Source organism: Chelmon rostratus, chromosome 5, assembly GCF_017976325.1.
Source record: "Chelmon rostratus isolate fCheRos1 chromosome 5, fCheRos1.pri, whole genome shotgun sequence".
Lineage (NCBI taxonomy): Eukaryota > Metazoa > Chordata > Actinopteri > Chaetodontiformes > Chaetodontidae > Chelmon > Chelmon rostratus.
In genome coordinates, this window is record NC_055662.1 from 14,176,131 (window position 1) to 14,461,242 (window position 285,112).

Genomic DNA, 285,112 nt, shown 5'->3' on the forward strand with positions numbered 1-285,112 from the left:
TTTTGGTATGAAGTGCAGACATACAGTGCCTGAGGGTAAGAATGAGACACGACCCAAATATTAAAAAAATGACAAAAATGACATACTAATAACAGCTTGTCAGCTTTTATGCAAATATCCACAGGAAGTTGTCAATGACTAAAAGCTTAGATATACTTGTTTTCAACCACATGTGAAGGTGTGCATGATGGCTACCCCTGTGCTGCTTCAGGGTGGAGGAGCAGTATGTCAGGATGTGGAATGAGGTTGGCAGCAGACAACAACAACAATGGCAGAGAAATTTCATGAGCCTGTCTCCAATGCTGCCTGTTAACCCTCTCAACCGCTGCCATGTACAGATAAGTATGCTCATGTCGTGCCAAATCAGAAGTTCTCAGAGGAGATATTCTCGTGTCAGCCAGGGATGATTCGGCCCTCATTTTCTCCAAGCCCTCATGCACACAGACAGTATGAAGCATGCGAACGATGGCGGTCATGTTATAGCTGCTTGTCTGTGCAAATGTGTTGGTAAAAAAATAAAAAAAAACAAGTATGGCGGAGGCCCAAGAGTGTAAATAAATGTTATCTGGTGTAACAACAGCATCCTCTCCAGATTCAGTGCACACGGACACCCACTCATTCTCACTCACGACAAGAAAAAGTCACTAGGTAAAAAAAAAAGCCAAAAAAAAAGTTGTGCTTGGTTCTGCTTGTTGGTTTTGATCCACGACCGACTAAAAGGTCAAAAGGTCTCTGTCCAAGAAAGACTCTGTTTGGTTAGTTCCATTCAAATCCACTTTATACACATTAAAAATTGTACATGGGTGATGGAGGCATGGCGGAGTGCCTGGGCAGAAGGACGGCCTCGTCACTCGGTGACCGCAGCCGCCCTAGTAGTTGACCTCGTAGACGGTCGCTTTCTTATCTCCTGAGCCCGTCACAATGTACTTATCATCAATGGAGATGTCGCAGCTCAGCACTGAGGACGACTCCTTTGACTGTAAGGGGGATAAAAGATGTGTGAAAATGCAAGAAGTGCACTTGAGAGTGAGGAAAAAGCCAAAAGGGATGAAGGCCATGCGTGTGACAGACAGGTGTTGAACAGAAGACTCGGTTTGATTTATTTCTCCCCAATATCTTTAAAAAGCAAAGAGCAGCCACACACTTAGCTCCCACTGCAGCTTTGTCTCTTCTTTTTGAGACCCCCATGAAGGCTTCTTGTTCAAATGCTTGTGTCCTTGATATAGAATAATGTCCCAGAATCAGAGCGGAGCGTGTGGCTACTTTTTTTCAGTTTTTCTGATTTTCAGCTTTCATTCTCTTTCCTGTCTGTAATTGACCTTTTGACTTTTTCTTCCCACAAAAGCTTACCACGCTCAGAGGTTTCTGATGTCAAAGATATTTCCATAAAATCTGTAACCTCCTGACTATGAGACCTTCCTGGATTCTGTCTCTCGGCTGCTTGTTATCTACGCTGTTATGTTCGTGTGCTTCATTCTTCCACACTCACCTGGAATATGCTGGCTCCATATGGGGTTCTCCACGCGTTGAGCAGATTGTCTTTTCCTGTGCTCACAAACCACTTCCCTGCAGAGGATGGCAAACCACATCAGGCCATCGTCAGTATTTAAGTTTAAGTTTAAAACATGTCTCAATTCCCATTTAAACTGATTCTTGCATCAGCTTATATCAACATGCAGCACACATGACAACACCAACTGTTTCCAGTGGACGTTAAAAAGTGATGAACACACACTTAGACTTTAGCTCATTTACTTAGAATTTAGCTCATTTTCCAGCACCAGACAATCGAACTCAGCAACAAGTGTGTCCCAGCTGTGTGCATCACCTTTTAGTGTCCTCTGGAAACAGTTTCTGCTTGCAGCGTATCTCTATTTGGATGGGTTTTCTAACTTTGCAGCATCTCTCCTACATCCTGCGCATGTGTTGTCAAATTGCTGAGGATGTTTTCTTAATTTGCTCGTATTTTGTCTATTTGCATGTTGTTTGAGTTGCAGTGCATTGAACTTTTAGGGCCTCCGTATCCAAGGGTTCAACTACTAATTCAACTGATAGTTAGTCAACAACAACAGGCTCAGACAAATTTCGTCTCTTGACTCTGTAGTTCCCTTTTAACAAATATGAGAATTAAACAACTACATCTTAAATTCATAGTACCTTTGTTATGGCAAATAGATGATTTATATTTAGTGCATAGTAACTATCTATTTGATCATTCAGATCACAGGAACTAATAATGACTCACACCAGGATACACCAGTGTAGACAAGGTAACTCTCAGTCACACGCTGAGATATTCAGAGCAGAGTGACAGCTGTATGTGAGCAGAAAGGTTGCATACTGCCTTGAAGTGAACCAAGAGCAACAATCTCAAATCCACCTTCTCAGTGTGGTGCAAAAACCGTTACCCAACAACGTGGTAAAATCCTGGTGCAGAGCTACACATCGAGCTGAACACCAGCTTCTCTTTTAACCACTGGAGGGCGAGTTGATCCAGTCTTAGTGCAGTAAATGTGATACCAAACACTGACCAAATATCAGTATGGACAGCATTGTTGTACCTTTTTTCTGTCTTATTCTTCATTATATCTTATAAATAAACATCTCAAAAATGATTATAATGTAGAGATATGTTTTATGCGTTAGTATGATCCCACATTAGTTATCAACGATACAGGACTGACAGACAAACTGGTGGCTTCAAAATAAAACAATAGCTAGCTATAATCAAAAATGTGCCTGTTGTCAATTAACCCATTCAATGCCTTCCTCTGAGAACCTTCATTTAATCATATTTGTGTTCATTTTAAAGGTCTCCCACACAAACCTGCCACGTTTACTTACATCCCCACATCCTTTACTTACCACAAAGCACAATAAACCTGCTGCAAACTGTTATTTTCACTTAACATAGTTAACAGTTTCCACGAATTCACACATAATTTGACCAACAGGCCAAACATATATTCATTTCCATCCTTTAAGAGCTTTTAAGTAAAACCCGCAGGAGCATGTTTGAAGACAGCATTGTCTCAAAGGAGGTGTGGATCCTTACCACAGTGAGCAAATCGGAGTGAGAGCACGCAGCTTTCGTGCAGGTGGAGCTGGTACTTGTCAGGTTTGGTGACATGTAGGACCTCCACGTTATTGTTCTCCATCCCCACCGCCAGCCACTCTCCCGTTGGACAGTATCCCAGTGAGAAGATCTGCAACAAAACACAGCAGTTACGCTCGTTATATCTCTTATAGTTGGTATAAATATAATACTAATCATCTCTATATTAGTGTACTCTCGGCTCTTTTTAGTGCATGCAGATTGTGTCTGTCTGTGGGGGCTGGCACTGATGTTAACATATCTGTGGATGCTGGCAAAAGTCCACTGTTCGCTTTTCCCTGATGTACTAATCTGTTGAAACAGATGGTTGTTTCAGTTCCTAAAATCGTATTGAGTATGTAAGAGTCCTGCTGGAAAAAGCAATCACACATCACGTCTTTTGTCTTCTGTCCCTCGGGCCATACGGCTATTCAGCTCCTCCCGGCGATGGCGGCTGAAATTGATTGAACGCTCACCTGCATTCTGTCATACGGCAGCTGGAGTGTGAGCCATTCTCTGGCTGTGATGCACATTTCATTTTAAGTCTTTATATATTTATCTTCAATTTGTAGTCTATATTTTCCACAGTTATCACTGTTCATGCACTGTTGTTAGTTTTTAATCACCCTTAACATTTGCACTGCCTCCATTAACACATACTCTACTATAGAGGCAGCTCTCTGCAGTAGTTTTAGTGGCTAGACTATCACTTCAGTGCTGTTTTTTCATTCTTCTGTTTTTATTCTTATATTATATTCATATATTATAGAGATGAAGATGAAAAAAATCATACTGTACCTGGTGGGTTGATAAACCTTTTTTCTTTGCCAAATCACTGGTGTTAAAATGAAGCTATTTTTTGGGGAGGTTTGGGGGGGTGAAACAGATATTATTGGATAGCATAAGCACTCTATTGACCACATCTCTCCCTGCCTGTCCTGCCCTCTCTTTAATGCACCCTCACCTCCTCCTGTGCACACCGACATTGTGAAATGGGTCTTTTGAGGAAAAATTGCAGTAATGGTCTATTATTGCTGCTCTTCTCCTCCCCTGAAAAAAAAAACCTAAATTCCACCTGCCAGTATTATTAGTGTTTGCAGGTATGTGAGTAGAGGGCAGAAAACCAGAGCTCCGTCTGGCCCCTATTGTGGGTTAAATGCTTTGAACTGAGCTTGTAAATTACTGCAATAAAGCAAAGAGTGTGATCACACAAACTGCAAATGGCTCCAACTTGTCCTGAGATGGATGGTTTTCAACAATCTGCGCCTTTTTCTTTAAACACCAAATAATAATAAAAATCAAACCTGTTCACAACTTATACCTGAAAACTGCTGGAGGGACTGAACCAATTCACACCACTGCTACACAAACTATGAGCCATACCATATCAGTAGACATAGCTCTAGCACTAACAGAAACGGTGTGTTTAGAAAAGTGTTGTGTACCTGTGAGGTGAAGTCGTGCTGCTGCAGCTGCCGTCCCTCTCTCAGGTCCCAGGACCGCACAGTGTTATCCAGGCCTCCAGTCCACAGCTTGGTCCCGTCGTTGGAGATGTCTATACAGCTGGCCCCGTCAGTGTGGCCCTGGAACTGCCTGCAGAAAGACAAAACACAGTCAGACAAACCCTGACACAAAGGTAGGGTCTTCATCACACCGAACCGAACACATATGAATGTTTGCATCTTGTCGTGGAGAGGACAGACGTTCCTAAGATGGCAGATGGCAGAAGGAAAGAAAGCATCTTTAAGTTTCAGTGTTTCAGCACCCACTGCCTGTTTGAAGGTAAACTTGCAGGAGTTTTGGAGGCACAAGAATGCACAGAAGTACATCCTGAGTATAAACTATGGATTGTAATCAATGAGAATGTGTCAGATAAAGACTTGGGGTCCCACAGTGAGATCTTTTTCTTGTCTTCTCACCACACACACACGTACCAGTGTGTGTGGTGAGAAGATATATAATATAATAGCAATATAGCAACATATTATTGATTTCTGGCAGTTCAGCAACATAAATACATAAAACTAGTCGGCATTTTGTTACACGCTGTTGCACAAGTTTAAATTACATAAACAACATTTCAAATAAAATATAATATAATGTGCAAGGACAGCAAAGAAGCCCAAGAAGGGCCTTCCTTAAATATTCAGAGTGTCAAAGACACATTACATTTTGTAATAAAAAAACATTAAAAACTAAAAAAAACAAATTTTAGTTTTTTTTTGCGATCATTTTTGAGTTAAAAAGTTAAAGACATATCTTATCGATGACATGCAAAGTATGGTAGGCCAATTATTTGTGGGCATTTCTGTTGGCTGAAACGTTGGTTAAACTCATGTTTAGATGTTTAGTCGTTGTTTGTTGTTGCTATTTTCAGTTTGACTGGTTCCGAGAACTGGGTTAAAGTAAGACATTCATTAATTTATCCAGCTGTAATAAAAAGCCCTCACGTATCCCCCTCCCCAGCTCCGTACCTAACCAGAGTCTGGTTGTGAAGATCCCAGACGGCTATGTTTCCGTCGGAGCAGCAGGAGAAGCAGACCTTGGAGTCGGGGCTGATGGCCAGAGCATAGCACGCGGGTGCTGACGATGTCAGTTCAGCCTTGATTCGTGGAGTTGGTGTCGCCAAATCCCAGATTGACAAAGTACTCGCCTCACCCCCGACGATGAGAGTGCGCCCGTCCGGAAGTAGCCGACAGGAGCGGATGTAGTTATCTCTGTTCTGATGTGAGAGACGCACAGGAGCAGGTTGTTACTGTCATTGAACAAGTTACATGCAGTGTCACATATGCCAGGGTCGTTGCAGTGCACTCACAAGGCAGTCCAGTTGGGACACAGGGGTCTTGTTGCCCGGGTGACTGATGTCCCACACTTTGACGCAGCCCTTGCCGCCAGTGTAGACATGACGTGTCGGGTTACTGATGGTGACAGCGCACACCACCTCCCCGTGGCTGAGAGTATTGATCTGCCGCGCGTGGCGCGGAATGCCAGGGCCGATCAGCGAGTCCGGAGGAAAAGGCACCGGCTGCATTTGTCCATCAGCGCTCACGTGGAAGGAGTACGCTCTGGAGGAAAGAAAAGGGTCATGTGGTGGAGAGGGAGCGGAGGTGGAAAGCTAAATGTGACAGAGAGTGGGAGAGGAAACTTACGGTTTTCCACCAGGAATGCCTGACAGGTTGGGAGGAAGGCCAGGGACACGTATGTGGTGGTGAGGATCAAATCCCACCTGGAGAACAGGAGAAAGAGCTTCAAGTCCAACCAAAGATAGCATTTCTGCTAGCTACTCGCTAAAATAATACTCTCTCACACACCGCACATTTTTCCATACGTTCGCCATTTTAGGATCAATTCTTCCCGTCATACATATGGTGTCAACAGTTGCACATCCAGTCAGAAAAAATCGGATTTAAAATAATCCTCGCTGGAATTAATACACAATGTGTTTGTGTTACCACTTGTGTGCGTCCATAAGCTGCCACTGCAGCCGCAGCCACCGCGCTCATCTGCGGGGAGATGTTGTGCAGGCCGCTGTAGGCCGCCCCTGCTCCACTCAGCTCTCCATTTATGCCCGGGTGGGGAACCATTCCAAACGGACTGGGGTACGAGCAGGGCACTGCCAGCGGCGTGCGGAGGCCAGGAGCTGCAAGACACAAAAACACTGTCTGACACAAGACGGGACGTTCGCATCTGAGGTTAGACGGCCCGTTTTATCCTCACACATCCCAGATAGGGTGGAGATTGAGCTTATACAGCTACCATGTCTGGTATTTGACTAGATAGCAATCAAATGTCAAATATTATGAAAACAAGAAGGCGGCCATCTGTGTCAGGCTCAAAAAACATCTACTGTATTCTAACTGCTTCATATCCACTGTGTCACTGATGCATGCAGAGACGTTTTATGCTCTGTTTGCAACTCTAACCCAGCGTCTCGACTCCTGGCGGTTTACTGGGTGCAGTCCTCAGGCCCGGGGTGGAGGTGCTGCTGGGTGTCGGGGCGTCGGAGCGGGACGTGGGGGTGCTGGACTTGGACACGGGCGTTGTGGACTTCTCATTCTACAACGCAAGCAAGCAAAGCAATCAGAAAGGGTTTAAACACTCGTCTCAACGTTGACTTCAGACGGCGCACACATCTCGTTGTGAGAGCTAAAAGACACGCCACCATTTTTGAAATTGACAGCAGAGCAGAAACATTTAAATAATACAGGAAGCATTCATGCTTTCACTGAGTTTATGGCTCATGAAATTGATATTCTATCAAAATGTATTGAGTGTTATTACACGGTTTCTACACCTGATATAATCCAGGGCTTTTCGCCCCTTATTTACATGTCACCTTATGGTCCATCATCTTCTGAGCAACAAGAGTTTGCCTTCTTTAACACAAACCTTCTTCTATACCTTCCTTGCAATGACTACATTTTTATGAATGCCTAAAAATAGATACGCACCCAGAGAAACGATGAAAAAGAAGATCAGAAGGCTATAATTACCCAAATGACTCACCAAATTAATCTCTTTGGATTTGGATGAAGGTGTGCTGCTGGAGGAGGCGATGGAGGAAGGGCTCAGCGGAGCATCCTTCTTCAACAGGCGACGCTTGTCCAACCCGTTCTCCCGAGGTGAGTGGGCAGGACTTCCTCTAGGAGATACTGGCTCCTGCAGGGGGCGAGCACAGGCAAAGACGACAGAGTCGGATGGATTCGTGTTTTCTGATCAGGTCACGCGTAAAAGACGCCATGCTGCTAAACTGTACTGTACCTCGTTGGAGACGTCCACGACCAGGTTATCATCGCTCTTCTCTCCGTCACTCTCCTGGGACGGACACATAGGAAACACACACCTGATTTTTATGTGTATAAAAATTACATGCGCAATTCATGCCTTGAACATTTTGTTAGATTTTGTATAAAATGGAAGGACTTCAGGGGCTGAAAGCAACTTGAATTCTCTATCAGTAAAAATACAGATAATCAGTCTTTTTTTTACACAGTCATAAAAGGTGCAATCATAAAATCAAGGATTTAATTAATCCTCTGAGAGAAGACTATAAAGACTATTTTTATCATTCCTTTGGCATTTTTGCTTTTGTATTTTTGCATGTTTTAATGATCAGACAAAGAGGTCACATGTTTCCTCTGTGTAGCGTACAGATGGCTCATTTGGCTGAAGTACAAGTCATAAACTGCAACATACGGAGTTCAGATCCGAGCTACGACCTTTGTCATGTCAGGTCTCTCTCTCTCACTGTGTTTCTATTGCCAACTGTCCAAAAAAGAAACTGTGGGTGTGATTGTGGCTCATGTGGGACAAGTTCACATACTGTCTGTCAGGCTGCCTCTGGTCTGCATCTTAGAAAGTTAGCTGTTGCTGCTTTTGTCTCTAATATGGTGAATATTTGACGCAAAGTGTGACTAATTATGATCATCCAAAAGCCACATGGTCAGATAAATAAATTCTGCATTTCCATTGTCTTCCTTTCAAAATAATTTACGTTTAAATATACGTATCAAGTCAGAAAAGGTAGAAACGTATGTTCCCTCACATAGCGTGTGGACTCCTTGTCGTCTGTCTTCTGCTTCTTGCTGTCGGAGGAGTAATCGCTTGAACTCCTGTGCTTCTCTCCGGTCCGAAAACTGGCCGAGGGAGACACAGATGAGCTCTGGAAGAAAGCAGAACCACATGTTTAAAAGGAGATGAAGAACTTTATTCCTCTTTTTAAAACCCAAGCAATTAGTCGAAAAATGTCCCTGGACTGAGGAGTCTGCACAAATGACCAAACTATATCTTTATGTCTTAGAAGCAGCTGTGAGGCGGTTATTTGAAGTGGAACTACTTTCTACCACAGAAACGGTCCCACTGAAAACAGCTGAAGGTGTGTTTTGTGAATTCATCAGAGTAACATGGACACTGACATTTTGAGCAGCAAAATCCATAAACAAAAATCCATTCGCCTCCTTTGTACTGGGTGAAGACCCTAAAACCTTCTGCATGACTACAGCTAAGAGAGAGAATGTGGTGAAACAACCCTTTAATACCAACACTTTAATTGTATTCTTCACTGTAAATTAAAGGAAATTTGGTGCAGGGCCAAAACCATTATTTATTTCAATTGATGCTGGTTTAAATTGGCTCTACTTTCTCTCTACAGTTAAAAAATATCCAGTGAGGAACGAGAGCCTGATAGGCTGAGGAAAACTCCTGACGTCTCATGTCAGGGACAGGGTGAAAAGCACAAGTAAGCTACAACTTAAATGCTACAAATCTTTTGAATCTGTCAAGACTTCCACTTTGAGCTAAATTAGGATAAATCTGGCAATAAGCGAGGAGCCAGACTGCGATGCGAACACAAAACGGCTGCGCTCCACTCCACAGCTGGATTTACACATCACTTTAAAAACTCCTCTGCCTGTCAAAACCATTTCATTTTCACTGTATCATACAATAGCAAAGCAGCGCTGCATCCTTGGCGGTTTGACTGCTCCATCATGGCCTGAACTCGGCGGCATTATTTTGAGATTCGGGGGGAATGGGAGAGTTGGTCCATTGATGTCTCTCTTTCCTTAATCAAATATGGCACCCTTTAAATACCATTACTGAAGGATTAATCCTCTTTGAGACGCAAAGATCAAAATAAGGTCAACTAAACATTTCCCCTCTTGCTCCGCCTGTCCCTGCTGATCTCTCTCCCCCTCTCCCTCTCTCATCGGGAGGCGCTCCTTACCCGGCAGACGACGGACAGAGAGAAGAAAAATAAAGCAGGACCTTTAACTCGACCTTTCCACTAACTCACGCTTGTAACCTTTCCACTGCCCTTTGCCGTGCTGCAAGTGTTGATGACACAGATTCTGTGGGGGAGGAGTGAGGTCCGGTGTGTGTGTGTGTGTGTGTGTGTGTGTGTGTGTGTGTGTGATCGGACAGCACTTGTACCTGTTTACATTTTAGCGTTCCATATGTGCAAACAATGTTGGAGTGTCAGTGTGTTTTACATGTGTGTGTCTCTTCTTGAGTGAGGCGGAGCAGGTTGAGCCCCCCCCCTCCCCTCTTTCCAGACTGATTAGCTTAATTAGCCTGCAAATTAGCTCTTTCAAAAACATCAAGGCAAATTAATTTTGCTGCAGAGACAAATGAAGGCTCTGCCAGGCAGTGCAGGCATTGTGAGTGTGAGGAAGCGCTCGGTGTTGCTGGGTGAAAAGTATTCATTTACCAGCACATCATAATTACGTTCGCCTGACAGTTTCAAATTGATTCTGCAAGTCCTGATAAAGATACCTGTAGCTCCCGCTGCTCAATTTCAGCTTTGCAAACAGTACATCTCTTTGGTGTCTCCCCAGTGATGAGAGGCCCAGAATGACCAAGCTTCTCTTGTATGAATGCTGTTAAATAAAGGCCTGCAATCCTCCAGGTGGATGTGTGGTTGCATTACAGATTAAAAACAAATTACAGGGGCAAAAACTCATTAAAATACAAATGAAAGTGGCTGTTTCTAAACCTTTAGCCTATATTTTCAACATCATCATAATAACATTCAGCGCTTTTACTGTGTGGGTTTCTGTTATTTCTAAGCACAAAGATTTTTTCTGCTTTTTCCGTCCGGGGAAGTATCAGAATCAGGTTTATCGCCTGTGCTTTAAGTGCACTTTGGTGCTGTCTTTTCTTAAAAACTCTGCCATTTGTACAATATGTTAAACTTAGCATAAAACAATGACATTACTGCATGTTAAATCTTTACTACTGCTTCTCTTCCACCGTCCCGATTTCATTTTCCGTCTCTTAACCAAAGCAGGCATCTGCTTCTCACAGCCGTCAGTGAGACAGAGCCGTATAAGATAAGATAAGATAAGATAAGATAAGATAAGATAAGATAAGATAAGGAGATAGACTTCATTAATCCCCAGACGGGGAAATTTGGGTATTAGTGGCAGCCGGTAATAGCAGTTGGAAAAAAGTAGCAACAGAAATAGAGAAATACAAAATAAAAGCTGACTATATGTATGAAATCTATTACTTTGAAATCCTGTATTTTATCCACTTTGTCTCTGAGCTTTTTTCTCTCACTAACTCACAAAAAAGATGGCTCCGTTCACACCAAAAAGCCTTTTTTCCCTCTGTGTTCAAGCCCGTCAGTCTAATGTTTCACCTCTGATCCTTCTGTTCGGCTCAATTTGCTTGTTATTTTGCAGCCAACACAGCATGGAAGTCCAGACTGTCCACTGTAGAAAGACTTCTTAAAAAGAGCATCCCAGCATTAACAAAGAAATAGACTGTAGCTATAAACCTTGTTTACCAGTGAAAGAATAACAAGACAAAAAAGTAGGAAAAAGAGCAGCATGCAGTGCGTTTACTTTCAACAGGTGATTCATTCGTAAAGGTCAGTCGAAGCCTGAAAGCGGCCTCATTAGGAATTCATTTTCTAGCAAGGTTGTAGGCTTTGTTAAAGTGTGATTTTTTGCTTGAGTGATAGCAATTAAGATAATTTCATTTTCAAAATAATCTCTCATCTATCTTTTAATTGCAGCTACTCCAATCTGAGCATCTCTTTTCATCACAGGGTGGACTAAAAAAGGGAACGTTACAAACACAAAAGCAAAAATCAACGACACTGGCAACTGAACCAACAATCACGTGATAGGCTTGAGAAGGTGCGGTCCTTGAACACATCACGACTGCATAACTGACTGCCTGTGCTGCCAACAGTAAATATGGGGACACACATATACTGTGCGTCTATACCCACATACCTTTATGACTGTGTGAGGTGCTAACACCAAGGACATTAGGCACAGATGTTCAAGCAATTCACACACACACACACACACACATACACTGTACCCTGTGAACTGTTGCCAAGGCAACTGTAGACCACTGACAAGGGGCTTATTGGTTTCATGAAGTGACTGTTGGCTCTGTGTGTGTGTATAGGTGTATGTGTGTGTGTGTGTGTGTGTGTGTGCGTGTGTGTGTGTGTGTGTGTGTGTGTGTGTGTTCTCACAGGGAGCTAATGAAAGGCATTCATCATTCTGGTCTCTCTATCTTTACCACTGATTTCTGACGACCTCAGACAGAAAGACACACAAGCACACGCACACACACATACACACACTTACACACTGCTAATCGCTCCCATCATGGTGCCTACAGCTCTGAGTGTGTATGTGTGTGTGTGGAGGAGGATGAACTACATGGGGGGCAGGAGATAACATATTAAACATTCCTCCTGTCTCCACCTCCTCCAAAACACCAGAGAACACACACAACATGCTAAACTCATGCATGCGTGTGTGTGTGCGTGCGTGTGTGAGCTCGGGCTGCTGGAATAAAGAAATGCTAATCTGCTCATTGAGTATTCAACAAACCAAATGTTTGCCTTGGGAAAAAAAGCTCGGCTTAGGGGACTAATTACTACAAGTGCTGGATGTAATGTTGCTCTGTTGCCTCCTTTGCTCCCTCCCTCCTTCACTCGTCAGACGTGTGCTTTTTTTCCTGGCTCACTTTGGGGTTTCTTTTTCACCCACTTCTATTTTCCTCTTTGTCCGTGTTACCAAAACTCTGAATATTTTAAAACACCTTTTTCTTCCAGGGAAAGTGGAACGCACACATTAGTGGATCAGAGGATATTATCAAGTAATATTAAAGCGACGAGCGACATTTACATTTCTTACCTCAAAATTTGTGTGATAATATGAAGCAGAGAACATCAAATAAGTTTTACATCTAAGTTTGTAATCTATATACATGATATTTAACATCCAAAACTCATTTAAAGCACAGGATCACACAGTTTGACAAAAAAAAGCTAAGAGAGCTTGTGAAACGCAGCAAACTCGCCACTCACTGACAGTCACGCTATCAGACTGTCGCCTGTTGAGGAACAAAGTGGCAGGGCGAGGCAGGATGGGCTGCGGCTAACTGGTTAGCATGCTAACTTCAGTTGATATCTCTGCAGAAGCATGAAGTCAGAACTTTTTCACATTCTGTTGGTAACATTAGTTCATTTTTTAAATGGTTCAAAACAAAATTCTGAACATATCTTCCACATTTTACATTTAAATCATTATTTTCCCTTTTACCTGTTTTATCATTTGTGTCATCTGATAAAGAAATTCAGACATTATTTCGAAAAAATCTTTGTCAGTGGGATGAAATGAGACTATACAGCAAACACATAACTCTGCGCTAGAGAGAACATAAAAGAAGGACTTACCTTGACTGAGTCTCTGTCTGAGGAGGCGGAGGGCAAGAGACAGAAAAAAAAAGACGTTAAATGGCGTTTAATGTCTGAGCAACAAGCACAGGAACACAAAGATCGTCAAAAGGAAAAAACAGACATAGTGAGAAACGCACACACACTGAGAGAGAGAGACGAGGACATTATCTGAGGTAACATTAATCTTGGCTAAGACTAAAAGTAAATTAACTCAGCATTTTCCTGTTGGTTTTACCAGCTGGTGCTCAGCATGTTTGGCAAAAGCAAAGCAGAAATACACGACTGTACACTGTCCTCTAATGTGAACCATCAGCAAAGTAAGAACACCCTGCTTGCATGAAGAGAGACCCATGAAGTACAAGCGTTTACAAAGTTGTTGTGGTTGTGGACCAACTCTGTTCTGTGGGCTTTAGATAAAGGCCGCTGAAAACCTGCACAAGGCTGTGAGATGATTGAGACAGTTCTCAGGAAGCTGCACTTTTCCAATGGAAGTGTTGTGATCATCAGGTCTGTTTACACTAGACGAGCTAGTACACTAAAAATGCACAGCTGATGATCAGCTGCTTGCATTTATTACCAAATGCCGAATACTGGGGATATTGGTCAAAATGTTGCTGGATTTGTAAATTTAGGAGTCCAGGGGGTCAAAACAGCTCACCAAACTGGCAACAACAGCCTGCATTAGAACAAAGAAATCCATTTAAAAAGATCCGTTATTCCCTACGCACACACCCATTCACAGGAACTGAGCTGGAGATGGAGCTGGTTTGTTATTGATTTTGCTCCTAATGGGGGTAAGTATTACCTGAGTTAGCTTTACTGCAGGGGTAAGGTTAACTGCTCTGCTGCGCTGTAAAAACGCTCACAGCCATGCTGCAACAGAGTAATTAAGAGCTGGCACACAGTGTTTCTATCACACACACACACACACACACATACACACACACACACACTGTCTCTATGTACTGTAATTAAATGCTTGAGCTCAAAGTCAGCGCTGAGAAGAAATAGAGGCATTCTGCGTGTACAAGAGAAAAGAGGCATCATGGCGGTCGCGCATCGCTCCTTATTAGGCCAATTAAAATGGCATGATGACAAATCAGTTTTTAATTGCTTTAAGTGTCGTTCATTCAGAGTACAAACAGTGAAGCAACAGCATCAATAAAAAAGTGGCAGTACAATTCATAATTTTGATTGAAAATTTCAGACATGTATAATTTGCCTCATTAGCTCAACAAAAGCTAAAAGCCTCAGTATTTACGTCTGTTAAACACATTTAGCATCTGCTTCTGAGTGACATGAGTTTGCGTCACTTGCATTCAATATTGACATGTTATACAGAGAATGAATAATCTGTCAGTGGACGTGAGACAGAAAAGTAGACTGAACGCGTACAGATTTGCAGCACTCGAATAATTATTTAATATGATGCAAGAATGTGACATAATAGAAATTTCAACAATGAGGAAAGATAAGATAAAATGAATCGTGATGCAACAGTTTGGTGAAGATTTACATATTCCCTCTCATGTGTTTGCATCATTCCTAGATGTGAGTGTAAAGTAGATTTAAAAAAAGCCAAACAAACAGAAACAAAATGTCTAATTGTGACTGTTTAACACACAAACAACCAGTAATGCACGCTAAGACTTACTGCAGACATGAGGACGCCAATACCTGCACACACACACACACACAGACACACACACATACACACACGCAGACATAAACACATCAACACAGACTGTGCACACACGGACATGCCTCACCTCTCGGGTGTTCGCTGTTGTTGTCGTGGTGTTTCCTCTCGTCTTTGAGTGGCAGCTGGTGGCTCAGGGCGGAGGACAGAGCCAGCAGGCTAGCAGTACCGGCGCCGGGGGGCAGGGGGGGCTGGAGGCCCGCTGGGTGTGGCGTGAGTGGGATGGGGATGGCGTGGCCGTGGGAGAGGTGCTGAGCCTGGAGCTGCTGCTGCTGAACCACACACCGAAATAATAATTAGTGCAACGCTAGATTTTGACTTGAAGCAGTTTGCATGGAGGGAGACAGAGGAGAGACAAACAGGAAGGAGGACTGAGGAGAGACAGACAGGAAGGAGGACTAAGGAGAGACAGACAGGAAGGAGGACTGAGGAGAGACAAAATAAGAGGCATGAATGGAAAAACTTGAGTGAAACATCAAGCAAATTGTTAAATGGTCTATTAGGCTGATTACTAAGCTTGACTCAGCGTCCCCGTGCACGAGACAGGCACAGTGGGTAACCACGACGACTACCACCCCGGCACAGTGAATTTCAGCTTCTTCTTTGTGGACGGAGGCTTACGGTCCCACAGTGCAGAACAAAGCCATGCAGAAATAGCTTTGTTTCAGCAGCCATCACTCAGATGAACAAGTCAAAGCAACACTTCACCTGTGCTGTAGAAGCATGTTTATTTCTTTACCTGCATTTATTCTATCCATCCATTTATTCTATTGGTTATCTATTCTAGTGTTTGTCGTGTTTGTCTATTGGCTGTGTTGTTTCTAAAATGTCACACTGGATGACCCTGCTACCAAATCTACCTACAGGTAGAAATAAAGTAATCTGAACCTGACCTGCACTGGATGTATCACAGGTGATAACAAAACTCAACATATTTTAAGAATTTGTAAAAGTCTCTGGTCACCTGATCATGTGACAGGTGTGTCGGAAGAAAAACACAAATGAGTCCTCCAGCATTGGTTAGCTATAAACGAATCTCCACAAGCCAGCAATGTCAGACTGGGGTGAGGAGAGTAGATGTACCTGCAGGACCTGTGACCCTGTGTCTAAATCAGGTCAAACATGCAGTATTTTTGCATTTCTTGCTAATTACCGCCCAACATGTACGCTGATGCTTATAATGTGTGAGAAGATAGAAGTGGCCAATTATATCTGCCATGCCGATGAAACTCCACAGCCCTAAACTCACTGCAGAACACAATCAACAGGCGCTTTTTGATTGGGTTCTTTTTGATTGTTTGTTCATCAGTGAGTTTGCAGTGATGAACAAATGTTAAAAAGCCTAGTCTTCTCTTCACATTGTAATTCTCAAGTGTTAAAAGCTGACCCAGTATCCTGACAAAGACTCACCGAAGCTGAAAAATACTGCCCAATTTAATGAGCTCACTGGTGAATGATTAAGGTAGAAACAGGTCTAGATGCATCCTTTCATGTCTGGCTCTTGCACTCATTTAGCAGTTAGTGTTCAGCATCACAAACACCTCAGAAATTCTCTTTTTCTGCGACTCTCCCTGCACCGCTTCTTCAACATGTCTGTCTGGGGCTGTACGTCTGCTCTGCAGCATCTTCTGCTATGTGTGTGTACGAGTGTGTATGTGTGCTATACACCCACTCCTATGATGGCGTTGAGTTCTGCCATGGTGACCTGCTTGGCCCTCTCCACCGCCTGCACCACCTGCTGCTGATGCTGGGAGACAAACAGACAGACAGACAATTAGAACCAATCAGAGAAATATATTGAAAGAGCAATTTAGACAGAGAGAAGATCTGTTCAGGAGAAGATCGATTCAGACATTTTATCGAGGGATTATGGGGATTATGACCTCTATGGACAAACAGATGGAACTACAAGAGTATTACACATCTATTGCTCCTACACAGTTCTCTGGTATAGATACAGATGGTAATGCGGTACGTCAAGTGACTCAGCACACCTGTGAATCAGCTACTGCCTCACATCTGTCCAGGATCTCAAATCAGAACAAAGCCATCAGTCTATTTTTTCTGTCAAACGTGAATAGCAGCTAAATCGCAGCTGCTGCACACTCTCCGCTGACTGTCACACACTTCAACATCAATCAGCAAATACACACGTCTGAAAGTTTTTCAGATCACAAAACCTGACAAACTGCCTCATTAAACCAGACATAAATGTGCACTAACAGAGTGAGCAGCAGCGTCTTACCACACCTTGAACGTGATGTGCTTTTCCTCTTTCACTTCTGGACAAAAAAGCATCCTCGGCGTTATTAAAACCCTCCTCACAGTTAGACGCTCAACGATGCGTTCACTAAAACTCACTGGAGAGAAAAAACGAGCAGCTAAATCGGGGCGATGTAGTTGGTCAAGTGTAAGCTGCACAGGCCAGTTAATTTCTTCTTTGGGGGGGGCAAAATTTGAAAACCAAAATAGGTGGAGGTCCAAGGGGGGCAGTGGAAGATCCGTGTTTGCTAATGGGTTCGAGATATACTGTAGTATAAGTGGCCAAACATCCTGATATAAACACCTACAATATGGAGAAACCCAGTGTGCAAGAGATCCTGCACAACAGCCATAACCGTAAATTCTCTGTAACTCTGTCGTCGGCCCACACATCTCAAAAATGGTGCAGCTGCAAAAGCTCCAACACAGAGAACCAGACACATTTGTGGAGAGAAAGAGACAGACACCCAGAGAGACAGACAGCCAAGAGGGCAAAGTCATCCAAAGGGTACAGAGCGAGAAAGACAGATCCAGACGGTGAGAGAGAGCAGCGAGATTCATCCAGGAGCGCAAAACATCAAAGTAGGGCAGAGATGAAAGAGTTTATCTGGTGTGGAAATGAACCTGGCCATCGAGTTCAGCGACACCTCTGCAGACTGAGTCTAACCTGCCCGAACGTGACTCACACACATGAAAAGATCCAGCCGTCTGATGAACGCTGGCAAATAGCTTTTACACCATTATTATCAATAATTCTGATAATTACAGAGCTGGGATGGACACTGGGGGTTCAATAACCAACAATTTACTTTGTCATCTCAGCCAGATCGTCACACTGCCGTTAGAGCCAACCTGTTACACTGTGCCATGATACTTGACACGACATTTAAAATGCCGCTTTGCTTGTTAGCTGCGCAGATTTATCAAAGCACAGTTTCTAATTGTCTCCAACAGCACAAATTACTTCAACTCAAACGTAGAAAACAGCGGAAAGGATCATTGAAAGCTTCAGCGGAGAGCACCGACTGCCACGTTTTCACACTGTTTCAATCGAAAACAGCACTGTTAGCGTCAAAAGCTCCCTGAAATACTTAAAAAAAAAACTTTAAGGAATTCACACCAAGTAAAATTTTCATTGTTAAATAATTGGCTAGTAACTGTCATATTTTGAGAAAATGGCCAAAAGTCCATCAGTCTACTTTATATTCAAAGTTTATTCAATTCCACTGCCTCCTGAGCACAACAGTGACAAATATCAATATAAACCACCAACATTTGAAGAAAAGTAAGTAATATAAACCCAGGACTCATGCCAACTTTTAGTTGGTTTTTGATACTCGATGAGGAGACTACAGTCTATTAATGCACATGTATTAGGCGTAATTCTGATATTGGTCCTCATATGGGTAAAATATCTCTGACAATTATTGCTCAATACAGTAGGTTGACTGATACATCATCCTATTAATGACAAAAATGCTGCTGTCAAAGACATTTCCAAACCACGGGAAGGAACAATATCGGACAGAAATAAAAATAAAAAGCAAAGAGCTCTCACAAACACACCCGTACACAGTCGATGTGCTTTGCCGCACAGCGATAATATGATTGTGTTACGTTTCATATGTACAGCCAGCAAACGCGGCTGTGCATCAAAACAAAGCGGTGAAAGCCGTTTCCTCTCCCTGCCTCCCCTCTCTGCGGGCCTCAGGGCTGTGTAGCAGCACCACAGTCTAATGCCATTATTCCTAATCCACCCTAAACCCTCCTAATCCATGGCTAATCTGGAGAAGAGCTTTGGAGTCCACACTCACTCCTTCCTGCTGTTCCCACCCCTCAACGCACACACACACACACACACACACACACACACACGCACACACTTTCAACTCCTCCAGAGGAAGGATTTAACAACTAAACACACACGCGCACACCTCTAAAGATCCATAATAAACATACTGTACAAAACACACTTCTCACACCCACTACTGTATGTGCACACATTTACAGTGTATTTCATGTGTATGCAGGTGGACAAATATATAAACACACATACGCAAAATAAACTCAAACAAAAGAATTTTCTCACACGCGCGCACACACACACACAGCCGCTGGCTCCTCCATATATTGGTGGGAGACATTTAATAAGTTCAGAGCATATCTTCCTATCCCGAGCTCGGGGATTAGCCCAGGATAATCTGTGTGTGTGCGTGTGTGTGTGTGTGTACATGACAGTATGCATGCATGTGTGTGTACATAAATGTCTGTTTTGCCTCACAATCCACCACACACACACACACATGCATCCTCTCTCCCCACCTCTCTCTCTCTCGCTCACCCACCTCTGTCTTAACTCACACTGACAGGCATTTTTGAGTCTTACCTCTTGAGAGAGGAAGGGGATGACTTGGGCGCAGATTGCGTTCAGCCGTTTGACGATCTCCGCCTGCAAGACAGAGGGGTGGGCGCAGGACACACAATCAGCTTCACATTCACCAACAGACAAGAAGGCGCCGTCCTCTTCGCACAACCTACAAATGCTCACACCAAGTCACTTTAATGTGCGTTAAATTCAAGTAATAGCCCACATTATTTTCATATACCGACCACTTCACCTGAAAAAAAGATAATCCGTTACATTTTCGGTTAGAAACACCAGGTCTGATTTTTCTTTTGACTCACAGGAAGTCAGGTATTTGACATACAGTATAAGGCACTTAATATGGTATGCTGCAACGCTCCAGCAAAGACAGCGAAGAAGATGATTGCAAGCAGGAAAACACGGATGTAAACAATGCTGGGTTGTCCACAAGGCCCCTTTAAGTTACACATTTTAATTAAAAAAAAAAGAACTTGGAGGCCAAAATGAGCAGCAATGCATCAGAAATTCAAACTTCATCTACAGCAAGATGCAAAAAAATAAAGGACATCAAAGTACCACCCACACTGTGTGATTTAAAGGTGGAGTCTGGAAAGTGCAGCAAAATGAGCGCTTAGCACCGATGTCACCAAAACAGCAAAAGCGAACCTCACACGGCAAGCGCCCTCTGAAACGCTATCATTAAGTGATCATTGTGAAGCAGATTGCATCAGGCGAGAAGTCTGACTGAAGAGGCAGATGTGGATGTGTGGATGTAATCATGCTCTTAATTCTCATGAAGCGTTTACACTTGAACAAGAAAGCATGTGGTTACATACGTAGTTAAAGGCGATATTGATTGTGATTAAGTCCCCAAGGATGTTCCTGTCAATATGCCGCCCACACACATAATCACACACGTGTGTTTACACACACATTTACAGTGACATACATCAAACATGTGCTTGTTCTCATAGTTCCTTCTTACATATTACAAGCAAAAGTGATGACGCTAACTGCTGCAGGCTATAAATATCATCTCATGTTCAGTGGCGTTTCTGCCAGGATGCCATAGACTGACTGTGTCTCTGTCCATCACCCTGCTGTCTCGACCATTCATGAAAGAATAATGGAAGAAAAGTAACCATCAGTCTGTCCAGCAAGAGCCAGAAACAGAAAACAGTGAGGTTGTTTTACACACAGAGAGATATCGTCTTTTTTATTCCACACTGTCGTCTTCCTTGTCAAAACCTGTCGTCTACATTACCCACAATTCAACCCGACAAACTTGCGAACCCGTTCTCACTCCCAACTCGTCACATATGGACGCTTGGTTAGTCTTAATGCACTTGGTGCCCTTTAGGATAATTTTCGACATGCAGGGTAGTCAGACTGACTCATGTAAGATAAGACATAAGATAAAACTTTACTGATCCCACGCTGGGGAAATTCACTTGTTGCAGATAGCAAGAATAAAAAGGGGAGGTAGAAAATGAACAAATAGACAATACAAAGAATACAAAATAAAATCAACTATATATATGTACATTATATAGAAAAGGGTATAAAAAATAATATTGCCTTGTAAAGAATGGCTCAGCTTCACAGTGGAAATTTTTGAATTGCACATGAATAAGATAAGAATAATAAAACACAATGTCATTGTATTACTGCATGGTAGAGAATATATCGACAGCCCATTCTCACTCCCAGTACATCAAATGACGTAGTATAAAAAGCGAGAAAAGTCCACATTTGGAGGAGGGTTGGGTGTTGGATGGAGGAGACATGATGTTTTCCTAAACCTAACCAAGTACTTTTGATGCTTAAACCTAACCAAAGTGCAACCCTTTCACAACATCAACCACATGTTTATTACCGAACTCAGCAAGCTTTATTTTGAAAATCAAACCAGATGAACCAGTTGAAAATCTATTATTGCTAACTTGATCACGGAGCCCTGTACATTGAAAAATGACACTAAAAGGGTACCCAGTGGCTTAAAAGGTGACGCCAAGGCATTTTAAAACCATTTCCGTGATACCTTCACGACCCACTTGCAATGACTACACCACTACGTTGATGTCAACTTACTGCATATATATCGAGATCAGTGTACGTTTGCCATCAAATATCAAGAAATTACAGACATAAAACTAGGTTTGAGTGAATTTGGAAACAGTGTCACCATCGTACTGTAAAGTGTACCAGCCAGTATGGATCTTTTTTTTATCACTTTGGCCCAATATGTTGTCATCTGATTTTTTTAACTGACAAATGTCAAAATCCGCATGAGCCTGAAAAATCCAGTATCTGTCAGGCTACACCACTTATTCTTTAGCATCTCTGGACAGTTATTCTACCGCTGCACTCTCTCAACATCAATCAACATCAGCCTAACGGATGATTTGAGAATATAAACCCAGGATTTAGCCCTCTTGAGAATGTGGAGGAGCACAGAGAGAGGGGTCCTCATGAACAGGCAGCTGAGGGAAAACATGTCAGGTTGTTGTCGACTTAATCAGCTAAATTAAAGAGCCAGCTACTGAAAAAGCCATCAAGGACTGACTAATTCCTCCAAGTCCAGCACAAATGCCGAAGAAGCTCCACCTCTAACCTTGTCGAGGGCTTGTTTGTTTGTACATAACCTTGACAGGGGTGAACTTTCCTCTGGTATCAGTGGTAACAGAAGCCCCCAGAGGCCATGGGAGCAAACCTAGACTGATACAAACCCTTCAGACAGAAGCACAAGCAACAATGCAGCAGGATAAACACATAAACACAGACGCAAGCAGACACACACCTGCACAGCCTTCTCTGTATTCATCAGATGTTTTTACTGAACCCAAGGGCTGGCTTTTAAAGATTATACAACCCTGTCTCTCTCTCTCCACATCAGGTAGGAGTTCTTTTTGAACAGGAAATTGCCTGATCCGCCGTCCCAAAGGGAGCGCTCGTAGTGCAACTCCAATCCAAACGCAGACAAAAGACAAAGACGCGAACACTAAAACGCACACACTAAATGACGCACGGGGATCCACATCACTGTCTTTATTTGTGAGACTGAATATGTCCAACTATATAACGGAGAGTCTTTCCTCGAGAGACGTCACGTGACCTGCAAGCGCAGAAGATCCTGTGGCTCTGATTTTACAACTAACTTCCATGACGCTGACAGCACTGCAGCCACAGATGTTGGCATAAAAGAAGCCACGTCCTCAGCCGCGGCCAGCCAGCAGGATCATCTGGAGGCGGACGTCACAGAATTTAGAGTTTTGTCACATAAAACAAAAAAAGTAGCAAATCCTCACGTTTGAGAGGCTGGTGCACGGAGTCTGTTTCAATCAGTTGACTTATTGATTAATCAAATAATCATTTCAGCTCAACTCTTGAGATCCAGACACCAGAATCCAGACAGAACATTGCAAGTACCAGAAGTCAAGAGGATCTGACATCAGTCAGCAATAACTTTACTGCTGAGTTTACGCTAAATGCAAAACAAACATTATTAAAAAACACTGGTATATAAATAAAGTTTATCATGTCTAAATAAAGTATATTGTGTCTGTGCTGGCTTTATCTTCACTGGTGCAGACGGTGTGTGTTCTGCCACAGAGGCAGCACCAGCTCAGGTGAAGGTCTTGCCAGCGAAGAGTGGAGGCTACAGAACAGGCGTGAAGCTAGAAAAGGCAGCCATGTTGTCCAGAAATGTGCTCAGCCAGACAACAGAGAGACGGAAAACAAAGCAGAAGGGCAGAAGCGTGACTTCGAGATGAGCCTTATTTACTCTTCAGACATTTGCAGTCATTCCCACAGTACTCGAGAGGTTCCCCTGAGCATGTTGCCTCATTCAGTGTTCATGCTATTATTCACTTATCTCCCTCACGATGTCAGAAAATTCTATTAAACATCTCTGACATCCGAGGGGTCTCATTCTTCCTCATGATGTGTTTTTATTGAATAGTCCTGAGTGTTGTGCCGAGCTTTTAAGACAAGACTTCAGAGGCCATGAATGCGGAGCTCGGATTTAATATTTTCTTTCAGCGTGTCTGCGCGCCAACTATCAGCCGAGTTGGGGAGCCATTTAGAGTCAAGCAGATGGGGAACTCGAGGGTGGGTTGCTGCTCAACTTACCTGTGATTAACACAGTGCTGCAGCTGCTCACACTCCCACAGACAACCTAAAACACTGACATTTTCATTTTATATTTAACGTTTATCCAGGGAAGACTTGCTGTGCACACATGCCCTTTTTCAGCTGGGCTCTGCTTTACATTCACACACACCGGGGAGCTGCCCGGCACATATTAGCCTCTGAAAAACTCTACCGCGTAAGTTGGTTGGGGTTCAAGTGTCTTGCTTAAGGGCACCTTAGTGTTAGGTGTGGGCAAAGCAGGCCGCTCAGTGTTCTGCAGCTGGGAAATGAGTTGGTGATCCTATAACTTCTATGAGTCTGCAGCAGTGGTGAGGATCAGGCGGTGTGAGGTGCCAAGCACCTGCAAAATCAGATCATCTATCAAGCTCCCAAAACTGGACAAAAACATACCACAGGTCATGCCAGCGATGGTGTTTCTTGCGAGTTTCAGCTCAATAAGCGTTATTATTGATTTTTAAGTATTTTGGGAGCATTTTAAAAGACTATTAGACAGAAGACAGAGAGCTGACAGGAAATGAGCAGAGAGAGGGGAATGTCCAAACTGTGGATGCTGCAATTACACAGTCAGCACCTTAAACCATTAGGCCATCGTGGCGCAGCAGATCCAGCTTTACATTTTTGCAGACCATTTTTAAATGTGTTCTGTACAGTTTAAGATTTGGCTGTATTTTCTCTGCCGTTTGCCGGTTTGCATTAATTCTTTCTTTTTTATTGTGTGGCAAAGCAGTGTTCAAATTAATTTGCACTCAAACTGAAACACACAACAATGATAAAACTCAATTAATACATTAGTTGTTCCACAGGAAGTCAATTGGCAACTACTTAATAATAATTAATTATGAAGGGAAACAATGTCACCAATTTGAATATTTGCTGGTTTTCTTAGTCATATTAAACTAATCATCTTTGGATTCTTTACCACTTCCTGACACTGTGTGGGCAAATATATTCAACAGGTTCAACAGCAAAGTCCTGCATGCAAAACCATTAATATAGCCCTTTCAAACAGCACTGCTTTTATTTTATACACAGTTGCGTAAAATTAAATAAGTATTCTAAAGCTACTAGATGAGTTGTAAAGATACAGATGTCCTCTAACGACTCTACAACCTGAACCTCCGATCGATTCATTTTGAAGAGGTGACCCTGAGATGTTGGCGCAGAAAAGGAAACAAAAGCAGTGGAGCAGAAAAGGAAATGGAGATGCTTTTCCACGAGGCAACACAACCAATTTCAGGTGACATTTTACATCAATGGAAGACAATCGTGACTGTCGGCCAGAGTGCAGGGATGTCAGCCTGTTTGGCCAATGTGTCTGTTCCCACCGCAGAGACCAAAGCATGAAAGCAGGGTTCCTTTTTTTCCTGAAAAGTCTCCTGTGGTCTGTGCAAACCTGGAGAATTTGTTTCTGCAGCGAGCAGGCCTGGACTTCGACCTGGACCTGTCACCGTCTTGACAGTGAATAAACAACAAGAAACAACTGGCCAGAGAGGCCTCTAAGGTTAGGACCCAAACCAGGTCGATCCATGGAGCTTATTGCGAGATTAGAGGACTCCGTGGTCACATAAAGCCCAGTAACCTCAGAGGTGAGATCATGTGTGCTGAATTTATCTGTGACCCTCAGTGTGAGTCGCTGGAGGAATGTTCCTCCAGTTAAAAGAGAGAAAAATCGGTGAGCAGTGACTGTACGACATCAAACTTTTCTCTCTTCCTGATCAGATCAACAACATGCAAGAAATGGTGTGATCTTCCAGAGCCGTTGACTTTGACCAGCTTTGACATGCGTCTGAAAAAGGGCTCCTGCACAATGTGAATATGCTTCCATCATTTACCTGAGAGCACCTACTTGGATTACACTGCTGTCTTTGTTAAAACACGATGGCGAGCTTGCGTAGCACAAAAACATCCCTGCAAAAACCACTTATCACCGCTGATGTTGCCTAAAAGAATGAAGAAAAAAAACCTGCTGAAATACTCCCACTCTACGTCCTAACAACAAAGAAATTAGATCAGGCAGGAGCCCCGGAGTCAGACTGGGTCAGATAGAAGATCAAATGTCCATCTCCCCTGTGGAGCTTTGTAAGCACCACATCAGCACCACTTTTCACCACCAGCTAATACACCTAATGGACCCCACCATATAAAGGCTGTATTCCCTGGTGACTGTATGTGTGTGCGAGTGGGTGTGTGAGAAGACAGCTAGATGGGTAGGGAGGGACAGAGAGGAAAAACAAAGGGTGCTATACAGACAGGCTGCAAACAACTTTAAGTAAAAAATGTGCTTAGTGTAAAGTTGTTTATCTTAATATAATGCAGCTCTTGAGTATTTTTTGCACCTTATTAAAGTTTAAAATAAACTTTCTCCTCTTCCTCCACACAGAGTTAGCCGTGGTAATGCACTGTCTTGATTGACTCTAAGAGCACATTCAGTTTTGAAATGTTCAAATATAAGAAATGACAAATAAATATGTCAGTGGTTTCTTTTTAGCTGCCAAAGAAAGTGAAGCAATATCTTTGTATGGCACACTTATTATGTCTCTAAGTCATAACCGGCGGCCCGTTTTAGCAAACTTACAACTTGGATGCTACAGTTTGTGACTCAACATCGTTTTCTCTCCTGTTAGTAATCAGAACAAACACCATACTATCTGCACTTTGTGAGCAACAGTCAGACCTGGCATTGCTTCCATTTGTGATCTGTGTATAAGAAATACTTGTAAATTGCCTTTGTGAAACTGGCCCCCAGCACCAGGCCTATTAAACAGATGCATTTTGGGAATTACTTTAAAATTACACAATCATTTACAATAAATAAAAAAAAGATTAAAAGAAGAGGTGAAAAGGCAACCAGCAGGGGCTCCAGGAAATCACTGCACCTGGCCACGAAACAGTCTTACATCTGTGTTTCTGAACAGATTAACAACACAAAAACTGTTAATTCACTGTTAACTGCGAGCTTTAGATGTCCTGATAGGCAGATTTTGCTACCTTTGGAAAGAGCCAGGCTAGGCTTTATGCTAAGCTAAGCTAACTGGCTGCAGACTTATATTTACATGAGCGACATATTGACCTCACAGCAGCAGCAAAAAAGTGTGAGCGTATTTTCCCAAAAATGTTTTTACATCCATCAGCATTAATTTTGTAACCCCCAGGAGAACCACCAAAACATGCTGCCACTGTCACAGTTTTATCCATCCTGTCGCCATTTTTACACTCCTGTTACAGAAATGACATTTAAAGTAAAACTTCAATCTGAAGTCGATTAAAATGCTGTATGTTTTACATTTTTCACTACATGTCTGTCATTTTAAATCGTATTTACTGTCGTTTAAAGGTTCCAATGTGCTTTTAATCTTGTTCTAAAAACATTTTCTAGCAGGTAGTCCATATATTAAAGCGCCGGTTAAAACACTACGTGACCAAATTCCTGGAAATGAAACAAATGGCTCCCTATCGGCTGCAGTCAAATGAGTTGTCAGAGCTCGCTGGAAACGCTGCCAGTCTTCAGTATCAAAATGTCTTGTTACTTCCTCCTTTCACCACATTCTCCTCCCTCCTCCTTCCCTTTTTCTCCCCATCCTTCGCTTGCTTTATTTCTCTTTCAGCCTCACTAATTTGCAATTGATTAGCTGTCCTCTCGCAGCTCAGTCCTGTGCTCTACACCCCTGGTGCCCTCCTCCCCCCTCCCCCCTCTCCGCCTCCCCGACCGTCCTCTCCTCCATCTACGAGTCAATTTCTCTTTAACGAGGGCACCAGAGCCCGTCTGTGTAAATAAAACAGAGCGGAGCCAAAAATCAATGGCCTTATTACCCTCAGAAAATGCTAAACAAGCAATATTAGCAATTCGCTTGGTAGAGGAGGCCGACTGCCTTAATGGGACTGAGGCTTGACCCCCCACCGCCCCTCCGAAAACATCACCACCACCACCACCACCCTCCTCTCCTCAATCTCGGCATCCACTCAACGAGCCACACACGTCGTATCGTCATATTTGATGCTGTGGATGGAAGACACGCATTAACGCCCATGCATGCTGGTGCACAAGTGCTGCAAAACACAGCCTGCACATCAAAATCATTTCCTTCCAAAAGTCTCTCTCTCTCACACACACACACACACACACACACACACACAAGGCATGCACACACAGACGACGGGCGGAAATTAGGGATTCACTCTCAAACTGTTTCCTGACAGAAATCATTGGGCACCACACAGAGTCAGGCCACACTTTACCTCTTCTTGTTTTTTCTCCCTTTCCCCAATAAACACCCTCTCCCTCACACACACAAACACACACACACACCAGCAGACAGCAGGATTTATAGCAGACACCCCATATTTCATCAGACAAGTCTGATTAGTGTGCCAGTAAAAAAGATGCATCTGTGTGCAACACTCACACACGGCAACACACAAAAAAAACACACACCCCAAGTAAACATCTACAATATACGAGCACACACACAAACATATACGCACAATGTGCACAAATAGTACACACAAAACTAAACAAACATACAGACAAGTGCACACAAACAAACACACACACACTAAGTAAACATGTACAGTATACATACAGGCTGTTATACAGACACCACACCACATACACACAGATATATGTGCACACACACACATACACGTATAGCAAAGTAAACACACGGTATAGATACACACAAACAGGAAATCATACACACAGCAAGACAAAGGCCAAGCATTTATCACTTCCACTCACACTCACTCACACAGACACACACACACTACACACACCATTTTTGTGGAAATGAACGTGTAGCTGGTTAGCTGTGGCCCATTTAGCCTGGCAGCTGATGTGTGGTTAACACAGACATTTATGCTAATGATCCTGCGCGTCTAAAAAAAAGAAAAAAAAAGGCAGCAGTAATGTAAAGGCTCGTTAAAGGCCAAATCCTCATTCACTCGAGTCATTTTTCAGCCCATTTTCTCGTTCAATTAAACTGATGAAATCATTATTCACACGTGGAATTACTGCTCAACCTCACCAGGCAACACAACTGCTGCGCTTTTACCCTGTAAATATATCACATTTCTATCATACAATCTAACATATATATATATATATATATATACATACATACACACACACACGGATGATTAAACCATGCTAGTTTGTGCCTGTCACGCTTTATCATTACATTCAAGTCACAGCTAAGCATTCCAATCTTCCTAAAAATAATTGCCAGGGGATCTTTTGAAAAACGCATACGGTTGTTTAATAAATCTTACCGCTGTGCTGTGCTGTACTTCCAGAATCTTCAAAGCTTCTTCTAATCATCCGGATGAAAAAAGTATTCTGCATGTTGCACTTTTAACCCTTTTCTCAAGTTGCGACTGTATTTCCTGATATAATCAGCCAGAAATTACTCTTTTTGTCAAATATTCACACATTGTTCAGTCTGTCAATGTAAAAAAAAACACAACCCATCAATATGTACCAATACGGATAAAACGATTTATAATTCTGGTTCACGTTGTACAAATTGAGCGAGGAGATGTGTCACTTACAGCTACCATCTTTGTTTGCATTAGGAAACAGAGCAGTTTGCTGCATGACGAAGCTTATTAGGCATGAAGAGAATATTCTTTCATCTAGACGTTCAGAATTGTCTCTGAGGAGTCTGAGGGGAGGAAAAGCGGCAAGCATTGTTAAACGACCTTTAGGATTCTTAAAAGACCACCGGATAGATATTAAATCAGAATACTAAGCTCTGCAGCTGGAATATAATGGTAATACATGACAGGCACAAACCAGAGCTAACAGCAGAATGTCACTGGCAGGGAACTTGTTGACCAAAGAAAGGTGAAGAGGTCATGACAGGAAGGTAAAAACAATTAAAACTTATGCATTCATGCAGAACTTAGCATCAGCAACACTTTGTGAGAACCGAGAAACCGCCAGAAAAACATGGTGGGACATTTTGAAACCCAAGATATTTCGGTTTTGAAATTCAAATCCGTCCTCATCTGAGTGCTGTTTGGTCTTTCTGGCCTTGCAGCACTGCTACTGATAAATAAATCAAATTAACAGGACTCTGGCCGGAGCAAATATTGTAGAATTCAACAGCCATTTAAGACCAAAAACTCGTGTTGTTTATTTGCCATCTGCAGCCCTCTGACACCCACTTCAGTGTGTCTTAAATCAGTCCTCCTTCTTTTTAACGTTCGAGTGAAAAGAGCGTCTCCTACCTGCTTGTGCATCTCGATATTCAGCCCGTAAGACATTTCATAGTACTGAAAAAACAAAGATCAAAGCAAGGTCAAAAAAGGTCTTCTCTGTTCCTCTTTTTGCACACACCAAAATGTACTAATGCATTCATGCACACACACACACACACACACACACACACACACACACACACACGTAATCAATGAGACTCACCATGACATAGTGTCTCTGCATCTCAGTTTTCTCGCTGGCCAGTTTCTCACACTCCAATTTCAGACTGTGAGGTAGAAGGAAAATGTTATGTTAATGTACGTAATGAACAGAGACGCAGCAACCCACACATGTGCACGCACACACACACACACGCACACACACGTTCAAAATATTCAAAAACGAAATCATTTATGACTTTAAATTATGTTTTAACGCATGAAACAAATTCAGAAAACACTTCGAAAAGGTGAAATTCTCACTGTGCAGAAGGCTAAACGTGTTAGTGACTACATCCTCTTACTTTACATTTGCATGTCTAAATTTGAGAGCAACCAAGAAAGAAAGGAAAAAAACAGTTGTTTGTATCACACCAGTTTCCCCTGCAGACACTTACTCAGCAGGTACTGTGCAGTAATTAATGGATCAATAGACGACCACACAAACCTCATCATATATTCTTACGGTGTGAGTGGATGACCAAACTGCACCGTCAACAAAAAAGCAACCATATACTGAGGATCCATTTTACAACCGTGGTTACACAAAAGCTTAACTCTTAAATGACGTCTGTTACTGGAAAGCGGCGAGATGCAAGATGCAAATTAGAGAAACAGCTGAAGATTAAAACTTTAATATGTCAGCCTTTAACGTGGAGCCGTGATTTGGGCGTGATGACGAAGCATTTCTGACAGCGTTCAGTTGGACAATTTACTCAGAAAGTATGCAGTCCTTCAAATGAAGAGAAAAGGCTGGAAATGCAGGTTTTTACACAAGAAGGATGCTATTAGGCTAAGCTTTTTCAGCTATTTCAAATGACATCACATGTGACATGGGATTGGATAATTGCAAACGTTTGAAGCTCAAAGAAAGTGCTGTTTTGCTTTCAACTGAATAAAAACAGAAAGAAAACCACAATGTATAATTAGCGTGTGTATCTGGCCAACCCTCGCTTCCCCTTTTAACCAAATCAGTGTCTCCAGCAGTTTGACCGCAGTGATACACATGCAGCAGACGCTGTCCTCGGTTCAGCTCATTCAGCTCCAGGTTTGGCCAGCAAACTGGACCGCTGGTTCATCTCGCCAAGTGATTGGGCAATAATTACGAGGTGGCCAGAGGAGCGCGATTATTATGCATTGGTATCGTGCTTATGGTTCTGGCCCCCAAGCAATGTATTTCACACTTCATCATGTCGGGTAAAAAAGTATTTCACACCACTTGAGCTTGCAGAGGGAGACGTGCATACCAAGGTTGATGGGGTTTACCTGTGGTTAGTCGCCAGTGACAGATGGACCTGAGACAAATGTACCAGCAGCTGTGTGGAGGGTCTGAGGAGAATCCTTTCATGGGATCTCCAGATGGATGTTACTTTAAACTAAGAACGTTTGACATCTCAATCAAATCCCAAACAAAAAGCAGTGTGTGTGTCTTGTATTTCATGTCATTGCGTCATGCATTTCCCAGAAAGTGTTGGTCATACTGCACGATTCATGATCGCTGCAAGGCAGGTCAACATCCCAGAAATGACCCTTTTTCTCGCATAATGTGGGGGTTTCAGTTTATACTAAGGCTGCAACTAACATTTATTCATTATTTATGAGAATTAATCTATTGATTATTTTCTGCGTTATTTCATTTACTTTCACCTGAATAATGTTAACAAATTGTGAAAAATGCCCATTAGAGTAATTAATCGATTAATCCTTGCGGCTCTAATCTGAAACAAGAATAACACACATTAAATTTACAATCACTCTGCAACCAAATGCAGAAAGTTTCACTGGTGTTTTCTTGTCACCATCTTATTGATGAGCAGATGCTTCCATGCAGCCATCCAGACTCTCACCTGTGATACTGGGCTTGCAGGAAGTGGAACTCCTCCTTGATCCGGTCGCAGGACTCGGTGACAGTGAACTTTAACGGCTGTCCCGGCTGGTGGGGGACCTCAACCCAAACCAAACAGCGTGTGGGGGGAGAGAGGAAGAACTGAGCCACCAAAGTCCAGTGTCACGACACACACGCACACACACTCAGACTCACACACACAGACAGGACTGTATAGATGACAATAGGCCTCTGTGATAGGGATGGCCTTTTGGTTTCACTCAGACTCCTTACACGTTAACCCACGCACACTCACAGAGTCGCACATGCAGCTGCAGCAGTTTGACAATGAGCGCAATTGTCCGTGCGAGCGCGCGGTGGCACGGAAACTTGATCTAAACTGATTACGCATCAGGCGCGCGGCTGTTAATCTGCGCTGTTTTGACATAACACTGCCTTGGCTGCTGTTTTTTCTCCACTTACCGGATGCCGTGCCGGGGGGTACATCTTGCTCAGATCTCGAATCATTAAAAACGTCTTGCAAAGTTCATCCACATAAACACGAAAACAAAACGTGTGAGCACAGGTCGCTTCCCCGCGCGTAAAAAGCTCAGTCAGTGGCCGGTTTGCGGGCTATGTGCAGGTTCCGTGAAGAGGTCAAACATCCTCGGACCTGCGCTTGGCCGTCATTCTTGTTAAGACAGTATTTCAAAAGTCCATTCAGTGTGACAATAAAAGCAGGAGTTGCCTCTCTTCTCCAAAATCTCCAATGCGTTTTTCTGTGCGCACAGAGCTTAATATTCTCCCTCTGACCTTACAGCGAATCCACTATTTTCTGATTTTTCCCTACAAAGCACCGACTTCTGGCACATCATGACCCTGCGTGTCCGCGGCGGAGCTTCTCCACGGCGTCCCGTCGTCACGCATTTATCGGTTAATTTCCTACAGCCTCCGTTAATGTTCACATCCTCACGCGGCACCAGCGGAGCGACCACCTCACCGACTGTAGCAGCCTGCCCCTGCGAAGCCAAATTTAGAAGCAACCAGTCGCACGAGCGCAATTACATATTCACAACAATTATAAGGGCCCGTACCATGACGTCGGGACGTGTAGTTTAATTCATATTAGTCAATAATAAGCACTACAGATGTGCGTCTGCTGTAAAGAACTACAACTTCCCGGCTGCTCCGCGAAGCCCCCGAAGCCAATGATGTGTGGTCTGAAAGAGGAGCGGCCATTAAAGACAACCAATGGCGACGGGCAAGTGCGCGCACTGCGCTCCAGTCTCCCGCCAATCATCGATATGTTGTCCAATCGCCGCGAGCACGATGAGATTTATGCAGGCTCCCCACGTGGGGGCTCGGTCTGCTACTAGGAGATGTCACAGGGATTAATCTGGAAACTATCTGTTGATTTATGTTATTTTTTTATGGTGACTTCCAGTCGCGTGTTTTCCTGTGTTTTAATTGAATCGCCTATTAAAACAGTCTGCTGTTGTGTCCACAGATTGCACTCACAACCCTGCAATTAAATTCCCATTCAGCTCGCCCGTAGATGCATCTGCCTGTTTGTGTAGGATGTAAATCATATAGAGGTAGACACAATATTGTTAACACTTAATGAACTTCAATTCGAGTGATTATTACTGCTACAAAGGTGGGTTATATTAGGCTGCAGGCTCATTAGCACATCCTCAACCCCCTTTATTCTGTATTGAGGACATATGTTGAAGTGTATTTTTTTAAAATATACTTTAAAAAACATGAAGCATACATGGATCTACTATATATGGCCCATGAGCATGAAAGGGCCATCCACAAATGAAGGGGGAAAAAAGAGCTGCAGTACCCAGGGGCCCATGGGAGTACTAATCCAGCCCGACCAAGTACTCATTATGCAGAATGACCCATTTCAGAACAATGTATATCACATTGTTGGATTATAATTATTAATTAATTCAGTATTAATGTGTACATCCCTTTAATGTTGCAGATATTAAGGGTGGGACTAATTCTAATTACTTTATATACAGCTGGAAGCTTGTCAATGTCTCCCCAGGGATCAATAAAGCTTCATTTTAACCTAAAATAATACATTTTCTGCAAAGTAACTAATAACTAAAGTTATCAAATAAAATTAAAAAAAAGTACAGTGTTTGAATTGCTGTGGCGTAAACAAAGTAAAACTGTCAGATTGATCATTATGAAATTTGGGACAGACATTCACGTCCCCCTCAGGGTGAATTGTTGTCACTTTAGTTCTTTAGTGAACTTGTGCACTACTTTGGTTTAAAACAAGTCACATGAAAAGGGAGAGCCTCAAGTGAAGTACACGTACATCAAAATCGTACTGAAGCACAGTGAATCAGAGCAGTAGAGTTGTGGCCTGACGGCTGAACATGAGCTGAAACTCACTATAATTCTCTGCATGCTCATCACCACGAGCGACCCCTTCCACTTTTTTCAAACGCACAGTCTGTCATTTCTGCCGCTATGGGGTCTCTCAATGAAAACAAAAGATGCTGTTTGATGATGTCATGAACTAAGCGTGGGATCATGGGAGTTGTTGTCTTCGTTGCTAAACAACGACCAATGACAATCTATCTGATGTTACCTATACCTCGTTGACGGATGAGCTAACGTATTAAAGCTTTATTCAGTAACGTTTCCTTCCTCGCTCTCTGATGTGTCATCTCCTGTTTCCCTGGACGTTAAAGCAACTAAAAAAAGCAGCTAAAGGGGATATGACGGCATTGACAGGCGGCCAAACGAAACACACGGTTAACTTGAACGAAATGTTGGATTTCTCTGGGTTTGAACACTGTTGAAAAGATTTTGCATAATGTAGGATAACATATATCTGGCCGTTCTTAGACATTTTAGTGTGGAAATGTTACATATTACACCTTTAACTGTGTAATTTGAGTCGCTGTTACGATAAAGATATCAATTACAGCACCTTTAAGGCAAGTAAAATGACTTTAAGGAGCAATAATCTTTAATAATCAACATTATTTGTCTACCCCGCATAAGTGCTGCAACCCAATTAAGGCATCTATTGCTGAGTAAATTGAAATACAATCTTTTACAGGACTCACTACCTCTCTGTATACAGCATGCCTCCAGAAACACACTGTTGCTGGGTCAGCAGCTCACTTATAACCACTGCGTTCAGTCATTTAGCTGCACTAACTGACTGTGTCGAAAATCTTAATCATCTTCTGCTGCAGAGCACTTCATATTCCTTCGCTCTCTCTCTGAATTTGTTATCGCCTCTTACAGCTACATATAGGATCAGATCTGTTCTAATTTGTGGGCCTATCTTAAAGCTGCTGCGCTGCTTGAACATGATAAAAGAGGAGATCTGTCGTTGTTATATATTTAAATTTTTCTTGCTCAAAGATGCACACGCAGGCGTACCAGTGGTTATCCACAAGATCACGCCACATCAGTCCTCTCTCCTCCAGTCTGTCTGCCTCTGTCTCTCAGTCGTTTCTGTTGTCTCTCCCTCTCCCTCATACATACACGGGATTGTGCACACATACACACCGCCTCAGCCATTCAAATACACATCTCTATCTACCACACATACAAACTAATATCTCAGGTAAGCACAGGGCCTAAAGTGACCTGCTGTCGTGGTGCGTGAATCCACTAAGGCTCAGAAAAGGTAATATCATGCCCTCCCTCTTTCCCCTCCAAGGGTTGAGCCGTGATGTGGGCGAGCATGTGGGGTGCAGAGGTGAGGGAGGGGGGCAGGTGAGGAGGAATAAACAGATTTATTTGCCTGCGCCCCTCTCTGATTATTTTGCCCCTGCCTTTTGTTCCAGACCTTATGAAACCCAAATGTCAAGTGAGGCGAGGGCCTCATATCGAGCCCTGTCAATCACATCCCTCCGCGCACCTGAAGCCCTGACGCCGGATTATTGGCTTCAACACAAGGGCTGCCTTCGCCGCCAGCCACGACGCCTCAGACGATTCAACAGCCAAGTTTTTTTTTTTCTAAAGAGGAACTTCATTTGGCAGCTGATGCGCGGGAGATTGCACAGGAGCAGATTTTGAGCGTAGATGGGTAGCAGGCTGGATGTGTGTGTGTGGGGAGGGGGGGGCGAGTGGCTTATAAAGGGAGGGGGGATTAAGGGGAGGGGGAGGCTTGACTTGGGTTGAGGTGGGGAGTGGGTGGCGAGAAACCCCGGCCTTAACATCTTGCTCAGAGCACTGATCCTGACTAGCTATCAGCATCTGTACATATGTCTCTTAATCTCTTTCCAGTCCTCCCTGCCTTCACTCTCTCTCTCTCTCTCACACACACACACACACATACACGCACACACATACACGCACACTCCCTGCAGTATCTACTTATCTATAATATTATACTCCCTCATCATTACTAACTGTGACATACATGCACTCTTACACACACAGCCCGCTGGTCATAGTATTTACCCTCAGTCAGGCTAAAAGGAGTACTCCACTGATTTAGCATTGCACTCCAATACTGTCTGACTAATAACTGACAAGTTAAAATTGATGCAGCTGAATATATTGAAGATATTGCTGTTTTAGATTCCATGCATTCTCCCTCCTTGTCAAAATCTGGCCACTACATTACCCACAATGCACAACATGTCCCCTGTTGGTTCTGCAACAGCACCAACTAAAGAGGTGGGCCGAACACACGCTGTGCGTCCGTAGACTCACTTACAGCGCACTAGCTGCTTGCAGCCACTTATTGTTCCACAAGACACTTGGAGGTCTGTGGAAATTCTCACTGGAAAACGCAGGCTAACAAGACCGTGTTGACCCAACAGCAGCGTGCCAATTAGCTCCAAATTTGAAAAAGGACTCCTCTCATAAACGGACAGAGGCGACTATATCACCGGACAAGAACGTCAAGACTGGATGATTCTGCAAAGCACATTTTACATTCCTTTGGAAAGTTTTTTCTATTGTATCTGCTCATGGCTATTATGTTATGGTTACAGAAATGTCATGGTTATGGTTTATAAAACATCAATTGTTAACACTAACTTTCCACCTTGCTGCATAAAGGGTACACTACTTCCTGCTCTGGCACTGAATATTGGCATTGGACATAAATTGCAAGATGCAGAATCTTCCTATATAGATGCAATTCTGAGGGACAGAGCGCCGATACAGCACAGGTGGACTTTTCATACAGTTACATTACCTATTATGTCAGCTTGTATGAGCATTGTCACATGTAAACAACTCAAATCTCCATGTCATCAGGTCATATGATAAGACTACATGGTTTCCCAGACTTTTAACTGTGTAGAATGTATATAGCATAATGATGGCATAAGTTTTTACTTGTAGATAAGTTAATGGGCGTCTGCCATCATGTTTTTTTTTTATATCAACAAAGGCAAAAATGTTCTAATCCTACATATCAACATCATGAACGCTTTCCTGCATTACACCTCATGTCATAAGATAGCAAACTGTTCCAATGGTCATGTTGTTCCTCCCAAGTTGAAACAATACCACTCCTCTATTAGACTTTTTACTGGTTTGACTGGTGACATCTGACACAACACCAGAGCCATTATGCTGCATAACTATGTTTCACATGGATACGCACAAACTGCATGCATACTGCAGTATTAATGCACAAGTACGTATAGTCTCCTTCACGAACATAAATAACTTATGCTTTGCACTTGTTCTATTGCTGAGATGCACATACTGTGGGTTGATATAATGCATCTCTTGCTCACAAGCTTTAAACATTGCTCACACCCTAGCAAGCCAATTACACTTTCAAACGCTTGAAATATCCAACTTACACACACACACACACACACACACATCGGGGTGAGACAAGGCAAGTTCATTTATATTGGCAACTGACTTCAAAGAAGTGAACGTTCTTCTTCTTTGACAATGACCCTGCAGGCTTCTGCTGTTGCTCCACAGGTCAGTGGTGTGACAGAGGTATATTTACTATAAGACAAGCACACCGTCCGCAGGGTAATAATAATACAGCACCTGTCTGTCACTGTCTGTGTGTGTGTGTGTTGGGGGTCCAGTGTCTAACTAATCATACTTCAGTGAACACTAACCACTGGTCCGTGTTCTTAAATCTCCTGTCCTTACAGCAAGCTGCGTCTAAATCCCCCATGCTCGCCCCTTTAACACGTCATTAATCCCCGGCAGCCGCCCCTTTGAACAGGGAGCTTGTGTGAAGGGATAACCAGGCCTCCTCAGACACAGAGACAGAGAGGCGGAGGCAGTGCTGGATTTACTCCGCTACCAGCAGGTTAATCCTGCCTCCACACTGAGTGAGCGAGGGGAGGCGGTCTGTGCGTGTGTGTGTGTGTGTGTGTGTGTGTGTGTGTGTGTGAGGAAGCGTGTGTCTTTATTGGAGACAGTTAAGGATCGGCTCCATCACTGTAACGACTCTGGGGGAACATCAGCATCTGGTGCTCAAAGTCATCCAGTCCCCCAAAAGGAACACAGTGACTGCTGCCATTTCTTTATTAGATTACAAATGGATGGATGCAAAGTGTTTGTGCTGATAAAAACCGAAATAGCATGGAGCGACCAGATGACAAACAGACCGAGACGCTGAAAGCAGAAAAAAGGGAGACAGACCAAGATGAAGAACAATTAATTACCAGGGAAGTGGTGACATCGAGAACAGCTGAAAGAAAGAAATCCTGAGGGTCCAAATAATGCAGCGAGCCAATCAGCTACATTGTCCCAAAACATACATGACTCTAGTGCAGACAGACGTTGGAGAAGACCCAATATTTAATATTAATAAGCAATGCATAAACATTTAATAAATGCTTTACAAAACAACAACATAAGGACATTTTATTAAGATACATTATTTGTCAACAATTCCAACTTCTCTTATGAGGACAAATTTTACTTTATTGTCATTCATGTCTTCATGTGCACCAACCTCCACTTATGGATGGATAAACACATATCTGCTTACAACTGCATTATAGCATCTTATAAACCATTTATTAAACGTTTGTTTATAAATGCTAAAGTATGGGGGGTCAGTGGTGGCTCAATGTCCTTGAAAGTACAAATAAAAACATTGAATCTGGAAGAAAAACTGTTCCTCCACCTCAACTCATCTGCGTTTGCTCTATTGGAGCAAATCAATTGCCTAAATTAGACCTGCGTGTGTAACACTGGAAAATGTAATTATTGCTCGGTTTAGTGTATCACATTCACAAGGCTGCACTGAGGCTGCTAGCTCTTTCTTTAATATAAAGGCCTTTGTCTGCTGTGCAGAAGAGTCGCAGATAGGCAGTTGGACTTTTAACATTCTGTCTCCTCTTCAGTCTAAAAGACTAATCAGCCGCTCGGCGGGGCTCTGGCTGCTAACCAGGACTAATTCTGCCTCCTGCTGGCTGGTGACACACACTGGGACAGCCATGATTGGCTGTTTAGCACCAGGGGGTACACCTCTGATTGTCTGCTTAGCATATTTTCTCCCCTCACTCTGATGGCACATACTCGCTCTTATCCTCATGGAGCGGCATATTGCGAAGGAGACGGAGGGGAAGTTATAGATGTCGGCGCGCGTGTCTGCTAGTGTGCATGTTTTCCATCGCATGTGTTTGGGAAAACAAAAGCCAAATTCATCAGTAAGCCAAACCTCACTCCTCCCCTTCCCTCTCTCCTTTATTGTTCCACCCCTCCTTTTTTTTCCTTCTTCTTTTCCTCCGCGGCACAGATCAGATAGAATGTCACCTCTACAAACTGCCGCGAGCTAATTAGCTGTTAGCCATGTTTGTGTTTTTGACTGATGACAGGATCATTTACTCTGGTCTCCAGCTGGCTCTGTTTGTCGGAGCCATCTCATTAGCATGGCAAATTAGTCCTGCTCAGTCAGGGTTCTGCCTCGCCCAATGAGAAGTGACTGGAATGCAAATCAATCAAGAGGGCGGGGAAACGGAAATCACTAAATTGTGGTGAAGAGGGGAGGATGAGAGTGCCGTGTCAACTTCTATTTTGGAGGAGACGAAAAATTAAGGCGGCTTGTTTGCTGGAAATTAGACACAAGATCAGAAAAGGTCAAGTTTGAGCCAATTTGGGTTTGCTGTTAGCAGAAGTCGGAGGATGAGGAGTGTTTCTGGCTGGTGTCAGCTGCCTTCACCTGAGAGGAAAAACATTCAAGGGCAATGCCTTCCACTGCTCCACGAGATTGTTGTAGTCCAAGTATATCGGCTGTAAATTGTAGGAAAATGACTGAATTTGTGAGTTTAATTCCTTTAAAAGCTCAGCTTCACTCCCAAAACAAAAGCCCAGATTTAATCAACAGCAGCCATTCATCAAATCAGCACCAGGCCAGCCAGGTACAATGATGAATTAAATAAAATGACCCAATCCTGGAGAAGAACAAAAAAAATAAGATCTATCAATAAATAAACAAGGTTCAGCATATTAACAAACAGCACTGTCAAAGGCAAAGGAACCTTGTTTGTCATCATTGCTTCGTAATTCTGCTAAGTGAGCCGTTAATACATTCCCGGCGTAAAACAATCTCTTTAATTTAATATTCTGTCATCAGGTTTTTCTCCTCATCAGCAGGAAGTTATTGATCATGCTCAGGGCTGACTTCACAACAAGGCAGCTGTGTTTTCTCTGTGCCGTTCAAATCAGCAGGTGCACCAACGTTTCCCTGCTCACATAGCCGTGATTTCTTCCCTGACTGAAGTGGAGGAAAGTTTGCGAGAAGCATATAGCACATGTATGAACCTCCACGGTGTTTTTTTTTCCAGCGCAAGAACAATAGATGATTGAGCCAGTGGGGTTTTCTGGGTACATTTATGTTGCTAGAGGTGCAGGAGGTCCGTGTCTCGCTCTCCCTTTTCTGTGTGTGTTTTACTCCTTCAAGTCAATCTCTGTGAAGCTGCCGCTATCTCCAGTTTCATTTGTCGACAGGTCTGGCAGCAGGGAGGGGGGAGAAGGTGGAGGAGAGGAGAGGAGTCCGTAGGGGGGGGCTGGTGGCGGAGAGAAGGATGGAGGTGGAGAGAAGGAGGGGGAGCAGTAATGTAAGAAAATTGGAGGATTAGACGGCGAGCCCTCTTCCTGTCTGCTGCAACTCCCCCCTCCTCCTCCTCCTCCTCTTCCTTTCTCATGCCTCCGTCCAACCCTCAGACTATAATAACACAGCCTGACATACTGACGACCAGCTCCCCCCTCCTCCTCCTCCTCCTCCTCCTCCTCCTCCTCCTCCTCCCCTCTCTCGCTTATCCCTAACAGATCTGTCATACTCCTCTTTCTCCATGGCTTCATTTTCCTCCTCTCTTCGCCCATCAGAAACCTGGACTTTCTCCCTCTTACTCTTCATCTTTTGCAGTTAAAAGCAGGATTACGCTGTATTTGTGTTTCTCTCTGTCTTTCATTCTCAATTACTTTGCTGACCTCCTGCCATCATCAGCTCCTCTAATCTTTTATAACACCTCGTCCTTGGTATAAAGGATGTCTATACCTAAGTTTGAGGCATTTTCATTGTCTCTGCGCTTTTACACACAAGCAACAGAGCGTGGCGCTGACACGACACAAGGCAAAGAGGTGGTAGTGGTGGCGGCAGTGGAGGGGCAATGTGAGCAATGAGAGAGAGTTTCAGAGTGTACATGGAGGGGTCTGAAAGGGCCTAAATGGATCTGCGATTGGACTCTCTGAGGTCGTCATCAGCCCAGATTGGAGGCCATTAGGGCCTATTTAAAAGAATTACTTCCAGGATGCAATCAAAAACCCTGATAGGTAATCAATGGCAACTAGATCAGGGCACAAAGGCAGTCCATGTGTCTCAATCAGCCACCATTCAGCAGGACAGGGAGATCAGTACTGGCCAGAAACTGCAGTCACTTTTGGAGAGCATGCATGCACACATACGCTGCACATAATATACAGTCACAAATACCTGAGACTCATGTACACATGCATGCACACAAGTACACACTGTTATAAAGGTGTACAATCACTGGGACAATACTGTGCAATGCCAGAAAATACACACACACACACGCACACACACACACACACACACACACACACACACACACACACACACACAATAGAAAGTTGATCTGCAGATAGCCCTGTTACTGTGACCTGCTCTCAGACAGTGATTTATCAGGAGGCACGTAATGCCTCCAACACCAACCCCCGAGCTTTGAGAGAAGAATTACAGGACATAAAGGAGAGAGATGAACAGAGCGGAAGAAGGAGAGAAGGAGGGAGAGAAATAAGATGAGATGGGAAGAGAGGGGAGTAATGGCGGAATAGGTAAGAGCAAAGGAAGAGAGAAGGTTGTGGACAGACAGGCTGATTTATTAGACCTTCTCGTTAACTGAGCCCTCTATACAGGCACATACTGTACACACACACACATGCACACACACACACCTGCAGCATCGAGCAGGAGTGATGAGTGGGGAGAGGTTGGTAATGCTGCTCAATGATGCGTATGGCGTTTAGTTCAGTCTGAGTGCACCCGTCTCTCCAACCATGCAGGCTCACAATATGCCCCGGCAGGTGGACAAAGAGAGACGGAGAGAGAGAGAGAGAGAGAGAGAGAGAGAGAGAGAGAAAGCGCCAAGGCCACAAATTGGGTCAATATGCCTGGTTCATAAACAGAGCAGAACCCTCCAAGCAGCCCGGCACGCTGAGGGGCAAAATTAGCACCCACATCCGAGCTGGAGGGACTTCAGTCTGCACGCAAACATGCACACATACATATGCAAACAGACACAAGAATGTGCAATAACTCGATTTATTAGGTTATATACGCCAGCGCATATAAATGCAGAAACACATATACCAATAGGAACAATAATAGTCCTGACATGATAAAACACCATCAAGAAGGGGATATGAAACACACCGCGCTCCCTGCAATAAGATTACAGGCTATCAGCCCTCAGTAGATTTGCCAGCGGGAGTCCCCAGTATAATAAAATCAGATTAAAGGACAATCATATTTATTTCTAGTATATACAATATATCAAGGTTGCTCAGTAGCTCTTATTGTGATAGGCTGAGAAAAGGCGAGCCTCTGTGTACTCTTCTTCTTCTAAGTTGACGTTAGGCTGTGTTTAATGAGCTTCAGGTGTCAAGGAGTCGGGGATGTAACAGGATATGTTGGCGAGGCTTATTGATTTATTGTTTTTCAAAGAAGTTTTTGTACTTTTGTTATTGCCTGGCTGTCACCGGTAATGTCATTTCAGAATCATTTCAGGTGAATAAAAGTTGAGGGACGGTGTGTAAATGTGAGCGTGTGATTGCTCTGCAGCTGGATAAAATATGAGAAAATAAGATGACTTGGGGAGGTTAATATGACTTCTGACACATAAACAGATCTCCTGCTCTGGGAATAGCCAAGGGTATGTGAACATTTGCAAAGATTTTAATTTATATGGATTCAGGAGGCAAAGGTGTGAAAAACGAAACTGAACAAGTCTTAATTACCTAATTTTACCTGAATTATTGCCAGCAGTGAAACTACACCAAGACACACTGTACACAAGCATGGAGGACAACAAATCATAGCATAAAACTACTTGTAAAAAGAAAGAAATTGTCACATCTGTCACAGGGGAGCTGAAAGTTAGAAACCTCGCTGATTTAGTAGCCTAAACTTTTTAAAGTTGCTTACAGTTATACTGCATGTTAAATGTAAGTGAGTGGAGTGGTGTTGGCCCAGATGCTCTTCAGTGTGTGGTCAAACAGTGCGTGCAGACGTCCTTCCTCATTAATTAAAACCTCAGAGGGTCACCAAACCAAAGTAAGCTGCGTTGGCAGGAGACATACACAAACCAAAGGGATTATTCACTTAAATGTCAACTCGCACCCTGGCAAAGTCTGTCTTATAAAAGCTTGTAACCGATTTGAAAAACAACCAGTGTAGCACCTAACAGCCATCGACAAAGTAAACAACCAGCTGGTGAACATACTGGAGCATTTAGCAGCTAAAGAAGCAGATTTTTCCATCTGGAGTTGGTGGAAACCAAAACAGAGCTAAAAGCAGAGTAACTACTGGGCGGACAGATACAAACTCCAAATGAATGCTAATGTGCGTCATGTTTACGGCTTGCTTCTGCTGCCCCCAAGTGGTCAACAAAATCAGCTCATGCAGCTTTAAAGCTTACAGTGAACATAAAGTTGTGTGACGTGTGTAATGTTTATTAATTCAAAAAGATCTTTACACAAACAGAAGTGATCCTGTCTTGAGTATGAGAGCTGCAGTATGTTTGTCTGACTTTTAATTGTGTTAACTTTAAATGCCAGAGTCATTTCTCATGTGGCAAAGAGCCGGAACCGAAAAGCCACTGAACCACACATAACCACATCACGTGTCAGAAACATTAACGTAAAAAACAGCAGCTCTCTTGAACCGTATGGCTCTGTAGTGAAAATGATATTATACTACCAGACCTTTAATAAGAATCTGAAAGGCTAAATTAAAACAAATGAAAGAAACATCTAAAATCTGGCAAGACAGCAAGATGGGAGAGTGTCTTCTGATTCGTTCAGTTTGAATTGAGCGTTGAATTTCAAAGAGAGACTTAAGTAAAAATGTAAGCAGTGTAGCATTGTGAGTGGCCTCCATGCTGCTCTCTACTGTTCCAGATTTTCTGGCGCATTTGTGATGTCAAACGTGACGCAACACAAAAAAAAAAACAAAAAGGCAAACTCGCCTATTCTTAGCAGGTCTAACCACATTTAAAGAACCCGCATGCACACGCTAATTTTGGTGTACAAGTGGTGTTAGTTCATCGCTCAGTCTGCACTGCAGGGTTTGAGGGCACTTTGCACAATAGCATACACTTAATTCGGTACCTGTCTCTTGACCGAGAAGCTCTTTTCCCTCCATACTGGTTCCTCTGCTGAATAGAGGCTCCGTGCACTCTGCCCCCAGCCAGATTTGTGCTTATGCAACCAGCTGTTTGTCTGCGTCGCTCATCCTGTCCAGGGAAAGCAACTGTCTAAACAGCACTTGTATCACTGGATCATAGAGGTTGATATCAGAGCCTGGTAATACAAAGAAATGGAAATAAATAGATTTGACTGATTCCACCAGAGGTAAGGCTGCTTCTTGTGCAATGTTTGATACTGTTAAAAGGAGTAATCCCTCCAGTGACCGCAGTATCCTCCAACATGTTTGCCAGACTTCACTATATGGAGTCCAGCTTGGCGAACAGTGAACAGTGTGCTATCTGTGCACTCTCATAGGCTGAAATCATAATCTGCTTTTTAAGCTGAGTACACACAACAAAGCACAACTACCAATAATGACTCAACAAAAATGTGAGATTGAACTTGTGGCACTCCAGAGTCGTCAGTCGTTACACTTGGTGACCCATGAAATGCGATTAAAAATGTGTTGCTGCCGGTGATGTCGGACAGCTGCTTTGCAAATTAGTCGCTGAACAAATTCTAAGACATATTTTTGTTCTAAGTAATCAAAGCTACGTTATTCATCTTTCTTTTTGGATCTTAGGAGGCAGCGGAACAAGCTGAAGGCATAAATTACATATTAGCTCTGTATAAAGTTGGTGAACGTGTTCATAAACAATTTCATATTGTTTTATACATCCAGCAGACACAGAGAAACAAGCATTCACTTAGGGTCGTGTTTCTGCTCACTCTCAGCTCAGATTTTGGTCTCCACCAACTCTTACCAGAATTTTTTTTGCCATTTAGCTGCAAAACACTCCATCATGTTCACCAGCTAGCTAACTGTGTCTAATGCTGTTTAGTCCTGGAAAAATCTGTTCCGACGAAGGCTTAAGGTTGCTGCAACTTCAGTTGAGAACGTAAATTGTAAATTCGCACATATACGTCACAATATGGAAACTACAAACAAAAAGCACGTATGGCATTTACCTCAGAATATATAAGCTCTATCCAAGCGTTCATTAGTCCACCTTTTGATGCCTGGACATTGTAACTGTGCCTATAAGCATTCTCAAACAACAGCCTAAAATGTGGACGTGGGAGGCTCAGACTTTTCAGTGGTCCACTCACCCACACGACTAGATGTCCCTTTCCTCTGCCTAAATGCCACACAATTATGAGTGGCTCCAGGTTTGGCAGGCCAAGATGGCTGGGGGTTGTTAAGATTGTGAGATTGCATGCGTGAGTGCATAACCGTGTGAGTGTGTGCATGTGTGTGTTTGCGCATGTGTACATTGTGTGAACAGAGAAGTCATCTTATTTACCCACCTTGGTGTTAGGGGTGGCCATCGCCCGCCCAGCTAAATGCCATGCAAATGCTGCCGCTGCCGTCAAGCTGCCAATCACGCCGGTGTTGGCATTCACGGCATGCCGCCGGAGCATTTACAGCGTCTGTGATCTTTACTAAATGAGAAATAACCCTAGCCTGTCCAAGCTGCCCACGACGTTTAAACAACGCTATCCCCAAATTCCCACTGGAAAAATGCCGTGAAGTGAAGACATCGTATTGTGTCAGAGGAATGATAAAGAAAACAAAGGGGGTGGAGGGGAGGTGGTTGGATGTGTGGGTGGTAAGGGAGGTGTCTTACTCCCATAGTACAGCCTCATTATGATGATGTGATTTGCTGGAATGGCAGCAGCGGCTCTCGTCACTAATACCAGCTCCCCTGAGCCACGAAACAGCGCTTTATTAAACTTTATGAAAGGCTTAGCTGTCCAATTTATGAGCCTGCCTGCTGAGGACATGAGCGTGCAGAGAGAGAGGAAACGCCGCAGCACTACAGCAGATGAGATTACACAGAACAAAAAGTTTTACCCCTGACAGCACTTTTTCTCTCGCTTTATTCAGAAATGCAAACACGAGACATTGTGTTAGATCGTTCTTACAAGAAGTGAAGGAATTGTATCAGCTCTCTAACAACAGGACGTCTCTATCGTCACACATGCGTGGTAACACTCAATAGCAGAATCATAAGGAAAAAATAACACTGATGCATCAATGTGACACATTATCATAATCAGTTTAGTCCAGCGGTGATACGTCGTGTTGAAAGCAGGTTTTAAAAAAGCAGTTTAATAGAGAATTAAACACAAATTAAGTTTGTAAAACTACACAGAGAACCGTTAAGAGAAGGTAAATTCAAGGTCACATTTAGTTTTGTGGTGTGCAGGGACGTAAACATTCAGTGCTTTATAAAGTCTCATTAAAAGTCTCCCTGCAACACGAGCAAGACATGAGGGAGCTTTTTGCCATTGAGGCATGAAAACAAACTACCTGGTCAAAATGTGCACAGACTCCAAACGTGACATTTCTGCACAATTGAGTTAATTAAAACAGGACTGAGCAATTTGTTATATATGTTATATTTACATTTCAATTACTACTCAAACTAAAATTATCAGTGTTAGGCTACTTAAGTAGGATTATTAGAGATTGATTTCAACCGTACGAACGGTTGTCATCAACATAACAATTAAAAGGGACACTGTGGTTGTTAATAAAATGTTCATATGTAAACAGACAGGGACCCAATACAGAAGCTTGAGGAACCCCACGCTTCAGTAAGTCTGTCAGGTAGAGGGTGGACGCATTTTATGAAATGTCGACGCAGGGCTGTAAGCGACCATATAAAAGAAAAAACATATCAAACGCCCTGAGAGTGTCTCATTACCATTTAACAGTGAAGCAACTTCTCGCAGATGTTCCGTTTACTTAACAAGCTGCTGATGAACAGCTTTTTGTAACAAGCTTAAACTAAAATGGAGCGTGGATGAGTCAGTGGATGACAGACAAGAAGCCTAATGGGAAGAATGAGCAGAATTTTTACATCCCCTCAAACACAGTATGACCATTGTGTTCCTGTTGCTAATTCTACTGATCAACTGTTTTATCAGATACACACATTCAAGTTTCAGTCGTGGTTTGCTCAAGAACTCCCTGCCCACTGCAGGTTTGGTTTTGTAGTTTCGTCAAGGCATCACACCTTATCTTGTTTAAAGCTGTTTGGCAGTGGAGGACCGGCGACAAGCAGCATTTTATTTAAAGACGGTATCAAAGCTTCATTCTCAAAAAAGCAGGTCATAACACCATTACCATCATAGCGCAATTACTCCCTGATAAGAAATAAACACGGTGACAATTGCTTCATCATGAGGTGGCTGATACCATTCTGTCTGTTCTCTGGTGAATGATGTATCTGGGATTGCAGGATCGTCTGATATCGTTGTTTTGTTTGGCGGGTGGATTGATAGTTTACTGTAGTGATGATGAATTTGAGTACCTGTTCTGATACTCTGCTCTCTGGCTGCACGGATTACTCATGACAGTCATGATTATACACAGAAATAATGCCCACAGAGCTGTGTGCACCTTGCTCAATCCACTTCTGGTGGCAAAATAGGCCTCATTAACTCCTGTGTCTTTGCTGACATTCTGTTATCACATGCTGACAGACACACACAGATAAACACGTGCATTAAATATTCACTAAAGTGTTTATTTTGGCAGAAAGACAGCCAGGCAAACACACACGTGCACACACTCGCACACATGAACACAGATCCCCAGGCAGCAATTAGTCCTGCCCCATAAGAGTCCCCTCCCTCATCGCACTTAGCTGTAGGTACAAATTAAACTTGTCTTAATGCAGCGACACAGGTCTCTCATTATAACGTGAACATGTCAGGGTCACACAGAGACAAAGACAGGTGCGCTCACTCATAGTACCACTTTTTTTTATTTCCTGCTGTGGAAGGTAGCATTTCAATAAGAGTGCTGCAGAGTTTTAATTTGTTTTCTGTGTGAGTGCTAAGAAGCAGTGTCACATCATACACACAGCTGATCTTATAGTGACGAGGAAGCTTTTAGATACATTTAGGCAATTATTTGGCCAGTTTGGGCCAATTTAGGCAGGCCGTTCATACAACATCTTCACAAAGTGGTGAACCTCACTCCATCCTTGCTTGCGAACGACTGAGTCTTTCCAGGATGCTCCTTCCATACCCAATCATGACACTATCACCTGTTACCAATCAACCTGTTTACCTGTGGAATGATCCAAACAGGTGTTTGACAGAGCGTTCCACAACTTTCCCCGTCTTTAGCTGCTCCTGTCCCAACTTGCTTGAAATGTGTTGCTGCATCAGATGCAAGCAATCAGTGAAGTTGATGAGGTCGAACAGTAAATATGTTGCCTTTGTACTGTTTTCACTTGAGTATATGTGAAAAAGGATTTATAATACAGCCCGCAATTAACAGTGTCATAGTGCTGTATGAATTAGGTACCAATAGGATACTTACCAGTTCTTACTGGTGCTTAAATGTACATACAGACAAAGAAAACTAGACTATGGGGATCAAGGAAGCAACAACTGGGCATTTCAGAGGAAAAGATAAATAAATGATACTATGTTTATTATTTATGTATGTAAATTCTGGGTGCCTTTGGGAAACAGTGCTGGGAAACGAGCCCATTACCTTACCTCACTGTTCCCACCACAGCTTTGGTAGCAACTGTACGTACATTTACTTCATAGGTTCCTCTGAATATCAGCGTTGTTCACACTGTTTTGACACCCAAACCTTTCCCAGTGCTGTCACTAACCAGCATTTCCTCCAGAATGCACAGTTTTGACTCCCTTGTTCCCCATCGTCTGTTTTTAGACTGTAAGTACTTCATTGGATTTCAACAAAATCACACATCACATATTGTATTATAAAGTGTTCTAAAAATGCTGCATTGCCAATTCTTAAGAGATAGTAACTATTGTGAGTTTAGGTCTGCAAGGTTTCTGAGTTTACTTTATCCAATCACTTCAATAGCTAGCCAAGGTGAATTTTACTTTTATGCCAGCAGAGTTTGAAGGTGTTGTTATACATTTGTGAAATGGTGAATAGGTCTATCATACAATATCTTAGATATAATTGCATTTCGGGCACTGAGGGAGTTACAGGTTATTGTCACTCTCATCATTTAGCGACAGTGTCCGCCTTGTCTTTCATACTGTTTTGTCTCTAATTTCGAGGTGGAGACCTCAAAACAAAAAAGTTCCATCTTCCTAATAATATAAGAAAGATGAAAGTGAATTTCAGTGTCTGACTGATTGGATGTATCCATTTCAGGTTTCAGACTAGATGCAGAACGTTAACCAGGAAGTGGAACAGTAAAGTATGCTGTCAGTTAGTTAGTTTAGGCTACAAAACAGTTTTCTCAGCGGCCTCCTGTGGGATTGGTTTATTGCATTTTTGCTAATAACAGTAAATGACATTAAAGGTGGGGTGAGTCTTTCTGGAGACAGATTGTCGATATCCACTGATCCTCCTCCACTAGCTGTCCACTACCGTTCCAAACCACACGACACTATTCCAGCCAGTCAGCAGCTGGTGGCGCTCAACCTCAGACACAGGACGGGGGGAATGTCGTACAGTTAAAACGTTGCACAGTACTAGCTGATATCTGACAACAGGAGAGGGAGAAAGGCAGCAGTTTTGAGGTGATTGGCTCCAACAGGTTGTGGTTAAATCTGATTGGAAGATCTTTCTCAGTCTTTTGCTGAGTTTAATTTTGAATTAGGAGAGACTTGAAGAGTTATTAAGACACCAGTTTATTTGATACATTGGGCAAAATAAAAAAGGGAAAGAGAAATGTGAGGAGTCTTCGGCGGTTGGACCCCATCATCATCAAATCGGGTCTAATCCATTTGAGTTAAGGGATTTAGAGGAACCTAGATTTCTGTTAGAGAAAAGGCAACGTAAGCCCTCAGACCAGGTACTTACTAGAGATAATTTCATTGGACGACATCTCACATTAACCAGATGTGCATTTGCATGACAAATCCCAGGATAGTGTGGTGGTTGGTATTGTCTGTGCTGTTAATTTGAAGGTCCACTTCCTGTGTTCTGTTGTGTTGGCTGTAACTTTACGTTTTGTTTTCCTGAGGCTCCCTTCCCCCCCCGATGCGTCGAGGAGTGATTGGGCACACCTGAGTTCACTTCCTGAAATTAGGACGCCTATTTAACCTCTGCGGAGACGCTCCTCGACGCCAGAGTATACTTCCACGTACCGTGGTATCAGTTGGTCTCAAGTCTCTTGTGGTAAAGTACTTGTTGATTTCTCGTTAAACCTTTTTGGAGTAATCGTTTGTCTCTTCTCTTTTCGTTCCAGTGCCTCCCATGCCCACACAGCCCAGCACCCTCTGGACCTCTCTGAGTTTGTGTTTGTTTGGACCTCACGCTGCCAGCGACTGTTTGAGTTATTGCCTTTCTTGTGAAAATAAAACTTTTGTTAACCTTCTCCGTTTCCGCTCCTGGGTCTCTCTCTGCACCCGCCGTCACAGAATACTCTGGCCTGAACATGGACCCAGCGGATTCGGACCCCTTTCGAGCGGCGCTCGCCCATCAAGGACTACGTCTCGGCCAGCACGAGGACATGCTGCGGGGAGTAATGGAGGCAGTACAAGGTCTCAGCGTCCAAGTCCGTGACCTCACCGCTTACCTCAGCCGCACGGACACCCGTGGCTCTCCTTCCTCCCCAAGTCCCACACCAGCGCCACCCCCACCGGCAACCGCTGCAGCCCAATCTACCTCTCTGTCTGTCTCTCAGCGTGAGCCGTATGTGCCGGCCCCCGAACCCTTTTCAGGTGAAGTTGGTAATGCTGGGGGGTTTATCTTGCGCTGTTCACTAGTATTTGATCAACAACCCCTTAGTTATCCTTCTGATAGAGCTAAGATAGCTTATACAGTTAATTTGTTACGGGGCAGGGCAGCGCAGTGGGCTACAGCGTTATGGGAACAGCACTCCCCCATTCTCTCGTCTTTCGACAGTTTCTCGAGGGAACTTAGTCGTATTTTTGATCATTCACGACAGGGGCAGGAAACTGCTAAACGCCTATTCTCCTTGGCGCAGGGAGCGAGATCAGTGGCAGATTACTCTATTGACTTCCGTATCGCAGCTTCAGAGAGCGGGTGGGGGGAGTTAGAGCTACGAGGTGTTTTCTTACGGAGTCTTTCTAGTGAGTTAAAGGACGAATTAGCTTCCAGAGATGAACCCGATTCCTTAGAGTCATTAATCTCCCTCGCCATACGCATAGATAACCGCTTGAGAGAAAGACAGAGAGAGAAAGCCCAGACTCGCCTCTCTCATGTTCACGAGCCAGCTTCCCTCGCTCCCCCTTCAGCCAGTGGCGGATCCTCCGGCCACTCCGCTGCTCCCTCCACGTCCTCCTCTCACCCTTCGGAGCCCATGCAGTTGGGTCGGACCCGTCTCCACCCTAGCGAGCGGCAGCGACGTTTCAACCAGCGGCTCTGTATCTACTGTGGCCAGGGAGGTCATTATCTCGCTAACTGCCCTCAGACGCCAAAAGGGCAGGCTCACCCGTGACGGAGAGCGCACTGGTGAGTCAGACATCCCCTAATATCAGCTCTCCCTCCCGCATTACTGTTCCCTCCTGTCTGCTTTGGGGTCGTGAGTCTCTTCCCATAAGAGTTCTGATCGACTCAGGGGCAGACGAGAGTTTCATCCACACCGAACTAGCCACCCAGCTTAAGCTCCCCCTTGAATCCCTCCCGGTGCCCAGAAATGTAACCGCCTTAGACGGCCGACGTATAGCTCAGGTCACTCAACGTACGCTCCCTGTCACGCTCATAATTTCCGGGAATCATAGAGAAGACATCCAATTCTTCGTCATTCCTTCTCCTCAGATCCCCCTGGTGTTGGGCCTCCCCTGGTTGCTTAAACATAACCCCCAGATAGACTGGACTACTGCCAGTATCACCACCTGGAGCCCATTCTGTCATGCCCACTGTCTTCGTTCGGCCAACCCCTTTTCTTCACGTGTTTCTCCACCACCTCCCACGCCCCCTGTCCTTACCTCCGTGCCTCCCGAGTACCATGACCTAGCCCCGGTGTTCAGTAAAGAGTTGGCCCGGTCCCTGCCTCCTCATCGCCCTTACGATTGCTCCATAGACCTCCTCCCTGGTGCCCCTCTCCCTTCGAGTCGCCTGTATAACCTGTCACGCCCCGAAAAGGAAGCCATGGAGACATACATACAGGATTCCCTAGCCTCTGGACTCATCCGCCCCTCCTCCTCTCCGTTAGGGGCAGGCTTCTTTTTCGTTAAAAAGAAGGATGCCTCCCTTCGCCCCTGCATCGATTTCCGTGGACTCAACGACATCACCGTTAAGAACAGGTACTCTCTCCCTCTCATCGACCCCTCCTTTGAACCACTCTGCTCCGCCACCATCTTCTCCAAACTAGATCTCCGTAACGCTTATCACCTCGTCCGGATAAAGGAGGGTGATGAGTGGAAGACAGCTTTCAACACACCGTTAGGTCATTTTGAATATCTTGTCATGCCCTTTGGTCTCACTAACGCCCCCGCAGTCTTCCAGGCTCTCATTAACGATGTCCTCAGAGACATGTTAAATCGGTTTGTTTTCGTTTATTTAGATGACATATTGATTTTCTCTCGAGATTTAGAGGAACATAGGCAGCATGTCAGACTAGTGCTTCAGAGACTTCTTGAGAATAAACTGTATGTTAAAGCGGAGAAGTGCGAATTTCATTCTGACTCAGTGAGCTTCCTAGGCTACATCATCGCCAAGGGTCAGCTAAGACCCGATCCTGCCAAGATCCAAGCTGTCACGGATTGGCCCGTCCCCACCACCCGGAAGGAGCTGCAGAGGTTTCTCGGCTTCGCTAACTTCTACCGCAGATTCATCCGTGACTACAGTAAGGTAGCTCTTCCCCTCACTAGACTTACTTCTGTTAAAATCCCCTTCCTGTGGTCTCCTGATTCCCAACAGGCTTTCGCCCAGCTTAAGGCACTGTTCACCTCCGCCCCAGTGCTCAAACACCCCGATCCCGCCCATCAGTTCGTGGTCGAGGTGGACGCGTCCGACTCCGGTGCTGGTGCCGTCCTTTCCCAAAGAGACCCTCAGACTCACAAACTTCATCCCTGTGCTTTCTTCTCTCGCCGCTTATCCCAGGCCGAGCGGAACTATGACGTCGGGAATCGAGAGTTGCTGGCTGTGGTTTGGGCTCTTCAGGAATGGAGGCACTGGCTGGAGGGTGCTACGGTTCCCTTTTTGATCTGGACTGATCATAAGAACCTCGCCTACTTACGCACCGCTAAGAGGCTGAATCCCCGCCAGGCCAGATGGGCTCTGTTCTTGAGCCGGTTCAACTTCACCCTCTCCTATCGCCCCGGTTCCCGTAACACTAAGCCCGACGCCCTGTCCCGTCTCTTTGCTCCTCCCTTGGACTCGGAACATCAGGATGTCATCCTCCCGCCGGCTTGCATCGTGGGGATGGCTACATGGGAGATCGAATCCCTCGTGCTCAAGGCGCAGAAGCAACAACCGGACCCGGGTTCCGGTCCCCCCGGTCGCAAGTTTGTCCCGGATTCTGTCCGATCGCAAGTCCTCCAGTGGGCTCACTCCTCTAGACTTACCTGTCACCCTGGTTTCAACCGCACTCTTCAGTTCCTCCGCCAGAGTTTTTGGTGGCCCAGGATGTACCGTGACACCCGTGCGTTTATTGCCGCTTGCTCTGTCTGTGCCAGGGGAAAAGCTTCTCATCATCCCCCTGCGGGGTTACTGCACCCCTTGCCCGTCCCAAGCCGCCCATGGTCACACATCGCCGTGGACTTTGTTACTGGTCTTCCTCCATCTGAAGGTAACACTGTCATTCTAACTATTGTCGATCGCTTTTCCAAGTCTGTGCATTATGTTCCCCTGCCTAAACTGCCTTCTGCCCTCGAGACTGCTAGTCTACTCGTGTCTCATGTGTTCAAGCTTCACGGTATTCCCCTCGACGTGGTTTCTGACCGGGGTCCACAGTTCGCTTCCCAGGTGTGGCAGGAGTTCTGTAAGGCGGTGGGGGCCACGGCGAGTCTGTCCTCTGGTTACCATCCCCAGAGTAACGGCCAGACAGAGCGAGCAAACCAACATCTGGAGTCCGCTCTTCGCTGCGTGGCTGCTCATCATCCCGTCTCTTGGAGTACTCACCTGCCTTGGATTGAATATGCCCACAACTCCCTCTCCTGTTCGGCCACAGGTATGTCACCGTTTCAGTGCTGTCTGGGTTATCAACCCCCCTTGTTTCCCGAGCAGGAGACTGCGGTGTCCGTCCCCTCTGTGAAGGAGCACCTCCGGAGGATTAAGGAGGTATGGCAGTCGGCCAAAGCTGCTCTCACTCGCTCCACGGAGAGGAACAGACGGCTGGCCGATGCTCACCGCGTCTCCGCCCCCGAGTACCGACCGGGTCAGCAGGTGTGGTTGTCGTCACGGGATCTTCCGTTGGATGTCGAGTCACGTAAGCTCTCTCCCCGTTTTGTCGGCCCATTCGAGGTGTTGAAGGTCATTAACCCGTCTGCTGTCAGGCTCAAACTACCAGACTCTATGAAGGTCCACCCCACCTTCCATGTTTCTCTGTTGAAGCCGGTGCGTTCCAGCGAGCTCAGCCCGCCGTCCGCCGCCCCGCCTCCCCCCCGCCTCATTGACGGTCACCCCGCCTACACGGTGTCACGGATATTGGATGTCCGTCCACGCGGTCGTGGTTTCCAGTTCTTGGTGGATTGGGAGGGTTACGGCCCGGAAGAGCGTTCCTGGGTCTCCAGGGGGCTCATTCTGGATGACTCTCTCCTTCGGGACTTTTATGCCGCTCACCCGGACAAGCCGGGTAGAACGCCTGGAGGCGTTCGTTGAGGGGGGGGTACTGTGGTGGTTGGTATTGTCTGTGCTGTTAATTTGAAGGTCCACTTCCTGTGTTCTGTTGTGTTGGCTGTAACTTTACGTTTTGTTTTCCTGAGGCTCCCTTCCCCCCCCGATGCGTCGAGGAGTGATTGGGCACACCTGAGTTCACTTCCTGAAATTAGGACGCCTATTTAACCTCTGCGGAGACGCTCCTCGACGCCAGAGTATACTTCCACGTACCGTGGTATCAGTTGGTCTCAAGTCTCTTGTGGTAAAGTACTTGTTGATTTCTCGTTAAACCTTTTTGGAGTAATCGTTTGTCTCTTCTCTTTTCGTTCCAGTGCCTCCCATGCCCACACAGCCCAGCACCCTCTGGACCTCTCTGAGTTTGTGTTTGTTTGGACCTCACGCTGCCAGCGACTGTTTGAGTTATTGCCTTTCTTGTGAAAATAAAACTTTTGTTAACCTTCTCCGTTTCCGCTCCTGGGTCTCTCTCTGCACCCGCCGTCACAGATAGGAAATGCTTCTCTGTAAGAACAAGAAAAATATGGAGTTTTAGAGTAATGAGAAAAAAACAAGTGCAGAACATAAACGCATTACCTTATTTCTTGCATCACTTTAACCTGATTTATCGCCGTAATCTGATTTGTAAATGCAGCCAGTGACTCAGCAAAGCCATAAAAAAATAAATGCGCAGTGATTCCGTGCCATGGCTTCGCCACATGTATAAGTTAAGCACACTCGTACCACAGCGGAGCTGAATGAATGAGTGTCAGCGGTGGCAAAATGACAACGTAACACTCAAATCAATGGCACTCTGCTGCTAATGAATGACAAGGCTAATTGCGGGAACGGCTTGTTGCTCTTTGGTTTAGATAAATACTCCGACAAGTGAAGTGCTTTAATTATCCCCAGTGTGTTTGTGCCTGAGCGCCGCCGCCGCTTCACTCAAGATGCCTACTGAATGAGACAAGCTAATTAAGAGTGATTTCCCCGCTCCCCACTCATTAATAACACAACAGCAATTAAGAGGAGCTGGCGGAACATGGCGCATTTGGTGCTAACAAGATTAGCCCGAGTTTACGAGAGAGACAGACACAGTCACAGAGAAAGGGAAGGAAAGGTGAAGAGAGTCGGTGGAGAGAGAAAGATACTGGAAGGTGCTGGATAGAGACAAGACAAGACAGCAGAAAACAGAGACAAAACGTGTGCATCTAATTCAAACAAACCCTTCTTTTTTTTTCATCCTCCCGCATGAATCACCAGAGTGGCCTTTAAACGGGCTGTTTCATAAAGGACATTTAGTTTCATGAGCTCACAGAATAATAGGAGAGGCAGGGAAGAGACGGTGCACCTCTGAGCATGACAGCGTTTAATTACCAACAATACTTGAGCCTGTGTGAGAGAGATTATAGAGGTAATAAACACATTCAGGATGTGGAAAAAAAAAGGTGTATATGTTGTGTTTAGACTCCAGGCACCAGTTTAACCAGTTTATTACATGTATGTACAACTATCCAGTACATGGAATTAGATCACCCCTACAGTGAGTCACATGGCTGCGGTTTGCAGGCCGATAGGCTTTAAGGAGTTCCTTGACAACTAAATTAAGTAATAGGATAGATGAAATTGAGTGATATGGAGAAGGACACACGCGAACAATATGAATAGTCTTCAGACATGCGGCGAAAATCTCTGTGAGCCTGTGCTTTGGCATTGTGCTGCTAATGCTAATGCCAGGATGCTAACATGTTTCCAATTACAATGCTGAAAGGCTGACGTTTAGCAGGTAGAGCGATGTTTACCGTCCAAGTTTAGTGTGCTAACGTGCTAAAGTTGATGAAGCTGATGGGAGAGTTGTTAGTTTTCCAGGTTTAATGTTTTAGTTTGACATTTTGAGCCGATGGTGGCGCTTTGATGAAGGGATCACCAAAGTCGTCCCGAGTGAGACGTGGATGTCTGCACCAAATTTCACGGTATATTAAGACATTACACTCAAAACAATTTGTCAGCCTCGTGATCCGGGTTCATAGTCTGGGCAACACAGAAGTCTGTACAAAATTTCACAGTAATCTGATAATTATCTGAAATAGTCTGAACCAAAGTCGAGGACAGAACATGCAACGGCAAAATGAAAATCCCACTCAGCCCCAGTCTACTGCTTTCATTTACCCAGTTTTTGAAATAAATAGCAGTTTTTTTGGCAGAAGCCCCAGCATCTCAAAACAAAATAAGTGCAGAAACATCTTCTTGATGAACTCTTCATGCTTCTCTCTTCTCTAACCTTATTGTTCCTATTGTTCTTATTTGCACCTCCATTTGCTGTTTGCATCCCCTCCTTGTTCGTTCTGAAGAGCATCTGAAAGAGTGAATTTCTCCATTGTGAGATTAATAAAGGTTTATCTAATCTAATCTAATTCAGCAACTCCAAAACTGCAGTGGCAGTGAAATCATGACAACAGTGGCTCTCTGTGCATGTTGCTTACATGATTTCCAACTTTGCACTCTGTAATTAAAGCAGAAATCTGTGTTTTGTGCTTGTGCTGACCTTGTCGTGGCACAATAGCTCATTTACAGTATGCAGGCATTCTCAGACACAAGCGTCTTTCCTTTCTCCTGCTTCTTTTGTTAGTTCTACTGACATAAGCAGCAATGAGAAACTGAACTGTGCTTTTATGCTGTCCATGACCACAAGTAAGCGTATTCTGCTCTTGGGTCTGGAAGAGCTTGTTTGACAAGTTGAATCTGCATTAGTTTATATTTTTATGCTAAAAATGGTTCACATTAGCTGTAAAGTGAAATGGGAGGTTGTGGAGTCAAACGTACAGAGATTTATTGCCCTACCCTGCAGTTCCTCTTAGCTGTACGGAGCATTTTAGCATCTTCCAGCTCACTGTTTTGGTTTTCCAGCCTACGGCTTTACCATCGGCCTTGTTTTCAGCAGCAGTTTTCAGCCATAAAGCTCTGATAAAACTGCTGCACCCACTCAGCACCACACTGCAGACAATGTCAGCGGCTAGCTGGTGAGCACAGTGGAGCATTTAATCGAGCCAGATAAAGAATCAGATGTTTCCCTCAAGAGCTGGTGAAGACCTCAACAGAGCTATAAGGAGAGTGACTGCTGGGCAAACATTCACCAAGTGGACGCTAACAGGCACCTTTAAACTCAATCACCTGTAAATTCAAGCTTATTGCACCGGCAAAAAAATCAACTGATGGAGGTTTAAGGATTGATCCACTTTTAAAATAAAACAGTAATACATACATTTTGGATAACTGATCTGTTGCTGTTATGTGCATCAGGGTGCACTTATTCCATACGAAGTCGCCACTTTCCACTTAAAGCTGTGTTTTCCTGCGGAGGTCTTTTAGGCAGCAGTGTGGCAACACAGCTTTGGGGCAGAAACGCAATCATTCTTTTTTCTTTAAGGGGGAAAAGTGCATTAAATGCTCTGCAAGGCATGCCGAGCTTTTCCAGGGAACAGGGAATCAAGTAGTTCAAGGATGAATTCAGAATTTAGTGATCTTCTTTGAGCAGACATTATATACAGTATCTATAGAAAACAGACTCTGAGGCAATGCAAACTGTATGTGTGCGCATATATATGTGTGTGTGTGTGTGTGTCTGAAATAGACTGTATAAAGGATGTCAGTCACAGTAACTTTTCATGCTGCAAGCATGGAGCTCTTGACAAGAGACTCAATCAGCAGCACTAAAGCCTGCCTCTGCCTCCTCTGCCGCTGCCACCCTACTTTTGTGTCGACTAATCTCCACTGTAGGATGTAGAGGAGCCATTTGATATTGTCTTCCCCGGTGTTTTTCATTATCACCGTCTTACTGCAGCCTGCCAGTGGCATTACCACGACATTAGTGGGCTTGACAGGACGAGGATCACCACACAATCCTGTCACAACCTCCCATCTCTGCTGTAACCCTACTCGCATTTCAAAGCCCCTCTGCCTCTTCTTATCTTTCACTTCCCTTTTTTTTTCTGCTGTGAGGTGGATCGGCGGCAGGGTCATGGACAATATTTTGGGGGAAATTGCTGGGAGGTTTGGCAGTTTGTCGGCACCGCACTCGCATTTTAGCAGAGTAGAGTATAAAGAACCTGTCATTGTACACCTGCTAGAGACACTGGAGCGAAACCTCCATTGGAAAGACTGAAAACACAATGCATGAAGCTGCATACTGTCTTCTCACATCTCCTTCACAAACATCCCACTTCTCAAATACTGAAGGGTTGTTGAAATTATCTTGACGTTCTTAACCTATTCTAACAAAGATTCTTTCCCAGTTGCAGTCTTTTTCTTGTATTTCCTGACTGCCGTGAACTCGTGCTGCACAGTCCATTTCACAGCCACAGGCACAAACAGCAAGGTTTGTTCAACACAGTCATGCACTTGCAAACATGCACAAATTGTTGACAGGCTTGTTCCAATTAATGCATGACTGCTATCCATTACCGCGCCCTCCAGTGGCTGTTGTAGTCCACAGCAGTAGATTCTTTGAATGTGTTGTGGAAGCTCTACAGTGCCATCATCAACACCTCTAATGAGCAATCTTAAACCGGTGCTTGTTAGAGGGATGGAGCTCTTCCTCCTATCCCCTCTTGAATTTACATCTCCTGATTTGTTGCAGTTCACAGGGTTTAGTTGCATGGGCTTCAGAGAGTTTAAAGGTCTCCAGGCTTGCAATAAGAGACCTGATCAGTTTTTTAGTTCCTGAAACCCGCCTCATGTTATAGAAACAGAGATCTTGAGAGGAAAGACCTCACACTAATCCTGCATCATTTACTGTACCTGACCTGCCTCAGGCAACAGTGGATCTTATTGTATTCCAAACTGGAGGTCTCCGCTCATCCACACGGACTTTGAGATTTATCACTGCAGGTTTGCAGAACAGTATAAATTCCCAGGTTTCCTTTTCTCAGCTAAATCAGCAGAAATGACTTATTCCACATGGCTGCTAGGATCCTGATTCACTTACAACTTAGTTGTTTCTCAAATTCTCACCTGAGCACATTTTAAGCCTTATTACCACTGCGGCTCCAGGATGGCAGTGTTGGTACGTCAGTCCACCACTTCAGAGTGAAATATCACATTATCGCATGAGACAGACAGACAGACAGACATGGAATCCAGAGGATAAATCCCACCACCCTTTATGATCCTCTAGCGCCACCATGAGGTTGACATTTGTGGCTTTGTGTGAAATGTCTCCATACCTCTTGGGTGGCTTTCTAACAATTTTTTGTCATGTTCTCCTCAGAATGTTCCCCAACTTTGGTGACACCCTGACTTTTCATCGTGCACCATCATCAGGTCAAACTTTCAACTTGTTAGATACTTCAGTTTGTGGCTAAATTTCTGCAAAACTAATAGCATTAGCATCACAGCGCCGCTACCATGGCTGAGGGCTCTTAATCTTGTTTCAGTTGTCCTGCACTAAATTTCGATCCAAACACCTGATCACAAATTTCTGTCAAGTTACCATCTTGTACATCTTCACAATAGACATCCTCTCCCTCTGTTCTGAAGCACCTTGAAGTGTGCTAGGAGAGGTTAGATAAACCAGGGGCCTCAGGTGCACTGAAGATGAGCCAACAAATCAAGCTACAAGCTAAAGATGGAAACGAAGAAGCTCAAATGTGTGCGCATGCTCCTGTGGCTCTAATAGGAGGTGTGCAAAGAGAGGTTCATTGATGACTCAATGAGCCTGATGCCAACATTCCTGCAGCTAATGGAAGGAGGAAGCTTTCAAGGCCAACGTCAAAGATGACCATGAACTACGAGAAGCTGCTGCTGAAAGACTTGAGCCTCGGAAAGCTGCAGATGTAAATGCAAAGAAAACGGCGAGGCTGCGTCGTGTCACACTGACACAAAACTCATCCGACTTAAAGCAATACCTCACTCTGCCAGAACATTTTTACCTTTCAGCATACAAACCTCTGCAGCAGGTCCAACATCTCGCGCCCGGGGGATCCACAGTCAACACCAGCATTCAGACTTTCTCCCCTGTTCTTGGTATTGATATTTGCCAACAGCCAAAATTACTTTTTGGAAAGAATCACCTGGGATGTTATATAAAATAATAACTCCTGGATCAACTTTACCTTGTGTTTCATTACATTTCAAAATGAAAGTAAGAAAAATAGCTCGTCGCCTGACTCAAAAAGAGTCAGTTTCAGAGATTACACTTCATGATCACCCAGCGCCTAGAAAGTGTTCGAGAGGTATATTAAACCTGCGAGGGGGGGAAAAAAGATCTTAATGAGAAATATCACTTAAAGGATTTTTCTTCTACAAAAATGGGTTGCAACAAAATACAAATGCCAAATCTGAAAACACTTGAGAGGCTACCAGGTTATAAGTTCAGTTTTCCAATTATTCCATCCATACAATCATTCATGCACTGACAGAGTTGTAAAGCGTGAAAGATAAAAGCAGTGACACCACGGTGCATCTCGTGCTCTATTAACATCATGCCCACTCCACACTAATATCCTCTTTACACAAATCTGACAGTCATCTGGAGAGGAGTTACTCCCGTTAATCACCGAAACGTCCAGCTCCTGCAGGGTGAGTCACAGAACAATATGCTTTTCTGTGTCTGGATATATCTTCTCACTGCTTGACATTTCCTTTGAGAGGAATAAACGCGTGATAGGAAATAAAGCGCAATTATGCTGAGCTCTAAACATTTGGAGAGTGTTTTTTCAGTCAAGACATTATGAGGCATGTGTTATTTTTGGGAGAGGATACTGATTTTGTTCCCTGGTTGAGGATACTTCGCCAGTGGTGGTGAGTTGACCTTATCAGAGGAAACCACATGAATCAGAGTGTGTGTGTGTGTGTGTGTGCAGGCATGAGTGAGACAACACAATTAAATTTCAATTCATATTTTCTTTATTGTGTGTATTAATGTCTATATTATCTATTACGGGACACGATAATCAGTTTATTTTTATATATAATTCAGCATAATGGTGTTTAACCTATTCATGTATATGCTTTGGCAACATGATTTCATGAAACTGTCATGCCAATTAAGCCTCACTGACGGGGGCAGGCCAGGGCCAGGTCACACCAGACACCATCACAGTAAGAGGAATAACCTCGACATTTCGAAAACACAAGTTTCTTGATGAACATTTCCACCTAGTGGTCATTTGCCGCAAAAACAGCTTCTTCTTCTTTTTATGTTCATACTTGTGAGCAGCATAACCAAACATGTGGCTGAGACTCTAAATATTTGGGTGCCTTATGGGTTATGAGTAAGTCCTGTTTTATTTGAAAGCTTATCTTTATTTCAATTCAATTTTCATTTACTTGATTTTACCTCAATTGCGTCTTTATTTTATGTTGCACACAGGAATTTGTTTCCCATATTTCATTCTGGTCCAGGTCATGGTTTTTCATCATGTATGGGATGCTGAAATTGCTTGTAACCCGGCATTTTATTTTTGACATTGTCAAGTGGGCTTTAAAACGGTTTCATAAGCCAGAGAGTGTTCCATCATAGGTAAAGTGATGAAAAAAAAGTGTAAGAGTCACAAAAATAAAGCACACACTCACCACAGCTCACACAGTCCCCTCACAAGACATTTTCTCTTTAAAAAATCCAGTTTGTGAACCGAACCTTCATAATCATTTTGTGTTTTTAACAGCATTTTAGGATACGTTACCTATCTGAGGCCTGTAATGAAATTCTGATGTTGCATTTCCTGCTGCTTCCCCTCAAGGGAGGTCAAAGGTCAGGGTCGGACGCGCTCTCTGGTACGGCTGCAGTGTCTTGCTGAGGAACAACCTCAGCGGGGTGAATGCGACAAGGAACTGGCCTCTGGACATCCAGATGGAGGACGGCCTCTCTCACCACGAAGCCATCCTGCCGCCCTGCTGGTGTTATGCAGACCTGTTCACTCCTACATACTGAGCTGCTTTTAATGTCAGCGGGCAGCGGAGCAGTGGGAGGTGACTGCTTCACCACACGGGCAAAAGAACTAACTGTGCTTGTAAAGTAGCTGTGCTGCATATTTTTATGTAAGAGCTCAGTAAGGACTCAACACCAGGCTAAAAGCCGTTTTTCCTCTGCCATCTCTGGTTCAGAGTTTCAAGCCTGTTGCACCACACACAGCATCATTGATAGACGTGATCCAAAGTGCGTTTTATTTACTACACCTACCAGCGATGTAATGGTGTACTGACCATGGAGCACACAAACACATCACTGCAGCAAGACTTACAGCTGTTAAGATTGTTTGTTTTCCATTCCAGAGAGGGTCAATCTGCAAATTAGAGTTATTAGGAGAAGTCTTATTTTATCTTTGGCTGACACAGTTTGCAGATCGTTGATGCAGGTTAAAGGGTCAATACACCCAAATTACAAAAGGCATGTCAAAGATATTTTTGGGTTTTAGCTTTGAGGCTCCCTCTGGCTTTGGAAACAGCAGGATGACAAAAAAACACACGGTCCAAATTAGATTTGGTTTCTACAACATGTCTGCTGGCCCTCCTCAGCTACCATAAGGATACTTTAGTTGTTATCATGTGTCCCAAGTATGGAATTTGGGACACATGATAAATGGTGGTCACTTATGGAACAGATGGTCTCTGGCACACAGTCTTTTGATTCGTTCCTGGTTGAACCAGACCAGCATCACACAGCTGGTCGATAATGGTCGTAAATTACAAAACGTGGTCCCTTGAATAGCAGCACTCAAGACAAAGAATGACACTGTGACATGTAAGTATTGCCAAGTTAATTTTACTGGAATGTAAATATATTTTGAACAAGTAAAAAGATTTACCTACAGTATGTACATCAAAGACACTGTCAGTCAACAAACTTAAAACTGTAATTCTATGAGATGCAGATGTAATCAAGACAATAGTGGGAACAGCAGTGGTTAACGCATCTTAGGAACAAGGAATGAGCGTCTAAAGGTGCACCTTCTGGATCCAACATGGATCTCCACTAGAGGTAAACAAGAGGGTTTTTTTTTTTAACCATACTGGAGTGAAGAAAGGCCACTGTGTGACATCAGCTGACTTTTAGTAGGGTCTGATTTACTGGTGCTCTTTCTGGAATTCTTTCATGTAGGCGGCCAGAGCTTCAGTGTCCTCCAGCGTCACAGCGTTGTACAGAGATGCACGAATTCCTCCAACTGACCTGCAGGGGGAGACATACCTTCATGTCTGAGGTCTGCAAACCACCAGATAACAAATGGGTTCTGCATCCAGCTGCTGGTGTTCATGTCTAACTTTACATTATGTTCCATGTGAAAAAATGCAGGAGCCTATATTCTCTCTAGTGACCCATGAAATATAATAATAAAGCAGGCAGTGAACCAACAGGAGGTGTGTGTTTGACAAACTAACCTGTGTCCTTTCAGCGATATCATCCCGCGTTTGGACGCGCCGTCCAGGAACTTCTTCTCCAAGTCCTCATTTCCCTCTTTCTTCCCCACTCTGAACGGCACATTCATGCGGCTTCTACAAGTCTCGTCAACAGGACACCTGGACGGGTGGACACAGCAGTGAGCAGCGTAGTTCTCATTTTCACTTTTCACTGTAGAATACGTGTGGATATTGTGCAAATGTAAAAAGCATCGTGTCCAAGGAAAAAATGAAAAACAGGAACTATTCAAAGTTACAGGAGGGGGGTTATCTTCTATTCCATCAGTGTGGTTTGATGTAAATGACCTTTAGTTTGGTCTACTGGCCTATACTCAATTTTCTTGAGGCTGTTATTTATTTTTCCCTTCAGTTACATTCGGGAAGCGAGCTCATGCTTTGCAGACGAACTGCCTGAGGCGTAAACGCACAGTCAAAAGACAGAATGTCAGCACGGGGAAAGCGTGTTTTCCAAATGAATGGAAAAAGTCCAATTTTGTGTTTGTACAACACGCACAAGCTCTGTCAGTCCGTGTCATGTTGTGTTGCACACTGAGCGACATTTCAACATCCTTTCATCGGTTCTTTAGCCTGAACGTGAGTGTGTGTAAGCTCAGGTCAGTGCACCACTGCGTCTTCCTAAGCAGCTGAAACTCCTGCGCTCCGTCGGCTTTGCTCGTCTCAGGAAATGCTCTACTGTGAAAGTGTTAACAGTAAAGTGGTACCAAATGATAGTGATGTTTTTATTATTCTTCTCTTGGAGGTACAGCGCTGTGTATTTCAATCTAGACCATCATGCAGTCTGGGATGCGGTACAGTTTTTCATGCTGACACACGTTTTAAATGTCGTCACTGCGAATAAACAGCGACACAGACTGTAGATCTGGACTCGCACTGATGGTTCAGTGACTTTCACTTCACTGAACTTCCTCTTTCCCATCTGCCACTGAGGTTTTTGCGATACTTACACGTAGAAACCATTAGAAGCGTTGATGATGCTGTAGATCATGGAGGACTTCTGCTCGTTGAGCTTCTCCATGGCAGCGCTGCCGCCGTTGTTCTTAATCCACTCCAGAACCAGACCCATGATGTAGATACTGAAGCAACAGAACACACAGAGTTCCTCTTTCTTACATCAAGATCAAGTTGGAACTTTTTACAGGACGATCGTTTTTAAACATCCTTGAAGGAACAGTTTCAAATTTCAGGAAAAGGTTTATTTGCTTTCTTCGAGTCATATAAGGTCACACCCAACAGCTTGTTAGTTTAGCGTACAGTAAAGAGTGGGAACAGCAAGCCTGGCTCTGTCCACAGGTTCAGTCTCACTTTGTGTAACATGTCACATCTCGTTTGTTTCATTCATCCAAAAAAGAATATGTGGGTTTACAGTGTCCTGGAATCTAGTCGTCACAGTGACTCCAGGAAGTAACTGGTCCCAGCCAAGAAATAATCCAGATTAAACAAATGTGATATAACGTGTTATTCAGTGATCTTTAGTGGTGCTGGTGATTTTTTTTTTTCACACAGAGCCAGGCTAGCTGTTTCCCTCTGTTTCCAGTCTTTAAGTTAAGCTAACCAGCTGCATATTTAGCACAAACATGAGATGAAATCAATCTTTTCATCCAACTCTCAGCAAGAAAGCAAGTGCATTTCCATAAATGCAGAACTATTCCTTTAAAACTGAAAAATGCAACGAGAAATTCCAGTAAACAAAAAAAAGTAAAAATCAGTAAAAAGTCTATCATGTTTATCAAAAATTGTGAAACATTTTACAAAAGTATTTCACCTAGCTAGTTATATATTAATCTGTAGGAGACAGAGGGGCCTCTGGTGTTGAAAACAGGTGAATCTGTACCTGAAACACGGCGGCGTGTTGTAGAGGGAGTTCATGTCAGCCTGCACCTGGTAGTCCAGGACGATGGGACACTCTTTGAGAGCGTGGCCTAACAAGTCCTCCCGCACGATGACCACAGTTACCCCGGCACAGCCCACGTTCTTCTGAGCCCCGGCGAAAATCAGCCCAAACTACACAATGCGAGATGACACATGAAAACGTCACGTTACAGCAATGCGGTCAGCCGGTTAAATCTGGTCTGGAGAGGGTCGTGGGCGAAAGAGACCCTTTTCTGTATGGTGGCTCTTTTAGGACATCTCGGACTCAGACCTGCATTGTTAGATTTCGTTCTGCTTCATTAACGCTGTGCACACTTTAAACTTTATCGGGCTCAGTAATAAAATATCAGTTCCTACTGTTTTTGGTTGTGTGCATACTAAAAAGGTGTTGCTTACAGTTGAATGAAAATCAGCATGCTACTATGCTAACATTATTATGTTAACATGTGAACAGGTATTTGATGTTAGCATGCTGATGTTTAGCATGTGACATTCAGCGTGTTAGCCTCTTAGCTTGCTTACAATGCAGCTGACAGGTCCTCATTTGTCTTCTTTTATTTTTTCTGATATCTTACTCATCAGAGCTTCTAACTTGAATAATTTCATCTTGTGTATATTTTGAACATCTGTATTTCTTATGTCTTGATTTGACCTTTACATGGGTGCTGCTGTTGCAAATCAGATTTCCCTTAAATGTGGTTTAGTGATAATAAAGGTTTGTTGTTGACATGATGAATACGGAAATTTGGGGAAAAGAGGGTCCAGAATTAGAGTTGGATATTTAACTCAGTAGAATTCTTGTCCTAACCTTGGAAACATCCACCGGCCTGGACAGGAAGTTGGAGGACATGTCGCTGACAAGGACCACCCCGTTTGTTTCAGGTACGAAGTTGTACTCGACGCCGTGGACCGTCTCGTTGCAGCAGTAGTACACGTAGGAGGCTGAGGGGTTCAGGGTCCAGCTGCTGGAGTCGGGGATTTCTGGAGGGAGCAACAATAGAACAGAACAGAGGACCCAGGCTCGCATTACTTCTTCACCCTGAATGCCTAAGCAAATACACCTCACATACCCCGCCTTTATAAATCCAGTGCTCTAAACCTAATCATCGACTTGTAATAAAGGTGCCTAAAGGGAGGATCATTAAACAAGAATCTGCCCTCTTTCTGGATCTGTCTGTATTTTGGCTCCACTGCTGACCATTTGTCAAACATGGCAAACACCAGATGTGCCGGATGACTTTCTGCCTGCAGAAAAAATGAAGGCTGAGTGACTTTGTGGTGGTGGCAGACTGACTTTAACGCAAGCCAGCCTGCTTGAGGACAGAGAAAAAAAAGCAGCATGTTTTGGATTTTGTATTCCATGTCTTTTATCTCTGAATCCAAGTAAGTTAAGTAAAATGAGTTTTACATTTTTGAACGTTGTTAACATGCCTCAAAACATTGGGATAACAAAGAACCCCACTGAAAACCCAACCAGACACAACCATGTGGAAAAGTGTCCCCGCATACCAGAGTCTTTCATTGGTCGCCAGCTCTATTGTTAATTACATAACAGTCTGGACACACAGCCAGACTTTGCAGAGAGACTGTCCTGATGCAGCGTGCATGAAAACGACCAACTCCTAAGAGCTGAAACTCATTCATGATACAGTGATGGCAATTAAACTTTAAAACAAACAAAAAAAGACAGTGAGTCCAGTAAATAACGTCCAGTGAGAAACATGCTGCCTTCACTTACAGACTATTCTTCCAGAGGAGCACAGAGGACTGAGAGATTCATCACATGCTGCAACAACAATCACCTGAAGCTCAATATCAGCAGAACCGATGAGCCAACGACCATCATTATTCTTCCTCTGTATTCACACATATAGACCTGAGGCATTTCCCCACGCACACAGACTTACTCGTGTAAGAATCCAGCTTCGGGTGGACGATGTTGACTTTGCCGTACTTCTCCGCTTCCTTCGCAGCTTTGGCTGACCATGTGCCGGTCACCAGGTAATCGGCGCACCTGTCCTCCTTAAGGCCGATCAGGTTGAGAGCAACAGCGCTGAACTGTCCAGACCCGCCGCCCTGCAGAAACATCACCTTGTAGTTGTCTGGGATGTTTCTGTGAAGACAAAAGTCGCTGCGTTAAACTATGTTTACAGTGCAGACAAACACTGATTCATACTGAACCAGTTCAGTGTGCTAAACATCTACGACAGACAGTACATCACAGCATCACAGATACACTGGTGTGTGTGTGTGTGTGTATAGATATATATGCTATTTTATTGGTCTGCCATGTTGAATGATGCCCTGTTTGTCCTGCACTATATTGCGTATTTGCTAAAGATAAGGTATAATGTATCGCAGTCCTACAACAAAGCTTCTCTGTCATCTTTTCCACTTAACTACAATATCTTATAAAAACATTAAATCCTTTCAGAAAATCCTCAATAAAAAGTACTTGAGTTAATAAAACATGAAAAGTCAAACACGTGGTTTCTAAAATCAAAACTTCAGCTCTACCTGATGACTCCTACGTTAAAAACTACGTGGAGAAACACACCTTCTTGACTGACTAACGCTACCTTTGCACAGCCTCACCCTAAACCTGACTGACATTCAACAGCCAGCGTGAGAGCCAACTGTGCCTGAGGAGAAACAGACAGTGTTAACAAACAACTAAACATCCTGAAAAACATGAGAGATGATGTACAAGTAGTTAACAATGTGGTAATATTTCCGCTCCCATCATTCTACCTATGTCATCATAATTTCCACTGCTCTGCTTCTGTATTTCTGGGCACGCAGGTTTTAGTTTTCTGGTATATGGTCACATTCAATACCATAAATACCATAATACATCGTTTGGAAGTGTGCAGTCGTACTGTGCTGCAGCACCGCTGTTCCTTCCTTTCAGGAGAGAGGAGTGAAGCAGGAGGGAAACACAGTTGTGTGACCACAGAGGCAGCACTTACAGCAACTCTCGCAGCAGACTCCCTGTTTTGTTGATGATTTTGCTGAAGTCTGATGATCGGTGGCTCATCTCTGGTTTGAAAAGAATGGAAAAACATCTGGCTTTAATCTCGCTGCCTTAAATGGGTCATTTAACACATATATAGAACAGATTCCAGTGAGTGAGGGGAGCAGGACTCAGCTATGAGGGCAGATAATACTGTCAGTATTATCTGACAACAGTCAACATATTGCGTCAGCAGTCTGATTGGGACAAATCAAGGGAATATCTTGCAAAGTTTGTATTTCTCGTACAAAATTCTCTATTTTACCATCCCCACACTGCAGGAAAACACAGTCCAAGGCCACACAAAGACAGAATTTTACACCAAAAACACTGTAAATTGAAGATTTACTTAATCCGGACTGCTGAAGCCTCATATTAGCATCAGATAGGCTTCACAGAACATGTCTGCACAAAACAGGACTGTGGATTTTGTCCCCCCATCACTTATCTTGAGAGTGCATTAGAGCATGAACAATGTAGCTGGCTATTGTTTAAAGAGTGACTTGGAAACCTTGAAAAACTGTGAACAGCTTCCACATGTTCAAAAGTGTGTCAACAGGACATCAGCTGGAGTCGATGCACTGCGTACAGATCTAATGATCACGAGGAATACAGAAGTTATGTCTTACTATAACTTAAATGCAACCCATCTGCAGTTCTACTCACCGAGGACACTAATACCAATGCCGCTGTAGTCGAGGAACTCCTTCTGTGCCTGAAGCAGCACCTGGAACACATGAAGTATTTCAGCAGAGGTTGTAGGTTTCTGACTAACATGGTGTTTTTCTGCCATCTAGAGCAGACCTTCGTCCAGGATTCTCCTGTATTTCAGTCCTCTCGTTTCAAAATGTCCCGTAAATCCCACATATTTTTAACCTAAATAAAAAAAACAGAATGTATAAAATATGAACATTGTCTCTGTGATGTCACCCACAGGTTTCTCAAGAGCCACTGTGAAGCTCAGCGATAGTGGTTCCAGCCACCGGCATCTTGATTCTTTATTTCTGCTGTAAATATGGCCATTTTAATATGGGGGTCTATGGGGACTGACAGCCTCAAGTGGCCATTCGAGGAACTGCAGGTTTTGTCACTTCCGTGTTGGCTTCATTTTTCAGCCCTAGAGGTTTTGATCAACACAAAACCCACCGTTCAGCTACCGATGAATGAGTCCTTATCTCAACAAAACTCCTCTTCGGGATCTCGGGAGGGAAATAAAAATAAAAAATCTGATTGAGACTACAACAAATGAAAATACACCCAAGTGACGACTCTTGCGTCCAACAGGTGAACTAATGTCAGAATGTCACAAATTCGTCTAAAATCAGCCTAGATTTGTGTAGTCTGATCCAGGCTGTAGTGGATCAACAACTCCAGAGTAGTCCTCAAAGTACAGAGGATGGAGTTGAATAATCTGATTCTGTAGAAGGTGAACTAGGAATTACAGACTTTAAGGCTTGTTACCAGGGGATGGAAAACATTACTATAAAATCACTCTCAGAGTGGACTGAGCCTCCTTCACTGGTGACCAACTTTAAAATCCATTAATATTATCTAAATTCAGTAATATTCTTCGGGCTGGATTCCAAGCTTTGGCGGACGGGATGTGGGCCGCGGGCCGCCGGTTGAGAGTCTGCCTGTGCTGCTGCCAGTGAAGCACAAAGGAGCAGGTTTACACATGAATGAATGAAGGCTGATGCAACTCGCCCTGTCTTCAGCCTGTGGGAGCAGACAGCAGCGCTGAAAGCAGCAGTCATTATCCGCCTCTCGCGATATGAGGTGGCGCAGGGCCGGCACACTGGCCGTGAACGCGTCTGATGTTGAGTTTTGGATGTTTAAGTCGTTGAAAATGTGTGATTTGCAAATGAGAGAAACGCCTGCAGCGTGCAAATACCTCTCGGTGAAAGTGACATTTCTTTTTCCGGTAGTATAGCCTTTCCACACATTATTAGCGTTACACAAGCAAGATGCGGGTCTGAACTTACGGACTGGGGGAGTTTTGCAGGTCCGGCGCCGAAGTTGATGGTTTGTTTCTGCTCCATGATGTTAAATGAGTTCGTGTGTGTCCTGCCTTTGATTCAGCGATGTGGATGATCGTCGTGCTGAGCCTCGGCTGCTCCTCTGCTCGCCTGCTCGGCGGTGTGGATGACAATCAGCCAACTGTGTGTGCAAAATGCTGCGTTCAGGGGCTCCTCGTAAACGCGCCCACTCGACGAACAAATTTAAATAAACTTTGCATACTGTTTGTGTGCAAGTAGGACAGGCCTAAATCATTGATGTCATAAAAAGATAAAGATGCAGTTTTACTAATATTGTTATTGTCTTATTGTATTATTATTTGGTGTTTCATTCAGTTTTATTTTTGTATCATTTTAATTGTTTTAATTTCAACAATTCAACAATGTAATGCTTTATTTGAAAAGTGCTGTATCAATTAAGTTTATTATTATCATTATTATCAATAGTAGTAGTTGTAGTAATAGTAGTATTAAATACAGAAACACTTAGCTTATTACTGCTCACAATGTTAATGATTATTGCTTTGATTCTATGTATCCACAAGCATGAAAACACACAGAGCTACAGATGTTTGGTCTAATTTACGAGAAAACACATCAACAACAACAAATCTGAGTGGTTGGCAGTGCCTCACACATAGTTAGACATATAGTCAAAAAAAGGACAACAAAGCAGAACAAAGACAAGCAAACATAAACATACTATATACGTACAGACAAGGGACGCCTGTAGGCGTTGAGTGCTTTGTTAAACCTCACTGTATTCCAAATTTGGGCTTCTGGGGCATGAGCAGTGTTAGGGCCTCTACACAACAGCGGCCATTATATAGGTTACATGAGAGGCCACCATAAACACAAGTCAAAACAGCTGTGTTTAACTGCCAGGGGCATAAACTGTTTATGGGCCCATGTTAAAGGGCAGACTTGAAAAAATGCCAAAAAAATGTGTCCTTTAACCATCCTTACACAGCGCACACAGCAAAGTTTGTATGGCATACTCATCATTACATTACAGACACTCAGAACAAACCAGTATTCTCGCGCTGGAATAATTTTATTTATCACAGCTTTAGGAATACACTACCATGTGAACACGATGCATTAAGTCTTAAAACTACATTTTGACACAGGACCAGGTCTGTAAGACAGAGAACAAGATGATTTAGATTGTACAGAAACTTTTTTTGACATTGTAACCTTGTGTGAACACATTTACAAAAAAAAAGAAAAGACCAGATATAGTTTAATGCAGTGGGACTATTGAAGTCCCTGAGAGGCAGCTGCTCGCTTCACTCATCTGATAATTCAGGCTTGTATTGGGTTGTCGCGTTTTGCATTGTGCTTACTCATTCCTGTGAGTTCTGTTGAAATTCAATAATTTCCGGCATCCCCTGAAGGCAGCATAAGGACCCGAATTCTCCGCCAACCATTTCATTGGCTGGCGTCACATGTCTGTTTGGTGGCTCCGGACTGATTGGCTCCAGTGTCACGCCACAAAACCGTGAGCGCGCGCAAGACGCGCACAAGAAACAGAACGCGAAACGGCTTTTCACAATTTCACAGTGAACAATTTAATGTAATGAGAGACTGTTTAATAATAATAACTGCAATAAAGAAACTGCAGTGAAGGGATGAAACTTCAGCAGGAAAACCTGTTTAAAGTATTATGCACGAGTTTGCTTGTTCCTTCTCTTACAAGAATTTTAGGTAATAACCAGTCGCAATAACCTCCGGCTGTTCTTTCGTAATGTCACCGATAAATCAATGGCCCTGCAGGTATTTGGACGTTTCCAAATCAGTTCTGGTCAGCACATTACAGCTGCGACGTATATCTGAAAAGATACAGGTTTTGTCTGGAGGGGGAGAGTAAAGGTTTCTGGGTGAGCACAGAGGCTCAAAGAGCAGAAAACCACATGTATCTGAGACAAATCTCAACTGCATGTCGCACCTATCTGAGACTGTGCACCTCACAAACAGAGAGAAGATGAAACCCAGTTAAAGTGTGATGAGCCTGCACAAAACTTTTCGGATTTAGTTCTATGGAAAATGTTATTCCATGTAAATTCTAAATGCAACACTGCCTCCTACTGGACACATAAACATCATGTACAACAGTGGTCCCCAACCTTTTCTGTACCATGGCCCAGTTTAATGTCTAACAATATTTTCACAGCCCAGTCTAAAGGTGTAGCAGATAAAAACAAAATAAAATGATAAGATCGGCATTAAAAACTGTGGTATTTTCTCTTTAATAATAATAATAACAATAATAATAAACGTAAATCCACTTTTTAATCATGTCAAGAGGACCTGGCTGCAGACTGGCACTGTCAGGCACCACCTATTTTTCAAATTATGTGAAAAAACTAAATAATGGAAATTATTTTTTCTTTCTGTGCGGCCCAGTACCAAATGACCTAGTGGGCCGTGGCCCACGGGTTGGGGATCAATGATGTACAAGACAGAGACAAAGGAAAACGGGTGGAGTGTGATAAAGCACCAACACCTCTCCAAGCTGTCTATGTATGTAGGACGCTGCAGCTACAAATGCTGAGTTCAGCTGAGTTGAACTATCTGTGTGATCGCTGTGCTTTAGCTTTGCTCCTGTGTGTTTGTCTAGTCTGTCCTCCTCCAGATGTCCATGCCGGAGAGGAGGACACGAGGCTCAGGCCTTTTTCACGTATGCTTCCAATCTATCTAACATCCTGTATGTCCACAATGTAACTTTACTTCGCTGGTGATATTCACAGTCTCCAAATCCCCATTTGTGATTTGTGATATTGTGCTGTGTAAATAAAATGTAAATGGCTTACCAGAGGAGCTAGTATCTGTAACCACAATGTGCAAAGATAAAGCTCCACTAATGGTCCCCAAACACAGCATTCAGTGCAGAACAACCTGCTGCTGCTCAAACAAAAACAGCAGGACACACTGGAGGAAGAGCATAAAGGAGTAGATAACATTGAAGCTTTGAAACCTTTAAGAAAACAGACCAAGCAGAATGTGTGCGAGTGTTTCGCTAAGATGCTTACTGTACTTTTAGATTATTACATGATTTAAATGCTGTCCATAAAGGATGCCGTCACTCACTGCTGTCCGACATGTTTTTTTTTTCACTTCCTCGAGAAACTGACAAAACGAGCGGGTCAGACATTCTGACATCCAGAGGCCTGATTGCATCAGTCTAACTAAACTAGAAAAATGTGACAAAGATAATTGTATTTCAGCAGCTTGTGAATGACTGGTTTGTCCTTTTTGAGAGATCACATGGTGTGCGTGTGTGTGTTTTAAACCTGTCATTTACTGCTGTTCTTAGTACTTTCTATATTGAGCCCACACTGTAACAGGGATGGTTTGTGTGTGTGTGTCCATGCACACACACACACACACCAGGGTGAGCAGACTGCTCTCATCTCCAGAACAAACAATAAATAAACAATGAGCGCACAGTGTCTGAATGCCCGGCATGGCCTTTAGGACCCAGATGAAAGAAAGTGCATCTCTGCCTCTCCTTTGGGTGCCTGGCGATCCGTCTCTCCCCCTTCCTCTGCGTCCACGTTTCCCACCCTCGCGCGCCCCCTCGCGCGCCACAGGAATACGGCAGGGAAGGCGTTCTTGAAGGCCTTCCTGAAGTTGTTGCCCATGAAGGCGTAGACCAGCGGGTTGACGGAGGAGTTGGAGTAAGACATGCAGTGACCCCAGATCTTCAGCTGTGGATGCAAAGTGAAGACAGACTTAGATGAAAGGTATCAGTCTGTGTTGCTGATTGTGAAGCAAGAGCACACAGTATCATGAAGTAAAAATCACACATGTGGAACATCAGTCCAGCTTTATTCTGCAAAGCACAATTAATCTGGTCAAAACTGATGGAAAGTTACTGAGGATGAGTGTCGCTGAATGAATCATGCTGAATGAGGCATATTATGGTATGCAGTTAATACATGATTCAAGACGTATATATATATATATATATATATATATATATATATATATATATATATACTTTTACTACCTGCCAGACATGATGGAGCATAAGTCACCTTGTATAGAACATAGCTGCGGAGGCCAAAGGCCTGCAGGAGGATGCAGACCTGGATGGGGCCCCAGCAGATGAGGAACAGGGCCACCATCACCACCACCATCCGGGACACTCGCGCCCTCACTGCTGCCGCCCGCTCCGCCTGAGCCTGAAGCTGGAGTTAGGGAGGCTTTGAAATGTCTTTGTCGTGATCACAAACACATTCTACTCTCTGCGCGTTTAATGAGTGAAAGTACCTGCTTATCTTTCTCTTACTTGGTAGCTGCTGTCGATGGGATTCACGCTGGGTTGCCCCATGCGTTTGAGCATGAAGGCGTAACAGGCGGTGATGGTGAGCAGGGGCAGCAGGTAGACGGCCAGGAAGCTGTAGATGATGAAGGCTCTCTGGAGGCGGGCCGAGGGGAAGACCTCGCTGCAGTACGTCTGAGGACCAAACCAGTATCCAGCCTCCAGACGCTGGTACACGGCGACAGGGATCGACAGAAGCAAGGAGCCTGGAGAAGACAGGGGACGCAGCTGAATGACTCAGAGCAGGTGGTTCATCACAGGCTCACTAATCAAAACAGGAGCCAAAAAACAGACAGCAAAGCGAAATCTCCAAATGCTCTCAAGAATCAAGTCAGGAAAATTTCTCCACAGCAATATGTGGCTTCACTTCTTATAATTACATTTGATCATCTAATGTGTGAGTCCATGATGAGTAGTGTTCCATTGAGAAGATATTAATGCTCAAAAAGTAGTAAGGGTGTGTTTCTGTGACTGGCAGGTACACCCACCCATCACACTGAGCTACATAGTTGCTGCGTCCGTGCTCCATCTGTTTGGCTGATATGACTCCAGAGGACTGACAATACAGTGACAAGGATTAAACCCAAATTCAAAGCTTCAAAACACCCCAGACTAAGACAGATGCAATCACTGGGTATAATCAAAAGGGGATAATCTTTCTTTTCATTCTGTGTGTCAGTTTCAAAACCATGCCTGTTGTACTGATATTAAGTAAGTAATTCATCTCAAAAGGAGGTTTACTGAAAGGTGAACAGAAGCGATATGTTGTTACCTCTGTCTCATTGCCAACGTGTGTGTGTGTGTGTGTGTGTGTGTGTGTGTGTGTGTGTTTGTTTTTGTGTCATACTGATCCAGATAGACACAGAGACGGCCAGAGCCATGCGTGGGGTTCGGTGTCTCAGTGACTGCAGAGGATGCACTGTCACGTAGCATCGGTCCACACTCATAGCTGACAGAGTGATGCATGTTGCCTGAGCAGTCACCTGAAACACACATATACACACACATACACACACAAAGAGAGAAAGTGATGATATAATAACAGCACACACTGTAATCAAAATATTGAGCAAAGCATTTTGTGCATACTGTACCTGATGGAGCCCCATCCACTAACAAAATAAAGATTCAGCCACTCAGGTGGTTGTAGGGAACAAATGACGCCTTCATGGAAGCTCACAACCACCTGAGTGATGAATGTGTTTGTTCTGCTCTGTGACAGTTATCTGATAGTGTCCGGCTCTGATGGATGCTCCATTCAGTAACATTGTCTGAAGCATTATCAGTACAGTGTGAGGATCTTTTGTCTGACTTTTGCCTTCAGTTTGTTTGTGGCACTGCCACCAAACAAGGGATGTGTGTGTACACTTTTGACCTGTGAGTGATCAGCTGTGCATGGTGTGTGAGTCCGATGGAATTTTGAGGGCAGAAAATTCACTTTCTGTCAGCTTTCTGCGGCATTCAGTGACTGGTCACTACAAATATTGGTGGGGACAAATTTCCATTTTTCTGTATTGGTGGGGTGTGATCCCATGGCAACTACACACTTATTATCACATCATTTACTACATTACACACAGTTATTACATTATCAGTGTCGACATGGTTTTCAGCTACAAAAACTACTACTGTAGATTTAATAAATCATATTTACTTCTGATGGAAAGTGGATGTTTTGGCTGTGCATCTAAAAGTTCTTCAAGTCATATAATGTCCACAATAAATGTTTCATGATATTACCAGAACCACAGCACTGTATGATGTACCCCTACTTAGTAGTGACTAAGATAACATGGGTACAGTGCCAGTTTTAATGCTATTTCCAGCAATTCTAGAACTGTTTTGTGTGTCTGTGTGTGAGTGTGTGTGTTTGTATATGTGTGTCTCACTTGCTGAAGGTAGTTCACCAGTCGGCACATAAACTCTCCAAAGATCCAGCTGGGCAGTGGGTACAGCGTGGCAGTGAAGGGCACGCAGCAGACCAGAAACAAGATATCAGTCGTGGCCAGATTTACTGCGAGGGAACAACAACAGCAAGACACGTTGAGGTGAGATGCATTCAAATGGGCAAAAAGGTCATAAATATCTGCATCAGTGACACTGGTAAATGCTGAGGTTTCTAGGCTAACCTGTGTTCTCACTTTTCGTTATTTCATGAAAAGTTTTGTACAACTATTGTCATGACCCCACACAGCCAACAGTGCTGTTGACTGTGTGGGGTCATGACAATGGTTGTACAAAACTTTTCATGAAATAACGAAACAAAATAAAACATAAAGCGGATGTGAGCTTAAAGGGCTCCTGTGGAGTAGCGTCATTAAGCAGTTTTCTATGAGCAGCATCCTCCAACTCATTATCCACCACCTTCATCTGTGTAGCCTCAATAGAGTTAACCAGAAACAGGACAAAACCCAGACAATTAAACAGAAAACAACCAACAACATATAAAACGCGCTATGGATACCACAAGCAGTCACTGTGAAAGAGGTCATTGCCAACAGAAAGGTCTCACACACCTCACTAAAGAAACGTCCCTCACAGACGCGGATATATCTGTAAAATATATATTTAATGGCTTTGCACATGCATGTTGGTAACACTGAGCCTCCACCATTAAAGGTGGGGTCAGTCATTCTGGAGACAGACTGTCGATGTTGCCGTATTTCCTTCTTCACAGTGCGTTTACATGTTACACTTGCTGTATTATCAAGGAGTGCAGCTTCAAAAACACTTTCTTTTCACTGCACACACTGAAGGACACCAAACAATGGTTGGTCTTCATGCACGTCAATGTTACCTATGTAAAAGTTGGTGACGGTCTTCATCTGCTGGTGCTTGGTGACCACGTGGATGACCAGCGAGTTCCCAACCAGGCCGACCAGCATGATGAGGCCGAAGAAAGTGGGGACGAGCCAAGCATCAATCAACACCGGTGGCCCTTGGCCCTCCAGAGCTGAGGACTCATTGCATATAGACCCACAGTCTGGACTGTGATTGGCTGCTGATTCCACCTTCATCTTCACAAAGCTGGGAATGTCTCTATGGCACATGAAGAAAGTATTCAAATTTGCTCGTTTGTCAGCTGATGGTACTGCATAGAGTGTACAAAACACGGACATAGTTTCCGTGAAGTCACCCAGAGGTTTATGAGGAGCCACTGTGGAGCTCGGTGATAGGGGCTCCGGCTGAAACCATCTTGGCACCGACTGACTGTCAAACTCCCGGGCAAACCAAAAACTGGAAAAGAAGTGTGGAGCGTGGGTGGAGCTGAGGGGTCCAAATGAAGCCTGGTTGCTGAAATCTAGCATCTAGCTGTCACTCAACGAGACCATGCCCACAATTATGCAGAACTTTAATAAAATTTCAATAAGTAAATGATGTAAAAATGCACACCCCTACAGTTGTCATGAACAGGAAAATTAGCTATAAAGACCAAAACCGTAGCAGGCTGTAAAATTTCTGCTGCAAAGTTGGGCATTTTAATATGGGGGTCTATGGGAATTGACTGGCTTTTGGAGCCTGCCTCAAGTGGTCGTTCAAGGAATTGCAGTTTTTGGCACTTCCCTGCAGGCTTGATTTTTCAGAACCAGAGGTTGCAGCCTGCTTTGAGTTAATTTCTTTAAGAACACCAAGCAAATGTTACACAAAAACACAACAGGGAAGTCTAAAGAATTCAAGAAAATTAAGAATTATAACAAAAACTTCATTTAACTCATGGACACATGACACCAGACAAAGTAAGTAGTATTTAAATATATTGAATGAGCTTTTTTCTGCATAATAAGCATCTCTTACCAGTGTTTGCTTCTGCAGCGCTGCTCTCTCTGCTTTATAAAACAAGGTTTAGCCCCACGTCCGTCAGCGATGGGAAGCTGTTCTGTTCTCTGCAGGTCTGAGATGAAAGCGCTGTTATAGACCAGCATAACTGGGGAGGGGAGGGGGTGCTTGGAAGAGACAGGAGTCATTATGTTTTTGTGAGTGTTGATGTGAGAACAGAGAAAGGTGGTAGTAGCTTTAAAATAAAAATCTCCATCACCACCTGTAATTACCCAGGACTGTATGCCCTGTAAAATGACTGCAGCTGGATTTGAATAGAGTCATTTTATTTCTTCATCATCATCCAGCAGTTGTAGTCAATGTTGGCTTCAGCTCAGCGAAAAGCCGCTAAGTCAGGTCTGGAAGAATAGTGTGAAATTCACAAACAGTCGAAAGTTATTCCACCACCTTTTATTCTCTCCACAAGACGCAGTAACAGCTGATACATCGCAAAAACAGGGAAATCACTGACCTGCAAAATAACAACAGAATAGATCAAGGAGGCAGCTGGGGGTCATGGTGACAGAGCAGCCTGATCTCCCTCCACCTCCAGCAGCCGTCTTGACATCTGTCATGGCGCTGTCTGCAAAGTAGCTTGTGGCAAACGTGTCCAATTGCACAGCGTGATGCAGACACAAAAGTGTTTAAATACAAAGGTGACGTCTGTTGTTTTTTTCAGCTGTTTGACGTGTTATCCTCACAGTCCAGCATGTAAAAATCATTTGCTCTTTCTTACTTGGGATGAATACATGAAAACTGGTATTTTAGAGGAATTATAGGCTTCTTGTCTGTGTGCAACAAACTGCAGAAGACAAGGAACACACAAAAATTAAACCCAGGCAAACTGTATTTGCTGGTTTCAGTTGGATTTTATATCTTTTATATCTTTATCTCGTCTGATTGCCTCCAATAACAGAAATCTGAGAGAAATTGCACAGACAGGTAGCAAAGAGAGAAAACTGACAGAAAATGCTCATTTTAAATTGGATTTTTTGTCTAGGTAACTTTAGTCACTATGCAAGTCACAGTTTGAATAACTTCTAAATACATGACAGCGAAAACTGGGTGGTCTGTGCCTGCCTCCTTTGTCAGTTATCATCAGAAGAATACCTGAAGCCCATAAAACTGTCAGAATCTTCCACCTTGCTTTGATTGTCCTTAAATCCCAAAGACCTTAAAAATGAAGCACTGCCACTTGTTACTTTGTGCGCTGACAAAGTTTCACAAAAGCTTGACCTCCTTCTCCTTCTGCCTGAATATTACAAACCAACAGAAAAGAAGTGCCAAGTTTCTCAGTTTAGGCCAGAAATATGGACTTGATGCGACAGTGACACAGGATCCTTCTGGTTCAGGCAAACTGACATCTCTGTGACAACTGCTCTAACTTTGTCATTTCAGAATAATGTAAAAATCATCCTGCTACAACTACAGTCAAGCTGCTGAACATAAGCTGGTGGACACACAATTTCATATTGCTGGATGTAGCCATTTATTATTTCATATGTACACAGACATATTGCACAGGTTACAAATCTTAAGAGCACACAGTCTATACAAAGTCCTGGCTTTAATCAAGCAAAAAGAAGCCAACATAAATCTCATGTACTCTTACATGAGGGATATATGTTTGGTGTGTGTGTGTTTTTTTTTTGTGCGTTCGTGTGGTTCAAGGGAAAGTTACATTCTTTATATTTACACACATAAATACGTACTTATACAAACCAATAAAGCAGTTTCAAGACACTCAAACTCTTCTTCTTCTTCCCTTCTGCAAACTACTGGTACATGACACTGGATAAAATTACACTGTCTTACAGTGTTTATCAAACCGCTGCTGTCAACCTTAACATCTATGGATTTTGGTGGATAGATTTAAAACTTGGAAACAGAATACTAACTTACTGCGTCATGCTTTAGCCTTTTAGCTTTACCGAGTTAAACGTGATCAACTCTCAGCTTCAGCGAGTACGTTCTTGGCCGTGTTGTTCCTTGTACCCTTTTCTCCTACATACAGGTCATGGTGCAATTTGAAAATAATGTGCGTATATGTGTACGATAGAAGCCACAATGGCAGTTACTGAATTGCTTTTGAGGTCCTTCTAAGGTATATTCAGTGTAGAACCCTAAATAAGAATAAAAAAAGCAGTTGTCAACAACAGAGGTATCTGAACCTAAACATCTAAATGTTGACCTGGTTTTAAATACACCGAGTGTATTAAAACCCTCCTCTAAGCATGGACGTACTTGGGGTTCATGAGTGTGCGTATATGAGTGGTCTGCTGGAAAAGCAGTGGTGGGAACGCAGGCACGTCCACATCTAAGAGATTTCCTCATGTCTGGCTTCCTCGCAACATTCAGTCTCTCAGTCTTTTTGGGCGGGACAGGGCTTGGAGCAGCAAGGGTGCGGGGAGGACAGAGGCTCCATGATGCTTACACGTTGAAGCTTTCTCCACAGCCACATGTTCCCTTGATGTTGGGATTGTTGAAGACAAATTCACTGGACAGTTTTGACTCCACAAAGTCCATCTCAGTTCCCAGAAGGGTCAGCTGAGCCTTCTTCTCTATGAACACCCTCACACCTGCAACAGAGTCACAGTAGAGTAGTCACTACAACCAAGCTTTAACCAGTAATATCCTTGAATCTACGAAAACATATTTTTATTAAGCAACAATGTGAAAATGTCCAACTTTGGCACTCCCTAGTGGTAGCTTCAAAAAAGGTACTGTGGAAGCCAGCAATGCATGCTGTGAATAATTCTCAAGAAGCAGGACAAAAATGTATTTGATACATTTGATCTTTGTTCTAAGGGTTCCGAAAATACATTGTCTTTTACTATGAAAGGAAAGCACAACAATTAGACAAAGCTTACCATCCTGCAGCACTTCCTCATCAGACTTATCTCTCTCCTTGGTGTAGTCCAGTGTGTAAGTCAGTCCATTACAGCCACGTGTTCTCACTCCGACCTTCAAACCGATCTAGAAAAAGCCAGATGGACATGCCTTTCAGTGAAATTCACCATTTACCATTTACTATTTTATAGTTTCGGCAATTCTACCATAACATATATAAGTGGGACTACAGGGAGATGGAATGCAGATGTGTAAGTTTCACACAGCTCGAACACAACAAGTTCTTCAGACCTGTTGTCCAACCACAACAGAAATCAAAAGTCAGGGCTCCAGACCAACATTTTCCACCTGTACCACTGGCACTGCCAACTTTCTCTGTTGAGAAAGTGCACCAGCACAGAATTTGGCTTTTGAAAAGTAAGTCATTTCATATATCCTTATTGATGTCTTAAAAGTACTATAACTAAGCCTCAGCTCACATGGCTATTTTTAGCCTAGCCACTTTTGTCAGTTTGACTAATCCATAACAGAAATTCAGAGCCAAGTGAGGGCGCTGTTTCCCCAAGACTGGGCCACTTGCATGAATGTGAGCATGTACAATTTTAACTCACACACTCTCCAAAAATGGTCTCAGTGTGTAGCCTTGACAGCATTAATAGTTGATCCAAACTGCCATCCTGAAAATGGAGTGAAAACCGAGCCATCATAGAGAAGGGCTTCACTTACTTTAGAGTTACCTAGACCAGAAAGGGAAGCCTCATAATTCCCTTGAAAACATTCCTCAAGAGACAAATCACAATATTCCTAAAATTTATCTTGGAATATCATCATATTCTTACAAATAGCAAAAAGCACATTTTTCTTGTTTTTATTATTGCTAAAACCTCTGTGACACACAAGTGTCTAAAGGTGAAATCAGTAACACGTTTCAGAGGAGGGACAATTTGATGAGAACAACGCAATGAATTGAAGTTTTAAGACTCAAAACATGACATGATGTTTCAGTGAATGTTGGCCGTATATGTTACTCACGTATTCCGGCTTGTCCTGCAACAATGACCTGACCTTGCTCACAGCCGATGGAGTCTAAATAAAAGACAACATAAAATAAAAGGTTACTACTCACAGCAACATTACACATTGGATTCAGGTGGAAGGACTAAATTTCAGCAAAAATTCAACTGTCCCTATCAATTTGAGCAGAAGATAACAATAGAAACAGACCATGGTGCTGGTTAAAGCTTCTATGGCTGTGTAGATACTATACAACCCTCACCCCCCACTGAAAAATGTGTCTATCGCAGGGGCGAACACAGAAAGTTAAAACTAATTTTGGAAGACATCACAAAGCCCCTGGGTGCAACACAGCCAGCACACACACACAGACACACAAACCTGAGCTTCCGTTGGGAGAGCTGGGAGGGATGGTAGTTATGCACTGTGGCAGTCCCAAAACCTTGTACAAATAGGTTTGGGGAGAGCCTAAGCATATAAGAGCTTGCAGCGCATATATCGGCTCTTTACAGCCATGACTGTGTGTGCTTAACATGACCACATGACCAAAGCTGACAGCGTGTAGCTGGTCAGCAAGCACGTTCAACACTGATAGAGTTAGAGAACACTCAGATGTATCATGCAGACAGAATGAAATAAAAGACCACAGTGAAGCCCATGATGCCACTGTATGTATTACAACTATTTTTTGTAAGTGTTTTTCAGTTTAAATCATATTTAAAGTTCATTATTAAAAAGATTTTTTTTAAGTTCAGCTAATGCATGATGCTTCCAAAGTAAATGAGTAACCATGTTAAACATTCATGATCTCAGTGTTGACCAAAATAATTGTAATTATGATTTTTGCCATAATCAAGTAGCCCTACAAGTGCCTGCTGTAGAATAAAATAACCAGCACCCCTGTAGCTCCTGCTGTAATTAAGCGGACGTAGGTGTAGAGAAGAAGGATCCCATGGTTTGGACTCTCACATTGAGGCATTTGGGAGACTGAGGTGAACTACATTAGCCACATGGTGCTAATCCCTTAAAGCCGGTGTGTTCATCTGTTATGTGTGCAACTGGGCTGCTTATGCCAAATGTACAGTACATCCCAACTGTGTCATAGCCTGGAATTGTTTCATAACCATCCTGTCAACCAGCTGTAATGGTACTTCTTGGTCTTTGTAGAGTCTATAGTTAAAATATTTTACATTGGATTCTAATTTCTTATTTCTTTAAATCCTAATTTATAATGGGTAGATGGCTACGCACACACTTTAGGCCAATTATTATAACGAGGTGTTTTTTTATGTTTGTCTTTGGATTTAGTCCCTGACAGATAAAGAAAACAGCGGAACCCTTTAATGGCACATCATCTTCAGTTGCCTCAGTGGTGACGGACGTCCCACTACTTTACAGTTACTTAAGTGCGCTACCTTTATCAGCTCTGACCACCATACACACACATTATCTTGCAGCAGCACTATTGGCAGGGCTTGTCAGGCTGATGTTTGCCATCAAAACATTTGTATCCCACCCATGACGACAAACCTTTTCCAATAACTAAAGATTATGGTTATTTTATATTGTTATTATCTGGTATGTTCTAATAGACAACTAACAGTAAATTTTGGGAAGAGACTAAAGAGGCCGACCAATATCTCAACAGAACCAAAGTGGGGACATCACAGACGGAGATACATGACAAGAAAAAGCATTTTAGTAAGGGACTGGGCCACCACAAGTCTCTGTAATCACCCACTGGTGTTCAACTGGGTTGAGATCTGGTAACTGTGAAGTGATCCACATTCCTCTTTTTATTTGACAAAGATTTATCATATTGATGTCGCACGTATAATGAAGTTTTGTAATAATATATGTATGCTTTACTGCTTATGAAAACAGATGTTATAATGACTTAGCATGGAGTTTTTAAGGTGCGGAGGAACAAACAAATAAATGTTATTGGTTGTATTATGGACAATGTGGGGTCCAGTGTTTCTGGAGCTTGTTAGCAACTAAAGGTCAGTATTTTTCGGGTTCTGCGGATCTCTTTTCTCCTGTGAACCTCTGAACTTTACGGAAGTGCAAAACTAATCACTGAACTACAACGTTACATTAATAATTATCAAATCCTCATATGACAGTTCTAACCTTGTTAACTTCGGTAATATTTTCAAAATTATAGAAGAAGGTTATCTTAACGTTTCGCGTCCTGGCACTGTTTTATATCGTGTTTAATAGCTACTATGACGTTAACGGTCGCTATTGAGAAACTGAACAATCAATGGCACATTACCAAAAGAACAGCTTAGTTTAGCAACCTAACGTTACCTTGCCTGGGAGTATCATTAGCCACTAGTAAAGCCCAGGGCAATAACGATCTCATAACCTTACGTCATGCTCTAAGTGCCCCACAGTGTAAATCAGCTTGCTGTTAATATCAGCACGATAATAGCAACACGATGAAAAATTTTATGTTACGGGAAAGCTCCGTACAAGTACATATCGACTTGTAACGTTACTGCGTATAACGTTCGAACCACAGATGCTTAGCTAACGTTAGCTTAGCTAACTTGGGTTCACGTAACATTACCACTACACAACAGCTGTCGATGTAAACGCCACACTTTCTGAATTAACATGTACTGAACAGAGAGAACCGCGTTTGACGTGTGTTTACAAGCACAATTTGAAACTTACCAGTGTCAGGGCGGCTCTAGTAGGTAATATTTTTCGTTTGCTGACCGCTCGGACGGTCGCTCTCACCATGGACGCAGACATGTTGCAGTTAAAAAATCACAACATTGAACTGCGCAGGCGTGTAAAAAAAATGCAACCGCCCCCCACAAAAACTAGCTCATTCCATTATTGGCTTATACTATGACGGACGAGCGCGACAGCCACTGAGCTTGCAGAAAAACAATTATGCAAAGCGCCACATCCGCTGCTGTTGTATAACTTACATGAAAGTTTATAGAACTATCGTAAACACTTTTTTCGTCTGTTTCCTCTAATCTAATTTTAATTCATTTGAAAAATCTCGAGCTCTACTTACTATCCTTCTCCAGCACTTTCAATCACATGTCAGCTTCCGTTTCCGATGTCAATAATGAACTTTCACGTTCCACTGAGCCATATTTGGTGTTCTTGCAACAATTTAAATTGAAAAACGTAACTACAATTATATGTATGTACATACAATTATCTGCAACACACACACAGAGTCCAGTTTTTTGCAAAATGCTATATTAATAGTACAGTTTTGTTTATTGGCTTCAGTACTGGGGGAAAAAAAACATCACATCTATTCCCTGTAAACACAACAAAAACCTTACTCACAAAAATAGTCCAGACTGGGATTTGATTTCAATTTAATGAATTCTTTTACACAAGTGGATCACAGGCCAACCTGTCCTGGCAGGATAAGGATTCCTTAATAACAAACTAAACCTCCCATGAGTCCACGAAAAAAATGCAGTAAGGCTGGCATTAAAACAAAGCTACTTTAAAAGGAGAAACTTGATTACAATAACACCAACAACACATTTTTTTTATATAAAATTCAGCCATATTAGGACAACAATAAAGCCAGACAGTCCATATTCGAAGTTGAAAGATAAGCAGGTCTTTGAGACATTAATTAGCAGCAACATAATTAAAGGGAGTGGACCCTCACAGTGCAGCTACCAATCTGTGGCACCCTTACAACAAAGTGAAGCCTTTGTGGCAAATAAATACATTTATCTCTCCGCTCAGCTAACTGAGATTACCTATAGTTTAGTTTTAGAGTAAGTGAACAGTGCAGTGTACCCCACCAGCTGGACCAGTTGATTGTTGTTGTTTTTAAAACCTTACTGCCAAGTGTAAGCATGAAACTATTTGCTCAACTTTCTCAACTATATGTTCTTGCACAACAGTTACCACACTTCCTAGCATGTGTGGGGACAGACACAGGACAGGGTTAGCAGAGGAAGTACAGCTTTACTGTCCTACCATTCACACTTAAAGGCAGTTGGAAGGCAGTATGTATCTATGAAATACAGGTGGATTGGCAGTCTCAAAAAATAAAACTATGACCCTGAAAAAATATCTACAGGGTGGTTTCTTCAACACAGAGACACACAAACTGTAGGTAGAGCTGCTTTCAAGGCTGAAGGAGAGACAGACTGACGGACTTCAGTGTAGAGGACAAATCAAACAGGTTTTAAAAGAAATTTGCTAAAAAAGATCCTGGCCATTATGAAAGATACACTGCCATTCAAACGTTTTTGAAATCTATATTGCAATAATTTTGGTAAAATCTCAAGAAACCTGATTGGAACCACATTGGAAAAACCTTGTAATTATACAATAAGGAATATGTGAACTGATGTTGCTTTTTGGTTTAATTTGAAATGGCCTTGATCTTGATGAACACCATGTCCATTTGTCTTACAGCTTTAGTAGTTAAGAGCCTTCACTGACAGTAAGGCCTGTTGAGCCTACGCAATCAATTATAAGACAAATATATATGGTAAGTTGTCTGCAATTAAGATGTTATTATGGTGATCAAGACCTGATCTATTACTGATAGTGTAACAGACACAACTCAATTACGTACATTTTCTAATTTGAGAAATTTCAAGGTGACTCAACACTGACATTGGCTGAAATTTAATGAGTTTGAAAAAAAACTGGTTGTGTAGGTAAACAAAGATGTGAGGTGCATGCATAATGGCTTGTCTTGTTAAAATGAAAGCTTTAAAAAAGCTCCTCTGAGGAGGAGAGCTTTAAGGGGGGAAAAAACAACACACATAAAAAGGCCCTATTTGGCTTCAAGTCAAGGCGTCCTGGCTTTGGCTTTTAACAGGCTCCCATTGGCCCAACAGTCCCATGTTTCAGATTTAAGGGGTTCTGGACTTTGGGTTGCTGTCTGCCTGGACAAGAGTTGAACCTCGTGGTTTGTGTAGCCACAGCTGCTGCTCATTCCACTGGGCTCTTCCTGTGACCAGAGCGACCCAAATTTCGGCAGGATAAACTACCTGAAAACAAACCACGTTTGCAATTGTCAGTCTTTATTCAAAAACATACAGCATGTTAAAGCTGCACCAGCGACTTTTGTAACTTAAAGAACTTAGAAGGCTAAATGACAAAACAGGGAACACTGCCTCATCCTGACAAACTGGTCGCTGTATTTGCTGCTTTATTTCAGGTTACATGTATGATCACTCACAGAATATGTTCTTGGACTATATAGAAAACAACAGACGAAAACACAAGCAAAATGCTAAACTTTAGCCAAAACATCAGCAAAGCCTGTTCCCCAAACTCCAGAAAAAGATGGATGTACCCAAATCTGCTGCAAACATTTCTTGCTCTCATTCTCTCCCTACCAGCCCTAAAACAAAATGGTTGATCCAAAATCCAATAAAAAAAACCAACCATCAACCATTCTTTCAAAGACTAAATCTTCTGTAGAAGCATACTGAGCACACTGTCTCCACTTATTATAAACATTAAAGTTGTTGGGGTTGGGCACCGATCACTACTTTCAGGCGATCATACACTTATAAAAACATGACAATGAATATTATATTTAATTTTAACCAGTATGTCTCCCTAAATCCTACACACTGGACCCTTAAATTAGCTATACAACAACACTGACAATTAGGTCATAAATCTTGCATTGTGAGAGTACCTGAGAATCTTTGATTGAAGGAAAAGTCGAGTAAAAATTTTCATACCTGCTTGTGGACTTAATATCACATTTTGTTGCTTTCTCTTCTTCTTCTCTTCTTGTATGGGTGAACCCTAAAACACAGGAGCACAGGTGTAGCAGGGTACAGAGTCTACCACAATGCAAGAAACACATTTCAAAAGAATATTTTTCAGTGTCACAAAACTGCGATCATACCTGTCGCTCCTTTTCTCTTAAATTCCTCAGGTGGGCTGAAGAGGAGGAAGAAAAGCTTTCTATCTTCACATTACCTGCCAAAGGAAAATTATTAGATAGCAACTGACTTCTTGTAATAAATACTTTTAGTGCAACAGAAAGTAAAGGAAACTAACAAACAAAACTGCCAGTTCTGCAAAGGAGATCAAGGAAATATCTTTTGGAAGAGCTTAACAACACATTTAAAAAAGAAGAAGAAGAGGAAGAAACTGTGCATGAACCTGCAGGGCTTCTGTACAGCTGACAGTCCTTCTTGATGTGGGCACTTGATCCACACAGGTAGCAGCAGCGCAGCTCCAGTGCATCTCTTTTCCTCCAGTGTTCACTCTTGTGTCTGACCTGATCCTTGCCGTCCTCCCCTGTATCCATTTTGTCTCGCAGGTGCTCTGGCCTCCTCTCTGAGTCCCTTCTATGCTTTGATCTGCGCAAAAATAATCCACAATATATAAGAAACACGTAGCTTGACACATGGTGCAGACAGACATCTAAGTCAACTGTGTGACAAATTCAGACATTCTGTGATTATACCTACTTCTTACGCATGGGGCAGTCTTTCATGAAGTGTCCGATCTTGCCACAGATGCGGCAGCAGCGGTCATTTGGAGCCACTTCTCCCTCAGTGAGGACTTCAGGATCAAAGAAATACTCCTGCATGGATGAGAACAAAACAAACTGAATTTCAATGCTTTGGTAATTCCACCACAATATGCAAATGACGTGTTTAGACTGTGAATACTAACCATCTGACTCGGGTACACAGGAGGAAAGGCTTTGACCGGTGTGCCAAACACCTTTCTGCCGTTGATGAAAGCCTTCATGATGAAGTTAGTCACTGTTTTGATGACAAAAAAGGAAACTTGAGAAGACAAGAAAAAACACTGGAAAAGAAAAGGAAAAAAGACAGATGGACAAAGGCAATGAGACAACAAAGACAGAAATAATCATACTTTTTCTGGACAGACCAGCTCCGAGATTATGATTCAGGTCGAAAGGATCTGTAATATGAACAGAGAAGAGAAAGCAACACAACTTACAATTAAAATCATCATTTCAATTCAGGAAACAATCTAACAATACTAATCATTAATTCAGTGATATTCATTTAAAGACAGCAGCATGTAATAATGATTCTCAAAGTGCCAAAACAATAACTGAACAGCCGTGCTGTTTGATAGGTGACTAGTTTATATTAGATAAAGGTTTTTAGTCTATATGCTTCTATGTTTAAGAGTATCCATTTATCTTCTAGTGTGCCCTGAGTGTGTCAGACAAGCTGACCTTCAATGACAATGTATTTGGACGTCCACTGCTTGTTGAAGGTGGTGAGGCGGGCGTGCTGACGGATACAGACAACATGCTCTCTGAAGTCAAAGTCCTCAGTATAAAAGCGGAGCAGGCCGAGCCACAGCTCCCCCACCGTCTCACTGTTCTTTCCACACTGTGGCCAGCGACCGGGCTGCAGGTGGAAGGAGACAAGGTCGACATGTTATTAAGACACGGAGTGACATGCAGACTCACTAAAATGTTTGCAGTCTATGTAAAATTACAAAATACTCACTAATGTTTTTAAATCATCAAAGAAGTACACGTTCCAGCCGTCAACAAGCACCTCCGGTTTCTTCTTTCCATCATAAATCTGCAACAGAAGGAACAGTTGAGAGAAATTGAAGCTCATGGCAGTATTGAAATATCATAATTACTCTCATTTGTTATTTGTATGCTTGGGAATATAATATTGCTTGTTTTGACAGAGAGCTGTCCTTAAATAATTCAACTGAAAAAAAAAAGCTATTGAGTCAAATTTAAGAGTAATTAATTCATCCTTATAGCTGCGAAACGGCACACAACCTGGTGGTGTTCAAATATCAAAAAGTAACAACAGGGTTTTTGGACGACCTAAACAAAGAGATTCTGTCGGGCCGACGTTAGTTTGATTTTAGATGCTTACAGAAGAAGTGTGTTTATAAAAGTTATAAAAAATATAATCTGAGCTAGTTTAATGCCGAATCACACAATTATTCACAAGCAATGCCATCCAAGAATTTACGAACAATCAAAAATGAAGATATCAAAAACTAAAATTTGAATGAAAAGAAATCTAAAGTTCATTTACCTCCTGTAGCACAGGAATAACTGGTGGGTTTCTCTGCTGGAGAAAGAAGAGCACCATGAGGGTGTAAGCGTAGGATGACAGGCTGCCACGAGAAGCATCGCCAATGTCACACATCTGTAATGGGACAAAAATAAACATGATGGTAAAACAGTATTGTAATACAATATACAATATGACATGACATGACCCCCAGAGACATAAAAAGACCCTAGTTGCGAGTGTGTAAAACATACTCACTTTGGCAAAAACCTTCATGACATAGCAGAGGATCTTCACTCTCCTGTCAATGGCAGCATATGAAGCTAGCAGATGTGTGTTGTGCAGGGCCTGAAAAAAAAAGAGGTTTGTCTTAAAGCATAAGAACACGAGTTATTCAAAGGTCAATTTTGGACAAAATGAAACAAGGAAAAAACACGGAGGGAGAAAGAATTCTACCAGAGTGTTGTAGAGGCTGATGTCTCCCTCCAGGCCTGTACGAACATGGTACAGCTTCACGATGGGTACTTTTGCTGTCGTGATGGGCAGGATGTTCTTCAGACCTGATGACAAGGTGCAAGTAAGGGATGCATTGACATTTTGTGTTTTACTCGACATCTTACTTTACAAGGAATTTGTCAAATTGTGGAACAGACTACTATGAAATTTAACATTAAGAATCTGCTGTGAGCCACTGAAGTACATGAATGCCAAATTGTCTGTTATCATCAACTCATATCTGTTAGCAAACAGAATTTAAGGTTTTTTTGGGGAGTTTTTCTTTATCAGAGCTGAGGGTCTAAGGGTAGAGGATGTTGTAAACTGCACAGACTGTAAACTATAAATTTGTGATCTTGGGCTACATAAATAAAACTACCATGACTTATTACCAACCTGTGTGTTTCTTCAGCAGTCTCGCCAGGCTTTCAATTATAGTGATGCAGTGAACATCCTGTGCAAGAAATTCATGAACAGATATATTTTATGGATTAGAGATAAGAATGAATCACACTATCTTCACCTGCACAGTTTAACAGATAACTTACATCAATGGTCTCTTGTCCCTCCAGCACCATGCAGATGTCTAGGTCACTCTGCCTGAAGCCAAAGCCGTTTTTGGATGATCCAAACAGTTGTAGCCGAGCTCCTGTTCATCCAAAAAGAGGATTTGCCTATTTCAACATGAATCCACTAATTGTATTCTACAACATCTTATGCTGCATTCATGTGGATTCAGGCAGACAGAAGACGGGCAAGACCTCCTGGATAGCACAGGAAAAACAGTCCAACAGAATGGCACGGCTGCAAAACAAAACCTGCATGACTGTATGTTTTTTTAGTTATTCTTACTGTTTACAAAGAATTATTAATTATTAGATGTATTATTACATCTAATCTATCTATAATCTATATTAATATAAGTTGCTCCTTGTTGACCACATTGCCCATGTTTTCTCCTTGTGTGAGGGAGCAACATCTGGCTGTAAATTTCATTGCAGAGGACGGCAAAAATGTTAAATATTTAAATTTTGGATGGCAATGCCATCTTTCGTTACTGTAGACCAGGCATGTCCAAACTATTCCACAAAGGGCCATGTGGCTGCAGGTTTTCGTTCCAACCAAGGAGGAGCACACCAGGCCAACCAATCAACATCAAGGGATCACTAAGTTATCAGCTGAAGACTGAGCTCAGCAAATTAAATGGGCTGGTGTGCTCCTCCTTGGTTGGAACGAAAACCTGCAGCCACACAGCCCTTTATGGAATAGTTTGGACATGCCCGCTGTAGACAGTATTCTCTGCCGGCCTCACCTAATTTTACCATCCTACTCTTATCTGCTAAAATGATATCCGGCTTGAATCCATGTGAATGCAGCATCAGTGGTTAATGGTTAGGGTTAAGGGTTAGGATAAGTCTTTTTTTTTTTTTAAAAACACACAAGCTAGTTTATGTTTAAAAAGCTACAGATGCTAAACAGAGAAGATGGGGGTTTACTTCACCAGCAAACTGTCGTCTAACAAAGGTCTCCAGGTCTTGAAGGATGTGCTCTCTTACACCCACTTCCAGTTCCCCTGGGGCAAAGTCGGCTAAAAAGCAAACAGACCAGGTAGGAAACATATTTCATTGACAATATTGTCACACTTCAGACCAAAAACTCTTATGCAAGCAGAGAATACTCACTGTAACACTGCTCACAGACTTTGTTGAGGACACTGAGAAACTCTGGTGTTACTGGGGGCAAAGGATCCAGCTGCACTTTCTTGAAGTCTTCCGGACAGTCTTTCTTCAGATGTCCGTCACGCTTGCACAAGCTGCACACGACCATGTGTGACTAAGATAGACCAAAAGGAGTTTAAATTGCATGATGCACAGCATGAAGCTTATTTGCTAAAACTCCTTCTCTAGTTTACCTTCCAGTCACCTACAACTCAGATGACTAGAACTGAACTTTTAAAAGGTTCACTTCAGTGTCAAACTTGCTGTTGTGTGTTTTTTTTCCACACAATCTCTATAAGATTAAGAACCCTTAAGAACTCCAGAAAGTTTTTCATAAGAACTGTATGAAAAGTGAAAAGAACCACGAGGCTATGCATTACCTTCCCTCTGGTGAAAGCCTGCCTGGTGAATTGATAAGACAGTTTCCTCTGTTTTAGGTTTGTATTTTCTGGGCTCTCATCTTTAACTGTATCCTCTACAGGTGGAGGTGAGAGGCTCGCAGGTGCCAACTCCTCCTCCTCTTCTTCATCCACTGAACCAGGTGTGTCCAAATCGGGACCCTCCTCATCAGACAAAAGCTCCTCCCCGGAGATCTCATCCACTGGGAAAATCTCCTCATCCTCTGTGGTGAAGCTGTCCAAGTGGTGTCTGTGGAGCATGTCCACATCAATATCTACATCCTCATCCTCCTCATCCTCAGACAGACTGCTTTTGCCCAGATCCACTTTTTCCTTCTCTCTCTCTTCATCAGAGTCACTGAATTCTTCAACTTCCTCCTCTTCTTCAATAATGCAATCAGAGTCTTCAGGACCATTTTCTACAGCTTTAGGTTGATTTGCATGTTGTGACTGAATGCTTAGCTGACTGAAATCTGGTACAATCTCTTCATTCAAAGTCTTGGCATTTGCCCCTTTAATGGGTCCACACTGTGCCTGGGGCTTGCTACTAGCTGGCGTGTTGAGCGGCAGGGCAAAGTACTTGTACGTGGTTTTGAGGCAGTGGAGGATGTACTCGTACATTTGCTGGCTGTTCACTGTGCGGGCCACATTCCTCTTCACAGCAAATGGGTCTGAACACAGAAACAGAGAGATTAGTTAAACCATGTAACAGTAATCAAAGTCAAAAGCTAATAGACGTATTAACAAATATAGGGTTATGTGGTGTTAAGACCTTTTCAGTACCACTGAAGTCAGCCTATCAACAAAATCCTAGAATACCGTTGACAAAATCAGCAGTATTAACATATCCATTAATGACTGGGATAGACTTAAACTCTGAATATGGAAATACAAAAGTGGCATTTATTTTATTTTACTTATGTATTAACCTTGGCATTAGCATAGGTCCACTAGTCCTGTGTACTGTAAAAATAATTAGTCAAAACTAAAGAAAAGAGTGACGATAGAATGGATTTTCCCTTTTCACTTCAAAAACATATCAATGCATGAAATATTTGTGTGTTTATCTCAAGGATCCAAAAGCAAAAACTTTCAAATTCTCAATTCAAATGAGAAGTTTCTGACCCTCCACGGCGATGCGTTTCTTCGGCCAGTCTTTCATCTCTCGGGAGAGGACAGCACTGGTCCGCACACTGATCACATTGTCAGCCATGTTGAACTCCAGCGAGTAGAAGCGTAGTATTTCAACCCAAAGAACACCAATTTCCACAGGTGGGTGAGGGCTCTGAAACATGAGCGCAACCTGCAAGGAAAAAAATCAAGCAGCACATACTTTTAGGTGCTAGGATTGTGGATTAAAAGATCATGTTATGCATTCCTTAGCTCCACTACTAAAACAGACACATATACGTTACTACCAAACACAATCAATCTTGCCTTCAGGACCAATTTTCTGTATTTTGGCTGCCTTCCAATTTATTTTGAGTGGCAGAACATGACAAATCTACTTTTTACATTAACAATAATGGGCAGGATGTTCATTACAATACATAATCTATGGTATCAGGAGGTTCAAAATCTCTTGTTTTATTGAGGTGCAAAAAAATCAAAAGGTCTGATCTATAAAAAGCACAGTCATCATCAAAACTATAAAACCAATACATATATATAACTGTCAAATATAAGGAACGAACGCGACAAAAAACAACATTAGAGTCTTCATAGTTACCTTTCCCTTTATAGAGGAGCCCTCTGCTGGCTGTGATGACTCTTTGGAGGACGGGGTGTAAGCCCAGTGTAAATATCCATCCTCTACATGTGTGAGATTGAAGTCTGACAGCCTGCTGAGGGAAAACACCTTAATCTAAAGACAATCAGAGGATTAGATTAGTTTCCACTGAAAACAACTAATGACAAATGACCAACAGGGCTCCAGACAAACTCTTTTCAAGGTGTCAGGGCTTGAGATGAAAAGAAACACACCTCTTGTTTTAGGTAAGCAGGCAAGAGGGACTCTTTGCGCTGTTGTAAGAAGTAGATAACCATGAGGGCGAAGACATAAGGTGGAAGCCCACCTTCCTCTGCTCGGTCAATCACGCAGATCTAAGCAAGAAGCAGGAACAACACATATTAAAAACAAAACATGACGCTTGCCCCTTTTACGAATTGCCAGGCAAATGTGAAAAAAAGGTCAAGGTATCAGCTGAACATACCTGGGCCCAGCGTCTGAGGCCCAAAACCAGTGGGAGGAGGAGAGGCTCCCGATTGGACAGAGCAGAAAGATAGGAGGTGGTTTGGAAGGCGTTTTCATTCCCTGCACTGACTTTGCAGACCAGGCCACTGTTCAGAAAAATAACAAATTCAGTTTTCATTAGAGCTCTTGTGCATGTGGTAATACAAAGGTGATATCAGCTACTTTCTTCTTCTTCTTTCTTTTTATCCCTCAGTGCATGTACAAAAACCCATTTCGGTAGTTTCAGCCTGAATATGTCAAAGATCACAACTTTTTTTTCTCAATCATATAGTTTAATATTCAACATGCAAATCAAATAACCCCATAATTGTGGGAGACGCCCACCTATTTTTCTCTTTGCAGATGACCACAGGCACCCTGGCATGAAAATCAGCTTCCAGATCAACGAAGAGAGCTGAGGACAAAACAAGACATGTTAAATTTAAAACTTCCATAGCACTCACATGACTGATTTATCTATGGTCATATTTTTTACATTCTAACCAGGAAAAAAGCAGCTAAATGAGTAAGAGGTGACTCACGGCTAACAGAGAGGCTCTCCTTGACCAACAACAAGACGTCTGGCTGATGCATCTGTGAATACATTCCATTTCAAAGCCTTCATACAACATAGATACAATATAAAAAAGGACATATGAACCACTAAACAATCACATTTAAAGCTTGTAACATAATGAATGCAAAATTAGAGCAACAGAAAAATTTTGCCAACAATTATGCCAAAACTGTGCACATAAAGTCATATCAGAGCTGAATGCTGAACTAAAATGTTTTTATGATTTTACATAATGTCTCATCCTGAACTGCATCTTGTGGCGTGACTCTTGTAACATACACTTTGTAACATTATAACTTGCATGTCCTGACTTGCTGTTTTTTTTTTTCTTTTTTCCTGAGAAGTGGTGGCAGTGTTTTTGGAAAACTGAGGAAACCCAATTAAAAACAAAACAGTATTCACACCATCAAACTCACACTGGGCTACTCACGTGAGGTGGATACTGAATGTCAATGTTGACATCAGAATCCTTAAATCCAAACTTAGTGCAAGATGATCCATATAGTCTGAGCCTGATCTCTACAGATGAGAAAAAGAGAGGGAATAATAGTATCTATAATAAAAAATAACTCAGAATAAACAGCCTGACTGCTACAAAGCAATATCTCCATCAGGATTAATTCAGGTCATGTCTCACCAAATGAATATGTTGTCCTTGCATGACTTACCAGGCAGGGCGGATAGAAGGAGGTCCTGCATGATAGAGACAACACATTGTCTCCTCTCAACATCTTCATCATTCATCCCATGTTCCCGAACAACAGCCTCTAATGCAGCGCTCACTGCACTGATCTGCTCTGGACCAGGAGGCAGAATCTCAATCAGCATCACCTGCTCTTGCCGTTCCTATGAACATAAACACACACGAGCAAAAAGGAGTTCATCAAGTTTTGAATGCATAAAGACTTTAGCAGCACAATGACAGTACAGTAGCATCATTAAATGTAATGGTGTAAATGATGTTTTGCCATTTCTCACCCTGGCCTTCTTCTTATGCCGTTTGTCTCTGATATGCCTGTAAGCATCAGACAGAGATTCCAGGGGAACATCACACAGAGTGCAGGTGTAAAGTGCACCAGGATTGCTGTGCGACCTCTGAACCAATTTAAAAAAGAGGAAAGTACAGATATCAGACAACAGCTGCAATAATTACACTGCTATGGATGTCCTTAACTCAGTTGTACGTCATAAACATATTAACTATTGTATCATTGAAACAACTCTCAGAAAGAATGCATTATTAGGTTTGACTGCTATTAAAAAAAAGACATAGCAAATCAGAGTTACAACTAATGACTATTTAAATTTATTGACTAATCTGCAGATTGTTTCCTCAATTGATAATTATTTAGTCTATAAAACATCAGAAAACAGCCAACAAAACAACCTAGAGCATTAATTGTGTTTTGTCTGACCAACAGTCCAATAACCAATAACACTAAATTTATCAGAATGTGAGACCAAGTAGTAAATTTTCACATTTGAGAACTTGGAATTTGCAAGTTTTTTGGCATGTTTGCTTAAAACTTAAACAATTGATCAATTATCAAAATACCAGCTGATTATTTATATGACTAATTAATGTATCAACAAATCCTTGCAGCTCTCAATCTAATATGAATAAGGCTATATATTTGGGCTACCACACCATGAGTCTGTACCTTCTTTACACAGTAGATCTCATCTCTGTTAAGCCGTCTCTCAGCCTGTCGTAGGCTCTGCAGGTCTTTGGCTGAGAGTGTGGTCTCTTCAAGGCCCCTGTTCTCTTCAGCGAAAGCTTTCTTTTTGTTTCTATTCCTCCGTCTTCTCCCTTTGGAAAGTAATACACATGTGAAAAATGTGTTTGCTATGTTTTTGTGGAAATATTGTTCATCAGTAATATGCATATGTCATGGATGATGGAGTATAGCCAGTTCTTAGAGTCAGACTCAGACGCTAGATTTTAACATACAGTACATCACTGTGAGCAGGATCAGGGTTGTAGGGGAGTAAAGAATCACAGTGCACCTCATTTTTAGAAGTGTCCAATGAGATCACCGCTTACTTTCAAATTTTTTTGTTGTTTTGTGTTCCACTCCTTCCCCAGACTCTAATTTCCAAATACTCACCTGATTTATGAGCACTGCTATCAGTGGCCTCTCTCCTTCCCTGCTCCCTGTCCTCCTTTGGACCTTCTCCCTGCGAACTCCTCCTCCAGCTCTGCTGCTGTGAGCGCTCTCTCCAGTTATCTTCTCGACTCCCACCACTGTTCTCAGGACCTGAGAACCACCGGACTTCATCCTTCTGCGAAGGGCTGTGACCACCTCTGAATCCACCAGGTGAGTAGCTCACAGGCCCCAGTCCTCCCTTCTTGGGACTGGCCCGGTAGGGTCCACCCTGGTTCTTGCCCTGCTGACCCCCATCTAATCTGAAGTTCTGCCCCCGACCCTGGTCCTGGATTCTCCAGCTTTCTGCCTTGTCTGCTGCTGCTGCTCCTCTCTCCCAGCCACCTTGTCTAACTCGGTAAGGCCTGCCCGAGTTTTCCATGGTTCACTTAAACTAAAACTGCAAGATGAAATGTTCAGTTAATATAGAAATAGTCCTTATGTAATCACAACATCCTAGGCCCAAACTGAATGCCAACAGGATAATTTGAAAAACTTTTGAAGTCCTTTCTTTGCAGCAGCATAATGTTATATTTGTTGCTGTTGTATGTTGTTGTTGAATGTGAAGTCTTTACATTCAGACCAGACTGTTGCAGAAATTTACAGCGGAATAAATGACAGCCAAAAACAGAACTCAGCGCCCGATTAAGTAGAGCAACAGATGACAGTTAGCTAGCAATAAGTAATGTTATTTTGATGTTGTGTATCATAGTTGTCGCCTTGTCGGAGTTCTGCAAACTCCTCTTTTACTGAACGTTGACGGTTCTGAGCTGAAAATCTGACCCCTGTGGAAAACACTTATATTACTGTTAACATTGATGCTTCTCATGTTACCACACATATTACTAATATAAAATCACCGTCAGGTCAACTACGGTGACTGTTTACGTACACATGTAATATAAGGTTACCCTACGACTCAAGTTACCTTGCTAACTGGAACGCTAGCCTACTAACCTAGCTCACTAATGGAGCTTGTTATGGCATGGTGTTAGCGTAAGCTAACGGCAGCTTGCTAGCTTCTGCAGTCTGATTTGTCTCAAGCGTTTATTTCTTTCTCTTCCTCGAGTTGACGACGTATAACTTCACCGCACATGTAACTAACACGCTGACAATGAATCAGTGTTAGTCACCAAATTTCACGCTAGCTAACTTGCCACACAGCCGTCCATAGCTCAGCTAACGTTACTGTTAAATGCTGGTATTTAGCTTACTTGCTAGGACGCCTAACAGCTAGCTACCCAGCTAGTGATAGCTAGCGTTACTGTTTATTATTTTACAGTTTATGTTTAGCTGTTCACCCTGCAGCTGCGGTCAAGGCAGCCATCAGCAAAACCGCTAATTATCCACAAAAATATTAAAGTAATTTAAATACCTTTTGTACGTGCACAAAGGGCATGCCTGAAGCCTTGTTCAGGTCTGACTAGGCATGATCGCTTGTCTCGCACTGGAGTTTGAAAGGTGACGTGCAGGCTGTCTGTTTTGTAGTGGTGAGCGTTCCGCCCCCTGCAAAAATAGCACCGATCACTCTGTTTTTTTTTTAATTAAACAAAACCATTCTAGCATCGTAAAGTATTGTGATATTGTTACTACCTGCACCTAGGCAGCAAATTGAAACACAGTCGAGGAAACTTTTGAAACTAAACTTGGAGCAATCTTATGGATAAATAATGACGTAACCTCAATCTCCACAAAATCCCTACTGTTGTTTTTCAAGTGTTACTATTGTTATACGTTTCTTAATTTTAAATTATTGTTGTTGCTATTATTACAACAAGCACATTTTCGTGTAGAAACGATTATATAGAAATATAGGCCTGCGTGTATCACGTACGTATGGCACTCTGTGGCACCTTGTGGCACCATTTAGCAGCTGGGGTTTACAGCAGCTGCTGCTGCTCCGTTTTGAAAGGAATTAAATTCAGAAAGAAGACATGTGAATAACTCCCCTATTTTGCATTTTAAAATCAACTACAAAAACTTTCCTTTGTAATGGTGTGCAAGCTGCGAGGATAGTGTGGGCCATTTGACCCCACATCCTGTGGTTCCTTGATTATTTACTATTATGACTCACTCTGATTATTTACTATTATGACTCTGCTTGACAATTAGCATTTATAGTCAAAATTGTATATAAAGATGAAAGAATGTAAACGTTTCATGAAAAAGTACTAGCTTTAAATAGATGAGCATCATATACTCTGATATAAATGTGGATTATATAAAGTAAGATAGTTAGCAATGTAACAGCCTATATACTGTGTATATATGCGTTTTAAACTTGATTGTGGTACATTATACTTGCCAAACATTGCCATTGTAACAAACAAAGCATCACCTGTGGGACATCACTCCACATGTGAAAGACACAGGCCCATGTGGTTTTCAGTGACTTCATGTGAAATGTTAAGGCAAATAAAACAGCAGTTTCACACACAACATCACAAATGAAGCCATAATTTGCATTTCACTAATAGATAAATGTTATCTCATCTGAAATTCATATTCCCAGTGAAACATTTGGTTACATTCTCGGTATGAGATCACATTTCTTTGTCTCATGAAGTGGGCCTACAGACAGCAAAAGGTTGAACATATGGTCCAGGGCTTAGGATAATTACTTACATGGAACAAGCGATTGTTTAAGCTCGGTTGCCCAGGTGACGGGAGAAAGGTGCCCTGTATTAGCGGGGTAGACCCCGGGAAAACTCCCCCCCATCCTTATCCACGAGGCGATTTCTTTTCCCAGGATGCTGAAGGCATGAGCGGGCCGACTCTGCCCCTGATTGGCTTATTCTAACCCAATCGCACACCTCCTACCTAGGACAATCAGCCAATCAGAGACAGATTGGGGTGGGACATAACTTCGCCATCCTAGGAAAAAACGTGCTCCCAGTGGAAAGCTGCCATGAAAGACCTGGCGCCAGTAACACACAGCCAGTGGTCGCAGGTGTGTAAACGGGCTCCAGTGAGAGATACCGGAGATGGTGTCATTTGTAAACGGTGAATGTGGCTCCGGGACTGTTCAGAAACGGAGACGGACAACCGGTGCATCTCCTCCGAAAGAAGCGCTTACACCGGTCCAGCAGCGGCAGACTATCCGGTACAGAAAGCAGACACTCATGTCCAAGTTGAGTGACTCCGGTTTCGATGAAGACCTGGGCTCTTCCCCGATATCATCCCCTGCTCCGATCGAAGTGTCCCCGCACCGGTCGGACGAGCCTCCTGCCGGGCAGCTGTCCACCTGGTACCTCCAGTACGGTGACATCGGTTACACGATCCAGAGGGAGAAAGAGGCGCAGTTTCATCCCTGCAAAAGCTTGGCACGCCAGCCACAAGTAGGCTACTAGACACCTATATACACCTACATTTTTATTTTTATTTTTATTTATTTATTTTTACTATTTGTAAGAATATCTACTTCTTTTCTGCCAAATCGTTTACCTACTGTCTACCAAAATTTCAGTTTACTTTTCACATTTGCATCTGAAGTCATCAAATGCAAATCCAAAACATCTGGAACCCAAAAGTATTATATTGTCATCTTAAATAATAGTTAATTTATGTACATGATTGGAAAAAATGGAATGTGCTGTTTTATGACAGCCAATATTTCAGAATAGTAAAATTGTCCAATACATTGCACTCTTTTATAGTTTACTGTGGCACCAGTTATTCCAACTGTTGACCTTTTGATAACCTATCATATACTCTTCACTATCTACCTGTCAATATCTCTGCATAGCCATAGAGTAGTGGCTGAATGCATGACTGCTTGGGGATCATGGCATGAAAATATCTGTGAAATCCTGGTACGAAGATACAATAGCAGGCTAAACCAAAAAAAAAAAAAAAAGTAGTATTTTTATGCACTTAAAGAGGACAAACTCATGGCATCTTTAAGTAACTGTCACTAAAATCCTCCTTTTTCAACAGGTGTTATGTTCGATCTGCTGTTCAAACTAATTGACTGATTTTTTTTGCAGCTGACTGCAGAGGCACGTTGTACACTTGTCAGCTGGCTCATCCCTGTACACAAACATTTCCGTCTGTCCTTCGAGTGCTGCTGCCTGGCAGTGAACATCGTGGACAGGTTCCTGGCGTCCACCCCGGTGGCTGCCGACTGCTTCCAGCTGCTTGGAGTCACTGCACTCCTGCTAGCCAGTAAACAGGTGCTTCTTGTTCTCTGAGTGTGCTAAATGCTTAGGAGCAGATGGATGCCATGCAAAATACTGTAACTCGCTCCCTTTCTCTTCATCCACCCAGGTGGAGGTGTGCTCACCGCGGATCAGCCATCTCCTGTCGTTCTGCTGCGACGCCTTCACAAAGGAGCAGCTCTGCAACATGGAGTGTCTCATCCTTCTCCGTCTCAACTTCTGCCTTGCTGCGCCCACCCTGGCCTTCTTCCTGGACTATTACACCAACTGCATCGAGGCAGCCCAGCTTGTGTCTGAGAACACAGGTGGCGACCGGTTTGCAAGAATGAATCCAAACACAAAGACGCCCAGGCAGTGCAGCAACCTGGCACGAAAGGTATGCGAGCTGAGTCTAGCAGACTATGCTTTCAACAAATACCCACCATCTCTGACTGCAAGCTGTGCACTGAGGCTGGCCAGTGACTTACTGAAAAATGACGAAGGGCTTGTTGAGCACGCAACCATCCAGTCACATGAAGACCAATGCAGCAGCTTTGTTCATGAACTATGTACCCAAACGGCTTCTACCCAACCATCTGAGGGTGACTCTCTGGTCTCTCTCGGGGGCCACTTCCTGTCTGTGAGCCAGGGGAGCTACAACCACAATCTGGCCCAGGAATGCAAAGACAACCTGAAGCTGTTGGTGTCATTAAACCAGGAGACATTGAAAGTGATGTCTACTATGTGACTACAGGTGTGCCACCATACAGCCAAATGCCAAATTCCCCTCCACTGCAGGAAGTGATGTTCTTGGAGTTATTTTAAGAAGAGGCTCAGAAGTAGACTGCTGTTTATGCAAACTTATGCAAACTTATGTAAACTTCATGTATGCCTAATTGACAATCTGTTGATTACAGCCAACGAGTGTTTTACAACTTAGCATAGATTTGTATTTATTGCTACTATATTATTGTTCATCAATGAAGTATATTAATATATTCTGTTCATTTTAATTCATTCTAAATCAAAGTCATGATTCACTTTATATGCACTGACTTGCATGTTGCAGGGTTATGAGTTCCACTGCTGTTGCAACCCCTTTAATAAAGGAGCTGGAAAAATGTGCTGTAATTAATTGTTGTTGTTGTTTTTATAATAAAATTATTGATCAGTAAAATGAACTTGTCTGGGTATCTCAATGAATAATAACATACGAAGCCATGATTCAAACTCAGTTGGTGTTTAATGAAAATCACATAAGTCTGTCCAGACGTCATGAAGACTGGATGGCATGAATAAGAAGTAATGAAACTTAACATATTGCACCACCACATGCAAATGTTGTCTGTGTTGACATGTTTGGGCTGAATGGGCATAAGCAGGGGGTTGTGGTATCAGTCTTCTGAGCTCTTCTACTTTTTACTTTTTACAAAGTTCACTCTAAATATAATAACTATACTCTGGGAGATTGCTGACAAGCAGACTGCAAGAGTCCACCCGTGCAGACTGACATAAATCTAAATTTGAGTGTCAAAAAAATCTCCTCAGGGATTTTAACTGAATCAAACACTTTTCTCACCGTATAAGTGATTGTTGTGGCTTATAGACTGTTGCTTATATAAGGCTGCTTGCCTGCATGGAGGTCAGTTTACGCACATCGTTTTGCATCCCTGCTTGATAAAACGGAACAGCGCCAACAAAGCCTGGTCAACTGAGAGGCTTTCTCTGATAATCCATTACGCGTGGCATCTCGACCTGCTGACACAGTGTCGACCACACAGGTGCATTCAGCGTTAAGGGCCAACACGGCTTACTCTTGTTTGTTTACTAATCGAGGCATTTGTCACCAGTGTTTGCTGAGCTGTCTGCTGTAATTGCCCTTTTCCTTTTCCACGTAGCAGCAAGACTGACTTAATTTTGGTGGGTGTTTTACGCACAGTTGGATAGAAATTACGCGCTGAGAATGAAAAAAACAAAGAATTATTGATAATAACGTAAAATGAGATAACCCGCTGCACAAACTGCCTCAACTGTGCCAACTGGCTGGTCTGTCTCATGAACACTATGAAGACTAAAGCTAAGGTGTTAGCTTAGTTTTATAAAACAGACATGGTTGGAAGAAGCCTACAGCGGGGCGAAGGGAATATTTGAATATTTGGCCGCAGGCGGAGAGAGAGAGAGAGAGCGCCTGCTGTAATGGCGCCGTTACGCGCGGTACCACTTCACACTTCAGACCAGAAAACCGTCAGTCTGCACCAGTTTAATCTCCGAGGACGCTGTCACTCCCTGGAGACCAAATAAGTGCCTTTGATTGGGCCAAAACTATGGGGCCGCGGCATGGAGAGACACAAACCGGGAGAATTTCGTCTATATCAGCCATAAATCAAACCCTCCTGTCCTGCAGCCAGAGCCGAGCTGACGAAGATGCAGAGACACAGAAAGGTGTTTGGTGCCATCTGCCCCAACCAAATGGGCCAACAGGGGAGAAGAGCTGCAGTCAGCAAAAAGGTATGAGATCTTTATTTCTACCCTAATGCACGCAACTCAGCCCCACTCAGTGCTGTGAACAAACTTTCTACCTGCAGGGCAAGGTGCTGGTGCCAAGAAGCAGCAGTCCAGTCTCTGTGCACGTGGAGCTCCCCTGCGACATCGAACAAGGTATGCGCATCTCTGACGTGACTGAACTTCATGCACGCGTGTGCGTAAAAAGACGGCTTGTGTCATGCAGCCACGCTTTTTGTCGCCCTGCAGCTTTTTCAACAATTGCATGGGACGATTTGGAAGACTGCGCGTCTGTAGTGAGAAGAGAGAGCGACCCCCTCGGCTCTCAGGTGAGGAGAAAAACTCACCAATACCAGACAGAAGTCCCTTATTTTTACATGTTTATGTGACATTCGATTTTTCATGCCTAGCAATTTGTGTCTGACAGAGAGAGATTATGTGGTGGCAGATATTTATCACTTCTAGGCGGTTAATGTTTGACATGATGTGCTGGAATCCTGCAGTCAGACTGTTTACTCGTGACACGCAGGCTACCGCTAATTGGCCGGACCGCTGCTCGTTTTGTCCACGAGCAGCCTCTTTGGCACAGCTCACCGTGCGTCCAAAACACAGTACGCGACGGCACACTCACTGAAATGACCACCAAGACATGTTCCGCCATACAGCCGCATCACGCCGCTTGGGCGTGGTGGGATTTTCAGGTGCGGGGCTGCACTGATTTCTTTGCTGACTGAGATTTTAACACATTTATGTCTTTTAATCGTCAGTGTTTCTCGCCCACAGGTGAATGAATCTGATGCAGATGACCAAGACTTTGGGGATTATGCTCTGGATTTCATGGCAGGTGAGTAAAGCGAAGCAAATCTCCTGCTGTGGAGATGCCTGCTATGTACCATGATCTTTTTCGAGCATGTAGACTGAACCCTGGGTGTTTGTCTCCTCTGTCAGATTCTCCTGCCACTTTGGAGAGCAGCCTGTCTCCAGCTGAACTGGTGTCATTTCAGGGATGTGTCATACCTCCCCTCACCCCTCAGCGCTACTTCTCTCCAGAGGACAGCTTGGTTCACTCCACCACAGAAGCAGGCAACCCACCTGCCCAAGATGGAGCTCTGTGGAAGGGCCTCACCCAGTGCCAAGGCAGGGCGTTGGGCAATTCCATAGAATTCAACAATCAGGTAAGTCCTGTCTGTGAGATTTATGACCAATGTACAGTGTAACAGAGTGACTTGATGCCTGTGTTGCACACCATAAGGCATTATTTATATGTGGTTTGTGTTAAGATAAGTCTAAATTATGCAACAAGTGCTATTTTTGATATGTTAGAAATCCCAAAGCCCTGCTGATGAACCTTTTCACAAATCAACTGACACTTTCAGTCATTCACTGACTCAGCTACAGTCCTTCTGTTGTGTGAACACTTTATGTTTCCAAAATAATGCTCAGAAAAATACCTGGAGTTTGTTTTGGGGTTTTGTTCTTATTTATCTAACCCAGACTGATTTAATAGAGTTTGCCCGTGAGAGTTTTGTAAATCAGTTAACATCACTAAGAGTGGAGTTGAGGTGCAACAGTGTTTTGAAACAGCATACTCATACAGTGTCTGCATTACAACAATAGTACAAAAAGAGGTAAAGGGAAGGACTCTGTCAGCATGACTCATCATAAATATGTGTCTCTGTGTGTCCGCAGCTCCATCAGACTCTTCACAGAAAACAGGAAGAGATCGACTCCCTTCAGGAGAGAAACCTTCACCTCAGGCAGCTGGCCAGCCGTGCAAAGCACCTGGCTTCAGTGCTTGAAGTGAGTACACGACCGAATGCGTGCGCACGCTTTCATCCTGGACACAATAAAACCTCTTGTCCCTAATCTTTATGTCTGTCTTGTGCTTCCGTCGTTGTCTTTTAGAAACTGATGACAGTCAGGGACCCACATGTGAGAGAGCCAGCATTGCCTTGCCGTGATAAAACCTCACTGAGTCCCTGCAAGCGGCAGCGGCTGGATGAAGGATACGAAACAGAGTCCTCCGACTCAGTGGAGGACATGCTGAGGGACATCAGCAGCCGCTGCAATGCTGTCCTGCACGGCGCTGCTACAGGAACAAGACTACAGCAGGAACCAGAGACCATACGCATGTATGGCGCATTCTCGGGCCTGCAGACGTCTTTTTCCAAAGACAGCAGCGTGGTGAGGGACGGAGCAGAGCCTGAACAGAGCGTCTCGTCTTTCAGAACCTCTGTTAGAGAACACTGCACCATAAGGACTCAGGTGTTCCCTCATGGACGCGCCTTCACCTCGAGGACTCAGCAAGGAGGATACCGCTTTCGCTGGGTTCCCAACCACAGCTGAAACCAGGGTTAACAAATGTATACTTGGATCCAGTTGTGCTTCTAATGAGTGATTTGACAGTGCCATGCGTCTACTCAAGACTGGAAGGAAGTGTGGGTGGGCAGCGACTGTTAATGCCTAACTAATAATCTATAGTGATATCTGTGAATGATTAAATGATGTCTTCCTCAGGTAGCTTGCAAGCTAATCAGTCAGAGGTGCTGCCTGACAAAGGAAATAATACTGCCCGAGCTTTTCTTTTCTTTGTCTTTCTGTTTACATGCCTCAAAATGTAATGATCTAGCCAAACAATGGTGCAATGTCATGTTTATTTTTACACCTCACAATATGTTTTGCCTCAGAAAATGGAAATGACTTCACAAGTTTGGAAATAAAAGTTATGTTTTGTAAAGCTGACTTGGAGAGATTTTTATTGTGGAAACAGGACTTGAGGCGATATTTAAACAAATGGAAAGAAACTGTTTTCAACGTGAACTTTTCTTGTTTGAGCAGTGAAACAAATGTGACCCCATGACCTCATTCAAGAAGCAGGCACTTCCTTCCCCTTTTGTCTCTGTCTGAGTGACTGTGTGGTCTGAAAAAGAGCGTTCGCTCATGATGCATCGCAGCCAACATCATTGTTTGGATCCTTCTTTTTGGAAATTGAAATAGTTTTTTTTTTTTCAGATTGCATGATTTACTGGCCTTTTAGCCCATGCTGGTAACACTTCAGCTGTATAAACACTACAAAAAGAGTTGAGGTATTAAATCTGTCACACCTTTCCCAAAAAACTTCTTTATAATACAAGCCACAGGCTACTTTTGCTGAAAGAGGTACTAATACAATACTTACCGATTCCTACTGGTGCTTACTGGTGGAGGTACAAGACAATGGGGAACAAGGGAGCTACCATTTTGGTACAGTACTGGGATTTGGTGTTAAAAAAAAAAGGGATATTCTGCAGAACCAATCAAACAATTATGGTGTAACACATTTCACAGTGATGACATGCTGCTAAAATGTTGTACAATAAAATATGGAGAATCTCTCTAAACTCAAATGGTGGGATTACTGTTAAACAGATGGGCTCCGTCATCAGAGGAAGAAAAGTTATAATATCAAGATGTCATGTAATAATATATGCTTTATATATGTTCATAATAACATATAGAGGCAGGTGCAGCTCCTGTTTAATGTTAAATAGTAAATCTTTTAATTACACTGCAAAGTACACAGGCAGTAATTAAACAATCTTGATTGTTTACCCTTTTTACTCTTCAATTAAGCAGTAGGAACAAATTATGCTGGCTGCAATATCAAGTGTTGACTGTTCTACCGTTTTAACTGTCAATAATATTTTTTAAACGTGGATAAGAAGAAAAAACAGAGGAAATCAAAACAAACAGAGTTGAACTTATCTGAGGAGGATGTGACCCTCCGACCTTTAGGTATCTGTGATGTAATCTTCCTTCAGCCTCACCGCTGAAGGCTTTAGCTGTAAAAACGTGGGTCTGTGTGAGGCAGAGCGGACCAGAGGACAATGTCGAATCCCAGGTCAGACACCTGTTTAAACTCCCCAAACCCGGGCCTGTTTGCTCAAGAGCGGTGAAGGCAGCACTGCAGGCCGCGAGCTGGGGGCAGTTTACAGTGCATGCTGCCGCTGCCGCCACCAACACTGGCTTTAACAACACAAATGAAGATAAGAGGATCCTGATAGGGAGATAGAGAAACACAGGCCTGACACTTCACTTTGACATGATGGAGAGACTCATCACAGAGGGAAGTTAGGCTCATTCTAATGAACAACTGATGGGAAAGATGGATTATCACTCCACAGTCGACTAGGTTAATCTGCAGCAATGCATCATATTCTATAAAATGATCATGTGTTTGTAGCATCGCTGTCCTGTGAGAACCACGTATCTCCAAAAAGTCAGTTTTTGAGGACCTCAGTCAAAGATTTCCAGATAATCCAGGACAGGTTTTAAGTAGCTTATTTTATGAAGTAGCAGAATTCTCTGAACCCAGAAAGGAGCAGTTAATTCTTCAGGTAATCAGAAAAATTGGACAGGAAGGGTGTGAAAAAATGTTATCTGTTAAAGTAACAAGTAACTAAAACTGTCAGACAAATTTAGTGGAGTAGAAGTGTGAAGCTGCATAAAATGGGGATACTCAAAGTACAAGTAACTTGTAACTAAGTAGGCCTTCAGTTCTTGAGTAAATGTACTGACTATTAAAACTTCTGTTTAGATCAAATCATCCAACAGGCCTGTTTGAGCTATAAACAGGACAAACAGAATGTGGAGTGTCTACAGCGATTGGACACCTGTTGCATGTGCCACATGACAAACCCTGACCTGGACTGACCCAGGGCCGGTACTGGACTGACCCAGGGCCGGTCCGGGCTGACCAAAGACTCCATCACCGTTAACAATCTGAGGTCCTGCTGCCAACGTAAATCAAACAGGACGCTTGCTGTCAAAGCTCAGGCCCTCGTGTAACGTCAGCTTAGCTCGACACCACTTCTACCGCAAACAAATCCGTCTGTGCCTGAGCGGCAGCGGCGTGGGGAGCGGGCGCGGGGGGGCGACGCTTTGTTTAAGCTGGCTGTGACACATTTGACCGGTTAAGCTACCGCCAAACGGCGGGGGGACAATGCGGGAGGGGAAAAGGAAAATACGGACACAATGAGTTTCTAAGGCGACTGAAGCCAAACCCGGAGGGAGGCTGCAAACCAGGCGGAGTCCCGCGGGAAGGAGGGTGGCGAAATGAAATCATTTCTTTTTTTCCCCTGTGGGTGGATGCTGATGGAGCCTGGTGGGAAGAATTAAAGGTGCAATTAGCGGTGCCTCTGGGCACATGTAACTCAGTTAAGCCGTTTCCTTGTTCGAGTGACATATTGTGCGTTTTAAAGCAAACTACAACACTGTGAATGATAAAATGAGGAAAACAACAGACAGGAGGCCAATTAACTTTTTTTTAAAAATGAACATAAAATTGCCGATCCTATATTAAAAACACACAGACATCCAATAATAAAACACCCTACAGTAGTGTATTTAGCTGCTGACAATGAATAGCCAACATAAAAACCTACATCAGCCTGCAGCAATGTGTATTGACATTTATAAGCAAACATGTGGTTATTATTCTGTGAATGCTTCTTATATTTAGCCCTGATAATGGATTTATACAACTTAAACAAGCTAATTATCACAAGTTAAGTATACATATGGCCTCTAAGGCGTCCAGCCTATTGATCTGAGCTGATACGTGCGGAAAAATCAAAGGTTTAACCAGCAGAGCTCGTTATGTGTCTCCTAAATGAACGTGTTGGAGCTGCTCCGCCAGCGCGTGCCCCGCTGCTGCGTGCCACTGAGAGCACGCACCTGTCGCGCTCGCGCTCGGGGTGTGAGCGCATATGGAAGTGGCAGGTGGCGAGAACGTGCGCCGCTCGCGCCGTTCAGCCCACTTAGCGCCAGAGCTGCTCGCGTGGCCCGCGGACACGCTGCAGCTTCCCGCAAAACAGGGCGACTGTCAGTCCAAAATATTTATCAGGCTGAATTAATGTGATTTGTGTCGGTGTTGGTGCGTTTTTTGATTTTACTCTGAAAATGTAATGACAAAATTGAACTTATTTTGTAGATAAGCAATATTTTACTTTACGATAAAATAAATGAAATAAAGATATTTTGCATACATTTCTATATCTTTTACTTTAAGGTCGTTGTTACTTTTTTCCTCAACAACTTAAATAAAATAAAGTAAAGTAAAGTAAAGTAAAGTAGCTGCTACAAGGGCAGATTTTGTTTATATCACGTACAACGTGACAAAAAGTACAAAATATCGGCCTACTGTCACTATGGAAGTATTAATCCAGGTAAAGTATTGTTGTTGTTATTCGCTTGTGTCTATTATTAGGTGTATTTCCGCCTTTAATTATTAAGAAAAAGAAAAGGGGAAAAAAGACCTATATAGCCTAGGTATAAATATTGACTCATTTCCTTTTAAATGTTTTGGCACGATGCCTATTTATCTGTCCTAATAATGATAATAATATCATCATCATATAGTTTTAGAGGAGTGTTTTCTTCAGAGGCTATAGAACAGGCCTGAGTCTGGCAGTTAAGTGATAAACTGTGTGGACTGACTCCTCCTAAAGAAATAAAAGTTCGTCCTTGTCAGGGTTATTAAGTGATTACCTGCCGCCGCCTCCACCTTTGCAACATCACCGCGTTGCTCTTTTTTTTTTTTTTTTACTGTGTCTATTCGTTTCCAGTAGAAACCAGGACGCGGAGGGCATCCCTGAACAAGAGTGCTTCATTAAAAACAACAAAGACACAGAAAAAGCTCCACCTAACTGCCAATAGCAGGGCAGAGGACGGTGCTTCCCGCTCCGCCGTCCGCCCGGGGAGAGTATTTAGGAGCGGAGTCCGTCCAGGAGCGCAGACAGCAGGTGCACCGGGCAGCACCGGGTCCTCACACAGGCTAAGAGGGAACGGCAAGATGTTTTACTCATTTAAAGGAAATTGAAGATGCGTCTGAAAAGCGGGGATTCAAACGACTGGGTGAGTGATTTATGGAATAATGCTAAAAAATTGTGTAAAAGGTGTTTCCTTATCACCTATGACCTGCTGCTGCTACCAGGCAACCACTTCAAACTCTACACACATGGCTGCGTCTGTCTGGTTGCAGCCACAAATCTAAAAATATGGTTATTTTACTATTAAAAAGCTCATAAAGCAACAGTCATTCACTGCTATTCATTCTAACAGCAATATAATAACCCCCAAGCTTCTGAATAATTGGTTGAAACTTGGGATTCCTGTCATTTTGGGGAGTTTGGTTCATTCTGATGATAATGTGCACCACCTTGACTGAAGCCTTTTTGTTCTCAGGACAATATGAGCAGGAGGCTGACAGATTTTACAGGAAAGAGGAGACACTGTCCCATCAAGGTAAGAGGGGAAACATGCATGAAGGCAATCAGCACTTTAAGGCTAACTGTGGCGGCTGCATCCTCCCCTCCCGCCCCTGAGCTGGTGGTGACAGTGTGGCAGTGTACTGCTGCTGGCTGTGCTTCCTGATTGACAGCTGTCAGCTGCACTCCCCACTGCTGCCACCAACTGACCTCCAACATCCTGCCCACACCGCCGCTGGCCCCACTCTCATTCACCTGAGAGACTGAGACTGAGAGGACATTAAACTCCACATTCAGCTCAGCAAGGTCTAGACCATGCATTTGAATACACAGCAGGCCTGTGAGCTGTGACTGGTTGGGAGGCAGTGTAATGTTAGCTGACGGTTCTGTTGCCAGCTCACACTGCTCTGCTACCTCAACAGTTATATTTGACTGCACTGACTGGTTTGGTACTCATTCAAGTCAAGAGGCACAAGCATCCTGCAGGATTTTGAGATGTTTAGAGACTTTTCACAAGAGAAAATGAGGTTTATTATGAAGTAGAGGCAACTTCAGCAGATGGTTTGCTTACTTTTAATGATTGAGCTCCTGGTATCGCCTAATAGCACTCACTGTTTTTCAGCTCTCTGATCGTGGGTGGCTGGTAGGCAGTGTCTTGTTAGCTGGTTGATTGTGTGTGTGCCAGCTTACCTGCTGCTGCCCTTCAGCTGTCCATTTAAATCCACTCCAGCAGGCCCAGAAGGCTTTACAAAATTTACAAAAAAGCAGGTTAGCTTTCAGCAGGTTAGCTTTCAGAGCTGCGGTTGTGCTTGCGACGAGAGAAGCATTTCTTTCTTTTTTCGGGGTTTTTTTAAGAAAATATATTCAGACTGAGAGGTGCAACAAACACACTGAAATAACTGTTATAAACTGTCCAATAACAAAATCAGCAACAGGATGCAGAATATCAGCACTAATACGCTGTTAATTAAGTGGCTCTCACCATTTTCCATTGCTTTAAAACATAAAAACATAAAAAAAAAAAGATGTTGAGCATGTGAAAGCCACATGACACAGATACAGGAAATGACTCAAATGAGCCCTCTTCTGTCTCAAGTGTCTCTGGTGGCATCTAGAGGTGAGGTTGCAGATTGCAACCGACTGACCCTTCCTATCAGTGGCCACACAAAATACAAAAAAACAGAAAGCTGCACTCTAGAGTCAGTACTTATGAATATTATATTCCATTTCTGGAAGGCTGGACCTTTAAATGAAATAATCGTTGCTCTCAAATCAGTCAAAATGGGCCAAAATGATATGCTTCACCTTTAGAGATCAGATTTTAATGTAAACATTAGCAATAGATGGTACAAAGTACAGACTAAGCCTCGTGAAATCCAACACTTCAATGGTTAAACAATCCTTCAGCTGCAGCAGTGGTCATTATCAGGACAGTTCATCATGATTGTCATCATTAACCACAGGATGGTTCCCACACACACACACACAGACACACACAGTCTGACTCCCGTGGCCTTTGTGGCTAAAGCTAGTGGATCTCTACGTCCTGCGTGTTCCTGGATCGAGACGTCACGCGGCCACGCTCGCCATGACGAGTCCAGTCATTCCTCAGACATCCCACAGGCATCCCCAAGCGTCAGTCGACACGCTCTGTCATAGCTCCACCCGCTTCTTCAGGATGATTTCTCGCACCAGCGCCGTAGCCTCGTCCCGGACGCTCTCCATGGGCTCGTCCGTTCGCCAGAACCGCACCACCTTCCCCTCTGGGTTCACCAGGAACTTCCAGAAGTTCCACTTCGGGATTTTCTTAACAGAATCTGAAACAGGGCACACGAGCAGACACTCAGTCATCCCACAGAAGAGACCAAACCAGAAACTCTGACGATGATCCAGAGATGATCATCAATCCTCCGGTAAATACTGATTATCAGTGGGGGAATGTAACTAAGTACATTTACTTAAGTACCAAACTTAAGTATATATTCAAGGTACTTTTCCTGAGTATCTCCATTTTATGCAACTTAATACTTGTACTCCACTACATGTCTCTGACAGCTTTAGTTACATCATCAGATTTTAGATTTTCACACTCATTCTGTCCAGTGAAAACCACGTATCTCCACATTTGGTGATTGTGAATGTGAATGTTTCTGATAAACTTCTTAAGATAAATAAACTACTTAAAACCCCTCTTGGATTAGCTGGAATATTCATTATCAAAGCTGAAAACAGGTTGTTTCTCTGAGCTCAAGAAGAGTTGACATCTTAGAGACACAAGGTTCTAACAGGACGGCGACACTACAAACATAGGATGATCTTATGGAATCTGATGCATCGCTGTAGATTAAACTACTACTACTACTACTACTACTAACAGAGTTTATAAAAAGTTTAAATGAGCTCAATATTAATTAACAGCAGCAGTAAAATGCAACACACACATTAATGCACCTTCAGATAAGATGTAAAACACGATGAGGGAGCATTTTACTGCATGCTGAGTACTTTCAATACTTTAAGTACATTTTGCTGATGATACTACTGATTTTACTTCAGTAAGGGTTTGAATGCAGGACATTTTTCTTGCAGCGGAGCCTTTTCCCAGTGTGGTGTTAGTACTTCAGGGGATCATCTGAACTTAAAGGAAAAGCAAATAGAGACAGTAACCATAGTGATCATAGTGATGGCTGACTGTCCCCTCTAAAATGCAGTGCAGCAGCCAGATGTGGCCACATGTGTTTGCGCGGACCTGTGAGGAACCTGAAGGCAGGGTCCGCCTCTGAGCCCATTATTTTGATCCTGCTGAAGAAGGGGAAAGTGACGCCGTAGGTGGACTTGGCGAAAGCCTCGATGTCCCGACTGGCCCCGGTCTCTGTGTCCCCGAACTGGCCGCAGGGGAAGGCCAGGACGTTGAAGTGAGAGGTGCCCAGCTCCCGGTGCAGAGCCTGCAGAGACCTGTAGTTCGCCTCCGTCTGCTCGCTGTGACTCGCCACGTTTACAACCAAAGACGCCTGTGCAGAGGAGGGAAAACGGGATGAAATTATGCCCTCAGAAAAACTCTAAAAATACTTCTGATGCACTGAAACCCGCACTCAGCTGACACTGGACAATCAGCTAAAAACTTGCAGCAGTTTCTTGTCAAAGTGAAACGACTGGTGATGATGTGGACTTACTTTTCCTCGGTACCTCTCCAGAGAAACCATCCTCCCCTTCGCGTCTTTGACCTCGAAAGAATAAAAGTCCGCAGGTTTTCTCGGCTTCAGCAGCTGCGTCTGCAGCAGGAACAAACAGCCCACACCGACTGTCATGCTCAGCAGGACCGTCAACTTCTTCGCTTTTGGGTTGGAGGACCTGGCAGGGTAGCCCCCTAAGGCCTCCATCTTGGAGGGGGAAGAACGAACCGAGGACTGGAGAAGGGGCTCCTGCCAAAAGTCTTGGTGAAGCTCGTTATGCCGCCATACCGGAAGCTGGGTGATTGCCCCTTCAAAATAAGAGGAAAACTAAAACGTGTTGTTTTTCAACCAAAGAAGTGCACAACCTTTTTCGGATACACCAATAACTGGGTCATATTCCTCAGTCGAAAAAATCACTTAAATATAAAGAATTACCATGATTATATTGAACCATTTCTACCAACAATCTGTGTTCCCAAATGAAACAAAAAGTGCGTTTTGTCCCTCTGTAAAGTTTCCACTGAAAGAGGAAGTGAGACAGCATTTTTCATCAGCATTAACTAATCTTTTAGTTGTTTTGCTAAATATGTATTGATTGATTACACAAATGGCTCATAGGATGAGAAATGAATGAAGTGATGACATTTTATATCCAAAAGGTCAAAGGTCAACTTCACTATAACGTCATAATGTTCTGCAAAACACTTTTGTGGCCATTATTCAACCATGACTCAGGAATAGAAGGAGGGATTGTCACCATATTTCACATTTGGTCAGATACTGAATTGGTGATACTAATCTTGGTTGCCCACCTGGAAACTGTAACAATACTTTAGTGTAAAATTACTCTGTTACAAGTAAAAGTCTTGAATTTAAAATCTTACTTTAATAAAAGCACAAAAGTATCAGAATCAAAATGTGGACTAAATAAAAAAAAACACTCATTATGCAGGATTTTTCAGAAAATGTATATTGCATTACTGGATTATATTTACTGATGCATAAATGTGTACATTTTGCAGTTGGTAGAGGTGGAGCTAACTTGAAAATATAATTATCCATCCAGCAAGTTATTGGCAATAATTTAGGCTTGTGATTTTTGATGATTCAGAAAGGACTTATAGAGGAGCTTCATAAAACATTTACTTTGTGTATTAGTGGACTGGTATTAAAATACAATTTAAAGTGTATGATAGCTTAAAGTCATCCTTTGGACTGGAACTGGAGGGAATTTTATTTTATTTTTAAATGCATCTGAATGCTTTTGCTGTGAAAGTTTGAACCGGAAATTTCTTTCTTTAAGTTGCTTACTTGACACTAGTGAAGTTATGCGGTTTTAAGTTAGTAGAGTTATGAAGTTTGAGTCAGTTTATAGTATTTTGAGACTACTTAGGCTTCTTATTGATTGATAATCATTTATTATTTTTTTTTATCTCCTCAGGGACGAAACGACCTCCATCACGTCTCGTACAAACGCTTCAGGAGGCGGATCGTCCAGGGGAGCGGCCGTGAGGGTCCTGCTGCGAGTACACCGCTGGCCACTGGGCGGCAGTGTGAGCCCAGCTTTGAGTTTGATCCCGTCTGTCAGAGGCTGCAGCTGGATTCCCCACCCAGACACCATGAGCCAGAACAGAGGGACCTGCGGGGAAGCCTCCAAGGTAAACAACAAACAAGTTCACAGAAGAATGTGGAAGACGGAAGTGTGTCTGTGTGACTGAGAGCAGCCGCCCACACAAACATCTGCAGCATGCACCTTATCAGAGCTGTGGTTCATATGAAGGCACTGAAACTCAGTTTACTCAAGTCACTTTTAAAGTCTTTACACTTAACTTGGCTATTTCCATTTTATACTACTTTATACCTCTACACCTGAAATATTCTATGTTGTCCTGCAGAACATTTGTTTCACAGCTATAGTTATTTACTTTTCAAAAATGTTACGTCATATAAATAAACATATGCAGTATGCTAAATTACAATGCACTATTAAAGATTAAACTTTAATACGCTCACGCTTTTGGCCAGTGAGCCCAACAGAAAATCACTATAGTGTCGCTGTGGCTGCTTGTCATGTTTGAGATGTTCAGCTGTTCCACCACAGAGCGACATTTCCCCTCTAAACTTCTCATGTGGTTTTATTTCAAGAGCTTTCTTCTCACAACCTCTCAGCTTTATCTTGTGGCCCATCGGAGGGGCCTGAGCCCTAGACCTAAAGTATGTGACTCAATAAGAAGTAAAAAGGGCTCCACCTCCAGCAGCACCACCGGTGACGCTTCAGTATTAACAATCTAGTAAAGTATATATGTTATATAATAACGTATCATGATTTTCTGCAAAACAAATACATTTACTTCTCATAGTTTAAGAAGAAGTTGCATCACAGCTGAACAGGTGGTGCTGCAGAGTCGGCATCGGCCCCCAAATCAGTGCAATGTTGTCTGTGATATCATCTTGTGCCAATCAGAGGCAGCGTCGGCAGGAGGCGAGTCCCGTGACGTGGCTGTCACACCACCGAAGACGCCACGCACCATCACTGCCAGGAGACGGCCTGCCACAGAAAATGCCTCAGAACAGGTTTGTGTAGGAAACTTTTGGGTTTGGCGCTGTCATTAGATCTGATAACATGTATCATAAGAGGGCGAAACAAAGGATGATCTGCAGGCGGCATTTCTTTCATACATCATCGCATCAGTGATAGTGTTGAAGACTGAGACGGAGAATAAGACACACTAAGCAGCATCTGGTTTCTTATTGTTCTCTGGAAGCTTCAGTTAAAATATGGTCAAACTGTATGTCAGAAAAACTGCACAATCATTGCTGTGACTGATGTTTGATCAAGAGTGAATAAAAACATAATGTAAACGGCTAAATCTGGAAAGGATAATCCATTTGTTTTGCAGGGATTTGTGTGGCGAGCTGCAGTTCAAGAACATGCAAATACTCGACGGGCTGGTATGGCTTTTCTTTCACTGTATTCTTACAGCACTTCAGGACACACATACACACACACACACGCGCACACACACAGACACAGGGAAGCAGCTGGTTATCTGAATGATAAAGCAATGCAGGATGATGTCATACCAAGAAACGAGAACTAGAACTGCTTTTGAGCAGCTGAAACTGCTGGAGGATTCTGGGAGGTCTGTGCTCGTGTGTGTGATTGCATTGTCTGTGTCTTATGGAGGTCTGGAGATGTTTAGTAGAAAGAAAATGATGTTTGAACAGGAAACAACATGGCAGTTTGATAGAAATTATTGTTCAAGTCTCTGTTGGTGGCAAAGAGTTTCAGCTTTGCTGCTTCGGACGTGAAACTTTCTGCGTGTGTTTACTGCACTGTGATTTATAGTGATATGTTTACGTTGCAGTTTCTGATGAGAGACGTACTGATTTGCAGCCATTTGCTGTTCTGGACAAAACCTCTGTGAGTCTGCAGGGAAAGCCGTTGATGAAGCTGGCGGCACCATCGCTGCTGAACGACTACTGTGAGCAACAAATCCTGCGTTATTCTCACCGGAATAAACGGAACCCATGTTCTTTTTCTGTTTCTGTGTTTTAAAGGTAAAGATGGTATTGTTTTCCTGAAGGTCAACAAATCCCATGAAAAGACCAAACAGACAGCATGTTCCACCTTACATCAATACTTTTCGGCTTATACGTAAATCTTTAAAAACAGGTCACTAAAATGCAGTTTTATTTAATATAAGATGCTCAGTAATTCCCTAAAACAGATGGCCACTGTAGTTTGTAGCAAATGCTATTTAAACAGGAGGAAGTAGTGTATTTGTTGCGGGACTATTTTCAGCTGTGCATGAATACACATTTGGGGCTGTATTGGGTTTTTACAGCAGCAGAACTATGTGTGGTATATGACTGAGAATAAACTACTGCTGGTAAAGCTCAATGAAGGATAACACACGCACACACATGCAAAATAATCTTTGCCTGTCAGAGTGTGTGTGCTTGCACGAATTTCTCACTACAACATAAAATAAACCAGCAACACACACATCATTTTACATCCAGTGTAGGAGCACGTAAAGTAGAGGCTCATTTCATGCATTGATATGTGTAGAATACTTGCAGTGACTCATCAGCTCAGGACCTGTGGGTGCATCAGAAAGGTCACCAGCCACCATCACCTGCACCGAGGTCATGCTCTCTGTATTTCTGTCGTGGATTTGACGGTTTTAGCAACTCTGGGAAAGTTAAAGTTTCACATATAAAGCTATATACATTATGTGTATTTTATTTGTCCAAATTGGACTGTTTTTAGGCTGGCACAATAATAATTTTGGTTTCTGAAACTTATCTGACAGTGGTGTGGCCTTGAAGCTTATTGTTGTCGTACTTGTCTCGTCAGACACAGCACAGCCTCTGCAGCTCTTCTCTCTTTTCCGTCCCTTCAGACACCAGTCTTCTCGACTGCAGTTGTAACGGCATGATCGCATTAGCCCTGGGCTCTTCTGTTTACCTTTGGAATTCAGAAACTCGTGCCCCGGTGGGACGTTTGGACCCGAGCCCGCAACCAGGAGCGTCAGACCTTCGGTCCATCTCATGTCTGTGCTGGAGCAGAGGTGGCAGCGCTCTCTGCATTGGGACCAGGCGAGGGGAGATACAGGTACAGGCTCTGGAGCTTAAAGTAAACTGGGCTGTGAAGGAGGGGGAGGTGTAAGAGCAAGTTGAATGAGCAGGCTGACAGTTTGTGGTGACACTGCTCTGTCTTGAACTCTTTAGTTGTGGGATGTTGAACGCAAGCAGAACGTGAGGTCTCTGCCATCTCACTCGTCTGTGGTCAGAGCTATTTCCTGGAAACAGCAGTTACTCAGCAGGTAAGTGCTGATAGTCTACTTCACAGAAAGTGACTTACGCTCTATCACTCCTACGCCTTAATCACATCCAGTCTCAGCCTTCCCTGGATCATTTACAAGAATCCAGTCCAAGGTTCTTGTGATCGCTTCCAGAGCTCTGCATGGACTCTGGATCTGTGGACACCTTTAAGAACCACCTGTTTAGACTTGCCTCTGTGTAATTTTAATCCATTCAGTCCTGTTTTATTTTATGGTGTTTTATTCTTCATAACTTTACATCTGTGTTTTTGTCAGTCACCTTATTTCTCATATGGACTCACTTTGTGATGTTCTGTTCTTGAAAGGTGCTAAAATGAAAGAAGTTACTTATCTTGCCAGTTAACTCTATAAATTTCATGAAAGCAGGAATGACACAGAAAACCAGTTGTTCCTCAGCCACGTTCAAATCTATGCAGTACACCCGGAAATCAAACATTTTTTTCCTCTTATCTATCTAGATTGTTTTATCAGCTGTAGATATGCCTGATTCCTCCTGAATATAATGAAACTTGATAGCGATCAGCTTGTGTTGTTCAAAGCTGGTTAGTCAAGGTAATCCACAGACCTTTTCATGAGCAATTTCATGTAGGAGCTATTTTCTGTCTATCAAACTACACCTGCCAACCACTGTGCATAAAAATAGGTGTCACATTTCAGTGTGAGGTGCAGCGTTCATGCGGGAGAATGACACTCTCCACAATCTTGCAGCGGCTCTGCTCTCGGACGCATCCATCACCTCGACCCCCGGGCTCCTGCACCTCTGGTGGGTGCAGCCGTGCAGAAGGAGGGGATCTGCAGCCTTGAGTGGTCACCAGGGGGCGACTGGCTGGCCAGCGGCTCCACAGAGGGCCTTCTCTGTATATGGGATAGTAATGTCACAGGGCTCACAGGGTCACACCAGCCGGTCACTACAATGAAGCAGCCCAGTGCTGTTAAGGTCAGTGTGTGCTTCACAGCTGGGCTTCACTCAGCATGTTTGCATGGTGACATTTGCAGACCAGTTGATGGTGGCACCTAGGGATGCACGATAATTATCGGGCCGATAGTTATCATTGTCTCTGGCTGCTCATTGATGTATTGACTGTCGTCCCTGTGTCTTCCTGACAAAAGGACGTTTTTCCTCACAGCCTCGTCCTCACGACGTTGGGTCCTGAGTGTCCCGAGACGTGTTGTGTCCTGTAGCAAACGGCTGTTAGCTGTTAGCTGTGTGTCAGAGGCCGGTCGCCAGGTTGCAGCGGCGGGACCCGCGTGTGATGTCAGTGTGTGACGTCACCGTGTGACGTCATTGTGTGATGTCACCGTGTGATGTCACCGTGTGATGTCACCGTGTGATGTCGCTGTGAGATGTGATGTCACAGTGTGATGTCACAGTGTGATGTCACCGTGTGATGTCACTGTGTGATGTTACCGTGTGATGTCACTGTGAGATGTGATGTCACAGTGTGATGTCACCGTGTGATGTCACAGTGTGATGTCACCGTGTGATGTTACCGTGTGATGTCACCGTGTGATGTCACAATGTGATGTCAGTGTGTAATGTCACAGTGTGATGTCACCGTGTGATGTCACCATGTGATGTCACCGTGTGATGTCACTGTGTGATGTCAGTTTGATGATGTCACAGTGTGATGTCACAGTGTGATGTCACAGTGTGATGTCACTGTGATGGTCATTTCTAATTATATCATTCTGAGATATTAAAATCATCGTTTGTAGGGATGCACGATAATTGTCAGCGATAACAAGAAATTATGACGTCATTCCGATAAGTCCGATGTCATCACGATTAGCCCCGATAACATATATGTTTTTGTCAGCACGACAGTGCCTCGCTCCCACTATGAGACCCGAATGGCCTGCAGTGAATGCTGACGTTGGCATAATCAGAAAAACTCTTTCTCACTGGGAAAAATCAAGAATACCCCCTCATGCCAGAAAACAACTCGTTAACTCGGTCATAATTTTGCTAGTTGCTGACTTGAATTAATATTCGCAGTATTTTTTCACATGTTACACACAAAAAATAGAAACATGAACTTAAATAGGCCGAAAGAACGACTGGCAAACGCGGGAACGGGGGAATGTACGTTACACCTTGAATGCAGCATGCGGCACAGCGTGCTTATGAAAACAGAGTTCAGACTTCTTCAAAGTTTCCGAAGGAGACAGTTAACTGGTTATTCGTAACAAATGTTCCAAGCGAGTTCCACTAGGAGCGAGAAATGGCACAGGCTTTAATACCGGAAACGTAACCACCGCTTTGACGGAGTTTGGAAAGCGTATGAGGACGCCCGGCCTGCTAAAGACGCAAGCCAGCCGCAAAGAGGCCACCGGGACTTACGCGTCGGCGAGGCTTTCGAAAAGTCCAAGAAATTTGCCAAAGATGTCCCACGGGCTAAGGTTATTGATTAATTATTAATCATGGACGTGATGGTGCTTGACTTACTATGGACTGCCCTTCTTCAGTTTGTTTACATAGATAAGTCTAAATAAGGGATCATGTATCTTCCTTCAGGATGACATAGAAGCCCGACGCTACGCTTCTCCGTAGGAAACTGCTCACTATACGTTATCCCGCTTACTACTAAAGCATTCAATAGTGTGACACAAAATACTGATTAAAACATATTTTATTGATTTAAAATGAGTCTACTCTCGTCTGTCACCGCTCTCACTGCGCAGCGGCTCTGAAAGTAAACACGTACGTTGCCTAGCAACCGCCTCTCACTGTGCGCAGGCCACCAGGCAGGAAAACTTATTTCTTTAAAGATATTCAGCGAAATCATGTCAAATGTGGAGAAGTGACGGGACATCCAAGACCTGAGAGAGAGCTGGAGACAGAGTTTGGTTTACCGCTATTTTTTCGGACTGATGGATAGAAGTCCCACATCAGCTGATTTCTGCATTCAGCGTCAGACATTAAAAAATCTGTCTCCAGTTTTGTCTCCAGTCTTTTAGCAGACCGATCGTCCATGCTGTGTTTCTCTTGGTGTTTTTTTCCTATCCGTCGGCTTCAGTCTGGTCAGTCTCTGCGTCCTCAAGTCTTTTGTGTCTTAATATCGCTCCTGCTGTCGGTCCAGCGTTGTTCTTTACTTTTCTCGTCTTTTTTGCTGGGGACATCATTCTCCTGCCAAGTGTTAGGTCCTCTCCTAACAAATTAAAAATAATGTACGGAAAATGCTCCATATTATGCCACTCAAATCAGCTGGCGATTTGTTATTGAGCTTGGTACATTAAGGGATTGCCCCTTTAGTCTTTTAGGAAAAACTGTTGCTTCTCAACTTCACACCCATCTCACCAACAATAGTCTGTATGAGTAATTCCAGTCTGGTTTCCGTCCCTGTCACAGCACAGAAACAGCCCTCATAAAAATCACCAATGACCTCCTCATGGCATCTGACTCTGGTTTAACTTCCATTCTCATCCTCCTCGATCTGAGTGCGGCCTTCGACACCGTTTCACTCCTACCTCACAGGCCGCACTCAGTTCATCCAACTTAAATCCTTCACTTCCCAGCCCTCCCCCGTCTCTTCTGGTGTGCCCCAGGGCTCTGTCCTGGGGCCCCTCCTCTTCATCATTTACCTTCTCCCTCTTGGCAATATCTTCCGCAAATTTAATATCCATTTCCACTGCTTCGCGGATGACACCCAGCTCTATCTTTCCTGTAAACCAACCACTGCTCTCCCACCCTCGTCCCTCACCCTCTGCCTCTCCGAGATAAAATCTTGGTTCTCCTCTAACTTCCTCAAACTTAACAGTAACAAAACAGAACTTCTTCTGGTTGGTACTAAAGCATCACTATCCAAAACTGACAGTTTCTTCCTCGACTTCGACAGCTCCACAGTGTCCCCCTCCCCTCAGGTTAAGAGTCTGGGTGTCATCCTCGATAGCTCACTATCTTTCCACTCTCACATCAATAACATTACCTGGTCTGCCTATTTCCATTTACGCAACATCAACTGTCTCCATCCCTCTCTCACCCCTCACACCACTGCTATCCTGGTCCACAGCTTTGTCACTTCCACTTGTCACTTGATTATTGTAATTCACTCCTTTTCGGTGTCCCTCACAAGTCCCTCCATAAACTTGTTCAACTGACCTCACAACTGGTTCAAAACTCTGCAGCCCGCATCATCACCAAGACCCCCTCCTCTCACCATATTACCCTCGTTCTTCAGCAGCTCCATTGGCTCCCGGTTAAATACAGAATCACTTTCAAAATCTTACTGTATACATTTAAGGCTATCCACAACCTCGCCCCCCCATATCTCTCTGACCTCCTCTCCATAGCCACCCACTCTCGTTCCCTCAGATCATCCTCCTCTCTCCACCTCTCTGTGACCTCCGCCCATCTCAGCACCATGGGGAGCAGAGCTTTCAGTCGCTCTGCTCCCCAACTCTGGAATTCACTACCGCCCGGCATCAGAAACATTGATTCTCTCCCCACTTTCAAATCCAAACTGAAAACTCATCTGTTCCGGACTGCCTTCTCTCTATAACTCCACTTCTCCTTGTTGCTTGTTCTTACTTGTTGGGTTTTATTTATTGTGCTTGTATTTATCTTGTGTTATTTGTGTTTTACCTGCTCTATAAAGTGTCCTTGAGTGTTCTGAAAGGCGCTTCCAAATAAAATGTATTATTATTATTATTAGTCTGTGACTGTTAGGAACACCGCTGAATTTTCGCGATTGACCAATCAGAATTGAGTATTTAAGAGTGCCGTCTTCTAACCTCTGTCAGTACAACATGCACTGTGCATTATTTTTGTTGTCATTGAGGAATGCAGTTTTTCAGTTTGTTTAAATAGAAATGTTTGAATCTAACTTGTGCCAGTGCATTCATTTTCTATGTATTTTTTATTTTTATTTTGTAAACTTCTGGAATGCACTTTTTCAGTTTGTAATCCTGTGGCATGTATTTGCATCATTTCAAGGGGCCTTTATTTTTTATGTCAGTAAGTAATGCACCTTATTTAAATTGATGTGAGATATCAAATAGGTTTGTTTGATAGCTTTAAGAACATGTTTGAGAGGCTTACCAATAGTTTTTCATTGGAAAAATAAATACCTCTTCATTTAAAGAGTCAAAACTGTTTTTGGTTTTGTTTGTGATATTGATGTCATGATGTTAGGTATATGTTTGCGTTATCGGTTATTGGTATCGGCCTTTAGGAGCTGAAAGTTATCGGTTATCGGTATCGGTTTTAAAAAACAGTTATCATGCATCCCTAGTGGCACCAGATGAAAAGTTCACCCTGAGGGGAACATGAACGTCTGTACCAAAACTCAGACGTTCCAGCTGAAAGTCATCCGTACAGCCCCAACACGAAAACCACGACCTTTCTTGTAAGAGCACACCTGCATCATTCACAGGGAGTGACACACTTGGCGGTTTTTAGCCTTTACACAGCCACCATCATTCCTAGCTGCAGCTGTGTGTGTATGACTTGACGATGACTAATCGCGGCTCGTGTGAATCTGAGCGGCGTGCTGCTGGTTGCCGCGCCGAAGGGTTTAGTCAATCCTGCAGCTATTCACTGGGCGGTCTGCTCGAACAGCCGGATAATCTGCCGGCCATTGTGTGCGTGCTTGTGTTTTCGTTGTGCTCGTGTGTTTAGGCAATGGGATGGTGTCCATGGCAGAGGAAGACGATCGCCACCGGAGGGGGGTGGAAAGATGGCGAGCTGAGAATGTGGGACGCAGATTCAGGGACTTGTCTGACTTCTGCCAACACTAATTCACAGGTGCTTAGGAATCAAAGTGCAGCAGAGGTATTTTTGCTATGTACTGTAGAAATAACGGATCAATCCCAACGACTCCAATTGCAGGTGTGTTCTCTACGATGGGCTGAAAAGAAGAGGTGTCTGCTCACAGGTCACGGCCTCCCTCAGCACCACCTCACCTGCTGGACCTGGGAGTTTCCCTCCCTCAGCCCCACCCACCAGCTCACAGGTCAGCCTTCAACAACGTCTGTTTAACACAATCAGCCTCGTAGGAATAAACGCATTGCATCAGTATACGTGCTGAGTAATATTAATATACTGCAGCAGCAGTGTGACAGTTGCAGATCTGTCACCGGTCACTGAGATGTTTAATAGTCATTTTGCTCTGACTCATTCATGTCCTGAAACTATGAATTAAACACATCAAAAGTCACCACGCTTGATATGAGGCGTCAGTTTCCTGAAGTATTGTGAATTGTCGGGTGAAAGAAAGAAGAAACAGAAACATACTTTCAAACTCCCATAAAGAACATTTAAAATACACGTATGACTTTCTAATGCTCAGCAATTGTGTTATTCACTCATTGACAAACTGCAGTCTGGTGGTGATTTTTAGCCCAAAAATCCAGATGAATTTTGCCATTTTGTTTCACTTCATTATTCAGTTGTGACGCAGTGCTCATCTTGGTCGTTGTTTGGAAAGTGGGTTTCTTATCTAACCAATCAGGAGTGAGTATCGTATCTGCAAGTTGGCTGAATGTTTTTCACATGAGTCTGCATTGTTTTCATGACTGAAATTTGTATGTTTCATGTTGCTAAAACCATTATAGTGGTAAAGGGATCAGAACAGCTGTTTTATCTGCAAAAGAAGGTATCTAAATGTCAACGTTCGACCATGTTGTTGTTTTACAGGTCATTCTCAGCGAGTCCTGCACTTGGCCTTAAACCCAGACAGTACGCAGATTTTCTCTGCTGGAGCAGACCAGCGCTTTCACATCTGGGACATGTGATTATCAGCTTCACCGAACATGGAGAATGAATGTGGCTGGCATTCAGTCACACCTGTGTAAAACGTGTCGTGTCCACGCACAAGAAGCTCATTTTCTCGGTAATGCCATTGTGGCGAGAATGCACATTTCCTGTCCCCTTCTCTGAAACAACCACAATGGCGCTTACCAAGCCTACCACAGTCAAGCTTATTGTCACTCTAATAAAGTGCACGCACCACAACTGAAGCGCTTTTCTGTCTCTTTTAGGGTAAAATGACATATTAAGAATTTACTCAAATCCTATACAATATACTACTTACTCTTTTTTAATGGAGTTTACTTGTTTCTGATTGAAATATGGATAAGAGGGAATTCATGTAATAAAATTCAAAGTCAGCCAGTTGACTGAGGAGTTAACTGGAGGACTGCACTGAAGCTGAGGTGCCAGTAGAACAAAAGCTTGGTTAACCTGGATTTTCGCAGCCTTTCTGGACAGAAAGCAGCTAAAAATTCACTGTTATCGTCTGGCGCCTGGCGCACTGTGAAGCCTTTTATGTAATGAGCAGGGTTTTACAGTAGATCCTGAAAGAAGTTGGTAACCAGTGCAACGAAGGTCACTATGAAAATAAATATGGGACTAATTACCACCACTTTCGTTCTGAGAGTGATTCATGTAACTTGTAAATTGATGTTAATGTTTTGTTTCATGTGTGCTATCTTTCCTTTCTTGATAAATCTTAAATGTAGCCTCCTGAGATATGTATAGAACCCAGTAAACATTATTACATGTGTCACTTTGAACTGTTAAATTAAGTCTGGGGACTTATTCTCATCTACAGCCTGTCATCTTGAGGTTGATTGATCTTTATCAAGCTTACGTGTCTTTACTTGACATTTGCTGATGATGTGTGTCACTTCTCACGGCGAGCAAACTGTGGCTTTGTACAGCAGTTAAGGGTTTATTTTATTTCTTTGACAGCTCTCACGGTAAAGTTACACATCAATAGAACACAGAGTAAAGTCCTCTTGGTGAGCCTTTCTCACTTGCGTGCAATGTGACCAGATCTTAGAGAACACTTTGTGGAAAAGCACCTGTGGTGAAGACTTCCTTTGAAAAGAAAAAACAAAAAGACCCCCATCTTATGTACTGTGTCTTATGAGAAACATGTTCACAGAGGTGAAGAAGAGATGTCGCACATACACATACCTGAGGTTTAGACCTTAGACTACGTCATCATGTCAACTTTTCAGTGAATAAATTAATAGAATACAGAACACAAAATAGAAACACCAAATGCATCACCCCTCCAGTAATATGGCCTACTGTAGAGTATCTAGTCTGGATAAAACACTGACTTGTACTAAGTGTCTAGTCCCAAGGCTGGTAAGTCTTTTCTGATCATGTTGGCATATTCTGTACCTAGATAAGGAAACACCATGACAGTGATTTATGGAACTACAGTGAATAGTTATAATTCCTAAATCCTGTATTGCTACTTCTGAATTGCCACCTAATGAGTGTATGCTACCTGTTTCTTTTTTTTGGGGGGTGCACATTTAATCATGCAACAGGTTTTCATTTAATCTGAAATCTACAACAGCCCTTAAAACTACATTAAACTTAAAATTGTGAATTTGTCATGAAATAGGGGTGAATCCCTGCAAATGACTACTAGCAGCATGGCTCCAGTGACAGTGATATCGGCCTGTTCTGTGGTTGGTCGATCCTCCACTTTAGTCCAGACTGAAATACCTCAACAGCTATTGGATGGACTACTGTGAAATTTTGTCCAGACATTCATGGTCCCCATAAGATGAATTTCTACATTTAAATTATATTAAGGTTTAAAGTTATCAAAAATAACGGGCACGGCTGCTTTCAGTGACAGCTAGCCGCTGAGTTTCAGCAACTAGGCTTCATTCGACCCATCTCAGCTCCACCCATGCTCCACCTCTTTGACCATTTTTGGATTTGCTGGGAGTTTGGCGGAGTCAGTGCAGTGGTGGCGTGTCACTGAGCTTCAGCCTACGGAGTGATGTCACAGAGATGTTACAGAGACTAAGTCCATGCTTTATGCAGTCTGTCAGTGCTCGCAGTGTTCTCAAGGTATGAGAGTAGTCATCCACCTCTGTGCCCGGCTGATGAGCAAATTGCAGGGGGTCCAGCTTTGAGCTCACCAGGGGACATCAGTGGTTCATCCTCTCCATGGTCTTCATCAGGTGTGAAGTGGTGGTTGGTCCTCTCCATGGTCTTCATCAGGTGTGAAGTGGTGGTTGGTCCTCTCCATGGTCTTCATCAGGTGTGAAGTGGTGGTTGAACCTCTCCATGGTCTTCATCAGGTGTGAAGTGGTAGGTCTCCCTCAGGCACACAGGAACCGCACAGGAACCTTTCCACCGGACCTGAACTCTCTCCAGACTGAAGTTCTGATTGAAAATGTCCAGAACCACCTCACAGAGGTGGTCTGCACCTTGTCCACCTGGGCCTGACCTTGATCAGCTGTTCTGGTGAACACTTCTCTTTCACATCCAATCTAGGTCACAAGCATTGAGCCGATCAGAGCAGAGGCTGACGTCAGCAACACTTCATCGTCCTTGACTTCAGGCAAAGCTATTGTTCCTAGTTACTCATTATCAGTTTCAAATTTCACAGTCGCACAGTACATAGAACTAACATTATCCAGACTGCCAGCTCTTAAAATAGACTTCAGGGTGGAGCTCCATATCAGTATTTTTAGCACAGCCTATAAAAGCTCAGCACCTTGCTCCTGGTGTTCAGTTACACTGTGCAGCCTGTTCAAACACTTTCTCAAACTACACAATCAGTTGTTTTCTGTTCACCTGTAACCAGACAGTAAAGGCGACTTTTTCCAAGTGTGGTGCAAACGTTTAGCGAGACCCAAGCAGATGAGGGATAAATGTCTTTCAGGAGTAAAAAGCAAGTGAGATGACGCAAAGTTTAAAAGTCTGACATTTTTCTTTGAGAATAATTAAAAGGCCCGGAAACAGGTGAGCAGGCGGGGTGGCCACTCCCATTCTCTCCACCTCTTGCATCACCCCACAGCTTCTATAAACCTGCCATGCAGAAGGAGTTTTAGGCAAAACGAGGGGGGGGGAGATGAGAAGGTTACACACTGCAAAGAATCTGCATAATCAGCAGTTTCTGTCAGCTGTTGGGTGGAAAAGGAATGAAACAGCACTTTATTAACAAAATCACGGATTCTACTGCATGTTTGAGACACAGATTCTGCAGCGACTGGCTGTTCTGGGTAACTTATCAAAAATTCTTTCACTTAGGTCGAGCTTTTACATTGCACTTATTAGGATTGTTGCTATTTGTCATTACGTGTAATCGTTTAGAAAAATGCTGTGCAATCTAACAAAAATGTAACTAATAGCATTTATGTATTATTTTTAAATTAGAATTATTTGTTTGATCACAAACCACCACAGATTTTTAGAAGACCTGTTAGGCTTACAAGAACTTTAATATAAAGAAAAGCACAATGCCACCTGCTGTACATTAAAAGGATCTTCTTTATACTTCAGTACTTTTTTATACAATATCGATTTTAACCAAATGTACCACAGGTTGGTGTGACAGTAACTTATTAAAAACAGAATGAAGACAGATCATGAGGCAACAGGATGAATGCTGTAGAGATTTTGTGTCTCTTTGTGGTTGTTTTGCATTGTTTTGTAGTGATTTTGGGTCTCTTCAAAAATTTTTTTTTTGCAACTTTGTGATTGTTTTGTCTCTATGCAGTCATTTTGTTTCTCTCTGTGGTCATCTTGCATCACTTTACGGTTATTTTGTGTCTCTTTGTACTTGTTTTCCATCTGTTTTGGTTAATTTGCACCTTTCTGTGTTCGTTTTTTTCTGTTTGTGGTTATTTCATGTCGCTTTGTGGTAATTTTGTACATCTCTGTGGTCGTTTTGTGTGTCTTTGTGGTCATTTTGTGTGTCTTTGTAGTTGTTTTTGGTTCTTTTGCAGTAACGTTTAGACACTGCTGTTGGTTGAAAAGCTGCAGCTGAACTTTAGCGTTTAGTTCGCCCATCCAAAGCTTCCTTTCACAACATATGCACACTGACACTCCTCTGCACAGATATTATTCCAGATACTACAGCGCACTATACAAAGTATTAGAGGAAACCATCAAAGACAGCCTGCAGGGATGTAGGTTATCATTTTAAAGCAGTTTTTCTGCTCTTCAGATTTCAATGGCTTTGCTAATTTGACTGTATTTTTAGGAATATTATTGTAGCCTCAGTGTGCTTTGAAGCTGCAATTTGAAATTCAACAAAAACAAATGCTGGGTTGGATTTTGTTGGCAGATACTCATTATTAAAAGACTGAACAGAATCACAGATCCATCCATGGGTGCACAGGCAGGGAATCAGGCCAGAAATGCAGTTAGATTACAGTGTACTGAAGCTGTTAATAACTCATCTATTTCCCTCTCTGTTAATATCTCCTCACTCAGTGGTGTGCCATGACTTCGCAGTCGGCCAGATCAGCTCACGTTACCTCCTGGTGCAGAGGCCGATGTCCTGGTTCAAAGCCCGGGAGTTTTGTCAGAGGCACTATGTCGACCTCGGTGTTCTGAGCCAAGAGGAGCAATACTTCACTCTCCTCAACGCCACCGCTACACTCAATGCCAGCTTTTGGCTTGGCCTGCAGCGTCAGAGCACCTCGAGTGACTGGAAGTGGGTCGACGGCGAAGAGCTGAGATACGATGACTGGCACCGGAGAAACTACGAAGGCCGCTGTGCAAGTTTGGAGGCCATGTTGCAGAAAGCGAAGAAGCTGCTGGCTCGCTACTGTGACGAGTCGCACATGATCGTCTGCCAGGGTGAGTAGTGCTTTTCGGTCGCACAATCTAGAAACAGTTAAATACGGTAAGTTTCACATTATATTAATATGATAGAAAGTTTTTTTTTACAGCCTGTACATGTTCATGTTCGCTCCATGATATACATACAGATACATAAGCACAAATATATTAATTCTCCGACATATATGAAATATATAGGAAATGATTCTGCTTCCCATCCACAATATTATTGTACAAAACACCTTGTATTCATTCTATTTCTACCTATCCATTATTTATAAAGTTGAGGTCCAGCAGTGCTTGTTCCAGAGTAGGTCATTTGATAATGAATCACAAACCAACATATGGGACCCTACGAGACATGTACCTCGACTTTCACGTGGGTGAAAGTCCTGTGTTTGACCCATCAGTCCACCCCAACACAGACTTTGCCGCTCTTCATACAACTTCATCCGACTGGTTCCCATCATAACCACTGCAGCCACTAGAGGTCACCACCTAACAATAACCATAACTATGGGTAGTAATAAGCTGCTGTAACAACCTGTTCTCTTGCGGTGCAGCATTGCTTGCTTTCAGATGCCACTTATTTTTCCTTTTGGGTAACGCTCATGATGCAGCATGACAATCACCAAAGCTGTCGAACAAATATGTTACATGCTTGGTTTATTACGTCTCAACAGACCACAGGTTGATCTTTATACCATCCTTGGTAACTCTCCCCATTTTGCGCATATCATTACCTTTAAAAGCTATCACGGAATGATTCTTCCTTGGTCTGATGTTGTGTGAAAGTCTGCTTACCCACCAATTTGTATTGCCCCCTACCTGCCTGAAGCCAACCTCAGCCCTAACTCCAACCATTTACCTCCTCCTACAATGCTGAATCTAAAACTAACCCCAACCAGGTGGGGCAACACACGCCTTCAACACAAGAACCACAGGTGCAGGGTGGCCTAAACCTTTTCTCTGACATGTTAAATTTCACACCCCCTACAGGTCCACTTTCTCCGCAGCCAGTGTCGGTGGACTCAGTGGGCAACAATCACGTGATTCTCAGCTGGAACGTCTCTGCATTTATGCAGATGACACCGCACAGTTACAACGTGACGACGTGCACCAACACCTGCGATACGCTCTTCTACCCCTACACCGATGGCTGCGCCTTAATGAACATCAACATCTCCAACTTAAGTTCAGCCACAGAGAGTTTCATAGAGATCTCTGCTTTGATTGTCCGGCCTGACAGCGTCACTGGTGGAAACGTGACCCTTCGAAGTAAACCCACAGCTTTACGGGTCAGAACAGGTAGGAAGGACCTCATTTATCTTTTGTGGAAGTCAGTCTGCTTTGTGATGCGTCACCTTTCTCACGTTATGATACAATCAATATCATATCAACAATTCTCGTAAACAATTATTTGTTGTCAACATTCCAATGCCCAGATTTTGTTTGTGTGAAATATTCTTATAAACTCAATCCCTTAAGATTTTTAACCTGTTCAGACACCTGTTCTCTGAGAATTTATGATTGCTTTTGCTTATGCTTTTGTCCTTATTTTATCAACAAAATAATCTATTAATTAAGAAAATAATTAAAAGATAAATTGATAAAGACAAGTTTTAGGTTAATGGGCATGTCTTTACACTTGAAACTCGATGATGCCATAGACACTGAAGTAAAATTAATGAAAAAACAAATAATATATATAGTTATATTACAATTTTAGTAACTGATGCTATTGTAACTCATGTATTCGTACATGATGCATATTGTCTCCTTCCCAGTGGACTCTGGTGGTCAGAAGAATGTCCTCATTGTCATTTTGAAATCGCTCAAGCTCATGTCTCTGGCTCCTCCACTTTGGATTGTGTATCGGATCCTGAAAAACTCTCTTTTCTTGCGTAAGAAAGTTAATATGCTAAAATACTCCTCAAAAAACACAAGCACGTCAGATATTTATCCTCCACGTCTCTGGCATTTGACGCTCTTTTTTTCATCTCCAGGTGAATTCAAGGAGTCAGATCATGACATCTCACTACTGGAGCTCACAACCGAGGACACAACTGTTGACCTGAGGAAAACCAGAGGAATCGGTTAATAATGTCATGATTTGTTCACGAGTGTCAACATGAAATATCCTGAACAAGTTGAATATATAACAAAAGTTAAGAGACGAGTTGCCTAATCTGGCAAAAACTGGGCTGAGAGGATAGACATAAAAACTAGACATGTGTCCTTGTAGATCATTCACTTCACTGCTTCACTCCTCACCCATGCTGGTCAGCTTCAGCATACAAGAGGAAACAAAGCATGCCGGTGCCTTTCATTTGCTAAAGTGTGCCAAAGTCGCCTTTCTTTGTAGGAGCAGTGATGCCCATGCAAAGTTCACACTTCCTGCAGCTGCTTCAAAGCGAAAGCCTTTCAGCTGCGCCTTTGAGGGCTGACTTGTTGCGCAGACACGCTGCTGAAAGTTTGTACGAATTAAAGTTGCTGTTTTGAAACCTTCAGATATGAACTTGCACTGGAGGCTACTAAGAGTGAGAAAACCCTCCAGCAACAACAGCAACAAATCCCAGGTAAATAGTGTGATTTGGAAGTAAAATGCAGTTAAAGCATTCCGACAAGAACATGTGGCTAGAGTCATGTGACTGTTGCCCGTTCCTGTACAGAAACACAGTTAGCACGGATTAGCATTGGTATCCAAAGTAAGAAAACTGAACCTTTAAGCACTGAACAACTGTCAAGGAAAATCATTATATCCTCGACACGTTTTATGTATCCGTTGTTGGAGTTAGTTCTGATGAGCCACTATGATGTTTAGCTGCAAACAGCCTGTGGTGGCTCACTATGTTTATTTCCTCTTAACAGGAAAAACAGTCAGTGGAACTTTACCGGTATTTTTGTGTCATATTTTATTGTCTTACACATTTATCACTATGACTGGCAGACCACCGGTTTCAGTTTTTCAGTGATGGTGTGAGCGCCATACTCTCACTCATTATAATCTAAGCTAATGTGTTAACGAGGAGCAGTAGAGGAAATGATCTTCAGTGGACACATGGACGACTGTAGCTCAACGCACAACATTAACTTCAAGCTGGGAAACAGAATCAGCAGCTATGAGAAACTGAAACGTATTTTTTCTTGACACATCAAACCTCACACAGGCATTGATTATTAAGTTACTCAGTTACTTCGTTCATTTCAAAAGGAACAAGGTCAGTAAATGTGAAAAGGTCCAGAGTTAACGAAAGCCTTGATCTAAAAAAAAAAACCCATTGTTTCAGTGAAACTACATATGAGAAATTTTAGTTAAAATTAAGGCATAAAGGGAACCATTAATGTGACCGTGGCAGGAAACTGATAATGTTAGTCATATCGTTAGGCCACAGCTTATCAAAAAGTATTTGGCAGTATTTTTATTTTGCACTGTTTTGTTATTTTGTTTTTTTTATTTGTTTGTTTGTTTGTTTTTAAACAGTATTTTTAGGTTTGGGCCTATAACTGCATGCAGACTACATCAAGTTAAATTCTGAATGGTTTCTTTCAAAATGTATGTGCTGCTGCTGCTATATAAACACCATTTTTAGGAGACATACCTAATGTGTCTAATGTAGTCAGGCCTTTGGCGGTGTTACACATATTTAGAGGTTTTCAACCTAAAACAAGAGTTTGCACATCGAAACAGGAAAATAAAATTCACAGTATTCTGACTAAAAATTAAATAGTTCTTTGAAAACTAAGCGAAGTCTAAAACACTCAAAGTTTTACGCGACGAAAGTATATGTAACTACGAATGTAGTCGTTCTCATGTGCCTCGGGTTTAATTTTTTTAATATCTGTGGTGCATTCAGGATATTATGTAACATTCAGTTTGGGGTGTTGAACAATTATTTTATTCTACAGTAGAAATGTCCTATAAGCAACTTGTTGCTTTCTTTGGTGGCTGCTCATGTAACTTAGAGTCATATGAATAAACAAACACTGTAAAATGGTGATGCCTATTTTTTTTGCTTATATGAGGAAGATTAATGCAAAATATCAACATTTTGGGAAAAATACAAGAGTTAGAGGATTGATACCACTAAAACAATTCTTCCAGCAGTTACCTTCCTTTCCATTCACCTCCACCAGCCTGGTGTCACATCAACAGACATGTTTCACTTCAGATTTTCCACTCATTCACAACATGACGTTATTAGAAACACTCATAAGTGTAGCTGGAAGGGATGACAGCAGCCACCAGTCATAACTGTTCCATAATGCCCCACCACCCCCACCACCACCACCACTGAAACATGTGCACCCTGATGATGTGAGCTGCTTCTCGTAGAAAAAAAAAAAAAAGAAAAAAAGAAGCATCATGCACAGACCCTGTCAATAAACTGCTTATCATGGCTGGTAAATGACAAAAACTGTGACCACAGGCCGCTAAATGAAGGCCGTACGCTCCAGTTCTCATGTCACGCTGCCGTCCATTTTGCTGACTTATGCATTTCCATGGTCAGACCACATCCTTTGAGCTTAACACATAAAGGCAAGTGTGTGCATCGAGGTGGGTTTCAGTGCATTCACCGTCACATCAAAGAGGGAGATACGAAGAAATGCTCCGCCTGATGGATTTCACTGTTTGTATCTCTTGTGCGGTCCTCCTCATTGTCCAGTCAAGTGAGTTATGTGTTCTTTATGTTGCATTAATTTACTTTGTGATATGTTGCTCATTCATGTAAACATTCATGCAGAATGCAAAGTAATGTTACTAGTGTCTTTTAATATTACAGTGCAGCCAGTTTATCTACTTTTTTTTGTTAAATTAATGAACTGAGTGCGTTCTGCTTCAGGTCAGGGCTCTGAGATTATTGATGGGAAAGAAGTGCAGCCCCACTCACTGCCTTACATGGCTCTGCTGCAGAACAAAGCACCGGCCTGTGGAGGGATACTGATCAATCCCAGCTGGGTCCTGACTGCTGCCCACTGCGCTGAGTAAGCTCCAGACATATATCCCTAAAATTATAAAATGAAAATATATGCACCAAAGCATCAGTATGCGCCAATACTGATGTTTATTTCTATATATGACATAAAAAGTATTGTCTACTGGTCATTTAAAATCTTGCAGTCACTGCTCTGATGGAAGATGGAAGATGAAGATTCTAAGCTTTCATTAACCTCATCAGAGACACAAGCTTGTAAGACAAACATTGTTGAGACTTGCTTCAAGAAAGTGGTTGAGAGAGATGACGTCTGCTCTTGTGCATACATTAACTTGTACTTTTTTTGGCACAGCAGGATCTAATGAGAAAACAAATTTCAGTGAAGGTCTATTTCTTGTTACTAGTTTCCTCCACACTATTCATGGTAAATCGAGAAGAAGAAAAAGTTGTGCACAAGACTCTTTAAACCGGCTGTGGTCCTGCTGCCATTTTTAGAGATAAGACTTCTACAGACTAAACAGACTGAAGGAGGCATTGACATTGACAAGAAAAATGTACTTGAGGACAGATACTGCAGCCTTGTCAGAGGTAGATTCCACTTGTATTGCATATGAAATCAGAACCATAGATGCATAATTCTGCCTGTGTAAAGGGAAAGTGAAGACTAACAGTTTAATATCAGTTCACACCCAGTTTTACTTTCAGCAATCACCACACAATCATATCAGCTCTGTTAGGGTGTAAACTCTCCATCCAGCACCCATCAACCACCAATGCAGCCTCAAAACGTATTAACAAGAGGAAAAAAATGCTGTATGTTTCTGTATGAGCCATTTCCTGACCTTCTTATATGTATCATACGTGATAACTGTAATCAAGTCATCATTTTATCATTAGTCTATGCACTGCTGGCACTTTAGCCTTCAGCAAACGTGAACTTTGATCTAATTAAACAATGTGTTTCCTCGCAGCATAAAGACCGTGGTACTGGGGTTGCACTCCATCAAAGACAGTAAGAAAGATTCCAGGCAGGTCCTAGAGGTGAAGAGCCAGATCCAACATCCCTGCTATGATGAAAAAGATAAGGTCAATGACCTCATGTTGCTCAAGGTAAGGTGACATTACAGTAACCAGCAGTGAATTACCACCAAGATGAACCAAAACGAGGTTCAAGACGATTAAGAAACATATTTTGAGGTATTTGTTTGAACTCGGTATTTTCTTTTTAAGTTTGTTTAGAGCTAAAGAAGCAAACCACATTTGATCCAAATCAAATATTTGCCAAGATCAGGCTTATCTCTCTTTTAAAGCACCCAATGGGCTATGACCCTACTGTGGATGGTCTATATCTTACTTGCTTGTTCTGAATAAGATAAGACAATCTGGATAAGAAAATCTACATTTTTATGTTTTTATGTTTATCAATAAACCATTGACTTTTGTTTTAACTTTGACAGTCAGCATCGATAAGTAATGTTCCTCTTTTAAATTTCAGCTTGGCAAACCAGCGAAGCAAACCAAGACGGTGAAATGTCTCAAGTTGGGCAACACCGTCAAAGAGCCAGCGGCTGGCACCCAGTGTCTGGTGGCTGGTTGGGGGAAAACAAACAACAAGGGGAGAGGGATGTCAGATGTCCTGATGTCTGCCAACGTGACTGTGATCGACAGAGCGAAGTGCAACTCTGCCGAATATTACAACCTCAATCCTTATATCACCAGGAGCATGATATGTGCTGGCTCAAATGGTAAAAACAGGGCTGACACCTGTCAGGTGAGTCCAGGAGGTAAACAGCCTGCCATCACTGTATCACCACCTTAATCGCTATCTACGTAAGTTTCTGAAAATGGCATGTATTTGTCTGTCTTGATTCAGGGCGATTCCGGAGGGCCACTGGTGTGCAAAGGAGCTCTAGTTGGAGTCACTTCTTTTGGACGGGGGTGTGGCGTGATGAAAAAGCCTGGAGTGTACTCTTTTCTCTCAGAAAAACAACTCACATGGATCAAAAAGACCATGAAGAACCCGAAAATATAACGAGCCTGCATTACTCAGTGTTCTCGACCAAGTTAACCACTTTAACCACGCCTGTCTTTGTACCTCTTTATGCTGCATTCGCTTGATCCTAATTAGATATGCTGTACTGCTACAACAAAGTTGGGAGAGTTTTAGCCTTTCCAACCAATTAGAAGAGCAAACGTATAAGAAATGGAAGCTGCAGCCATTTGCATTTGCGTGTTATTACCTACAGCAATAAAAGCAAAAACCCCATCAGCATCATTTTTGTGCTTTTATTTTCCTGCTTAATGCAAATATGTGGCTGTGTTTTTAAAATGAAATCACAGTTTCTGTTTTCCACCTACCTCCTGATAAGCGCAGCGCACACCGGGGGAACAAGCCCTTCCGGTTCTTGTTGATGCCTCTGCTCCAATAAACCAGAGCAAAGGTGATTTTTTTTTGTGAGCTGCATCCTAAAGAAATATCTATTTGAAGATGAAAGCAAAACACCACAGTGGCATCATTCCTCCAGTCAACCAAGCAGATTCACCACTTCCTGCATGGTTAAATCTGCCTCCCTCATCCCAGATCACCTCTGCGTGAAAATGACATTTTCCACAGTCTTAAATACTTGTACTTTGTCTCCCACAATGTATGCTCTTTACAGCAGCTCCTCACAGGTTTGTGCTTTGCTTCTCAAATTAAAAAAACCTTTGATGTCTTGTCGTTTTGTCACGTTTCATTTATTCCTCCCCCGTAGCATCATCTGTAGATGATGCTAAAATGCTTCCTGCTCGGGACGATTACAGTAATGTCAACACAGAGAACATTAAGTTCTGTACCGCAAAGAAAAAAAAAAAGTTCATGATTGTGCACTTACTCAGACCACACCACCAGAGACAAATTCACACGGTGTATCTGAAGACCCCATACAGGAAATGTGCAAAATGTTGCCACGTTGCATCAGCGCCTTTATTCAAACTGAAAGAGATATTAACACACGTCCACCTCCAGATAAAGGAAATGTTTGCCTTGGCCCTTGGAAGGATTATGCACCGCTTTCTTTGTCTCCCTTATCTTAAACACTATTGTTCACTTTCATTACTGTGAGCTGAAGGAGCTCTCTCTGCACTATTTGCTCCCCACTTTAAATTCTTGTGGGTTTATCGTGCCGCCTTAGCCGGCTAATGACGTCCGTGCACCCAGTCTGTATGACCTGGGACTTTACTGTGACACTGACACTCAGTTTTCACGGTTCATCTGTAGGTGGTGCTCTTTGCTCTACTTAGTGGTGCAGAAATTTACGGAGAGGAGATTTCAGTAGGCTAAAAGCAAAAATGACTTTTTTTTAAAAAAATGTGTTCTATTGAGAAGAGATAGATTCATAGAAAAATGCTTTTGATTTTGATGGACAATGGCTATTGTGACAGCATGTACTCTTCATTGGGTCCACATTTATAATAATTCAGTGAAAATGTTCCACATAATATCTACATGTAACCTATAGTAAGACCAGTACAAATACAAGAGGTTAACGACAATATCTGCAGAGGTCTATTTGGGGAATTGGCTTGTTTAGGTGACTGACTAAGATTCAAACTGCATATATTTTTGTTTATAAATGACTGGTTGCATCCTCTCAATCGTTTCGAGACCCCTCAGGTTTATCTTGTGACCCTTTGTGAAGGTTAGTAAAACACTGCTCTACATAATATGATTCATTTTTTTTAGAGAAAATTAAGTAAATATATGTATTTCTTAACAGAATTGGGTTCGATTAATGCTACTTTTACCAGCCACATAATATTAAATAGAAAAATAGAGTCTACACCCATCGCTGTACAGCGATGCTTTGAGCAAAATGCTAACACATCTCACTGTACCATGTCAGCATTTGTTAGATAATACTTATCTACACCTGAGGATAATGTGATTAGCTAGAATTTGGTAGTAAACCACCCGCATGTGTGGTTAACTCTGGCAGGGATGGAACATAAAACTCCATCCCTGTTCCAGAGAGAGATGAAGAGCGTTTCTCTGACCTATAACAACAGCAGTGCAATAAATAAAAACAAACCTACAGAACATCAAAGGACTGAATGCTCAGCATACATAAAAGACTATAGTCCAACATACAAACACTCATACAGTCTTTAGCAATAAATAATCACACTAAATAAATTACAGTCTAACAAGTATTTGTTACACAGCATCCGTCTGTTTCGTCTTTGAATCCTGCGGCTGGCTGAGGACAGATGAGAGAGACAAACCAAGCGTTAATAAAGATGTTAACAAAGAAACAACACATACTTCATGTAAAAGCAGATTATTATCTAAGAAATCAAGCATGCAGCAGTTTATTTAATACTGCTTAAAGGAAGGACACAGAGAAGTTATACTGCCAGTTAGTTCATAAGCAATAAAAACTGGGGGAAAAGTGCCATACATACAGTATCTGCCAGCTACTGCGTGCTTTGGAATACTACCACTGTTCAAATGTCACACAGTTAAAGGAAACTGAAATGAAAAGAAAACCTTTATTTAAAAACTGTTGTTTGACTATAATTATGTATCACTAATAATATTATACACATGAAGCTAAGATGAAGCAATGATTAAAAAGACATCAGGGCAGAACGACAGTTCAGTTCAAATGCTGGCCTTTTGAGGACACGATAAGAGCACCAGCTCTGCCAGTCAAGGATATTATGTGGAACTGTTGCATGTTTGGTTAGTCACACATCTGTGTTTGTAAGGCAGATATGTCCATTGATTAGGTTTGATTGTGCATTTGCTCCACACCTGACTCACTTTGCAGTAGGCTCCAGTCATATTTAATGATTTCTAGCCTATAACCAATGTAGATTTCATTTTGTCTATCCATGTGCAATATGAACTTGGTCTGCTATGTTAATTCAGGGACTGCACGTTGCTATATGCTATGCTGCTCATAGTGGCACTGGAGCAAAAGTCTGGGCAACACCAGTGCGCAGGATTCATCCTCTGAGGACAATGAACATCTGTAGAAACGTTCACAGCGATCCATTAAACAGTTGTTGAGATATTTCAGTCTGGACCAAAGTGGTGGGCTTTGCCATCCAGAGTGATGCCACCAGCACAACTGAAAACTGCTTGACAGCATGTGTTGATATGCAAGTCTGTGCGGGAAATTGAGATTAGAATAGAACAGAATGTTTTTATTTATGGATATTTTATACTTGAATGGGTCCATTTCACATTCCACACATGCACTCACACACACACACACACACACACACACACACACACACACACACACACACACACAAACAAACACACACACACAAACACACACACAAAATACTTACCATGGCAACTGACCTGCTCCCTTGTTAAGGTGAAGAGAAAAAAAAAACTTTACCACACCCAGGAAATTCCAGCAGTTCCTTTATTTATTATCACTGACCAACCATCTGCCTTTGTGTTTACTCTGTTTCCATGGTCACCCACAAAAGCTCACGGGCCCACCTCAGTGCCACCGAAACTATCAAAGCTCACCACACCCTTATTAACTTATTTTGTAAAATGCATGAATGCGTGAGTGTTTATGAATGCTTCTGGCATGTGTAAATAGCCATTCCTGCCATGGAGATCACCGCCTCACACACACACATACACACACACGCATATAAACGCACACACAGACACATTAACACACACTCAGGCACACACGCATTCACACATGAGAGTAAATGTTTACCTGGGCTTGCATCACCTGTGTGTGTATTGGATGAGCTGCCCACCTCGCCTCACCTTTTCCTTCACTCACTGGTGACACATCTCCACAAACACACACACGCACACACACACACACGCACACACACACACACACACACACACACACACACACACACACACACACACACACACAAGCAAACGCAAACACAGACTTAAACTGTGTTTTATAAAGGTGGCTGGGAACTGATTGATCCTGGCAGGTGATTTATCTTTATATGCTAATTTAAATGATTGAGTTTGGAGGCAACGTGGAGCTGATTGACCTGATGTGTTTATTATGACCCTAAATGTTATCATCAAGACACTCTGAATTGGGATCAGGGATCAGTGGAGGGAGTTAGAGCTCCACCTGAAGCGTTTCTGAGAATTATAAAAACGAGCTTCATAGAACAAAGTCTGAATTGTGACTTCACAGAATTGAAATATTTCTTTGACGTCATCAGATATTCTGCAGCTCCTGAGGTTTCACATGTCACGGTTTTCTTCTCCTCTAACTGGAAATCTCACTGACCTCCTGTGGCGAGACTGTCAGACAGTGTGGAATAACATTATATTTATGACTTTAAAGGTAAAAGGTGTAAGAATTGGCCACCTGTTGAAGGTCATTTCCAACAGGTGGCCAAAGGTCATTTCCATCAAATGGGGGGCAGCAGTCACTAACTGCTGCTCACTGTTCTCTTTGCTGCAGCTACTAGCTGCCATTAGCTAGTTAGCTTAGTTAGATGTGCAGCTCATGGCCCCATCAGATGACTGGAGTCTGCACCGACTGAGAGCTCAGAGCACCATTGAACATGGCCGGATCACGACCAAGCACACCCTCCAAGGCCAATGGAGGCCAGTTTGATGATAATGCATGAATCTCTGTATGAATGTTTTAAACTAAAATTCTGGCCATATCTTGCACCTTTAAAGCTATTAATGGGGAGATAAAAATGGAAATGGGGGGAAAAAAAAAACTAACTTTGCACTTTAACAAACCTCCTGTCTGTCTGTGTTTGTGTGAAACTGTGTTTCCCTGTTTGTGTCTATTCTAGTCTTCTGTCTATTCTGGGCTCCTTTGTCCTGACCCATCGGATTACGTTCACGTCTTTGTTTGCATTTGTGTGTGGAGATAACTTCCAAGTTACCTGAACGTTCCCAAAATAGCTCAAACCAGACACGCCCCCCGCTTATTTTCCTGGTTCACCTGTGCACCAGCACGTCACCGACCCATTCACAAAGCTTTGAACATCCCTGTTAAACACACTGCAGTGTCATAGCAACACACTGGCTGGTTGGGTTTGTGTGTGTGGTGGAATGAATAGTGAACAGTAGAGATGTTTGTGTTTGTCTTTGAAAATACGTTGAGTGATAAATTAATTTGATGTTCCTGCTCGTCTCACACACACCTAAAAAGACTTTTCCAGTCTCTCATGCTTTTGTGATGCTATAATGATACTCTCAATTCCTCAGTGAGCTCCTCTCAGGGTTATTCTCGTCTGCTGGATCTATGTTTGGCTAAAAGGCCGCTGTGTTTGTGCGAGCCGGCTGCTGAGGGTGCATCCATTGATGGAAATGTAAACATAAAACTCTGGCAGGGATGCGTAAACAAATAACACTTTGACATAACACTGAGACACTTTATTGGTGATCAAATTCCATCCCTGTTCCAGAGAGAGATGAAGAGCGTTTCTCTGACCTATAACAACAGCAGTGCAATAAATAAAAACGAACCTACAGAACATCAAAGGACTGAATGCTCAGCATACATAAAAGATATCATAACAATAGTCCAACATACAAACACTCATACAGTCTTTAGCAATAAATAATCACACTAAATAAATTACATTCTAACAAGTATTTGTTACACAGCATCTAATAAAGCACTTGATTCACTCTACGGCATTTCTCAGGTGCTCAGACTCCTTCGTCTGTTTCGTCTTTGAATCCTGCGGCTGGCTGAGGACAGATGAGAGAGAGAAACCAAGCGTTAATAAAGATGTTAACAAAGACTCAACACATACTTCATGTAAAAGTAGAACTGTTATCTAAGAAATCAAGCATGCAACAGTTTATTTAATACTGCTTAAATTAAGTATACAGAGAAGTTATACTGCCAGTTAATTAATAAACAATACAAACTGGGGGAAAAGTGCCATACATACAGTATCTGTCAGCTACTGTGCGCTTTTGAATACAACCACTGTTCAAATGTCACACAGTTAAAGGAAACTCAGCTTTAAAAGTCACTGGATTCAATGAAAACTTTATTTAAAAACTGCTGTTTGACAGTTTATTCACTATAATTATTTATCACTAATAACATTATACACACGAGGCTAAGATGTGCCAGGTTTGGAGCGATCATTAAAAAGACATCAGGGCAGAATGACAGTTCAGTTCTGACAGTGATGGAGTGAATCGTTACTGTGTGTGTGAGCCAGACGAGCTTTTCTCAGGGAGGACGCTGATTGACATGCAGGCTATGAGGAGAATGCAGCACGGCCGCATTATTTGTCTCCAGGCGAAAACGTCTGTGTGTCTAAACACGAGACGTCTGCATGTCGGCGTGCCCGGTTGCTCGTCGAGGTCTCGTCACATGTAGGCACACATTAAGCTCTTGCAGCAGGGTCATCACGTGTACAGTCAGTGTGTCAGTACTGTTATTGTTTGGACACATGGGAGAATGGGTAGCGTCGAACGTGTGGTTTTTCTTTACGCTGGTATGCAGCGCGGAGATGGGACAGGCCGAGACACCCTCGGCTAATCCAGACTAATTCCTGTAGTGGGGATTCCTCTTTGCGTGACGCAACCGGCTTGATTCAATAACAACAACAGCCGTATGGGCTTTTCTGTCGCTCTCTGAGCCCACTCTTTCCTGTTTTCCTGAAGGCTCACGTGAGAGCTTAAGCAAGAGTTTGGATCGCCAAAATATACGCCACCGGAAATACAGGAGCGCCTGATTATATTGCATTCTTCCGATATTTCTTGCACAAATCGCATTAACATCAGCATCAGATTGGTGAACGTTTGGGTTTCCTTTTTGAGTCCCAGAAACTGACTGCTCACTAACCCCCGTCGCCCTGAGAAACTTGTTTTAGTTTTCAAAGCAATGGTTCCTTGATTGTAGAGGAACAGAAAATATGTCGCGAGCAGATTTTAACAGCTAGGGCTAACTAGCTAGTTAAGCTACCCTTTGATGGTTGAAGTACTGAAATCAAAATGCATTACGGAGCACAGTAGCTAGTCCCAGGACTGTAAGTATGATAAGGAAAAATGTAAGGCCAGATCACGTTACTTAGTTTGTCAACATACCAGTAGCCCTGTTTTAGCTGCTTAGCTTACATATTTGAACAAGCTAGACTGAGGCTGGATTAAAGCTTAATTGTTCACATTTTCAAACACTGTCTCACTTTTAACATTACAGGAAAAAAGACTCCAATCTGAAATAACAAGTTAAGCGGGGGTTGCTGGAGTGAACTTGCCCAAATCCAGCAGATCAGGACAGAGCTGCTAACGTTAGCTTAAACTGGGAAAGTGTTAGCCTAAACTGTCATGTAGTACTAGGTCAGCCTCACAAAGAGCAAGGGAATACTAGACACAGTGGATTTTATGAACAGACTTCTTTTTACATAACCTGTAAGCACACAAAATAATTTCTATGAAAGGTTGGCAGCCTTAAAAGCAGCACTCACCTAGGTAGTTCGCTAGTTAGCTGGACGAGCTAACTTTAATAGCAAATGTTAGAGCAGACAAACATACTGTTCAGTCGTTACACCTTTGCTCTTGTATTTCTGGTTTCAGAGATTTATACTTTATACTGGAGTATTGTCCCATGCGTGCAACTTTAACATGACAAATCCAAAGCTTGACCGCTTTATTGTCGCTAAGCTGTGATAGGACTAGAGGTTAAGTGAACTATCTGTTGAAGTTTCTAAGTTTTGGGGGTGTTGAGATGCCTTCGAATGGCACAGTGTTAGTATTGATCTGATGATGTATGAACTTGGTAAGAGTTACCGTGAGATTGTATTCGTTTACACACAAGTAGGTCAAAACCTCAGCAACACCTACCTCATTGTAACTCTACGCCCTCACACCACGACGTCACCCACGGGTTTCTGTAGCTTCTCCTGCTCCGACCCAGTTCCCAGGTAGGATGCCAGGAAGTTTTTATGTGACCTGTAACTACAAAAAGACATTCAGCATGAGTACAAAAGTGGAATATACTGTGAGGGCCAAGGGCTCGTGATAATCAGATGATGGCAGTAAAGTTGTTTTGAAAGGAGCGCAAAGTGCATGGCCTTGATCCTGCCTTCTGTAATTCAAGGCATGTTTTTGTTATGCAGTAATTTTTTAAGCACTACAGCCCATAAAGTGCGTTAATTATTAAGCCACAAGTTGCATTACTTTTTTTTAATCATCTAAATTGGAGGTAGGTCACTCTCACAGTAATAAATTCTGCTTTCTCTCCATCGTCACACCTCAGCTAGCTGTGGCTGTTAAGCTTTAACTGCTGATGACGGGACAGTTGACTTTGCCCAACATTCCTGCCATAGCTGTGATTTGATTACACACTGATAGGGAACCATGATTGCACAGTAAAAGGCTGGTCACACCATTACATCAAGTAATAGATTGCAGTTTAAAGGAAAACATGAGTAAGACGTGACAATTTATTGTGAAATTGCAGATTTCACTGGAAGTCTACAGTAAACGTAAGAATGAGATGCGAAAGGTTTAATGGTCATTGAGTCCGTCTAGTGAAGCTGGTGAGCAATACCTGCATAGTGCGGGTGTGTTTGGGTGTGTTAATATGCTTTTTGATGTGTCAGTGTGTTTGAATGCCAACAAGTGTTTCTGGGCAGGATGTGTGGGTTGTAATGTGTGTTATGTTGAGATTCACCTAGGTCTGGGTGGATGCCCTCATACTTAAAGCTTCTTTAATCTGCCCTATAACAGTTCGAAAGAGTAATGAATAATAAGAGGGATTTTGTACTAAACCACTGGCATCAGGCCATGTCATATTATACTTCCAACTATGGTGAAAAGTGATACCTTGCAGAAGACAGAGGCAGGTCAAACTGATAACCACTGTATCGTGATGGTCCATATAGGAATAAGCTTTGAACATTTTTAAGTTAAATACCCAAATATCCTCTACAAAACCGCACACAACATACTCATGTTAATGAGAAAGGGGTGAAACCGCCAAAACATATATAAGACTCGTTAATGAATAATATTCTTTAATATAATTTTGCGAAACAGGGTAAATCCAGAAAGTCTTTGCTGTCGCCACCTTTCTTCATGATTTAGGCTGAGAAGTTTGGTTCATTTCCATCCTGATGTAAAACATTGCATACATGTACAAATATTGGAAATGAGCTGAGGAATATTGGAATAAAGAACAGATAAATGATTAAACGGGTGCAAAGAACCCAAAGAATAAGAAATAAAATGAGCTCTTAAAAGAGAAATAGAAGCGTAAAATGATTTAATTCAATATGTTTTTGTTTATTTTATCAGCTGATTACTGAGTGTTTTTACAGAGTTAATGGAGATTAAAGTAAAAAGTATGTGTGCTTCTTTTTACATGCTATATTAATTATTTAACAATGAATATTAATTAGTGACGTAGTAATATTTTTGACCTTTACTACATTTTGTCAGTGTCGGGGCTCCATGCAATTTTTCTTTCTCATTTTTTTCCTCTTTATCACACAGTTTTTTTGGATTGGTCACCTCTCTTAGCTTTCAGCAGGGTTTAGACTGCTATCAGGTATACATGAAGTCTCTAGATGCATCTTCTCGCCTGTCATTGAGGAGTTTTTACCAGTTTTACCGCAAAATCCCTCACTGGCCTCTGAAATATACCCTCTGAAAGCCTCTAGTTCAGCGTGTGTGTCTGTGTGTGTGCGTGCATGGCTGTGCACCACTCATATACTCACTGAGCACAGGTCATGAGCAGGATTGCGGTGCAGCTGATGACTGACAGGACCACGGCAATGATCACCAAGACCGTCTGCACCAACTCAATATTGGCGCCCTGATCGGACGCGTTCTTAATCGTCTTCAGAGTTTGGATCCCACAGCGCTCCCCGTCGTAACCCTTCATACATCTGCAGAGCAAAGAGGCAACAGAACAAAGTGAAGAGCCAGAGAAGAGATGTGATGTGAGGAACTCAAAGTGCACATATACATGCACACGTCAACATATACAAAGTGAACCGATGCTGCACTCACATGCACACCGGCTCCTGCAGGCCCTCTATATGCTTGCAGTAGCCATGAATGCAGTAGCCCAGGTGGGTGGAGGTGCAGGGATCCTCTGCGGTGGTGAGAGTCGATGAGTATCCGCTGGTGAGGAAGGTGTGCTCAGGGTTGAAAGGAGTGGTGCTTTTGCTCCTCTGCTTGTTCCTCTTCTTGCCTCTGCCTCTCTTTTTCTTTCTCTCATCTCTGCTGGGTTGCAATTCTGCAGCAGGAGACGTTGCAAGTTAAACTTAACTGACGTTTATGGTGTAATTTAGTTAAACTTCAACAAGTTTTAAAACCCACTTACAGGAAACAGCGTCTTTTATTTTACACTAAGACAGATAGGCAACTTTTTGCCACAGGTGTCATTACTGAATATCATCAGCCAGTTTTGTTTCTTCACTTGTCGCCAGCACTCAGAAAACTATTACTGATCACAGATTTACTTATTCCATCAAGAGTCACAGATGAGCTTCAAACCAAATCAACCAGCATTTGAATTAAAAAAGGAAAGCGTGTGTTTTGTTTGTCGTACCGTGAAGGCTGAAGTTTTCGTTGTCGCCTCCTGAAAGCTCCTCGTCTACTTCCAGTTCGTCATCGTCGGTCAGCAAACTCTGGAGGCCCTCCCCGGAGGCCGGACCCCCAGTCACTCCAGCTAGTTCACCGGAGAAGGTGGCTTCAGATCCCCGAGTACCAGGAGCACCGCAGACTACTGTTAAACCAATAGGACACGTAAGGAAAAGGATGAATGAGATCAAATCTACGTAGAGATATGAAAATGATAAGCAGAAAGGTACAATGGTGGTTAAAGGTTAAATTAGTCGTTTCAAGTAGTTTAATGTACTTTTTTATTTCTACACAGCATTTGGAGACCCTTACATTAAAGCTAGGACCAAACTGGTCGTTTTTTCCCCCTTCTTCTTCTATGGTTTCCAGGAACGTTGCTTAGTTACTTTCTTTTGACATTGTATTCAGAAATCTTGGCCCATTTACAACTGACTCATCCATTCATCTTAAAACATTCACAGCAATCTGAGCTCCCGAGACACATACTGCATTAGCACTGAAACCAGTACGACCAGTCCACATCCAGAACCACAGAGTACCTGAATGCATCGCTCACACCAGACTAGATCAATGATAAATAAGAGTCAATTAAGTGCTTAAAGGATGTTGACCTCTCGCAGGGTACAGTCAATTGAACTGGTAACAATTTTGTCTACTGACCACCACCTGTGACACAAAAGATTTTCTAAAACACCTGAACATCTCTGTCCTGCCTGACAAGTCCTCACTTGCAGAGACGTTTTTTTCTTCCTTCGCCCCCCGTTTTCACTGTCCTCGTACCATTTTACATTTCCCTCCATTTCAGTGATTTACACTCTCTGTACGTCACACACACAAACACACACAGAACACAAGCACAAGTCCGGACTTACCGAAGCATAGGAGGCAGGTGAGGACGAGAGGGTTCATATCCCAGGAAGAGAGTGTTGTGTGTACGACAGGCCTGCGCTAATCTGTGTGTGTCGGAGTGTGAGTTTGTCCCCTGCTGATAGAGGCTGTGCTTTGCTCTCTTTACCTCCGCTGGGTGCAGCTTTTATAGACCAACGCCTGCCTCTCAGCTCCAAGGAGAAGGAAGGGTGTGTGTGCGTGAGAGAGGGAGACAGACGCAATTGTGTATGTGTATGTTGAAGTGTTTGTGTGTGTGTACGTGTGTGCGCGCTTAAACACTTAAACACACAGTTTCATGTCAGAATAAGCAAGAGACGGTCATGTAACAAAGGTGTGTGTGTGTGTGTGTGTGTGTGTCTGCGTAGGTGTGTGTGTGTGTGTGTGTGTCTAATGATTAATGCTGTGCCTCAGGCAACACATTTTGCACCTCATGTCCTTACACATGATGAGGCGTCTGTTGGGGAATAATAAGTCTGAACAAGATTGAGACACAGAGCAGTTTGATGTATTCTGACTTGTTTCTCGTCACCATTAAAACACACACAGAAACATTTGCCCCTGCCTCCGTAACTGTTATCGCCTCCACGCGTCTCATTCTATTCTACAAGTAGGGCCTTAATTGCAGTGGAGCCACGTCTGAACTTTAATCAAGGTACGAAGACTGCCAAAAACATGACAGCATGACATGTATGATTGATAGTTGGTATCATGTACAGATATGGGCAAACGGTGAGAAGTTCCACGTGAAGGTTGATGACTTCATGAGTAAAGTGAGAGTAACTTCACCTCTGAGTTTTGCTTTTTTGCTTTGAGATAAGTCGTGTTTTTTTTAAGATAAATCATCTTTTAATTGTCAGGCAGAATAACCTCCTTATCCTTTTATCCTGTCCTTTAATATTCCGTGTATGTCTTGTGTTGTTCAACAGGCTGTCTTCCTGTGTCTGAACTGTCGTGTTTGTGGTTTGATTAAACGATGTTCAGTGTTGCTATTTCCGTACACTGTAACCATAAGAAGACCCTACGGTTTGGGTGGGGATGCTGCTGCACAGCAGGGTGTGTTGGCTATGTTGTTTTGTCTGTAGACAGAGGCTGCCCCATCATTTGTGCTCCGGTGGAATCCAACAGAAACCTGCTAGGAATGCTGGGAACTTCTCCATCTCATTCCACGGCCTCAACAGTGACCAGAAGCTCCTGACGGGTTCTGCTTCGAATGGCCGTGGAATGAAATTGTTTGGATTATGTGTAATGGCATCGGGGGTATGTGATTTGAATGTGTGGAAAGTCTGACACAAGCCCGGAGAGAAGCGCCTCATAACAGCCACCCACTGTAAACACGCTGCAACGTAGCTCGCCACGCCACGAGGGATGAGCCGTATCTATTTGGATAAAACTTTGAATCATGCTTTTTCACAAAACAGTTACAAGCTCATTACCTGTCACAATAAAGGGATTATTGCCCACATGATGGACAACATTAAGTGTGCACACACACCCACTAATATAAAAAAAAAAAAATGTATAAGGCTGTACTTTGAGATAAGTGCTGCTGCTTTTTCCGAGTTTCTACTGGTTGATTTCTTCATTATGTGAATTACCAAGGCTACACAGATGAAACAAACTGGAAGAAAATCAACTGGTCCTCAACCATTACTGTTAATATTATTGGAAATGTGTTGGTATGTGTTCAGCCTCTTTGTACCAGCACTGTGTGCAGGTTGTTAATCACAAAACATATTATTTTGTATGAGTAGGACTTTTTTTTCTTTTACCATGATATCAGAAGAGGTATCAAGTGCTGTTTTTTACTCTACATTTGTACCAAAGTTTAAAATTCTGTCAAACATTTGCTAAATAGCAAACACAAAGTACAGCTGAAGCTTATGAAACTGTCAAACCAAAATATTGCTGATAATAATGATAAGAGTGCTGGAAGAAATGTTAAGAGATCTGCAAAGTTATTAGAATTCATCCTGCCCGTCTGCCCAAAATCATTAGGATTCATCCTCTGAGGATCATGAATGTCTGTTTGCATGGCCATCCATCCAATGGCTGTGGAGATAATTCAGCGGTGGCTGGCCGACCGACCAACAGACCTACATTACCATCCCTAAGGCCAAGCTGCTAGTGTGGCAAACAAATAGACCAGTGAAAATATGACATGAATCAGCCTTGAGCTACAAAACAGATGTGTACATAGTACACGTGGACATTTTTGTTTTGTTAAAGGGCACGCAAGGATGCAGCTTAATGGGGCTTCCACCAACCACATTACTCACTGCATGAGCAACCTACTATTACTTATGCAATAATTAGGTAATCACAGTTAACAGAGAATGAGCCCAGTGTGCGGATTAGACAAGCATTTCCTGAATTTTGTTGTGAATGTTTCTCTGCAGGTTTTATATTTAGAACAAAATGGGTTTGTGGGTCTTTGCCTGTGTAAGTGCATGCTGATGTGTTTTTAAGTATGTCTTAAGTAGGTCTGCAGGTGAGTTAATGTTTATGTGTAATCACTATTATTCATTTGCATACAGATGTAAGGGCGCTTCCGCCGGGTGTTAGGAATGGCTCATTGACTCTGGTTGAAGCTCTAATGAGGGTGCAGAGTTTATTGATTAACTTCACAGCGGACACTGTGCTCAGCAGGTCAGATGATGACTGAAAAACCTCCTTGTAATTTTACTACTATCATACTGGATCACCTGTTACCAATCAACCTGTTTACCTGTGGAATTTTCCAAACAGGTGTTTTTGAAACATTCCGCAACTTTCCCAGTCTTTTGTTGCTCCTGTCCCAACTTGTTTGAAACATGTTGCTGCATCAGATTCAGAATAAGCAGATATTTACAAAAATCAAAATGTAGAGGTAGGTAAAACATTCAATATATTGTCTTTGTACTGTTTTCAATTGAGTGTGCGTCGAAAGGGATTAGCAAATTATCACATTATATTTATGTTTCACACAGCGACTCCAACTTTGTTGGAATCAGGGTTGTGGGTGGAGGTGTGATTGGATGCACACTCCCACTGATACCATCGTGTGTCTGATTCAAACAGTAACAGGTTCGTTAATGAATCAGATGTGCTGCCAATAAAAGCTCTTTTTCGCTGCAGACACTTTAACTTGTCATAGCAGGAACAGCACAGGTGTAGCTAGTGACATTAACGATGACTCACCTGAGTGAGCCGGCATGCACGGCGCCCTGGAAGACAAACACAGCTGTGGATGTAATTAATGACACAGGTCATAGTGTCCTTTGTGAGAAAAAGAGGCTTATAGGAAATATGAAGCTACACCTTGAGTTTTTAAGCAGAGCTCTAAGTAAATGAGCTACAGTTTAGCTACAGAGACACACTCTGCCACAGTCACCTACATCTGGAAACTTATCTCACTTATCAGATGATTCACTTTTACTTACTGTATAATGTTACTCACTGGAGCTACTTTTTTCTTTTTCTTTTTTTTCATGCACTGGGAACAACACAGTTAAAACTACAGACTTGTGTCCTAAGTCCAGAAAAGAGTTACAGAACTAAAAGTCAGTGTTTAAACAAGTGGAGAACAAGCTGCAAATTTTAAATGTATTTGTTTTCCTTTATATTTTATTAACATGTTTTCCTAATACATGTACAGCTACAGTAATTCTGCAATAATGTCAAGTCATGTAAAAAAAATAAGAAAAAGGTACAGAAATAGTGAAGCATTTGTTCAAGCACGCGTTGGTAAGGAGAGATATTTTCTTTCAAGGGAACTGTTCATCACATGGCAGAAAAATGTGAAAACTGTACAAAGACGTGAGAAGAAGGTGAAATGTGAAGACTTTCAGCTGAGCCCTTTAGACAACAATGTGGTACGAATACCAAAGTCAGTGACACAGAAAAGGAAATTCATACAGCAGTAAAAAAAATTCAAGTTGTATTCATTCATTTTTGTGACAGAGCTTCCAAAACAGAGAAGATTCCAGTGTACACATTAATACTTTATAATAAATTATCAAAATGAGGATACTCTCTCACTAAACACATAATAAAACACAGCACTGTTACACTCAGTGGCCAGTTTAATGAGAGTCATGGGTGTTTTTAATACTCATCATAGCTGCAAAGGGCAAAAGGCAACAATAAATACAAGCTAATCCAGGCAGGAGGGTTAGATATAAATTAAAAAACTATAAAACAGCGTAGAACTGTGTTCGAGGAAGCAACTTAGAGGACTTAGAGCAGCTACATGGGTGAGATTTGATCATTTTCTCTTTTAATGCATTTAATTTTTATATATCTCCGAGGCTGCATTAAAAGAAGCGATGAGATGGGCAACCTGAAGAACATGAAGATACTACAGCATGACTGCTTATTGATCATTATTATGTTACTGTCAAAAAAAAAATCTCCATGTGTTTTCCACGAGCCACTGTCACTGTGGGTAGTATCACCCACAGACACTTTTTTTGTGTTTCTCATTCATCTCTTCAAACATGAGGGAAACAAAAATCGCAGCGCACGCAAAGCTGCTTCTTTCTGTATGTTTGAGTCTCTTTGTGTCAATCTGCCCGCTTGATAAAGTGATCCGAAGCCATGCGGGGTACAGGACTGCCTGCAGGATCGATCCAGCAAAGCAGGCACTGAGTGTAAGCAGGTCAGGTAACGTCATGGTGGGATGAAACTGGGAAAATCCTGGTTTGCCTTTTCCAGCAGCGGATGCACTGGGTGTGTGTGGGACTCTAAACAGGCTGGACTCCTTTGTAACCCTGCCGCTTCTGCTGACGGGGGAATCTTATACCTGTAAAAGCAACACAGAACATCTTTCAGTCTATTCAAACAGGCGCTAACCAAATCATTTACTTTATATTGTGCCACCCTTGAAGAATCCTTGGGCTGAGCTGAGCTGGTGACCAGGATTAAATGTCCAAAGAAATGGCTTTGAGATCATAATCATCATCTGTGGTCTGACATGTGTCTGCATGAAACAGGATGTTGTGGCAGACTTTACGTCAAATACGAGCTACACCTGCAGGTTTTGCATGATGAAAGGCAGCGTCTGAGTCACCCTCAAATCCATGGTCACACCATATTTGCAAGAACAGAATGCATCAGCAGAAAAAGTAAAAGGAGTTTCAGTGTAAATGAACGCCTAAAAAAATAATTTAAAAAATTACTTATATTTGGTCTATAATGAAAGGAAAAGGGCAACATGAAGCTACATACAAGAAGCTGCAAGGAAATTCTGAGAAACAATAAAGTCTAAAGTGGTAATGAAGATTTGGAAAAGGCCAATGGATCATTACTACCTGTCTATTAATTAATAGTCCAGTCTAGTTAGATCAAAGTGCTTCCCACAGATCAACGTTTTTCAAGAACTTTTTAAGAGTTTGAGGATGCTAGAGGAGGCACACTCGCTGCTTTTTAATCTACAAAACTGTTGCCTTATTGTGTAAAAATCATAAAACCAAACAGTTTTTATTACAACAGTTGAATTTATCTCATCAAGATGCCATTTTTTTGCACTTGCTTTAAAAAAATAAGACTTTTAGGATTCAATAACAAAAAATACTTTGCAAGATGAATATTTTTGCTGTGTGTGCAGCATGTAAATCTGCAAAGTAACTGGAGCAATCAGTTCAGTTTAGTGCTGTAAATAATAAGTGAGTAGAAGTATAAAGTAACAGAAGAACAAGTATCTCAAAATTGTACTTAAAACTACAATGACTGGGGGGTTTTTTTGCCCACTTGGGGGCAGTGTAAGGAAACTGTACACACAACACTGACATATCATCAAGTCGTTATGATGAATTTGTTAGTCAGAATTTGTTTTACACATCAAGTTGTTACGGAGCAATTCCTTTTTGGTTGTGTTGATGAACGTCAGTCCAATATTCAATCTCTCCAAAGCTCCATTTTTGGTCTCCACCAACTCCCAAAGGAAATATCTGTAAATCACCAGCTAACTGTCACTCTGGCTAACTGTGTGCGTCTGCTGTTTGGTGCTAACCAGGTAGCGTGCATTGGAGTTTTTAGGGCCTTTTTTTGCTGACAACAGCTGCCTGCTGCGCCTGAAATTGACGCCATGAGAGCGGTGATGGTTAAATGAGCATAACTCACTATAAAGCTCCATAAAGCTGAGAGGAGCTGAAGATCCAGGTGATACTTCTCTTTAAGTTCAGCGTCAAGCAACCAAATTCACATTGTCAAATTGTTTTTATGTTGTCGTTTCATACTCTATTTATTAGAAACATCAATTACAGGCGCTTTTCAGTACAGTTAGTTAGTGGTTACTACCCTTCACACACCAAACTCTCAGAAATGCTTAAAGTCACAGTAAAAGTCATTGCTACAGCAAACACACACACATTCATCCAAGCCTTACCATTTGCAGCAGAAGTACAGAGCTCCAGACAGACCTATGATCAGCAGACTCACACAGAAAACAGTGACAATTATCTGCTCTTCTCCCATTGGCTGAACGACGAGCTCCGGTTGGCTACACCTGGGGCCATAGAAGCCCCTCTCACACCTGCAACACAAAGAGACGAGTCACTCGTGATCATGTGTGATGATTAAGAGCAGCCGACACACACTCACACACACACACACACACACACACACACACACACACACACACACAGGGCCATACTTGCAGTGGTGTTCGTTGATGTCCACCAGCAGCATGCACTGGCCGTCGTTCAGGCAGTAGTTGTCAAATGTGCTATCGCAGGTCTGTGTTGACCGCTTCACCACATGAGGGCGCTCTTCTCCCTGCCCTGGAACACCAAAAACAAGACCGCTGTTGAAAACCTTTTCATAGGACACTCTGCAGCTTTTTAACTAAATGGCACTCTCACACACATCTTCAGAACTGCACAATATCTCTGATCTACAGGAGCAGGCTAAAAGCTCCTTAAATGCCTCATTTATGTTAGACCACTGGAGAGGTCATCACTGTTACAACACACACTTCTCTCTGCAGCTTCAACACACAATGCTGAACGCAAATGATACTATCTGCACTATAATATCTCTCATGACATTACTCCCAGTTGCATGATGTGTTTGCAGTAGTATTTCCAGGACAAATCCCTGCACATTCATTATACTTGACAAGTAAAGTGATTAGTAATTGTAGAAAATCCAAAATAAAAAGGTTTGCTGAATACCTGCAGACAGAGAGGCCCTGGATGAGACACTCTTGGTGAGAACATACGGCCAGAGCAGCATGACACCTGTTGAGCAGAGAAAAACTGTCTCATTGATTACACTGTATATAAGGTCAGCAGGTCAGTATTTATCATTAGGACTTACACAATCCACCAAGTGCTGGTTCCCAGCCTTTTTTTCACATGGCTAACATATCTATGAGTTGTGATCAATCTAAAAAAAAGTGATCTTCTCTTCGTTTAGGGCCTGAAAATGTAAAATTATCCAATATTTCGCAAGAAAAACTGAATTCTGAGAGAGAAATCAGAAAAACAAACACAGTTTTGTGTAGATTTGATTGTTTCAATCTGAAAGATCTTCCTTAGACCTTCATTACCTTCCTTTCCTCTGCTGCTCTTGATGATGTGGGTCATTTAAAGTGAGCTTGCTGCAGCCCTGCTCACCTTCGCCCCTGACCCTGAACATTTGTGTTAACCAGCTGGGTGTTGCATATTCAACTTTTCACAAAGCCAAAAATTGCTTGTGATTTTGCAAACAGTTGGAAAAATACTGTAAGATCTTCCTAAGGAAAATCTTACATACTGTTTTCCAACATGATCACGGTGACCTAATTTCGTTTGTCATTACAGATAACAGTGTTTGTTGTTGAGAAAAGCCTGAATTTGACATGCAAGCACAGACCTGGATCATCACTTTAGCATGACAAGGTAAATATTTTCTTTTAGATTTACAATGAACATCAACAATAAAAAATGAATGGGTTTTGCATTTGTAACATGATAATTTATGCGAGCAGGGGGACTGACTTGTGTTTGCTGAGTGTGTTTGGGTTCAGCATCATAGTAGCATTAAGGAAAACTTCAAAAACCATAAACGTGAGATAAAAAAACAAAAAACATTTTGGGCTAGAAAAGTCTGATTGGCAGTCAGTTTCTTTGTGTAAACTATGCCAAGTAGGGCCTGACGTGGTGTGGCTCGTGTTGCCTAGCCCACATGCCTGTACCAGCCTGCACAACTTCATAATGCAGACGCCCACATTCCTGCAGGCAGGACAGAAAAACACAGGAACCTGGATGCAAGATGTGTCTGGTTAAGACTGGTTATGAATCTGGTTATTCTTGCTATAAAAGCCTGGCCATTGCACCTCTCTGTGTTTCTGTTCCTGTCTGTTGTTATGGCTGCAGAGGTATTTTCCTCTGTGTTTTCGATGTGAGGACTCGGGCTGGTTGTTGGGTGTTTCTGACGTGGCTGATTGGTGTAAAGTACATAGTGCACTTGAGCTGGAAGTGATGACAAAGCAACTTTTTCAGTATTACTTAATCGCTGTTTGATCAGCCCATATATATCATTAATCACTGACTCACTCTGTCAATGGTGTCAAGAGCCAATATGATCCAGATACCCGTCTCACCTCATTGCGTTAATTTGGAGGACAATTACACCTGTATTTTTCCATCTGTTTGCAGAATCATGAGGTTAATACAAATGTTTAGCGTCAAGGGCAAAGGCCAGAACAAGCTTACTTTATATCACCCACATAATCAAAGTGGCAGTTGCATGAAGTTACTACAAAACAAAACAAAAAAAAAAGGTTTATTTTAGGAGGTATTTTTGGATTTCTATGAATTCCTAGATCCGAATGAGAAATTAACAGTGTGTTTGTGGTACTCACAAGTGCAATTTTGACATACTCGTACTTTACTATCTCCATTCTGCTCCACTACAGTGGGAAATATTGTACTTTTTACTGCCCTACATTTATCTTATTACTGCAGTTGCTGATTATTTTGCAGATTAGTATTAAGTGGTTCAAACATTTTTTTGGGGGGGGGGGATTTTTGCCTTTATTTGATAGTGACAGGTGAAGAGGCAGACAGGAAATGTGGAGAAAGAGGGGTACGATATGGTGTAAAGGATGCAGCAGGAGCTGTAACCATTCAGCTACCAAGACTCTCCGCTTTAAACATTTTTGGCTTGTGAGTCCGAATGAATGAGTGTCTAATTGTCGGATGAGTTGTTGACAGCTGATTTCCCCTCTAAACATCTCACTCATGACCCCTTACTATAATGTTGTGACCCTTCAGAGGGGGCCTGACCCCCTACGTTGGGAACCACTGTGCTAAATTACCTAGTATTTAACCTAGATTAACCCCAGTCAGCTACAACAGTAATATGCTGCTTACACTAATGCATCACTATTAACAATCTAATAATGTCAGAAATAATATTATAGCAGTCATGGGGACATTTCTCTGCAGAATGAGTAATTTTAATACTTTCAGGATTTAAATGCTTGTAACAGAGTATTTTGACACTGTGGTTTCCTGAAGTGTTTGAGTTCTTCGTCCACTGCTGGTTGCACATCAGTTTATACAAGCTAGAATATACTGATTCCTTCTTAGGTGTGTTGTGTGACATTTTATAGATAAGACTGAACCTGAGCAACAAGCAAATGACAGATTTAATCAGACCGCATGTGCTGTCAAACAGTAAATCTTCTATTCATGGCTTAATTGCCAACATCCTTCAGCATCCCTCAGGCTCTGAGCTCAGCATGTGCGTCAGCTCACTACCACAGGTATGCGTCTTTCATCTGACTCCAAAACTTCCACTAAGGTCAACTTCTGAAAAACTTAAGAATCAGGCTTATTGGTGATAACTGTGGTAGAGAAGGAAATCAGATCCTTTACTAAGTAAAATCCCATGTAGAATACTCTACTCACGCAGGTCCAACAGTCAAACGCGCATTTTAGATTTTGGTTCAGGTGATCGAAGTAACTGTGCTGCATATTTCCTGTACACAGGTGCTGCCATGCTCTCTGTCCAGATACAGTATCTGATGCATAAGTTTGGAAAGTATGACCCTTTGGAGATATTTTCATCTGACATAAGCTACATTTCTCAGCATGGCAGAAATCCTTGGATCATTTTTATAACATAAGAATACTCTACTGATACAAAAGTATCAGCAGAGAGATATGATCTGCACTGTGTACTTCAAATATCAAAAGTAAAAGTACTCATTACACAGCAGGATGGATCCTGTCATATTTCATTAGTGGATTACGTTTTATTAGCATTTTAATACAACAGGTTGAGATCTTCTTAAATACTTAATATAGTAATTATATATAACCATATAATAATGCATCAGTTGTATGTTTTGTACATCTTGATCTTGAACTTCTGTCAGTAACATGTGGTGTAAAAAGTGCATTAATTCCTTCTGAAATGTTGTGAAGTGTAAGTATTAATTAGCATGATGGAAATACTCAAAAGAAGTAGTAACTTGTACTTCTAACTACAGCTGTATAGAAAAAAATGGAAATATTAGTACCTCAGTAACAATAACAGTTTTAAAATACTTGTACTTTATATTTTATTATTGTCATTTTATGATACCTTATACTTCTACTCTACTTCATCTGAGAGGAAACTTTGCTCTTTTTTTACAGCATTGCATTAATCTTGCAGCTATAGTTGCCATGGTTACTTTGCAAATTAATATTTTGCACATCTGCCCAGTTTGGATATTTGCATGAACTACCCAACAGCACGTTAAACGTTGAAATGAAACGTAAATAGCTACTCAGGTAGGCCCAAAAGCAGCAGTGCGGCAAAATTGTAATTGCGTAAATGTGCTTAGTTACTTTTTATACAGTAACTAGGATGTTATTCATGACAGTCTACCACCTGATCGATACGTCAAATCGGCGTCAAAAAACAAAACAAGTGCCAAGCTTCCTCTCAAACGATCAAATGAAACAACTCACCGATAAGCGAGAGGAGCGCTGAAGGTTTGCTGCTCAGCTTCATCGCAGAGCCGCCGGGTCGCAGACAGGAGGCTCGGTGGGCGCGCAGGTACGAGCCGGTCTGGATTGGGGACGCTTCCGACTTGTCAAAATAAGTAAAAAGGGGGCCGGCGGTGCGCCTGAGTCCTGGCACTGACACACTGGAAAGCAACGGGCTCGATCCTGCGGCCTGGGTGTGGTGACAGACTCCTGTAATTTAAACAATTTCACCCTTCAAAGGTCTGAATAAAAAGGCAGACCCTGCAGGCAGCCCTTTCCAAAGAACAAGGAAGGGCTGGTCCTGATACTGTCATCCTCTCATTACTGCTGGGACTCCTCAAATTCAGGTGGAAGTCCGGTATTTAGTCAAAGATGTGCATGTAATAAATAGTGATGAAAGAAGTATTTCAAGTACTTATTCCACCATGTAAAAATACTCCATTACAAGTAAAAACCCTTCATTCAAAATCCCATTGAAGAAGGTCTCCTATTATGGATTTAGGGGTTATTCTATGTGATATGACAGAGGTAATGTTGCTGATTTAAAAACATGTACATGTTAACTTTGTGATAAAATGTTATTTAATTAGATTTTTTTTTTTTTTTTTTTTTACTTTTTGGAGCCTGTTAGTCTCACAGTTGCTCTTTTACAGTTTGTGGATTAATGGGCTTCAACAAACTAATAAATGAAACTCAAACATCATACATATAAATACAGTTGGCTTGGCATAATTACAAAAATGATAACTGCAGTATTTCCTGCCAAAATAAAAATGTTTCTTAAGCCTCCCAATTAGTCAACTAACTCAGTACTAACAAAAACATCTTCATAACATCTTCTCAAGCAATACCTTTTGTGTGTTTGTGTGTGTGTTTATTCACCCGCAGAAAGTCAAGCAACACATATATTTTCTCTTTTTCATAAATTTATTACAAAAACTTAAATAAATGGAACACTTTCAATAAATTAGTTGCTATTTATAATAAATAGTCATATTTGCTCTCCCTCATTCTTTAAAGGGCAGTGAGGCGATAAATATCAGGTCTGACGCATTTTAATTTACTTAATCTTCTTAATTGCTTGGTAATCTTCAGAACTGTGGATTACACAGTGCGATGGAGTGTCACTGCTGATGTTTTTCCAAAGGGATGGCGATGAAGATGATGATAAACAGTGAGTTGTAGGGGGGTCCCACTGATGACTCAGACTGGTGCAGATTTGATCCGTTGTGGTAATTTTATACACCTGCGAAAGAAAAACCGTCTGAATTAGAACATATTCTCTTTTTCTTGCAAAGCGTTGTTTTTTCACACAGAGTGAAAAGCCCAAAGTGTAAAAACTAACTGTAAATACACCAATGCATGCCAATGATGGTCTGAAGAAATCCCAGATAAATGCAATGACTTGGTGAGTAATCTCTTGAAAATTAGTTTAATAATTTCCCTAAAAGTTTTATCACAAATGTTTTGATGCTTTTATTATGATACTATATTGTAATACTAGAATATGGCATCATAGAACTTGTTTGTTCCTTCAAACAAGCACAGCACTGTATGGAGACATGATGTGCAGATACTCACCTCTTGTAGCCCAGACAGTAAATGATGATAGCGAGGACAAGGAGGAGCATGGCTACACCAAAACTGATGGCGATGAGCTGCTCCACCTCAGGCGGAGTGCTCGTGTTCTGAGTGACACTGAAGAACAGGCAGCGCGGCCCGCTGTAGGAGGACTTGCAGCTGCAGACCAGACAGGAAATATGTGAGTGCATTCCAAAGGCGAACACGAACCAACATGTGCATGTAGATATGAAGCAGTGTTTTTACTGATCGTAACTAAAAACACACCAGGACACCCACAGGCCGGGCTTAAACATGCATGTGTGTGCGTGTGTGTGATAACACTTCTTACATGCAAGACGGTTTGTCACTGTCTTGGGGGTACATGCACTCTCCACCGTTTTCACAGTAGTTTGCATATTCGCTTCCACAGGATCTGTGTGAGTGCAGAGCCCGAATTTCCTCCACACTGCCTGCAGAGAGAAAGAGCGAGAGTAGCTTCACTTTTCACATTTTAACACAAAAGTATGGGGGATCATTGGTGCCTAGACTAACTATCTGACCGACTGACTAACCGGTGAGTGAAGTGATCATCAGTTAATGAATCAATCAACAAAATGCACGCATGGTACATGACACAAGATGGCAATTAAAACTGACAAAAACAAAAAATGAAGTAATTAATTTATTGACTATGCTTTTGATTCTAAAATTCTTCTTTGTGAGAGGAGGTGGGACCCATACTGCTGCCAATTTTTTGCCATTTCATGGATTCATTAATATCAGTTGATTATTGTTGAGCCCCTGCAGGGACCAGTGCTCCCTACATAGATTTCCATGGAGTCTCCAAAATGATATCCTTTGCATAAGAGGAATCTAAATCCTGTGAGCACAAGTTAGTCATTTGTGTGCACTAGATGAATGTATAAACATATTTTTTAACTTTAGGCCCCCATAGGTTTGAGGTAAATCAGTGATAAAACACTTTTCCACAGTTCAGTGTCTTCAAGTTGGCACGTACTGTTGCTGAGCTGTGTGGTCAGAGTCGAGTTCGACGTGGCAGGAGTTGTTGAGGTCTGCGGGTCGTCAGTCATCGCAGACTGTCCTGCCGGGGTCAGGAGAAGCAGCGCTGCCACTGCGGAGAGGAGGGCTGGAAAACATGGAGGGAAATAACACAACATGAATAGAATTAAAATCATGATTAGATTTTACTGTGAAAAGGGTTTTTTTTTTTTTTTGCTCTCTTGTGAATCTTTGTGCTGCAAAAACACCAAACTGCCTTCTCTAACTTTACTCGTTTCAAATCTGACACCAGAGTGAGGCAGAAACTTACCTTTCTCCAGGTTTGTCTGTCTTTGTGTAAACATCTTGCCTTCGTCTGATGTCCTCAGCTCAACTCCCTCTGCTGTAGTGTGATCATTGCAGCAGCCCTTTGCTGAGCTATATACTGACTCTCAAACACTGAAAAGATACCAACAGCCAATCAATGAAGCAAAGATTTTTTTTTTTTTTTTTTTTGAAAAAATGAGAAGCATTTCCTTCCAAAAATCCATTTGCATCATTTCCTTTATTTGCACCTACTCCCTGCATGCACAGGCAAAGTCAGAGAGGTTACTGATGGTGGTGGGGGCGCGTTGTTACCCAGAAGCTCTTTCAACCTGATTTCTTCTCTGGAAGTCTCTGAACCCACGCAAACCCTTGGCAGATGGATAGTTTCACTCAAATACCTCATTTGCAGCATTAAGAAGTTGCTTCATGAGGGTTACAGATGTTGTGAAAGGCTAAATTTCCTCAGAGGGGTGATTACAGAAGTTTGTTTTTTTTCATGGCTGCCTTTAACTTCATGTATGCCAAGAGAGGACAGATGCATAGATAAGAATAATAGAGGTGGAGGATAGAGGATGAAGTCAAGCATTCTTAACTGGATGGCAGCCAAAGTTAGGATTGGCCTCCGGTTGTAATCCGGCAGTCATTTCATTGCAATCTCAGTCCCACTTTCTAAGGCATCCATTTTTAAGCATGAGCTCTATTAATGGTTAATAAATCACTTACTAATGCTTCACAGGTCTGTTAGAAGCCGTTAAGAAGAATAACTCTTGGTTTGCCACGCTGTGGAAAATCCTTGACACCTGCTTTACTTTTAAGGTACTTTGCCTGAACTGCTCCGTCTAAATGTTTACCATCTGGACACGCAGCAACAGCGAGCCAGACGCCATGCTTAGGTGATAAAATCAAATCTCAATTGACTTTTAATGACACAATAGATCCTATAAACACATGACTGTCATTCTAGGCATTAATAAAGGCTCAATAAGTGGTCGAACTGTCCATTGGAGGAGTCCCTCTGAGGGATTAAAGAGCTAGCTAAAAGGACAAAGCAAGTGTAAGCATGCTGGACACGGACTTTCCACAACCTGGCAACCCAGAAGTTACTTTTTATTTCTCATAACCATATAAAACATTACAAACTGTGATGCTCCAGTGAAGTCTGTGGTTGCTGATCTTCACATTTGGTGTCGATGAGGCTTTTTACAGGAAGAACTGTGCATGCAGCAAAATCTGTTTGTGTGGAATAAGCAGAGGAAGAAATTGGCAGTTCTTGGATTTAATTCCAAACTGTGGTGCTCCAGCATGATATCATCCAACTATATTAATTTGTTTTAGGCAGAGCCGGTAAGCCAGTAAAGGATGTCAGGCTGATGGTGGTAGGAGAGCGGCCTTGTGCGGGTTATGGCGGCTTGAAGAAGCCTATCGATGTCAGGTTAAAAGGCCATGTGTATCAGAGGAGACACAAACAGCACCAACAGTCTACAGTCACACCAGCAGCTCTGTGAGGCTGCACTTACAGAAATGACTGACAAATGACTGATGAAGACTGTTGGCATGCTAATATTTGTTGTTAAGGCAAACACAAAGTACAGCTAAGGCTGATGTGAATGCCATTAGTTTTGCAAAGCCAGTGGAGAGAAGCTTTTATAAATTACTATAGCAATACTTTAAGTGTCTTGATTTAAAGTCATTTGCAAAATGTTTCTGTGAACATAGAATCAGATTATTCTGATTGCTGATGACAACTTTTGGGAAAACTATCATAGTTTAAGTTTTGCTTTCAGCAAACTTTAAACGAAGTTTCCTGAGTGTGACTGATTGAGAGAGATGGATTAAGCAGAATGTTGTGTTGTGACAATGTCTTGGTTGATACCAGAGACATTAAGAGATGCCCCACCAGTCTAATGGTCAAGGCGCACACTACATGACCACAGTGTCAACGGTTCGATTCCAGCCAATGAGCATTGTTGCATGTCATAGTCCATGTAGATGTGCAATGAAAGCAAAATGCCAAAAAAGACATCTGGAAAATAACAGCAACAGAGAAATATTATTGGCACAGCATTGTTTTTTATTTAATATTCATTTTCCAGTGAATCTGGATGTTCAAAAATGAACCAAAACAACTTCAGTAGAAAAAATATTAATCTAAATTCTTAAAAAGTGAACTCTGAAATAAATAACTGAAATAAATAAATGAACAAATTCACAATATAAACAAAGTACATATCAAGTAAGTTTCCCAGCAGGTATGGAGTCTTGAGCCCATGGATTTTTAAATAAAAGTGTGTCAAATGCTTGGCTAAGTGTGTGTGTGTGCGTGCGTGTAAACCTAAATCAACTGATGTATGCATGTGTGTGTATGTATGTATATGCTGTTTGTCCTGTATATCATTCAATCAAACAAATAGCTTCATAATGTGTGTGTTTAATGCATCAGTGCGTTTCTGGCAGCAGTCACAGTGTTCTTCATCAGCATGGCGACTGTCATCGGACCCACACCTCCGGGAACAGGTGTGATGAAACCGGCCTTCTCCTTCACGCCTACAACAAGTCAGACAACTGACATGAAGTTACCAGAGCTTGATCATGATTGGCAGGTTTATCTCTGTTCAAGTCTTTTATTTCTGTGGGAGGTTTCTGTCAACTGAGGCTGGATCTCTGGAGGAATGTGTTCATCTGTCACTGTTAAGTGTGTGTCATTCCTGCGGTGAGAGTGAGTGCTTTCACTGGGACAAAAGCGGTTGGAAAATTTGACATAAATGTTAATATTGGTGTTAGTAAAGTCAAAATACTTTGTTCAACCTGATGAACACAAACCTGGTTTGAAATAGTGTGTTTTTACAGCTGTTGATAAGTTTCACAGAAGCCTCCATTTCTGGAAAAAATTGAAGGAACTGTTTTATTATTTACCCTCAAAGTCCACGTCACCGATGAGCCGCATTTTCCCCGTTTTTGGGTCCTGGATGCGGTTTATGCCCACATCGATGACTGCTGCGCCCTCTTTCACCATATCTGCTGTGATCAGCCTGGGAACACCTATGCACAGAAACCAAGGACATAAAATAATTTCAAGTACACGGTCACATCATGTTGACAGCTACAGCGCTGTGTGGACACATCATGGCTGGATGAATGTCCCTATTTACCCTCGTTCCTCCCACCTCTGTACATTGTGAACATTATTCCTGGAGAACTACCAGCTCCCAGCTTTTGTGGAAATTTGATATGATATGCATTCATTCAATATTCACCTTGTAAGCAAAATATACAGTGTCTCAAGATCAGATAAAAAAGCAGGACCCACTCCTCAGGCCGTGCTCATGTCTGTGAAACAGGGAGGTCTGGGACCCCAATTAGTTAAACTGATGTTTCATTTTTCGGCAGAACAGACATTTACAAACACTGCTGCTGGTCAAGCCGAGCATTGATTTGACCCAGACAACCAAAAATGAGTTTAAAACTTAAAACAAAACCCAAACTATTTCAGTACTGTCTGGTTGGTTGTTTGGTTGGTTGAAAGGTATCTGCAGCCGCCATGACGTTCTTATCCCAACCACCACACCAATGTAAATAACCCATATCACAGAGATAAAGCCATTCCATTAAGTTGTAACTGTCTTTTCCTTTCTGCAGGGATGCTTGTCATCTCCTTTTAATCACAGGTTCGAGTGGAATACTTTGACAATTACAGCGTCACCCCAGACTTAAAAGAGCATAGCAGAAAATGATGAGACCTCAGCCTTCTGTCTACAAGGAAGGAAATAATTAAACATTGTATGTTTATGGTGATAATCACTGCACTTTGGAGCTGGCTGCCAGATACCTGTCAATTTGAACTCCTCAGACTGCAATTATATCTATTCAACAATGAGATTAAGTCTGAGTCAAATAACAATTAAGAGCCAAATTTAACTTTAAAACATGCCACTGCTCATATGCAGTGCACAGACATCAGAGCAACTCAATGACACCCTAACTCCAAACCAGATCCTGAGTCTAATGTCCAACCAACTGAAAATACATGAATTAAATCCCAAACACATGCACTTAATTTTTGATAGCTGTGTGCTGGACTGCTGGGGTTCACTTGATCATACAGCACAGTGTTGATAGTTCCTCATTTCCAGAAATCAAACCTAACAGTTGGATGAAATGAAAATAAGGTGCCCTACCCAGGAGTAGCTTTTAGTCATAAGGAAACAGCCTATTTCTTACAAAGGACCTACAACATGGCACCCCCTGAGGCATATACAGTTACTTAAGAGTCTTTCGACAGATACTCCTGCCCTGCATTGATTGATTGTCTCACATTCCAGCTGCCACACATCACTGTTGTTCTTCACAAAAGCTTAATCCGTGACCACGGACTAACAGCTAATATACTGAAACGTCACTGTTGATTATTTAGGTTCAGACGAGATCACTTCAAGTAAGGGCTGGTAAGCACTTTCACAATCTCTCCACCTGGTTGCATTACCAGGCCACATAATTCCACCTATGGCAGTTCCAACATAACGAAATGCCATCCAGCCCTGGTTTAAGGAGTGTACACTTCAGTAGCACCATAAAAAGTACAATTACTTCCCTTAAGATAAAATTTGTTTCATTCAGTGGAATAATGCATGAAAATGTCCCCAAACAGAAAACAACATGACCGGTTGCACACATTTTAAACTGTCCTGTTAAACAGCATTAACTCATCTTTATTATATCCATTATTTGAAAGTGAAAACAAAGATGGATGATTATTTAGACTGTGTGTTAGAAGTGTCCGTTTGATTTCGCAGAGCGATGATGAGCTTCATCTTTGAGCTAGTGTCTTTGTTGTAGTTGTGCTTACAATTCAATCACACACTGTCACTCTGAAACCCTGCAAAATGGCAAAAATCTGATTAAAAAATAATTAGCTTTAACTGAATTGACTCCATTCAAAACTGTCTTGTAATTTTCCCATTTTAACAGAAATGAGCCTGATACATGTATAAAAAACGGCAGGGATGCACTTCCAAATGACATAATAATACTTTACATTACAACACTGCAATAAACTGGGCAGTGGGCATCATCTCAGTATTGGGCTTAACTACCAATGACAAAATTAGAAGAAATTACTGCCTAATACAAATTGCAGATGATTAATTGATGAACTGATTAATTTCTTAGTCAAGCAAAAATGTTAAACAGTAACTATTTTGAGAATCAAGTAATTGTTCAATGAATTTTATCAGAGTGTGATGATTTACTGTTTTTCATTGCCTTATGTTATATTATACTGAATATATTTTTGACTGTTGGTTCAGCAAAATAAGACATCTGAAGACACTTGAAGACATTTTATACAGCAAACAATGAACTGAGAAATGAATCAGCAGATTAATTGACATTGAGAACAATAGTTGCAGCCCTAAAGCTGGCTGATGTTTTGTAAACCCCTATGCATGACTCTGTATTATTAATCAATTTGAAAAGACCTGTCTCAGTATCACATATGTCACTCTGGTAATCACTTCTGAAACTGTAAAAGAATAGACAGACAGGCGTGTGTCCTAATTGTGCCTCGGGTGTAATTACCTGCAGCTGCAATAATGATGTCAGCCAGGCTGGTTAACTCCTTCAGCTGTTCCTTCGGTGTACATCTGTGGGCAATGGTCACTGTGGCATCACCTGAGATCACAAAATCACAAAAAATAGTAATTCTCACCTTCCTCAAGACGGTTTTATGTGCCAAGCTTTTGAGATAACTGTCTCAGAGATTTCTGCCACCTACAATGGCTAAATTAAATTTCATATCTAGTGGTTAAAGCAGAAAAAAATGATGAATCGAAAACTCAGGTTAATTCACAGACATTTCCGTGAAAGCTCTCTTCTGGAACTTCTTACTATTGGAGCACCCGTCCCTCTGAAAGCTGCCTACCATCCTGACTGACAGTGACATTTCTCTCAGGGTTTCCATAGGCGTGCCTTGTCAAAACACCGGCTAACGTCAGAAAAACGTATTACTCTTTTATGAAATGTAGCATTAACCTTCACAGGGAACACACACAAAAAAGCCTCTTATTTAATGAGCAATGACCATCATCTATGAACCTGTGGTTAATCTCTAAAGATGCAAAGCTCAGGTTTATAAGATATCTGATATTTTTTAAATCTTCAGTTGCTATTTCATTTATTGCCTCCACACATGCTTAATAGTACCAGGAGCAAGCAGTCAAATAAAATGCAGAAATGAAATCAAGATTAGGAAACGGCTAAACCTGGAAATCCTGTTCACCTACATTGGACTGAGTTGGCGGCACAAGGTTCAAAGGAGGATATGTCAAAACCACAGCACATAAAATCAACTATCTGTATGGCCCAGTAGCACAAGGGGTAAAACAAAGATTAGAGGAAAGAAAATATGTATCATAACGTGTGCGTATGCATATGTTAAATATATTAATAACAGTATCCTGTTTACTATCATTGTGTTTATTATAATACATCCAAGCCTAAAATTCTGCACTACGTGGCGCATTTGACAAGTGACGTAGTGAGTAATTACACAATGTGAAAACGTGACATGAAAGTAATCCTTATCTTCATCACGCTATAAGTGAGGACATCATGCACAGTCATAACTGAAGTGAGACAGGGAGTACAGATGTAGAGCGAGAAAAAAGCGGGCCACACAAAGGAGGGCTTCTAGGAAGATAAGAATTAAAGGGGAGGAAAGGCAAGTCACTGCACGCCAAACCTCCAGGCCACATTCCTACCGGGTGTGTGTGTGCACGTGTTGCTGGGGAGAAGAGAACTGACCCCACAATGAAAATTACGTCATTAAAATTTCATACAAAACATTTTCTTTGTATGTGTATTTGCCACAGTTATACCTGGTGCTTGTTTTTATCTTTACCGGCTTTCTAACCTTGCCACTGTGTGTTTGGGCACATTCAGATACTATCCTACACGGCCTTGTCTTTCAAGGAAAAGCAAGGCGTAACAGTGCAGGTTTCCAACATGGACAAAATTTTACTTCAGTGACACAATCTGATACATGCAAACAAGGATTGAACTTATACTTGGTGTGGGACTGTGATAAGAATCCAAGTTCAACATCTTTAAGATTCTGACATGCTTTCACTTGTTCGGTTTCCATTTCAATAAAATGCATTATGGAAAGTCTGAGTAGAAACACGACTGGCAGATATTAAGTAAACGTGGTGTGTTGACAACTGGCTTTGCAAAAAGCAAAATATTCAAATCTGAAAGTAGCTTCAAAGGCACCCTGGCTACTCTGTGTGTACAAGCTTATCAGCTTTAACAGCGCAAGTTGAAGGTTTTAAAAAACTTAATAGAACTTTTTTCATGCCATAGAAGTTCTAAATCCTAAAATGTTTAAGGTCCTGATGGCAAAGCAAAATGATTCTTCAGTAGACTAATATGCCTAATCTTTGCGTGTCTTTATACCATGGTGGAAATGCACACAGCAACAGGCTGAAGACACATTTTAGTTCCTTGAAAAGTACTTACTGGACTACTTTTGGATGAAATGTGGCTATAAAGATTATTAGAGCAATGTTCCAGAAATGCAAAAATGCGACATATCCTCAACAACTGTAATTAGATGTGTTGGTCATTGACATACGCTGTATTGGTTGCTTTTTGTGAGTCTTCTCTGCAGTTCATCCCATACACCCAGAGAGCCATGAACTGTATTTAGGCTAAGATAGCCAGCTGGTTTTTAAGTATGTCAACGGTTTGCTTTGAATTATTCCTTATAGCAGTTCTTCCAGCATGGCAACATCATACAACCCCACAACCAATCCCTGACAGATGAAACTTTGAGTAGCAGTACTGAGTCAGTGGCAGTTATTACACACAGTTATAATGTGAGTGAATATTTTGATTGCATACAGCAGCTACTGAGTTGGTTACACCTTTGTGATGATCTGACCTGTAATACTATGTAATGCTATACTTCTGACAGGTCAAATGATCTTGTTGCTTCATCTAAACAGCAAATTCCATGCAATGCCTTTCCAAATCCCCTCCCTTCTTCCTACACCCTTATAAGGACAGTGGATCCGTCTGCCCACAGCACACATTCCCAACAGTCTCGCCCTGTTCGGCCTTTTCCTTCACACTCCCTGGTTTTTTCCTCTTTGAACTCTTACAGCAGGACATGCATCAGCATTTATTGTTTAATTGAGAAGGTGGGGAGTCACTGAAGCCTTGATTTATTGGCTACATCCTGACAAAAGGTTTAAACACCAAATCAGGGAAAGCCACGATGGTGCAACATCATGTCCCTACAAAGAGCAGCACTCCAATCATGTTACAACGCTGACTCTCCTGCACAGATACAGAGACACACACATTTATTCATTCACACACACAAACACACACACTTACCCCCCGGGCGTTCATGGTTGCGATCAGTGTGCAGCAACATTGCGATGGGCATTCCAACATTTTTGGAGCGACCGGCAACCAGCACATTCTTTCCCACTGTCTCAATACCTGCACAAACACATATTTCAAGAGCAAATGTTTTTGATTAATTATGCCTGATTGACTGTGCGGCTCCGCTGAGACAAAGGAGGACTTGAGCGTGCGAGGATCAAGCTTGTTCGATAAACACAAAATACTGAAAACTGACGTGGAAGTGTTTCACCTTTGATCACAGGCGCATGTGGAGGGGGGTCATTCTGCCAGCTACACCACAGCCTGGTACCACAATGTCACACCTGTGACAATTACTACATCTCTTGTCAGCTGACACAAATGTCATTAATGTGATTGATTGCGGGAGGACAGGTGTGTTTATATGACACCGATATCACAGTTTGCTGATAGTTTGTATTTAATATATGACTGTTGTCCAGGTGTGTTGTCAAATTAAAAACATTTTTAAAAACGTTCACTGAAATCTGAACATCTATGTAGATTTTATCCATATAATTACTTCTTTAGTCAGTCCTTCAATGTTGTGCTTAAAAGTCGAGAAATAACAGTGATATAGCTCAGCTTCCACAATGAATATGTTCACTCAATTTAAAACTCAGACATTAAATTAACCTTAAGCTGCTCTTGATGGTGAAAAACGTCCTCAAAGCAATCTTTGAACAGGTACATTACAAGTCTGTTTTAGTCAGGTTTAAAGCATTTAAAAGCCATTATTTATTCAGCGTGCTAATGGTTAAAAACCCATTTTAGTTCATCAATATATAAAGCCCAGTAGTGTGTCCATGTAGTGCAGAGACTCAAAACATTTTAAAAGAGATAACAGAAGGCATCCTAAGCATCCTTTAGCACTGTCTGGAGTGGGGACTGCAAAAATTCTCTGATAGCTGATGGATAGTAGCTGAGCAGGGTCTCCCACTTGTCCACAGAGGGTGCTTATCATTCATAGCATCATGATTATGCAGTTCTAATGATCATGCATGATCATCATTAGAACTGTATCCACAAAAATCCTCCAAGGACCCTTCCCACGGTCTCACTGACTCTTTATCCCTGCTTTCTGGAAGGGGGCACCGAGGCATCTTTTTACTGACAGACTCTGTAAAAACTTTTCCACTCAGCAGTCAGGCCTTGAAAGCAACTACAACTGAACTAACCACATCAGCAGTGGATCTGCAGTTGACTCAAGGTTTTGCTGTGCTTGCGGATGAGCAACAGCGCCCTCCACCAGGTTTGATGAGTAAACAACAAAGGAGTTACTTTCCACAGCTGCTAATTTTCTCATATTATTACATGTAGCATTTCTTAATTCTTGCATGGCATCTGAATGTATAATCAGTGCAGCCAGAATCTAAATCCTGCATTAAATCACCACACAGCATGAAAATCTATATTGCTGACCTCTTGTTCTTAAATAAGTTTATTTATTTATTTAATCCTGCCTGCTATTTGAAGAATGTTGTGCCTTATTCCAAGTTATTGTCACATCATTCAGAAGGGTTTCTTTCCTATTGGAGGTTTTGAACAATATCTTTTGTAACTCGTTACACAAGAAAATCTGAAGTGGCTTTGGGTACTACTCTGAGACTAGTTTGTGGAAAAGAGCCACAACACTACATTTTCCTACTTTTAGCACAGCACAGTCAGCTCAAGTTCTTCACTGTCAAAATATTTACATCCTTACTTGGTCAAAAAATATGAGTGAGTGGTCCAGTGCATTTACACTGTGTGCAGACCTTATGTCCGGCTGGGTAAATGATTGTTAGGCACCATCTAATGGACTAGACATGAAAAGTCAGCAGCACAGTCTCCAGAGCTGACGAGACTTGATGAGTAGAATATAAATGCACTACAGAGCCACATTACGGTGACAGGATTGAAAATACAGCTAACACTCTTGGTTGCAAGTAATTCCCTGTAAATGTGCTTCTGCTACGTAATATCTGATTGACAAACGTGTAATTAAAATACAGTAAAGTAATGCTTAACACAAAAGAAACAGGTTGCACTAAAAAAGACCTTGAGAAACAATCATTTTCAACTTCAATCAATTCAAAGGTCTTCACTGCCCCCTACTGGATTATCCGTTTGCAACACTGTTAAAAAATCAGTTATGAGTAACAGAGCTGACGAGTTTTGTGGTTTACCTGCTCTTTTGATGATCTCCCAGACAGCTGCAGGTGTGGCAGGCACCATGGATCTCTGGTCCAGACACATCTTACCGATATTCACAATATGGAAGCCATCTACGTCCTTCTCTGGAGCGATGGCATTACATACTGCTCGCTCATTGATGTGTTCTACAGAGGGGAGAGAGTATGACAGATACACAATGGTATTATGTATAATAAAGCTCAGTAGGTACATTAATGGCTAATTGTTGACCACTACATTATACAGTGGGACTGTATGTGGTACTGTTCTAAACATGCAGTATGTGGATGTTTTGAATATTGCCAGACAAGTTAAAAAATCAAGTGTAAAATACTTAACTTTTACTAAAATAGTAGTACTAGTAAAACTTGCTTAACTAAAAGCCACTATTCAAACTGTTATGGAGCTTTCACAAGTACTTTTCACATTATATAAATGTGATCACTGCAAAGTGAACTGTACAGACCAGCTGTTTATCTTTGATGTCAGTGAGAAAAACTCAAGTCCAGCTGTAGTGCTTGTGTTTACCAGGAAGTGGCAGCTGCACCAACAGGCCGCTGACCCTCCAGTCACGGTTCATCTTGTCAATCAGATCCAGCAGCTCCTCCTGGGAGACCGAACTAGGCCGCACCACTGTGTCACTTGAAATACCTGAAGAGCACAGACACATCACAGACACACTCCATGTTCAAAATGCTGCCATGTGCATGTTAGTTTATATCACATTAGTTTTGCTTATATAAAACATGTTTATCCATGCGTGTCTATTTGTCCATGCACGCTTAAAATTGTGACATGCATTAGGTAAAAATATATTAAGGTCATTGATCTATAAGCTACACATACAGTGTTCAGAAATGCATGCAAAGCTCATATCTGACCCAGGATGCTGGCTGCCCGGGTCTTGTTCTTAACATAGGTACGGCTGGCTGGGTCATCCCCCACTAAGACCACTCCTAAGTGGGGTCTCATGTTGCCCTGAGCTACTAGCTCTTCCACATCACGCTGGATTTCTCTGTGGATCTGACGAGCCAACTCCGTCCCTGAAATCACCACAGCGGTGTGCCTAAAGGGGTAAATCGTAAAGGCAAGAATAAATGCAAGTTCACAGCACACACCACATCACAGGTTACAAAACAGACATGAAACCAAAATTATATATAACACATTATTCCAAATAAAGCTGAGGCAAGTAGTCGGTTAATCAGTTAGGCTGATTGACAAGAAAGATTCACTGGTTCAAGTTTCTCAAATGGGAATATTTGCTGGTTTTCTCTGTCTCCTGCAATAGTGGATTGAATATCTTTTGGTTCGGGTCAGAAAAAAAAGCAATTTGAGGTTGTCAATTTGGGCTCTGTGTAATTGCAATAGGCTCTTTTTCTCAAATTTTATAAACCAAACAACTAATCGATAAATTGAAAAAACAATCAGCTAATTACTCAATAAGGAAAACAATCCATGGTAGCAGCCCTAAGATGATAAGACCAGCAAAGCATAATGATGCTACAGTGGTACCGCGCTACAACATTTTTGAAGTCTGACGTGTCATACTTGATAATGTGAACACCACTTTGATGATGTACAGCACATCTGGCACATCACTATGAATGTCTGCCCTTACAATATACAGGAAATTAGACCTCGCACATCAACTAAACACATTTTCCGTGTGTCTTTTCCATCCATCCATTATGTATACACCGCTGAATCCTTTGCAGGGTCACGGGGGGGGCTGGAGCCTATCCCAGCCGTCTCTCGGGCGAAGGCGGGGGACACCCTGGGCAGGTCACCAGCCTAACTGTCTGCTTTTATATATATATATATATATATATATATATATATATATATATATATATATATATATATATATATATATATAATAAGATAGCTTTTACTAAGCCAGCTAGCTTAACAGCAGCACTTGTGTAATAATAGTTACACCTGCTTATGGAAGCCACCTTTTTTGAGTAAAAGTGTAGGAAAATTACAAATTGAAGTGAGTACAAAGAGTATAAAATAGCCAAAATAAAAAGCAGATCTGGTTTTCTCGTTGAAGCATAATTGTAGTATTTGTAGTACCGTTGGTTTACAAATACAGCTGTAACTGACATTACTGACGGTAAGTTACTCACCATAGTACGAATTAACGTTACTCTTTTCTTGTCTCGCGAGTGGAATAATGACTTAAGGTTTATTATTTTCGACATTGCGGCAGTTAATGAGTCCTGTGTGTTAAGAAGCTTACATGCTGCGGTGTAAGGTCATTATTAGCACCAGTGATTCATGTAGCTAACCGTCCGCTCGGCAGCAGCACTGTACAAATGCATAGTGCTCCTAATGTTAAGATACAAATGCGGCGAGTTATGTAACATTAATGCTAATACAGACACCTTTATTGACCGCACTGTCGATTCAATTAGATCTGTAATTGACCTTCCGGCTAAAGGGTTGCCACTAAACCGTCCCTCTCTGTCGTGAACGGTGAAACCTGCTGTCAATCACCATCCTCTGACACGTGACGGTACACACGCCTTCGCCGGCGCTGAAGCGTCGCTCATCCCTCCGCAAAGTAACACCGGACATCTACAGAAAAAACAGCGGTGTTGTGAACGCGCTGCCCTTTACCTCGTCGCCGACTGGTGTAGATGTCTCCTTTGACTGTCGCATTTTCTGTGCATCCGCAGTTTGGCCCGGCAGCAGTGGTGGTGTAACGTTAACGGGCTACAAATCCTGAAGGAGGAGCGTAGCGGTGAAACAGAGGCCGCCATGTTTGTGTGTGTGTGTATATGTGTGTTGTGGCGCGTGTGTTCGTCGTGCGCGTGTGCGTGCGCGAGAGGGAGAAAGGGGGGCAGGGCAGTGTGTACCGTATAGCTGATGAATGATGGCTTTTCTGAACATGCTGCGCGTTCTGAACATACCTTTACGTGTGCGGAAGAGGGGTTGAGTGTTATTCATTGTGTAACTCCAGTAACCAAGTTACTGTAAGAACACTGTTGTTACAGAAAAAACACATATATCCAGTGTTGGAAAGGACATTTTCATACATTCATAGTATATTTAATTACAGTCAATGTAAACCCAGTTGTGTCCATTTATCTGTTCAGGTTATGTGGTTTTTCAAAGCTGCATGAATATATTTGTATATCTATAGTTATTTGTGGGAAAGAAAGGAAGAGGGCACCGTGGAAAAAGATTTTCTATATGTGACATCCAAACGTGGAATGGTACCACTGAGAAGACTCAGGTTAGAGTTTGTCACAGTCTTGGTACACAAACCTCCGCAACCCCTAAAAGTTAAAGGAATACTTTGATATTTTTTAAGGAGTATGCTTATTCACTTTAACTGGTTTGAGGTTGTTGTTGTTTTTTTTTAAGAAAAAAAAGTCAAAATTCTCTGATTGCAGCTTTCTAAGTGTGAATATTTTCTGGGTTGTTTGCTCCTCTATGACAGTAAACTGAATATCTTTGGGTTGAGGACAAAACAAGTCATCTTGGAATTTGGGAAACACTGAGTGACTTTTTTCACCATTTTCTAACATTTTATAGATCAAACAACTAATTAATTAATCAAAAAAATAATCACCAGATTAATCGACAATGAAAACACTCGTTAGTTGCAGCCCTAATCCAAACCAATCTGTCAGTATGGTAAATCGGAAGCTAGGTTGTGATGTGTCTCTCTGCAGCTCACTTATTAAACTCACGTATCAATTGCCGTATATTTTAAGTGACATTTAACACTCTAAATCCTTTCTTATTTGCATAAAAGTGTAGCCACGTAAATATGACAGCAGAAGTGTTCATCACAAATGAAAAGTAGCTAGTGTCACAGCTATATCCTGTTTTGCCACAAGGTGGCAGCAAATATTTGGTGCATTCAGTGAATTGTGTAAAGGGTCATTTGAAACGCTTGAAATTTCAGAGAGAGGCAAATGAGTATTAGGTGTCAACTGAGAATATAATGTACAAATCATGTAAAAATCATGTAAAGCAAATGATTCAACAGTCCAAAGCTAAGGAAAAAACAGGATTATGGCCCAAGGCTTGCTGGTTTGACCGATTAAGAAAATAGGGGCAGGGAAGACAACATGGGAAGACATGTCACTTAAACAAGTCTGTCTCCAATTAATTACATTACATGCTAGAACTTACATGACATACTAGAAATTACATTCATATGCTGCTGGGAGCACAAAGGAAATGCATCATCAAGACCACAGTCTAACTAACACAAATTGTTAGTTGTCTAAACACAAACATAGAAACCAGAAAAGTGGATATTGTTGTCAGAGTTTATTATGTTCAGTGTCAACATTTCGTCAGGCGGATTAAAATGTAACCTGAGGTGGGAAAACTGAAGAAGAAGATGAGAGGTTTTGCAGCACATTTACACACAAAAACCTTTGCCCTCAAATTCACCTGTATCCATGTGTGGATTTGGGACATTTTGCTTGTGAAATTGTATTTTAGACACCAAATGTAAAATTTCTCCAAAAGGCTCCATATGTGATAATCATGTAAGGAAAGCTAAAAAAGAACGTGAATAGTGGACACTCATCAGGTGGCCAGAAACATGACTCCACTCCAAATGAATGCTAATGTTGCTCTGTATCTATAAGGTCATGTTCATGTTTTCCTTTTGTTTTTAATCAGCTTGTGAGTTAGCAGACTGACATGAGCCAGCTATTTCTACTGCTACCATTGTATGTAACATACATACAGAAACTGACACCATGGTTACTGTACAAGTAAGGACTAAACAGCCTTGCTCACAGTTGTGTAGGTTATGTAATTGGATTCCTGCACAGGGGTGTTAAAAAGTTCAAGAGTAGAAAGTCAGGGACCTTTGGCAGTAAAGAAACAGAGTGAAGACGCATCATAAACAACTGACAAAATCCAAATCACAGCATTCATGTAGGAAGCTTTGAGCAAAAAAAACCCCACATCTGTTTAATTGAATCACATAATTTTGAATCATAATTATAGTGACACGTTTAGAGTAAAGGTTTGTTTGAGTGGTGGGAGTGTATTCTGAAATGTGGTAAACACCGCTCCCAACCAGGCTTGCCTGGACATGAGACTGATTGGGAACGTACACAATGTTGTGTCTGACAAAAGCTAAGCAGCAGTTCACCTAATTAATGGCTTTTACATACATGGTCTGTTTGCTGAGCTATAGGTTAGTTGCGTAACTCCAAAAACTTTACTTTTTTTTAAAGGGAGACATAACAGTGCTGTTGGTGATGCTTTCCGGTAAATGAAAAGTAATCATATGTTAAAACCATCAGGACATGCATGAGATCTTCTGCAACACAACATTTTACATTTTTCTGATCCAAAGGTTGTTTATTATAACAACACAGACCGTACAGTCAATAATGCAGCTGCCAACCGGAACTCAACATGGTGTGAGAACGGTCCAGGAAAGCAAGAACAAAGAGGATCAATTTCCTGTAACTGTGACAAAGCTGTGATATTTGTTGTGTGACTGTTAGAGGGCAGACAGTGCATCTGAGGCACAAGATGTTGACCCTTAAGAGTTTGGTTGACAAGTGCTGCTGTGAAAAAAGCCTCTAAACAGGGTTGCTACACTTGAGTGGAGAAAATAAACTCTTGCTCTCTTTATAAAATTGGATCATCTTCGAAAATGGATGGAGGATGATGAGAAGATGACAGACGATCCACATAACCCGCATGCGTCGGACACAGTTTAATCCAGCTGCATTTTTCTACAAGTACTCTTGCCATCTTTGTCCAGAATTCAATTCAGCCGCTCATCGGTGTAACCAAGCCCCAGCAATCCTTGCTCTATCATTCTGGTCTTGACCATGTTTGAACCAAGGCTGGTGAAAGGTTTCTGCAACATTTCTGCACATGTGATATATCTTCTGTAGCTGCTGCATGGCTTATGTGTTAGGTGTATGATATCATCATTTTACTAACTTGCAACTGCATCTTTTCACATTTTATCAAGATCAGCATATGAATGTCATATATTATTTACGTCTTATTGCTTGTTTCTGCTCGGCATGTCCGCTTTTAATCTGTATTGCTTGGCCGTGCAGGGCAACATGTACCGAATAGTGGATTTTGTCGCTGTATTATTGTATTTGTCTTTTCCTGTCACTCTGCATGGCTCCTGCTGTTGCTGCCTTCATGGCATTTGGTTGTCTTCTGTTGGTTAATTTTAACCATCACCTCACTGGTCTTAAAACATCACAGCTGGCTAACACCGACACTTTCACTGAAATGTGTATTACTGTGCTTTGTCCTTATCAATAAATAAATAAAATGAAATGGCATAGGTCGTTGACCCATGAACCAAGTTGGGCAGTTTTTGGTGTGGCACGCAATGGTTTTGAATCCCTCTTGAGGACAGGCAGATGCTGTATCCTTCTTGTTGCCTTTAGCAAGACGTCTCATTCTGTACAGTACTATATATAGCCACTGGGTAGACAAGGTGGTTGGATGAGCTTTAACACACTATTCAGGGCTTGATTAATAAATTCCATAAAGATGTGATAATCACAACTTTGTGCAATCCTTGCAGACTCTGTCTGGCAGTGTTCGTCTGTGTTGGACAGTCCTTCAGCGGATGCCGTGGGCACTGAAATTGATGTCAATCGAAAACCAAATGACATTTGAATTTAGAAATTGCTATTTTATCCTCACAGGGGTGAGCTTTAAAAGAGCTCTATCACACCGTAAATCTGCTCTCAGACCCTTACAAGATTTCCCCGGCTTATGATGACAGGAAAAGCCTCGTTGGATTTGTTGCAGGGAGAGTTGGCCAGCAGGCCAAACACTGTGTGCTGTTGTCTGGTGATGTGCGGCCTTGTGTAGGTTGAGAACATTTATGTGGCTGTTGATTCCAGGGTGGAATAATAAGGTGAGCAAACGCCGCAAGGCGTGGGTGAAAGTCTGTGCAGAGTCAGTTGTTCCGCCCTTCCACGGGGTGAATGGAGCAGAGTCATGTCTCAACAAGACACATACGATTCAAAAGGGAAATTATTTCTCAGATCACACACAGGCACACACACACAAAATTGTGCGTCAGGGTTATAAAAGTTTATATGGGATGCTTCAAACTGTGGGATTTTTTTTCTAATAAAAGTTGATGCCACTTAGCGGTCATTTAAATGTGAAATTTGCAAACTTTTTAAAAATTATTCTATAAATTTTAATGATTCTACCAAATATATCTGCCTTTGCTCTCTTTTGTATACAGTAAATGTATATCACGCCGTTAAAGCCGGTGTAATTACAGTCCTTCCTCTCTCCCACCCACTGTTGTTGACTGGCTGGGCCGGTTACGTAACATATTTATGCATCGCGCACGTGAACACAGCCATAATAGACGGGCAACATTTTGACTGATTAAACATTACCATCGACCCAGTGATCACACCGTTCACACGCAACCCACGTTTTACCTCCGAGGCGCGGAATAGGGGCGAGGTCAAAGGAAATTCTGGTCAAATTACCCTCATTTCTCCAGCGCAGTGACAGGGTCGCCAGGACGGATTCCTGCGCTCGGCACGGGTCCTTTCCGTCTCAGCCATTAAAATAATCCACAATGAAGGCAGCCTATGGGCAGAGAGCAGGACAGTGTGTTTGCGCTTAACGAGATCTGAAGGTACACTCAGCGACTGCACTGTGTGTTTCGGTTGTGTCATCAAATGCACCAAGTTGTCTTTTGTTTGGAAAGGCCGAGAAAGACAAATCTCACATTTATTTCAGGGAATGGGCAGTTGCACGTGTGAACGCTCATTTAAAGCAAAGTTTGGAGGCTGGAGACGAATATTCCTGCTGCTGCTGCTGCTCTCATGAGTAATAAAATCAGATTTAACACCCTGAAGATGACGAGGTTTGATGCATTTTTACGCGATTTGTTCATCTAACGAAATCTGCTAACACACACTGCTACGAAGTGTGCTTTCTCCCTCGCCCCCCTATTTGGTCTCAGCACGCCCGCAGCAGACTGACCACTACTCCTCTCTCCCTCCCTCCCTCTCCCTCTCCTTCCCTGTCTCACGCTACCCCTCCTTCATCCCATAGCTGTCATCCTGAGCGGCGTTGAGACGACGGCTCAATCCCCAAACGCCCGGATGAGAGCAGCAGGCGACATTCAGGGCAACATGGTCGCATGAGTGGGCCGAGTCGAGGGCGACCATTCCTGGGGGACGACGGCCACTGCTGGAATCTGTGACATTCGACGCTGCCCACGGAGGGAGAGCGGTTCTGGGAAAATACAGGCAGAGATAGAGGCGTGGAGGCGGGGAGGAACGGCACAATTCCCCTCGCGTGGTGTCCTATTTCGTTGGTAAGTACATTTTGTCTGGCCAAAAAAAAAAAAAAAAACCCCACTGCCCCTGTCTCTTTCCCACTTCGACAGGGTATTTTATCAGGTTTAGCCACTTTGCTCACGCATTTCTTGGCGGCGAGCGTCCGCGCGGGCTGCATTTTGAGGAGGACCGGGCCTGGTGAGTGTGAACACAGTGAGACAGAAACGTCTGTGCGCTTCGGTCAGCTGCTGCAGCTCGCGGCCACGCAGCCTTCGTGTGGCTTTGACAGGACTCGCTGTATTGTGTCGCGCTTCGGCACGAGAGGCTAACGTTTGGCTGTAGCGTGCTCGCGATGTTGTTGCCGCTGCTCGCACGCACTCCTGAATGGAGCAGCTACACGTGTGTGTGACTCCACATCCGATATCACAATAGCGGCGATTCAGACACGCTGCCCGGTGGTCAGTCCACCGGTCTGAACCGGTGTGGGAAGCTGGAAAAGCCAAGAAAATGCGAGCACTTGGCCGGCAGCGCCGCTCCCAAAGCGGCTCTAATTACTTTGCTGTTAATCACGCGAGTTCATTTCACTCTGTTGAGCTTTTCCGTGCTTGTTTGACGACAAGGCGGGTCGACAACTGAGCATGCGCGCTGTGACCTGCCACCACCGCTCCATTGGCCACTAACAATAAGAAGTTAGGACTAAGCCGAACCCAAACATCTCAGAAAAGCCCCAGGTCGCTTGCTTTCCACCAGGAGCCTCAGGCTTTTGTTGTCGCTGCACTGCATTGTCTACCTTGATATGTGACTGTGGACGGTCTAATTGTTTCAGGCAGACATACAGACAGCACCTGGAAATAAGCCTGATAAGTTCAATTCCAGATCTGTATCTGCAATGGCAGGCCAGACAATTAATGTGACACAGTATGTTCCTGCTACCGAGGCCCCACCAGTGTTTTCAGGGCGAGTTTATTCCATTGTGGCTGTGCTAGATATATTTTCCAACAAGACAAATCACACACACTGGAACATACGCTGTCAACACGCGCGATGGGTAGAATAACAGGAGCTCTGCAAAATACCTACATCTGGCAAAAAATAAAAAATTCTGACTGTAAAAGTTCTCAATCAAGTAAGAGTTCTGTGTCGAAGATGATATTTAAGAAAAAGTATCAAAGTACAACAAGTAAAAATATTCAGTGCCCCACTTATTATATACTCATTAAAAGATTAATATTACTGATGCATTCATTAGCAGCATTTTACTGTTGTAGCTGACGGAGGTGGAGCTGATTTTAACAACTTACTAAAGTAACTACTTACTGTTGGATAATTTTATGGATAAAAATGTGTTTTCTTATAAAATCATTGGGTTTTTAGTGTAAAATCTTCGTAAAACAGCTATGTGCTGTAGTCAAATAAATATTGTAAAAGTACAATATTTCCCAATAAAATGCAGTGGAGTAGAAGTGTAAGGTAGCATTAAATTGAAAATACTCAAGTAAAGTACCACAGCTCAAATTTACCTTTCATTAGTATCATGAAGATCCTATGCAATTTGCTATAAATATGAGAAAATACACAGAAAACAACAAAATGCTAAATTATTAGCTATACAAAGGCTTTATTGTATTGCCATTGTTATGTGTGGTGTTATATTGTCATATGTCCCTGTTATTTCAACTAGAATATGTCAGATACATGTTCTTTAAACTACACATCCCCCACACTGAAAGTACCATATCCTATGGCCCACATAGGCAGTGGAAGCACATAGCATTCAAGCCGCCAGGTTGGGGTTTGAGAGTTAATGATTAATCTGCATATTATGATAAGAAAGAGTGCGAAAGAGGAAGAGTGCTGGGCTCTGCCTCTACCTTGCATGTTTTTCTTTTCGTTGCTCTCGCTAAAAGCCTCGCCGGGAAAATGTAACATCAGTGCTTTTGCACAGCGGGGGCTCGTAAACTGGAAATACACTGATTGTTGTATCTCGTCTAGCCATAAATGTTGTAGGACAGATATGAAAGTGTATTATGATAAGATACACAGATTAATGACTTCCCTGTTTTGACGCACCCTCATGCTGTATTTGAACATATGCACAGTCTGGGGCTTCTGTCCATGTCGCCAGCCTCTCCCTCTCCCATCCCTAAAAACATACCCACCTGTCTATGAAGTGTGCTTAAGTAATAATGAAATACCACAGCTCCTCACACCCATGTTTATACCTTAGATACACAGTTCGTAAAAAAATCTTGCACCCACACAGTTTAATCTTTAATTTGAGGCGATCTGATTTGCTGAAAGAAACCGCTCTCCAAGAAGCCTTTCAGTTAAACTTCTGTGTTGAGCCCCAGCAAGTGTCGCTGCAGAGATGCTGGCTCATCAGGCAGCTTTGGCAGACAGGGAAAACAAATATCACGGTCGTTGCCCTCCTTTTGACTGGCCCTTAATTAGATTTTTCTATCACTAGCTTGTGGAATTAAGGTGGGTTCACAGAAGCATTATGGACAGATTCAATTTATATTTTCCCTGTATTTCAACCTGCCCTTTGTCTGTGTAATCCTCTTTGAAAAAAAACCAAAAATAAATCGAGGCAGAGTCATTCACACTGAATGGCCAGGGTGCAACCACAGCTCAGACCACACTGTCAATAGAGTCTCTCTTTTCCGCTAACCCATAGATCGAAACGCTTCACAACAGACACAACGCAGTGCATATTGAAACAGCAGCTAAGTCGGACAGCTTGAGCTTGCGTTCTTGAAGTTCTGCGTCGAAGCTGGCTGTCAGCGGAGGAGGGGAGGGCAGAGCTGTTTGCATGCATGGGAGAAGTATGTGCACATTGTGTAATGTTTTCACATGCAACAAGATGCTGAAAGAGCAGAGTCAGACCAGTTTTCATGGAGGTGTTTTCTCTCAGTACACGTGCACCGTCATCTCACAGTTTCTAGGAACTCTCTGTCCTCTGTGACTCCACCTTTAGTTCCAGGTCGATGTTAAATTCACCTTAGGCCTCTCGCTCCGTCACTAGAATGTCTTCCATGAGCGGCCCGGTCACACCACATTTCTTCACAGTCTCTCTCGTTTTCTCGAAGACTTTATATGCTGGGTTTTCTCTGTTAGACCAACAGTGGGGCAAGATTCGATCTTCCTTGTGTGATACACGAGATGTAGTCCAAAGCCGGATTTTCATAATCAGATTAAGTGTGCTGAAACAGTTTATTCGTTAATTGATTAGTTGATACAAAACAAAATAAAAGATCAGCAATCACTTAATTGCACATAAATAGGCAAATATTTGCAGTGTGAGGATTCACCTCCTCCTTATTTTACATCTTGAATATGTATTTTAGATAAAGCTCAACCAATGCTGGGTCTTTGAGGCTGATATTTGTATTTTGGTGTCAGGCAGGCAAACCAGGTAATGGAGACACCGTTTCTAAATAAGCTGAAACATATTTTTAGCATACTTGCACTGTAGCGTCTTGTTACTCATTGGCCGACATACACACCCGTACAGATACATCTGCCATATGCCAATACTGGCCAATTTATCGGTCTAGCCTCAAGCTTTGGAATTTGTCAGACAAAACAGGCACTTTGAGGACCTCACCTTGAACTCCCAGAAAATATGGTGGGACTTTTCACTATTCTGTTGACCTTCTTAGTCATGCTAGTGGCATGGCCCCAGGGATGGCAGTGTCGGTCAGTCCACGGCTCTGATCCAGATTGAAATATCTCAGCAATTATCAGATGGATTAAGATGACATTTTGTGCATACTCTTATGATCCCCAGAGGATGAATCTTGATGCCTTTGATGATTCCCTGACTTTTCCTCAAGCTGACTTGTGTTTGGTCTTATGCCTCCCTCAGATTGACCTCTAAAGTTGACAGCCTTAATTTGCAGCACCAGCCCCAGCTGATATGAACGCCAGTCAGGTGACTGCTGTATTTTATCCTGCAGGAGGCAGAGTGCCGAAACGTTGAACTTCATCAGTGGAAATAAATGCATCAGAGTTACGATTGTGGACTTCCCAGATTTTCCTCTTCCACCACCAACACTTATACAGTGTATGACCAGATACCTGCGAAACGAATGACATTCCCTTCATCGTCAGGTGTAGTTTGTATTATTTGTTAATCGGCAAATGTTAGCAAGCTAATATGCTAAACAAACGGGTGTTAGCACTTAGCTCAAAGCATCACTATTCTCAAGTACAATCTCACTGAACTGCTTGCTTGGCTGCAGATATTTTTTATTCAGTAAATAACAGATGAATCAGTAATGAAAATGATTGTCAGTTGCTCCCCCACAGCATAACATAACAGCTGCTAGCCCAGCTGAAGTATGCAATTTTATTTTATGTTTTATATTAGAAGAGGTTTAAGTGCAGCTGCCAAATACAATGGCCCTTTAGAATTTAGAAGTGAATTCACATTTTCTCACAAAAAAGAAGACATGACCTTGATCTTGCAGATTGGCATGAGAGGAAAGAAAGAAAAAGGAACGTATGGAAAATGCACTTGAGTCTGTTCTGGTTTCCATGACGGTAGGGCCCCGCGCAGGCCGGCCCTTCTGCCGGTGGGTGTGTCTGCGTCTCTGTGGGCGGAAGGGTAGTTGGCACTGAGGCTGGCAGTGTCACAGTCAGAGAACAGTCTGTCTCTCTGATCGGCCTACCTCGCCCTCCGAGCACAATCACACTGTTATGTCTGAGCCCTACTTCGCCATGGCAACATCACATGATAGCACAGAAAGAGTGGGAATCTCCATGCTGTGTGTGTGTGTGTATTTGTGTGTGTGTGTGTGTGTGTGTGCGTGCCGCATGTCCGCCTGCACTAGCGTTGCTTAATCCATGTTCTTGTTGAAAATCTGGTTAGGCATGTCACCGATCATGCGGAGCCGATAACGTCTTTTCATTTTTCTTTTCATTGAGAGCGGTCACAACAACCGCAGTGGACAGAAGAGAGCATGCGAGGGTTGTTGTTGTTGTTGTTAAAGGAAACTGAGAAGAGCACACATTAAGCAAGCTGCTAGCCGTCAGCAATAGAGAAAGACGCCAAAAACAAATGGTACAAGCTTAAGAATAGCACTTTTTTTCAGACATAACAGTTCCGTGCGTCTCTTGATGATTTAATTTCATCATTGCTTCAGGGTCAGGGCAGCATTGTAAGCTCGGGAAAACAATCAAAAACCATTTCAGCTCTTAATTGGACTACTTTACAACCATTGGTTCAGTTTGGTCTCCGTGTTTAACCAGATCTAAGTTTTTTGGACAGAAAAATACTTGAGGCTGCATTTATACACTTAAATATTTGTGGTTTGTCCACATGTATATGTATGCAGCTGGTTTCAGGGAATTCCTGTCTAGCGGCAAGCTCACAACCGATAAAAGATGTTGGCATCCCATAATGCTCGTCTGTCCTCCTGTTAACACTGTCACGTAGGCCTGCATTCTTCTTTGACCCAAAAGTGAGCCTTAATAGCTCATAATGCGCCGATTTTTTTTACCGACATGTCTTCACAAAACGATTGTGGTATTTTTGAAGGTTTCGTCTGTCTTCTCGACGAATATCAGCATTTAGAATTGACTCACTTATTGTTCACGCTGGCGGCCATAGGCTTCCTGGTAGTTTTCCACGTCTGGGTTGCTTTAAAGAAAGAGACCTTCACTTAAATTAGAGAGGAAAACCTCTTTTCTTTAAGTTATGACCTCCTTAAAGACAAAACCTCTGGATTCTTCCGGTAAAAAGGGAACTCAACTTACATGTAAACAATTAGCCATTTATTACCCTAGTTAGCGTGTGACTGCTTATGCCAGTTGCTTCGTTCTCTCTGACCTATTGTGTGTTTTTGGCTGTGTTTGCCCCCTCCACTCAGGCCATGAGAGCCGTTTTGTAGTGTTTCTGGTGGCCTTCTGTGAGCGGCAGGGTCTGTATCAAAGCGTTGTCACACAGAGCGTCTCTTGTTTGGGTGCTGGCCTGGTGTTAACTATGCTAATGACAAGCTTACTGCCGAACTGTGAGGCATTGTGGTTTTATTTATGGGAGGCAGAATGGACATTATTTTCCTGTTCAAAGTACATTTGTACAGAAGCACCTATGGCTTGCTTGACCTGAATGAGTCATAATTTTGCCCGGGGTCAGCTCGGGGTCTTGGAAAAGTTCTGATGGCAAAGCACTCGAGGAAATAACTGAGAGAAGCAGAGGGGGAAAAGTTATTCTTGGCCTTTGGGATGATCTGTCAGGACATGCAGATGACATACAGTGTTATTTTTGTGCAATGTGGAAACAAATCTATGCCTTGATACATATAAATTGCCCACAAATTTCCAGAGAATTAGTCTTTTTTTCCCCCAGGAGCAGATTGGCTAAAGTGTGTGGGTGGTCTGCACAACATTGACATTATCTTTAACGTTTTTAATGACTAAATACTACAGCGTGGATTGTTTCTCTCCCCTTTTGTTGCCTAGTTTTGAGGGGGTTTGGTGAAAATAAGATAGCTTGTTGTTTATCATGATTAGACTGGAAATTCTGCTTTGCAAGAACCCCTTGCCATCGTTCATCATTCACAACACAAAAATCCAACTTATCACTTAAGGAAAGTGGCCTCGAGGCCAACGGTAACAGAAACTAATTGAATTGTGAACTAAGTGAATTGAAAAATAATGATTAGTTGCCAATTGTTTTGATGGACTTGAGTGACATCTTTTTGAACAGTGTTGCTCTGATAATCAAGTGAACTGTGTAACTGTCAACTGTCTATCATTCACAACAGCCAACTAACATTTATCCATTACAACAAGCAGTTTTTGTTGCATCCGCCCAAAATGTCAAATCAAAAAGCACGGCCACGAACTAACTGATCGAGCTTTTGATTTGGCAGCAGCAAATCAAGAGAGGAAAGCGAGAGATTCTTCCAAAAGCTTTGATTTTGATGGTGGCAGATAATGTGCTTTAGTCTGCACTGCAGACAGGATAAGTAGGTATGTCTTTTTTTTTTTTTTTTTGATAGGGTGGAAGTAACAAAAAAATTCTTGCTGTAAATGATAAATGTCAGTTAGGTATTGTGAATGATAAATGGTAGACAGTAGATATTAACACAGCAATACTGCTTCAAATAAAATATCCAACAACTGACAATTTCCCACTCTTTTTCAATTCAACAAATTTTTCAAATCACATCCAGTTAATCACTTCCATTATTAATTCAAATGCATTTTCATCACCTCCATTTTTTAAATATCCCATCCATCCCTCACACTAAAATATAAATATTTTCTCAATTAATTGTATATACGTAACCGCATGAATGAGGCATGTGTTGTCTGTCATGGGTAAAGGGGCTCAGGGGTTTCTATTGTCTGTGCGAAAGTTCCTCTGAGTATGTCGCAGTCCTGATGTTTGAACAGGTGTGAGCTCACATGTCCGTTTTAACTGCCGAAGTGTGTGACGAGCCTCAGAGACGAACGGCCGAGCGACCCGCCCACGCTGCTCCACACTGTTGTGAATGTTACCTACTGCCTGTTTGCATTTGATTGTACGGATGGGGCAGGGCTCCATGTAAGGATGAGCAGCTGGCTGCCCGGTCACTGCACGCGCTCATGTGACACTGCTATTTCTAGCCAAATCAGTCCTCGTCCCCACTGCCTGTAGTAACACGAGCAAGTGGCGGATATGTGACACCTCAGAAAGCAGAGAGGCTGGAGGGTGGGGGCAATTTGTCAGATGGGGTCCAGTGGTATCTATCCAGAGGCCACCTTGCGGGGTGGGGGGCAGCCCAGGTAGAACAATGGAGCATAAGAATGTAAATGATTCTGTACAAGATAAGCGTGAAATGAGGGCTTGTGCAGTGAGCAGTTCAGTTGAGAGCGTCGCCACAAATCTGTCATTTGTCCAGCAATGTTTGCACATTTTTTTAGTCGACACACTCAAAATAAACACGTGTACCGTTAGCCGACACACATCTGTCATGCCAGCTGACAGGATGTCAAGAGATCAGGGGACAGTCATGCAGTAGTGTAGAGTTCCAGCTCGGTCGCTTACTTGCTGTCATTTTCAACCCAAATGGCACTTTAGTGGCTTCCTGTACAGTTACTGTGACACGGCATTTGACAGTTTAGTATCAAACAGTCATAAGTTAAACCTGCCCACACTGTAAATGCTGGCATAAATGCAATTTTTACTTAATATATTGACAACCCCCCTTCCTTTTCTTAGTGTGCTGATCAGTAACATAGAGGTAGAGGTAACTTATCCACACATTCCCACCATCTCATGGTCCATGGTTTCTGGTATGGCACACCATCATCGTGGTGTCTCTGTGTCATGTCAACACATTATATGATAGAGCCCACATGCAGAAGTTGAGTAGATGCATTATAGAGAAGCAGTACTGACCCCAAATCAGTGTCATCGGTAAAAGTGACTCATAATTAATATAACATCTCTGGTTATGGCCAAGCTGGTCCATAACCTGTTGGAAATGTAAACAGTAGTCTTGTTCATCATTTTTGATTTGGCCATTAGTGTGAGTGTAGAGCAAACTGCAGGGGTTTTGACTAAATGATGTCTTTGATTTTACCTATGTGATATTTAATTGTATGCTGGTGAGGAAATACTGCTGTGATCACACATGATAATGCACTGAATCATGTCATTATGCTATTAGAGAGCAATTTTTCCTTTTTAAAGAGGAATTAATGAGGGTATTAAAACTGAAGTGTGTGTGTGTGTGTGTGTGTGTGTGTGTGTGTGTGTGTGTGTGTGTGTGTGTGTGTGTGTGTGTTTTTAATAATGGTAAATTGTATAATTGGTTCTCTTTCGATCTATCATAATCCAAACACAGAATGAGAACTATTTTGGAATGGAGCCTGGAAAATGCACTGTCACCAAAAATACTTCTGTACTACAAGAACCCCCGGGGAAAACACTCAGCGTGGAGGGGGCACAGGATAAACAGGTCCTTTCCTTGAGCAAAGATGCTTATCTAGAGTAACATCAGGCCAGTAAACTATGGGAGACAAGGATTAAATATCATTGAAAATCTCATGGTTCCCCGCACTGACTGGGCGATGACATCTTCATAATGTTTCACACATTCCAGCCTCGTTATGGCTCTACAGTAATTGACCCCCCCACCACCCCAGTAATGCTGAGAAGGCTTACCCAGCTTGAGTCTGAACCGTAGTCAACAAACCTGTCAACATAGTCTTTACACATAAACGCTTCTGTTTATGGCTCGCAAAAATATATGATATAGTACATTTTCCCTATTAATCGTTTTTATATCGAAACTGCAATTTGACCAAGACGGCCAATTCTTACACATCGCAACTTTTTGAGACTAAAGTCGTAGTCGCAGAGTCGGCAGTCGCAGTGACAGACAGTCGATGTCTGAATCTCCCAGATAAACTTTCACGTACATGATGTAATTGTTTTAATCTCAACGCCTTACAGGATCTGAATCGAGACTACCAGGATTAACGTTATCTGAAGCAGCTAAAGTGCAGAACTGTCAACATTGCGTGATATCAGTTATCAACACGTTGTCAAATGTGACTTATCAGCAGTTTGTTATTACTGTAGGTGGCCAAATATTCATCTTGCCAACCAATGTAGAGCCACTCAAATAATACTGAGCAATGTCAAGTAATTGGTCGGTTTTTCTGTAGAAAAAAATTAAATCACAGTATTCCTCAGAGTTAGATTATTTCCACGAATTGCCATTAAAGCGGCCAAACCCACTGATGTGTCCGTCACTGTTTGTTCTGCTGCAGCTTTATCTCGCTCCTCATTATGTTCTTATGTGTGGCAGTGAGGAGGCAAATTGAAACTTGCAGAGAGGAAGCATCTAGCTGGAGACAAAGTGATCCCTGCAGACTCAGTTCTCCTCTAACAGAGCTATGTTTCATACGGTGGCAGTAACCGGTCATATCGGGGGAAAAGTAAAATGCACAAGCGTGTTTAAAATGGTGGATTACTTTAGTAGAGGCTGCCGTATATCTCAGCAAGTTTTCAATGAAAGCAGCTGCAGCCCACAGCTTGCAGGAGGCGCGGTAAGACAAACTGAAAGTGACAGCAGTAACCTCTTGCTGTGGCAGATGCAGTACATGGAGTGTTTAGACTTTAAGTGGCATTTATAGCAGTGGAAAGTCTTTGCTCCCTGCGTCTAACGTTCTATTGGTGCATAAGGAAAACGAGAGGGGGTTTGAGCTTCACTGTGCCCCCTCCTGGCGGGGCAAGGTGATGTTCTGATGTGAGGCGATGGGTGGAAAAGTCTCAAGGAAATGATTTACTCCAACAGGATTAGAGGTGACCCAGGCTACCCTCCATCACCGGAACACCAGCAGACCACTTGTCACAATGAGTTTCCTTCAGCGTCGCGCATGCTGCGACAGCACTCAGACACAAAGAAAGTAGCACATGCCACACACAGCCTCAAACAATGCTGTCCCCAAAAATACTTCTTCCTAGAGTCAGTACAACAGCTGTATTCAAACATTTCTAATAATACATGGTATAAAATGGTTGTGTTTTGCAGACAAACATTTCAGTTGACGGACAGGAGCAGAGTAATATTGGAGACATTTTGGTCTCCTTATCAGCTTTGATCACATGACAAGTACTGAATTTGTTGCGTATCGGAGGAGAAAAAGTGCCAGATTTAGTTATACTTGTGTCATGAGGTGCCTCTGGGTCTGACCTCATTTGCAAACTTCCCACGCAGATGCAAAAATGAACACCACTCCTTTTTTAAGTTGAAAAGTACAAGCCGTGTGTGTGTGTGCGCACCATGTGCTGTACGTGTGCAACACAACTGGCAAACATGTGATAGATAACGCCGGTCACACAGTGTGTGCCGTGCGATTTTAAGATTAACTCATTCATGCTTCAGAGGTAGTAGTAGCAGTTGTAGCAGCATGGACTCGGCTCCCCTGCCAGACAATTTTTTTTACTGTGTTGACAGATTGTGATTTTGTTGGTGCACAGATTTGTTCACTGTCAGGAAACCTGCCTGTGGACTGTTCAGGGTCTATCATTGTCAATCTTCTCAGAGTTTTTGTTGTTCAGAAATCTCTCAGCTAGAATAAATCCTGCTGTCGCACAGCAGAACATCATCACTGGCTTCAAAAATCAACTTGATCAAATCTGTGCTCTCACAAATTCCGTTATTAGCTATACAAACATCGTGAGGACATAGCAGAAATATCTTCCCTAGAGGGAGCACAACATATAGTTCACCTCCCACAGTGAAGACATGCTGTGCTGAATTCTTCAACAGTTTACTCTCGACAGTGTTGTTTTCAGATTTTCCAGCTTTATTCCCCTCCCTTTCCCATGATGTCGTAAGAACACAGATTGTTGTTAATTCTACAGCATTGAGTAATAAAGGTGTATCACTCATAGTCATATCAGTTCATAAACTTCTCCCTTGCGAGACCCCTTGATGCGATTAAGGCCGACTGCTGAAGTCGTCATGTGAAATTCCCCTTCCTGTTGTGACCGCTCCAGGTGCCGTTCTTGCAACTCCTTCTGCGGCCTATCAGCCACAGCTAATGCTAGCAGCGCATTTTTGAGCATTACTCTTAGTTTTCACCTAGAATAACTGGCTGGGTAATCCGCTGACTCACTGACTCACAGGCCTAATCCGGCAGCCTCGTGTCTTTCTTCTTCCGCCGTGTGTAGACTGTGTAAACCGAGGTTAAATGTATGGTTAATACAGTGTGTGTGTGTGTGTGTGTGTCCATGCATATGTATGTGTCTGTGCAGAGGCTTGACATTCCTGCAAAGTGGTGGCAGAGCAAAGGACCCCATGTTCCCCCCACCACCGCCACGTCTCCCACAACGTGCGCACAGCAGCAGGTCTAATCAAAGCACTCCATAATACTGTTAGCTGGGTCATGTGCTGGAAGCCAGGATTAAGAGCAGGAGGGCACAGGCCACTAGATCCAGCTTAGGAGGGGGCGTCTCTCTCTCTCTCTCTCTCTGTCTCTCTCTCTCTCTCTCTCTCTCTCTCTCTCTCTGTCTCCATCTATACTCATCTTGTAACCTCATATTTGGGGACACAGCCATCCAAGGTCACAAATATCTGTTATACTGTAGCGACACACAGAGTTAATAGGAAACAAACTTTTCATGCTTTACTATGCTTGAAAAATATTCACAGTTGGCGTGTCGGCTTGTTTATTTCCTACTTTCCTCAAATCTGTCTGCAGGCACTTAATACTGTGACAGAGGAAACGCCTGTCCACACCAATGCAGACACTTTAAACTCTGTTTATGTGTTCAGTTGTGTACATGCTTAACCTTTTACCACTTTTTGTTCCACCTGCATGATGCTTGCACCATGTAGAATTTCCCCAGACTACTAGCACTATGAAAAAATACTCGAATATGAATAATATATCTATGTAATATATGTAGCGATGAATTAGACTCATTGTTTCAGTCATTTTTACAAAAGCAAGTCATGAAAATAAAGCAAATGTAACATTCGGCAGAGTAACTGAAATGTATTTTTAATTAGTAATTAATTGATTATTATTAATTTAGATCACTTTCTATCTGTCTTCATGTTAAAATATTGTTTTCTGTTCATTGGTGTCAAAAGACGTATTAGCTGTAATTTGATTCAATATATTAAGACAATATGACATGAAAATTTACAGGAGGATGAATACATTTTATATGCTTTTATAAGCCCTCCACCTTGGAGACACTTTCATTAAGATTTCATTGGTCAGTGTTCAGAGCAGTGTGGATGGAAGGCCAGAAAAGAGTTGACAAGGTGCATTTATCCCCATTAGTGTGGACGTAGCCCAAAACATCATTTATCCTGTTGGTACCATTCCTGTCTCGCTGAGTCTCTCGCCCTATTTGTGCCTCATTTTCGGCACTCACTAATACCGGCACCCACTTTGCCCCAGTAACACATTTTAATACCATAGAGCATGCCAACAGTAGATTACCAAACTCAGCAGTCGAAAAAGAGGCAGGTACTGTAGGTTGGAGGTCCTGGCGGGTGCTTTGCGAGTACAGGGCGAGTTCAGCATTTCTCTGTTTCCACACCTAAGATGAGGAGAGATCGAGAGGGGTAAGCAGAGGAGGAAAGAGGAGGAAGGACGGGGGTGAAGGTGACACGCTTTGCTATTGGGCACCTATGCCGATTCTTGGAAGAGAACTGGAACTGTCCGGATAAAGCCAAGTGTGGGAGGGAGGGTGAGTGAGGGGAGGCAAACAGAGAGAGGGTCAAGGGTAAGATGACTCTTACACTCAGGAACATGAAGACAGGTGGTAGAAAGAGAAGAAAGCCGGACCACAGCCTCAAAAAGCCCCAATTGTTGGTAGGTACCCAGCTCGATTGTTTCGGTAGACCAATGATGTGAAGGCCAGCCAACAAAACCGGCCCCCTCGCTGTTGGTAATAAAGTTGTTGGCTCTATATTCATCTGTGAGGCACATTTTGATTGGTCAATTAGGATCCCTGTTGTGTGCATGCTTTATTCTCAGAGATGACTAATAGTTTCTGCCAGCCTAAAAGCTTTATTTCGGGCACTGTGTCGCAGCTATTTTAGTGTTTTTCATGCATTGTGTGTGTCTGTCTGCGCTCAGCTGGACGTTTCTAGAGAGTCATGTCAAAGATGTCCCAGATTTATGAACTTGTGAGTAAAAAAAAAAAAAAAAAAAGACTAGTACAACCGCATAAGTTATCATGTTTTTCCTTCAATCAGTTATATCTGTGTATGTTTCTTTTATTACTGTCATTGTACTGCTGTAGATTAGTGTCCTTTTATGGCCCCTTTATACAGCACCACCAACACAAACAGTGTAAGGACAGTAGAGCGTGTCTGTCTCAGTTATTTAAAACAGTTGTACACTCAAATAGGGAGGAGTCACTTTAGTCACTTTGCCATTTTGGGGCGAGGGAGTCAAAGCCGTGCACAGTCTCCACTGAAACCAGAGAGAGCTGACCTTAGAGGAGTATTTAAACATAAGGCTTACTCAACACTGAAAGCCAGAGGGGGCCTCGATTGTTTGCTGTTGTAACACGGCCTGCTTTAGTGTTGCTAAAGGCTCGGATACTTGGTCAGTCTATGGAGTGTAAGACTGACATATCTGTGATTTTGTCATCCCTTGAAACTGTATTGAAGACGGTAGCTCGCCATATTAATCCACACAGACTATCAAGTGGCTTCCACATCATAAGCCTCTTTCACACATAGTTCCCGGTAATTTACTGGCAGCATTGGGCAAGCTACTTGGAAAGTGCAGTGAGCCAAGCTACGAGTTACTCTGCATTAAATGAAGCTTCACTAGAGAAGTGTGGCAGTCCGAGCTACCACAAACATTTTCACCACATCAAAGCTGGTTAATTTTTTACATTGAACCAACTTCATTGATTCCTCAGTGATCAAGAAAACTGTCAGTCAAACAGATGCGCAGGCAAAAAAAAAGTTAAATTCAATTGCTAATTAAACAATTGTCTCATCATATTCAGGAACATGGCGAGCAAGGAGCTGTTTTTGCGCAGTGCTCTTGTGATGTATTTAATATTCATCAAATTTGCAATTAACGTTTTTTATGATCTAACCGTAAACAGTTCAAGGATTCAAATATGTTATCAGCAGAGTCTTGTGATCGTTTCTCTCGCTCCATGTGAAAGCGTCTCTCATTAGATGGACGTAATCTTTTACATGCTTGTTCCTGTCATGTCGATGGCATTTTCTCTGAAATGTGAAAGGTCTTCAGGCGGGGAATTGGCGGTATTGCTCCCTGCTTCCTTTCACACATGACCCTATGCAGGAAATGTTCTTGAACATTTCAGGGACAGGAATCTCATTACAAATAGTGATAAAATATTGCGTGCATTCAGTGGGAAATACATTTGACAATTATAACTTGAAAGTGCCCAGGTTTACACTCAGAGCCTGTTAACAGGTCTTGAGAAGTGCTAATAAATGTGACAAACTTATGACTCTGTAGAGGGAGCTGCTTGAAATTTGATAAATCGCCTCGGGTGATGTCACCTGAGGTAGTGTCGGTCGGGTGAAATCTGCAAGTTTGAAAATGACACAAACATCTGAAGGTGTGAAGTTATCTCTGAGAGTCATCTCTGCTAGAGGCTACATCAACCACTAACAGCATCACACATGCAAATCTCCAACAGAACTGTTGCATTTTGGGTAATCTATGCACCAGGCTTTGTCAATGTTAAAGTAGCCCAGTGGTAAACCGGTGGGGAACTGTCTGAAGTGATACGTTCTGCAGAGAACGTCTGCAGTACACAGCCTTGTAGAATGCCGGTGCATAAATTGATGTTGATAATTAACTCTGAGTGTTTTATTACTATTGGCTGTTGTTTGTCTTTCTGGCGTTGGCCAGAGAGTGCCAATGACACAAAAGCCATTCATCAACCTATTTAATCATCAATTGCATGTTCACCCCATACTCAGAAATTCTAGCAGTAGTTTTCAACATAGTTTATTTTAATCCAAACGTAAAGGCACAAGTACACCATTAACACCTAAAATCACACTGAAACTGATGCAGGCACCACATGCTGTAAATTCTTGTGTCAAACCTAAATAAACTATGGAGTGAATAATTATTCATGAGGCCTAAGAAGGCAATTTGTGTCTCAAAGGAAGGATTGTGCTCTGAGGTGTTTTACAGCTACCTCGGGACTTAAGCGATGGTGAGGAGACAGTAGGATGATGATCACTCATCTCTTTCAGGGCAAGTCAGCCAAAAACGTCTGCTGAAAACTATTGATTTAGCTGTCGGCCCGCATTAATTTCTGACAGATTGCCTGTGTGCTCATAATGGCCGTCAGAGGCGATCTGAAGGATTACCAGAGTCACTTGCTTCATGAAAACCCGACTGTGCTGCAATGCAGACACGCGGCGGTGGAGAGAAAACAGAATGAGTTCGAGGATTTATGGAAATGTGTGGGGAACCTTTGAAGATGGTGTCGAGAGCGACATGCTCTTTGCAGCCATGCGCGCTGTTGTTGTCATTCTTAAGTGACCCCCCTCGGATCCGTGGAGGCTGACTGATCTAAGCGCTGCACAGGGTGTGTGTGTGTGTATGTGTGTGTTTTGGTTCTAGGAGACAGCGCCTCCCCGCTGCGAAGCACAGAGTCAGAGGCAGCAGGTGCAGCTGACGCAGACAGGCTTTTTAGCAGGCAGGGCCAGTTGGGGGACAGAGAGGGAGAGAATGACTGAGAGACGATAGAGGAGAAACCACAGGAACTCAAACATAAGATCAGACCACTGAAGTGACTTAACAGTACTGGACAAATGAAGTTATCGGCCCTATTCTAGTCCTTGAACAGTATGTGAGAGCGAGGAGAACGGGACCTGAACTGCCCAACGGCACCAGACATTACCTTAGCTTCAATGGTGTGGGTGAGTAATGAGTGCTTTAAAGTATATTGTTAAAACAGTGCAAAGATTGTGGGGAGGTCAAGCCAGAAAACTGCATGACAGGATTTGTGTGACGCAGGTGGTCTGTGGTTGAGCCAAATGTCTGGTGAGTTTTTCCAAAGTTTGACAAATAATTTGCAAAGATGCCATAACTATTCAAAACGCTGCGAGTATAAAGACCTTCAATTAACTTGCTCCTCTAGCTTCATCTCTCATAGAGCAGTTCGCCGTAGCCTCTCATTGCATTATCAGCGAGTGTTGAGGAAGTGCTGAACAGGACGTGGACTCTGCTTTGTGTTTTGTCAGCTATGAGCCCACAGTGACTCTGCTCCGCGCTCTTCATTGTGTCAACGAGAGCCCCGTCTCCCCGCTCAAACCGAGCCACATAAAGACATGCTGTTAGCACGTCTTTGAAAGGGACAATTGTAGTGGAGAGAGTTGATGGCTGGATCGTAGCCAAGTAACAGTGCTGAGAAAGTGTGTGTTCTTGTGTGATGGGTCTGTATGTTACCAAGAAAAAACATGGCCCATTTGGCTCGTTTCATCGTGCTGAGCACTTGCAGTAACAGGCATCATAAATGAGTGTGTGACCCAGAGCTGATTCCGCCTTTATCAGTATTTATGTTGCAAAAATGTTCATGCGTATTGATCCGCTGTATCTGCGACTTGTGTTGGGCTGTGACCAGAGTAACCGAGGGAATGCTCGCGCTGAATGCCCTTGATCCGTCTGCATGCTTTTCTCCGGCTGTAAAACACATCCACGCACAGGCTTGCCTCCTCTCCCTCTCATCTCCCCCTTGTTGGTTATCCTCCTCCGCTGTCATTGGCTGCCTCCTTTCCATCTGCCCGTCCTCTCTGAGGCAGACAGCCAGTCATCGGTACACCCTGGCCTCTCCGACATTTGTCATTGGCTGGCGTGTGCTGTGAATGCGGATACTTTCCTTTAAGAGGCAGTCTAGACTCAGCTGGCTACGCCGCTCTCGTTCTCTCTCTCTCCCTCTCTCTCTCTCTCTGCTGCTGTTATCTCGCTCTCTCCTCCTCTCTCCTGCAACACCACCACAACCTGCTGATCTCTCACTAAGCCTCTCCTGCTCCTTCCTCTCACTCCTCCTCTCCTCCTGTCATCAGCTGTTCTCTTGCACTCCTAATTTTATTTTCCCGTCAATCACATGCTCACCAGCCCCCCTCGTTTTTATCCCCCGGTCCATTTTCTTTCTGCTTTTTCAACCAACCATTTCTGTCTGACTGTGTTTCTCCCCAATACTGTCATTCTGTCTTTGACATTCATTCATCTCCACCACTTTCTCACCTTCCACTGATGTGAGGAGACATGAAGGTGAGTGGAGTTGATTTCCGGGCTTTCAGGTCTGCCTACGTGTCTGCCTGTCAGTTTTTTGTCTTTGCCATATCTCGCTGTTTTTTTTAACTTTATAAGCCATCTGGTGAATGTGAGCATCCGGTGTCCTTGGAGGCACGGGCTGCAATTGCGTATGCTTCAGGTGTAACAATGAGGCAGCACTGGTAGGATGCTGCTGTGAGTCATCATCTGACGCCGCATGTTCAGTATGTATGTTCTAGCTCTGGTCCTTTCAGCATGCGCCGGGAGAAGAAGGGTTAGTTGATGAGGGGGGGGGGGTTGAATCAGTGCGTGGATAGTGCAGCCGCGTGTCAATGCAGACTGTAGCTCGTGACACAGTGTTTTGCACCAGCTGTGGCTGTGGTGCAGTGGCATCTCAGGCAAATTAATGAGCATTGTTCAGCAAGGACAGCGAACATTTAGAGAAGTGATCGCAGTAAATAGTTTGCACAAAGGTTCGTCTTTGCCGTCACGGCACACAGCGTTTGCTTCCAGAGGTCAATGCTGTAACAGGTAAACGCTCTGCTCAGGCTGTGATGTAGCCGGATAGTTAAGTATCAAATGAAACGTAAATACTCTCCGCAAGTATTGAACAGTGTCCCCTTTTTAATATCTTGAATTTGTCCTCCAGACATATTGATTAAAAATTCCAGCACAAACAACATGAAGACCTAATTTAGTCTTGTTCTCCCCATGTTGTGTTTTTTGTGTCAGTGTCCTCATTATCTGTGCTGTTTGCCACCTGACACCCACAGGAAGAAAATGTGTCTGCCAGAAATAATCCTCAAGAGCATGCTGCCTCACAGAGTGAGTCGCTTTCAAGTGTTTTTTATGGAGGGTGGCTTTTAAAGATGGGACAGTTCATTCCAAGCCGAGTGTGAGATTCTGAATGGTAAATGAGCTCCACTTACAGTGTGTCAAACGCTTTGCTCACACACACACACACTGCTGCCATGCAAGGTCTGGCCTGCCCATTGGGAGCAATTTGAGGGTCAGTGTCGACATGTGGGACAGGAGGACCAGGGGATTGAACCGCCAACGAATAGTGTACCACCTGTTCTACCTCCAGAGTGACAGCCACCCCATATATTACATTTTGTGTGTTGTAAACACCAAAATTAGAAAATGTCAAGAAGCTGCTCTCAGAAAGAAGCAGCAAGAGACACTTACACAATGTGCTTCTAAAAAGGAAATCTCCATCAGTTACCGAACTACCGTCTTCTGGAGTGCCGGGACACGTATTGGCATTCCTTCATGAGTTTCTAAAAGTGGCAGCTACAGTATTTCTGATGCAACAAGTTTGATTGCAAGTCATTTTTAAGAACACCGAAACAGCATCATAACAAATTGTTAATTACAATCCTAATATAGATGTCTGACATGACTCAGGCAGTGTAATCCAAGGTGTGTGCACTAAAATATGGCTAAATATGCTTCTCACATAAAGAGACATCGTAGATGTCTCCGTGTATCTGTTTACTGGTATCAGGTTCCAAGCTAGCTGATCAGATACTGAACGATGAACTGAAAACACGACAGGCAGCTGATTGGTCAGAGAGAATCGTCATCAACATCCTTCACACTGACCGCAAACTGTGACTGCAAATTTTTTATTAAGTTGACCTTGGTTTTTAAAAAACGACACCCTGCAAAACCACACCGTCGTCAGTTGAAGAGAAAAGTGCCTGGTACCAAAAGCCTCACCATGCAGTGGAAACATGGCTAAAGTAAACAACTGTAATCACCTCAGCCGGCTCCCACATCCCTGGTGGTCTCAGGTTCAGCACCTTGGACAGCGGTCGTGACTCACTTGTTATAAACGATGCACCTGAGCTGAGTAGAGAAGCTCTGAGTTACACACTGTGGGCTGATCTATTCATTGCCTCAAACCTTTATCATAGCTGCGCATCATGTTAATTTGGTTCCATTTTAAATTCACTGTAGCTGTGATCCAGATGCCTCCAGACAGATAAAGCCAAATTAACCTGCTGCCCCTCGAAAAGGACTAAATATGCACAGGGCTCTCCAACGGCCAGCTTGGAACTGACTCATTATCAGTATTTTAATTCCACAGCGGTCAACTCTGTTTCGTTGTGTTCTAGAAATTATAATTAACTGTGAAATTAATTTTGTCTGGTTGCAAAAGCAGCTGGCATGCAATGTGCACATTCCTAAATGTATAGTTAATACACTAACGTCCTTATCAGTTAAAGACATGTGTTATCCTCCTGTGAGTGAGTTATCTGCATGTCATCTCAGACATCTCTCCTAAATTGTTTGAGCTAACATTTCTTCCCTCTGGTAGCAAGCAAGCATTAGTGCCAGTTTTTCAAATGAAATTCAGCATTTTTGGTTTCGTCTCCTGTTTGTTGTTCCGCATCCCAGTGGCCAGCAAAACAACAACGTAATCATGTAGTGCGTTCTTACCCAGGTAGCACGAAGCGGTAATGATCACTGCCTGTGAATCTGCATTATGACATTGTAGACTCTGCTTGTTTTCCCATTTAAAACCCTGGCTGTGCAGTTGTTATCAAATGGTATTTTTGGGATGTAATACTCCTTGAAGGTAAACTACAATAAATAAAAGGTTGATGACATGTTTAATATCTTTGCTATTGTGGTGGTGGTGTTTTTTTGATTTATTTTTTTTGGACTAGTATTGGTGTGGAGAAATAAAGAGGAAAAAAGAAAAAAAGATAGCCTTGTCACAGGTTGTGTAACATTTTATGCGACTCGTTTTGTATTTTATTCTATTAATTCATGAAGCTTTTATAAGCTTTTACTTTCAGAGGAGAGGTTTGAAGGTCCCAGTGAAGCATTCATCGGAGCAGTGCAGACGCTCAAACGTCACATAGCTGGACTGTGTAGCCTGAGATGGTTCCTCTAACATGGCGATCATGCAGTGTAGCCAATCTATGTGCGGGAAATCCATTTCACACGAGCTCTGTTTAGCTTGCATCACACACACGAATCTGAAACTGAATCTATGGCTCATGCTGAATGGTTGCTGTTTATAGCGAGTTGCGGCAGGGTTTTACCACTCAAGGACATAAGGTCATACACCTCTTCATCTGTGAGCATGTCTAAACATTCCCAGGCCGTGTTTCCCATGTTCATTGTGACATTGTAGACATTTTGACGTGTTTTCAACTCTCCCAGCTAACAGGCCAGATGTTGAGAGCAGCAGATAGGTTTTTGTTTTGGAAGTGCGGTGCAGTGCTGACCACATTTCTTGGTGGTGGGTGACAAAGACGAGTCAGGGATGTCCGAGAAGAAGCTGAACGCTCGCTCTGTCTCTGCAGTCACCACGTTTCTGGGATGTGCTGCTGCTTACACCCAGATTCAAGACAGAAGTTTGTGTAGTTCATGATTTCTGTTCGATTTTATAATGTGAACATAAAAAGTATTAAAATGTGGTCTGTGCTGTGTGCAAAGGATCTGTCAAATACAATAGAATTCAGTAGAGTATACACTCAGGAAACCCTGGGTTTGGACCCCACCATCAGAAGACGACATGCATGTTCAGGGAACAGTTTGACATCTTTGGTGCCCAGAGTCAGATGACAATATAGATCCCACACTCATGTCTGTATGGTAGATTTGAAGCTACACCCAGCAGCCAGTTAGCTTAGCTTCCCTTTTGACAAAGCTAGGCCAGCTGTTCCCCCCTGTTCCCAGCCTTTATGTACTGCCTGTAGTTTCACATTTATCCTGTAGACCTGAGAGTTGCATCAATCTGCTCATCTACCTCTTAGCAAGAAAGTAAATAAGACATTGTGCAAAATACTGACATACTGCTGTCTAAGTATTAAAACTATGTACGACGTGCTGTTCAGGAGGTACTGGAGTTGCCCCCCCCAAAGAAAGAATTTCCCTGCAGGCATTAAGTTAAGTTTAGCTTGTTTCAATTTTTCTAAATTGAAATGTTCTTGGGGCACTTGAGCTACAGTAGAACCATTTTAAAACCCCTATTAATTTCCTCCAGAAGGAGAAAACTATGAAACTTAAAATTTCACAGATTATTAGGGTGAAGGTTGAACTACATGTGAATGTCTGATTGGTCTCTGGGCCCTCAGGCAGTCATTTTGACTTCAGTAGCATATGCTGAGCAATTGAAGCTGAAGCACATTTTTTTTCATTTATTTATTGATTTATTTTAATATTCTCCTTAGACTAGTTGACTTGTTTTGCATTCTTGTAGGAACTGTTTGAATCTCCTCTGTAGCGCGGCAGGTTCTCCACAGGTCACCACCAGGCTCCTCTTACTGTACACGGTTTAGCCCTGGAGAAAATAGTTTTTATGTGCACAACCGGGAGTGGCGGTATGCGAGCTGGTCTTCATGTGTTACAGCAGGATGAGGTCTTCTGAGTGGACCGAGCGTCAGCTGCAGCTGTCACGTTGACTTTCCCTGTTTAGAAAACTGTAGAGCTGATTAAAAAGGCCTGGTACTTGTGTGCAGGCCCACACTCATGCTCATCTCTGCTCCCGCTCACACGCACAAACACACATGCTGGAACGACGTGCTTTCTCCGGCGACGCGTTCGGCCGTCGCAGAGACCGTTTCCTCCGTGGAGTCTGTGGTTCTGCCTGGTGTGCGGCCATGTTTGACTGCGTGGTCGTCTTGTGGCCGAGGTGTTCCCCAGATTAAACATTTACACAGCGTCCTGTGTTAGTCCTCTGAAAGTCTGCTGCCGTCAATACACTGACTGAAGCACAGAGTATTTGTGCAGCACTTCTTACAGGTGTTAAAGAGGTTTGCAGGCTAGAAGAATATTGAAAGATAAATCAAATAATCATGAACTGAGGTGTAAGAAACATTTGTGCTTAAAAGTCTCATAAATCTTTAAATACCTGCATATTGGGGATTCAATGAAATGTCATTTCATTGCCGCTACTTGCGAGGGCCAACTTTACGTGACATGAAGCACTTGTTGAGTTGTAGAGCTTCAGATAGCGATAACATCTGCACCTAGGATTGTCTTGTTATGTTTGATCATGAATTATTAACTTTAGTTAAACTCTTAATTGCAATTTTATTGACAAACATGAGTTTATGACTTCATTTTTATCAGTTTACTCTCAGTCCAACAGTCTGAGACCTGTCTGAAGACTCTGATTCTTTGAGTCCAAGAGCACCGATGGTTCGCTCCGATCCTTCGCTCTGTGCTCTTTCTGGAAAAGGGAGTTTCCCTGCAGGGATTACCGAAGTATCACATACTTTTTACTCAGTCTTTTTGAGATCTGGTAGCATCTGAGCTCTCTTTCCCTTAATATAAAAAAGAACTGGCAAGGGATCTGAGGAAAATGAACCACGTCAGGTTCGTTCTAAGATTTTTTTAACCATTACAATGTAATAATGTTCAGTGTCACTTAAGGTACTAGATCCTGATTCACGGAGGTCTCGCGTGGACCTGATCAAAAGACAAATTTTTATCATCTTTTTATGTGTGTGTTGTGGTTCAACAAAGGATAAAGGATAGCAGTATGTGACCTCAACTGTTCCAGATGGAGTTCTTGGTCGGGAGGAGGGAGCCATAACTGGCCGCAGGCTATTTGGAAAAGAGCTGCCTGCCCCCACGCGATGAAGAGCACACAGTCGGTTCATGCCGAGAGAATGTACTAGTCTGGCCTTCAAGCTGTTTACATTTAATGCTCCCCATTAACAATTGGCTTAACCATAGAAGGAAATGTGCTGCCATTAACCCCTATGAAATGACTTTGATTATGTGGCATAGACAAAAGGAAAAAGAGGAGAAATAACCCAGACCAAGTCGTTTGTGGCGTAGAGGTTTCTCGAGGACCACCAGAGGCTTCAGTGTTGGTGGCCTCATCGCCCGACTCTAAGGGTTGTTGTCATTGTTGCGATGTAAATAAGCTTTGTGGAACTTTACAGGGACATGGGAAGCTGTTTGCCCGTTCAATCTCACGTGATCAACTGATAAACTCAACAAGTGCAGCATGGCTCACACAGCATGCAACAAACAACCTAACAACCGCCGAACTAAAGATATTATTTTAGGGAGGATGCAACTACTGATCGTTTTTGTCATTGATTAAAGCGTTGCTGAGTTCCATGATTAATCAATGAATCATGTCATGCTTGTTACAGTCTCTTATAGTGAAAGGTCTGGTCTTCAAATGTCTATTTTTTCTAATCTCTATTCTAATACTTTGTTTGTATTATTAGATTACTTGTTAATTAGCTAATGTCACAGCTGTTTAGGTTGGTGTACACAAGCTGCAGGCTTGTTAATTTACATCCCCTCAAGAGCTAAAGAGATCTTTCTAGATGTGAGCAAGCCTTGAAACTGGCTGTTTGACAAAAGTTAAGTCCCCCAAAAATGTAGAAGTCTGCATAGAAGCACGTGACTTGCTCCCCTATTTGAAAATCTGTATGAACTTAAACATTTGGTGAATCATGTGCAATACGTTTCTGTGTCTGAGAGTGTCACTCCCAGATTTTTAAGTGCTACAATCCAGAGAAGTTCCATGTTCTCTGCTATAGTATCAGTTTACTCACCCCCCCCCCCAAAAAAAGTGCAGCTTTGTGATCTGCTTCCACCTCTAGCAGCAGTAAAGCATCACTGCTGATGTTCTTACTGCATTGCAGTCTTAACATAAATCCATGCACTTTTTTTTATTTTGTACTGCAGCAAAGCCTTCGATTTAGTTCAAACTTGTGCTCCTGTGTGTACCTTTGACTGTCACCGAGTGAGCACCGTCGCCGTCGTGATCGGGCTGAAAGAGCAGAGATTCGAAGGGCAATGTAATTTGCAATGCAAACATCCACCAGGCTGTCAGTGAACCCATCTTTTGGTTAACATTTCTATTCAGATGCAAGGCGCTCCATCAAACTGCTTCCAGACATTCCAGGAAGTGCTTTAGTATCGGGATATAAAACATTTGATTTCCTTGGTAATTCTGCATATTATCAGTTTTGGCATCACTGTCGGACATCAGAGTGGGGGTTTAATCGCGGTCAAATATGGAAACTCGGTGGATTAGATATTCTGTCAAAGGCTACCTGAATGTGTGGCAAAGGGGAAAACCTGTGAAACTAAATCGGGTTTGGCAGAGACGTCAGCTGCCCTGTTGTGCGGAGATAAGGTGTTAATAGTGCACTCTAATGTTGGGAGCATCGCTCACATCTCACTCTGGATACTGTGGTCTTTTTATAGTCTCGGCGCTGTCAGCAGGGCCTCTGGAACGATCTGATCTGATCCCTTTGAAGTGCAGACTATGATTTCCTATTGTGGCAATCTGACATGTCCTCAGCTTTCCCCGCTGGAGTGCTCCCCCAGTTTTCATCAAAATCTCTCGTCGTCATCCCGAATCCTTCAGTTTTTTGGGGGTGATTTTTTTGTCCTCTGCTCTCAGAAGCTCTCCTCCTCTCTCTCTCTTTTGGTCCCTCCCCTTCTTTACTTTTAGGTTTTGTGAGGAAGTCAAAGGGAGGTGTTGCCAGATGGTAGCCACTATTGAAAAAGAGTAATCATGGCTTATGACACTGATCTGTCTCTGTGTCTCTTCTGTCTTGTTTCTCTTGCAGGTGAAGGACCGTGCAGACACGCTATCTCACACTAAGCTATGGAATGCTCTCTGCACCCACCATCACTAGTCTCCAATCTTTGGACTGAGCTCCAAACGCTTAGTTAGCGGCTGTGCTTCTCCCCTCGAACTCTTTCTAACCAGGGGACGAAGAAAAGGAGCGGGCTTAACAAGTCCTCCGCTACAAACGCACACAGCACTTCTTGGTTTTTTTTCTTTCTCTTTTTTTAAATATTTAAACTAGTTTTTCTCCGCTTGGATTTTTGTCTGGTGAAATCACATCAAGATGGATCTGGAACCGTACCTGTGGATGGTGATTATCGGCTTCATCATTGCCTTCATCCTGGCCTTTTCGGTGGGCGCCAATGATGTGGCCAATTCCTTCGGCACGGCAGTGGGGTCCGGTGTGGTCACGTTGAAGCAGGCCTGCATCCTGGCATCGATCTTTGAGACGCTGGGCTCAATGCTGCTGGGGGCCAAAGTGGGCGAGACGATTCGAAAGGGCATCATAGATGTTAGCCTGTACAACGAAACGGTGCCCGTACTGATGGCGGGGGAGGTCAGCGCCATGGTCGGTAAGTTGGGCTAAACTTTTGGCAACTATTTTAATAACTGATTAGTCATTTCAGTCATTTTTCAAGCAAAAATGCCAGATTCTTTGATTTCAGCATCACAATTGTGAGGGTTTGATGCTCTTCATTGTCATATATGAAAGCAAACTGAATATCTTTGGGCTTTAGACTATTAATTGGACAAAACAAGAAATGTGAAGATGCCACCATGGACATTTTTCAGAATTTTACAAGATTTTATAGACAAAATGATTAGTTTCTTAATAAAAAAAAAAAAACAATAGGCAGATTAATCAATAGTTTAAATAAATGGTGGGTGCAGCAGTGAGTCATATAGTTAAGGACTGTGCGTCACTCTTGACAAAAGTACATCTGAAATGTTGCTGCTTCTTGGCTCCATCAAGTGAAACCGGACTGGTGAGACCTGCTGAGAAGTGAGGCAATCATATAATATAATGGTAATGCAGTAACAGTTGGGCTTTGTTTGATAATGTAATAATAGTCGGTCTCACTAATGAAGAATAAATACTGTACATTAGATCTGAAAGAATTAGTTGATCACCAGAAACACAATTTATTGATTTATTAAGTCAGTTTTTCATGGAAAAATCAGCTGTTCACTGGTTCTTCAATATGAGTATTTGCTGGATTTCTTGTTTTTTAAGTCTTTGTTAACTGAATATTTTGGACTGTTGGTCAGACAGAATAAGACATTTGAATTCGTCACATAGGGCTCATGTAGACAGACAAATCTCCTACAACTCTCCAAAACATAAATAAACAGAATCTAATCACTTGCTAATCGTTTTGTGTATATACACTGAAGTGAAAACAGTACAAAGACAATTTAATGTATTTAGTATTTAATGTTTTACCTCATGAACTTCATTGATTTTTGTAATTATCTGCTTATTCTGAATTTGCTGCCAGCAACACATTTAAAACAAGTTAAGACAGGAGCAATGAATGACTGGGAAAGTTGTGCAATGCTCCAAAACACCTGTTTGGATCATTCCACAGGTAAACAGGTTGATTGGTAACAGGTGATAGTATCATGATTGGGTATGAAAGGAGCATCCTGGAAAGGCTCAGTCGTTCACAAGCAAAGATGGAGTGAGGTTCACCACTTTGTGAACACATGATTGGATAAAGGATGTTACTACATGGGCTGTAAACAGTTTGTTTGAAAATGATTGGTTTCTGTTTTTAGTAAGATTTTATACAGTGTCCCAACTTTTTGAGCTCAGGGTTGTAATGAAAGCACTCATTAGTTGCAGTCTGAAAATACATTCAGAGAAACCTCTGTATGCCGCTGTATACATGTGAACAGTTTTTGCTTTGTGAAATGCCCATCTGGTAAGCATTTGCTGTTGACGTTGTTTGAGAAATTAGTTACACGGATGATGAGAGACCCTCAATGTCTAACTCCTAACCACATGACAGGAGAGGAGAGCCAGGATTTGGTGGCTCATAGATGGATATTAGGACTGAAACGAACAAATAATGAAAAATTCTGAAAATCACAAGTTCCTACAGCCCAAGGGGACTTCTTTTAAGTGCCTGCTCTGTCAGAACAGTCCAAAACCCAAAGTTATAAAAGTTAAAATGATCTAAAACAGAAGAAAGCAGAAAATCAGTTTTGGCAGTTTTACATGACAATAATATTAATTATATCCACATAGTTGCATATTATTTTTCCGTCCATCTGCTAATGCATTAATCAGCCCTAACATTTGTTCATGTGAATGGGGACCTCTGTAAACACTAGTCACATTTTTGCCATACCCTGGTCTGAGGGCAAACACAACAGCATGTCAGACTGTTCTAATATATGTAACGTTTACACAGTAGGATTAGTAGGATTACAGGAACTGTGTGTAAAACGTAGATACAGACGTTACAAACAGCTCTGAGCTGCTGTGATCTGAGTCCTGGCTGCAGACTCACTAAACGTTCATGAGACGCACATACGTACACAAGAGAAGAGGCATCTCTCAGCTTCATTACCCCCAAAATAAACGCGTTATCCAACTGTTTGTCTTTAAACTAAACTATTAAATGACATAACTCTAGCAGAAGCAAAGTTGATAAAAGTTCACTGTTGTCCATTTAAATAACATCTACGCTTGTTTTAAGAACCACTCAGATTTGTGGGCGATGATCAAAAAAAAATTTTTGTCCTTTCAAAGTTTCAAAGCAACTCTCTGCCAAACTGTGAAAAAATCTGTTTTTAGATGAACCTTGTGATGTTTTTGACACGTGAACGAACCTCGCAGCATCGTAAAAACATCTCCCGAGTTGCTTCCTCACATTAAAAAACACATTTACAGTGAAGCACAGGCAGCAATTGTTGAGTATCAACAGTGGCTTTACTCATCAACATCAGATTACCTCAGTACATGAGCGCTGCAGAACAGAAAACAATGGGGCTCCCGTTGAGACAATGCCGTTTTAATGGAAGAGTGACTGCTGGGAAGCGGTGATAAATCAGCAGATATTACGCACAGGGGAACCCGTGTCGCAGGAAATTCAGGTGTGGCAGAAAGCCACAAGTGAATGTTGGGGAAACACTCGACTGTTTTTTTCTGAATGTCAAACAGGAAACACGTTTCTCTGCCGCATTGTTTGTGCAGAATTAGAAGAAATTTGAACTCCTTGATTCAGTTAGATAAAAGCAGGAAAATGCAGCTATTGTGTCCAGCAGGAGTTCACAGAAACAGCACAATACAGAATATACTTGTAAATGTTGAAACCAACCTGCAAGCCTAATACGAAACTGAGGTCTTTCTGTTCAAATAAGGAACTCCTTTGTCGTAAGAATAACAAAAATACACATATCTGTGGGAGAAGACTGTGTTAACAGACCCTTTTGGTCTTGATAAATGAAGCATTATTGTTGAAGTTGTGTGTTGTTTTCAGCACCCGCTACAGATACAGTTTGAGCACAGAAATGCAGTCAGTGAATGTGGTGTCGTTTCCTGTAGTTCACAGCTTGTGCTTTCCTTTGTTCCAGAACTACATTTCTAATTAAACATGAAACATGTCTGCGTTTTGTGTTTCTGGTTCACAGGGTCAGCCGTCTGGCAGCTAATCGCCTCCTTCCTCAAACTGCCGGTCTCTGGGACTCACTGCATTGTTGGCGCCACCATCGGCTTCTCCATGGTGGCCATCGGCACCAAGGGAGTGCAGTGGATGCAGCTTGTCAAGATTGGTAATGGCTTGGGGCTCTGTGAGACTTATATGCTGGCTGTATAGGCCTGCATGTGTATATTTATGATGCTCACATACAGAAGACTTTTTACACAACTTTGCCATCCAGAACTGACAGAATACAAACTAAATATCACCACACTGAGATATTTCCAGTACAGCTACAGCAGGTTTAGCTCTGCAAAACACACAGTAATCACAAGATTATGTTGTCAGCGAGGACGACTCCCTCGACCATTTTACACAGCGGGCAATCCCTTTAAGATGAGGCAGAGCTACCAATTTCTCCACCGTGAGGGGTCTCAATAGACCAGCGTGCAATGCAGCCACAGCACAGACTTAAAATAAACACTTTATCTCAGACAGAGAAAGTCTGGCTATTGCTTCCTCCACCTGCATGTATAAACTGGGATGAAGTAGCCCTGCAGATAGAGTATACATGGGCCATTCTGCACAATGAGTACTTTTACTTTTGGTACTCTTAAGTATATTTGGTTGTAATACTTTTGTGATTTTTAAGAAAACATTGAAGTGCATGGCTTTTACTTGCTACATATTATTTCTACACTGTGGTACTATTACTTCAGTACAACATCTGAGTACTTGTTCCACCGCTGTTCTGAGAAGTGTAGGAAATTATTGATGAAGAATGGAAGATGAGTCCTGTTGGGGGGAAAAAATACAGGAACTAAAAGTTATGGCTGCCTGATGATACTGTATCAGTGGTTGATTTTAGTCTGTTAGCAAGTCTTGTCGTCTCTCTTCTGATGACGTGCTGTCCTCCCTCTCCAGTGGCATCATGGTTCATCTCGCCTTTGCTCTCTGGACTCATGTCTGGACTCCTCTTCATGCTCATCAGACACTTCATCCTCAACAAGGTGGGCTCACAGTATCACACAATCCTTCCTCATTGAATTTACAGGTTCTTATTTGTATTCCTGGTTCAGCAACGTTTTTAATCTTGTAAACATTTCGGTTGTACGCCTTAAAATCACACCACTGGAGTTCTGACCATAAACAAAATAATGTTTTATGAATCCCCATGCAGTGGATTGCACCAGTCACATTCACACTGTCAGCATGTAGAGTGAGCCATTGGTCCACGAGTTCAAAATGCCAGAATTTAGACACACACGTGTGCATGCAAACCTGTCCAAAGAACTTCAGCTCAGATAAAATCCATTTGATTTGGCAACACCTGCAGATCTGTTGTTATGTAACAGGCAATCTCTGGCAGACCAGGAAGAGAAAAGTGTTGTGGATCATCCTAAGGTCACGACTGCAGGATTATGTATGAATGAGTCATAGGATGATTTGTCATTTGGACTGGAGTTGCTGTGTAGCTGGGTCAAATTCACAATGAGTTCACCTCTGTCTTTGCAGGCTATTTGCATCCGCTAAATCAGAATATCTACTCTTTCTGTTGTATGTGTGTTGTGTTTGGATTCGATGCTTCTCCAAGATGCAAAGTCAAGACAAAGATTTAGTTTCTAGGTGTAAGACTTTTACCCTTGAAGGTCAGATCATACTGCATATCAACCTCCTCATAAACTGCACATTGTGCAAGAGCGAATTGTTGGATATATAGTTTTACCTCATCATCTGTTTTCACACCTTTGACCTGTGAACGTCCACCCTCGAGAGAAAGCTGTAGTTTTATTCAAGGTCAGCATATGTAACACAACACTCATCTGTGGTTTTCACTACTGTTGCACTGAATTTAACTGCTTGTTGCCTTCCGCAGAAAAACTTGAACAGAATAATGACGGCAGCTTGGTAATCGTATAGGAAATTACAGGAGAGAAGCAAGAGGTGCATTTACAAAGTAATGTAACACAAATAGGACTGGGCAATGTATGTAGTCGACATCAATATCACAGCATCACTGCAGTTATTTCTTAATACTGACAGGAATGCAAGTAATAATAATTTTCATATTATTGTGTTGCATCAACACAAAATGATCATGTGACAAAAAAGGCTGATGCTCACATTTGAGAAGCTTCATTTTGGATGTGTTTGGATTGAAAAATCACAAAAACTATTAACAATTATCAAAACAGTTACAGATCAATCGTCTCAGCTCTATTGATAGATATATATGACAATATTGCATAAGTCGTAAAAAATAATTCTATATAATTACTATTACATATCAGGCAAAAGTCTTCATACAAATAAAGCAATAACTCATTTTGTTTTCAGATCTGCCTGGACTCATTCATTTGCAGCATTTTATAAAACAATGACTCTGTGTGAACAGGTCATATCACCATGATGTTCAATTAAAAGTTGATTAACATTCATAGGTTTTAGCTCTTTTATCATCACATGAGAAACTGTACTAAAATTGTGTGCGTGCGTGCGTGCGTGCGTGCGTGCGTGCGTGCGTGTGTGTGTGTGTGTCTGTCTGTCTGTCTGTCTGTCTGTCTGTCTGTGTGTGATTTCTACACAGGATGACTCTGTCCCTAACGGCCTGCGAGCGCTGCCCCTCTTCTATGCGTCCACAATTGGGATCAACACTTTCTCCATCTTGTACACTGGAGCCCCGTGTAAGTGCTGGGCGCCCGTTATCCCCCATAGAGATGTGGGTGTGTTTATTTAGTCTGACACCATCGTATGATCAAATTAACATCTCAGTCTTAACGGGTGATGGCGACAGTGTCGTTTGCTTGCTCAAAATTCCTTTTGAAGGTGTGACAAGAGTGTAAGTCGATTATAATACTTTGAAACTACATGTAAAGCGTTGTTTTCTTATACTTCTGCGTATGTGCCTGTTCATTAATTGCAGTGCTCGGGTTAGAGATGCTGCCGATGTGGGCCATCTTCCTCATCACTTTAGCTGAGTCGCTGGTCTGTGCTGCTCTAGTCTGGATATTCGTCTGTCCCTGGATGAGGAGGAAAATAGCAAGTAGGTATCCCTGTGTGGTGGTGGTGTGTGTGTCCAGCCTTTCTCACGGCATGTGAAAGCTCGGCGCTCTGACCCGGGCCTAACACAACAGCGCTGCAGCCTGGGCCTGCACACTCTGTGCTCTGACACAAAACAAGAGATGCCAGCGGATGTGTTTTCACGTTGGCCTCCGCCAGAGCCACAAAAGCCACCCAAAAAAAAAAAAAATCCTGTGAACTGTGTGTAGTGCTTTTTTCTTAAGGAGTGTTGCTGTTTGGCCAGATGCAGGGGGTTAAGTTCATGGCCTGCAGCATTGAAGGCTTTCAGATCGAGGTTAGGGATTGTTTCCCTAATGGGAAAATCAGCCTGCAGCAAAGCAAACAACGCTATAAAACACATGGGACATTACATAAAACAGTAGAAAGAGCAGTAGACGGAATATCTGAGAGAGCGGTGGACAAAAACAAAGCAGCCACTCTGTTATATGGAACTTAAATGTCATGTAGGATAAATAAGAAGTTCTTCTTATTGCAGCGATCAATAAGCTACAAACTCCTGACACCCCAAGTCTGAAGTGCCAGTGCTATTTCCAAACTGACAGACCTGATAAATGCCTTCAGCAGATGTGAAAATAAAAATTACAGTTGATATGAAACAGAAGAAAAGAGTGTTGTTATTGAAGCCTAAATATCCATGTTGAGGCTTAAAATAGAACGATAATGTTCTCGAAACTTTCTCTCAACGCGGCACACAAGTGAGGTCAACCCGATCTCTGAATGCCTGTGAGGATTATACTCGATATTATCAGTACTAATCTGGATATGACAGCATCCGTCAAAATGAAGCAGGCGGTGGCTGAGTTTATGTGTTTGTGCTGAGGGGTATTTTGAGGAGTACGGGGGCATGAAGTCTATCAGCAGTGGGATTAGTTTGGATCAGCTGATGGCTTTCCTTGTGTTTGTGGAAAGGTTGCTGCATAGTTTTCTCTTTTTCTGACCTGAAACCCAGCTTTTTCTGATTGATTATTACTGATGTTAATGCAGAGTGACAATATAGTTTTAACAAAAACATCCATGAGGACATTTCTGTTAGAAAAACAGGATATGTACCAGAATTAGTGATTCACTTATGTCCTGATTTTGTCAACTTGCCCTAATTGGAAATCATCCAAAAAAAATGTTTCTGTAAAGCCTGTCATGTAAACGCATACATTTGCGGTATTTTCCTCATAGTTAGTATCCGCGTTAGGACTCAAATGTTTATCTGTCTGTGATATTTGGTCTTTTCAGGATGCTCTCTTAACTAAACCTTCCGTTGCTTGATTTCCCCCAGGTCGTCTAAAGAAGGAGCAGGCTCTGTCCCGGATCTCTGATGAGAGCTTGGACAAGATACCTGAAGAGGAGGAGGAGAGCCCAGTCTTTAAGGAACTACCGGGGGCCAAGGGCACAGACGAGGCCGTGCTGCCGCTCACGGGGGGCAGCAGTGAGCGGAGCACCCGCGACTCCAGTGGAGAACTCACCAACCTGGCTAATGGAGGCACAGTCCTGCCTAACGGCAGGGTGTACGGTAAGACTGGAATACTGCTTTTACTTTGAGACTTGCTGGTGGATCGCTGCATCTGTACAGTGAATACCTTAAACATGAGCTGGTACAACTATTTTGTTGCAAATCCATAAAGCTGCACAACTCTTCTCCAGTAGAACTTTATTTATGAAAGGTTTTCAGCCATCTTGTCTTCATCAAGCTGGTGTGTTGGCAACTGCGTTGATCATCATAAACGTTCGTGCATCCACACTCACTCCATCATTGTCTCTCCTTCAGGCCGGACCCACTCGATGACCAACGGCTGCCTCAAGTCACCCGTCTCTAATGGCAGCTTCAGCTTCGATGGCCACATGCGCAGCGATGGCCAGGTGTACCACACAGTGCACAAGGATTCGGGTCTCTATAAAGACCTGCTTCACAAAATCCACCTGGGCCGCATGGACGACAGCGACCGCTCAGGCTCCAACGCCGGCCCGGCTGACAACAACTACCGCCTGCTGCGCCGCAACAACAGCTACACCTGCTACACAGCAGCCATATGCGGCATGCCCGTCCAGCCGCTCATCCGCACGGAGTCGCGCGAGGACAGCGAGAAGTTGGTGGGAGAGGGAGGCGGCGGCAGGAGCAACAGCGTGTCCTACTCCAAGAAGAGGGTGCGCTACGACAGCTACTCGTCGTACTGTAATGCCGTGGCGGAGGCTGAGATCGAGGCAGAGGAGGGCGGGGTGGAGATGAAGCTGGCCACAGAGCTGGAGGGGGTGGAGGAAGAAGGGGCTCCTGCTCCAGTGCCTCTAGATGACTTGGCTGAGGAGGACCACGAGGAGAAGGATAAGTCTGAGGTGTTCCTGCTGTTCCACTTTCTGCAGATCCTCACTGCCTGCTTCGGCTCCTTCGCCCATGGAGGAAATGATGTCAGGTGCTGCCTCCTGCTGCTTACAGGACATATAGCATCTTATAAACAGTAGCTAGTGCACCTGTAAAATGACATTTCTGTAGTATTTGATCATATATTTTGTTATTCCTGAAGCTTTTTCCATTATTAAATTACATACAAGTAATATTTCTGTAACATAGAGAAATCAGTTCGACTCTGCTGCTTGACGCAGACATACAATAATCTATTTCCTCACCTTTGCAGTAATGCCATTGGGCCCCTGGTGGCGCTGTGGATGATCTACGACCAGGGCGGTGTGATGCAGGACGCCGCCACTCCCGTCTGGCTGCTGTTTTACGGTGGTATAGGCATCTGTGCCGGCCTGTGGGTGTGGGGCCGCCGCGTCATCCAGACCATGGGCAAAGACCTGACTCCCATCACCCCCTCAAGGTGAGAAAGCCACCACATGGGAGAGCAGGCGCAGGGATGTGTGTGTGTGTGTGTGTGCGTTCATGTGCGTGCGGAAATATGGGTGAGAAAGAAACGTTTGGACGACAGAGAGAGAACGACTGTTTGGGGTGAACTTTCAAACGTTTGGTTTCACTTGCTCCAAAAAGCCTCGACACGCTGACATACACAAGTCCATCGGGTGCATCAGCTTCCTTGGTAAGTCTAAGTCACACAGCTGTATGAATGCACACACACACACACTCACACACACTCTGTCCTTAACAAGGCTGTTAAACGTTATTGAACAAGCAATTCAACTGACAGTAAAATGCATAAGCCCAAGGCAGCACAATTATGGTTAGAGTGCTCTGTAACCTCAAGTGCTCCCTCTTCACAGGTACAGTAAAACTTGTCCAGCTAATCAAGAGTGTTTATCTCGAGCACGCACTGATTAACCGAGCTCCACTCCCCAAACAAAGCTGTCACTGCATTTTTCCTTCACAGGCATCCTGCGAGTACAATGCTGTATTTGCATTTTCTATGTTGGTTGCATGTTTGAAGGCGTATACAGTACCAGTAAAAGGTTTGGACCCACCTTCTCATTTAATGTTTTTTTTATCCCTCTGAAGACATCAAAACTATGAAATAAAACATGGAATTAGACAGTGAGAATAAGTGTATACAAAGCAAACCAAGTTCTATATTAGATTCTTCACAGTAGCCACCTTTTGCTTTGATGACAGCTTTGCACACTGTTGGTATTATCTTAACCAGCTTCATGCAGTAGTTACAGATTTGCACTTTTCTAATGTCCATTCCTTGTGTTTTATGGCCCAAGCAGTTCTCTTCCTTTTGTTGGTCTCCCTCAGTAGTGGTTTCTTTGCAGCAATTTGACCATGAAGGACTGATTCACACAGTGTTTTCTGAACAGTCGATGTTGAGATGTGTCTGCTGCTGCAGCTCTGTGAAGCCTTTACGTGGGCTGTAATCTGAGGTGTCCTTAATTGGCGATTTCTGAGGCTGCTGACGGTAATGAACTTATCCCCTGCAGCAGGAGTAACTCTTTGTCTTCCTCCGGGGCGGTCCTCGTGAGAGACAGTTTCATCACAGCGTTTGATGGTTTTTGTGAGTGCAATTGAAGATGCATTCAAAGTTCTTGAAATTTTGCAGACTGACTGACCTAAAGTGTTAAAGTAATGATGGGATAGTGATCTCTTTACTTAGTTGAGCGGTTCTCGACATAATATGCGTTAGTATAGTAGTCTGAATACCAATACTACCTCTGCACAACACAACTGATGGTGTCAAATGCATTAAGAAGGCAAGAAATTCCACTAATTAACTTTCAACAAGGCACAGCTGTTAACTGAAAGCCATTACAGGTGGTCACATGCAGCAGGCAGAGAGAATACCAACAGTGTGCGGAGCTGTCATCAAAGGTGGCTACTGCGAAGAATCCAAAATATAATTAGATTTTGCTTTGTTTAAACTTTGTGTTTACCACATGATTCCATATGTGTTGTTTTACAGTTTGGATGTGTTCAGTGCTAATGTGCAATGTGGAAAAAGAGTTAAAAACAAAGAGAAAACATTGAACGAGGCGATGTGTCCAAACTTCTGACCGGTACTGTACGCGTTTGATTTTTATTCCAGACTGATTTCATGTGACTTAAATACTGAGATTAAATACAACACAAACGTGAAAGGATATTTTTTGTCCTGATGTACAAACCATTTGACGACAAATCTAACATGATCTCTGTATTGCACAGTGCGATGAAACATTTTGACAATGGTCACAGTTTAAACTTTGCGAGAAGAAACTCTCCACTGCTCTGGATCATGTTCAGAGGGAATGAAGCAGGAATGATGCACTCTCTGTTTTTCTTCTGCCCTCTGACTTATTACATAACAATTATGAATAAATAAGTGGTCTTTTGGACCACAGCACATAAAGCCGCAGGGCTTCCTTCATCCCACACTCTAAGCAGCGGACATCACGCATCCTTAACCACTGACTGCTGCTCCTCTGTCCTTGAGATCAATCTCTCTTTCTCTCTCTTCTGCTGTCATCCCAGCTTCCCACACATTAGCTGAACAGTGTGTGTGTGTGTGTGTGTGTGTGTACACACACCTCAAGGATGTTTGTGCGTATCGTGTCAGCTGAAAGAATTCAGTGCCTGCAGATCGCTCTGCAGTGAATGTACTGTATGTGTGCGTGCACGCATACATATTAAGGTCTAATTGTTCCAGTAATTTATTTGCGAGCCAGTGTGTGTGTGTGTGTGTGTGTGTGTGTCAGTCAGTGTGTGTACACTCTGTTGCCTGGCAGGAACATCACACAGGGTTTCAGGAAGTTGTTTGGCATTCTGGATGAAGAGAAGTAGAGCAGGGAGAGTGAGGGAGGGGCAAAGCCACAGTGGGAACCCTGGCCTCTCTTCTCCAACCACAGGGAGGGACGCCAGCCTGACTCCTTCTCTTTGCACTTTTCTTTTTCTGTCTGTCCTCCTTTTTTTTCCATATTCCTTCCTTGCCCTGTCCTTTAAATCTCTATTTTTGTGGTTAACCCTCCTCTTCTTCCCTTTGTTCATTCCTTCCTAATTTCTCCTCCTCGCTGCATTTTTTAGTCTTGTTTTTTATCGCTCGTCTCACCTCTAAATCTTTCTCTCTCTTCCCTTAAGTCCCACAATTGTTCTCACGCTCACACCGTCTCATTATTTTCCCTCTCTCTTCATTTCTCCTCTCTTTTTTTGGCCCCCCTCTCTCTGTGTGCCTTCTTTTTTTTCTTTCTTAATCTCCCTCTTTCCATCCCCAGCTTAGTCTTTCGCCAGGACTCAAAGACAAATTTGCTCTGGTTCACTGTTCTAAAGGCTCTCTTTCCTCCAGTGTCTGTTTCCATGCATCAATCTGACAAAGAAGTTTGTTTGGGGCAAGGACACGGAAGTGTGTGCACAGTAAACCCTTGAACAGTTTGGTGTATCGCAGCAGTGAAAACATGCCGCAGCAGGAAGAGCACGTGTTAATAATAAAATGACTGATCAGGCTGCTGGTATTGTGCATCACTGTCACACTGTCGTGACTCACTGGGACACCTGAATAGAACTGAGTCGTGTACAGAGTCATGTCACATGCCCGACAAAATCTGAAAGTCTGAAATGTGCAACATCGTTTCAAAACAGCTTTTACGTGTGTTTCTTGTCTATACACTTTTCTTCAACACAAAGATATGACGCAGCTCGAAGCTAACAATGACAGACGAAAGAATTTCAGTCACCCATTATTTGGTAAACACCAAAAGAGTAAGGAGCACTCAAATGTGGCACAAGCTACTGTTCACAACAAGATGGTCAAGCTAAAAGTGTCCAGTCGTAATGGTTTTCATGGTTTACCAAAACAAAGTTCAGAGTTTGACCCGCAGCCAGCTCTTGATGTGTAGATGGAGACAGCTAATCTGAAACTCAGCCAGGGACTAGGGGCTGCATGTTCATCGTCTACCATGCAGGAAGCTGAAGAGGAGGCCAGTGAAGGAGACACAAGGGAGGAAGATTGGGCCTACTAAGATGTGTATGGGATGAGTACCAAACATCATCTCCTGGTACTCAACTGACTACCTGACAAAAAATGGTTATGTTAATGTTATTTTTAACACCTGTGCTTTCAAAATCAAGATCAAGATGTTAAATCAAGATATATACTCAAAACACAGAGCAGGTACCACAGCACTATAGAAATGTATATATATATATACAAAACTTTTGCGGCATTTTTATCCTTTAGCTGGACAGTATTCAGTGGAGAGTTGACAGGAAATGAGTAGAGACAGATGTGACCAACGTCCCCAACCTGACTTAAACTGGGTATGTTGCAATCGCATTGTCAGAAACCCCAAGGTCACCAGGACATCCCACATCTATGCAGTCTGCAGCATTTCTACACACAGTTAGCACTACACCCGTTTCAAGTTATGTTCAAGATCGCTCAAGTAAAATCATCAGAACAGTGAAAGACATCAGCCGTTACTGTTCCTGAGCGCCAGAACAGTGACGAGTGAAATGTTGCAGATTTGACCAATTAAAATTCAGCAGTGTCTGTCTCCAGAGCTTTACCTCAGTGCTCAGCCAGAGATGTATTGGCACCTGTTTTTTATTTAGTAACTGCAATGAAAGAAGCACCAGCTAATGATTCAACTTCAAGCTGCTTTCTCACTCGTCCACTTTCTCTTCATCTTTCTGTCTCTTGCTCCTGTTTTTATTACTTAATTCCGCTCCCTAGTTTTCCATCCCAGGCAACTGGCCAAAAGACTTCTTATTAATGATTTTCTCTTCCAGTGCGCCAACTGGTCTGGTGTCAGTGTGAATAATGTTCTGGAAACGGGACATGGCTTCAGATGAATGTCCTAGTCAGCGAGAGGCAATACAGAAACACAGTCACACACAACGTCCTGCCTGTGTACCACATGCAGCTGTTGTTACTCTTCCTGAATTACCTACCAGCATTTAGGACCTGACAGAAATGCTGTCTTTATTGTGTGAGTGAGTGAGTGTGTGTGTGTGTTTTGAACAGAGAGAGCGTGATCATTATATTATCCTGTCTCATCACTGTATGTCTTTTCCTCTTGTGTTGGGTCTACTTTAAAGAGCTGTTGAATGTTGTGCTGTGGTTAATGTGGATGCTGGAGTACAGTGAGCGCGTGCCATCAGCAGCACGTCCCACACATTACAATGAAAGATGTCTCTTTGCCCCCACCCCCCCTCCCCTCCCTCCTCCACAGTGGATTCACTATTGAACTGGCTTCTGCACTCACAGTCGTGTTGGCTTCCAATATCGGAATCCCTGTCAGTACCACACACTGCAAGGTATGACTGAGCGGCCCCTCCACCTGGCCTCTCACCTCCCCTACAGGCATTTCCAGGGGCCAGCGAGCTCACACTGCCTCCCAGGGCACCGGGCTGGAAATGCACACACCACTTAAGTCCAAATTTAGTCTTGCAATCAGATGATTTATGTAGATTTTCTGTGTATCTATGAACAGATTTTATCTCTATTTTCCTAGTTGTGCTTGCAAGGATTCAAGAAAGTTCAGATGCTTGTGGCAGAAGGGGATAATTCCAGTTTATCACAACTTGGGTCTTATTTATTGCTAAAGTAATTGCTGAGATCTGGGAACATGGCGACATTGCTACAACAAAGTCAGACTGGGCAAGAAACAGCAGTCATACGTCATCAATCAGGCGGGTTGTTAAACAAGCCGGTGAGTAATTTCCACTGGGGGTGGGAGGAACAGGCCCCCCCTTTACTTTCTAAAATGCTATTTTAGTTTTACAATTTCTTCACTCAAATCTCTCCTAACACAGTAGGCTTTACGAGCAGCAGCGATTGATTTCGGAGTTTCTTGGCCGTGGTCTTCACCTCCCAGGCAACATTCATCTTGTCCTGCCTTACTGCTGGAGGTTGTTAGGGCTGGATGCAGCCTGTTAGGAAGGTCTGCAGGCACAACTCAGGGCTGAAAATGGGTTTCTTGTGCTTATTTTTCAATAAGAAAAAGTGCCCTTTGTCGTTCAGATGGTTGTGATTATCTGTCATTAAGTATCTGGTCTCTTTCAAGGACTTGAGGAATTTAGACATGATTTAAATAGGGTTAGTTCAAAGATGTTGACTTGTTTGAAGAACCTCTGACTTTCCTGTGCAATGTCACTACTTTTCCAGATCTTAGCAATTAACTTGAGTACAGCAGCATTACTGTTAGAACTGTTTCCCAAAACTATGAAAATAATTGTCCAGAATTGTCATAAACCAGAAGTGTCCTTTAATTCCCTGCGACTGACAGTCCCCTCTCAACGTTTCACTGCATTTAAAAAGACAAACAGTGTCCAGCCCTGGGCAGCAGTGTGCAGCTCCTCTCCCCTGTTCTTTTCAGGAACACTGGATCCAAGCTGGAAGACTTGCCCCAGCCCTCTCCTGCCCCCTCCCCATCAACATGATGTCTCATCCTCTGTGTCATTCCCTCCAACTCTCTTCCATTTTGCCCTTTCAGCACTGGCATGGTTTGGTGTGTGGGTCCTCCACCCTCCTGCGCTTGGCTGCAAGCAGACTCCCCCACCCCCTCCACCAGCCTCCTACCCCGGCCCCACCCGTCTCACTTGTTTTCCACTTTTTCACCTCGCTCTCCATCTTTCTCTGTCTCTCCACTCATCTGTCTTCACAGCGGATTTTGCATTGAAGTAATGAGTGCGCTAACAGTGCTTGTTGCATCAAATGTGGGCATCCCAATAAGCTCCACCCACTGCAAGGTATTGGAGTCATTGGTAGTGAAGCCGTGCTAGAGAGCCCTATCAGAGCTCCACTTCATCGCTTCACCCGTAGCTGTCAATTGTCAAAGCCAATCACAACTCCCGAAGTTGCTCTTTTGACTTCTGCAGTTTCCCTGCAGCAGCAAACCCTCCGAGTTTGACTTTAAGGGGACCTCTGTAGGAAAATTGACATGATAATTGATTATAAAGCATGATGTCACAAGTGTGTAGCTACTGAACTGTACTTTTTGAAAGCAGAGAGACTTGAGGATGGTTTATCTAGAGATGTGTTGTCTGATATTTTCAGCTGGGTTTCTTTTTAGCCAGATTTTGACTTACTTGTTTACATTCTTTTTCCTTAATTAGATCTGAAATGTCACATTTTCTCTGTAGTCGGGTTTATTTGATGGAACAGAGTTTTAATCAAGGAAAGGTCAGACTTGAGCTCGTGTTCCAACAACATCAACAAGGATATTTCAGGGAATAGTTCAACATTTAGGAAATATGCCTATTTTTTCCTCCTGGCAGAGTCTTAGATGAGAAACCTGATACCACTCTCACATCTGCCTGTTAAATATGAAGATGCAACCAGGAGACTGTTAGCTTAGCTTTGCACAAAGGCTGGATTTTGGGGGAAATGGCTAGCCACTTAGCATGTAGCTGTTGTGGTAAATCCATTCCAAACAAAAAACATGTTGCTGAAGGGAAACTGCACAGGAGTCAAAACTGGTATTTAATTTGCTGATGATCAATTTATCTGAACATCAACATCGCCATCCATACCTTACTTTTATTTCTCACCTCCAAATACCCTTGTCTCTTCCCTAAAACCTCAGATAATCAACTGCTATGCCAAAATGCTAAATCTACTGATGGTTATATAATTGTGGTGGTGATTTGATTGATGTGGTGGTTGCGTGTGGGGATTCATAGACGTTGTTGGACGAAATCATTATTTTCAAGATATTAACGAGCCTATTAAGTTTGTGCCGTTTTTTTCCTCAAATCAGTCATCGTTAAAAGTGACACTGAAGAGTAGCCAACAACATCTGTGAACCCCCACCCCAGAGACAGCTGTGAGAGAGAATGTGAGTGCGTGAGCAGCGATGGGCATCCATTTGGCTTCGTCTCACCTCAGAATGACCGTTTTCTTTATGTGTTTGGCTGTTTCACTCATGTGCAGATCAAACCGAACTGATGCCCAGCCCTGCTGTGTAAGGCGCCGTGCTGTGATTATGTACAATGACTCGTTGTTTCAAAAGCTCTACAGGCAGTCATTAGCACCACAAACACTGAGGTCACACTGAGTTCAGACTTTGCTGCTGCATGCCTGAAATAGTACAGTTGGCTGTAAACAGTCATCTTAACCGTAGAATTTAGATTTTGTTCCACACAGGCTTTTGAGAGATGGCCTCTAAATCATGCTAATTATCCAAACGAGGGGCAATCTGAGACCTTTTAGAATACAAAGTAAGAAGTTGGCCTATTTGACCAACATCTCCTTCACTAGTGTATCTTTTGATAAGACTGACCTATCGACCGACCACCTGACCCTCCGCATTTAGGAGAGAGCGTGCCGGGCGGTGTCTCGTGTCTCATGTTTCTCTGGCCGTATAAGAGCAGGCACAGTCGAAGTCCTGCCCAGCGGCAGCGTCACAAACAGAGCTGAAACCAGTCACTGCACATGCCACTCCAACACACTGAGGTGTCTGAAGCGTGTCTGTGTGTCTTCTTATTCTGAGCTGATCACTTGATTAAAGGTGAGAGAAGAGTTCACTGGTGGACGTCTGACATCAGCAGAAATAATTACATAGAATTTCGTTGCACTTGGAAACTTGTGTGATGACAATTAATGATTCCTGATTCCTGATAAGAAAAAACACTGAGTTGTAAAGCCCAATAAAAATGAAAACAGCTGATTTTTGATGCGCCAGAACTGCTGATTTCAGACTTCCACAAACAGACTTTTTTAATTTCACTAGTGGTAACTTTCACAGTCAGCTTGCTCTAACTAACACAGATATTTTGGACCGAGCCGGTCCTGAAGAGCTGAAGGTTGTGTCCAGGCTTTCCTGTTCGGATGCTAATGCTCTGTGTTACCTGTGTGTCTTTACTATTATCGGTGGTGGAATGCATCTGAGTACATTGACCCAAGTACTTTGGTTGAGGGCAGTTTAGAGGTACTTTAGGTGAATTATTTCCATTTTCTGCTACGTAGATGAGGGTACCAATAAAATGCACTTCTGTACTTCTACATTAGTAGAAATTTTAATGTAATAAAATGAAGTATTTTTTAGTAAAGGAGATGAGACTATTATTGTGTTTAAGGTCACAAACACGCCGTATCATTTCCAGCAGCCCCCCAATCCATCGGGGGTTAATTAGAGCTAGATGTACAAACACTGGTTAAAGATAGAGTCTAGAAGAAGTACATCTGAACACAGAATGATCAGTTGCTTTTGAAAACCTGGACTACCTGCAGCTCTTCACGGCATCTTTGACATTAAACCATTTGTTCTGTGCTGCCGCTGATTGTTTCCTCTCCCCCCTCCCGGCCCAGGTGGGCTCAGTGGTGGCCGTGGGTTGGATCCGCTCCCAGAAGGCGGTGGACTGGCGCCTCTTCAGGAACATCTTCCTGGCGTGGTTCGTCACGGTGCCCGTGGCCGGCCTGTTCAGCGCCGCCATCATGGCCCTGTTCGTCTACGGCATCCTGCCCTTCGTGTGAGGGCACGCGGCCGGGAGGGAGAACAGAGGAAGAAGAAGAAGAGAGTCAGAGAGAGAGTGAAAGAGGGAAACTTGGGTAAAAATCATAGCTCAAGTGTCGGGGTTGCAGATAAAGGAGAAGGAAATATAGAGAGGGAAAAGGGCAAGGGTGACGGGAGTTGAGAGGTTTACAGATGGACTTGGTTGTACTGTGGATGCGAGGAGGGTTGGTTCATATGCTGCCTGGCTCCGAGTCCAGAGATCTTTTTGACTCATTTGAGTTTCTGATCGGTTTTTATTTATTCTCGTTTCGGGTGCATAAGAAAGTGCGTAACCGGCATGTTCATTGTACCATTCAATCTGCTGTACATATGACAATAATATAGGGAGATTTCCAGTAACTCTTAACAAGAACTGTGGCTGTTGGAGAAACAGTGGCAGTCGTTTTCTGTCTCGTCATTTAAAAAAAGAAAAATCATGAGTTAAAAAAAATAATTAATCGAACGGTTAATTCTGCACACCTAAACCGACAAACATGCCTGTATCATTCTGCCTGCTATCCCAGGTAGCATAGTTGGTCAAGTGCTTATTACTATTGTTCCAAAATGCCAGAAAAAAACCCCTGTACATATTGTTATACTGGATCGAGTGTGACTTGTTGTAGTGCGGCTTGCTTTAAAGTTAAAAAATAAGAAAAGATGTGCGTGTGGTCAACCAACCCATCCCGTCATCTCACTTTAAACATGCTAGCCAGGTACAACTAGGGCCAAACGGAAAGTGGGTGGTGGGACTGTCACTCTGCTTTTTTATTTTCCACATGATACCATAGAAACCTGATTTGCTAAAGAGTTGATTTTTGTCAAGAGCTCCTGTATGTTTTTAGAGATGGATCTCATATTTTTTAATGATGTATTATACTGTAATTTGTACTGTAAATACTGTCCTACAAGAGTTTGGGGGCGGGAAGGGGGATCATGGTTTGTTTTTAACATTGCGGGGGGGAGGGGGCTCTTCACCTCTTCATGATGTCGTATTATAGAGTATGTTTCATCCCTGAGTACACACACACACACACTCAATGAACACACACACTTGACAGCTGCTGTTTTGCGGAGGCTGGCAGAATATATTTGATTGGAAGTCCGTGATTAAACTCCATCCCTTCTGATTTTACTGCATCAGAGAATTGAACAGTGTTGGCAGAACGTTCTTTAAAGGTTTCTTCCTTGAGTTTAAGACGGCGATGTTCGAGGGAGGTCCGCTAGAATGAGGTTTAGGTGCAGCAGAAGCCAAAACACTAAAACCGAGACAAAAACACACTGATAAGGTCCCATAAAATGTTCACATATCTTCATCTGTATGCCTTTGTTTTCATACATAAAGCTCAGTTACTGGAGTCATTTCCTCATATCGAAGGCTCCCTGCCAATGATTGACCGCTACACTGTCCATGTTCGGGTCATTTCAGATCTCCCACCCTGTTCGCCGGTCAGATTACACATCTTAGTCCAGAGTTGTATTCGTTTCCGTAGCCCTGACCCTCTTGTCTCATACCCCTCATGTGACAAATCTGAGGCACGGCTCTCGGGATGCCTCTAAAAGTCGAAGCCTTGTCATGTCAGACAGCTATTATGTGTCATATCAAACGCTAACTGTTGTATTATAACTCAGCCAGTTATGCAGAGGTGGAAGGAGAGGGGATTCAACCCCAGCCACACGTGTAGCTCCTCAAAAACGGGCTGGTTGTTGTTGGAAGCACAGCAGCATTTACTCTCGATCACCACCTAAGTTTAAGCGCGAAGGGTCAGGTAGATATCGCAGCGGCATGGTCGAGCAGAAGGCCAGCGGGGGGTTATGCGGCCGCTCAAGTCGAGATAATATCACAAGGATCATTATGTTTGAATGAGATGGTATCGGGGGGTTGGGTGGGGGGGGTAGTACTGATCACCACCAGCTTTTTAACAGGGTCACCCGACCTGTAGATGAACAAAGTCTAAAGCTTTTTTTATTTGAACAAACTCGATGCCAGGTCTTGCAAGTTCTTTTTGTTCTTGTGGTGTGTTTCCTAATTTCTTTTTTTTTTCTCATGAACAAATCTATGCTTAAGTAGCCACTTGCCTTGTAACATTGTGTTTTATTTTGTGCAGATACAGTAAAATTATTAAGTACTGTGGTGTTTACATCGTAACCATATTGTAGAGTATCTGAAAAAAAAACTTTTGCCTAATAATGCCAATGAAAGACAAACTAATAACCATGAATTTTTAAGTGCAAGTAAAAAAAAAAAACAAATAACCTGAAGTGTCTAGAGAGAGAACGAGAGCGAGAGCAAGCGTGCGCGGTGACTTGTTTTTGTTGTAGTAGTCGTGCTAATCATGATCCCCGTCACTTTACACTGCTACTACGATGCATTAACACGACATGTATGGGTGCAATTCAGTAATGAAGAGAATGACTAGAGAAATTTCATCAAGACTATATATTTTTCTACCATATCTGAGTTTTAACCTGGGCGAGCTTCCAGACACTTCGGAGGACACACTGTCGGGGCTGATGGGAAATTGGAAAACAGGGACTAGCTGTAATGAGATCACAGTGATACTGAAGAAAATGATCTTATTACAGGGTGTCTCGCCTCAAAGGTGCCATGTGCCACACTTCCTCTGAGGCCCAGTGTGTTCTTCTAACATGTAGACTGACGTGTCGGCTGCCAATAGATCAGATTTTTAAATTACCATTTTTATTTTTGAATTTTAGATGAAAACACTTTGTAATTTTGTTTCCCTACTGCTTTGATCATGAGCTATGAGAGCAGGACGGCATCTTGCTAAAACCTGGACGACTGCTCGCTGAAGGCAAAATCTTGAAGCAAAATCTTAAACTTGGTAACTGATAACTGGACTGAGGACATTTGTTTCCTTGTTTTGGCAGGTAACCACTCTTGAAGCTCACACCCTTTGACTCTTTCACAGGCTGTGCGTTACACAGGGGGCTGCTCGCAGCTGGTGTGTTCAAATGCTCTTTGTGCTGCGGTTCAGCGAAGGTGCCTGGAGGAAGTCCGATTTTAAAAGAAATCTCACGATGCAATAGAGGTTTAGCCGTGTTTACCAAAGCATCAAAGATCTACAGCTGGTAGAAGACCAGATTTCTCCTCATTGTCTTTAAAGTGAGCAGATCTAACAGTGGCCTCAAGTGCAAAATATTAATTCATGATTCAAATAATATGCTCATATGTTTATCTAGAACTGTAGAATTAACTTGAAGACAGTCAATGTCAAATTGCATTGTCTGACCCCAGCCAGTTAACGTTTGTTGCTCTATGCAGGAACTGTCTGTCTAGTTTTCTGCTCCACTGTTGTGGTAACTTCCTCTTGGATGCAGGCTGCTCACATTCTGGCAGCTGTTCGCTACCTTTTCCAAAAGTCCCGACCTGTAATTGGCTAGGGGCTGCACACCATCTGCCCAAAGGTTGCAGCCCATAAACGCAGAGACTACAGCAAAATAAGCAGGAAGTGCAGGCTAAAGAATTAAATGAGACTGGATCCACTTTCCTCATGTTGGTTTATGAGACTTATGTGTGAAAGGAATGAGTTCAGCCAGCGTGCTTCGGGTTATCTGGTGTGTGCTGGATCACCGTGCTCTGCAGGTCCCCCTTTGTAACTCACACTGTCATTTTTTTGTTTGTTTTTCCATGCATTCTCAGTCCTGATAGGCCAAAAGGGATGCACTGCTCAAGATGGGGAGGGAAAGCGTAACTCGTCCTCTGGTGGCAGCGTCAACACATATCTAATAGTCATGGCTCAAACTCATGTCAGATTTTATTGAACACAACCAATGCTACATGGCAAATATTAAAGTTGCATTGCTAGCTGTATATTGAAACCCCTGAAAACTTTGCTTGCAAATCTTGCATATTTCTGTATAACATTAAATATTAATAGCGAAAAGCATCAATTAAAATTAAAGGCATGCATAGGTATTATTTAATAGCACTCGAACTCTGATAATCTGCTTTATCATAGAAATATGTGACATCACTTTTTCCCAACAGACAAAAACACAAAAGCAGAAATATCTCATGTGAAATAAAAAACACAGTTGAAACTGGCAGGAAATCGTGTGTCTATGTAGGAAACGGTTGTTTACAAGAAGCTAATTGATAAGAATGGGTTTTCAGAGCCTTTAAATGAGTCAGACCTAATTAATCTAATTATCTTATCAGTTACAGATACAACTGAAATAAAACACATTTTTATTGACACATTTCAGTTCACATTGCATCCTGAGGGCCAGTGATTCCACTGATGGCACAGGACAAGTGTGCAATGATCTGTTAAAGAAACTCTGTTTGAGCGCAGACACCAGAAGGCGGAGTCCGACGCTTTTCCTCCCCATAGAGAGGGACAGCATTTTAGACCAGTCTGTTTCAAGTGATCAGTATCAATCAATGAATGGTGTAATTGCCATTGAGGGAGTTACTGTGCTTCTATCGCATTATAACTGTTTTGTAACCTTTTTGTAGAGGAAAAACTAGAAAAACAGAACGTGCCATTTCTTCCTCCCTGAATGTGCAATACAAGCTGTTTCATGTGAAGGTGCAACTACATTGCTGTCACTCTGTGGTTGTGTAGCTCCACCTACCCTGGTGTAATAGCGCCCTCTCCTGTTTGTATGGAACTAGCACCACCTCGCAGAGGTGGAGGGGCATCAGTTCAGACCTTCATCTGGATGTGGCGTGCCGTCTCTAGTTTTCTGGTCTGTTTTGTAATAGAATGTGCTCCTTGGCTGGCCTGCAGGCTTTACGGCTCTGTGTTGTCTTTTTACTGTTTACTGCTATTTAACTGTCCAGTCCTTCAAAAGTAAAATATAAATAAATAAATGAATGAATAAAAAATCAAAAGAAACTGTAGCCTGCTTCTACAAAATCTTAAAGCTCTTCTGATTTGCATATATCGTACTGTAATGTTTTATTTAAGATTTTAGTGAAAAAATGTCTGCATTTAAACTAAATTATGGGAATTAAAATTACAAAGAATACCTAAATTCCACGGAGTCGTGTGTCCTTTTTTTGGGAAGATGTGTATGAGTGGAAGACATGATGCTGACTGCAAGCTGGAACACAGTAATGTTATTGCATCATCACATACTTTAAACATACGCACTGTACAGGTGCAGAAGGAAAATATAATTTGGTATTTATAACTGATCAACATGTATAGCATTCTCTATGTCCTCATACAGAAGGCTATACATGTTGTCAGAAGGCACTTAATGAAAGTTACTGTGTTGAATGGCCATGCAGTACACACGTACATGCTGTGCGTATGTACTTGAAGTGCCCTGGTGTTAATTATTAATCTGTTAAAGCTGTTCACTGTGTGCTGCAACCCCACTTTATCCTGACAATATTAAATGGCTGTATTTGCAATTACATTCTTAATGATACTGTGAAATATTCCCTCATGGAGTTACAGGCTTACTTTGACAAGAACTTTAATAAACGACAATAACACTCGCTGTTCTGTATTTCAGTTTCATTTATTCTTTACAATTGTGAGGCAGTCTTATTGAGATACTTCTATTCTTCCTGGCTTTAAATCTGCATAGTTTTCGAGATGTTTACATTGACTTTATTTTTGGTAACTGTATATCTGCAGTATATTGTTGTGCCCCAAAACATTTCATGTCGTGGTTGTGTCTGCTCATTTCCGCCCACTTTGCATGCATTTGGTTGCCTACAGCAACCGCCCTCTTTAAGGACTGAATTAATCTGCCAGATCTTTTCAGGCTGCCATTATTTAGGGTTTTGAGCTCGGATAATAATTCAGTGACTTGGCACAGATTGCACTTTAAATTCCCACCACTGTGGCTGTCTGCGCTGGGTTTAATTTAAGACGTCTCTGCAGTAACACCGAAAAATGCTGGTTTGATGCTGGCACACAGCGAGTGACACCGTTTACATTCAATGGGATAATGGTTTCCATTGCACGTTGGCTAAATCAGTAACCAACAAGTAATGGAAACCAGAGCCTCCCTGCAGTCGGGTTTGCAGTGTCTCAGAAACAGTGACATTGTTCATGGTTTGTGAAAGGTATTTGTTCATCTCCACGTCTTTATTTGTGGTTCTCCTGTTCATCTTAATTGACAACAGAAAAGCCCTTCAGCTGTGATAAAGTGTGGCTCCTGCACACTATTAAAATTCTCATCAGGGATCAGGCTGGAAGTACATTAACCCCGGCTTGAGGTTTATAGCGACTTTCAAAAACCAGCCTCACTTTAAGAGAAATGAACAAACTTCTAAGCAGGGAGAAGCTTGCATGTTGTCTTTTCATGTTGTCTCAAGTCATTAACACAACTCTGTCTCTGGTTTACATTTTGACCTGTAATGTGCAGTTAGCAGTGAATGTAACTGTATCTTCTCTGCCTTTGAGTGATATTCACAACTATTTCAGATTTGTCTCTTGCAGGGACAATCTGAACCACTTCCTTTAGCAAGCACGCATGATCCTGAAAGCAGATCTCATCAGTTAACATCCATCCACATGTCAGATGCCTTTTTGGAACTTACTACAAATGAAACCTGTTAGATTTTTCTGAACTCTCAGGATTTTAGCAAGCTCTGTCCACTCTGTTGGAAACAAACAAACAAAAAGTAGCCAAAAGGATTAAATTTATGTTGTTGGTTTTTTTTTTTTGTATTTATGGTTGCACTCCCCATCTTTGCAGTCATTTGTCTGAATATCGTGTCTTCTCCATCTGTGTGGATGTAGAGCTTGTTTTCATACAACCAACCAAATTGTCCAATCAAAATAATGAGACAGAGGTTACGTTTGAGACCAGAAAAAAACACCATCGAAGCAAGTAAGCAAGTAAGTGGACCTTTGATCTGGGATTTTGTTTCAGTGCTCCTAAAGATAAAAAATGACTTGCATGCACAGAAACCACCAGACATATCATGCATTTTTTACTTGGATGTCTGAGATTCTGAGGCCCTACATGGTCTGTATCCCTGACACATAATGCAGCACACTGATTCACTGTGTGGATGGCTATTTTTGCTCTGTTTAGGTATTTCATGTGCTGTATGTGACCGACTATATGATCTGCATAAATGACTTAATGTTCCCAGTGAGATAGCCCCTGTCCACCTCTTGATTTGTATTTAGTCATCAAGTGTAGCACCTCCTGTAAGGAAAAGGCTGTCTCCAGGGGGCGCTGTAACGGTACTAAACGGCATCACTTAAGCTTTGCTAGCAATGTATGTTTGATAGACTGTTTTGGAACAAACCTGGCAGCCAAAGTGAATGCCTTCTTTGATATGAGTCCAGTTTGCTGTTGTACTCTGGAAATTTATGAACACAAGTATTTAGTTTATCGTGTATCTATCAGTTGAAGCAGTAGCCACAGCGCCTGTTTGAACCTTCGACATCCGCGCACAGCCAATCACATTGCAGGAAAATGATGAGGCGCGCGCGCAAGATGTTTTAATGCGCTTCTAAAACATCCTCGCGCAATTAACGTTAGTTTGGCAGAAAAAGTGAGTGAATTATCAACTGCATTCCAGCAGCCTCGCAAGGAAAGAGATGCTGACCAAGTCCAGGATATAAGACCAGGTCAGGTCTGCGGTACACCTGGCCTCAAGTGACGTTTTGTGTGGGCAGGAAAACCTGCGGCGGTCATGTTTGGAGCTCTTCAAAAAGAAGTGAGTTTATCTTTCTCATCTCAGGTTGATACAAGCGGCTTGAGCCTACATTAGCCTACTAGCATAACGCAACAGAATCTGACAGAAATGTTGGGAAGTTGAGTTGCATTGTGGGTAATGTAGGCGCCAGATTTTGACCAGGAGGAATAGTGTGTGAACTAAGTACATGTGCTCATGTGGATATACTATATAGATAAAAATATATAGAAACCCTAATGCAAAAAAAAGTTCGCTTTGTAAAACTAAAACAATCATCTGTTCACAAAGTGGTGAACCTCACTCTATCCTTGCTGGTGAACAACTGAGCCTTTCCAGGATGCTCCCTTTTATAGCCAATCATGATACTATCACCTGTTACCTATGAACCTGTTTACCTGTGGAATGTTCCAAAGAGGTGTTTTTGGAGCGTTCCACAGCTTTCCAATTCTTTTGTTGCTCCTGTCCAAACTTGTGTGAAATGTATTGCTGCATCAAATTCAAAAAAGTAGGTATTTACAAAAATCAATTAAAATTGATGAGGTCAGACATTAAATATATTGTCTTGGTACGGTTTTCAGTTGGATTATCACATTCTGTTCTTATATTAAACACAGCCTCCTGACTTTTCTGGAAACAGGGTTGTATTGTATATAAATGTACATAAAGTAATTGCTTTGAGCATGCGATAATAACTGAAGTGATCATAACAACATTTTCAACTCCTTTCATCTGGATTATGGTAGCTGGACTGTCAGGACAATGGCCTGAATAATAATTCCTCAGTGTAAATTATGCCCTCAGATTTTTAAACTGTCCGCTGCGAGTCCAACAACATTACAGGAGTAAAATGCTGAATTGATGGAGTATGCTAAGGTTAAAGTGAGATATTGCTAAATCTGTTTTAGTCTGTCATCCTTCGTTTCAATCCACTTAAATATCACCTGTGCTTAATTTAGCACGTTATCTAGCATGTTAATTGGATGTTGCACTGCTGCTGTGAATGAGGACATGGATCAGGAGATGACAAGACTAATGGAGATTGAACTTAAACCTGTAAGATAGGTGTTTATTTTTACCATATGCTGTACATGCTCACCAAGAAGTTAGCAAATGAGGAAGAAAAAAAAAAGTAAAAACAAAAACCACAGAGCAGGATTGGGTTAGTTCATTTCCATCCAAAACATTTTTTATTGTCCTCCAAACTGAAAGGTTTACCCTGTGATTTGGCTTGTTCGCTGAGCCAAAAACATACATTGCATTTCATCAGGTAGCAGTGGAGGCATACAAAGATCTTTTTGACTGAGAGAAATGAATGGAAAGAGCAATACAGGATTCTCTCCTTCAAGTCACATGATAAGTAATCTTTGCATTCATGAGTAATGGAGAGAAGATTAATTTCAGATCACGGGAAGCTTGAGAAAGTAGCATCTGGTCTTCATAAAAGAGAGAGAGGAAAATAAACAAAAACAAAAAAACAACCGTATGTGTTGTGTTTCTTCCATGTTAGAAAAGGCCTGAAAATGGTCACACTGAAGAGATTGTTTCATCTCTGTTTGCCTCCGAGTTGTGTAACGCCTTAATGTAGAGCATCTGTAGTGTACACAAATGGACACTGGATATGCAATTCAAAACCAAAGTGCCCACAGTCGATATAAAGCAAGGTCACATGACCCAAAACAGGTGATGTCACACAAGGGGGAGGGGGTTGAGACTGGACATGAATGTAACCAAACGCAGCCATCAGTCTGTTTGTGTGTGTTTGTGTGTGTGTGTGTGGTGCAGAAATGCCAGTGACGTGGCACTCAGCACCATTAATTTACAGTTACTCAGGTGTCTGAACAAAAGAGAAAGACCTCCCCATCTAGTGACTGTGCAGTTAAAAATGGGCACATGGTGATTTTAAGCTCATGCTTAAGTTGTGGTAAACCATCCAAGCACTTCTTTAATTAAAAACTATAAATACACAGCAGCGTTTTTATCGGAGAGGTTTCTGTCGGCCTCCTCTCCCTGGGTGAGTGTGTGACGTGTTTGTCTCTTAAACGGCTAACTACGCTTTGCTCATCTGCTAGAGGAAACACGGGTTATGTGGAACTGATTATCAACTTTCATATAGATTTTTCTATAATATATTTATATAGTTATTTTTCTTTCTCTCACGCACCCACCACGCTTGCTTGCTTTCACATTCTCTCGTCTCACTACTTTTATTCAATGTACACAACATAATAAACATGGGGTTGAGTGGGGAGCGACAGAGCTGAAATGACAATCACTGAGGGGGGGGACAAAGCCAAAAAGAACTGCAGTCTTTTTTGTCATCCATTGGCAGTTGGACCGACTCAGCAGTCAGCCAGTTACAATGGTGGTTTGAGGGGAGGGAGTGGCCATGTCATCAAAGGGGTGGCGCTGGAGGTTCTTTCTTCGTTGGTGCTGTTTTAGTCGTCGTTTTCGTCGTCTTGGTAGCCGGGGTCGTCTCCTTGAGGTTGAGGTTCTCCAGTGCCACGTCCAAGGTCATGACCTCAACACAGCCCATGGCCTCGAAGTCAGCGAAATTCCGCAACGAGCCGTGACAGTCGTCCTCGTCCTCGGAGGAGGAGGCAGAGGCGTCCTCGTCAGGCAGCAGCGTGGACAGCAGCAGCTCCGTCACAAACAGGCTCCTGTCGGCCCACTGGGCCTCGCACGCCTGCCGCTCTGCCTCAGACAGCCGTGGTTCGCTCAGCCTGTGGGCGGGAGATTGAACCGTAATGGGTAAGAAGACCATGCAACTGTTCATAATAAGAGGAAGATGAATGGATGGCAAATCAGGTGACAGTAAAGTATTTATTTAACATTGTTTTAACAGTGACGGAGTCAGTATGTGTGTGTGTTATGTCTGTATTAGTCAAGTGTTTGGCGTGTCAGTAACCTTGACAGAAAAATGTCAGAAGTTCTGTGTGAGTACTAAATGTGATGGTGACAAGTGAGAGTGTTGTAATGATGGTATCTTCTCTGTCATATACATTTTAAATACATAGTATGTTGTGTTCTTTATCAGTAGTTTATAAATGTAGGTGTTACGGCAATTCATGTTATACAGTATTTTTGTAAGTCTGGGAACCCCTGATCTATGAAAATACAAATACTCTTAATTTCAAAAGGTCTAACTGCTGGACTCAAGATGTCTAGGAGTTCACTGAGAGGTACATTGTCAGTATACAGAATGTTTCCACATCACACTTGTGTAAGTTGTACATTGGACCATGACTGGCTTCCAAATATGTGGAAAAACAGAAACCAAAAACTTTTAAGTAGAGACATAAATGCCAAGTAAAGTAAATGCCAAAAATAAGAGCAACAATCTCACCTGCTGAGTAGAAACTGGGAGCTATGTGCATTATGTTGTGTGTTGGACTCAGGTGGACCCGGGTTGGGACTGGGGTTGGTATTGTGGTTGGCGCTGGGGTTGGGGTTTGCGGCGGCTGAATTGGTATTGAGGATTGCATTGGCTCGCCCACCGCCCCGGGTGGCGTTTCGGGCCGTCTCCAACTGCTGACGCGCCGCCTGGGCCTGCTGACGCTCCAACTGGAGTTGCATCTGAAGCTGTTGGAGCTGGGAGGCAGAGGGGCCTGAGCTGAGCTGCCCGCCTGCTGAACGCCGCACCCCCGACAACTGGGACAGCAGCTCTGGAGGATCAGGGTGGAGAAGACAAGGCCTTAATGTCAGAAATGATAACTACCACAAGGAGCAAAGAGTTGGTCAGTTCAGTCTGAGCTACTAGCCTGCACCACCTCTACTCCCACCATTAACACTGGTTGGTGTAAAGAATTGCTGTTTATCAGAAAGCCAGTTAGCCAGACAGTAGGCTTTTATGAAAACACAATCTTAAAACAGATCATGCAAACTGATGATAAACAGCCTTTTTAAGAATTTGTCAATTTAATGTAAGAATCACATTAGTCCTAAAAGCTAGCATTTCTACATGCTGCCAGAACTATAACCAGAGCAACAACCTGGTAGGACTGCTGCGCAGCCTCTGATCCACAATCAAAAGACACACGTCGGACCGTCAGCAATGAGGTTTCTAAGCTAAAACTCAACTAAACGGCCCAGCAGGTATAGTGGGTCATTAGAGAGGAGGCTGGTGCCCTGTTTGTGAGGCAGACTAACAGGGACCCTCATTATGGCACAGCTGGAGCTGACATGGCGAATGCCAAGCACTGAACCGGATTAAATTTGGGAACAGGATAAAAAAGGAATTGCCACAGCAACTACTCTGCCCACACATTACTGCACTATCCAGACTACATTTAAGTGGACACTGAAACACAGACTAGACATGTATCAAAGAATGCTACTGCAGGCAATTGATCTGTGCGTGTGATAAACAATTCATATTAGGACACTTTCAATTAAATGAGACACATTAAATGTGTCTATTTTTGAGTGCCACATGCATGATTTACCACTGAGCACCAGTGTTCTGTGTGATACTAAATTTAATCATAAGATGATGGTAATAACAAAAAAAATTATCTGACCCACATTAGCTTCTTGTACTGTGCCTCAGAAGGAGACTGCTGTCTGTATCACACATGTAAGCATGGGTTTACCATGGGTGTAACCATGACTCCATGACTCCTCTTCTGTGTGTGTGTGTGTATGACTGACCTGCTATGGGGTCCATGGCCTCTCTGCTGTAGTTGGAACTCTGTGATGAGCTCTGACTGGTGGAGAGCCCCCCTGTGGTGCTGCTTGTGAAGTGCATGTTAGACCTGCGGGCTCGCGGACCCCCAAGCCCACGGCCAGGGTGAAACATTCTCCTCACATGCCGCACCCCGCTGGACTCATCGTGAGGCTTGCCATTAAGGAAAATGCACCTTTGTTAGCTCCCAAAGCCCAACCTGATTATCTTCAACCTGCTTGCTTTGTCCGACAATCCAAAACCCACTATTTGTAATTTTTCTTATAAAATTACTTAAATGATCAACCAAAATCAAAATTGTCAACGATTAATTCTTCAACATGTAGTTTCAGCACATTGCCACTCCTGTAAATGAACACTGCACTCAGGCCTCCTGAACCAGCTGCAATCTGTTAACATATATTTGCATGACGCTCTCATGCCACCCTGCTGCATATGCCCACTAACAAAAGCTATGGCCCTGTTTTGTGAAGCTTTGAATGTACTTGTTCTGCCAGGGCTTCATTTAACTTCATTTTTGCATCTTTTGTTTTCTCCACAGCACTTACTCAAAGTACTCTATAAATAGACAGACTGCTGTCGTCAGACTTCTGAGTCTATCCCAGAGTGCAGCTCACACAGAGTATTCCAGCTCATTCCTGACAGGCACAAGCAGATGCTGCCACCAAACCCTTCACACAATTTGGTAAATAACTAAATCTAATGCTCACCGCTGTAGACATTCTTCTGAGGTGCTCTTTTCCTGAATGATTTGTCCTTATGTGGATAGAAGTCCACTCATATATCTAGGTTAATTCCTGTATGTACTGCATTTTCAACCTCAAAAGGAATGACAAGGATGAGCCTGCATTTATGGAACATAATATAATTAATACACTTCAGCAGAGCGTGGACATATAATGAGATTGCACAGTAATTAAATAACATATATTTTAAAGAAAACTGTCTACTCGAGTTGCTTCTCACCTGGTCTTTTTCAAACCGAATCATACGTGAATGTGTTTCTCTCTCATAAAACTCCTGTTTGTTTTTTTTCCTGCATTGTTTACACTGTTTGCAGGATCGCTTCAGTTGGCACATTGCTACTTTTTGTGCCCCAACTGTTTTTGTCTTCAGCAGTTGGCAGAAATATGCGTCACACCTCACTTCATGCTCCACTACCAAGTACCAATCTGATACCAGTGCTCTCGTGTTCCTAAATCTAAAATCTGTTGTATACCTCACAAGTTAAAATTCATGTTAATGTAAAATAATGTGAGGCCAGGGATTGCTGTGACTTTAAAAACTGAGTTGGTGACCCAGTGTGTCTGACTAAATATAATTAATATTTGAAAGATTTTATTTTAGAATGACAAAGAAACTGTATGAAGTTTGTAATGTGACTTGGTCACACAACAATACCTGATACATTTAATCAGAATCAATGTAAATGTTGATCCAGATTGGACATGTACAAACCTTCAAAGCTACCATGCCTGGAGACTGAGGGCTAAAATGTCCACTAGGTACCTTTAACACCTTGGGAACAGCCCCAAAACAAAAAGAACACTAAACAACACAATTCATAATTTAGTTAATTTACAGCTACCTCTGGTTGGCTTTGGAGGACAAGGACAACTTGGCTTCTACGCTGCCCTTCCTCCTCAAAGCACCAAACCAATGGACAACAGTGTGGAACCAACTTATCAGTCTGATTGAGGCCCCCTGACTTTAGTTTGCACGATGGCATGAGACACATAATTTAGTTTAACTAACACAACCACCATGGCATCTTTACTGCACACATATTTCTACTCGTTCATGTTCACCTACCATACTCAATGTCAACAACCCTGGTGCGCTCATCTTTAAAATTATATAGAAATCTGGATGACATGAACAACATCTCTATCACAAGCATAAATACCTGAATAGCTTCCATACAGAAACCTTGAAATGTCTGCTTGTCTTCACACAACTGACTGAAACACCAATTCAGCCTGTTTTGTTTTTACAGTCAATAATGCAGCCAGGTTATGGTCGTGTCTGTGGAGGGGGTGCTACTACTTGAGAAGGATATCAAATCTCTGGGTGCTCTGTGTTCAAGTGTGAGATGAGCAGCAAAGTCATCCGTCACATGATTCGGGTCGCCACCTGGCAGCGCTGCACATATGGGGCAGATCTAGATGACAGGAGGAGAAAGCGTACACGTTTATCTTCATATTCACTTCAGTGCACAACATTCACCAGTCGGTGCCGGGACCTCCTGAACAAACACTGAGACTGGCAAATATCTTTGGACAATGTCGTATTTAAAAATAAAGAGATGCAACCTCAAGAAAGCTCCAGCTCTGTGTTGAGTGTCAAAAATCCAACAGATATGAAGTGAAACTGAGGGATTGATTTTAAATGTTTGACAGTTTGGTGAGTGAATTTGCTGGTGGAAGCTCTACCATTAACAATTTGATAGTCAGCTGCCAAACAGAATAACATACTAGCTGTGCTGTCAGACCATGGACACTGTGAAAAGCATCATGATGTTCCTGTATTTAAAAGAATGACAGTTGAAATTAGCTCAGCTAACTCCCAGTGTTGACTTAGTCAAAACAGGTACTATAGGTGAAGGATTTTGCAAACACCCTTTTGTTCTTTCAAAGACAACTCACTGTTGTATCCTAAAAACTAGCATAACGTCACAAACCGAAAAAAAAAATATTGTGATCATGACCTACTTTATGTTTTTTGTCCAATTCTTGCTGCCTGTCTGCTGCAGTAGGACACACAACTCGCTAACTAAGGTATTTACTCTTGGACATTAGTTGGCTACTCTGACAGTCATTTACTCATGAATTACTCAGACCTTTCCTACAGTGCACAGTTAGGACTGACAATGACTCAGTACGATGCCACAGAGGTAGGCACAAAAACATTTCCTGATTGTAATTACTTCAGCAAAGAGTACACAAGTAAATACAGGTAACACAGTCTTGACGTTCAGAGTTAAGTTCACTAAACCAACTAAATAACTGAAGTTTAAATAGTACGCAAGAAAGCAATGACCGATAAAAAGGAAATCAGAGGTTGTCTGGAAGGAAAAAGAATGACACAAAAAAATCTCAACTAAACAAATGTTATGTGTTGCAAAAATGTCAGCAGTAATTTTAAAATGTACAGTCCATAGGCTAAAGTTCTTTAAAGTGTTTCTTAGCAGCTCTAACCAGTGTTTTCTTCCTGTCAGAAGAAAAGCAGTGAGCATCTATAAATAGAGCTGCACAGTCTACCTGACATCACTTGCAGTTTAGTTGACATGAGAACTAGGCTTCATCTCTAACATTGTGAAGCAAGACAATGAATAAGATGTAAACACGCTACGGCATACTTTCAATACGAACAGGGTCCTCCTTATGAAGTGGTTCTCAAACCGGAGGCAAAGAGCCACTGCGGCACAGAAAAATATGTGAAACTATGCTGAATGAATACGACTTAAGTAGAGAAAATAAACAAGAGTTTGCTGATGCTATTGTGCTGATCTTCAGTTCACTAAAAATTAACTTGGATCCCTTTGTTACTTACTCCCCTATCATTGTTAATGACGGATAAAAATTGTGGTGTGTGGGGCATGAACTTTTTCAGCTCTGGGGGGCATGCCAGAAGACTTTGAGAACCACTGCTCACTCTCAGAAACTGATTCAATTGACTAAATTGAAAACAAATTCTTGCCATGTGAGGAAAATTCAACACAGATGTAAATGTTTTCAGGTGTTTAGACTTACCACTTCTGTGGAGGTCTCTGTGTGTTCTGCAGCCACGTGCTCCTGCAGGGAGATCTCTGTGTAGCCCATCCTGCCACAGTAGGGACATGTGAACGCCTGGGGCTGTTCCACTGAGAACGCTTCACCACCGTAATACAGGTCTGGAGGGGAATCACGATGGACATGGCATTCAGTGTCAATGTTTTGGCATGTTTTGCGTGCAAGCCCATTCCAGGTGCTGGGACTGCAGTGTTTCTCCTACATTTGGACCAAAATTTTAACAAAGCTGGCACAGAATCATACATGATAAAAAAAAAAAAACTCCTGTATGTCCTCAAGGCCAGGAGCGGTGGATACTGGTGAAGGGTGTTTGACAATAAAAAGAAGTCTAAAGCTTCAATAGGCATATTTTATCATGTTAAAGTTGTGCTAAAGCCCCTTTGGACAAGATTAATTAATAAATCAGGTTCGGTTCTGACAGACTGAGACAGTAAGAGACACCTCCTCCTCTGTTAACCTAGTTAACAGCACTATTTTGCCATATTAAAGGAAACGGTTCATGATAAAACCTTCCCTTGGCTACTCACGTAAGACCACCTGTAAGTAGGCTGCCTAATACCAGAACTAACTTACTAACAGGCTGACATTACAAGTCCATTTAATGATAGTGTAGCACTTGACACATGACAACTTCACCTGAACCTGCACTAAGTGATACCTTTGCCACCTGGGGACAGTCAAACAAGCCACTAAACCAACCGTGACATGTCAAACCTCACAAAGTTGTTGAAGGCAAAGGCGTTAGCATCACTAACCTATTCGCATATCCAGCAGGCGCAAAGCAACATTAGCATTTCGGTGTAGTGTTTGTGTCCACCTGATGAATGGAGGTCCAATTCCAAGTTCACCAGCTAGTCACTACCCTTTTCTGGCTACCTTTTTGGGCAGGTACTGTACTATGGGTTTAGCTGCTGAAAACAAGGTTGACTGAGGCAAGAATGAACCAAAAGAGTAAAGTTTTCATGTCATGAAACAGGAACAGTGAGCCAAAAGAAGGGAAAAACGCTGAGTAAATCTGCAGTCTGGTAATGTTCTGTGGTTTCATCAATGCAGGTGAGTCCTTTCAAATCACACAGTCATTGTTCATATAAAAACACTGATCAGAGCAGCTTAAAAGAAAGCAGTTTCTAATGCAATTTGCTAACCTACTGCATGTACAATCACCTATAAGAAGCCTGTCTAGAATTTATCAGTTGGTCCATTTAAAGAGAGTCTAGCATATGGCTCTCTTGACAGGTTTTTCTTTTATCCTCAAAAAAAATTCTAATGTTTCAATTCTACCATTAAAAAGACAAGGTGTGTGTGTGTGTGTGTGTACTGTCGTCCACCATAAAACAGTTGGTTCAGTTGGTGGAGGAACAACAATCACACTGAAAATACACGAGACAAAAAACCCACAAAAATGAGGACTTGTATGTGAGTTTGCACCTTCTGCTGTGTTTACAGCAACAGTTTGTATTTTTTTTCCAACAAACTGGAAACAGCATTTCCAATGTGTGAAGGGCTGAATAGCAACATATTTCACAACGCCAATGCATGAAGTAGCTGCATGAGCAGTCATTCAAAAGCAAGAGAAATGGCCAATTCAATCAAAACCATAATTTCACCAGAAGATATGAGATTATACCATGTCTACTACAATGTCAAGCTTCACAATGATTAATATTGGCTGAATTTACAGCAAGTATTATCTAGATAGGATTGGAATATCTCAATCCCCATTGCTGCCACTACAAATTATGTTGAGATAAATCAAACTTAGAAGCCCAATAACAGTCCCAAAAACTCCTCCGGCTGCCTGGGTTAAAGCAGCCTGGGAGCAGCCTTTCTGCCTGAAAACAAAAGCCAGTGCCAGATAAGGCACACTGTAATGATTTTACTTCTGGAGGCTTATTGTGAATGAAGGTACGTTTCCAATGACTGGCAGTATTAAAACTTTATCCAAATTGTGTTGTTGTTGTTTGTTCAGCACTTTTTTACTTTTCAAAGAAAAAAAAAAAAAAAAACACTGTACCATATTTGACAACCTGATCAAGTTCATGAAGTTTCATTACAATGTTATAACTGGAATATCACCCATCACATATGCATACATACACACTCATTTGATGCAAATTATGTTGCACATTTTTTGATTATTTAATGATGATAAGTTTAGGATAATGACTGACTCAGACATTTACTGACATTCAGGTGAAAAAACACTGAGTGTCATGCCGTGTGTCTGGTTTATGGTTAATCTTACAATTGCACTATAGTACGCAGCAAATGTTCGTACATTGTACTTAACATCAGTATTATCTTGTCTGGTTTTCAGTTAATTATTAACATCTGTCTAGTGATATAAAGTGTTGCTAAACATTATCAATCACAGCAGCAAACATCATAATACCGAAAGACAGACTGTTCATATGGCTCAAATTCACACTTTCTTATTCCATACTCATGCTCATAATTAGCTTGATGTGAATATCAATTCAACTTACCAAAGTCGACTCGGGTTAATATACACTGCATGGGATGCTCTGTGGTGTGTCTGGTTGTGGTTGCACCGCTCTCATAGCATGATGCACACAGATCGTAGTCGTAGCATATTAAACATTTGTATCGTCGACCTCTGAAGTTGCCTTTTAAACACGCATCACAGCTGACGCCTGGGGGAAGAGAGATAAGACATGACAGGTGAATGCAAATACCAAAATATAAAAAGATAAATGTTGGTGAAAATTGCCATTTTAATTGGAAGAGTGTAGAGTCTAGTTGGATGCTCTGCTAAACGGTGAAGAAATTGTGCAAATGGATGGAATTTTTCTATTTTGAACTGGTTGGTCTACATTTTTGCGTTGGAACATGTCACTACGAGATGAAAGGTCCTCAACGGTATCATACACATAGGGAACAGAACATGAACACCTGCAAAACATTCTGCAATCCAGTAAGAAAGTGAGGCAATAATTACTACGTGTATAGTAATGTTTTAATCAAGGCTGTGACAGAAGTTGATTCAACTCTTTTTGTGGTGCTGATGCACTGCATACAATTTGCTTTTGTCATGGTGGTGAAGGGACGTAGGTGAGATGTCTGTGTCGTCGTCTCATTTGTGTTTTTTGACCATGACACAATGAGGCTATGTTCAAAAAAATGCATTCAAAGGAATTGCCTTGGAGTAGAAACAACACTTCTTTGACACAGTCCAGCCAAACATTCACACAGTGTGTATTTATTGCAGGGATATTGCAATGCATCATAAATTACATGTATGTTACTGTGTCCACCCCCTGCGTCAATCCTCTTACTCTGGAGTGACCAACAGACTTAAAGACTACTGCCTGCCTCCTTCACTTTTAATAAAACTGAGCTCACAACACCTCACTCATTCATAAAGCCATTTCCAACACTATATTGACTCCAATACTACACATAAAAAGTTTCATCTAATGTGTCACATGATGGAGCCCCCTGTGTTGAACCCCAGGCAATTCTTGATTGACTAGGACAGTCGTGCAGTCTCGGTGTATTGTATGACAGCAGGCTGTTTAAACTCCCTCTTATCTCCATTCATAGGCAGCAGCACGCTGTGAAAGCTCAGTGCCAACCTGATCCTGCTGTGCAGCGGCTGACGACTAGCTGTTACAGAGACGTTAATGACAGTAACAATGATAACCACTTTCATCTCGGACATAAATAACTTGATGACTACTGACTGTAAAGTTGACAACAACAACACAAGCATGGAAAATAAAGGCCGCTCGGGCCTGACTAACCTTCGCTGCTGGCATTTAACGAATAAATCAGCTACCGTTAGCTTAACTGTTAGCTGACAAGCTAGACAGCTGTTGTAGACCTCACCTAACTCAACGTTTTACCGGTTAGTGAGCTGAAACATCTATTGCCGATGTTCACTGACGTCTACTTGACATTATCAACGAACTTCAAGCCCAACAAGGTTGGCCACAAGGACGAGGTGAATGTTGGTTTGCTAAATGTTAGCTTGCGAAACTGGAATGTCCAGGCCAACTCTGACCAGGAAGGAGGCTAAAACTAGCTAACATTGACAACATGACAAGCTTCAAACCCGTAACGCCATCTGGGATTCGCTGCTCTCTTATGTTTCCTATTCTCGGCACTCCCCCTTGCTCCCCAGCTCGTCAACGTTAACCTACATAACCTATTACCAGTTAGCTTGCTAGCAGCTAGCTAGCACACTTAGCTCACGTTAACTAGCTTCTTCCGTTTATATGTCAGCGTTGTTTTGGTCAACCAGTGCTGACTGTTATACATTTTCTGCAACACAAACGTCAATTGCAAGGTCCGTTGGATGCGATGCACATTTTGTGGCCGCCATAATGCGTCCCCACGAAATAGCACTGCAACCTTGCTGCTAACACTAGCCAACGTTAGCTAGGATGGGCTGCAAAACAAGAAATTCTCGGCAAGCTAATGTTAGCTAGCGGTGCTCTGTCAACGTTTCTATCACAGATTCCGACTTGCTCGCACCTCTATGTTGAAGTGTGTTCTTACCTTCATGACGGGACATCCTATGAACACTAACGCAGCCCCCTTCTCGGGCTCCCTGGCTTGCAATACAGAATAATATCAGTGAAGAGAAGAGAAGCCGGGGTTGGCTGGCTGTCCCTGGCCTCTTCCCTCATGAAGGATCCGGTCTGGCTCACTGCCCCCCTCCGCCTCCTGCTGTGTCACTGTCCGGTGCACTGCTCCTCCGTCCACACGGTGGCGATGTTGTCTCATTTTTGGTGCAAAGGTTGCCTTGGCAAGTGGGTGGCTCAGATACAGTTTACATACAGCATATATATACAGTACACAGAGAGAGAGAGAGAACTGACTGGAAAGCAGTATTGAATTGAAGGCATTTCCAAGACAATGAAAACTGATTGGCAGTCTTGTTAATCTATGAGTAGGCTACATAAATAATAGTTACACTTGCATACATTAGTTCAATGGCCATCACCTTTTCACCTAAAAATTACCTTAGTCAAAACTCCGTAATTGTGATATTTAAGTGATATTAAAAACAACATTTAACAAATAATTATAACAGAGTGTCTCTGGAAGCTTTAATTCACGCTGAATTTATTAAAAAAAGTAACGTAAAATGCAACTGCATATGCACATTCAAGCAAATAATAAAAATGTTTAATCATGCAAATTTTAAAGCTCTCCCAGCAACTCTGCTTGTCAAATGCACAGCTGCTTACATGCAGGGAGCTTCCTTATGATATACTTAAGAAAAAAAGAGAACACAGGCACTGCTTAACCCATGAAGTAGATGAGGGAGAAACGTGATGAAGGCCACATGCATAAGTGGCTTTTAAAAGTTAAATATTTCAAAAGTTGGTGGGTTTTAGAACATTTTTGCAGTAACAGGACAAACCAATAATTACAGAGCATCCAAAAGCTTTAGTGAGTCCTTTTGAGAAACAGCTCCCCCAAACACAGATGAAGCTCTATGGTTTGCAGACTTTGTTGTGACTTCATGGATCATACCGGAGGTTTCTGTCAATAACTTCAGCAATGAGGCAGAACAAGGTTACACTAGACAAATTGCACTCTTTCTGCAGTCTGCATAGGCCTACTTGACTGTTTCAGTATTTCACAATGCCTCATTGTTCGTTTTTGCTAAACAGACTTTGTACAGCAAAATCAGGACAGGTCAGCATCATGTAGAATCAAACTGACACTCTGACTGGGCTGCTGGCTGCGGTTTGTGAGTGGAAAGAATAACAATGCCACTGTGTGAGAAGCCACTTTAACTTTGAACTAAATATAAATGCCGGTGTCTGACGTCAGGTCTGTCCAACAGACTGATTCTGGAAAGCCTTTTGCTCTTATTTCTGAAGAACTACAGGACTCTTGTCACTGAGCAGACTAAGAACAGAAATAAAAGGAGGATGTGATGTGTATTCAAACAGTACAAAGCAGGTTTGTCACGAGCCAGAATGAATCCTGCTAAAACAGGATGACATTGTTTACTGTATATTTAAATATCAGTGGGACGCATGACTGTATGTTATTAGGAATTACAAATTATCTTGAGTCTCACATGGATTACAAATGACTGTAAAATGCACACCACATTCTGTGATGCAATAATGACCACCACCCTGCACAGATCACCAACATCCATGAAGAAATCATCCGAGTGAGTGAGCAGGATGGATTTTACGCTCTATGTTGCATCACATCAGCTCATCATTTGAACTCGAGTGCCCTCTCTCCAGATGCAGCATCAGGCACCTTCTGCTATGTTCTCGCAAGCGTACAGAATGGCTATTAATACGCCAGTAAAAATAGGACAAGTTATTTTGGACACTCCTTCCTCACACACAGCCTCACTCTCCCCCTTTAAAAAAGACACTTTTTATATTAATAATTTGGTTTTGGGGAAAAAAAATTTGGTTTTAAAAAAAGCATAATGTCTCGTCAAGCCAGGCCAGGTCACACTGAAGCTGGAAATGTGGAAGAGATTGGATTTCTTTACGCTGTCGGTACAAAAGGTACTTCAGTACACTGATGACTCATTTGTCCTTTCCAGGGCCGTTCTGATATTATCAGCATGACAGTTAAGTTGTATAGTACATGCACCATCATCTGCATCCAATGTGTACACAACAGGACACTTTTTTATTTTGGAGCAGAATTTAGGAGATTTATAAATATTAAAGAAGTTTTTCAGTGTTTAAGGATAGAGGAATAACTCCTAATAGAGACAACGAGCGTGAGGAGACGTGCAATGAGGAGTTCCCTGTGGTTCCCGGCATGCTGACCCCACCGCTGACCTGTGCACACTGAATCAGCAGCACGACTTCGTTTTCTGAGATGCGTAAAAGCTGTTCGGACGCCAGGTACCGGGGGCTGCGGGAGTGGCAGGTGACGCGTCCTGCTGGGTAGTGGGCGCTGATGTATGTACACAAAACAGTGGTGTTATTGTAGCGGAGACCCTTGCGTGAGTGCGCCCATTCTTCGCCTCATCAATTGAAACCGGCCGGTGAGCTAAGCTGATGGTCTGGCAGCGCGCCAGGCAGAGGGGACGATGCTTTGGGAGGGGGGCTCGCCATCCCCCCTATACACGGGCCGGAGCCTTTTATATATTACCATCATCGCGCAGGGGCGGTTGTGGGTTTCCCACGTATAACAATGAGCAATGGGACATATTTTTATTGTTTATATTACTGTAAGATTAAAAAACATGAAGTCATTCTCTGGAGGCGCCTCATTCGTGCCAGAGCGTCTTATAGGCTTAACGACTGTTTATTGATTGTTTTCACGCGTCGTTTCAATCCGGTTAGGCAACAAAGGTGTGAGCCAGATGACCTTCATACCAATACTGAGCTACTGGATATGTTTTATGGCGGCTTGCGACACACCCCACAAGGGTTAACACGCGCAACGTGAGAAGCCTACTACGACTTCATTCAGCTTTGCCACGCCTTTCAACGTAAACAAATGGGGGCTTGACCAATAAGATCCGCCGATAGATCAGCCGATGATCAGATGACTGAAAAGGGGAAACTATTTAAAACTCTAATCACACAGTTGATGCTAGTTTATACATTTCTTGGAGCGGTGCTTTCACAGACGCGCACCAAAACGCAGCGCCGGCTCTGTTGCTCTTTGTCACCACTGGATGTAAACTCTCCTACCTTCGTACCGCACTACCAGCAGCGACACAAAAAGATATTTTATATTCCCAGGAAGCTTTTAATTTCTCCACAAATCGCCCGTGACTGAGAAATGAATCATAAAGCTCTTTTACTGTGGATTTTCCTGCAATGTACTGCTGCGCTCTTCTGGTCCGCTCGCGGGGAAAACGCTGTTCTTAGAGGTAAGAAACGGCTTTGTGTCTATTGTTCATTCATTTCTATCATTTATTTCTCTCCCAGCCTCAGAGGGAAGTGTCAGAATCCAACCACGCTTATGTGAAGTAGGGCAAACACGCAATTCTTCAATCTGTGGATGAAAACTATATTAAGTCGCCCAGACCTCAAATTTCCTTACAAAAGTCTGTTTAATTAATCTGCATTTTTGGGGCTATTAGGGTGAAATTAACAAAAGCGAACAAGTGTGGCGGGCAGAGTAAGCCAGAAAAACGGGGATGGATTTAGGAAAGTGCGACGTGTCCTTTTTTGGGCGAGCAGCGGGAGTCTGGAGAGCTCCGAGCTCCGGACACGCCACGTCTGTGTGAACCACTTGGAAAGATGTTCCGCTGAATCCGCATTTTACCGCTCACCGCTCACCAGCGCTTTTACTACCCAGCTGAAGTCATTTTGGTCCGTGTGGCCCTTCACCAGAGGGTGTTGAGTTCATGATTTAAATTCAGATCTGACGTTTCTGCTCCGCGCGGTGGGATTAAACTAGGCTGGTGTTATTTCATCCAACCCTGTCATCAGGAATCAAACACAATGAGACCATATGTCGGCGCAGTCTTGCAGTGATTCTTTATTATTTTCTTCTTTAAAATCTGTGGATAAACCGTCAGCACCCACTGAGCGCTTCTTGCGTCAGTCGAATGCGTAAATTGTACCGTTTAAGCCTCAGGCACGATAGCACTGGGTGTTAAAAGTCATATATATAATTACACGAGCTCTGACTGCAAGTATGTGACAGGGAATGAAATAAAAGAAGGAAAAAAATGGATTGTGGTGACAATTTGGCTCTGCGCCCGCGTCTCCGGTGCGACCCGCTTGCATTATTGCAGCAGATGTTGGCCGCAGAAGCGAGTTGATTGGCTGCCCCAGCCGCTCCCTGCAAGCGCCAGGGTGATTGGCTGGACGGTGTGTTTTTGAAATTGAATCATTTTTTTAGCGAGATTTTTCTTTTTCCTTAATAAATTGCAGGCATCAGGAAAGCAGGAGTGAACTAACTTCCTCTCTTTGTGTTGTCATTTCCCCTCAGGTGATGACGTTGGATTGGATGAGTTTTCAGCAGACAACAAGGCTCTGGATGGCATCGTCAAGTACAACATGAGGAAGAGTTTAGACCTGGAGCAGGAGGGCTGCTACCTGCAGGCCGGCAAGAAGGGGTGTCTGGAGGAGTGTGGCTTCAACGCTACAGCCAAGACAATCTTCATCATCCACGGCTGGACGGTACATGAGCTGAAATTTTGTAAACCCCCCCATCTAGAATGCAGTCTCCCTCTTTCTCTATCCGGGTCACTCCTGATAACCCTCACCTGTCTCACCTCTGAGTAAAGGGAACCTCTGTGCTGCATGGCTGGAGGTGTCCTCTCCAGCCAGAGTGTGCTTTTGACGGCATGGAATTTATCATGTGAATGTGAAGAGTATCAGAGAGAGGTCACCAGGTCAAAGCTGTCTGTCTGTCTGTCTGCCTGTCTGCCTGCCTGCCTGAGTGGGTGAATGATTCCTGTTGTCTTTCTCTTGCAGATGAGTGGGATGTTCGAAAGCTGGATGCACAAGCTGGTCTCTGCAGTGATGCAGCGTGAAATGGAGGCCAATGTGGTTGTCGTTGATTGGATATCAATGGCTCAGCAGCTGTACCCCGATGCAGTCAACCACACCCGCAGCGTCGGCCTGGATATTGCCGCCATGCTCAACTGGCTTCAGGTGTGTACACAGACATTTATACTCTTTTTAAACAGTTGAAACTGTGAAAGTAACTTTTGAGTATGCGTCACTCTGATCAGTTTATACAAACGCACCATTGGGTCTCTGTTTAGGTTGCTCAAAAAAGGAGACTTGTCACCTGCAGTGGCACTGACCCAGTTCGCTGTAGCACCTGACTGAATGCCACAGTGCCCACATGCACGTGTTGTCACTCCTCCTTGCTGTGTCTCGCTCTCAAAGCCAAGGTGTCTTTAGTATGTAGGGCAGATTTATAATAGGATCTCGTAAATGGTCATGTTTATAAATGATTTGTGGAGTAATGTAAGCGTGTGAGGTCTGAGCCATCTTGGCAGTTAAGTCATTGATAGTGAGCAGCTGAGTACCTGCTAATCCATAAACCTGCAACCCGTCTGTTGTTCCATTAGAGCAATTTAAGAGATCTCAAGCTTTTGTGAACATGACATATCTGTCAAAACGCCCCTGAAGAAGTGAAATGTTGTGCTGAATATCCCTTTTGTTACGTTAATGTGGCCGTTGTCAGAACTCCCACTTCCCCCTGAGGCAGTATCTTAGTTTCCCTCTGCTGTGTTGTCTTCACAGCTAACTGATGTTTTGGCTCATTGAGTACCTTTTTTAGATTAATGCTAATCAGATAATCTTAAAAAGCATCACTGCCTATTTAGTACTTCTGAGGCAAGGACAACAATTGCCATTCAGCAGGACTGTCACAAAATTGGACTAGTGCACAAATGGCGAGTGAGGAGAGTTTCAGGCAACCTGCCACGTAGTTGTAAACCTAGACAAAGAGTATTTCATGGAGACAAACTGAGACAGATGGTGGAGGCGCTGTTGCATGGAAGAGGACTGTCGGTAGACTCTGTCCGGGTTAACCGAGCTTGGCTCAGCTGCAGGCACGACTGATCAGCGCTGGCTGAAATCCAGGATTTGCTCAGTGTGAGTTAGTGCTCGTGGGGGCAGCTGCTGATGTGAGTGTTGCGACTTTTTTCTCCAACAGGATGAACAGCAGCTTCCTCTGGTGAATGTGCACCTGATTGGCTACAGTTTAGGCGCTCATGTCGCCGGCTACGCAGGGACATATGTACGAGGGACCATCGGCAGAATCACTGGTAAGTTAAGCGAGTGACTCTGCGATAAACTTTCCTTAAAGACAGTGCTGCCTGATTTTTACTGATAGCCTGTCTCCTCTTTTAATCTGATAGGTCTAGACCCAGCAGGACCAATGTTTGAGGGTGTAGAGGAGCAGAAGCGCCTCTCCCCAGATGACGCAGACTTTGTGGACGTTCTGCACACATACACTCGAGAGGCTCTCGGCGTCAGCATTGGGATCCAGCAGCCAATTGGGGACATTGACATCTACCCCAATGGTGGAGACGTGCAGCCTGGCTGTGCGCTGGGTGACGTGCTGGCAGTGGCTGGAAGTAAGTTAATAAAAAATGGCTTTGTTTATAGATTCCAGCCTTCCTCAACAATTTTGCACACATTAATTTGTTCAGCCACCGTGGCAATATACATGGCCTCTTGTTCTGTGTTTGAACATATACAGTGTACCCAAACTGCCTTTCTTTTTTCTCCAGATTTCATGGAGGTGATGAAGTGCGAGCACGAGCGCGCTGTGCATTTGTTTGTGGACTCCTTGATGAACAAGGACCACATGAGCTTCGCCTACCAGTGCACCGGCCCCGATCGCTTCAAGAAGGGCATCTGCCTCAGCTGCCGCAAAAACCGCTGCAACAACATCGGCTATAACGCCAGAAAGATGCGCAAGAGGCGCAACAGTAAAATGTATCTGAAGACACGTGCTGACACTCCCTTTGGAGGTGAGTTACCGTAAGGATATGACCATAAAATGCTTTGCAGTCAGTTTTATCTTTTACCGCTATGGTGTTCAGTTCCCACCATAAAACTGATAAGCAGCTCTCACTACTCTGTTCATAATTCATGAGTGTCTTTACTTTGACATCCGTATCTAACATGTAAACTCCTACTGTACACCATTCCACTGCAGATCAAACATTAACTCTGTGTGTTTTCTTTTGAAGGCTACCACTACCAGATGAAGATGCATGTGTTCAACAGAAAACAGTCAGACAATGCGGATCCCACCTTCCACGTCAAGCTGTACGGAGCCCATAACGACACAACAGACAAATTTGTCGATGTGTGAGTACAAAATCAGGATCCTTCCTGCACAGCAAGTGTGCTCAGTTCAAGTTTCCATAGATGCTAATGCTAATTTAAAGCCTTTGTCACTACCTTGGATGTAAAAGCTTGATATCTGCTTCCGTCATGCTACTGTTTTTACTAATTTACGTTAATTTGGAATTAAAATGGCTGATCTGAACACACAGCTGTTAGAATTTCTGTGTTCAGTTTTCTTACCCTGATTTTTCCTCCCTCTGTCCAGCCATGATGGCATTATCGGCCTAAACCTGACCAACACCTTCTTGGTGTTCACTGAGGAGGATATTGGTGACCTGCTGAAGATCCGTCTGAGCTGGGAGGGAGAATCTGATTCCTGGAACTCTGTCTGGAAAAACATGAAGAAAGCGTTCTGGGCCTGGAACACCAAGCCTGCCAAACCTGTACTGGAAGTGCGGCGGATTCGTGTGAAAGCTGGAGAAACGCAGAAGAAGTAAGTAGGGGGCGCAGCGGCGTAGACACCACACCTTCAGGATAAGGATTTTCTTGATGAACATTTGCTCAGATTTCTTTTTATGTTGTCACAGGTTCACGTTCTGTGCCCAAGACCCTGCAAAAACTGAAATTTCACCAGGAGAATCGGTGACTTTCGTGAAATGCCGTGATGGCTGGGAAGTAAAACCAAGAAAACGGTACGGTCCCCGATAGAACGTTGCACAAAATGATATTTCCTTCAAAAGAAGCTGTAGTGTGATGTGTGCCTGATGAAATATCAGTGAATGAACCCTGTTTTTGATTGACAGGCTGCCCATGTAATAACTCCGCACTTCCAACAACCAATGCACCATCACCATGGGGGACCCAACATGGATCTGTGAGAAGCACTGGCTTCTCTTGATTTGAGCACTTTTCATAAGAGAGATTGATCAGCGCACGGTGGGAAGGACTTCATCATACTCTTAACTGCACCAGGAAGGTTTCCATGGATTTCTGGAAACAAGGACTCTGGGTGTGTCCAGCCTACGAGACAGCTGGAAACTGACGCACAGGCCAGACGCGAGGGGCAGTCCTAAATGCGTTATGATTGCCTGAAGAGTTGCTGAATGTTCCTTCGTGTGGACTAGTGATGTAGAAATACAGATCCGTGCCAGTGGACATACACCAGCAATTGTAGTCGCTGTACTGTACATTTTTAAATATTTTTTTATTTATGGAAAAAAAATGGAAGCACTGCAAGACCAACGTTATTTATCAGCACATCCCATGATGAAGCATATATTGAATGCATTTCTCCAAGGTGCAGTATTTGTGTGTGGGCGCGCGTGTGTGATTGTGTGGCTGTGCTTGTCGTGACCAAGAAGTGTGCCTTTCTGCTGAGAGATTACTGATACACTGTATAACTGAAGGAGATACCTGATCTCATTGCACACAACCGTTCTGAGGTTTTGTGCATCGTGTTACTGATACTGTATGTGGCTTATTTTTGGGGGTGTGTTCATGTACATAATGTAAATAACTTTTTGGAAAAATAAATTCACCTGTTATTTGTAGGAACTGTTGCCTGTCATATCTCTGTCGAAAGACCTCTTGGTGTCTCTATTGTGATCCGCTTCAGTGAGGACAAAATTACGGTTCTCAGAGATGAATGTAAACAGTCTTGTTTATTGGTAATCATAGGTTGCCAGTTTCACAAAACCTGCAACGTGCACGCTTCGGTCTACATTGTCCCATCGTATCCTTTACCTTTTCACTCAAACAAATTGCAACCCACGCAAGAGCCCCGTAGGGCTCCAATTTGCAAGTGCCGACCGTTTGTGAAACATGACACAGCCACCGTTTGTGACCTGCGTGCAAGCCGTGCTCACAAATCGCTCTTGTGAAACTGCCGCCTGAGCATCAATCAAGCTAATTAGTCCTGTTGGAACGAGGCTTTGTGGAGAAAACAAGACATGTAAATGTTATGCTCAGAGTCTGCAATTATAAAAGAGGTGGTATTTGAAATCTATGCAGCCCTGAGAAACATCTCAGAAGACCAAGCTATTGTTACATGTTAGCCTATTTACTAGCCTTATCAATTTAAGAACCATTGAAATAGCTTTTTTTCTAGATACCACATTAGGACAGGAACTTGTGAATGTCCACCATCGATTGGTTTAGCTTTCTGTTCCACTTGAATCGTGTGCCAACTTGGAAATCGAATTTATTTTGCCTCCTCAGGGCCTTGTCAGCTCTCATTTAACAGAAGCTCATTTGTCCAACCTTCACATTGCTCCATCTAAACTGCAGGGCTTCTGAATTAATGTACCAATTTACAACACTGTTAAGCTAAGTGTCGACCTTTTTTTGCGCAGTATTTGTTGTCACACATGTTTAGACATGAACTCACACTGTTCAGCAGTAATCCAGCCTTCAGCACGAAGCTCTCTGTGCCACACTGGTGGCATTGTGAGTTGTTATAAATCAGGAATTCCTCCAGCATTCCTGAGCCGTAATGACTCATTTGCATTTGTCGGTGCACGAAGCAGTGAAGTGGCAACATCCCGCTGAGCTTTTTCTCCCAATCATGTTCCACTTTAACATCATGCCAGAAAAACTGGATCACAGGAAGTCAGGTATTTCATGTCACATCATCCGCCCTCTGTCAGAGAAATACCTGGGAGTTTAGTAATGGGAGGAACGTCTTACCGGTATCACGTTGTCGTGGCAGCCTAAGTATCCCGTTACCTAAAATGATCCACGCATTTTACTTTTGATCTTTATCAACTCTGGTATTTGTCTCAGTATGTGTTCTGGCTGTAATTATCTTCACTCTGTTCTGCTCTTGTGCGGATCTCCCTGCAGCAGTGACCCATTTTCCCAGAGACAGAAAACCTACAGTAACCCCACAACTCTCTCTGCTGCCGAGAACGTGGAGCCGCTGTGCCCCCTGGCTAACAAACAAACGCACCACCCAGCGTTGGTTTGGTGCCTCACTTCAGCTTCATGCTCATGGAGTATCTTTACCGCCTTGATGCCATCTGCCTCCCACATAATAAATCACAACCTCTTTAGTCACCGTTGGGTTGGCCAGTAAAGCTTGTTTTAAGTCTATAAGTGGAGCTATATAATAAATTATAACTGTCTCACATTAGTCTGAACACACATAACTGGATCAGTTATGTGCCAAGCTTGCTCATACTGCAGTGTAAGCAGAGCAGTAGACCTCATTGTTCTGACGGCTTGTTTGACAAGAAAAACTTGACTGAATTTCCTTTTTTTTGTTTACCAACCCTTCAACTGCATCTCAAGGTAAGCCAATGGAGTTTGCTCAGTTTGCACATGTATGTAATGTTGAACTTTCATCAAATGATAAACGGGGATCGTCTATGGGGGGAAGATCATAGCTTTAGTCTCTGTTGCATTATAGTCTTAAGTCTAATCATCGGCTTTGACCTCTTGTGTTCACAGACAGCTGCTCTGGTGTCCAGGGTCCTTGTCATTTCACTGATGCGCTGTTCCTTTAGGTGACATGAGCCGTGCTTTGCACGCCTGTTTTTTGTTGAAGATTCCCCTTGTGTGTCTGTTTTCGTCACGTTCTGCTTTATTTTGAAGGTTCAAGTTATGTTTCTTTGTTTCCTTTACTTCCGGTGTTTTCCCACCTTTGTGATTGTCTGATCTGTTTCACCTGTGTGTCATTAGTTGTCCTCCCTTGTGTATTTGAGTCCGTGTCTTCCCTCCAGTCTCTGTCAGGTTGTTGTCCATGTTACCCTCCATTGTCTGAGATCCCTTGCTGTACTAGATTCTGTGTGAGCATGTTGCTTGATGTTGTCTTTGTTCCTGTCCATGTAAGTGTTTCCTAGTCTTGTCTTTGTCTGAGAAACTTTGTCATTGCCTTATGCCATTAGTAAGTGTTTTTCCTTGTGTTGTCGTGTTCATGTCCCTGCCACATATCCATGTAAGTGTGTATGTAGTATTGTCTTTGGCTACTAGTGTTGTCTAGGCTCCCCTTACCGTGCCATGAATCTTGTATGTGTTTATCCAGCGTCTTCTAGTCTTGTCTTTGTTCATTTGCCATGTCTCATGTAAGTGTTTGTCCTTCGAGCTCTAGTGTTGTCAGTGATTGCTCATCATGCCACTCTTCGTGTAATTGTTCTTTAGTGTCATCTTAGTCAAGCCACGTTCCTTGTTAGTGTTTATTGAGTGTAGTCTTTGAGCCACGCCACGTTTGTTGTGTGTGTTCAGTGATTCTCTGTGCTGTCTTCGTTCTCTGTGTTTAGCCCATTAACCTGTGTGATTTCATTAGTTCCCTGAGTTTTGAATTTTGATTTCCTTCAGTTAAATTGAACCAGTGCCCCCTCGTGTCTGCATTTGGGTTCAACCATAGCTCCCTGAAACCCCCATTGACATTAGGTGGTTGTTGAAGGAAATGTCGAAATTTTGGTATATGCTTACGTGCTTTCTTTCCAAGGGTTCGATAACTTGATGCTTATCTTATCTTGACTGGAAACGGGGGAAACCGCTAGCCTGCTTCTGTCCAAAGGTGGAAAAATCCCCCTGCCAGAACCTTCAAAAAAAAAAAGTGTAAAAAACAATTTTTGATTAGCATGATCAAAACCAAATGTATTAGGGACCAAAAGCCTGTTCCAAGAGGTGGGATTACTCACTCAGTTTCTCTGACATGTTGCAGTGTAAAACCCGGCAAAGGCCTTTGTACATCAATCCACATTCCACATTTTAGGGGGTCCTGGGTTTTAACGGGCAGTTATGCAGAACATTCAGTGAAGCTGCTTCTTGGAACTGGGCCCTGCTGGACATCCTGTTTAAAGGGACCGTCTGAGGTCAAAATGTGAACAAACGCACAGTCCCACAACCAAAATTCAAAACACAGGATGGGAACACAGTCCTAATTTGACAGGTATTTTCGTACATAGAGTACCATCAGATGACAAATGAATCTAAGTTATTTGAGTTTGTCTGCATTTCTAAAAGCATTACAATACATGCCTTTATTTCAGTAATTCAGTGTATCCCAAATATGTCAAACTCTCCAATGACTACTACAACTGATTTTTCCCAACATGAATAAACACTTATATACAGCTTGCACTGTATGCAGCATATTCTGAACACAAATGTCCCCAACTGAGCATTATAACTGCTGAAACTGTTGTTACCACATGATCATCTCTGATAAATCAGAAAATTCAGGGGAACCCCACTGACAAACAATGGAAAGTGAAACCTGTTGGGCTAAAAACGACAGGGTTTTGTATACGAGCAATGCTGACTATACAGGAGGGTGATTGTCACTGAAAAAGGAACAGGGGATTCATCTCAGTTCTACTAAGAGTTACCACCACTGTTACCACACTGACTTTCACAGCACGCCATGAGCAGCTCTGTGTTGCTGGTTGCTCCAGTGCCACGTGCCTAGTAGATTAAAGGGTGGTAGTGCACACATCACCGCATGTTGGGATGCTGGCTCAAGCACCACATCAGCCGTTGCCCTGCGGATCAACAGCAAAGATTGAGGGGAGGGGTCACCGCACGTGATCCCGGCAGTCCATGCACGCACTGATGCAAGTCAGAGAGAGTAGCCACTTGAGGGATATTGCTCAAACATTTTACCACATCCCAGCGGTCACAGTGGAAACACTGTCACTGGTGCCAGCTGTTGACACCCACTGCATGTACTGTACTCTGATGCCACCCGAGTGACTCTGGCATGCTTGACAGGGTCTGGCAAGGCTTGAAAGCATGGAGGTCACATGAATGTTCAGCGTTTCCAAGTAAGACAACCTCCAAATTTTTTAGGAATGCGAGAAGCAAGAGGGACAAAGGTGGACTCAGGGAATATGTTCTTACATCAGATTATTTTAACAAATAATCAATTGGATTGATCTGAGAATCATGTTATGCTGAAGAGGTGCTGTGATAAAAGGTTGGAGTGGTGGAGGGCTACTTAACTTGACGTGCCAGATGGATTGTTACACAGAACCATCTGGGAAGTCGTCCATGGACACTGTTTGGGAAAGGGCAGACACTTTAAAAAAAAAATACTCGGTGGGAAATTGTATGAACCATTTGTCCATCACGGGCCAACCTCAACCAATCAGATCAACAAACCATATGACATTGTAGGACAGCGAAACTCTTGCCAAAGCCAGTCAGGAGAAGAGTGAAATATCTTTGCCGTTGAGAAAAGCCTTCAGTGCCGTACTTTGCTCTCGCCCTTTAATGAAGAATTACTCTCCAAGCCTGATATAACTGATTCTGTAGCAGCATCTATTATAACCTCTGTCGGAGCAGCCATTGTTGTTTTAAACGAACAGTCACACTCTCCTCACACCGAAACCACACCCGTAGCTGCCAGTAGTTCCTCAGAAGATGCTGACTGGGCCGAAAAGACTGTGGTTTGGCCATTTTTGGCTCGTCTGATCCTGTGATCTTGCGAATCCAGCTGCCTCGCAAGGTAAGGTTACACTTGATAAGCCAGGCATAAAATCCTCTTTGCTTTTACTCTGAAAAGCTCAAGGTCTGTCTTCCATGAGGCAGTAGAGAAGCCAGACTGACTGCATCATCTGTTTGGCCCGATATCGGACTGTATTTTGGACACATGGTCACATATTTTTGGCTTGATGACATTGGCAGAGAGAAACGCTGATAAAAGCAGATTTTTGCATGTATTGTTCCCACCATTGCAAACTGGACCACTTCTTTTGTAGTATCATCTGTTATGCTAATGCTAATGTCAGCATGCTAAGACCCTCACAGTGACAACGCTAATGTAAAGCAGGTATAATGTTTTCCATGTTCACCGCATAGTTTAGCGTGTTAGCATTTGCTCTGTACAACTGAGGCTGCTGTGATTGTAGTTTGCTGGTATTTGATCACAAACCAAAGTATGTGACAAAGATAAATTCAAAACCAATTTCACCTGATGATGGCGCTAGATAGTCAGGGGATCACCATGCCGCTAGCTAACGGTCCACATCTGCATTTAAATCAAAACTGGCCTGCAGATGATTAATCCTTGCAGGATATAGTTTGAATGTGAAGCAACCTGTTCTACATAGTTTCCTAATACCTCCCTGTCTTATTTACTGTCATGCCCTTGTACACTGCCCCATGTTACATGTCGGAGGGATGTCATGACGTCAAAAGGAAAGTAGAGAACAGCACTCACATGCAAGAGGACGGGGCTGTTTGAAGGGGAGAGGTGTACAGTATTATTATTAACCAATCACAAAAGAGCTCGCCAAAATGAACACCCAACCAGGGATCACATGCTTTGAAGTCTATGTTTATGTTTTGACCGTGCTCACTGTGTTTGTTTACAGGCAGTTATAATTTGACCGTCACCTGGTGCCTCTACTGTATGTGCGCGTGTTTTTAGGTGTGGGCGATTTTCCACGAGTCCCCTCACCGCTGTGGTGTCACATTTGTTTCCTTTGTGCTCACCTTAACTGTTCAGAGTGTGTGTTGTGTTATGTGTTGTTGTGACTGAGCTTTGCGTCACGGTCTCAGCTGTTGTTGAAGTCATGAAGTCGTCTTTTATGACTTCCGAGGAAGAGGTCAAGTTCACAATCAGAGGTTTAAGGTTTAACATCCTTAACTTTTGGCACAATGGAGAAGACAGATGTCATAAAAACAAACTGAGATCAGTTATATTCTGTATATCAATGTTCTGTTCCTTTATTTATACTTTGGGGTCTGGTGCATATCAGTGGATATCAGTGGATTATTAGGTTTTAATGGAGGGTACATTTGCCAGAATGAAAGCTCTAATCTTATCCAGCAGTTGCGAGTGTTTTCGGGTTCAGGCTTGTGTTACTGCTGTTATGACTGGCTGATGCGCTTTATCCCAGCTTGGGATAAATAAAGTCTGTCTGTCTATCTGTCTATCTATCTATCTATCTATCTATTGAAAGTCCATCTATTCTTGGTAATCAACATTTAGCACATTTACTGACTTCACAAAAAGATGAGCAGAAATGTTGACCCATGGCTTTCACACAGTATTTCATTATGTGTGCAGACGAAGCACAAGCATAAATGTCATCACTGAAATTTTTGCTTGTGGGTCAAGTCTTGTCTCGTGCACAGAAACAGTGGTGGTTATATTAAACAATGTTGTTCTAAGTATGTTCTGGTGATTTCTTGGACCACGTTTAGGTCAAACAAAAGCAGATGCTCGGCAAAAAGGGGTCGAGACGGGTGAGCCAATGGTGGAGGAGCTGGTCATCTGGCAAACTCAGATGACCCCGTCAGATGTGATGCAGAATCAGCATCAATTGTCTCTCGTGGAATTTCCCCAATTAAAAGGAGAATTATTGCCTGTGTGTGAATGTCACATATTTGCCATGACTTTAACTTGGAAATGTCAAATGGCAATGACAGAATGATCTTACAAACAGGAACTTGTTGTTCGCATGTGCAATAATGTGACAAACTGTGGGAAAACACTGTTTTGTAACGGAAACAGTACATTTATCATATCAATTTGTATTTGCAGGGAAAAGCTGAAACCCGATGGCGTCTACTTCTAACTCTGTGGGAACTGCTTTTGGTTGTGTCACAAATTCCCATGTGCTTGGTTTTTTAAAAGGAACAGTTCCACATTTCAGGAAATAAACGTATTCCCTTTATTTCCATGCGTTAGATCAGTCAATCAGTACCATTCTTTAGCCAGGCCTGGGAGATAATTAGCCTTTCTTAGCATAAACACTTAAAGCAAGGAGAAACAGCTAGCCTGGCACTCTCCAAAGTTAAAAGATATGCACACAAACAGAAATGTAAAAACAAGAATTTGTGGTGTAAACCACAAACTGCCATTGCTACATTTCTTTCTGTGTACAGCTTCAACAAATGAGAGACAAAGTGTTCATTTCTAAGCTTTTGAGAAGTTTGTAGGCACATTTTTTAATTTTGGAGAGAGTCAGGCTAGCTGTTTCCCCCTGCTTTCAGTCTTTATGCTAAGCTAAGATAATTTTATTGCAGCTTTAGCTTAACAGACAGAACTAGTTTGACAAGATTTTCTTCTAGCAACATTTGTCATGACAATTTCTTGAGGTATGTTTGAAAGTTATTTTTTAGTTTCAGCAGTGGGCATACATTACACACAGAGTCACCAGACAATATCTGACAGTGAGCTGTTGAGAGTGGCTAAGAAAAAGCTAAGAATCCACTGAGTCATTGTGAGTAAAGGGTTAGTGGAGTGCAACAGATTCCAGCTTGCATGCCTTTTACAATTGGTCACTCCACCACCAGACTTCCTCAGAGCTCAGAGTTCCTGCTCCAGTTCAGGTTACTCAGTAACTCAGGAAACCGTTTTGAAAACAAAACTACTGCATGATGTCAACTGAGTCACAGCATGTCCAACCCAAAATAAAAAGGTAAATATGCCACAACATGTTCTTTGACGTCACGGTTTCCAACACTTTCTCTCTGAAAGGGGTCAGCGTGTGATTCAAACAAAGTGCTGGTCTGATCATCGAACAGCGTCTGAAGCTCCCTCGCCTCACACCTCCAACACCAAATTTGATGTGCTGGCTCTGACAATTAACTTTCTGATACTGACAGTATGACAGTAACACGTGTCCATGTTTCATTGCCGTTTTCATTCTTTGTAATTTTTTTCCGTCACTTTCTGTGTGTACAACCAAGTGCAGGCATGAACACGTTTTTGGACATTTTTCAGAGGGATTCTGGGCTGTCAGAACAATGAGCAGTCCCAATCATAACTACATTTCAAACCCAAACCTTTAACCTGCACCTAACTCTAAAATTAACCCCTAAACCAAGACTTAGCCCTCAAACTTAACTTAAAGGTTCTCACTTTCCAAAAACGCTTTCACTCAAATGTCTCAAACTGGTCTTCACAAATGTACAAGAGCACGTACAAACACACAAACGCTGTATTCGAAAGCCTATAAGTTAGCACTGATTTGGCCAAAATGCAGCATGTCGTATGCATGCAGTATGCAAAATCTGCAAAAATTGGATGTCATACTGATTCTGCAAAAATCTCCAGTATGCATCGGACCAGCCCAGCTGAGATGCAACAGCTTCATGCTGCATGCTACTATTAAAAAACTGTGTGCAGTATGCAGAACAGCATGTACTACATACTGCATTTGTCGGTAGTATGTAGTAGGCAGATCTGAATACAGCAGATCATTGTCATGCCTCCTTCTTGTTAGTCAGCATTACACATCCTGAAGCTCTCCCACAGTATCACACAGAGGACATCACTGTTAATGGCACAATGCACGCCGATGCTGGTGAGAGCATTGCCGTGTCTTCTGTGGCTGTTTTATGGTGTCAGAAGCGTAGGCTGACACTTTCTCATGGGAACGAGCCAGACGAGAGGGAGGAATGCAAAGAAATGCTCTTCTGGTTGAAAGAAGGTGAAAAAAAAACTATAATCTGCTGAGAATGGGATTTATGTAATTCTCACATGTTACAAAAGGATACATACGGCTCTCTGTCCAGGGTGAATTATTTCGAGCAGGCACGTTGGTCAGGCTTAATTTCTTTATTGTTTGAAATCAGCTTATACATTTATAGTCACAAACACGACCTGGCCATGAAAAAGCACGTCAGTGGATAGTGACTTTATGTTCTTGGCAAAATTTTACTGTGGAGTTGGTAATATTTTGGCGTGTTTTACTGATTTTAATTAAATTTGTCAGCGTTTTTGAGCAGGTCTTGTTTTTCAGTGACTTGGCGAGAGCTGATGTGGCTTTGACCTGGCTCGCTCATGTGGGTGTGGATGTATATATCAGCACTCAAGTCACAATACTACATATACCATGAGTTTTCTGCACACATACACTGGGTGATTTCTGCCCAGTCACATCTCTAAATAGCTGCTTTGTACCTGACGGGCTTGTTGCTCTCATGATTACGGCACCTTTTTCGCCTGCGTAATGTCATAAGCAGCTTTATGACGGCAGCGTAACCAAAACACTTTGTATTGTTTCTAATTTAGTCTAATCTGCATGTGGTTCTTGGCTTTCTTGACAGACACATTAATGTTTAAATAACAACCACCGAAGCATTATGAGACCAACCGGCGAGTGGACATTGGTCTTATTTTATGGATTCGGGTCACAGACGCATTGTGCTGCTGCCGGGCCAAATCCACGAAGCGTATATGAAGACATTCGCCTTTGAAGTCACATGATTTGATTCATATGATGTGAAGACTGTAAGTCACTTGTACAGTAGATCAAACGCAGTACGTCTACGGCCCAGGTCACTGCAGCAGCAGACAGATCCCACCTCAAAGGGAACTTCACTTTTCATCAGAGCTACACGGGTGTGGAATGAGGATTTACTGTTAATCTCTTAATACCGACTCTGTGTTCCAAAGACACGTTTTCCTTCTTGGGGAAGACAGTGGGGAGGAGGCAGCTGTAAGGGCAGAGAGGGCATCCATATGCTTACATTATTTAAACGTGACAACTTAAAATAAGAATTTGGTACCAAGGAAAGTTTGCTGGAAAGAACTGAGTGCAGTAATTTATGCTAATTATAGAAAAAGTAATGATTACAGGAACATTTTAATGCAACTGTTCTTTTGTGCTGAAAAAACAATTGAGTGGAAATGCCAGAAACTCGAAAAAGATGAAAACATCAGATTTGTGTGGCACTTTGAGAAGACTTTAACGCTCTTATAATCACATCATCTCATTGCATCCTCTCACACCCGACTAAAGAATTAGCATCACCAACTGTTTTGCAAAAGAGTAGTGGATGGAAATTAATTCACATTTTATTTTCCACATCTGGAAGTTTGGTTAAAAGTTGCCCAACATTTGGATTGTCTATTGTTCTAGCTCCACTTAGTTAATGCCAGTTGCAGCGGCAGACGTAAGAGCATCAATCACACCAGGGTCCAGATCGGTCTCAGCCTGCTTCCAGGCAAAGTTAAGGTGGTGCAGCTGCAGTGAGACTGTAATACAAACCTGATCTGAACCCCAATTTATCGTCCCCTTACACCTACCTCTCAGACAAAAAAAAGTCAAAGAAAAGTCATGTTGCACAGTAAATCAAATGAAAAAGAAAAGAGACGCTTAAACGACAACAGTGAGGCAAAAATGACAACAACTGTCTTTAATCCAGAAGTGCATCTGCATTAAATTTACAAAGAGAAGACAATGAGGACAGAAGCAGATGTGTCTCTGTATGTTTTGGACTGGTTATTCCTTCATCAGAAACAGGAGAACATGGAGGAGATTTATTATTAAACACAAATGTAGGCCTATTGCTAACCTTGTAGCTGGCGGTCACGCTTCTGGCTATATCATATACCATAGTACGGTAGAGTATAAGGTAATATATTTGCTGTCTTTATTTAATATATTATACAGTAGATACTCCCTTCCTCTAGATATAATCACCATGTAGCAAAAACTCTCATTGTGGTATTTCCTGTCTGTTGGCAAGGAGCCTGCTGTTAGTCTGATGTCAATTTGCAGTCCCACCCGCTTTATTTGCTTATGATGACTGAATCATCAGTTCAGACCCGACGCGTGCCTCCTGGAAGAGTAGACAGATGATGTGAGGAGTTCTGCCGTCCTGTGTGGGAGGTCAGTATTTCAAACCGCAGCATAACAGAGGCTGAAGTCTTGAAGGTGTAACACATGCTTGTTGGCTCCCGTGTGTGTTTCATGATGCTGCTAGAAGATGCAATACCAAGTGTGGCCACTGTGGTCTATAATCTCACATCCCAGCGCTGCTCCTGAAGGCTTGCATCTGCCATATCATTATTTTATATCATCTCATAATGTGTCAGCGCGTGTTGACAGCTTGCTCCGCTGCCTCCAATAGTCCCACAACCTGTGTCAATAACTGACAGCACAAAACACCACAGAGTCCAGTCTTTGTTTTCTATGAAAGGAAAATCTTTTCAAAATCAGATTTTTACTCCCTATGTGGAAATTTAGCAGATTATGGAAACACAAGAGTCATTTTCACAAGGAATGGTGTCATATCAAACTACAGCAAATGAGCCAGAAGTAGTAGTGAAGCTCAGAAAAAAGCTAATAAATGGACTTTTGATCTTGATCATCTTGTCACACGTGTGGTACTTCTGGCCACTACAGTTACATTTGAATGCTACACTGCATTGTTGTTTTGTTTCTTAATATTTTCATTTTGTTTGTCAGTAATGTAATTCTACTAGTATCTCTGTATCAGCAACATGTTTATCTTTCCTGTAAGAGAAGTTTCTCTTCCTCCTGAGGTTTTTCTCCCCATTTAAGGCTTTTCTGTGGCGTTCTTCCTTATCTGAATCAAAGGATGGAGGATGTTGTAAACATTAGAAATCCCTTCGAGGCACTTTAGTAGTTTGTAGTTTTGGGCCAGTAAACTGAACTTGACTTGACTTGTATCGCTGTCACCTGACTTTTTTTTTCCTTCAAAATTTCTTTCCCATCTCTAATTTCTACCTCCGTATCAGATTAAAACATATCCTCCAAAAGCAGGTTTGTGTTACTTTCCACCAAAGATCCGCTCCAAATAAAACAATGCCTTGTTATCAGGAAGAGCTCACCTCTCAACCTCCCCATCCTCCTGACGTATGGGAACGGACCACATGAGCTTTACTGTATGTTATGGTATTCTGTGGGAACCTGTGTTGAGTCAAACAGAAACAGCTGTGTCTCGGCTTGACATAGATTATGCAACTCCTGGAGTCATACGGCAGCGTTCCCACCTCGAATTACACTTGCAGCGGGACATTTGTGCGCATATGCTCACACTCAGGCATGGCTCCTAACCCGAGTGCAACCTCTCCAAAGAGGAAAAGATCAAAGGTGGCCACGGACGGGAGACACTCCTGCTCAGTGCAAACACAGACATAGTCATGAGCGAAATGGCCTCGGAAGTTGAGGGATTTCCCCCCCGTCATTGTGCGTGTTGTGAATGAATGAGGAGCTCACAATGGCGTGGCAGACAAGCTGAAGAGATACACAGACAAGAGCTTTATGAGAAACAAAAAGTGACTGACTGGCGCACACCAACAAATGCTAACCACTTCCGCCTCTGGGGGTTGATTGTTACTCATGAAATAGTATTTCAGAAAGAATGAAAAAGGAGACGGGGAAACTGAGAGACAAAAAAGACAGAGCGGGGGAGAAAAAAATCCACAAACGTGTGGATTGGCTCAGGACAGGGAGCCTGATTCTAGGCCCATTGTGATTGGCTGAGAGGTATGGCCTCACCTTAAAAGAGGGTTACTCCAGTTCAATGACACTGAGGTTTCCGTATGTGTCTGCATGTGTTGGCGTGGCTGAAAAAACTATATTCACAACAAGAACATACCTTCCAAATAAGCAGGAGACATTAGAGCATGTGTAGACATAGATCTCCGCATTCCTGATCCCTCAGTCACTGTGCAGCTGCATTACATTGTCACTAAAAATCCTGGAAATACAATCACATATTTTTTCATGTCAGAAAATACATGAACGGTTTTGATGAAACAGCAAAAAAAATCCAGGCTGTACTTGTGACAGAAAATCTTATTAATCTAAAAATATTTTACACTGAAGATCAAAGACCTGCATTAAAAATCTAAGCAGTCTGATGCATCACATTAGCATCGTTTAACAAGTAACTTCCTTCTCAGCGGCGCCATTCAGGCATTCAAATGTGACAGGCAGTGTGTCAGCCTAATCAGCAATGGCAAGGAGAGCAATCTCTTGGAAAACATCAGTAGGGACCATAAAATCAGCATTTAAACTAAATTCATTTGTAGGCATGTACACATTTCTTCTCTGTGTGGTGGAGCCATCCCCCGATGCCAATTCTAACCTTCACCCTGACCCCTTTCTCGCTCTCCTCCACCAAACCTTTAAACTGACCCTAATCCCTGAACCGTGACCCTGCGCTCACTTTGAATGTTAGCCACTGAATGTGCGGCACTCGGCCAAACAAAGGGACTTTGTGTCAAATCCAACTCGAGCGCTTGGTGGGAAAGTGGCTGTGATGAGTTATTTCCCCACCAAACCCACTTTTGATCCCAAATTTATAGACCCCCTCGGTATTTTTCAGGGAAAAACTCACAATATGACATTATTGCTTGAGAAATGGCTTCAGCTGTCATTGGTTCTGATTATATTTTTATATTTCCGTCCCCTGAGTGCCACTGATTTCTTGTTGTAAGTGATTGAAATGAACTGGGTTGCTGTTATTCATTGTTTGTTGTTAGTTTTCATGTTAGTGAACATTTGCCCAGCTACACATGAAGCAGACACAAAGCAACATTAGTAGTTATGTGATGTTGTGTTTTCTATATTCATTGTGCTTTTAGCTCTGTTTTGGTCTCCGCCATCAGTTGAGGAACAAAGGGGAAACTGTGTTTGAACCAGAGAAGGAAGTGATGGAAAGCGAGGACAGTGTGACGCAAAGCAACGCGACTTATGTCCCTCAGTTCCCTGCACTGACGCTCTCTGACACCGAATGCTAACGAAGTGAACCAAGATATTTTTGAACCAGGCGCTGACGCCGCTTCCTCTGCTGCCGCCCAGTCTAACCTCTGCTGAACTATGACCAGGAGGCACACCATGTTCTGCGGAAAGCTTATTTTTTCACACACCAAATAATGTTCAAAGACGCTAAAACATACTTTACACGTCGGCTGTTTTGGAACTTTTATGCATTGAAGCATAAAACTATTTCAACGAGAAAATACCAACAAATAAGAAAAGTCTGAATAAATTGGTACATTGGTACAATAAATTGGTGATATTAAGTGTCTTGAAACCCTGAAAGAATACTGCTTATGTGTAAGAGGACTGTGTCTTTAACACACAAGAGGCCAGGCGGTCTAGATCTCTTCCAAATCCCCCTCTGTCTTCACTGCATGGAGGCAGGATGCTTGTAAACTGAGTCTGACACAACACGCTTGGTTTCGAGTTCTCAGGGCAGTTTGGATGTTGGCAACACTCACAGAGATAAAGATCGATTTGCTTGCCTGCAGCCATGATCTCAGCCATTGCTGTTTCTTCTCAAAGCTCAGAGAGTTCACCAGTTTTTCTTCTGTCGGCTCATAACGTCATCGGAAGGATTGCAAATCACGCACCAGTTGATGTGGTCTCTCTGGATTTGTAGCTGATGGCTCCATTTCTGTTCAGTCCTAGCTATGTTTCCTCTTCACTTACCAAAATATCTGTCAATTGTTATTTAAAATTTTGGTAATGATGCCTTATTCTGTCAAAAATTAAACTGGGGTGTTTCCAAAGGAGCTCACAGGGCAAGGCAGAATTAAGAGGTGTCCGTTTCCTAGATCCTGCAGTGTAACATGTATGCATACCTTGTGACTCACGCATCAAACACACCCATGTTTGAAGAAGTGAAGATGAGAGGAGGGCGAGGAGCGTTTGATGTCGGTTAACGGAAGTACAGACAGAGCTGCAGGGCTGTTACATGACAGCTGGAGAACACATGAGCCCACAACCATCCACCTCTGTGTATGAAGGACGCCTGTACCACACACACACACTTACACACACACATATGTTTGTTCCCATCATGTGTGCGGACTTCATTTCCTGTAGACTTACCCTATCCATAACCACTACTTGTCCAGCCCTAACATTAACCCAATGCTTCACCCTAAAATTTGATGATTTATGTTATGGGGTTCAGCATTTGGGTCCTCATGAAGTTGTTGTGCTTCTGGTGTCTAAAAAATCTTTAAAAAAAACCCCAAACACACATACGCCTTTGCCACTGCTGCTTTTCTCGGTCTTCTCTCCTATACTTTTTCTGTTACATGCACACATTCATACCCCATTCACCTCACACACATCCACACTTCACACCACTTCTCACCAATTTAGAGGCATGGAGTCTCCAATAACAGCTGTTGTGTGTGTGTGTGTGTGCAATTGCAGTGGCGTGTTGGTGGGTGGTGTCAGAGGGGCTCTGCATGGCAAATTACGTGACAGACAGAGTGGTGTGATATCATGTCTATCTTTCAGACGGCTGCACACACGCTCGGTGTGATAACCCCGGTCTGCTGGGAACCCTCGTCTGCAGCCAAAGGTTTTGTCACAGAGAACAAAAGTGTTAAGCACGCCAATTTTTTTTTTCTGAACAATGTGATCTGATGTGCACATTCCTTTCCGCTGCTGGTATTGCCTTCATTATATAATCAGGGACAAAAAGCCACATGTGTTTTTTGGGATTTTCATATTCATTCAAGTCTGTGTATAGCTGTTGGTAGTGTGCCATAGTTTTAACTAGGTTTGTGTATTCTTATCCTCAGACAGTTTTTGGTAAAACCTGTTGAGCTTCTACATGACATCAAATTCAACTGTACATTTTATTTTAGGCATTTTATGTCTTTATTAACCAGCCCACAGCAGAAAGATGACAGAAAATCTCTAGACCACCAGTGTACCAAAGCAAATGCAATTTTTTCCAGTGTTTTGAAAAGTCAGCAGAGTGTGGGACGAGGGTTGTTGGATATATGGGTGAAAATACATTGGGAGGCATCCTAAAATGCAGAATAAAGGACCAAGAGGGGGGGGGGGCAATGCACAGTCATACCATGTAAACATACCCAACTCAAAAAGCTGCGTTTAAATCACTTATTAAAGGTTCCATTGTGGTCATGGTTAGGTCCGTTTCATGCCGTGACAGGTAACTGGTGATGTACAGCTAAGCAGACGCGCTGTTACCATGGTTACATGCTCAAAGTATGGGTTAAGTATTCCATTCAGATTTATAAATGTGGTTGACTAGAAGACTGTCTGGCTCTGATGTCTGTGGTGTTATTGTGAAAATAAGTGAGAAATTCTTGTCTCCTAAACAGCTAATTGATGGGTGACGGAAGATTCGGCTGCAGAAATTTCCCCCTGACAACTTTCTAAGAAAGCCTTCTGGCTAGCCAACAGGTGTATTTTTGTTGCGGATCAACAGTATAACTCATCCTGAGCCATGAGTTTATTTGGGTTTTTTGCCCAGGAGTTACGTGACAAAAGAGAAACCAGCGTCTTTTTTTACTTTCTGGGTATTTTTTGCCTTTCTTGGATAGGGACAGTGAATCTATTATATGTGTTGTTTATATAAAGTCTTCCGAGAAAGAGCTGAGGAAGTTTCACAGGAAAAGGATGTCTGAGCCACTCGGCTCTGCTTCTGCAACCCTGACTAGGCTGGATAGATGCCCTTAAATCAAAGGACTTTCTGGCCAATCCAACAGCATCCAAAATGCAAGTCATTCCTTCAGGCAGAGACAGTCAGGTTGTGTTTGCCATGTGATTATTGTGAACTGCCTCTTGTGCTCATTATAGCACCGAGGCAAACCCCAGTCGCTCAAAGTGCAAGACTGAATTAGGTCTGTTCTTTGCATATTTGCACCTTACTGTTGACATGCTTGCACGTAATTGTGCATGAAGCAACAGGCAGGAATACCACACACCATATAGCGCCTATACCCTATAATTACGTTTAAATGAACTCAGGGAACTTAATGTAGTTGCACACACATTTCTGTGGGACTTGTTGTGTCTTGGTAAGAGCAAGTCCAAATGTTTTCTTCAGGTTATGAAAGAAGTAAAAGTTACCAGACGTGCAATTGCGGCACTAGTCACTCTGCGCCTGCCTGCAGATTGTCTGTTGTAGTGAAGCCTCCGGTCACCTCCGTCACCTTGTTGTCTTCTTGTCAGTGTTTCATTTTGTGCACTCATTTGTGGATGCATGTCACTTTAAAAAGAAAAAGTTAACTGTCAGTATGGCTCTTTAATTTATTGTCGTGTAAACTGCCACTCACTGTAAAAACACCCCTCAGGTGATTTCACTGAACAAGGTTGATGGATCACATTTGAATGCCAGCAGCTGCACGTCATCCTTTCAACCAGCTGAAGAATATTCTGACTCTGAGTCTGAGCTCTGAACTCATTCTGCAGTCAGTACATATGCCGTGTCCCTGAAATATGCCGGTATTAAGTTTTATATTGAAAATAAATGATGAACAATGACAAGAGAAAATTAGACTTGCAAAAAAGTATGCAAGGTTTAACAACAACCAATGCAACAGGGAGCTAAAGCACCCCATCTTGAGGCGATCAGCAGGACTGGGCTTTAACTGGACTTTCAAAGCCTGTCCGTTTGTATGACTGGACATGCTGAGAAAAGCCTCCTGCGCACACTACCAAGACCTGTTCAAGACTACAAGGGCTATGGTGTCCAAGTCTGTGCCAGAACTACTCTTAATCAAGCACCTGCAGGTGTCTCCCTCACTAATTTGTTATTGCACGTAGAAAAAATAACTACTGAACCAGAAAAAAACACAGTTAATGAAACCTTTTGAGGTGTGAAAGTGAAATAATGCAGCGAATATGTCTGAATGGAGACAACGATGGGCTGGGAGAAGCATGTTTCATCTCTGGATGGAAAAGCAGTGAACCTGAAGAGACGAGCTGAATGCATCGAGGTCAGAAGAACACGCCGTGTGTGGCAGTCTTCTGTCCTTGACCTGGATAAGATTGTTTTCATCAGTCAGATTTTTTGCACCTCCCACGCACTGCTTGCTTATTGCTAACACAAACCAGCTCCACTGAAATGCAAGATCCACCTCAGGGGCTGAAGTCTGGCCAAGAAAGTTTCCTCACAGCTAAGACTCTGCAGGTCATTGTCATGGCCCATAGGACTGATGGAGTGGGTGACTTAACGACCCACAACAGTTCAGACTTTGTTAGATTTGTTTTAGCAGAAGTGTGCCCTGAATGGTATGAAGTGTGTGTTGGTGTGAGTGTGTGAACTGCAAGACATCATTCTTAAGGGCAGCCAGTTATGTGCCTGTTCCTAAAAAATGCTCCTTTTAAAATACAAAAGAATCCAACATGTTTTGAAGAGAAGTTAAAAACACAACTGACACTGTGAAATGTTCTGTCTTTTTCCAGCTGGTTTCTCTTTCAGCTGTTTAATGAATTTTCCTGTTTTTACTTGTTTGTTTAGGGGGGGTCTTGACTCTTTTTTGGCTTGTAGTCCTGCCTTCAGCTGTTGCATTGTTCATCATCCCCTTTGAAGTTTTCCAGCACCAAATGACATCTGCCACACTTATTGTTTTTTTTTTGTTTGTTTGTTTTGCAGCGTTCTAACATCATCCTGGTTGCGTCTTTCATCCTGTACAATCTCCTTGTGCATTTTTCTGTCCTTTGGTTCAGGAAATACTCTTTTGGTGTTGACCTGTGTTAAACTCGCTGAAATCACTGCAAGAAAACCTGTTTTGTCTTTATTTCCTTCAGTCTTCCCGTTTGTCTTCAAGCCTCCAACTACATGCACTGACAACAATGTTATCATGCTCGCCAAGTGGTTGCAGACAATGACGGCAGTCTGGGTGGCTAGAAAACATTTTAACGCTATCAAACACCAGCATGTCGAGGCATATGTTGCTGAAAAAACATGAATATTCAATAAGGTCAATCAGGTTTTATGGTCATGTCTTTCAGCCAGACTTTAAATGCTGCTCTGATATTCAACAGTCATCCATCACTGCAGATTAAAGAGGTTTTAAAGCCTTCACTGACGCCGACAACCACATTTGTTCTAAATGCATTGCAGCCAGAGCATGAAATATTTCTGTGTTGTTTCGAGTAAAGGGCTCCTCTGTAATGATTAACACATTCAGTAGATTTCTTCAAGATCAGTCGGTTTTATTTGTATGGCTCAGATTCACAAATTTGCCTAAAGGGACTTTACAATGTGTACAGCACATGACACCCTGTGCCCTAGTTAAGAAACCTCGGAAAGAGAACAGAACAGAGCAGAGCAGAGGAGGGATGCTTCTCCCTGGACAGACAGACAGACATGCAATACACACTACCAGCCAAAAGTTTGGACATACCTTGGAATTATGCAGTAAACAAAAAAGGGTTAAACAAACCAGAATATGTTTTATATTTTAGATTCTATGAAGTAGCCGCCTTTGGCTTGGTGACAGCTTTGCACACACTTGGCGTTCTCTCAGTCAGCTTCATGAGGCAGTCACCTGTAGGTTTTCCAACAGTCTTAGAGGAGCTCCCAGAGCTGACTGTTTTGCCTTCGCTCTGCAGTCCAACTCATCCCGAACCTTCTCAACTGGGTTTTTTCTATTGAAAAACAAATGACGGTCCAACTAAGCGCAAAACAGATAGGATGGCATGTCGCTGCAGGATGCTGTGGTAGCCATGCTGGTTAAGTGTGACATGAATTTTGAATAAATCACCAACAATGTCACCAGCAAAGCACCACAACACCATCACACCTCCTCCTCCGTGCTTCATGGTGGGAACCAGACATGTTGAGACAATCCGCTCACCTCCTCTGTGACTCACAAAGACATGGCGAGTCATCAGACCAAAGTAATGATTTCCACTGGTCTAATGTCCATATGTCCAAAATAAAAAAGGTGTTTTGGTTTGTTTAACCAATTTTTGTGTACTACATAATTCCATATGTGTTCCTTCATAGTTTTCATGTCTTCAGTATGAATCTACAATGTATATATATATATATGTGTGTGTGTGTGTGTGTGTGTGTGTGTGTGTGTGTGTATATGTGTGTGTGTGTGTGTATATATATATATATATACACACACATATATATGTATATATGTGTATGTGTGTGTGTGTGTGTGTCATGATGATGTTTGTTTGTGCCAAGTTTCATGTCAGTGTTTGTTCACCATGTTCTTGTGTTTCCTAGCTATGCCATGTTCTATGTAAGTGAGTCCTTTCATGTTCATGTCCATGCCGTGTTTCATGTGAGTAGTTTTCCTGGTTTGTCTTTGTTCTTGTCTTTGCTGCACTCTTGCAAATATTTGTCTTGCGTCTTTAGTATTATTTGTGTTCCCTAGCCTTCCCACAGTCCATGTAAGTTTGTTTCCAGTCTTGTCTTTGTCCTTAACCATGCCACAGCCCATGTAAGTGTGTTTCTTGCCATGCCATAGTCCATGTTAGTGTGTCGTTGTCTTCAGCCATGTCACAGTCCTAAGTGTGTTCTAGTATTGTCTTTGTCTAGCCATGCCACGTTCTTTGTCAGTGTTCGTTATGTGTTGTCTTCATTCCCTGTCATATGCTTGTTTGCCTTTGTGAGTGTTGTTTCATAGTTCCCTGAGTTTTGGTTTTCTTGGTTCTCTCTTTGTTAATAAATTTTGTAATTTGAACCTGTGCCCCCTCTTGTCTGCATCTGGGTTCAACCCATAGCTACCTTAAATCCCCACCTCCCTGACAATATGTATGTATACTATGTACTATTTTAGCAGCCAGTATGAGAAGAAGAAATGTTTTTTCTGTCATTATTTTCTACAGTTTTGTATGTATGTACTTGTGGGACAATAGTAACCACAGACACTGTTGACTGGTATACACACACTAGAGCCTGATGAGGGAATGACGGGCAGGCGTGCAGGGAGGAGCAGGATCAGGTGATGGGCTGAGGCCTGAACACACCGGCCTTTCAGACTGATGAGGTGTACTAGCTAGTTCCTGTGATGCATGGTTGAGCATGCTCACACAGCCTTGAGAAAAGGTTTTCTTTAGCTGCATACTGTTTCCAGTCAAACCCTGCCCACGTCTGATGCTCTGTACAACCTCCACTGGTAGTGCCATCATACGTCTTTTTTAAGTAGGGAAAGTGAAATCTCACTGAGTAACATTCACCCTCATATGGTCTTTTGAGAAAAAATGGAAACTCTCTTTGGTTTCAATTCTTTAGTGGTCGAAAGAAGCCATGAGCTCTCGTCTGTCCAACCCCCTGCTTCCCCATTAGCGCTCTCTTGGCATGCGATATGCTTTTTTCTTGACTGTACTGACATTTGAAACCAGTGACGCTGTGTGTCTGATCTCAGTTTCCATCTCTCATCTGACACAGGTTTTGGTCTTAAAATATACATTCACCGTATTTCTAAGGGGAGCAGCGTCTAGTTCTATTAAAATGGACAGTTTGATCTTTCAGAAATTAACTGCGAGTCATTCTTGTTAATGTCTGACAGCAATTTGTCTGTACTGGTGAACTCAAGCCACATTTTTGGGAACACAGTTGGCCACATCAGCAAGCATGAGGGCATCACCTCAGTGTTAGCACCTCACAAGCACATACTCCTGGGAGAATTATGATGCTATTAATGGAGTCATATGGTGGATCATTTACATTTCAGGCCTTTAGCTGACACGCATCCAGAGCAACTTAAAATGAGTGGGCAGGTCAGCGCACCGCTAAACCGCCGCTCAAGCTATGGCTATTATTTGATGCTCATCTGTGATTGTATTGTCCACCATGGACAAGGTGCACTTGCATGTGCAAAGATAAGCGCTGTTCCAGACCCTTCTGGGCGTTCAGTTTACCATTCGCTCTACGTTTGAACCCTCGCCTGCAGTGAGGTAACGAATGAAATTGATTGAGATGAAAGTGGCTGAGGTGAGTTTCCTCTGCAGGCTGGCTGGGCTCACCAACAGAGACAGAGTAAGGAGCTCAGGTGCTGCTCCTTTGCATCAAAAGGAGCCAGCCGAGGCAGTTCGGGCATCTGATCCGGATGCCTCCTGGACGTCTTTCTTGGAGGTTTTCCAGGCACGTCCAACTGGAAGGAGACCCCAGGGTAGACCCAGACCACGCTGGAGAGATTACATGTCTCGCCAGGCTGGGGAATGGCTCGGGATCCCCCAGGAGGAGCAGGACGGAGGAAAACAGTGGATAAAAATCAGAGCCGTCCTTGGCACATACAGGTGTTTGATCTAAGAGGTCTTTATGCATTCATGGAGGAGCTTACAACACACAAACACGCAAACACACATAGGAACTAAGCTTGAGAAAAGTGACCTCTGGTCTCTGGTAGATATAATAAACCATGCAGTGTTATTTCCACTGTGAGAACGCTTGTAGCAGCTCAATGGGCAGTTTTATGTTTCAGTATCAATGACCTCAGCATGCTTGCGTAGGTAATGAGAAAAATGCGGTGTAGAACTTTTGTTATCATTTTGTTCCAGTGTTGAACTCACAGTAACTATCAGCGCAGCAGATCGAGTTCTACGAAAACACTCACACGTTCTCACTGCGTGTACTCTGTGTAGAACGACACAATCTGATTATTTGCAACACAGACATTTGAAGTGGTGTGAAGTAACTAAGTACATTTACCTCAAGTACTGTACTTAGGTACAATTTTGAGGTACTTTTTACTTTACTGGAGTATTGCCATTTTTTACTGTACTTTCTACTCCACTATATTTATTTGACAACTTTAGTTAATAGTTAGTTTCAAGATGAAGATTTTTCACAATGGGTATAATAATCCTTAAAGTCTTACAAAAAACAGTGTAGTCGGGTCACATTTCTGATGTCTGTGAGTTGTTAACAGCTCCACCACACAAATAGTGATTTTTCCTTCTACATTTCTCACATGGTTTCATTTCAGTGATCCAATATCTAAACAAAAATCAAAGGTTTGAGAAAAAGTCTAAAAACTGAAAACAGATTTGTGTATCAGAACTTGCCTCCCTCATTAATCATCTCACGACCCCTCAGGTTTACCTGCTGTTCCCGTGTGATAAAACTGAATAGAAAGTAATCTGAACAAGCTGCACCTCCAGTCAGAGGGACCAAACCAGTACTTTTACTTTAATACTTGAACTACATTTTGCTGCTTAAGCACCTTTACTTAAACAGGATTTTCCATGCAGTTTTTTTTACTTGTAATGGAGTATTTCTACATTGCTGTATTGGTACAACAAGGGAATGGTTGGGAATGGTTTGGGAATGATGAGTAACTGTGAGGACTTGTCTGTGACTCGACAGCAAAAACAAACAAGACATAAGTGGATGCAGATCGGATGTTTTTCTAATGTGATGTTACGTCTCAGTACATGCTCGAAACATTCTTATAACTCATTATCAGTACAGTGAGTCACCTGCAATATTGTCCATAACAGTTTTAAAGAGTCACCACGCGAAAGCCTCTCAAACATTTGAAGCACTTGGGGAAGAACACTGCGTACAGTGTTGGGAGTGACGTGGCTAAAGATTATGAAAATGCACAATGATGCTCAATGTTTGGGCCCTCTGTGTTTCTTTTCCTGGATAAAATTCCAAAGCCGTGAGAAACCTGAAAATGTGCCACAACGAGTTTACTTGAGGGTTTGAATAGCTACCTGTGTTTTAAAGGTTTTGCAATGTTCTTACGTAGGATTGTGTTGGCCGTTAATCTCTATCCCCAAGTGAAAATCCAGTTTTCCTATGAAAACATGTATGTTTTGCAAAACAGGCTTTGTTATTTTAAAGATAATTCTGTAAGGAGACAATTTCTGTCGCCTTGGATGAAGTAAGGGGACTGAGTCAGATCTTGCATGGTCATTGCACACATAAACTTGGACAGTTCAAATGTTAATTAAGGAACTTGTGCACCCATCCAGGTCTGGCATTTTAAAAATGTGGCTTAAGGTGTTATTATTGGGTGGAGGCACCTTGATTATCTGCTGGAAAACTTTACAAAGCTACATTTATCTCAGTATCTGGCCAGCTAGTAATTTAAAAAAAATCATTCCTGTAGAGTAGTTTCAAACTTCCTCCCAATACCCAAATGTCTACAAGTCACCAGTTCTGCATTACAATACCCATACTGTTATATCATTTAGAATGCCAGAAAAATATTTAGTGTGTCTTAATTCATAGTATGTCAAACGCAGTATGCCAAAAATACTGGTTTGTCCTATTGTATCTGTCATGCAAACCAGCATGATGTTCTGGCTGTTCTGACCCACAATTCATCGGCTGAGTTGCAGAGAGTTCGTACAGAGTCTTGACGTCCATTCCAAATCGCATACATTTTCTTTTAACTTCAAATTTTGCCCCACGAAGTTCAAGGTCCAATATTATGATGAAGTAGTATGTCCCAATTGTATGCATACTGCATGCAACAGTACATACTTTGTAAGGGCAGCCACAGTACGTATTAAAACTAAAAACAAAAATTATTTCATGTTGAACGCTGCCCAAATCTCCACACCCACCTGCACACCTGCTTTTTATTCCCACATCAAGCCACACCTGTTTCTCATCAACCCAGCTCAGTTCAGGCATATAACTGCCCTAGGAGACGCATCCTCGGCCAGATTTGCCACTGTGCTGCCACTGGTTCTGGCTCTGTTTTTTTCTTCAGTCATTAATAATCTCTGCCTATTTTTGGATTTTGCCTGTTTACCACATAAATCTTGTTTGGACCTCAGCTTTAACCTTTTTCTCAACCCACACCACGTCTTTCAGAAAAGTCATAAAACGGACCTGCGTTTCTACGAATTTTTATCCAGTGTGACTGTTTGAATGTCATCGTCGATCTGTCGGTCAGTCCAACTCTCTGATGACATTCCCATCAGACTCAGTTTTGTGTTTTAGCCTCTTAGTCTCGACTCTTAGTCTTGTTGTTATATACGCACTATGTCACTCCTCCACACGCTGCACTGGCAACCAGCAGCTGCTAGATCCGAATCAAGTCACTGGCACTTGCCTACTGTGCTATGAATCTACAATTGCCAAGCAGCTTGCTACTGCTCAACAAAATCCAGACTGTTTGCTGTCCTGGCCCCCAAATGCTAGAATGAGCTCCTGACATCTTCAGTTCAGTGTATTTGATGAAGCTGATGTACTTGCATTCTTGTAATTTAATTTAATAAATCTAATGTGATGTAATAAATGACGTATCAATTTCAAGCATTTTGATTGAAGAATCCATCGAAAGTTGGTGTCTACATCTCTCTGTGCATTTTTACAAACTTACCAGCTCCCTGAGTTCAACTCCTGGTGGAACCAGGTTCACCTGAGCAGTATTGAGGTGAGCTGATAGCAGGTATTCAAATGCTTTTCCAGTTCTGGCAGGTAAATGATTCATGAAGTATGCATGACATATAAAGATATAATTTGCTAGTAGATATAATAGGTAGAACAATTTGCTAGTAATTTGGTTGCACTGGAGATCACTAATCTTTGACTAAACTGTTGCTTTCATCAGTGTGAAACCGTTGCTCTTTGAATGCTGAGACAAACTGAAGCTCCTCTCTGCACAGGGGGAATTTCATGCACCTAAAGGTCAGCATGCCAGGCAGCGCTCTGAGGTGTCCGTGCTGTCTCTCGCTGTTAGCCTTTACAGTTAGCGCTCCATGACAATGTAGATCAAAGGGAGCAGTGCTGGAGTCATTAACTCGCTGCCCGTGAACGCCTCACCGAGGTTTTTGTTCCCATGGGGTTTTGTAAGGAATCTGGTCACTGGACAAACGTGGAGTCCAGTCTGAAATAATTCTGTATGAGGCAGTTTGAAGGCCAAACCGGAATAGTTTGGTGAAAATAACACCAGTATTTACTTTAGAATTACACACTGACATTATTGTGTAAAAATCTATAAAATACATTAGCTTACCTCAATTTGAAAAAAAAAAAGGGTTTATGTAATCCAGCTCCACAGTATTTGATACTGGTACAAGCTGTGAAAAGAATGTCTTCAATCTTAGCTGTGGACACTGCACGCAAAGAGCTGAAAAGCAAACAAAAGGTGCCGAATTTAAACATACCAGGCTGCGGCTATCCCATATTACTGTTAAAGCCTGTGTGTGTGCGTGTGTGTGTGTGTAACCTAACCTTTAAACAAAAAAAACACACTGAAACACTGTTAAGGTTTCTTGGATTCAAGGACATGCAGTAGGGAGCTGGAGCCAGTCCCAGACCCTGACCACACGCATAGCAAAACGAACATTTTCCTTTGCGTTTGGGCCTCAAACACAGATTGGTTCACACCCGTTGCTTTGTGCAATGAGCATGAATCTGAAACAACTCAGGTGGACTGCATTTGTGTTTGTTTAGCACTGATAGGCCGTGGGCCAGAAAGGTGTTAAATAACTGAAAACAAATAAATAATTAACTACTATTGTTCATGTTTTTAGTCACTAGCTAAAGGAAGGTCACTACAGGTTCTCAAAATGTTCTTCTCTGGTGTTTGACGTGTCATTGATGTAAACTATAGAGCCACCTACTGGCCCAGCATGCTTATGTGAGCATTTGGAATCGTTCTTGTGTGTATGCAGATATTTTGTAACATGCAGATAACCAGACACATGCAGTCTCACTCACATCCATATTGAGTATGTTAAAGCTTCTCACCCAACCTGTATGTCTTTGTTAGCCTCAAAGCCAGAGTTTGTTATGAGTGTGACTGGATTAACTTGCTAGCTGACACCCAGGCCAAAAAAAAAAAAAAAAAACAACTGTTGGTTCCCCAGTAACTCATTGTTCCTCCCACACATGTTTCTGCACAAAGTGTGCAATTTTTGCAGGCTTTAATACTACCTAGCCTTTGATTTGTGTTGATTTGCACATATTTTGCAGGAAAACAAAACAAAAATATATTTTGACATTTGGATTCTCTTCAAGACTGGGTCTCAAGATAATAAAGTAGGACCCACCTCAAAGGCCCTTACCATGCCAGTTAACTTTTAGTGCGACATATTCCCAAACAAAGTTGTAATCAAAAAGGTCAGTTAAAGAATGAAATGTCCTGGTTTCAGTCTCCCTAATTCAGAGAGAAACTTCACATAGTAGAGGCAGGAACACCACTTGCCCCATGTACAGAAGACCCAACAGAACACAATGTAATGCAGCTGCAAGACATGTTGCAGTTTGGGAAAGGGGCACAGCCGTGATCTTGGACATGTAAGACACGCTGTTGAGCTGTCAGGGTGTCAGTCTATTTATATGCTGTTACAGTGAGTTCATGTTTGATATGAAGCATTTCAAGACTTTTCTGTGGAGGAAAATTCACAGCAACTGAAGTAAGAATGAGACAGGCTTCAGTGGGAGCGGACCATCACAACACACACCGATAATGGTTAAGAGTATTTTTTTTACCTCTCATTAGCTCAATCAGCACTTTGTCAAGCTATCATCCTTACTCATGATATATGTTCCGAGACAGAAAGGCTGACATGCACTCTGTGTGTACAGAGAAGGCATGCTTTCATGTAACTATGACATGTAGCATTAGCACGCAGCTTTAGCATGGTGCATGGCTGTTAAGTAACATACCCCCGCATGCATGTGGGTTTTTTTACTCGCACTGCTCGGTAAGGTGATCATTCATGTCAGGTTTGGGATACTGAAGACTTTTCTGAGGTCTGCACGATGGAGGGAAGCTCTTGCCTTCTGTTGACTCAGTCAGTGCTGGAAAGAGACATGACGCACTGAAACTTGACTCCATGCTCTCTGCAAAGGGCTTGGACTATAT

General features: G+C 42.6%; 18 protein-coding genes across 38 annotated transcripts; 7 read left to right on the top strand and 11 right to left on the bottom strand.

Annotated features, from left to right (window-relative positions):
- Nucleotides 1-861: 861 nt before the first annotated feature.
- Nucleotides 862-32,576, bottom strand: LOC121606970 (transducin-like enhancer protein 4). 14 transcript variants are annotated; one of them, XM_041937600.1, is made up of 20 exons: nt 32,502-32,576; nt 32,041-32,138; nt 30,198-30,261; nt 30,005-30,049; nt 19,649-19,711; nt 16,673-16,747; nt 15,071-15,269; nt 13,299-13,315; nt 8,640-8,756; nt 7,856-7,909; nt 7,601-7,753; nt 7,018-7,150; nt 6,547-6,734; nt 6,244-6,320; nt 5,910-6,159; nt 5,569-5,816; nt 4,540-4,687; nt 3,056-3,206; nt 1,490-1,566; nt 862-977 (listed from the first exon to the last, which is right to left on the bottom strand). In XM_041937600.1, the coding sequence occupies exons 1-20, from the start codon at nt 32,544-32,546 to the stop codon at nt 870-872; spliced, it is 2,310 nt and encodes a 769-aa protein (XP_041793534.1). In that variant the 5' UTR covers nt 32,547-32,576; the 3' UTR covers nt 862-869. The 14 variants fall into 14 exon arrangements, with proteins under 14 accessions (XP_041793534.1, XP_041793540.1, XP_041793537.1 ...); XM_041937606.1 differs by lacking the exon at nt 13,299-13,315 and adding an exon at nt 11,127-11,151 and having other exon boundaries at nt 6,529-6,734; nt 7,045-7,150; nt 8,640-8,754; nt 15,086-15,272; XM_041937603.1 differs by lacking the exon at nt 13,299-13,315 and adding an exon at nt 11,127-11,151 and having other exon boundaries at nt 8,640-8,754; nt 15,086-15,272.
- Nucleotides 32,577-64,422: 31,846 nt separating this feature from the next.
- Nucleotides 64,423-72,113, bottom strand: psat1 (phosphoserine aminotransferase 1). The gene is made up of 9 exons (XM_041937631.1): nt 71,950-72,113; nt 70,634-70,694; nt 69,924-69,993; nt 68,862-69,067; nt 67,763-67,935; nt 66,917-67,086; nt 66,030-66,158; nt 65,047-65,184; nt 64,423-64,837 (listed from the first exon to the last, which is right to left on the bottom strand). Exons 1-9 carry the CDS (start codon nt 72,004-72,006, stop codon nt 64,735-64,737), a joined length of 1,107 nt encoding a protein of 368 aa, XP_041793565.1. The 5' UTR covers nt 72,007-72,113; the 3' UTR covers nt 64,423-64,734.
- Nucleotides 72,114-75,455: 3,342 nt separating this feature from the next.
- Nucleotides 75,456-79,326, bottom strand: kiss1rb (KISS1 receptor b). Its single transcript, XM_041936506.1, has 6 exons — nt 79,107-79,326; nt 78,199-78,323; nt 77,157-77,292; nt 76,277-76,515; nt 76,023-76,175; nt 75,456-75,692 (listed from the first exon to the last, which is right to left on the bottom strand). The coding sequence occupies exons 1-6, from the start codon at nt 79,324-79,326 to the stop codon at nt 75,456-75,458; spliced, it is 1,110 nt and encodes a 369-aa protein (XP_041792440.1).
- A 2,395-nt stretch (nt 79,327-81,721) lies between these two features.
- isca1 (iron-sulfur cluster assembly 1) lies at nt 81,722-86,763 on the bottom strand. The gene is made up of 4 exons (XM_041937510.1): nt 86,672-86,763; nt 84,008-84,061; nt 82,996-83,101; nt 81,722-82,704 (listed from the first exon to the last, which is right to left on the bottom strand). The coding sequence occupies exons 1-4, from the start codon at nt 86,750-86,752 to the stop codon at nt 82,556-82,558; spliced, it is 390 nt and encodes a 129-aa protein (XP_041793444.1). The 5' UTR covers nt 86,753-86,763; the 3' UTR covers nt 81,722-82,555.
- Nucleotides 86,764-87,216: 453 nt separating this feature from the next.
- On the bottom strand, nt 87,217-101,010 carry tut7 (terminal uridylyl transferase 7). Its single transcript, XM_041937625.1, has 29 exons — nt 100,939-101,010; nt 99,528-99,963; nt 99,081-99,229; nt 98,398-98,514; nt 98,088-98,265; nt 97,850-97,938; nt 97,385-97,436; nt 97,188-97,257; nt 96,823-96,949; nt 96,593-96,712; nt 96,339-96,473; nt 95,735-95,912; nt 94,592-95,280; nt 94,176-94,326; nt 93,995-94,081; nt 93,042-93,142; nt 92,890-92,947; nt 92,455-92,558; nt 92,257-92,346; nt 92,020-92,133; nt 91,465-91,542; nt 91,185-91,362; nt 90,854-90,901; nt 90,647-90,738; nt 90,439-90,554; nt 90,128-90,327; nt 89,868-89,941; nt 89,698-89,764; nt 87,217-88,992 (listed from the first exon to the last, which is right to left on the bottom strand). Exons 2-29 carry the CDS (start codon nt 99,943-99,945, stop codon nt 88,934-88,936), a joined length of 3,939 nt encoding a protein of 1,312 aa, XP_041793559.1. The 5' UTR covers nt 99,946-99,963; nt 100,939-101,010; the 3' UTR covers nt 87,217-88,933.
- Nucleotides 101,011-102,547: 1,537 nt separating this feature from the next.
- On the top strand, nt 102,548-104,447 carry LOC121606983 (cyclin-O). Its single transcript, XM_041937626.1, has 3 exons — nt 102,548-102,901; nt 103,550-103,735; nt 103,830-104,447. Exons 1-3 carry the CDS (start codon nt 102,548-102,550, stop codon nt 104,445-104,447), a joined length of 1,158 nt encoding a protein of 385 aa, XP_041793560.1.
- A 1,676-nt stretch (nt 104,448-106,123) lies between these two features.
- Nucleotides 106,124-108,547, top strand: LOC121607284 (multicilin). The gene is made up of 7 exons (XM_041938016.1): nt 106,124-106,207; nt 106,285-106,357; nt 106,451-106,530; nt 106,985-107,045; nt 107,150-107,376; nt 107,891-108,001; nt 108,107-108,547. Exons 1-7 carry the CDS (start codon nt 106,124-106,126, stop codon nt 108,545-108,547), a joined length of 1,077 nt encoding a protein of 358 aa, XP_041793950.1.
- A 3,304-nt stretch (nt 108,548-111,851) lies between these two features.
- Nucleotides 111,852-128,706, top strand: LOC121606214 (cell division cycle protein 20 homolog B-like). The gene is made up of 13 exons (XM_041936409.1): nt 111,852-112,063; nt 113,053-113,095; nt 113,426-113,485; nt 118,063-118,279; nt 119,086-119,195; nt 119,522-119,573; nt 119,990-120,106; nt 121,031-121,242; nt 121,359-121,453; nt 122,180-122,408; nt 127,089-127,214; nt 127,299-127,422; nt 128,106-128,706. The coding sequence occupies exons 1-13, from the start codon at nt 111,852-111,854 to the stop codon at nt 128,201-128,203; spliced, it is 1,695 nt and encodes a 564-aa protein (XP_041792343.1). The 3' UTR covers nt 128,204-128,706.
- Nucleotides 114,618-116,858, bottom strand: gpx8 (glutathione peroxidase 8 (putative)). Its single transcript, XM_041937085.1, has 3 exons — nt 116,622-116,858; nt 116,198-116,459; nt 114,618-115,265 (listed from the first exon to the last, which is right to left on the bottom strand). Exons 1-3 carry the CDS (start codon nt 116,826-116,828, stop codon nt 115,102-115,104), a joined length of 633 nt encoding a protein of 210 aa, XP_041793019.1. The 5' UTR covers nt 116,829-116,858; the 3' UTR covers nt 114,618-115,101.
- Nucleotides 128,707-131,295: 2,589 nt separating the features above from the next.
- Nucleotides 131,296-137,013, top strand: LOC121606833 (putative C-type lectin domain family 20 member A). Its single transcript, XM_041937401.1, has 5 exons — nt 131,296-131,449; nt 132,666-133,034; nt 134,016-134,324; nt 134,804-134,920; nt 135,023-137,013. The coding sequence occupies exons 1-5, from the start codon at nt 131,410-131,412 to the stop codon at nt 135,115-135,117; spliced, it is 930 nt and encodes a 309-aa protein (XP_041793335.1). The 5' UTR covers nt 131,296-131,409; the 3' UTR covers nt 135,118-137,013.
- Nucleotides 137,014-137,410: 397 nt separating this feature from the next.
- On the top strand, nt 137,411-140,668 carry LOC121606834 (granzyme K-like). Its single transcript, XM_041937403.1, has 5 exons — nt 137,411-137,687; nt 137,861-138,002; nt 138,925-139,063; nt 139,449-139,724; nt 139,827-140,668. Exons 1-5 carry the CDS (start codon nt 137,624-137,626, stop codon nt 139,983-139,985), a joined length of 780 nt encoding a protein of 259 aa, XP_041793337.1. The 5' UTR covers nt 137,411-137,623; the 3' UTR covers nt 139,986-140,668.
- Nucleotides 140,669-145,353: 4,685 nt separating this feature from the next.
- Nucleotides 145,354-151,521, bottom strand: areg (amphiregulin). The gene is made up of 6 exons (XM_041937937.1): nt 151,397-151,521; nt 150,493-150,669; nt 149,949-150,177; nt 149,654-149,824; nt 147,777-147,890; nt 145,354-145,664 (listed from the first exon to the last, which is right to left on the bottom strand). The coding sequence occupies exons 1-5, from the start codon at nt 151,431-151,433 to the stop codon at nt 147,797-147,799; spliced, it is 708 nt and encodes a 235-aa protein (XP_041793871.1). The 5' UTR covers nt 151,434-151,521; the 3' UTR covers nt 145,354-145,664; nt 147,777-147,796.
- Nucleotides 151,522-154,993: 3,472 nt separating this feature from the next.
- Nucleotides 154,994-162,641, bottom strand: LOC121606863 (proepiregulin-like). Its single transcript, XM_041937449.1, has 5 exons — nt 162,338-162,641; nt 158,564-158,629; nt 158,044-158,170; nt 157,777-157,923; nt 154,994-156,192 (listed from the first exon to the last, which is right to left on the bottom strand). The coding sequence occupies exons 1-5, from the start codon at nt 162,378-162,380 to the stop codon at nt 156,060-156,062; spliced, it is 516 nt and encodes a 171-aa protein (XP_041793383.1). The 5' UTR covers nt 162,381-162,641; the 3' UTR covers nt 154,994-156,059.
- Nucleotides 162,642-162,988: 347 nt separating this feature from the next.
- On the bottom strand, nt 162,989-165,380 carry LOC121606864 (epigen-like). Its single transcript, XM_041937450.1, has 5 exons — nt 165,249-165,380; nt 164,937-165,065; nt 164,268-164,388; nt 163,937-164,095; nt 162,989-163,601 (listed from the first exon to the last, which is right to left on the bottom strand). Exons 1-5 carry the CDS (start codon nt 165,280-165,282, stop codon nt 163,559-163,561), a joined length of 486 nt encoding a protein of 161 aa, XP_041793384.1. The 5' UTR covers nt 165,283-165,380; the 3' UTR covers nt 162,989-163,558.
- A 2,077-nt stretch (nt 165,381-167,457) lies between these two features.
- mthfd2l (methylenetetrahydrofolate dehydrogenase (NADP+ dependent) 2 like) lies at nt 167,458-178,611 on the bottom strand. Its single transcript, XM_041937447.1, has 8 exons — nt 178,469-178,611; nt 176,725-176,909; nt 176,372-176,494; nt 175,837-175,989; nt 173,639-173,746; nt 170,819-170,911; nt 168,158-168,283; nt 167,458-167,788 (listed from the first exon to the last, which is right to left on the bottom strand). The coding sequence occupies exons 1-8, from the start codon at nt 178,609-178,611 to the stop codon at nt 167,673-167,675; spliced, it is 1,047 nt and encodes a 348-aa protein (XP_041793381.1). The 3' UTR covers nt 167,458-167,672.
- A 4,609-nt stretch (nt 178,612-183,220) lies between these two features.
- On the top strand, nt 183,221-228,929 carry slc20a2 (solute carrier family 20 member 2). 8 transcript variants are annotated; one of them, XM_041937186.1, is made up of 13 exons: nt 183,221-183,479; nt 183,584-183,710; nt 183,902-184,166; nt 209,451-210,024; nt 213,092-213,232; nt 214,024-214,109; nt 215,687-215,783; nt 216,023-216,142; nt 217,454-217,687; nt 217,943-218,582; nt 218,805-218,990; nt 223,762-223,846; nt 227,841-228,929. In XM_041937186.1, the coding sequence occupies exons 4-13, from the start codon at nt 209,736-209,738 to the stop codon at nt 228,003-228,005; spliced, it is 2,043 nt and encodes a 680-aa protein (XP_041793120.1). In that variant the 5' UTR covers nt 183,221-183,479; nt 183,584-183,710; nt 183,902-184,166; nt 209,451-209,735; the 3' UTR covers nt 228,006-228,929. The 8 variants fall into 8 exon arrangements, with proteins under 8 accessions (XP_041793120.1, XP_041793127.1, XP_041793121.1 ...); XM_041937193.1 differs by lacking the exon at nt 223,762-223,846 and adding an exon at nt 225,196-225,280 and having other exon boundaries at nt 183,221-183,710; XM_041937187.1 differs by having other exon boundaries at nt 183,221-183,673.
- A 7,858-nt stretch (nt 228,930-236,787) lies between these two features.
- Nucleotides 236,788-248,782, bottom strand: LOC121606636 (E3 ubiquitin-protein ligase KCMF1-like). The gene is made up of 7 exons (XM_041937081.1): nt 248,657-248,782; nt 246,622-246,789; nt 244,097-244,236; nt 242,404-242,505; nt 240,311-240,491; nt 239,007-239,325; nt 236,788-238,383 (listed from the first exon to the last, which is right to left on the bottom strand). Exons 1-7 carry the CDS (start codon nt 248,670-248,672, stop codon nt 238,056-238,058), a joined length of 1,254 nt encoding a protein of 417 aa, XP_041793015.1. The 5' UTR covers nt 248,673-248,782; the 3' UTR covers nt 236,788-238,055.
- Nucleotides 248,783-251,669: 2,887 nt separating this feature from the next.
- On the top strand, nt 251,670-257,420 carry lipg (lipase, endothelial). Its single transcript, XM_041938028.1, has 10 exons — nt 251,670-251,978; nt 253,049-253,239; nt 253,537-253,716; nt 254,732-254,843; nt 254,937-255,155; nt 255,312-255,554; nt 255,777-255,897; nt 256,142-256,369; nt 256,464-256,568; nt 256,680-257,420. The coding sequence occupies exons 1-10, from the start codon at nt 251,888-251,890 to the stop codon at nt 256,690-256,692; spliced, it is 1,503 nt and encodes a 500-aa protein (XP_041793962.1). The 5' UTR covers nt 251,670-251,887; the 3' UTR covers nt 256,693-257,420.
- The last annotated feature ends 27,692 nt before the right edge of the window (nt 257,421-285,112 follow it).

What these genes read in the sequence shown, in the direction of transcription:
- LOC121606970 (XM_041937599.1), bottom strand. Translation starts at nt 32,546, where the DNA reads ATGATTCGAGATCTGAGCAAGATGTACCCCCCGGCACGGCATCCG. An exon ending in ATATCGAGATGCACAAGCAG is followed by an intron (nt 19,712 to 30,004) that starts GTAGGAGACGCT and finishes TCTGTCTTGCAG; the next exon opens with GCGGAGATCGTCAAACGGCT. An exon ending in AACTCAACGCCATCATAGGA is followed by an intron (nt 15,273 to 16,672) that starts GTGGGTGTATAG and finishes TGTGTGGTTCAG; the next exon opens with CAGCAGCAGCTCCAGGCTCA.
- psat1 (XM_041937631.1), bottom strand. Translation starts at nt 72,006, where the DNA reads ATGGAGCAGAAACAAACCATCAACTTCGGCGCCGGACCTGCAAAACTC. An exon ending in CATTGGTATTAGTGTCCTCG is followed by an intron (nt 69,994 to 70,633) that starts GTGAGTAGAACT and finishes TTTTCAAACCAG; the next exon opens with AGATGAGCCACCGATCATCA. An exon ending in GGCCGGTGGATGTTTCCAAG is followed by an intron (nt 67,087 to 67,762) that starts GTTAGGACAAGA and finishes CGCATTGTGTAG; the next exon opens with TTTGGGCTGATTTTCGCCGG.
- kiss1rb (XM_041936506.1), bottom strand. Translation starts at nt 79,326, where the DNA reads ATGAAGGTGGAATCAGCAGCCAATCACAGTCCAGACTGTGGGTCTATA. An exon ending in CCATCGACAGCAGCTACCAA is followed by an intron (nt 76,176 to 76,276) that starts GTAAGAGAAAGA and finishes CCCTAACTCCAG; the next exon opens with CTTCAGGCTCAGGCGGAGCG. An exon ending in GCAGCTATGTTCTATACAAG is followed by an intron (nt 75,693 to 76,022) that starts GTGACTTATGCT and finishes TTGCATCCACAG; the next exon opens with CTGAAGATCTGGGGTCACTG.
- isca1 (XM_041937510.1), bottom strand. Translation starts at nt 86,752, where the DNA reads ATGTCTGCGTCCATGGTGAGAGCGACCGTCCGAGCGGTCAGCAAACGA. An exon ending in TGCAGGACAAGCCGGAATAC is followed by an intron (nt 83,102 to 84,007) that starts GTGAGTAACATA and finishes GGCTTTTTCTAG; the next exon opens with ATCGGTTTGAAGGTCGGAGT. An exon ending in TGAGGAAGTGCTGCAGGATG is followed by an intron (nt 82,705 to 82,995) that starts GTAAGCTTTGTC and finishes ACTCTGTTGCAG; the next exon opens with GTGTGAGGGTGTTCATAGAG.
- tut7 (XM_041937625.1), bottom strand. Translation starts at nt 99,945, where the DNA reads ATGGAAAACTCGGGCAGGCCTTACCGAGTTAGACAAGGTGGCTGGGAG. An exon ending in GAAACGCATCGCCGTGGAGG is followed by an intron (nt 95,281 to 95,734) that starts GTCAGAAACTTC and finishes TTCTGTGTTCAG; the next exon opens with ACCCATTTGCTGTGAAGAGG. An exon ending in TGTTAGACGACAGTTTGCTG is followed by an intron (nt 93,143 to 93,994) that starts GTGAAGTAAACC and finishes TTGGATGAACAG; the next exon opens with GAGCTCGGCTACAACTGTTT.
- LOC121606983 (XM_041937626.1), top strand. Translation starts at nt 102,548, where the DNA reads ATGGTGTCATTTGTAAACGGTGAATGTGGCTCCGGGACTGTTCAGAAA. An exon ending in GCTTGGCACGCCAGCCACAA is followed by an intron (nt 102,902 to 103,549) that starts GTAGGCTACTAG and finishes TTTTTTTTGCAG; the next exon opens with CTGACTGCAGAGGCACGTTG. An exon ending in TCCTGCTAGCCAGTAAACAG is followed by an intron (nt 103,736 to 103,829) that starts GTGCTTCTTGTT and finishes TCATCCACCCAG; the next exon opens with GTGGAGGTGTGCTCACCGCG.
- LOC121607284 (XM_041938016.1), top strand. Translation starts at nt 106,124, where the DNA reads ATGCAGAGACACAGAAAGGTGTTTGGTGCCATCTGCCCCAACCAAATG. An exon ending in GAGCTGCAGTCAGCAAAAAG is followed by an intron (nt 106,208 to 106,284) that starts GTATGAGATCTT and finishes TTCTACCTGCAG; the next exon opens with GGCAAGGTGCTGGTGCCAAG. An exon ending in CCCCTGCGACATCGAACAAG is followed by an intron (nt 106,358 to 106,450) that starts GTATGCGCATCT and finishes GTCGCCCTGCAG; the next exon opens with CTTTTTCAACAATTGCATGG.
- LOC121606214 (XM_041936409.1), top strand. Translation starts at nt 111,852, where the DNA reads ATGAACGTGTTGGAGCTGCTCCGCCAGCGCGTGCCCCGCTGCTGCGTG. An exon ending in TGCAAATACTCGACGGGCTG is followed by an intron (nt 119,574 to 119,989) that starts GTATGGCTTTTC and finishes TTTACGTTGCAG; the next exon opens with TTTCTGATGAGAGACGTACT. An exon ending in CTGCCAACACTAATTCACAG is followed by an intron (nt 127,215 to 127,298) that starts GTGCTTAGGAAT and finishes CTCCAATTGCAG; the next exon opens with GTGTGTTCTCTACGATGGGC.
- gpx8 (XM_041937085.1), bottom strand. Translation starts at nt 116,828, where the DNA reads ATGGAGGCCTTAGGGGGCTACCCTGCCAGGTCCTCCAACCCAAAAGCG. An exon ending in TGGAGAGGTACCGAGGAAAA is followed by an intron (nt 116,460 to 116,621) that starts GTAAGTCCACAT and finishes TCCTCTGCACAG; the next exon opens with GCGTCTTTGGTTGTAAACGT. An exon ending in TGCCTTCAGGTTCCTCACAG is followed by an intron (nt 115,266 to 116,197) that starts GTCCGCGCAAAC and finishes GCCCTGTTTCAG; the next exon opens with ATTCTGTTAAGAAAATCCCG.
- LOC121606833 (XM_041937401.1), top strand. Translation starts at nt 131,410, where the DNA reads ATGTTTGAGACACAGATTCTGCAGCGACTGGCTGTTCTGG. An exon ending in GCAGCGACTGGCTGTTCTGG is followed by an intron (nt 131,450 to 132,665) that starts GTAACTTATCAA and finishes CTCCTCACTCAG; the next exon opens with TGGTGTGCCATGACTTCGCA. An exon ending in GAAAAACTCTCTTTTCTTGC is followed by an intron (nt 134,921 to 135,022) that starts GTAAGAAAGTTA and finishes TTTCATCTCCAG; the next exon opens with GTGAATTCAAGGAGTCAGAT.
- LOC121606834 (XM_041937403.1), top strand. Translation starts at nt 137,624, where the DNA reads ATGCTCCGCCTGATGGATTTCACTGTTTGTATCTCTTGTGCGGTCCTC. An exon ending in ATGACCTCATGTTGCTCAAG is followed by an intron (nt 139,064 to 139,448) that starts GTAAGGTGACAT and finishes TTTAAATTTCAG; the next exon opens with CTTGGCAAACCAGCGAAGCA. An exon ending in ACAGGGCTGACACCTGTCAG is followed by an intron (nt 139,725 to 139,826) that starts GTGAGTCCAGGA and finishes GTCTTGATTCAG; the next exon opens with GGCGATTCCGGAGGGCCACT.
- areg (XM_041937937.1), bottom strand. Translation starts at nt 151,433, where the DNA reads ATGAACCCTCTCGTCCTCACCTGCCTCCTATGCTTCG. An exon ending in CGAAAACTTCAGCCTTCACG is followed by an intron (nt 150,178 to 150,492) that starts GTACGACAAACA and finishes CTCCTGCTGCAG; the next exon opens with AATTGCAACCCAGCAGAGAT. An exon ending in CTGCTCATGACCTGTGCTCA is followed by an intron (nt 147,891 to 149,653) that starts GTGAGTATATGA and finishes GTCTTTTTGTAG; the next exon opens with TTACAGGTCACATAAAAACT.
- LOC121606863 (XM_041937449.1), bottom strand. Translation starts at nt 162,380, where the DNA reads ATGAAGCTGAGCAGCAAACCTTCAGCGCTCCTCTCGCTTATCG. An exon ending in AGCGCTCCTCTCGCTTATCG is followed by an intron (nt 158,630 to 162,337) that starts GTGAGTTGTTTC and finishes TCTGCTCAACAG; the next exon opens with GTGTCATGCTGCTCTGGCCG. An exon ending in CTGTACTTCTGCTGCAAATG is followed by an intron (nt 156,193 to 157,776) that starts GTAAGGCTTGGA and finishes TTGCTTTTACAG; the next exon opens with GTATAAGATTCCCCCGTCAG.
- LOC121606864 (XM_041937450.1), bottom strand. Translation starts at nt 165,282, where the DNA reads ATGTTTACACAAAGACAGACAAACCTGGAGAAAG. An exon ending in GACCACACAGCTCAGCAACA is followed by an intron (nt 164,389 to 164,936) that starts GTACGTGCCAAC and finishes TTCTCTCTGCAG; the next exon opens with GCAGTGTGGAGGAAATTCGG. An exon ending in AGTGACAAACCGTCTTGCAT is followed by an intron (nt 164,096 to 164,267) that starts GTAAGAAGTGTT and finishes TCTGGTCTGCAG; the next exon opens with CTGCAAGTCCTCCTACAGCG.
- mthfd2l (XM_041937447.1), bottom strand. Translation starts at nt 178,611, where the DNA reads ATGGCGGCCTCTGTTTCACCGCTACGCTCCTCCTTCAGGATTTGTAGC. An exon ending in GGTGCAGCTGCCACTTCCTG is followed by an intron (nt 175,990 to 176,371) that starts GTAAACACAAGC and finishes TCCCCTCTGTAG; the next exon opens with AACACATCAATGAGCGAGCA. An exon ending in CAACCATGAACGCCCGGGGG is followed by an intron (nt 170,912 to 173,638) that starts GTAAGTGTGTGT and finishes TTGTGATCTCAG; the next exon opens with GTGATGCCACAGTGACCATT.
- slc20a2 (XM_041937193.1), top strand. Translation starts at nt 209,736, where the DNA reads ATGGATCTGGAACCGTACCTGTGGATGGTGATTATCGGCTTCATCATT. An exon ending in CTTGTACACTGGAGCCCCGT is followed by an intron (nt 215,784 to 216,022) that starts GTAAGTGCTGGG and finishes CATTAATTGCAG; the next exon opens with TGCTCGGGTTAGAGATGCTG. An exon ending in GATGAGGAGGAAAATAGCAA is followed by an intron (nt 216,143 to 217,453) that starts GTAGGTATCCCT and finishes GATTTCCCCCAG; the next exon opens with GTCGTCTAAAGAAGGAGCAG.
- LOC121606636 (XM_041937081.1), bottom strand. An exon ending in GGCCATGGACCCCATAGCAG is followed by an intron (nt 239,326 to 240,310) that starts GTCAGTCATACA and finishes CTGATCCTCCAG; the next exon opens with AGCTGCTGTCCCAGTTGTCG. An exon ending in TCCCAGTTTCTACTCAGCAG is followed by an intron (nt 238,384 to 239,006) that starts GTGAGATTGTTG and finishes TCCCGCCCACAG; the next exon opens with GCTGAGCGAACCACGGCTGT.
- lipg (XM_041938028.1), top strand. Translation starts at nt 251,888, where the DNA reads ATGAATCATAAAGCTCTTTTACTGTGGATTTTCCTGCAATGTACTGCT. An exon ending in CCATGCTCAACTGGCTTCAG is followed by an intron (nt 253,717 to 254,731) that starts GTGTGTACACAG and finishes TTTCTCCAACAG; the next exon opens with GATGAACAGCAGCTTCCTCT. An exon ending in GACCATCGGCAGAATCACTG is followed by an intron (nt 254,844 to 254,936) that starts GTAAGTTAAGCG and finishes TTAATCTGATAG; the next exon opens with GTCTAGACCCAGCAGGACCA.